Source organism: Alligator mississippiensis, chromosome 14 (genome assembly GCF_030867095.1).
Source record: "Alligator mississippiensis isolate rAllMis1 chromosome 14, rAllMis1, whole genome shotgun sequence".
NCBI lineage: Eukaryota > Metazoa > Chordata > Crocodylia > Alligatoridae > Alligator > Alligator mississippiensis.
The window spans coordinates 28,947,231-29,189,197 of NC_081837.1; the positions used below are offsets into that span (position 1 = coordinate 28,947,231).

General features: G+C 65.0%; 251 non-coding genes and 2 pseudogenes across 251 annotated transcripts; all 253 read right to left on the bottom strand.

Annotated features, from left to right (window-relative positions):
• Positions 1-16,518: 16,518 nt before the first annotated feature.
• LOC132245242 (U1 spliceosomal RNA) lies at positions 16,519-16,682 on the bottom strand. Its single transcript, XR_009457073.1, has one exon. It is a non-coding gene; the product is annotated as a U1 spliceosomal RNA (small nuclear RNA).
• A 600-nt stretch (positions 16,683-17,282) lies between these two features.
• On the bottom strand, positions 17,283-17,446 carry LOC132244967 (U1 spliceosomal RNA). The gene has a single exon (XR_009456798.1). It is a non-coding gene; the product is annotated as a U1 spliceosomal RNA (small nuclear RNA).
• A 588-nt stretch (positions 17,447-18,034) lies between these two features.
• Positions 18,035-18,198, bottom strand: LOC132245223 (U1 spliceosomal RNA). Its single transcript, XR_009457054.1, has one exon. It is a non-coding gene; the product is annotated as a U1 spliceosomal RNA (small nuclear RNA).
• Positions 18,199-18,771: 573 nt separating this feature from the next.
• LOC132245194 (U1 spliceosomal RNA) lies at positions 18,772-18,935 on the bottom strand. Its single transcript, XR_009457026.1, has one exon. It is a non-coding gene; the product is annotated as a U1 spliceosomal RNA (small nuclear RNA).
• Positions 18,936-19,544: 609 nt separating this feature from the next.
• LOC132244968 (U1 spliceosomal RNA) lies at positions 19,545-19,708 on the bottom strand. Its single transcript, XR_009456799.1, has one exon. It is a non-coding gene; the product is annotated as a U1 spliceosomal RNA (small nuclear RNA).
• A 606-nt stretch (positions 19,709-20,314) lies between these two features.
• Positions 20,315-20,478, bottom strand: LOC132244969 (U1 spliceosomal RNA). Its single transcript, XR_009456800.1, has one exon. It is a non-coding gene; the product is annotated as a U1 spliceosomal RNA (small nuclear RNA).
• Positions 20,479-21,066: 588 nt separating this feature from the next.
• On the bottom strand, positions 21,067-21,230 carry LOC132245224 (U1 spliceosomal RNA). The gene has a single exon (XR_009457055.1). It is a non-coding gene; the product is annotated as a U1 spliceosomal RNA (small nuclear RNA).
• A 573-nt stretch (positions 21,231-21,803) lies between these two features.
• On the bottom strand, positions 21,804-21,967 carry LOC132245195 (U1 spliceosomal RNA). Its single transcript, XR_009457027.1, has one exon. It is a non-coding gene; the product is annotated as a U1 spliceosomal RNA (small nuclear RNA).
• A 609-nt stretch (positions 21,968-22,576) lies between these two features.
• Positions 22,577-22,740, bottom strand: LOC132244971 (U1 spliceosomal RNA). Its single transcript, XR_009456802.1, has one exon. It is a non-coding gene; the product is annotated as a U1 spliceosomal RNA (small nuclear RNA).
• Positions 22,741-23,349: 609 nt separating this feature from the next.
• Positions 23,350-23,513, bottom strand: LOC132245176 (U1 spliceosomal RNA). Its single transcript, XR_009457008.1, has one exon. It is a non-coding gene; the product is annotated as a U1 spliceosomal RNA (small nuclear RNA).
• Positions 23,514-24,092: 579 nt separating this feature from the next.
• Positions 24,093-24,256, bottom strand: LOC132244972 (U1 spliceosomal RNA). The gene has a single exon (XR_009456803.1). It is a non-coding gene; the product is annotated as a U1 spliceosomal RNA (small nuclear RNA).
• A 621-nt stretch (positions 24,257-24,877) lies between these two features.
• LOC132244973 (U1 spliceosomal RNA) lies at positions 24,878-25,041 on the bottom strand. The gene has a single exon (XR_009456804.1). It is a non-coding gene; the product is annotated as a U1 spliceosomal RNA (small nuclear RNA).
• A 621-nt stretch (positions 25,042-25,662) lies between these two features.
• Positions 25,663-25,826, bottom strand: LOC132244974 (U1 spliceosomal RNA). The gene has a single exon (XR_009456805.1). It is a non-coding gene; the product is annotated as a U1 spliceosomal RNA (small nuclear RNA).
• Positions 25,827-26,435: 609 nt separating this feature from the next.
• Positions 26,436-26,599, bottom strand: LOC132244975 (U1 spliceosomal RNA). Its single transcript, XR_009456806.1, has one exon. It is a non-coding gene; the product is annotated as a U1 spliceosomal RNA (small nuclear RNA).
• Positions 26,600-27,220: 621 nt separating this feature from the next.
• LOC132245198 (U1 spliceosomal RNA) lies at positions 27,221-27,384 on the bottom strand. The gene has a single exon (XR_009457030.1). It is a non-coding gene; the product is annotated as a U1 spliceosomal RNA (small nuclear RNA).
• Positions 27,385-28,005: 621 nt separating this feature from the next.
• Positions 28,006-28,169, bottom strand: LOC132244976 (U1 spliceosomal RNA). Its single transcript, XR_009456807.1, has one exon. It is a non-coding gene; the product is annotated as a U1 spliceosomal RNA (small nuclear RNA).
• Positions 28,170-28,736: 567 nt separating this feature from the next.
• LOC132245220 (U1 spliceosomal RNA) lies at positions 28,737-28,900 on the bottom strand. The gene has a single exon (XR_009457051.1). It is a non-coding gene; the product is annotated as a U1 spliceosomal RNA (small nuclear RNA).
• Positions 28,901-29,524: 624 nt separating this feature from the next.
• LOC132244977 (U1 spliceosomal RNA) lies at positions 29,525-29,688 on the bottom strand. Its single transcript, XR_009456808.1, has one exon. It is a non-coding gene; the product is annotated as a U1 spliceosomal RNA (small nuclear RNA).
• Positions 29,689-30,309: 621 nt separating this feature from the next.
• LOC132244978 (U1 spliceosomal RNA) lies at positions 30,310-30,473 on the bottom strand. Its single transcript, XR_009456809.1, has one exon. It is a non-coding gene; the product is annotated as a U1 spliceosomal RNA (small nuclear RNA).
• Positions 30,474-31,040: 567 nt separating this feature from the next.
• On the bottom strand, positions 31,041-31,204 carry LOC132244979 (U1 spliceosomal RNA). Its single transcript, XR_009456810.1, has one exon. It is a non-coding gene; the product is annotated as a U1 spliceosomal RNA (small nuclear RNA).
• A 615-nt stretch (positions 31,205-31,819) lies between these two features.
• On the bottom strand, positions 31,820-31,983 carry LOC132245177 (U1 spliceosomal RNA). Its single transcript, XR_009457009.1, has one exon. It is a non-coding gene; the product is annotated as a U1 spliceosomal RNA (small nuclear RNA).
• A 567-nt stretch (positions 31,984-32,550) lies between these two features.
• On the bottom strand, positions 32,551-32,714 carry LOC132245222 (U1 spliceosomal RNA). Its single transcript, XR_009457053.1, has one exon. It is a non-coding gene; the product is annotated as a U1 spliceosomal RNA (small nuclear RNA).
• Positions 32,715-33,335: 621 nt separating this feature from the next.
• On the bottom strand, positions 33,336-33,499 carry LOC132244962 (U1 spliceosomal RNA). Its single transcript, XR_009456793.1, has one exon. It is a non-coding gene; the product is annotated as a U1 spliceosomal RNA (small nuclear RNA).
• Positions 33,500-34,072: 573 nt separating this feature from the next.
• On the bottom strand, positions 34,073-34,236 carry LOC132244980 (U1 spliceosomal RNA). Its single transcript, XR_009456811.1, has one exon. It is a non-coding gene; the product is annotated as a U1 spliceosomal RNA (small nuclear RNA).
• A 621-nt stretch (positions 34,237-34,857) lies between these two features.
• On the bottom strand, positions 34,858-35,021 carry LOC132244963 (U1 spliceosomal RNA). Its single transcript, XR_009456794.1, has one exon. It is a non-coding gene; the product is annotated as a U1 spliceosomal RNA (small nuclear RNA).
• Positions 35,022-35,594: 573 nt separating this feature from the next.
• Positions 35,595-35,758, bottom strand: LOC132244982 (U1 spliceosomal RNA). The gene has a single exon (XR_009456813.1). It is a non-coding gene; the product is annotated as a U1 spliceosomal RNA (small nuclear RNA).
• A 621-nt stretch (positions 35,759-36,379) lies between these two features.
• Positions 36,380-36,543, bottom strand: LOC132244964 (U1 spliceosomal RNA). Its single transcript, XR_009456795.1, has one exon. It is a non-coding gene; the product is annotated as a U1 spliceosomal RNA (small nuclear RNA).
• A 576-nt stretch (positions 36,544-37,119) lies between these two features.
• LOC132244983 (U1 spliceosomal RNA) lies at positions 37,120-37,283 on the bottom strand. The gene has a single exon (XR_009456814.1). It is a non-coding gene; the product is annotated as a U1 spliceosomal RNA (small nuclear RNA).
• Positions 37,284-37,904: 621 nt separating this feature from the next.
• Positions 37,905-38,068, bottom strand: LOC132244984 (U1 spliceosomal RNA). The gene has a single exon (XR_009456815.1). It is a non-coding gene; the product is annotated as a U1 spliceosomal RNA (small nuclear RNA).
• Positions 38,069-38,689: 621 nt separating this feature from the next.
• On the bottom strand, positions 38,690-38,853 carry LOC132244985 (U1 spliceosomal RNA). The gene has a single exon (XR_009456816.1). It is a non-coding gene; the product is annotated as a U1 spliceosomal RNA (small nuclear RNA).
• A 621-nt stretch (positions 38,854-39,474) lies between these two features.
• Positions 39,475-39,638, bottom strand: LOC132244986 (U1 spliceosomal RNA). Its single transcript, XR_009456817.1, has one exon. It is a non-coding gene; the product is annotated as a U1 spliceosomal RNA (small nuclear RNA).
• Positions 39,639-40,253: 615 nt separating this feature from the next.
• On the bottom strand, positions 40,254-40,417 carry LOC132245211 (U1 spliceosomal RNA). The gene has a single exon (XR_009457043.1). It is a non-coding gene; the product is annotated as a U1 spliceosomal RNA (small nuclear RNA).
• Positions 40,418-40,990: 573 nt separating this feature from the next.
• On the bottom strand, positions 40,991-41,154 carry LOC132245221 (U1 spliceosomal RNA). The gene has a single exon (XR_009457052.1). It is a non-coding gene; the product is annotated as a U1 spliceosomal RNA (small nuclear RNA).
• A 621-nt stretch (positions 41,155-41,775) lies between these two features.
• LOC132245199 (U1 spliceosomal RNA) lies at positions 41,776-41,939 on the bottom strand. The gene has a single exon (XR_009457031.1). It is a non-coding gene; the product is annotated as a U1 spliceosomal RNA (small nuclear RNA).
• Positions 41,940-42,548: 609 nt separating this feature from the next.
• On the bottom strand, positions 42,549-42,712 carry LOC132244987 (U1 spliceosomal RNA). The gene has a single exon (XR_009456818.1). It is a non-coding gene; the product is annotated as a U1 spliceosomal RNA (small nuclear RNA).
• A 615-nt stretch (positions 42,713-43,327) lies between these two features.
• On the bottom strand, positions 43,328-43,491 carry LOC132244988 (U1 spliceosomal RNA). Its single transcript, XR_009456819.1, has one exon. It is a non-coding gene; the product is annotated as a U1 spliceosomal RNA (small nuclear RNA).
• Positions 43,492-44,118: 627 nt separating this feature from the next.
• Positions 44,119-44,282, bottom strand: LOC132244989 (U1 spliceosomal RNA). Its single transcript, XR_009456820.1, has one exon. It is a non-coding gene; the product is annotated as a U1 spliceosomal RNA (small nuclear RNA).
• Positions 44,283-44,849: 567 nt separating this feature from the next.
• Positions 44,850-45,013, bottom strand: LOC132244990 (U1 spliceosomal RNA). Its single transcript, XR_009456821.1, has one exon. It is a non-coding gene; the product is annotated as a U1 spliceosomal RNA (small nuclear RNA).
• A 624-nt stretch (positions 45,014-45,637) lies between these two features.
• Positions 45,638-45,801, bottom strand: LOC132244991 (U1 spliceosomal RNA). Its single transcript, XR_009456822.1, has one exon. It is a non-coding gene; the product is annotated as a U1 spliceosomal RNA (small nuclear RNA).
• A 621-nt stretch (positions 45,802-46,422) lies between these two features.
• Positions 46,423-46,586, bottom strand: LOC132244993 (U1 spliceosomal RNA). Its single transcript, XR_009456824.1, has one exon. It is a non-coding gene; the product is annotated as a U1 spliceosomal RNA (small nuclear RNA).
• Positions 46,587-47,153: 567 nt separating this feature from the next.
• On the bottom strand, positions 47,154-47,317 carry LOC132244994 (U1 spliceosomal RNA). Its single transcript, XR_009456825.1, has one exon. It is a non-coding gene; the product is annotated as a U1 spliceosomal RNA (small nuclear RNA).
• Positions 47,318-47,932: 615 nt separating this feature from the next.
• Positions 47,933-48,096, bottom strand: LOC132244995 (U1 spliceosomal RNA). Its single transcript, XR_009456826.1, has one exon. It is a non-coding gene; the product is annotated as a U1 spliceosomal RNA (small nuclear RNA).
• Positions 48,097-48,666: 570 nt separating this feature from the next.
• On the bottom strand, positions 48,667-48,830 carry LOC132244996 (U1 spliceosomal RNA). Its single transcript, XR_009456827.1, has one exon. It is a non-coding gene; the product is annotated as a U1 spliceosomal RNA (small nuclear RNA).
• Positions 48,831-49,451: 621 nt separating this feature from the next.
• Positions 49,452-49,615, bottom strand: LOC132244966 (U1 spliceosomal RNA). Its single transcript, XR_009456797.1, has one exon. It is a non-coding gene; the product is annotated as a U1 spliceosomal RNA (small nuclear RNA).
• A 633-nt stretch (positions 49,616-50,248) lies between these two features.
• On the bottom strand, positions 50,249-50,412 carry LOC132244997 (U1 spliceosomal RNA). The gene has a single exon (XR_009456828.1). It is a non-coding gene; the product is annotated as a U1 spliceosomal RNA (small nuclear RNA).
• Positions 50,413-50,979: 567 nt separating this feature from the next.
• Positions 50,980-51,143, bottom strand: LOC132244998 (U1 spliceosomal RNA). The gene has a single exon (XR_009456829.1). It is a non-coding gene; the product is annotated as a U1 spliceosomal RNA (small nuclear RNA).
• A 627-nt stretch (positions 51,144-51,770) lies between these two features.
• On the bottom strand, positions 51,771-51,934 carry LOC132244999 (U1 spliceosomal RNA). Its single transcript, XR_009456830.1, has one exon. It is a non-coding gene; the product is annotated as a U1 spliceosomal RNA (small nuclear RNA).
• Positions 51,935-52,549: 615 nt separating this feature from the next.
• On the bottom strand, positions 52,550-52,713 carry LOC132245000 (U1 spliceosomal RNA). The gene has a single exon (XR_009456831.1). It is a non-coding gene; the product is annotated as a U1 spliceosomal RNA (small nuclear RNA).
• Positions 52,714-53,334: 621 nt separating this feature from the next.
• Positions 53,335-53,498, bottom strand: LOC132245001 (U1 spliceosomal RNA). The gene has a single exon (XR_009456832.1). It is a non-coding gene; the product is annotated as a U1 spliceosomal RNA (small nuclear RNA).
• A 627-nt stretch (positions 53,499-54,125) lies between these two features.
• On the bottom strand, positions 54,126-54,289 carry LOC132245227 (U1 spliceosomal RNA). Its single transcript, XR_009457058.1, has one exon. It is a non-coding gene; the product is annotated as a U1 spliceosomal RNA (small nuclear RNA).
• Positions 54,290-54,862: 573 nt separating this feature from the next.
• Positions 54,863-55,026, bottom strand: LOC132245002 (U1 spliceosomal RNA). Its single transcript, XR_009456833.1, has one exon. It is a non-coding gene; the product is annotated as a U1 spliceosomal RNA (small nuclear RNA).
• Positions 55,027-55,647: 621 nt separating this feature from the next.
• LOC132245004 (U1 spliceosomal RNA) lies at positions 55,648-55,811 on the bottom strand. Its single transcript, XR_009456835.1, has one exon. It is a non-coding gene; the product is annotated as a U1 spliceosomal RNA (small nuclear RNA).
• Positions 55,812-56,438: 627 nt separating this feature from the next.
• LOC132245229 (U1 spliceosomal RNA) lies at positions 56,439-56,602 on the bottom strand. Its single transcript, XR_009457060.1, has one exon. It is a non-coding gene; the product is annotated as a U1 spliceosomal RNA (small nuclear RNA).
• Positions 56,603-57,175: 573 nt separating this feature from the next.
• LOC132245005 (U1 spliceosomal RNA) lies at positions 57,176-57,339 on the bottom strand. The gene has a single exon (XR_009456836.1). It is a non-coding gene; the product is annotated as a U1 spliceosomal RNA (small nuclear RNA).
• Positions 57,340-57,972: 633 nt separating this feature from the next.
• Positions 57,973-58,136, bottom strand: LOC132245172 (U1 spliceosomal RNA). Its single transcript, XR_009457004.1, has one exon. It is a non-coding gene; the product is annotated as a U1 spliceosomal RNA (small nuclear RNA).
• Positions 58,137-58,757: 621 nt separating this feature from the next.
• Positions 58,758-58,921, bottom strand: LOC132245006 (U1 spliceosomal RNA). Its single transcript, XR_009456837.1, has one exon. It is a non-coding gene; the product is annotated as a U1 spliceosomal RNA (small nuclear RNA).
• A 624-nt stretch (positions 58,922-59,545) lies between these two features.
• Positions 59,546-59,709, bottom strand: LOC132245007 (U1 spliceosomal RNA). Its single transcript, XR_009456838.1, has one exon. It is a non-coding gene; the product is annotated as a U1 spliceosomal RNA (small nuclear RNA).
• A 567-nt stretch (positions 59,710-60,276) lies between these two features.
• Positions 60,277-60,440, bottom strand: LOC132245008 (U1 spliceosomal RNA). Its single transcript, XR_009456839.1, has one exon. It is a non-coding gene; the product is annotated as a U1 spliceosomal RNA (small nuclear RNA).
• A 624-nt stretch (positions 60,441-61,064) lies between these two features.
• On the bottom strand, positions 61,065-61,228 carry LOC132245009 (U1 spliceosomal RNA). Its single transcript, XR_009456840.1, has one exon. It is a non-coding gene; the product is annotated as a U1 spliceosomal RNA (small nuclear RNA).
• Positions 61,229-61,804: 576 nt separating this feature from the next.
• LOC132245010 (U1 spliceosomal RNA) lies at positions 61,805-61,968 on the bottom strand. The gene has a single exon (XR_009456841.1). It is a non-coding gene; the product is annotated as a U1 spliceosomal RNA (small nuclear RNA).
• Positions 61,969-62,544: 576 nt separating this feature from the next.
• On the bottom strand, positions 62,545-62,708 carry LOC132245011 (U1 spliceosomal RNA). The gene has a single exon (XR_009456842.1). It is a non-coding gene; the product is annotated as a U1 spliceosomal RNA (small nuclear RNA).
• Positions 62,709-63,329: 621 nt separating this feature from the next.
• LOC132245012 (U1 spliceosomal RNA) lies at positions 63,330-63,493 on the bottom strand. Its single transcript, XR_009456843.1, has one exon. It is a non-coding gene; the product is annotated as a U1 spliceosomal RNA (small nuclear RNA).
• A 573-nt stretch (positions 63,494-64,066) lies between these two features.
• On the bottom strand, positions 64,067-64,230 carry LOC132245013 (U1 spliceosomal RNA). The gene has a single exon (XR_009456844.1). It is a non-coding gene; the product is annotated as a U1 spliceosomal RNA (small nuclear RNA).
• Positions 64,231-64,854: 624 nt separating this feature from the next.
• LOC132245015 (U1 spliceosomal RNA) lies at positions 64,855-65,018 on the bottom strand. The gene has a single exon (XR_009456846.1). It is a non-coding gene; the product is annotated as a U1 spliceosomal RNA (small nuclear RNA).
• A 576-nt stretch (positions 65,019-65,594) lies between these two features.
• LOC132245219 (U1 spliceosomal RNA) lies at positions 65,595-65,758 on the bottom strand. The gene has a single exon (XR_009457049.1). It is a non-coding gene; the product is annotated as a U1 spliceosomal RNA (small nuclear RNA).
• A 576-nt stretch (positions 65,759-66,334) lies between these two features.
• Positions 66,335-66,498, bottom strand: LOC132245016 (U1 spliceosomal RNA). Its single transcript, XR_009456847.1, has one exon. It is a non-coding gene; the product is annotated as a U1 spliceosomal RNA (small nuclear RNA).
• A 627-nt stretch (positions 66,499-67,125) lies between these two features.
• LOC132245017 (U1 spliceosomal RNA) lies at positions 67,126-67,289 on the bottom strand. Its single transcript, XR_009456848.1, has one exon. It is a non-coding gene; the product is annotated as a U1 spliceosomal RNA (small nuclear RNA).
• A 567-nt stretch (positions 67,290-67,856) lies between these two features.
• LOC132245018 (U1 spliceosomal RNA) lies at positions 67,857-68,020 on the bottom strand. Its single transcript, XR_009456849.1, has one exon. It is a non-coding gene; the product is annotated as a U1 spliceosomal RNA (small nuclear RNA).
• Positions 68,021-68,644: 624 nt separating this feature from the next.
• LOC132245019 (U1 spliceosomal RNA) lies at positions 68,645-68,808 on the bottom strand. The gene has a single exon (XR_009456850.1). It is a non-coding gene; the product is annotated as a U1 spliceosomal RNA (small nuclear RNA).
• Positions 68,809-69,384: 576 nt separating this feature from the next.
• LOC132245021 (U1 spliceosomal RNA) lies at positions 69,385-69,548 on the bottom strand. Its single transcript, XR_009456852.1, has one exon. It is a non-coding gene; the product is annotated as a U1 spliceosomal RNA (small nuclear RNA).
• A 576-nt stretch (positions 69,549-70,124) lies between these two features.
• LOC132245022 (U1 spliceosomal RNA) lies at positions 70,125-70,288 on the bottom strand. Its single transcript, XR_009456853.1, has one exon. It is a non-coding gene; the product is annotated as a U1 spliceosomal RNA (small nuclear RNA).
• Positions 70,289-70,909: 621 nt separating this feature from the next.
• LOC132245023 (U1 spliceosomal RNA) lies at positions 70,910-71,073 on the bottom strand. The gene has a single exon (XR_009456854.1). It is a non-coding gene; the product is annotated as a U1 spliceosomal RNA (small nuclear RNA).
• Positions 71,074-71,646: 573 nt separating this feature from the next.
• Positions 71,647-71,810, bottom strand: LOC132245024 (U1 spliceosomal RNA). Its single transcript, XR_009456855.1, has one exon. It is a non-coding gene; the product is annotated as a U1 spliceosomal RNA (small nuclear RNA).
• A 621-nt stretch (positions 71,811-72,431) lies between these two features.
• On the bottom strand, positions 72,432-72,595 carry LOC132245025 (U1 spliceosomal RNA). The gene has a single exon (XR_009456856.1). It is a non-coding gene; the product is annotated as a U1 spliceosomal RNA (small nuclear RNA).
• A 576-nt stretch (positions 72,596-73,171) lies between these two features.
• Positions 73,172-73,335, bottom strand: LOC132245027 (U1 spliceosomal RNA). Its single transcript, XR_009456858.1, has one exon. It is a non-coding gene; the product is annotated as a U1 spliceosomal RNA (small nuclear RNA).
• Positions 73,336-73,956: 621 nt separating this feature from the next.
• Positions 73,957-74,120, bottom strand: LOC132245236 (U1 spliceosomal RNA). The gene has a single exon (XR_009457067.1). It is a non-coding gene; the product is annotated as a U1 spliceosomal RNA (small nuclear RNA).
• Positions 74,121-74,693: 573 nt separating this feature from the next.
• On the bottom strand, positions 74,694-74,857 carry LOC132245028 (U1 spliceosomal RNA). Its single transcript, XR_009456859.1, has one exon. It is a non-coding gene; the product is annotated as a U1 spliceosomal RNA (small nuclear RNA).
• Positions 74,858-75,490: 633 nt separating this feature from the next.
• Positions 75,491-75,654, bottom strand: LOC132245029 (U1 spliceosomal RNA). Its single transcript, XR_009456860.1, has one exon. It is a non-coding gene; the product is annotated as a U1 spliceosomal RNA (small nuclear RNA).
• A 621-nt stretch (positions 75,655-76,275) lies between these two features.
• On the bottom strand, positions 76,276-76,439 carry LOC132245030 (U1 spliceosomal RNA). Its single transcript, XR_009456861.1, has one exon. It is a non-coding gene; the product is annotated as a U1 spliceosomal RNA (small nuclear RNA).
• A 573-nt stretch (positions 76,440-77,012) lies between these two features.
• LOC132245031 (U1 spliceosomal RNA) lies at positions 77,013-77,176 on the bottom strand. The gene has a single exon (XR_009456862.1). It is a non-coding gene; the product is annotated as a U1 spliceosomal RNA (small nuclear RNA).
• A 621-nt stretch (positions 77,177-77,797) lies between these two features.
• On the bottom strand, positions 77,798-77,961 carry LOC132245178 (U1 spliceosomal RNA). Its single transcript, XR_009457010.1, has one exon. It is a non-coding gene; the product is annotated as a U1 spliceosomal RNA (small nuclear RNA).
• Positions 77,962-78,534: 573 nt separating this feature from the next.
• Positions 78,535-78,698, bottom strand: LOC132245032 (U1 spliceosomal RNA). Its single transcript, XR_009456863.1, has one exon. It is a non-coding gene; the product is annotated as a U1 spliceosomal RNA (small nuclear RNA).
• Positions 78,699-79,325: 627 nt separating this feature from the next.
• Positions 79,326-79,489, bottom strand: LOC132245033 (U1 spliceosomal RNA). The gene has a single exon (XR_009456864.1). It is a non-coding gene; the product is annotated as a U1 spliceosomal RNA (small nuclear RNA).
• A 573-nt stretch (positions 79,490-80,062) lies between these two features.
• On the bottom strand, positions 80,063-80,226 carry LOC132245034 (U1 spliceosomal RNA). The gene has a single exon (XR_009456865.1). It is a non-coding gene; the product is annotated as a U1 spliceosomal RNA (small nuclear RNA).
• Positions 80,227-80,799: 573 nt separating this feature from the next.
• Positions 80,800-80,963, bottom strand: LOC132245035 (U1 spliceosomal RNA). The gene has a single exon (XR_009456866.1). It is a non-coding gene; the product is annotated as a U1 spliceosomal RNA (small nuclear RNA).
• Positions 80,964-81,584: 621 nt separating this feature from the next.
• Positions 81,585-81,748, bottom strand: LOC132245179 (U1 spliceosomal RNA). The gene has a single exon (XR_009457011.1). It is a non-coding gene; the product is annotated as a U1 spliceosomal RNA (small nuclear RNA).
• Positions 81,749-82,321: 573 nt separating this feature from the next.
• LOC132245036 (U1 spliceosomal RNA) lies at positions 82,322-82,485 on the bottom strand. The gene has a single exon (XR_009456867.1). It is a non-coding gene; the product is annotated as a U1 spliceosomal RNA (small nuclear RNA).
• A 627-nt stretch (positions 82,486-83,112) lies between these two features.
• LOC132245038 (U1 spliceosomal RNA) lies at positions 83,113-83,276 on the bottom strand. Its single transcript, XR_009456869.1, has one exon. It is a non-coding gene; the product is annotated as a U1 spliceosomal RNA (small nuclear RNA).
• A 573-nt stretch (positions 83,277-83,849) lies between these two features.
• LOC132245039 (U1 spliceosomal RNA) lies at positions 83,850-84,013 on the bottom strand. The gene has a single exon (XR_009456870.1). It is a non-coding gene; the product is annotated as a U1 spliceosomal RNA (small nuclear RNA).
• Positions 84,014-84,634: 621 nt separating this feature from the next.
• Positions 84,635-84,798, bottom strand: LOC132245040 (U1 spliceosomal RNA). The gene has a single exon (XR_009456871.1). It is a non-coding gene; the product is annotated as a U1 spliceosomal RNA (small nuclear RNA).
• Positions 84,799-85,371: 573 nt separating this feature from the next.
• On the bottom strand, positions 85,372-85,535 carry LOC132245041 (U1 spliceosomal RNA). Its single transcript, XR_009456872.1, has one exon. It is a non-coding gene; the product is annotated as a U1 spliceosomal RNA (small nuclear RNA).
• A 615-nt stretch (positions 85,536-86,150) lies between these two features.
• Positions 86,151-86,314, bottom strand: LOC132245042 (U1 spliceosomal RNA). Its single transcript, XR_009456873.1, has one exon. It is a non-coding gene; the product is annotated as a U1 spliceosomal RNA (small nuclear RNA).
• Positions 86,315-86,887: 573 nt separating this feature from the next.
• On the bottom strand, positions 86,888-87,051 carry LOC132245043 (U1 spliceosomal RNA). The gene has a single exon (XR_009456874.1). It is a non-coding gene; the product is annotated as a U1 spliceosomal RNA (small nuclear RNA).
• A 621-nt stretch (positions 87,052-87,672) lies between these two features.
• LOC132245044 (U1 spliceosomal RNA) lies at positions 87,673-87,836 on the bottom strand. The gene has a single exon (XR_009456875.1). It is a non-coding gene; the product is annotated as a U1 spliceosomal RNA (small nuclear RNA).
• Positions 87,837-88,409: 573 nt separating this feature from the next.
• LOC132245225 (U1 spliceosomal RNA) lies at positions 88,410-88,573 on the bottom strand. The gene has a single exon (XR_009457056.1). It is a non-coding gene; the product is annotated as a U1 spliceosomal RNA (small nuclear RNA).
• Positions 88,574-89,194: 621 nt separating this feature from the next.
• Positions 89,195-89,358, bottom strand: LOC132245180 (U1 spliceosomal RNA). Its single transcript, XR_009457012.1, has one exon. It is a non-coding gene; the product is annotated as a U1 spliceosomal RNA (small nuclear RNA).
• A 573-nt stretch (positions 89,359-89,931) lies between these two features.
• Positions 89,932-90,095, bottom strand: LOC132245045 (U1 spliceosomal RNA). Its single transcript, XR_009456876.1, has one exon. It is a non-coding gene; the product is annotated as a U1 spliceosomal RNA (small nuclear RNA).
• A 627-nt stretch (positions 90,096-90,722) lies between these two features.
• LOC132245046 (U1 spliceosomal RNA) lies at positions 90,723-90,886 on the bottom strand. Its single transcript, XR_009456877.1, has one exon. It is a non-coding gene; the product is annotated as a U1 spliceosomal RNA (small nuclear RNA).
• Positions 90,887-91,459: 573 nt separating this feature from the next.
• On the bottom strand, positions 91,460-91,623 carry LOC132245047 (U1 spliceosomal RNA). The gene has a single exon (XR_009456878.1). It is a non-coding gene; the product is annotated as a U1 spliceosomal RNA (small nuclear RNA).
• A 621-nt stretch (positions 91,624-92,244) lies between these two features.
• Positions 92,245-92,408, bottom strand: LOC132245049 (U1 spliceosomal RNA). The gene has a single exon (XR_009456880.1). It is a non-coding gene; the product is annotated as a U1 spliceosomal RNA (small nuclear RNA).
• Positions 92,409-92,981: 573 nt separating this feature from the next.
• LOC132245050 (U1 spliceosomal RNA) lies at positions 92,982-93,145 on the bottom strand. The gene has a single exon (XR_009456881.1). It is a non-coding gene; the product is annotated as a U1 spliceosomal RNA (small nuclear RNA).
• A 615-nt stretch (positions 93,146-93,760) lies between these two features.
• On the bottom strand, positions 93,761-93,924 carry LOC132245051 (U1 spliceosomal RNA). The gene has a single exon (XR_009456882.1). It is a non-coding gene; the product is annotated as a U1 spliceosomal RNA (small nuclear RNA).
• Positions 93,925-94,497: 573 nt separating this feature from the next.
• On the bottom strand, positions 94,498-94,661 carry LOC132245052 (U1 spliceosomal RNA). Its single transcript, XR_009456883.1, has one exon. It is a non-coding gene; the product is annotated as a U1 spliceosomal RNA (small nuclear RNA).
• Positions 94,662-95,282: 621 nt separating this feature from the next.
• On the bottom strand, positions 95,283-95,446 carry LOC132245053 (U1 spliceosomal RNA). The gene has a single exon (XR_009456884.1). It is a non-coding gene; the product is annotated as a U1 spliceosomal RNA (small nuclear RNA).
• A 573-nt stretch (positions 95,447-96,019) lies between these two features.
• LOC132245226 (U1 spliceosomal RNA) lies at positions 96,020-96,183 on the bottom strand. Its single transcript, XR_009457057.1, has one exon. It is a non-coding gene; the product is annotated as a U1 spliceosomal RNA (small nuclear RNA).
• A 621-nt stretch (positions 96,184-96,804) lies between these two features.
• Positions 96,805-96,968, bottom strand: LOC132245181 (U1 spliceosomal RNA). The gene has a single exon (XR_009457013.1). It is a non-coding gene; the product is annotated as a U1 spliceosomal RNA (small nuclear RNA).
• A 573-nt stretch (positions 96,969-97,541) lies between these two features.
• LOC132245054 (U1 spliceosomal RNA) lies at positions 97,542-97,705 on the bottom strand. Its single transcript, XR_009456885.1, has one exon. It is a non-coding gene; the product is annotated as a U1 spliceosomal RNA (small nuclear RNA).
• Positions 97,706-98,332: 627 nt separating this feature from the next.
• LOC132245055 (U1 spliceosomal RNA) lies at positions 98,333-98,496 on the bottom strand. Its single transcript, XR_009456886.1, has one exon. It is a non-coding gene; the product is annotated as a U1 spliceosomal RNA (small nuclear RNA).
• Positions 98,497-99,069: 573 nt separating this feature from the next.
• On the bottom strand, positions 99,070-99,233 carry LOC132245197 (U1 spliceosomal RNA). Its single transcript, XR_009457029.1, has one exon. It is a non-coding gene; the product is annotated as a U1 spliceosomal RNA (small nuclear RNA).
• Positions 99,234-99,854: 621 nt separating this feature from the next.
• Positions 99,855-100,018, bottom strand: LOC132245202 (U1 spliceosomal RNA). The gene has a single exon (XR_009457034.1). It is a non-coding gene; the product is annotated as a U1 spliceosomal RNA (small nuclear RNA).
• Positions 100,019-100,591: 573 nt separating this feature from the next.
• Positions 100,592-100,755, bottom strand: LOC132245056 (U1 spliceosomal RNA). The gene has a single exon (XR_009456887.1). It is a non-coding gene; the product is annotated as a U1 spliceosomal RNA (small nuclear RNA).
• Positions 100,756-101,376: 621 nt separating this feature from the next.
• Positions 101,377-101,540, bottom strand: LOC132245057 (U1 spliceosomal RNA). Its single transcript, XR_009456888.1, has one exon. It is a non-coding gene; the product is annotated as a U1 spliceosomal RNA (small nuclear RNA).
• Positions 101,541-102,113: 573 nt separating this feature from the next.
• On the bottom strand, positions 102,114-102,277 carry LOC132245058 (U1 spliceosomal RNA). Its single transcript, XR_009456889.1, has one exon. It is a non-coding gene; the product is annotated as a U1 spliceosomal RNA (small nuclear RNA).
• Positions 102,278-102,898: 621 nt separating this feature from the next.
• On the bottom strand, positions 102,899-103,062 carry LOC132245183 (U1 spliceosomal RNA). The gene has a single exon (XR_009457015.1). It is a non-coding gene; the product is annotated as a U1 spliceosomal RNA (small nuclear RNA).
• Positions 103,063-103,635: 573 nt separating this feature from the next.
• Positions 103,636-103,799, bottom strand: LOC132245060 (U1 spliceosomal RNA). The gene has a single exon (XR_009456891.1). It is a non-coding gene; the product is annotated as a U1 spliceosomal RNA (small nuclear RNA).
• A 573-nt stretch (positions 103,800-104,372) lies between these two features.
• Positions 104,373-104,536, bottom strand: LOC132245061 (U1 spliceosomal RNA). The gene has a single exon (XR_009456892.1). It is a non-coding gene; the product is annotated as a U1 spliceosomal RNA (small nuclear RNA).
• A 621-nt stretch (positions 104,537-105,157) lies between these two features.
• Positions 105,158-105,321, bottom strand: LOC132245184 (U1 spliceosomal RNA). Its single transcript, XR_009457016.1, has one exon. It is a non-coding gene; the product is annotated as a U1 spliceosomal RNA (small nuclear RNA).
• A 573-nt stretch (positions 105,322-105,894) lies between these two features.
• Positions 105,895-106,058, bottom strand: LOC132245062 (U1 spliceosomal RNA). The gene has a single exon (XR_009456893.1). It is a non-coding gene; the product is annotated as a U1 spliceosomal RNA (small nuclear RNA).
• Positions 106,059-106,679: 621 nt separating this feature from the next.
• Positions 106,680-106,843, bottom strand: LOC132245063 (U1 spliceosomal RNA). Its single transcript, XR_009456894.1, has one exon. It is a non-coding gene; the product is annotated as a U1 spliceosomal RNA (small nuclear RNA).
• Positions 106,844-107,470: 627 nt separating this feature from the next.
• LOC132245203 (U1 spliceosomal RNA) lies at positions 107,471-107,634 on the bottom strand. The gene has a single exon (XR_009457035.1). It is a non-coding gene; the product is annotated as a U1 spliceosomal RNA (small nuclear RNA).
• A 573-nt stretch (positions 107,635-108,207) lies between these two features.
• On the bottom strand, positions 108,208-108,371 carry LOC132245064 (U1 spliceosomal RNA). The gene has a single exon (XR_009456895.1). It is a non-coding gene; the product is annotated as a U1 spliceosomal RNA (small nuclear RNA).
• Positions 108,372-108,986: 615 nt separating this feature from the next.
• LOC132245205 (U1 spliceosomal RNA) lies at positions 108,987-109,150 on the bottom strand. The gene has a single exon (XR_009457037.1). It is a non-coding gene; the product is annotated as a U1 spliceosomal RNA (small nuclear RNA).
• Positions 109,151-109,723: 573 nt separating this feature from the next.
• On the bottom strand, positions 109,724-109,887 carry LOC132245065 (U1 spliceosomal RNA). Its single transcript, XR_009456896.1, has one exon. It is a non-coding gene; the product is annotated as a U1 spliceosomal RNA (small nuclear RNA).
• Positions 109,888-110,508: 621 nt separating this feature from the next.
• Positions 110,509-110,672, bottom strand: LOC132245206 (U1 spliceosomal RNA). Its single transcript, XR_009457038.1, has one exon. It is a non-coding gene; the product is annotated as a U1 spliceosomal RNA (small nuclear RNA).
• A 573-nt stretch (positions 110,673-111,245) lies between these two features.
• LOC132245066 (U1 spliceosomal RNA) lies at positions 111,246-111,409 on the bottom strand. Its single transcript, XR_009456897.1, has one exon. It is a non-coding gene; the product is annotated as a U1 spliceosomal RNA (small nuclear RNA).
• A 621-nt stretch (positions 111,410-112,030) lies between these two features.
• Positions 112,031-112,194, bottom strand: LOC132245067 (U1 spliceosomal RNA). Its single transcript, XR_009456898.1, has one exon. It is a non-coding gene; the product is annotated as a U1 spliceosomal RNA (small nuclear RNA).
• A 570-nt stretch (positions 112,195-112,764) lies between these two features.
• Positions 112,765-112,928, bottom strand: LOC132245068 (U1 spliceosomal RNA). Its single transcript, XR_009456899.1, has one exon. It is a non-coding gene; the product is annotated as a U1 spliceosomal RNA (small nuclear RNA).
• A 621-nt stretch (positions 112,929-113,549) lies between these two features.
• LOC132245185 (U1 spliceosomal RNA) lies at positions 113,550-113,713 on the bottom strand. The gene has a single exon (XR_009457017.1). It is a non-coding gene; the product is annotated as a U1 spliceosomal RNA (small nuclear RNA).
• A 573-nt stretch (positions 113,714-114,286) lies between these two features.
• Positions 114,287-114,450, bottom strand: LOC132245069 (U1 spliceosomal RNA). Its single transcript, XR_009456900.1, has one exon. It is a non-coding gene; the product is annotated as a U1 spliceosomal RNA (small nuclear RNA).
• Positions 114,451-115,071: 621 nt separating this feature from the next.
• Positions 115,072-115,235, bottom strand: LOC132245200 (U1 spliceosomal RNA). The gene has a single exon (XR_009457032.1). It is a non-coding gene; the product is annotated as a U1 spliceosomal RNA (small nuclear RNA).
• Positions 115,236-115,844: 609 nt separating this feature from the next.
• Positions 115,845-116,008, bottom strand: LOC132245071 (U1 spliceosomal RNA). The gene has a single exon (XR_009456902.1). It is a non-coding gene; the product is annotated as a U1 spliceosomal RNA (small nuclear RNA).
• A 576-nt stretch (positions 116,009-116,584) lies between these two features.
• Positions 116,585-116,748, bottom strand: LOC132245072 (U1 spliceosomal RNA). Its single transcript, XR_009456903.1, has one exon. It is a non-coding gene; the product is annotated as a U1 spliceosomal RNA (small nuclear RNA).
• Positions 116,749-117,357: 609 nt separating this feature from the next.
• On the bottom strand, positions 117,358-117,521 carry LOC132245073 (U1 spliceosomal RNA). Its single transcript, XR_009456904.1, has one exon. It is a non-coding gene; the product is annotated as a U1 spliceosomal RNA (small nuclear RNA).
• A 576-nt stretch (positions 117,522-118,097) lies between these two features.
• On the bottom strand, positions 118,098-118,261 carry LOC132245074 (U1 spliceosomal RNA). The gene has a single exon (XR_009456905.1). It is a non-coding gene; the product is annotated as a U1 spliceosomal RNA (small nuclear RNA).
• A 621-nt stretch (positions 118,262-118,882) lies between these two features.
• On the bottom strand, positions 118,883-119,046 carry LOC132245230 (U1 spliceosomal RNA). Its single transcript, XR_009457061.1, has one exon. It is a non-coding gene; the product is annotated as a U1 spliceosomal RNA (small nuclear RNA).
• A 573-nt stretch (positions 119,047-119,619) lies between these two features.
• Positions 119,620-119,783, bottom strand: LOC132245075 (U1 spliceosomal RNA). Its single transcript, XR_009456906.1, has one exon. It is a non-coding gene; the product is annotated as a U1 spliceosomal RNA (small nuclear RNA).
• Positions 119,784-120,404: 621 nt separating this feature from the next.
• LOC132245231 (U1 spliceosomal RNA) lies at positions 120,405-120,568 on the bottom strand. Its single transcript, XR_009457062.1, has one exon. It is a non-coding gene; the product is annotated as a U1 spliceosomal RNA (small nuclear RNA).
• Positions 120,569-121,141: 573 nt separating this feature from the next.
• LOC132245076 (U1 spliceosomal RNA) lies at positions 121,142-121,305 on the bottom strand. Its single transcript, XR_009456907.1, has one exon. It is a non-coding gene; the product is annotated as a U1 spliceosomal RNA (small nuclear RNA).
• Positions 121,306-121,926: 621 nt separating this feature from the next.
• On the bottom strand, positions 121,927-122,090 carry LOC132245078 (U1 spliceosomal RNA). The gene has a single exon (XR_009456908.1). It is a non-coding gene; the product is annotated as a U1 spliceosomal RNA (small nuclear RNA).
• A 627-nt stretch (positions 122,091-122,717) lies between these two features.
• On the bottom strand, positions 122,718-122,881 carry LOC132245232 (U1 spliceosomal RNA). The gene has a single exon (XR_009457063.1). It is a non-coding gene; the product is annotated as a U1 spliceosomal RNA (small nuclear RNA).
• A 573-nt stretch (positions 122,882-123,454) lies between these two features.
• LOC132245079 (U1 spliceosomal RNA) lies at positions 123,455-123,618 on the bottom strand. Its single transcript, XR_009456909.1, has one exon. It is a non-coding gene; the product is annotated as a U1 spliceosomal RNA (small nuclear RNA).
• Positions 123,619-124,245: 627 nt separating this feature from the next.
• On the bottom strand, positions 124,246-124,409 carry LOC132245173 (U1 spliceosomal RNA). The gene has a single exon (XR_009457005.1). It is a non-coding gene; the product is annotated as a U1 spliceosomal RNA (small nuclear RNA).
• A 624-nt stretch (positions 124,410-125,033) lies between these two features.
• Positions 125,034-125,197, bottom strand: LOC132245080 (U1 spliceosomal RNA). The gene has a single exon (XR_009456910.1). It is a non-coding gene; the product is annotated as a U1 spliceosomal RNA (small nuclear RNA).
• Positions 125,198-125,806: 609 nt separating this feature from the next.
• On the bottom strand, positions 125,807-125,970 carry LOC132245081 (U1 spliceosomal RNA). The gene has a single exon (XR_009456911.1). It is a non-coding gene; the product is annotated as a U1 spliceosomal RNA (small nuclear RNA).
• Positions 125,971-126,546: 576 nt separating this feature from the next.
• LOC132245083 (U1 spliceosomal RNA) lies at positions 126,547-126,710 on the bottom strand. The gene has a single exon (XR_009456914.1). It is a non-coding gene; the product is annotated as a U1 spliceosomal RNA (small nuclear RNA).
• A 627-nt stretch (positions 126,711-127,337) lies between these two features.
• On the bottom strand, positions 127,338-127,501 carry LOC132245233 (U1 spliceosomal RNA). Its single transcript, XR_009457064.1, has one exon. It is a non-coding gene; the product is annotated as a U1 spliceosomal RNA (small nuclear RNA).
• A 573-nt stretch (positions 127,502-128,074) lies between these two features.
• LOC132245084 (U1 spliceosomal RNA) lies at positions 128,075-128,238 on the bottom strand. Its single transcript, XR_009456915.1, has one exon. It is a non-coding gene; the product is annotated as a U1 spliceosomal RNA (small nuclear RNA).
• Positions 128,239-128,859: 621 nt separating this feature from the next.
• Positions 128,860-129,023, bottom strand: LOC132245234 (U1 spliceosomal RNA). The gene has a single exon (XR_009457065.1). It is a non-coding gene; the product is annotated as a U1 spliceosomal RNA (small nuclear RNA).
• A 573-nt stretch (positions 129,024-129,596) lies between these two features.
• LOC132245085 (U1 spliceosomal RNA) lies at positions 129,597-129,760 on the bottom strand. Its single transcript, XR_009456916.1, has one exon. It is a non-coding gene; the product is annotated as a U1 spliceosomal RNA (small nuclear RNA).
• Positions 129,761-130,381: 621 nt separating this feature from the next.
• Positions 130,382-130,545, bottom strand: LOC132245086 (U1 spliceosomal RNA). The gene has a single exon (XR_009456917.1). It is a non-coding gene; the product is annotated as a U1 spliceosomal RNA (small nuclear RNA).
• Positions 130,546-131,169: 624 nt separating this feature from the next.
• Positions 131,170-131,333, bottom strand: LOC132245087 (U1 spliceosomal RNA). Its single transcript, XR_009456918.1, has one exon. It is a non-coding gene; the product is annotated as a U1 spliceosomal RNA (small nuclear RNA).
• Positions 131,334-131,960: 627 nt separating this feature from the next.
• Positions 131,961-132,124, bottom strand: LOC132245088 (U1 spliceosomal RNA). Its single transcript, XR_009456920.1, has one exon. It is a non-coding gene; the product is annotated as a U1 spliceosomal RNA (small nuclear RNA).
• Positions 132,125-132,748: 624 nt separating this feature from the next.
• Positions 132,749-132,912, bottom strand: LOC132245089 (U1 spliceosomal RNA). The gene has a single exon (XR_009456921.1). It is a non-coding gene; the product is annotated as a U1 spliceosomal RNA (small nuclear RNA).
• Positions 132,913-133,488: 576 nt separating this feature from the next.
• Positions 133,489-133,652, bottom strand: LOC132245090 (U1 spliceosomal RNA). Its single transcript, XR_009456922.1, has one exon. It is a non-coding gene; the product is annotated as a U1 spliceosomal RNA (small nuclear RNA).
• Positions 133,653-134,228: 576 nt separating this feature from the next.
• Positions 134,229-134,392, bottom strand: LOC132245091 (U1 spliceosomal RNA). Its single transcript, XR_009456923.1, has one exon. It is a non-coding gene; the product is annotated as a U1 spliceosomal RNA (small nuclear RNA).
• Positions 134,393-135,013: 621 nt separating this feature from the next.
• LOC132245092 (U1 spliceosomal RNA) lies at positions 135,014-135,177 on the bottom strand. Its single transcript, XR_009456924.1, has one exon. It is a non-coding gene; the product is annotated as a U1 spliceosomal RNA (small nuclear RNA).
• Positions 135,178-135,750: 573 nt separating this feature from the next.
• On the bottom strand, positions 135,751-135,914 carry LOC132245094 (U1 spliceosomal RNA). The gene has a single exon (XR_009456926.1). It is a non-coding gene; the product is annotated as a U1 spliceosomal RNA (small nuclear RNA).
• Positions 135,915-136,490: 576 nt separating this feature from the next.
• On the bottom strand, positions 136,491-136,654 carry LOC132245095 (U1 spliceosomal RNA). Its single transcript, XR_009456927.1, has one exon. It is a non-coding gene; the product is annotated as a U1 spliceosomal RNA (small nuclear RNA).
• Positions 136,655-137,287: 633 nt separating this feature from the next.
• LOC132245096 (U1 spliceosomal RNA) lies at positions 137,288-137,451 on the bottom strand. The gene has a single exon (XR_009456928.1). It is a non-coding gene; the product is annotated as a U1 spliceosomal RNA (small nuclear RNA).
• A 567-nt stretch (positions 137,452-138,018) lies between these two features.
• On the bottom strand, positions 138,019-138,182 carry LOC132245097 (U1 spliceosomal RNA). The gene has a single exon (XR_009456929.1). It is a non-coding gene; the product is annotated as a U1 spliceosomal RNA (small nuclear RNA).
• Positions 138,183-138,803: 621 nt separating this feature from the next.
• Positions 138,804-138,967, bottom strand: LOC132245174 (U1 spliceosomal RNA). Its single transcript, XR_009457006.1, has one exon. It is a non-coding gene; the product is annotated as a U1 spliceosomal RNA (small nuclear RNA).
• Positions 138,968-139,591: 624 nt separating this feature from the next.
• LOC132245098 (U1 spliceosomal RNA) lies at positions 139,592-139,755 on the bottom strand. The gene has a single exon (XR_009456930.1). It is a non-coding gene; the product is annotated as a U1 spliceosomal RNA (small nuclear RNA).
• Positions 139,756-140,382: 627 nt separating this feature from the next.
• Positions 140,383-140,546, bottom strand: LOC132245099 (U1 spliceosomal RNA). The gene has a single exon (XR_009456931.1). It is a non-coding gene; the product is annotated as a U1 spliceosomal RNA (small nuclear RNA).
• Positions 140,547-141,113: 567 nt separating this feature from the next.
• LOC132245100 (U1 spliceosomal RNA) lies at positions 141,114-141,277 on the bottom strand. Its single transcript, XR_009456932.1, has one exon. It is a non-coding gene; the product is annotated as a U1 spliceosomal RNA (small nuclear RNA).
• A 612-nt stretch (positions 141,278-141,889) lies between these two features.
• LOC132245210 (U1 spliceosomal RNA) lies at positions 141,890-142,053 on the bottom strand. The gene has a single exon (XR_009457042.1). It is a non-coding gene; the product is annotated as a U1 spliceosomal RNA (small nuclear RNA).
• Positions 142,054-142,629: 576 nt separating this feature from the next.
• Positions 142,630-142,793, bottom strand: LOC132245101 (U1 spliceosomal RNA). Its single transcript, XR_009456933.1, has one exon. It is a non-coding gene; the product is annotated as a U1 spliceosomal RNA (small nuclear RNA).
• A 576-nt stretch (positions 142,794-143,369) lies between these two features.
• On the bottom strand, positions 143,370-143,533 carry LOC132245102 (U1 spliceosomal RNA). Its single transcript, XR_009456934.1, has one exon. It is a non-coding gene; the product is annotated as a U1 spliceosomal RNA (small nuclear RNA).
• A 621-nt stretch (positions 143,534-144,154) lies between these two features.
• LOC132245103 (U1 spliceosomal RNA) lies at positions 144,155-144,318 on the bottom strand. Its single transcript, XR_009456935.1, has one exon. It is a non-coding gene; the product is annotated as a U1 spliceosomal RNA (small nuclear RNA).
• Positions 144,319-144,891: 573 nt separating this feature from the next.
• On the bottom strand, positions 144,892-145,055 carry LOC132245105 (U1 spliceosomal RNA). Its single transcript, XR_009456937.1, has one exon. It is a non-coding gene; the product is annotated as a U1 spliceosomal RNA (small nuclear RNA).
• A 576-nt stretch (positions 145,056-145,631) lies between these two features.
• LOC132245106 (U1 spliceosomal RNA) lies at positions 145,632-145,795 on the bottom strand. The gene has a single exon (XR_009456938.1). It is a non-coding gene; the product is annotated as a U1 spliceosomal RNA (small nuclear RNA).
• A 633-nt stretch (positions 145,796-146,428) lies between these two features.
• LOC132245107 (U1 spliceosomal RNA) lies at positions 146,429-146,592 on the bottom strand. Its single transcript, XR_009456939.1, has one exon. It is a non-coding gene; the product is annotated as a U1 spliceosomal RNA (small nuclear RNA).
• A 567-nt stretch (positions 146,593-147,159) lies between these two features.
• Positions 147,160-147,323, bottom strand: LOC132245108 (U1 spliceosomal RNA). The gene has a single exon (XR_009456940.1). It is a non-coding gene; the product is annotated as a U1 spliceosomal RNA (small nuclear RNA).
• A 633-nt stretch (positions 147,324-147,956) lies between these two features.
• On the bottom strand, positions 147,957-148,120 carry LOC132245196 (U1 spliceosomal RNA). The gene has a single exon (XR_009457028.1). It is a non-coding gene; the product is annotated as a U1 spliceosomal RNA (small nuclear RNA).
• Positions 148,121-148,687: 567 nt separating this feature from the next.
• LOC132245109 (U1 spliceosomal RNA) lies at positions 148,688-148,851 on the bottom strand. Its single transcript, XR_009456941.1, has one exon. It is a non-coding gene; the product is annotated as a U1 spliceosomal RNA (small nuclear RNA).
• Positions 148,852-149,475: 624 nt separating this feature from the next.
• Positions 149,476-149,639, bottom strand: LOC132245110 (U1 spliceosomal RNA). The gene has a single exon (XR_009456942.1). It is a non-coding gene; the product is annotated as a U1 spliceosomal RNA (small nuclear RNA).
• Positions 149,640-150,215: 576 nt separating this feature from the next.
• LOC132245111 (U1 spliceosomal RNA) lies at positions 150,216-150,379 on the bottom strand. The gene has a single exon (XR_009456943.1). It is a non-coding gene; the product is annotated as a U1 spliceosomal RNA (small nuclear RNA).
• Positions 150,380-151,000: 621 nt separating this feature from the next.
• On the bottom strand, positions 151,001-151,164 carry LOC132245112 (U1 spliceosomal RNA). The gene has a single exon (XR_009456944.1). It is a non-coding gene; the product is annotated as a U1 spliceosomal RNA (small nuclear RNA).
• A 573-nt stretch (positions 151,165-151,737) lies between these two features.
• On the bottom strand, positions 151,738-151,901 carry LOC132245113 (U1 spliceosomal RNA). Its single transcript, XR_009456945.1, has one exon. It is a non-coding gene; the product is annotated as a U1 spliceosomal RNA (small nuclear RNA).
• Positions 151,902-152,516: 615 nt separating this feature from the next.
• LOC132245114 (U1 spliceosomal RNA) lies at positions 152,517-152,680 on the bottom strand. The gene has a single exon (XR_009456946.1). It is a non-coding gene; the product is annotated as a U1 spliceosomal RNA (small nuclear RNA).
• Positions 152,681-153,256: 576 nt separating this feature from the next.
• Positions 153,257-153,420, bottom strand: LOC132245218 (U1 spliceosomal RNA). Its single transcript, XR_009457048.1, has one exon. It is a non-coding gene; the product is annotated as a U1 spliceosomal RNA (small nuclear RNA).
• A 621-nt stretch (positions 153,421-154,041) lies between these two features.
• Positions 154,042-154,205, bottom strand: LOC132245186 (U1 spliceosomal RNA). Its single transcript, XR_009457018.1, has one exon. It is a non-coding gene; the product is annotated as a U1 spliceosomal RNA (small nuclear RNA).
• Positions 154,206-154,778: 573 nt separating this feature from the next.
• On the bottom strand, positions 154,779-154,942 carry LOC132245116 (U1 spliceosomal RNA). The gene has a single exon (XR_009456948.1). It is a non-coding gene; the product is annotated as a U1 spliceosomal RNA (small nuclear RNA).
• A 615-nt stretch (positions 154,943-155,557) lies between these two features.
• Positions 155,558-155,721, bottom strand: LOC132245201 (U1 spliceosomal RNA). Its single transcript, XR_009457033.1, has one exon. It is a non-coding gene; the product is annotated as a U1 spliceosomal RNA (small nuclear RNA).
• A 573-nt stretch (positions 155,722-156,294) lies between these two features.
• On the bottom strand, positions 156,295-156,458 carry LOC132245117 (U1 spliceosomal RNA). The gene has a single exon (XR_009456949.1). It is a non-coding gene; the product is annotated as a U1 spliceosomal RNA (small nuclear RNA).
• A 621-nt stretch (positions 156,459-157,079) lies between these two features.
• Positions 157,080-157,243, bottom strand: LOC132245118 (U1 spliceosomal RNA). The gene has a single exon (XR_009456950.1). It is a non-coding gene; the product is annotated as a U1 spliceosomal RNA (small nuclear RNA).
• A 621-nt stretch (positions 157,244-157,864) lies between these two features.
• On the bottom strand, positions 157,865-158,028 carry LOC132245187 (U1 spliceosomal RNA). Its single transcript, XR_009457019.1, has one exon. It is a non-coding gene; the product is annotated as a U1 spliceosomal RNA (small nuclear RNA).
• A 573-nt stretch (positions 158,029-158,601) lies between these two features.
• Positions 158,602-158,765, bottom strand: LOC132245119 (U1 spliceosomal RNA). Its single transcript, XR_009456951.1, has one exon. It is a non-coding gene; the product is annotated as a U1 spliceosomal RNA (small nuclear RNA).
• Positions 158,766-159,386: 621 nt separating this feature from the next.
• On the bottom strand, positions 159,387-159,550 carry LOC132245120 (U1 spliceosomal RNA). The gene has a single exon (XR_009456952.1). It is a non-coding gene; the product is annotated as a U1 spliceosomal RNA (small nuclear RNA).
• Positions 159,551-160,123: 573 nt separating this feature from the next.
• LOC132245121 (U1 spliceosomal RNA) lies at positions 160,124-160,287 on the bottom strand. Its single transcript, XR_009456953.1, has one exon. It is a non-coding gene; the product is annotated as a U1 spliceosomal RNA (small nuclear RNA).
• Positions 160,288-160,926: 639 nt separating this feature from the next.
• Positions 160,927-161,090, bottom strand: LOC132245175 (U1 spliceosomal RNA). The gene has a single exon (XR_009457007.1). It is a non-coding gene; the product is annotated as a U1 spliceosomal RNA (small nuclear RNA).
• Positions 161,091-161,663: 573 nt separating this feature from the next.
• LOC132245122 (U1 spliceosomal RNA) lies at positions 161,664-161,827 on the bottom strand. The gene has a single exon (XR_009456954.1). It is a non-coding gene; the product is annotated as a U1 spliceosomal RNA (small nuclear RNA).
• Positions 161,828-162,442: 615 nt separating this feature from the next.
• LOC132245188 (U1 spliceosomal RNA) lies at positions 162,443-162,606 on the bottom strand. Its single transcript, XR_009457020.1, has one exon. It is a non-coding gene; the product is annotated as a U1 spliceosomal RNA (small nuclear RNA).
• Positions 162,607-163,179: 573 nt separating this feature from the next.
• Positions 163,180-163,343, bottom strand: LOC132245123 (U1 spliceosomal RNA). Its single transcript, XR_009456955.1, has one exon. It is a non-coding gene; the product is annotated as a U1 spliceosomal RNA (small nuclear RNA).
• Positions 163,344-163,964: 621 nt separating this feature from the next.
• On the bottom strand, positions 163,965-164,128 carry LOC132245124 (U1 spliceosomal RNA). Its single transcript, XR_009456956.1, has one exon. It is a non-coding gene; the product is annotated as a U1 spliceosomal RNA (small nuclear RNA).
• Positions 164,129-164,701: 573 nt separating this feature from the next.
• Positions 164,702-164,865, bottom strand: LOC132245125 (U1 spliceosomal RNA). The gene has a single exon (XR_009456957.1). It is a non-coding gene; the product is annotated as a U1 spliceosomal RNA (small nuclear RNA).
• Positions 164,866-165,486: 621 nt separating this feature from the next.
• On the bottom strand, positions 165,487-165,650 carry LOC132245127 (U1 spliceosomal RNA). Its single transcript, XR_009456959.1, has one exon. It is a non-coding gene; the product is annotated as a U1 spliceosomal RNA (small nuclear RNA).
• Positions 165,651-166,223: 573 nt separating this feature from the next.
• Positions 166,224-166,387, bottom strand: LOC132245128 (U1 spliceosomal RNA). Its single transcript, XR_009456960.1, has one exon. It is a non-coding gene; the product is annotated as a U1 spliceosomal RNA (small nuclear RNA).
• A 621-nt stretch (positions 166,388-167,008) lies between these two features.
• Positions 167,009-167,172, bottom strand: LOC132245235 (U1 spliceosomal RNA). The gene has a single exon (XR_009457066.1). It is a non-coding gene; the product is annotated as a U1 spliceosomal RNA (small nuclear RNA).
• Positions 167,173-167,745: 573 nt separating this feature from the next.
• LOC132245129 (U1 spliceosomal RNA) lies at positions 167,746-167,909 on the bottom strand. The gene has a single exon (XR_009456961.1). It is a non-coding gene; the product is annotated as a U1 spliceosomal RNA (small nuclear RNA).
• A 621-nt stretch (positions 167,910-168,530) lies between these two features.
• LOC132245130 (U1 spliceosomal RNA) lies at positions 168,531-168,694 on the bottom strand. The gene has a single exon (XR_009456962.1). It is a non-coding gene; the product is annotated as a U1 spliceosomal RNA (small nuclear RNA).
• A 573-nt stretch (positions 168,695-169,267) lies between these two features.
• On the bottom strand, positions 169,268-169,431 carry LOC132245131 (U1 spliceosomal RNA). Its single transcript, XR_009456963.1, has one exon. It is a non-coding gene; the product is annotated as a U1 spliceosomal RNA (small nuclear RNA).
• A 621-nt stretch (positions 169,432-170,052) lies between these two features.
• Positions 170,053-170,216, bottom strand: LOC132245133 (U1 spliceosomal RNA). Its single transcript, XR_009456965.1, has one exon. It is a non-coding gene; the product is annotated as a U1 spliceosomal RNA (small nuclear RNA).
• Positions 170,217-170,789: 573 nt separating this feature from the next.
• Positions 170,790-170,953, bottom strand: LOC132245134 (U1 spliceosomal RNA). Its single transcript, XR_009456966.1, has one exon. It is a non-coding gene; the product is annotated as a U1 spliceosomal RNA (small nuclear RNA).
• Positions 170,954-171,574: 621 nt separating this feature from the next.
• Positions 171,575-171,738, bottom strand: LOC132245135 (U1 spliceosomal RNA). Its single transcript, XR_009456967.1, has one exon. It is a non-coding gene; the product is annotated as a U1 spliceosomal RNA (small nuclear RNA).
• A 573-nt stretch (positions 171,739-172,311) lies between these two features.
• On the bottom strand, positions 172,312-172,475 carry LOC132245136 (U1 spliceosomal RNA). The gene has a single exon (XR_009456968.1). It is a non-coding gene; the product is annotated as a U1 spliceosomal RNA (small nuclear RNA).
• A 621-nt stretch (positions 172,476-173,096) lies between these two features.
• On the bottom strand, positions 173,097-173,260 carry LOC132245212 (U1 spliceosomal RNA). Its single transcript, XR_009457044.1, has one exon. It is a non-coding gene; the product is annotated as a U1 spliceosomal RNA (small nuclear RNA).
• A 573-nt stretch (positions 173,261-173,833) lies between these two features.
• On the bottom strand, positions 173,834-173,997 carry LOC132245137 (U1 spliceosomal RNA). The gene has a single exon (XR_009456969.1). It is a non-coding gene; the product is annotated as a U1 spliceosomal RNA (small nuclear RNA).
• A 627-nt stretch (positions 173,998-174,624) lies between these two features.
• Positions 174,625-174,788, bottom strand: LOC132245207 (U1 spliceosomal RNA). The gene has a single exon (XR_009457039.1). It is a non-coding gene; the product is annotated as a U1 spliceosomal RNA (small nuclear RNA).
• A 573-nt stretch (positions 174,789-175,361) lies between these two features.
• On the bottom strand, positions 175,362-175,525 carry LOC132245139 (U1 spliceosomal RNA). Its single transcript, XR_009456971.1, has one exon. It is a non-coding gene; the product is annotated as a U1 spliceosomal RNA (small nuclear RNA).
• A 621-nt stretch (positions 175,526-176,146) lies between these two features.
• LOC132245140 (U1 spliceosomal RNA) lies at positions 176,147-176,310 on the bottom strand. The gene has a single exon (XR_009456972.1). It is a non-coding gene; the product is annotated as a U1 spliceosomal RNA (small nuclear RNA).
• Positions 176,311-176,886: 576 nt separating this feature from the next.
• Positions 176,887-177,050, bottom strand: LOC132245141 (U1 spliceosomal RNA). Its single transcript, XR_009456973.1, has one exon. It is a non-coding gene; the product is annotated as a U1 spliceosomal RNA (small nuclear RNA).
• A 573-nt stretch (positions 177,051-177,623) lies between these two features.
• On the bottom strand, positions 177,624-177,787 carry LOC132245142 (U1 spliceosomal RNA). Its single transcript, XR_009456974.1, has one exon. It is a non-coding gene; the product is annotated as a U1 spliceosomal RNA (small nuclear RNA).
• A 621-nt stretch (positions 177,788-178,408) lies between these two features.
• On the bottom strand, positions 178,409-178,572 carry LOC132245143 (U1 spliceosomal RNA). The gene has a single exon (XR_009456975.1). It is a non-coding gene; the product is annotated as a U1 spliceosomal RNA (small nuclear RNA).
• A 576-nt stretch (positions 178,573-179,148) lies between these two features.
• LOC132245144 (U1 spliceosomal RNA) lies at positions 179,149-179,312 on the bottom strand. The gene has a single exon (XR_009456976.1). It is a non-coding gene; the product is annotated as a U1 spliceosomal RNA (small nuclear RNA).
• A 621-nt stretch (positions 179,313-179,933) lies between these two features.
• LOC132245208 (U1 spliceosomal RNA) lies at positions 179,934-180,097 on the bottom strand. Its single transcript, XR_009457040.1, has one exon. It is a non-coding gene; the product is annotated as a U1 spliceosomal RNA (small nuclear RNA).
• A 573-nt stretch (positions 180,098-180,670) lies between these two features.
• On the bottom strand, positions 180,671-180,834 carry LOC132245145 (U1 spliceosomal RNA). Its single transcript, XR_009456977.1, has one exon. It is a non-coding gene; the product is annotated as a U1 spliceosomal RNA (small nuclear RNA).
• Positions 180,835-181,455: 621 nt separating this feature from the next.
• LOC132245146 (U1 spliceosomal RNA) lies at positions 181,456-181,619 on the bottom strand. The gene has a single exon (XR_009456978.1). It is a non-coding gene; the product is annotated as a U1 spliceosomal RNA (small nuclear RNA).
• A 579-nt stretch (positions 181,620-182,198) lies between these two features.
• On the bottom strand, positions 182,199-182,362 carry LOC132245147 (U1 spliceosomal RNA). Its single transcript, XR_009456979.1, has one exon. It is a non-coding gene; the product is annotated as a U1 spliceosomal RNA (small nuclear RNA).
• Positions 182,363-182,983: 621 nt separating this feature from the next.
• Positions 182,984-183,147, bottom strand: LOC132245189 (U1 spliceosomal RNA). Its single transcript, XR_009457021.1, has one exon. It is a non-coding gene; the product is annotated as a U1 spliceosomal RNA (small nuclear RNA).
• A 579-nt stretch (positions 183,148-183,726) lies between these two features.
• On the bottom strand, positions 183,727-183,890 carry LOC132245148 (U1 spliceosomal RNA). Its single transcript, XR_009456980.1, has one exon. It is a non-coding gene; the product is annotated as a U1 spliceosomal RNA (small nuclear RNA).
• Positions 183,891-184,511: 621 nt separating this feature from the next.
• Positions 184,512-184,675, bottom strand: LOC132245215 (U1 spliceosomal RNA). The gene has a single exon (XR_009457045.1). It is a non-coding gene; the product is annotated as a U1 spliceosomal RNA (small nuclear RNA).
• Positions 184,676-185,248: 573 nt separating this feature from the next.
• LOC132245150 (U1 spliceosomal RNA) lies at positions 185,249-185,412 on the bottom strand. The gene has a single exon (XR_009456982.1). It is a non-coding gene; the product is annotated as a U1 spliceosomal RNA (small nuclear RNA).
• A 573-nt stretch (positions 185,413-185,985) lies between these two features.
• On the bottom strand, positions 185,986-186,149 carry LOC132245151 (U1 spliceosomal RNA). The gene has a single exon (XR_009456983.1). It is a non-coding gene; the product is annotated as a U1 spliceosomal RNA (small nuclear RNA).
• Positions 186,150-186,770: 621 nt separating this feature from the next.
• LOC132245190 (U1 spliceosomal RNA) lies at positions 186,771-186,934 on the bottom strand. Its single transcript, XR_009457022.1, has one exon. It is a non-coding gene; the product is annotated as a U1 spliceosomal RNA (small nuclear RNA).
• A 573-nt stretch (positions 186,935-187,507) lies between these two features.
• LOC132245152 (U1 spliceosomal RNA) lies at positions 187,508-187,671 on the bottom strand. The gene has a single exon (XR_009456984.1). It is a non-coding gene; the product is annotated as a U1 spliceosomal RNA (small nuclear RNA).
• Positions 187,672-188,292: 621 nt separating this feature from the next.
• Positions 188,293-188,456, bottom strand: LOC132245216 (U1 spliceosomal RNA). The gene has a single exon (XR_009457046.1). It is a non-coding gene; the product is annotated as a U1 spliceosomal RNA (small nuclear RNA).
• A 573-nt stretch (positions 188,457-189,029) lies between these two features.
• Positions 189,030-189,193, bottom strand: LOC132245153 (U1 spliceosomal RNA). Its single transcript, XR_009456985.1, has one exon. It is a non-coding gene; the product is annotated as a U1 spliceosomal RNA (small nuclear RNA).
• Positions 189,194-189,766: 573 nt separating this feature from the next.
• Positions 189,767-189,930, bottom strand: LOC132245154 (U1 spliceosomal RNA). Its single transcript, XR_009456986.1, has one exon. It is a non-coding gene; the product is annotated as a U1 spliceosomal RNA (small nuclear RNA).
• A 621-nt stretch (positions 189,931-190,551) lies between these two features.
• On the bottom strand, positions 190,552-190,715 carry LOC132245238 (U1 spliceosomal RNA). The gene has a single exon (XR_009457069.1). It is a non-coding gene; the product is annotated as a U1 spliceosomal RNA (small nuclear RNA).
• A 573-nt stretch (positions 190,716-191,288) lies between these two features.
• On the bottom strand, positions 191,289-191,452 carry LOC132245241 (U1 spliceosomal RNA). Its single transcript, XR_009457072.1, has one exon. It is a non-coding gene; the product is annotated as a U1 spliceosomal RNA (small nuclear RNA).
• A 567-nt stretch (positions 191,453-192,019) lies between these two features.
• Positions 192,020-192,183, bottom strand: LOC132245155 (U1 spliceosomal RNA). Its single transcript, XR_009456987.1, has one exon. It is a non-coding gene; the product is annotated as a U1 spliceosomal RNA (small nuclear RNA).
• Positions 192,184-192,804: 621 nt separating this feature from the next.
• LOC132245191 (U1 spliceosomal RNA) lies at positions 192,805-192,968 on the bottom strand. Its single transcript, XR_009457023.1, has one exon. It is a non-coding gene; the product is annotated as a U1 spliceosomal RNA (small nuclear RNA).
• A 573-nt stretch (positions 192,969-193,541) lies between these two features.
• Positions 193,542-193,705, bottom strand: LOC132244965 (U1 spliceosomal RNA). Its single transcript, XR_009456796.1, has one exon. It is a non-coding gene; the product is annotated as a U1 spliceosomal RNA (small nuclear RNA).
• A 621-nt stretch (positions 193,706-194,326) lies between these two features.
• On the bottom strand, positions 194,327-194,490 carry LOC132245240 (U1 spliceosomal RNA). Its single transcript, XR_009457071.1, has one exon. It is a non-coding gene; the product is annotated as a U1 spliceosomal RNA (small nuclear RNA).
• Positions 194,491-195,063: 573 nt separating this feature from the next.
• Positions 195,064-195,227, bottom strand: LOC132245156 (U1 spliceosomal RNA). Its single transcript, XR_009456988.1, has one exon. It is a non-coding gene; the product is annotated as a U1 spliceosomal RNA (small nuclear RNA).
• A 621-nt stretch (positions 195,228-195,848) lies between these two features.
• Positions 195,849-196,012, bottom strand: LOC132245209 (U1 spliceosomal RNA). The gene has a single exon (XR_009457041.1). It is a non-coding gene; the product is annotated as a U1 spliceosomal RNA (small nuclear RNA).
• A 573-nt stretch (positions 196,013-196,585) lies between these two features.
• On the bottom strand, positions 196,586-196,749 carry LOC132245157 (U1 spliceosomal RNA). The gene has a single exon (XR_009456989.1). It is a non-coding gene; the product is annotated as a U1 spliceosomal RNA (small nuclear RNA).
• A 621-nt stretch (positions 196,750-197,370) lies between these two features.
• On the bottom strand, positions 197,371-197,534 carry LOC132245158 (U1 spliceosomal RNA). The gene has a single exon (XR_009456990.1). It is a non-coding gene; the product is annotated as a U1 spliceosomal RNA (small nuclear RNA).
• Positions 197,535-198,101: 567 nt separating this feature from the next.
• Positions 198,102-198,265, bottom strand: LOC132245159 (U1 spliceosomal RNA). Its single transcript, XR_009456991.1, has one exon. It is a non-coding gene; the product is annotated as a U1 spliceosomal RNA (small nuclear RNA).
• Positions 198,266-198,886: 621 nt separating this feature from the next.
• LOC132245192 (U1 spliceosomal RNA) lies at positions 198,887-199,050 on the bottom strand. Its single transcript, XR_009457024.1, has one exon. It is a non-coding gene; the product is annotated as a U1 spliceosomal RNA (small nuclear RNA).
• A 573-nt stretch (positions 199,051-199,623) lies between these two features.
• LOC132245161 (U1 spliceosomal RNA) lies at positions 199,624-199,787 on the bottom strand. The gene has a single exon (XR_009456993.1). It is a non-coding gene; the product is annotated as a U1 spliceosomal RNA (small nuclear RNA).
• A 621-nt stretch (positions 199,788-200,408) lies between these two features.
• Positions 200,409-200,572, bottom strand: LOC132245162 (U1 spliceosomal RNA). The gene has a single exon (XR_009456994.1). It is a non-coding gene; the product is annotated as a U1 spliceosomal RNA (small nuclear RNA).
• Positions 200,573-201,145: 573 nt separating this feature from the next.
• On the bottom strand, positions 201,146-201,309 carry LOC132245163 (U1 spliceosomal RNA). Its single transcript, XR_009456995.1, has one exon. It is a non-coding gene; the product is annotated as a U1 spliceosomal RNA (small nuclear RNA).
• Positions 201,310-201,942: 633 nt separating this feature from the next.
• On the bottom strand, positions 201,943-202,106 carry LOC132245164 (U1 spliceosomal RNA). The gene has a single exon (XR_009456996.1). It is a non-coding gene; the product is annotated as a U1 spliceosomal RNA (small nuclear RNA).
• Positions 202,107-202,679: 573 nt separating this feature from the next.
• LOC132245165 (U1 spliceosomal RNA) lies at positions 202,680-202,843 on the bottom strand. Its single transcript, XR_009456997.1, has one exon. It is a non-coding gene; the product is annotated as a U1 spliceosomal RNA (small nuclear RNA).
• A 621-nt stretch (positions 202,844-203,464) lies between these two features.
• LOC132245166 (U1 spliceosomal RNA) lies at positions 203,465-203,628 on the bottom strand. The gene has a single exon (XR_009456998.1). It is a non-coding gene; the product is annotated as a U1 spliceosomal RNA (small nuclear RNA).
• A 573-nt stretch (positions 203,629-204,201) lies between these two features.
• Positions 204,202-204,365, bottom strand: LOC132245167 (U1 spliceosomal RNA). The gene has a single exon (XR_009456999.1). It is a non-coding gene; the product is annotated as a U1 spliceosomal RNA (small nuclear RNA).
• Positions 204,366-204,986: 621 nt separating this feature from the next.
• LOC132245168 (U1 spliceosomal RNA) lies at positions 204,987-205,150 on the bottom strand. Its single transcript, XR_009457000.1, has one exon. It is a non-coding gene; the product is annotated as a U1 spliceosomal RNA (small nuclear RNA).
• A 576-nt stretch (positions 205,151-205,726) lies between these two features.
• Positions 205,727-205,890, bottom strand: LOC132245169 (U1 spliceosomal RNA). The gene has a single exon (XR_009457001.1). It is a non-coding gene; the product is annotated as a U1 spliceosomal RNA (small nuclear RNA).
• A 570-nt stretch (positions 205,891-206,460) lies between these two features.
• Positions 206,461-206,624, bottom strand: LOC132245170 (U1 spliceosomal RNA). The gene has a single exon (XR_009457002.1). It is a non-coding gene; the product is annotated as a U1 spliceosomal RNA (small nuclear RNA).
• A 615-nt stretch (positions 206,625-207,239) lies between these two features.
• Positions 207,240-207,403, bottom strand: LOC132245237 (U1 spliceosomal RNA). Its single transcript, XR_009457068.1, has one exon. It is a non-coding gene; the product is annotated as a U1 spliceosomal RNA (small nuclear RNA).
• Positions 207,404-208,030: 627 nt separating this feature from the next.
• LOC132245243 (U1 spliceosomal RNA) lies at positions 208,031-208,214 on the bottom strand (annotated as a pseudogene).
• Positions 208,215-221,275: 13,061 nt separating this feature from the next.
• Positions 221,276-221,394, bottom strand: LOC132245355 (5S ribosomal RNA; annotated as a pseudogene).
• Positions 221,395-241,967: the final 20,573 nt, after the last annotated feature.

The following is a 241,967-nucleotide window of genomic DNA, read 5'->3' on the forward strand; positions in this document are numbered from 1 at the left end:
AAAGCCCAAACCTTCCTACTCCAGCAGCTAAGTGGGAGCTTTACAATACATTACCTTAGCAGGTACTATCCCTGTGCCAGGAGAAGAGTCTTCCCCGGAAACAACTAGGAAGACCACCTCCATGGTCAGTTTGCCTTGCCAGGGGAGCATAGACTAAGTTTGTTTGTTTTTTAAATATATGTCTCTCTATATAAGGGTACATATATCTACACTCCTAGTATAGATATATACTATACTATATATATACTCCTTCACCTGTTACAAAAACCGCACCTGTGCACCTGTACAAAGGCCCACTGGCCACCCAAACCCGTTGCAATATCCCCATCGCGCACAACACACACAAAACAAACAAACAAATCCTGTTCCCTCAGACCAGGCAACACTTTCCTTCCTTCCCTGCCCCACTTGTGGGGTCATATACTCAGTTCAAGTGTCCTCTCTGTTGTTGTCACTCCAGTTCCTGCTGGAGGACCCACTGCTGCTGTCACTGTAGCTATCCTTGGTTCTGCTTGTCCTTTCCTCTTCTTCACTGTCACTGCTCTCCTCTCTGCTCGGGGGATGTTGGATGATCCTGTGCCACATGTCTCTGTGCCAGGTGGCTTTGGCTGCATCCTCTCCATCCTCCACTAGTGATTTCTGGTAGTAGGTCTGGAGTTTGCTCAGAGCCATTTTCACACAGCCTACTACCTCTATGTCTGTGTGCCTGTACAACAGGAGGTTCCTGGCCTTCTACAGGGCAGTCCAGATGCAGGATGCAAATTGATCGAAACAGGGCGACAGGCTCCTCTGGTGTTTGGTGAGGTGCCGGTACAGCACAGCTTCTCTGGTTAGACAGTTGATGCCCGTTAGCACTTTGCAGAACTGCTTTACCTTTTTCCATATCTCTTTGGTGCAGGTGCAGAGCCAGAGGAGGTGGTTGATTGTCTCGGTGGCTCCATGGCAGTTGGGCCACAGGCAACTGAGTCTCCCCAGCTGCCCCTCTCTATGTCTCCAAGCCATCACTGGTAGAACTTGGTGGGCTATAAGCCAGTTCGTTCAAGTCCTTGTGATTTTTGCGCAGATCCTTGTGGTCTATGTGCTCCCATACAGCCTGGCATGTATTGCCCAGGAGCAGGTCCATGGGCAACGTGGTGTCCTTCAGCCTCATAATCTCCTGGATATTCTTGTGATTTCTCATGGTCGTTGGGCCTGTGCTTTGCAGGCTGTACAAACTATGGCATTGGTTCAGGGTCTTGTAGAACCAAGGTGAGCCCATGATCCACGGGCTATGCTTGGTCAGGGTATATATCCCCCAGTGTCTCAGGATGTGCCCTGCAAAATATCTCATGAGGCAAGTGGTTTTGGATTCTGCATGGGTCACCAGCTTGCAGATCAGGCTCATATACTTGGTCCACAGGAACAGGAGGATGTCTGGCATGCCCCTGTTCCCGGCCCTCTTGTCCTAGTACAAGGTCTTCTGGGTGACCTTTTCCCATATGGAGCCCTGGAAGAAAATGCACATAGCCCCCTGGATCCTGGCCTTCAACACTGTCTCTTACCCCATCCTCATTAAAAAATTAGGTGTCTGTGGTGTTGATGCCTACATAGTCAGATGGGTCGCCAATTGGCTGGAGGGTTGCACCCAGACAGTGGTGGTGGATGGGTCATTTTTGACCTGGAGGGATAAGGGCAGTGGGGTTCCCCAGGGCTCGGTCCTCAGGCCTGCACTGTTCAACATCTTCATCAGCAACTTGGATGAGGGGATGAAAACCACCTTGTTCAAATTCACAGATGACACTAAGTTATGGGGAGAAGTGGGCACACTGGAAGGGAGGGACAGGCTGCAATTGGATCCGGACAGGTTACAGGGGTGGGCAGATGAGAATAAGATGGGATTCAGTACTGATAAGTGCAAGGTACTGCACCTGGGGAGGAAGAACCAGCAGCATACCTACAGGCTGGGGAACTCCCTTCTCATCAGCACAGAGCCAGAAAAGGATCTTGGAGTCATTATAGACTCCAAGATAAACATGGTCCACCAATGTGGGGACACAGTCAGGAAGGCTAACCGCACCCTGTCGTGCATCCACAGATGCATTGTGGCGGAAATGCCACTGTCTGAGTCTCTCCAGAAATCTGTCCTTATCAGCTTGGGACACTAGGGTTGAATTCCTAAGGGAGGGGGGATTTTCCTCCCTGCCTACGTGACAAAAGCCTGGTACCTAGGATGTGGTCCCTTTGGTCATCTGAGTGGGGGGAGGGAAAAGCCCCTGCTTATATGCCCAGCTAACCAGTGATGCTTTTAAAATTGGTTGGCTAATTGCCAACACCGCTGGCTTCTATTGGACTGGGTATGGAATCAGAAAAAAAATAAATGCCTTAAACTTTGATCATTTGAGTTATAAGATGACAACCGCTTTGTGGAGAATTGCTGGCTCTGTACAGTAGAACAGATAAGCGAAAGTGTTTGTTCTTTGTAACTCCTCTGCAATTGCTTCGATCACCGCGGCCTTGAAGATAGCAAAAAGTATGTACAACTCTGATTTCCAAGTGCAGGCAGGGAGTGTTATTTCTCCCTTGTCTCTTCCATAATTCTCATCCTGATAACAACGAAGAAGTAATGAAGTAATGTTTATAGCCGCTTTTCTAGCTAATTTCACTATATGATCACGTGAGTTGTAAGCGACTGTTAAAAAGTATATAAACCTCCTGATTTTGCTCTTGGGGGGGAACCCCTTCCAAGTGTTTGGGAGATCCATGTCACTTTGGAGTCCCCCCTACAGCTGTAGTTTCTTTTGAATAAAAGCTTCTGCTGACCTGACCCAAAAGTATGCTGCGTGTGTTTCCACGACAATTCCTGGTGCCGTGACTCGGATCCAGAACACGTGTTGAAGAAGGAGGACCGCGGACTGCCCCCCGCCCCCAAACCCCGAGGCACCAAACTTGAGAGGTAAGAGACCTAATTCAAAATCTCTATTGGGGTTTCGGAGGAGGACTGTCCGTAGGCTCCCAACTTGGCCGTGGTAACTGGATCTGCACCTTGTTAAAACAGGTCAGTCTGAACCTTACTGCCGGCTAAAATTTTCTGTCTGGTAAAGGATCCCATTTTGTGTCTGGTAACGTACGTTTTATTCAGGGAGAAACTGTTTGAAGCACCTTCATCCAACAGCACATCGGGCTTGTAGTTAATTAACTCAGGCGGTGTGGGGGAGGAGGTCTGGCTGACTGAATGAATGCGCGTGTGTGTGTATTTAGAAATATGAGCCACTGACCAGGTCTGAGACTACGGTTGGGTTCAGCCGCCCCAATTCTGCCTGACAGGGCAGTTTTGAAAGCAAGGGGGCCCAACTGGAACCTCGTGACCCAGTGGATAGGGCCTCCCAGTGATTTGGTCTTTTTCTATCTGGCTATTGAATGAATGTGTGTGTGTGTATTTAGAAAAATGAGCCACTGACCAGGTCTGAGACTAAGGCTGAGTCTAGCCGCCCCGATTCTGCCTAAAAAGGTAGCGTCGAAAGCAAGGGGCCCAGCTGGAACCTCATGACCCAGTGGACAGGGCGTCTGAGTGATTTTGTCTTTTCCAAACCCCTTGTCCCAGTAGCTTCTGCCGAGAGCAGGAGTGAAAGGATCCCTCGTGTTTCCCTCCCCATTTCCATTTTATGCGCCAGTGTCGGGTCAGAAGCCTTTTGTCTGGGCGGTGAAAAACTGCGGGGCAAGGCACTGAGCAGTCCGGACATCCTAAATAAGCCTCTCCTACATCTCCCTGTGTGACTGAAAATGGGAACAAGTCAGTCTAAACAAGTTCCCGTCCCCCCTAAGGGGACTCCAGCGTACTTCATGTACACACACTATTCTCCCGAGGCTTGCAAGTACCTGGATAAGTGGAACTAGTATACTAAGGGTGATCCCGTGAAGCATTTTCCACAGGAAGGAACATTTAATCAGGATAAAATAGTGCACTTAAGAGAGGCTTTAGAGTCCCGTGGATCCAAAACACCACAAAACCAGTAGGACGTGTTCTTTTATTGGTATGATGAGATGTCCAAAAGGCAGACAGAATCTCAAACTAAAAGTCTAAAAGACTCTCAAGAAAAATTAAAACAGCAGTTAAAAGCTGTTTGGGAGAAATTGGCTGCTCCCCCAAATTACACGCCGGCCACTGCTCCGATGTATCCAGCATTGCCCGGGGCGCCCCCACCACCGGAGCCAGCAGAGGATATCCTTGACCTTTGTTCGAACCCTGCTCTCCTGAGACTCCCACATCAGCAACAACCGGTTCAACATCAGGCTGCAGCCCAGGTTAGTAACCCATTAGCTGAAGCTCCTTTGGTAAATTAATCCACGGAGCTTAATAGTCCAGACTCATCCACCATACCTGCCACTCAATCATCACCAGTGTGGCAATTTACTCCTCGGTCACAACCCACCACAAGTGTATTTAGAAGAATGGGAATAGGCACGAAAAGATCTCCCATCAATCTTAGATGCCAAGCTGCACAAGTTTACCCCCTAAGACAAATGCCAGGCATTGGCACTGATGGACAAAATATAGTAACCATGCATGCACCCTGGACTCCAGGTGATCTCTACAATTTAACTCAAAAATTCCCCAAAATCAAAAAAGACCCAGAAAAATTTCAGGAAGAATTGCAGACTGTTATAAATTGTTATAATCCAACATGGGCTGACATTAATCAGCTCATGCGATCCATTTTGCCCAAAGAAACTATGCTACGTCTGTACACTGCCTGTACTTGGACAGATCAAAACCCAGGGACTGGTCAAGACTTTATTGACAAAAGAAATGCTTTGGTTCAGGCAGTTCTCACAATTTGCCCGAAAAAGGCAGACTGGACCAAAATAAATACCTTTAAACAAAACAAAAATGAACACCCCAGTGACTATTTAGAACGCCTCAAACAGGCATTTAAACGATATTCAGGAATAGATGACCCAGTCGGAAATGCTAAACAAGCAATAGTGGCAGCATTCATCCAGAGACTTAACCCTAAAATTGCTGAGAAAATTCAAACAGTAATTATTGGCTGGAAAACTAAAGATTTGACTGAAGTCCTTGCTGCAGCTAACCATTTTCATAACAAATTGGAACGGTCTAAAGACAATGCCAAGTTTAAGTTAATGGCCTTACAGATTTCTTAGTTGCAGGGTCCAGGTAGAGGAAGGAGACGAGGATGGGGAAGGGGAGGCCTGGGTAGATTCAGGGAAAGAAATAGATCCTCGGGCCCACAAAACCCAGGCTATGGGAACCAATGGCATTATTGCAAGCAAGAAGGACATTGGAAATCAGAATGCCCCAACCGCCCCAGCCAAAGACCGAGACCCCAGCCCCCACCTCCTCTTCCTGTCAGTTTTCCCAGTGTTGAATAGGACAGCCTGAGAGACAGTGACATCATCGCTCCTTTGCTTGCTACTGACCAATCTGGTCTGTTTGTTAAATGCCTTATTTCTGGTAAATCTGTCTCCTGTCTTGTTGACACCAGAGCATCCCGCTCCATGCTAAAGGCTGCTGAGTTTCCTTTCCTACCTCATTCTCCTGAAACTGTAAATGCTGTCGGCATAGGCGGACAACCTATCCCACATCCTGTCTCTGAACTTGTCTCCATCTCTATTAGCCCTTTGTCTAAAAATCATGCCTTTCTTCTTAGCCCCTGTGCACCAGTCAACCTTCTTGGTAAGAATTTGCTGTGTAAACTGGGATGCGTGATTTATTGTAGCCCAGATGGTGTTTACCTTCAGGTACCGGAACAGAGGGAAACCGAGCTTGTGGCTTTGCTAACCCAAGAGTACTCTGATCCTGACACTTCCTATTTGCAAGAGGAACTGTTGGCACGAGTACCTCCACAGCTGTGGTCCACCCATGCGAATGAAGTAGGGCACATGCTGAGTGCTGAACCAGTGCGTATCACCTTGAACCCTGCCAAGCCACTTCCTCGTGTCCCACAGTACCCCATCTCAAAGGAAGCTGAGGAAAAAATCAAGCCTGTCATTTCCTCACTCCTTGAGCAATGGATTATTGTCCCAATACGCTCCCCTTGTAACAGACCTATACTACCTGTCAAAAAACCTGGTCAAGATACTTATCGCTTTGTGCAAAACCTTCGAGCTGTAAATGCCGCTGTTTTACCCGCTTTCCCTGTGGTCCCTAACCCTGCCACTATTCTTTCCTGTATCCCTTCAGATGCTACATATTTCACAGTAGTAAACCTTTGTTCTGCTTTTTCCTATATCCCCTTTCATGAGACTAGCCAGTATCTGTTTGCATTTACTTATCAAAAATTCCAATATACCTAGATAAGACTCCCTCAGAGATATAGAGTCCCCCACCCTGTTTTCCCAGATCCTGAAGAAGAATTTAGATCCTATCATGTTCAAAGGGGGGTCCACCCTTGTTCAGTATATTGATAATCTGTTGTTAGCCTCACCCACTTTAGAGGCCTGTAAGCAAGATACTTTAACACTCCTCACAGCTTTAGCTCAGAAAGGCCACAAGGCCTCAAAATCTAAATTGCAGCTCTGTAAGTCTAAGGTACATTATTTAGAGCATGATATCTCAGCAAGAGAATGACACCTTTCCCCTAGTAGAGTTGAAGCTATCCTCAACATTCCCAAACCTATGACTAGAAAACAGATGAGGAGATTCTGAGGTGCAACGAGTTATTGTAGACAGTGGATCCTGGGTTATGCTGCTTTTGCAAAACACTTGCAAGCATTTACTCATGATACTACCCCGGAACCCCTCCCTTGGACTCCTGAAGCCAAACAAGCATTTGTAGCCCTTAAGTAAGCCCTCGCTGTTGCTCCCGCTCTTAAACTCCCTAATTATAAGAAACCCTTTACCTTGTTTTGTCATGAATGGAAAAGAATCGCTTTAGGAGTACTCACTCAGCTGCATGGTAAAAAGCATCGCCCAATTGCGTATTACAGCTCTGCCCTTGATCCCATGGCTGCGGGACTTCCTCCTTGCCTCTGTTCAGTTGCAGCTGCTGCCTTGTTGGTTAAAAAGGCAGATTCTCTAGTTTTGAGACACTCTTTAACCGTTGCAGTTCCACATAGTGTGATGGCCCTTCTCCTCAAGGGCAAAACTCAGCACATTTCCAATTCCCATCTCACTAAATATAAGAAACTTCTACTGTCAGCTGCAAATGTAACCTTAAATTGCTATTCAATTCTAAATCCTGCGTCACCTCTGCCAATCGCCTCTGATGGTGAGCCTCATGATTGCCTGTCTGTCACAACTCAATTGTTAACCCCTTAGCTACCAGAAACACAAAGTTCCATTAATTTGTAAGAACCTTCATACCGTGGCTTAGAATAAAAGAATTCGAACTAGCCATTATTAACATTTCAGCCACAATGGAAGCTATGGAAAATGCCACTGCGGATGCAATTCAAGCTCTGCAAGAAGAGATCTCCCAGATCTCACAAGTAACTATATAATACCGCATAGCCCTAAATTACCTATTGGTATCCCAAAGAGAAGTATGTGCCTTAGTAAACTCCACCTGTTCTGTCTATGTCAATCAAGACATGTGAATAGAAACCGACATTCGTAAAATTCAAAATCAGTTAAGGGTCCTACATCAAGCGACCTCAAAAAATACTGACTAGAGTCTAAAAGAAATGTGGTCTTGGCTAACCTCCTTGTGCCCGTCTCTGCTCCAAAAGGCGTTCCCGGGCTGCTTTTGCTTGGGTGGCTGACCAGGTCTGCCCCGGTCCTGCAGGAGGCCCCCAGAGGGTGCCCCGGGTGACGGTGGCAGACCCCCAAAACTCACCAGCCATGGCCTTAACTGGACCCTCAGTGGTGGGGTCCCCCTCGCCGCAGCCTCCAGTGCCTTCACGCCTTCGGCAGGCACTCACGGGGCTCCAACCTCCCCTACACCCCAGCCAATGCCACCTTCGGTCGTGGATCTCTCAGCTTCTTCTTACCGGCCCCGCCTTTTCTCTTCCCTTGTCCCCGACCAGCTTGACTCGGTGACTTAAGCTGGGCTCCGGTCCGAGGACTACGAGACCCGAGGTCCTGTTGCCCCTGCGGGCTTCCTCCCCGGCTTCCCTGCCGGCTATCCCACCGGTTCCTTCACCGGCGTCCCTGCCAGCTCTCTCTCTGGTTCCTTCACCGGCGTCCCTGCCGGCTCTCCCACCGGTTCCTTCACCGGCGTCCCTGCCGGCTCTCTCTCCGGTTCCTTCATCGGCATCCCTGCTGGCTCTCCCACCGGCTCTGCAGCTGGTTCCCTCCCCAGCTCTCCTACCGGCTCTCTCGTCAGCTCCGCAGCTGGAGTCCTCGTAGATGGGGCTCTCGCCACTTTCGCCGCTCCCGGCGCTGCTGCAGCTTTCCCTGCCCAAGGCAGAGAAACCCCGTGGGTGCCCGCTTCTGACCTCGGGCTTCCCTGTGGGCTTCGTGGTCTCCTGCAGCCTCCATCCTGTGCTCCCGGGGCCGCACTTTATTCCCGCCGGGTGGCGTCTCTCGCTGATGTCACCCGGTTTCACCTGGATGTGAGCACGGCTAATAAAACGCGTGGGTGGTTTCCCGGCGTGCGCTCCTTTGCTGTCCTCGGCTCCTGCGAGGGGTAAGTATGTACTTTCTTTTTCTTTGGTTTTGGGCCGGGGTTTCCCTATAGCCCCGGTGTCCCTGGGACACTCCTAACTCCCAGATTTCGGGGCCCTTGGCAAGAAAATCCTGTATGAAATATTGTTTGTCTTAATAGTTCTGACAATGTTTTATGTCTTAGTGCAACTGATCCTCTGCTGCGTGAAAGCCAGCAGGAGAAGCTTTAGCAAGGCAAGAAAACCCACAGCAGAGTCTAGAATAATAGTGTTACAAAAGTGTGAGCAAATTAAAAAAAACCATGAAAGGCTGCATGATGAAATAGAGGGACTCATGAGAATAGAAGTTTAAGGCTAAAATAAAACTAAATAGTCTCAAAGGGGAGACTGTGGAATCAGAAAAAAAATAAATGCCTTAAACTGATCATTTGAGTTATAAGATGACAACCGCTTTGTGGAGAATTGCTGGCTCTGTACAGTAGAACAGATAAGGGAAAGTGTTTGTTCTTTGTAACTCCTCTGCAACTGCTTCCCTCACCGCGGCCTTGAAGATGGAAATCAGAGTTGTACATACTTTTTGCTAAGTGCAGGCAGGGAGTGTTATTTCTACCTTGTCTCTTCCATAATTCTCATCCTGATAACAACAAAGAAGTAATGAAGTAATGTTTATAGCTGCTTTTCTAGCTAATTTCACTATATGATCATGTGAGTTGTAAGCGACTGTTAAAAAGTATATAAGCCTCCTGATTTTGCTCTTGGGGGGGAACCCCTTCCAAGTGTTTGGGAGATCCATGTCACTTTGGAGTCCCCCCTACAGCTGTAGTTTCTTTTGAATAAAAGCTTCTGCTGACCTGACCCAAAAGTATGCTGCGTGTGTTTCCATGACATGGGCTGCTGAGGTCAGAAAGGCTATATAAGGGGCTGGTCCAAAAAGAAGGAGGAGAAGCCATTTTTCCAGCATGGCACAAGCATCAGGACACAGAGAGAGAGTCTGATCCATCTGAAATGCTCTCTCTCTGGAAATCTCTGAGCCAGATCTCTACCATCTTCTGAATGATTCTTGTAAGTGTTTCTAGAGAGTTAATCAGCTCACAGTGATGCTTTTGTGTATCAAATGACTACCTCAGCCAGACTGTTTTGCTCAATGGTAATCCCTTGATAGTGTTATACTTCTTACCCTAGTCTACCTCATCCTGTTGGGAGCAATAAAGTTCTCCTTTGTGATTGGTGTAGGAAACTTATTGAGTAGTGGGTTTTATTATGCCTAGGAGGCCCCTTGGGTCAGCGGATTAAGGGAGACAATCCTTTTTGGCCCCCGACTTGGGGAAGTGCCCCAAGTTTTTGTATTGGGTCGAGAACCCATAAGACTATTAGGCCTGTGTTTCCGTGAGGACACAGGCCCCAGACAGTCCCTTCTTGGGGTGGTGGCAGCACACGTTACCCCCGGACTCTGCGGTGGGGCTTGAAAGGGGGTCTGCCAGGGCCTAGGCATCCCAGGAGAGACAACTGGAGTCCGGAAGGTGGACAGGCATGGTGAGGTGGGAGGCTCAATGCAGGAGCTCCTCCTACTGGCCCACCACATGCATCACAATCAGGTCCAAGGAGGTGATCCTCCCCCTCTATATGACACTGGTCAGGCCGCAGTTGGAGTACTGCATCCAGTTCTGGGCGCCACAGTTCAGGGGGGATGTGGACTCCATCAAGAGGGTCCAAAGGAGGGCCACTCGCATGATCAGGGGGCAGCAGGGCAGGCCCTATGAGGAGAGGCTATGGGACCTAAACCTCTTCAGCATCCACAAGAGAAGGCTGAGAGAGGATCTAGGGGCAGTCTATAAACTGGCCAAGGGAGACTAGCAGGCAATGGGAGAGTCCCTGTTCCCCCGAGCACTACCAGGAGTAACAAGGAATAATAGCCATAAGTTGACAGAGAGTAGATTCAGGCTAGATATCAGGAGGCACTACTTCAGAGTGAGGGCAGCTAGGATCTGGAACCAATGTCCAAGGGAAGTAGTGCTCGCTTCTACCCTGGGGGTCTTCAAAAGGAGGCTAGATAGACACCTTGTCAGGGTTGTTTGACCCCAGCATTCTTTCCTGCCCACAGCAGGGTGTCAGACTTGATGATCTGCTAATGCCCCTACTGACCCTACAAACTATGAAACTATGAAACTATGAAGTTCTCTTGCTCATGTTGAGCTTGGCCCCTGCTGCCACCTGGTATACCTGTGTGTGCACCAGGGTTCTCTCTACCGACCACCTGTTTCAGCATAGGATGTTCAAATTGTCCATGTAAGCCAGGACCTTGTTGCTGCATGGGATGTGGACCCTGTGGATCCCTGGGTCCTGCCTCAGGTGCTGGGACAGGGACTTGATGGTGCAGATGAACAGGATTGGAGAGAGTGGGAAGCCCTGCCAGACCCACTGAGCCCACCACAATCTTAGCGCTCAGGAAACCATTGATTTGCACTTCACTGCTTATTTCCATGTAGGGGGTCCCGAGCCATTTAACAAAGGTTGAGGGGACTCCCATCTGCTCCAACATCTGGAACAGGAACAGATGAGACACTCTGTTGTAGGCTTTCTACAGGTCCAGGTTTAGAACAGGGAAGCTCTACCATCTCTCCCTCTCTGGTTGCAGTGCATCTCTCAGTTGCACAAGGGCTCTGTGGATCTCCTGCCCCAGCACCTGGCACAACTGGTACTCATGGATGACTGCATCTAGGAAAGATTTAATAGCTCAGCCAAAACTTTGGCTGGGAGCTTTTAGTAAAACTTTGGGAGGGTGATTGGCCTCCAGTTCTTCAAATCCTTCCTGCAGGTCCCCTCTGCTCTCTGTATCCCATACACAAGACCTCAACCACCCTTTCAGGCAGCAAGTGCTGACCCTTAGCTTAGCCTATACCTATGCAGGGCTGAAAAAACCCCCTGAAGTCCAGCCCTTGCCAGAACTTTTCATCCCTTCCTTCTGTCTGATCCCTTTCTCTACCTCTATAGAAATGCAGTTTGTGCTTTGCTAAATGCAGACACTTTGTTGTGGAAAAGCACAACCCCTTTAGTGCCAACAGCTGGCACAGTTTCCATAGTGCTACCTTGGTGCATGTGAACAAAACCATCACCCACCATGTCCCATCTGCCCCTTCTCATAACCCATAGAAAACATTTGCAAGAGTGACCCCTGTTCTCCTTCCTGTCTCCTTCAAATACCTGGGGACTCGCCTTGCTCTCAAAGTCCCACACATGTTGTGCATAAAAGGAGTCCCACAGAACATGTGCCACTGACTTGGGCTCATCGCAGAGCTCCCTTGGGCACTTGGGGGACTGAGAGAGTCCCCAGCGATAGAGCACCTGTTGCACTGGCAGGACATTTCGCACAGCCCTCCATGCCAGCTCCTCATGCTCCTCTTTCCATTCCTTCCCCACCAGTCCTTTCCACACCCTGCTGACTTGCTCCTATCTCAATTCCCCAACCTCTGACATCCTCTGCTTCCCTCTCAGGCACTTGAGGACCCTTCTGGCATCCCCCAGCCCCTCAATCCCTAACCCCTCCAAGCCTTCGCTCGCAACAAAGGCTCCGAGTCACGCGTAAGGGAGCGACATCTGCCAAGTCCACGCTCCCTGCCACGCACTCCCGAACAGGCCCAGCCTTCTCAGGAGCCTCCCCCGCCAGAACCTACAGAAGTTGGAAACCGTCCCCGCTGCTCCCCTCGCTTCCCTCACCACCATCTTCAAAACGTGCATGTAAACAAAGGTCTCTATGTTGGGGAGGCCCCTTCCCCCCAACCCTTCTTCCTTATATATCTCCATCCTAGCCACTTTCTCTGTCCCCCCCCGAAAAAGAAAAGGCACAAGGCCTGCTGGACCCGCCGGGACTGTCGCCAGGACGGGGGGTACACCATTGCCGTGTACAGGATTAGCGGCAGCAGGCACTGTTTGATCACTTGCACCTTCCCCCTCAATGATAACCCCCGTGCGCTCCACAACCCCACCATGTGTTTCACTCTCCCCTCCAACACTTCCCAAGCCCGTTTCCCTTTCCCCTGGGTATCCATCCAGACACCCAGTATCTTCAGTTCCTCCCTTTCCACCCGTAGCTCAAAGTTTCTCAATTCCCTGCAATTCCCTACAGCAAGCACTATGCTCTTGTCCACGTTCACCCTCACTCCGGATGCCTCCCCAAACTCGTCTACGTGCTTCAAGGCTCTTCCCAGGGACACCTCGTCCCTCACTACACATGTTACATCATCCATGTATAGGAGGACTTTCAATTCTCCTCCCCTCGGCACTCTCACCCCGCTAATCACCCTATTCCCCCTGATTCGTTGTGCCAGAGGCTCAATGGTGCAGCCAAAGAGCTCTGGCAACAGTGGATACCCCTGTCTCACCCCTGAGTCCACTGCAAAAGCTTCCCCCAGGAAGCCTCTCACCAACACCCTGCTCGAAGCCTTCCCATAGAGTGCCCGCACCCACCCCACAAATTCCCCTGGCATCCCCATCCCTTCCAGAATCCAAAACAGAAACGTGTGCCCAATGCTGTCATAGGCCTTTTGCAGGTCGAGACTCGCCACTAGCGTGTTCCATTTTCATTCCGTGACGTACAACAGCGTAGCCCGAAGTTCCCAGTGTGCTTGTGTCATTCACCGCCCCCGCACCACGCACATTTGTTCCCCACCCAGCACCTGCGGTAACACCGCCCCCAACCTCGCTGCTAGGATTTTCATAGATTTCATAGGCATTAGGGCTGGAAGGGACCTCGGAAGATCATCGAGTCCAGCCCCGTGCCCAAAGGGCAGGAAGTCAGCTGGGGTCATAGGATCCCAGCAAGATAAGCATCCAGTTTGCTCTTGAAGGTGTTCAATGTAGGCACTTGAACCACCTCCGGTGGCAGGCTGTTCCAGACCTTGGGGGCTTGGACAGTAAAGAAATTCTTCCTTATGTCCAGCCTGAAACGATCTTGTAGTAGTTTATGACCATTCGACCTAGTCGTCATCCCTTGGGGCGCTCTGGTGAACAAATGTTCCCCCAGATACTGGTGGTCACCCCTGATAAACTTATAGGTGGCCATCAGATCACCCCTGAGCCTGCGCTTTTCCAGGCTAAAGAGCCCCACGGCTCTCAGCCTGTCATTGTAGGGTCTGCTTCCCTGACCTCTGATCATGCGCGTAGCTCTTCTCTGGACTCTCTCAAGCTTCTCCACATCCTTTTTGAATAGTGGAGCCCAAAACTGGACATTACTCCAGCTGCGGCCTCACCAAGGCCGAGTACAAGGGGAGAAAGACGTCCCGGGATTTGCTTGAGAAGCATCTATGGATGCAAGCCAGCGTTTTGGTCGCTTTACTAGCCGCAGCATCGCACTGCAGGCTCATGTTCATCTTGTGGTCAATGATGACCCCCATTGACCCCCCGGATCCACTCTAGTGAACACCCCTGTCCCTTCCCAAATGTCCTGGAGCCCCTCATCTTTAATCCACGCCCCCTCAGCCACTTCCCCGTGCTATCCATTCCGACTCCCTGCCCTATCCCAATCCGCCCACCCTCTTCAACGATGCAATTAAAATCCCCCAGCACGATCTGTGGTCCTCCACCCCCTACACACATCCCCATTTTGCGCAAAAAGCGCACCCTCTTGGCTGGGGCATAGACAATGTACACAGTCACATCCACGCCCTCCACTTCCACCACTGCTTTCTGTAGTCTCCCCTCTTCCAAGACCTGCTGGTCTTTGATTTTCCAGCCACCTTCCCTTGCCAGGATCCCCACTCCCACTGATTTATTCTCATTTGAACCCCCCCACCACAATGGTCCAACCCCTCATCGCTCCTCCAAATATTTATAATTTCTCCCCCATGGGATCCCGCACTCCTGCAAGCACAACATTTGTGCGTGCAGGCCTCATAAGGTTTTTTACATTATTCCCCATCTCTCTTTCCCATATAAACTTCGTACATTTAAAGATGACACGGTCAATGCCATCAAGGCTGTTTTCCAGAGAAAAAAAACAAACCCCTGCCTTATATCTCATCCGTGCCGCTACTTAGGTCTGAGGTGTCTCCCCCTACTTTTTCCATTCCCGTAGTCCTGGCCAGATAATCAATCACAGTGGGGCTCAGGAAACCAACACTTTCTTCCCTTCCCTCTTCCTCAACATCCTGTATCTCCACAGGCAGCTCCCCACTCATCCCTGCTTCTTTTTCAAGCATTCCCACTTCTATCTGCTGGACCTTTCCCCCTTCCTCCTCTAGCCTCTTTTTCTTTGGCTTTGCACTCCATTTCTTCTTTCTTTTCAAAGAGAAAGGCTCTTTCCCCTGATCCCCAGCCAGCTCCAGATCCATGGCTGCTAGCTTAAATTCTTGTGTCCCTTCTCCTGCCCCCTCACTCTACTCCCCTTCCACCTGTTGCTCTTCTTCTGACTTGGTGAGCTGGCTGGCTGCCTCTATCAAGTTAGTTGTCTAGTCCACTTCCAAAGTTGTCTCAACTGTGCAAGTGTCTACATCCAAAAAGCTAACCTCTTTGTCTCCTGGATCTTCTCTGATTTTCTCCTCTGCTGTACTGTGCACAATTCATGTGTCTTGCTAACGTAGAACCGGAAATACCAGTACTAGCACTGCTAGCGTCCCTCACCTACACAGAAAACACACTTCAAAACTTCTTAACAAACTTTAGCTCAGTGCCCACTGCTACCAAACTTGTAACAAACCATCAAGCTACAGAAAACAGCTAGATGACCGTCCAAGCCACACCTGCTACACAGTTTCGGATGGTCGTGGTAAGTTATGTATCCGCAGTGGGCCCCTATGGACACCACTGAGGGCAGGGGCCTAACTCAGCCAGGGTGTCTCGGGTCTCCCTCTAGGAGCACTCTGGCTTTCCATGCGCCGGTCCAGATCTGCCACTGGTCCAGGACACGCTGGATATTGAGGAGATTTTCGACACGCCCCTCCAGCCACCTTCCCACATCTGCATGCTCTGGGACATCTCCATAAATTCTGAAATACAAAACGCTCTACCAGATCTGCTGACCAGTCTCAAAACGCAGCCCCTGGATTTCCTCCTTGTATGCCACTTCAGTGTACAGAGACCAGAAGATAGAATACACCTCTCTCCTCCAGAAAGTAATGTTCCAGTGGCAGAAATTATCAAAAGCCACCACGCAACTTAAATCTTTGGGGGTCACCCGCAAAACCTCAAACAGAACCCTGGTCATAAAATCTGCTATCAGCACGGTGGTCTTCCCCTTCGCCCACACAGGGTCAGGGTGGCTTTTACGAGCAGCTTCACCGTTCTACACAGGTCAACTCCTCCACACAAAAAATAGGAAGGTTCCAGAACCTTCCGCGCAAATTCACTGCTCTCTGCACTGCTCTGCCTCTCTTTCTCCATCCGGACCGCCCCCTACCCAGAAACTTCCAGCACCGCAGCCTCACTGCTCTTCCACCTCACAGCCAAGCCCTCCGCTCCCTTCTCTTCAAGCTCGCCCGCAAACCCCTTCCCCACCACGCTGCATCCCCCAGAGCCCTGCCTCCCCTGGCCAGTCACCTGCGTCCTCCCCGTCCCTGGCCCTGCAACAGGCAGGCAGAGACCACAAATGCCCCAGGGCCACAGCACGGCGGGCGGGCGGGCGGGCCACGAACGTCATCCTCCTCGTCATCGTCACGGTTGTCTTTGTCGGGGGCCTGGGCCTGGGCCTGGGCCTGGTCTTGGTCTTGGGCATGGGCCTGGGCCTGGCCCTTGCCAGCCAGCCAGCCGCCCCCTGGTGGCAGCTCCAAAGGCCTCCAAGGAGCCCGGCGGGCGGGTGCTCGGCTTGCAGGCTACCATTCCCCGACCGTACCTTCTGAGGAGTCAGCGGCGGCAGCGACGACGAAGTCCGACGGAAGCTGTATCCTGCCCTGTGCCGTACCACATGCCAAGAGCCAGTCTCTGCAAGGCCGGGGCCGGTCCCACCCTCCACTGCTGCTTTTAGCACCGCGCAAGCAAGGCAGGCGGGGGAAAGCGCGCACGCAGTCCCCCACTACCACAAATCATGCAGTCGAGTTTCCCGCATTTGGGGAAATCGCAGGGGTCAGCATGCTCGGAGTGCAAGGGGCAGGCCTCGCCCTGAGTAGCCCGCCTACGTGGTCACAGTGCTTCCCCTGCCAGGAAAATATGCCCAGCTAAGCCCTGGCACAGGGTCCCTCCCAGCCCTGCGCCCCTCCGCAGGCCTGGAGAGCACAGCCAAGCCCTCCGCTCCCTTCCCTTCACGCTCGCCCGCAACCCCCTTCCCCAGCACGCTGCATCCCCCAGAGCCCTGCCTCCCCTGGCCAGTCGCCTGCGTCCTCCCCGTCCCTGGCCCTGCAACAGGCAGGCAGAGACCACAAATGCCCCAGGGCCACAGCTCGGCGGGCGGGCGGGCGGGCGGGCCACGAACGTCATCCTCCTCGTCATCGTCACGGTTGTCTTTGTGGGCGGCCTGGGCCTGGGCCTGGGCCTGGTCTTGGTCTTGGGCCTGGGCCTGGCCCTTGCCAGTCAGCCAGCCGCCCCCTGGTGGCAGCTCCAAACGCCTCCAAGGAGCCCGGCGGGCGGGTGCTCAGCTTGCAGGCCACCTTTCCCCGACCCTACCTTCTGAGGAGGCGGCGGCGGCGGCAGCGACGTCCGACGAAAGCTGTATCCTGCCCTGTGCCGTACCACATGCCAAGAGCCAGTCTCTGCAAGGCCGGGCCCGGTCCCACCCTCCACTGCTGCTTTTAGCACCGCGCAAGCAAGGCAGGCGGGGGAAAGCGCGCACGCAGTCCCCCACTACCACAAATTATGCAGTCGAGTTTCCCGCATTTGGGGAAATCGCAGGGGTCAGCATGCCCGGAGTGCAAGGGGCAGGCCTCGCCCTGGGTAGCCCGCCTACGTGGTCACGGTGCTTCCCCTGCCAGGTAAGTATGCCCAGCTAGGCCCTGGCACAGGGTCCCTCCCAGCCCTGCGCCCCTCCACCAGGCCTGGCGAGCACAGCCAAGCCCTCCGCTCCCTTCCCTTCACGCTCGCCCGCAACCCCCTTCCCCACCACGCTGCATCCCCCAGAGCCCTGCCTCCCCTGGCCAGTCGCCTGCGTCCTCCCCGTCCCTGGCCCTGCAACAGGCAGGCAGAGACCACAAATGCCTCAGGGCCACAGCTCGGCGGGCGGGCGGGCGGGCCACGAACGTCATCCTCCTCGTCATCGTCACGGTTGTCTTTGTCGGCGGCCTGGGCCTGGTCTTGGTCTTGGGCCTGGGCCTGGGCCTGGCCCTTGCCAGTCAGCCAGCCGCCCCCTGGTGGCAGCTCCAAAGGCCTCCAAGGAGCCCAGCGGGCGGGTGCTCAGCTTGCAGGCCACCTTTCCCCGACCCTACCTTCTGAGGAGACAGCAGCGGCGACGACGTCCGACGAAAGCTGTATCCTGCCCTGTGCCGTACCACATGCCAAAAGCCAGTCTCTGCAAGGCCGGGGCTGGTCCCACCCTCCACTGCTGCTTTTAGCACCGCGCAAGCAAGGCAGGCGGGGGAAAGCGCGCACGCAGTCCCCCACTACCACAAATTATGCAGTCGAGTTTCCTGCATTTGGGGAAATCGCAGGGGTCAGCATGCCCGGAGTGCAAGGGGCAGGCCTCGCCCTGGGTAGCCCGCCTACGTGGTCACGGTGCTTCCCCTGCCAGGTAAGTATGCCCAGCTAGGCCCTGGCACAGGGTCCCTCCCAGCCCTGCGCCCCTCCGCAGGCCTGGCGAGCACAGCCAAGCCCTCCGCTCCCTTCCCTTCACGCTCGCCCGCAACCCCCTTCCCCACCACGCTGCATCCCCCAGAGCCCTGCCTCCCCTGGCCAGTCGCCTGCGTCCTCCCCGTCCCTGGCCCTGCAACAGGCAGGCAGAGACCACAAATGCCCCAGGGCCACAGCTCGGCGGGCGGGCCACGAACGTCATCCTCCTCGTCATCGTCACGGTTGTCTTTGTGGGCCGCCTGGGCCTGGGCCTGGGCCTGGGCCTGGCCCTTGCCCGCCAGCCAACCGCCCCCTGGTGGCAGCTCCAAAGGCCTCCAAGGAGCCCGGCGGGCGGGTGCTCAGCTTGCAGGCCACCTTTCCCCGACCCTACCTTCTGAGGAGGCGGCAGCGGCGGCCACGACGACGTCCGACGAAAGCTGTATCCTGCCCTGTGCCGTACCACATGCCAAGAGCCAGTCTCTGCAAGGCCGGGGCCGGTCCCACCCTCCACTGCTGCTTTTAGCACCGCGCAAGCAAGGCAGGCGGGGGAAAGCGCGCACGCAGTCCCCCACTACCACAAATTATGCAGTCGAGTTTCCCGCATTTGGGGAAATCGCAGGGGTCAGCATGCCCGGAGTGCAAGGGGCAGGCCTCGCCCTGGGTAGCCCGCCTACGTGGTCACGGTGCTTCCCCTGCCAAGTAAGTATGCCCAGCTAGGCCCTGGCACAGGGTCCCTCCCAGCCCTGCGCCCCTCCGCAGGCCTGGCGAGCACAGCCAAGCCCTCCGCTCCCTTCCCTTCACGCTCGCCCGCAACCCCCTTCCCCACCACGCTGCATCCCCCAGAGCCCTGCCTCCCCTGGCCAGTCGCCTGCGTCCTCCCCGTCCCTGGCCCTGCAACAGGCAGGCAGAGACCACAAATGCCCCAGGGCCACAGCTCGGCGGGCGGGCCACGAACGTCATCCTCCTCGTCATCGTCACGGTTGTCTTTGTCGGCGGCCTGGGCCTGGGCCTGGGCCTGGGCCTGGTCTTGGTCTTGGTCTTGGTCTTGGGCCTGGGCCTGGCCCTTGCCAGTCAGCCAGCCGCCCCCTGGTGGCAGCTGCAAAGGCCTCCAAGGAGCCCGGCGGGCGGGTGCTCAGCTTGCAGGCCACCTTTCCCCGACCCTACCTTCTGAGGAGGCGGCGGCGGCGGCGACGACGACGTCCGACGAAAGCTGTATCCTGCCCTGTGCCGTACCACATGCCAAGAGCCAGTCTCTGCAACGCCGGGGCCGGTCCCAGCCTCCACTGCTGCTTTTAGCACCGCGCAAGCAAGGCAGGCGGGGGAAAGCGCGCACGCAGTCCCCCACTACCACAAATTATGCAGTCGAGTTTCCCGCATTTGGGGAAATCGCAGGGGTCAGCATGCCCGGAGTGCAAGGGGCAGGCCTCGCCCTGGGTAGCCCGCCTACGTGGTCACGGTGCTTCCCCTGCCAGGTAAGTATGCCCAGCTAGGCCCTGGCACAGGGTCCCTCCCAGCCCTGCGCCCCTCCGCAGGCCTGGCGAGCACAGCCAAGCCCTCCGCTCCCTTCCCTTCACGCTCGCCCGCAACCCCCTTCCCCACCACGCTGCATCCCCCAGAGCCCTGCCTCCCCTGGCCAGTCGCCTGCGTCCTCCCCGTCCCTGGCCCTGCAACAGGCAGGCAGAGACCACAAATGCCCCAGGGCCACAGCTCGGCGGGCGGGCCACGAACGTCATCCTCCTCGTCATCGTCACGGTTGTCTTTGTCGGCGGCCTGGGCCTGGGCCTGGGCCTGGTCCTGGTCTTGGGCCTGGGCCTGGGCCTGGGCCTGGGCCTGGCCCTTGCCAGTCAGCCAGCCGCCCCCTGGTGGCAGCTGCAAAGGCCTCCAAGGAGCCCGGCGGGCGGGTGCTCAGCTTGCAGGCCACCTTTCCCCGACCCTACCTTCTGAGGAGGCGGCGGCGGCGGCAGCGACGTCCGACGAAAGCTGTATCCTGCCCTGTGCCGTACCACATGCCAAGAGCCAGTCTCTGCAAGGCCGGGCCCGGTCCCACCCTCCACTGCTGCTTTTAGCACCGCGCAAGCAAGGCAGGCGGGGGAAAGCGCGCACGCAGTCCCCCACTACCACAAATTATGCAGTCGAGTTTCCCGCATTTGGGGAAATCGCAGGGGTCAGCATGCCCGGAGTGCAAGGGGCAGGCCTCGCCCTGGGTAGCCCGCCTACGTGGTCACGGTGCTTCCCCTGCCAGGTAAGTATGCCCAGCTAGGCCCTGGCACAGGGTCCCTCCCAGCCCTGCGCCCCTCCACCAGGCCTGGCGAGCACAGCCAAGCCCTCCGCTCCCTTCCCTTCACGCTCGCCCGCAACCCCCTTCCCCACCACGCTGCATCCCCCAGAGCCCTGCCTCCCCTGGCCAGTCGCCTGCGTCCTCCCCGTCCCTGGCCCTGCAACAGGCAGGCAGAGACCACAAATGCCTCAGGGCCACAGCTCGGCGGGCGGGCGGGCGGGCCACGAACGTCATCCTCCTCGTCATCGTCACGGTTGTCTTTGTCGGCGGCCTGGGCCTGGTCTTGGTCTTGGGCCTGGGCCTGGGCCTGGCCCTTGCCAGTCAGCCAGCCGCCCCCTGGTGGCAGCTCCAAAGGCCTCCAAGGAGCCCAGCGGGCGGGTGCTCAGCTTGCAGGCCACCTTTCCCCGACCCTACCTTCTGAGGAGACAGCAGCGGCGACGACGTCCGACGAAAGCTGTATCCTGCCCTGTGCCGTACCACATGCCAAAAGCCAGTCTCTGCAAGGCCGGGGCTGGTCCCACCCTCCACTGCTGCTTTTAGCACCGCGCAAGCAAGGCAGGCGGGGGAAAGCGCGCACGCAGTCCCCCACTACCACAAATTATGCAGTCGAGTTTCCTGCATTTGGGGAAATCGCAGGGGTCAGCATGCCCGGAGTGCAAGGGGCAGGCCTCGCCCTGGGTAGCCCGCCTACGTGGTCACGGTGCTTCCCCTGCCAGGTAAGTATGCCCAGCTAGGCCCTGGCACAGGGTCCCTCCCAGCCCTGCGCCCCTCCGCAGGCCTGGCGAGCACAGCCAAGCCCTCCGCTCCCTTCCCTTCACGCTCGCCCGCAACCCCCTTCCCCACCACGCTGCATCCCCCAGAGCCCTGCCTCCCCTGGCCAGTCGCCTGCGTCCTCCCCGTCCCTGGCCCTGCAACAGGCAGGCAGAGACCACAAATGCCCCAGGGCCACAGCTCGGCGGGCGGGCCACGAACGTCATCCTCCTCGTCATCGTCACGGTTGTCTTTGTGGGCCGCCTGGGCCTGGGCCTGGGCCTGGGCCTGGCCCTTGCCCGCCAGCCAACCGCCCCCTGGTGGCAGCTCCAAAGGCCTCCAAGGAGCCCGGCGGGCGGGTGCTCAGCTTGCAGGCCACCTTTCCCCGACCCTACCTTCTGAGGAGGCGGCAGCGGCGGCCACGACGACGTCCGACGAAAGCTGTATCCTGCCCTGTGCCGTACCACATGCCAAGAGCCAGTCTCTGCAAGGCCGGGGCCGGTCCCACCCTCCACTGCTGCTTTTAGCACCGCGCAAGCAAGGCAGGCGGGGGAAAGCGCGCACGCAGTCCCCCACTACCACAAATTATGCAGTCGAGTTTCCCGCATTTGGGGAAATCGCAGGGGTCAGCATGCCCGGAGTGCAAGGGGCAGGCCTCGCCCTGGGTAGCCCGCCTACGTGGTCACGGTGCTTCCCCTGCCAAGTAAGTATGCCCAGCTAGGCCCTGGCACAGGGTCCCTCCCAGCCCTGCGCCCCTCCGCAGGCCTGGCGAGCACAGCCAAGCCCTCCGCTCCCTTCCCTTCACGCTCGCCCGCAACCCCCTTCCCCACCACGCTGCATCCCCCAGAGCCCTGCCTCCCCTGGCCAGTCGCCTGCGTCCTCCCCGTCCCTGGCCCTGCAACAGGCAGGCAGAGACCACAAATGCCCCAGGGCCACAGCTCGGCGGGCGGGCCACGAACGTCATCCTCCTCGTCATCGTCACGGTTGTCTTTGTCGGCGGCCTGGGCCTGGGCCTGGGCCTGGGCCTGGTCTTGGTCTTGGTCTTGGTCTTGGGCCTGGGCCTGGCCCTTGCCAGTCAGCCAGCCGCCCCCTGGTGGCAGCTGCAAAGGCCTCCAAGGAGCCCGGCGGGCGGGTGCTCAGCTTGCAGGCCACCTTTCCCCGACCCTACCTTCTGAGGAGGCGGCGGCGGCGGCGACGACGACGTCCGACGAAAGCTGTATCCTGCCCTGTGCCGTACCACATGCCAAGAGCCAGTCTCTGCAACGCCGGGGCCGGTCCCAGCCTCCACTGCTGCTTTTAGCACCGCGCAAGCAAGGCAGGCGGGGGAAAGCGCGCACGCAGTCCCCCACTACCACAAATTATGCAGTCGAGTTTCCCGCATTTGGGGAAATCGCAGGGGTCAGCATGCCCGGAGTGCAAGGGGCAGGCCTCGCCCTGGGTAGCCCGCCTACGTGGTCACGGTGCTTCCCCTGCCAGGTAAGTATGCCCAGCTAGGCCCTGGCACAGGGTCCCTCCCAGCCCTGCGCCCCTCCGCAGGCCTGGCGAGCACAGCCAAGCCCTCCGCTCCCTTCCCTTCACGCTCGCCCGCAACCCCCTTCCCCACCACGCTGCATCCCCCAGAGCCCTGCCTCCCCTGGCCAGTCGCCTGCGTCCTCCCCGTCCCTGGCCCTGCAACAGGCAGGCAGAGACCACAAATGCCCCAGGGCCACAGCTCGGCGGGCGGGCCACGAACGTCATCCTCCTCGTCATCGTCACGGTTGTCTTTGTCGGCGGCCTGGGCCTGGGCCTGGGCCTGGTCCTGGTCTTGGGCCTGGGCCTGGGCCTGGGCCTGGGCCTGGCCCTTGCCAGTCAGCCAGCCGCCCCCTGGTGGCAGCTGCAAAGGCCTCCAAGGAGCCCGGCGGGCGGGTGCTCAGCTTGCAGGCCACCTTTCCCCGACCCTACCTTCTGAGGAGGCGGCGGCGGCGGCGACGACGACGTCCGACGAAAGCTGTATCCTGCCCTGTGCCGTACCACATGCCAAGAGCCAGTCTCTGCAAGGCCGGGGCCGGTCCCACCCTCCACTGCTGCTTTTAGCACCGCGCAAGCAAGGCAGGCGGGGGAAAGCGCGCACGCAGTCCCCCACTACCACAAATTATGCAGTCGAGTTTCCCGCATTTGGGGAAATCGCAGGGGTCAGCATGCCCGGAGTGCAAGGGGCAGGCCTCGCCCTGGGTAGCCCGCCTACGTGGTCACGATGCTTCCCCTGCCAGGTAAGTATGCCCAGCTAGGCCCTGGCACAGGGTCCCTCCCAGCCCTGCGCCCCTCCGCAGGCCTGGCGAGCACAGCCAAGCCCTCCGCTCCCTTCCCTTCACGCTCGCCCGCAACCCCCTTCCCCACCACGCTGCATCCCCCAGAGCCCTGCCTCCCCTGGCCAGTCGCCTGCGTCCTCCCCGTCCCTGGCCCTGCAACAGGCAGGCAGAGACCACAAATGCCCCAGGGCCACAGCTCGGCGGGCGGGCCACGAACGTCATCCTCCTCGTCATCGTCACGGTTGTCTTTGTGGGCCGCCTGGGCCTGGGCCTGGGCCTGGGCCTGGGCCTGGCCCTTGCCCGCCAGCCAACCGCCCCCTGGTGGCAGCTCCAAAGGCCTCCAAGGAGCCCGGCGGGCGGGTGCTCAGCTTGCAGGCCACCTTTCCCCGACCCTACCTTCTGAGGAGGCGGCGGCGGCGGCCACGACGACGTCCGACGAAAGCTGTATCCTGCCCTGTGCCGTACCACATGCCAAGAGCCAGTCTCTGCAAGGCCGGAGCCGGTCCCACCCTCCACTGCTGCTTTTAGCACCGCGCAAGCAAGGCAGGCGGGGGAAAGCGCGCACGCAGTCCCCCACTACCACAAATTATGCAGTCGAGTTTCCCGCATTTGGGGAAATCGCAGGGGTCAGCATGCCCGGAGTGCAAGGGGCAGGCCTCGCCCTGGGTAGCCCGCCTACGTGGTCACGGTGCTTCCCCTGCCAGGTAAGTATGCCCAGCTAGGCCCTGGCACAGGGTCCCTCCCAGCCCTGCGCCCCTCCGCAGGCCTGGCGAGCACAGCCAAGCCCTCCGCTCCCTTCCCTTCACGCTCGCCCGCAACCCCCTTCCCCACCACGCTGCATCCCCCAGAGCCCTGCCTCCCCTGGCCAGTCGCCTGCGTCCTCCCCGTCCCTGGCCCTGCAACAGGCAGGCAGAGACCACAAATGCCCCAGGGCCACAGCTCGGCGGGCGGGCCACGAACGTCATCCTCCTCGTCATCGTCACGGTTGTCTTTGTCAGCGGCCTGGGCCTGGGCCTGGGCCTGGGCCTGGTCTTGGTCTTGGTCTTGGGCCTGGGCCTGGGCCTGGGCCTGGGCCTGGCCCTTGCCAGTCAGCCAGCCGCCCCCTGGTGGCAGCTGCAAAGGCCTCCAAGGAGCCCGGCGGGCGGGTGCTCAGCTTGCAGGCCACCTTTCCCCGACCCTACCTTCTGAGGAGGCGGCAGCAGCGGCGACGACGACGTCCGACGAAAGCTGTATCCTGCCCTGTGCCGTACCACATGCCAAGAGCCAGTCTCTGCAACGCCGGGGCCGGTCCCACCCTCCACTGCTGCTTTTAGCACCGCGCAAGCAAGGCAGGCGGGGGAAAGCGCGCACGCAGTCCCCCACTACCACAAATTATGCAGTCGAGTTTCCCGCATTTGGGGAAATCGCAGGGGTCAGCATGCCCGGAGTGCAAGGGGCAGGCCTCGCCCTGGGTAGCCCGCCTACGTGGTCACGGTGCTTCCCCTGCCAGGTAAGTATGCCCAGCTAGGCCCTGGCACAGGGTCCCTCCCAGCCCTGCGCCCCTCCGCAGGCCTGGCGAGCACAGCCAAGCCCTCCGCTCCCTTCCCTTCACGCTCGCCCGCAACCCCCTTCCCCACCACGCTGCATCCCCCAGAGCCCTGCCTCCCCTGGCCAGTCGCCTGCGTCCTCCCCGTCCCTGGCCCTGCAACAGGCAGGCAGAGACCACAAATGCCCCAGGGCCACAGCTCGGCGGGCGGGCCACGAACGTCATCCTCCTCGTCATCGTCACGGTTGTCTTTGTCGGCGGCCTGGGCCTGGGCCTGGGCCTGGGCCTGGTCTTGGTCTTGGTCTTGGTCTTGGGCCTGGGCCTGGGCCTGGGCCTGGCCCTTGCCAGTCAGCCAGCCGCCCCCTGGTGGCAGCTGCAAAGGCCTCCAAGGAGCCCGGCGGGCGGGTGCTCAGCTTGCAGGCCACCTTTCCCCGACCCTGACTTCTGAGGAGGCGGCGGCGGCAGCGACGACGACGTCCGAGGAAAGCTGTATCCTGCTCTGTGCCGTACCACATGCCAAGAGCCAGTCTCTGCAAGGCCGGGGCCGGTCCCACCCTCCACTGCTGCTTTTAGCACCGCGCAAGCAAGGCAGGCGGGGGAAAGCGCGCACGCAGTCCCCCACTACCACAAATTATGCAGTCGAGTTTCCCGCATTTGGGGAAATCGCAGGGGTCAGCATGCCCGGAGTGCAAGGGGCAGGCCTCGCCCTGGGTAGCCCGCCTACGTGGTCACGGTGCTTCCCCTGCCAGGTAAGTATGCCCAGCTAGGCCCTGGCACAGGGTCCCTCCCAGCCCTGCGCCCCTCCGCAGGCCTGGCGAGCACAGCCAAGCCCTCCGCTCCCTTCCCTTCACGCTCGCCCGCAACCCCCTTCCCCACCACGCTGCATCCCCCAGAGCCCTGCCTCCCCTGGCCAGTCGCCTGCGTCCTCCCCGTCCCTGGCCCTGCAACAGGCAGGCAGAGACCACAAATGCCCCAGGGCCACAGCTCGGCGGGCGGGCCACGAACGTCATCCTCCTCGTCATCGTCACGGTTGTCTTTGTCGGCGGCCTGGGCCTGGGCCTGGGCCTGGGCCTGGTCTTGGTCTTGGGCCTGGGCCTGGGCCTGGGCCTGGGCCTGGCCCTTGCCAGTCAGCCAGCCGCCCCCTGGTGGCAGCTGCAAAGGCCTCCAAGGAGCCCGGCGGGCGGGTGCTCAGCTTGCAGGCCACCTTTCCCCGACCCTACCTTCTGAGGAGGCGGCGGCGGCGGCGACGTCCGACGAAAGCTGTATCCTGCCCTGTGCCGTACCACATGCCAAGAGCCAGTCTCTGCAACGCCGGGGCCGGTCCCACCCTCCACTGCTGCTTTTAGCACCGCGCAAGCAAGGCAGGCGGGGGAAAGCGCGCACGCAGTCCCCCACTACCACAAATTATGCAGTCGAGTTTCCCGCATTTGGGGAAATCGCAGGGGTCAGCATGCCCGGAGTGCAAGGGGCAGGCCTCGCCCTGGGTAGCCCGCCTACGTGGTCACGGTGCTTCCCCTGCCAGGTAAGTATGCCCAGCTAGGCCCTGGCACAGGGTCCCTCCCAGCCCTGCGCCCCTCCGCAGGCCTGGCGAGCACAGCCAAGCCCTCCGCTCCGTTCCCTTCACGCTCGCCCGCAACCCCCTTCCCCACCACGCTGCATCCCCCAGAGCCCTGCCTCCCCTGGCCAGTCGCCTGCGTCCTCCCCGTCCCTGGCCCTGCAACAGGCAGGCAGAGACCACAAATGCCCCAGGGCCACAGCTCGGCGGGCGGGCCACGAACGTCATCCTCCTCGTCATCGTCACGGTTGTCTTTGTCGGCGGCCTGGGCCTGGGCCTGGGCCTGGGCCTGGTCTTGGTCTTGGTCTTGGTCTTGGGCCTGGGCCTGGGCCTGGGCCTGGCCCTTGCCAGTCAGCCAGCCGCCCCCTGGTGGCAGTTGCAAAGGCCTCCAAGGAGCCCGGCGGGCGGGTGCTCAGCTTGCAGGCCACCTTTCCCTGACCCTACCTTCTGAGGAGGCGGCAGCGGCGGCGACGACGACGTCCGACGAAAGCTGTATCCTGCCCTGTGCCGTACCACATGCCAAGAGCCAGTCTCTGCAAGGCCGGGGCCGGTCCCAGCCTCCACTGCTGCTTTTAGCACCACACAAGCAAGGCAGGCGGGGGAAAGCACGCACGCAGTCCCCCACTACCACAAATTATGCAGTCGAGTTTCCCGCATTTGGGGAAATCGCAGGGGTCAGCATGCCCGGAGTGCAAGGGGCAGGCCTCGCCCTGGGTAGCCCGCCTACGTGGTCACGGTGCTTCCCCTGCCAGGTAAGTATGCCCAGCTAGGCCCTGGCACAGGGTCCCTCCCAGCCCTGCGCCCCTCCGCAGGCCTGGCGAGCACAGCCAAGCCCTCCGCTCCCTTCCCTTCACGCTCGCCCGCAACCCCCTTCCCCACCACGCTGCATCCCCCAGAGCCCTGCCTCCCCTGGCCAGTCGCCTGCGTCCTCCCCGTCCCTGGCCCTGCAACAGGCAGGCAGAGACCACAAATGCCCCAGGGCCACAGCTCGGCGGGCGGGCCACGAACGTCATCCTCCTCGTCATCGTCACGGTTGTCTTTGTCAGCGGCCTGGGCCTGGGCCTGGGCCTGGGCCTGGTCTTGGTCTTGGTCTTGGGCCTGGGCCTGGGCCTGGGCCTGGGCCTGGCCCTTGCCAGTCAGCCAGCCGCCCCCTGGTGGCAGCTGCAAAGGCCTCCAAGGAGCCCGGCGGGCGGGTGCTCAGCTTGCAGGCCACCTTTCCCCGACCCTACCTTCTGAGGAGGCGGCAGCAGCGGCGACGACGACGTCCGACGAAAGCTGTATCCTGCCCTGTGCCGTACCACATGCCAAGAGCCAGTCTCTGCAACGCCGGGGCCGGTCCCACCCTCCACTGCTGCTTTTAGCACCGCGCAAGCAAGGCAGGCGGGGGAAAGCGCGCACGCAGTCCCCCACTACCACAAATTATGCAGTCGAGTTTCCCGCATTTGGGGAAATCGCAGGGGTCAGCATGCCCGGAGTGCAAGGGGCAGGCCTCGCCCTGGGTAGCCCGCCTACGTGGTCACGGTGCTTCCCCTGCCAGGTAAGTATGCCCAGCTAGGCCCTGGCACAGGGTCCCTCCCAGCCCTGCGCCCCTCCGCAGGCCTGGCGAGCACAGCCAAGCCCTCCGCTCCCTTCCCTTCACGCTCGCCCGCAACCCCCTTCCCCACCACGCTGCATCCCCCAGAGCCCTGCCTCCCCTGGCCAGTCGCCTGCGTCCTCCCCGTCCCTGGCCCTGCAACAGGCAGGCAGAGACCACAAATGCCCCAGGGCCACAGCTCGGTGGGCGGGCCACGAACGTCATCCTCCTCGTCATCGTCACGGTTGTCTTTGTGGGCGGCCTGGGCCTGGGCCTGGGCCTGGCCCTTGCCCGCCAGCCAACCGCCCCCTGGTGGTAGCTCCAAAGGCCTCCAAGGAGCCCGGCGGGCAGGTGCTCAGCTTGCAGGCCACGTTTCCCCGACCCTACCTTCTGAGGAGGCGGCGGCGGCGGCGACGACGACGTCCGACGAAAGCTGTATCCCGCCCTGTGCCGTGCCACATGCCAAGAGCCAGTCTCTGCAAGGCCGGGGCCGGTCCCACCCTCCACTGCTGCTTTTAGCATCGCGCAAGCAAGGCAGGCGGGGGAAAGCGCGCACGCAGTCCCCCACTACCACAAATTATGCAGTCGAGTTTCCCGCATTTGGGGAAATCGCAGGGGTCAGCATGCCCGGAGTGCAAGGGGCAGGCCTCGCTCTGGGTAGCCCGCCTACGTGGTCACGGTGCTTCCCCTGCCAGGTAAGTATGCCCAGCTAGGCCCTGGCACAGGGTCCCTCCCAGCCCTGCGCCCCTCCGCAGGCCTGGCGAGCACAGCCAAGCCCTCCGCTCCCTTCCCTTCACGCTCGCCCGCAACCCCCTTCCCCACCACGCTGCATCCCCCAGAGCCCTGCCTCCCCTGGCCAGTCGCCTGCGTCCTCCCCGTCCCTGGCCCTGCAACAGGCAGGCAGAGACCACAAATGCCCCAGGGCCACGGCTCGGCGGGCGGGCCACGAACGTCATCCTCCTCGTCATCGTCACGGTTGTCTTTGTCGGCGGCCTGGGCCTGGGCCTGGGCCTGGGCCTGGTCTTGGTCTTGGTCTTGGGCCTGGGCCTGGGCCTGGGCCTGGGCCTGGCCCTTGCCAGTCAGCCAGCCGCCCCCTGGTGGCAGCTGCAAAGGCCTCCAAGGAGCCCGGCGGGCGGGTGCTCAGCTTGCAGGCCACCTTTCCCCGACCCTACCTTCTGAGGAGGCGGCGGCGGCGGCGACGACGACGACGTCCGACGAAAGCTGTATCCTGCTCTGTGCCGTACCACATGCCAAGAGCCAGTCTCTGCAAGGCCGGGGCCGGTCCCACCCTCCACTGCTGCTTTTAGCACCGCGCAAGCAAGGCAGGCGGGGGAAAGCGCGCACGCAGTCCCCCACTACCACAAATTATGCAGTCGAGTTTCCCGCATTTGGGGAAATCGCAGGGGTCAGCATGCCCGGAGTGCAAGGGGCAGGCCTCGCCCTGGGTAGCCCGCCTACGTGGTCACGGTGCTTCCCCTGCCAGGTAAGTATGCCCAGCTAGGCCCTGGCACAGGGTCCCTCCCAGCCCTGCGCCCCTCCGCAGGCCTGGCGAGCACAGCCAAGCCCTCCGCTCCCTTCCCTTCACGCTCGCCCGCAACCCCCTTCCCCACCACGCTGCATCCCCCAGAGCCCTGCCTCCCCTGGCCAGTCGCCTGCGTCCTCCCCGTCCCTGGCCCTGCAACAGGCAGGCAGAGACCACAAATGCCCCAGGGCCACAGCTCGGCGGGCGGGCCACGAACGTCATCCTCCTCGTCATCGTCACGGTTGTCTTTGTCGGCGGCCTGGGCCTGGGCCTGGGCCTGGGCCTGGTCTTGGTCTTGGTCTTGGTCTTGGGCCTGGGCCTGGGCCTGGGCCTGGCCCTTGCCAGTCAGCCAGCGGCCCCATGGTGGCAGCTGCAAAGGCCTCCAAGGAGCCCGGCGGGCGGGTGCTCAGCTTGCAGGCCACCTTTCCCCGACCCTACCTTCTGAGGAGGCGGCGGCGGCGGCGACGACGACGTCCGACGAAAGCTGTATCCTGCTCTGTGCCGTACCACATGCCAAGAGCCAGTCTCTGCAAGGCCGGGGCCGGTCCCACCCTCCACTGCTGCTTTTAGCACCGCGCAAGCAAGGCAGGCGGGGGAAAGCGCGCACGCAGTCCCCCACTACCACAAATTATGCAGTCGAGTTTCCCGCATTTGGGGAAATCGCAGGGGTCAGCATGCCCGGAGTGCAAGGGGCAGGCCTCGCCCTGGGTAGCCCGCCTACGTGGTCACGGTGCTTCCCCTGCCAGGTAAGTATGCCCAGCTAGGCCCTGGCACAGGGTCCCTCCCAGCCCTGCGCCCCTCCGCAGGCCTGGCGAGCACAGCCAAGCCCTCCGCTCCCTTCCCTTCACGCTCGCCCGCAACCCCCTTCCCCACCACGCTGCATCCCCCAGAGCCCTGCCTCCCCTGGCCAGTCGCCTGCGTCCTCCCCGTCCCTGGCCCTGCAACAGGCAGGCAGAGACCACAAATGCCCCAGGGCCACAGCTCGGTGGGCGGGCCACGAACGTCATCCTCCTCGTCATCGTCACGGTTGTCTTTGTGGGCGGCCTGGGCCTGGGCCTGGGCCTGGCCCTTGCCCGCCAGCCAACCGCCCCCTGGTGGTAGCTCCAAAGGCCTCCAAGGAGCCCGGCGGGCAGGTGCTCAGCTTGCAGGCCACCTTTCCCCGACCCTACCTTCTGAGGAGGCGGCGGCGGCGGCGACGACGACGTCCGACGAAAGCTGTATCCTGCCCTGTGCCGTGCCACATGCCAAGAGCCAGTCTCTGCAAGGCCGGGGCCGGTCCCACCCTCCACTGCTGCTTTTAGCACCGCGCAAGCAAGGCAGGCGGGGGAAAGCGCGCACGCAGTCCCCCACTACCACAAATTATGCAGTCGAGTTTCCCGCATTTGGGGAAATCGCAGGGGTCAGCATGCCCGGAGTGCAAGGGGCAGGCCTCGCCCTGGGTAGCCCGCCTACGTGGTCACGGTGCTTCCCCTGCCAGGTAAGTATGCCCAGCTAGGCCCTGGCACAGGGTCCCTCCCAGCCCTGCGCCCCTCCGCAGGCCTGGCGAGCACAGCCAAGCCCTCCGCTCCCTTCCCTTCACGCTCGCCCGCAACCCCCTTCCCCACCACGCTGCATCCCCCAGAGCCCTGCCTCCCCTGGCCAGTCGCCTGCGTCCTCCCCGTCCCTGGCCCTGCAACAGGCAGGCAGAGACCACAAATGCCCCAGGGCCACAGCTTGGCGGGCGGGCCACGAACGTCATCCTCCTCGTCATCGTCACGGTTGTGTTTGTCGGCGGCCTGGGCCTGGGCCTGGGACTGGGCCTGGTCTTGGTCTTGGTCTTGGTCTTGGGCCTGGGCCTGGGCCTGGGCCTGTCCCTTGCCAGTCAGCCAGCCGCCCCCTGGTGGCAGCTGCAAAGGCCTCCAAGGAGCCCGGCGGGCGGGTGCTCAGCTTGCAGGCCACCTTTCCCTGACCCTACCTTCTGAGGAGGCAGCGGCGGCAGCGAGGTCCGACGAAAGCTGTATCCTGCCCTGTGCCGTACCACATGCCAAGAGCCAGTCTCTGCAAGGCCGGGGCCAGTCCCACCCTCCACTGCTGCTTTTAGCACCGCGCAAGCAAGGCAGGCGGGGGAAAGCGCGCACGCAGTCCCCCACTACCACAAATTATGCAGTCGAGTTTCCCGCATTTGGGGAAATCGCAGGGGTCAGCATGCCCGGAGTGCAAGGGGCAGGCCTCGCCCTGGGTAGCCCGCCTACGTGGTCACGGTGCTTCCTCTGCCAGGTAAGTATGCCCAGCCAAGCCCTGGCACAGGGTCCCTCCCAGCCCTGCGCCCCTCCGAAGGCCTGGCGAGCACAGCCAAGCCCTCCGCTCCCTTCCCTTCACGCTCGCCCGCAACCCCCTTCCCCACCACGCTGCATCCCCCAGAGCCCTGCCTCCCCTGGCCAGTCGCCTGCGTCCTCCCCGTCCCTGGCCCTGCAACAGGCAGGCAGAGACCACAAATGCCCCAGGGCCACAGCTCGGTGGGCGGGCCACGAACGTCATCCTCCTCGTCATCATCACGGTTGTCTTTGTGGGCGGCCTGGGCCTGGGCCTGGGCCTGGCCCTTGCCCGCCAGCCAACCGCCCCCTGGTGGTAGCTCCAAAGGCCTCCAAGGAGCCCGGCGGGCAGGTGCTCAGCTTGCAGGCCACCTTTCCCCGACCCTACCTTCTGAGGAGGCGGCGGCGGCGGCGACGACGACGTCCGACGAAAGCTGTATCCTGCCCTGTGCCGTGCCACATGCCAAGAGCCAGTCTCTGCAAGGCCGGGGCCGGTCCCACCCTCCACTGCTGCTTTTAGCACCGCGCAAGCAAGGCAGGCGGGGGAAAGCGCGCACGCAGTCCCCCACTACCACAAATTATGCAGTCGAGTTTCCCGCATTTGGGGAAATCGCAGGGGTCAGCATGCCCGGAGTGCAAGGGGCAGGCCTCGCCCTGGGTAGCCCTCCTACGTGGTCACGGTGCTTCCCCTGCCAGGTAAGTATGCCCAGCTAGGCCCTGGCACAGGGTCCCTCCCAGCCCTGCGCCCCTCCGCAGGCCTGGCGAGCACAGCCAAGCCCTCCGCTCCCTTCCCTTCACGCTCGCCCGCAACCCCCTTCCCCACCACGCTGCATCCCCCAGAGCCCTGCCTCCCCTGGCCAGTCGCCTGCGTCCTCCCCGTCCCTGGCCCTGCAACAGGCAGGCAGAGACCACAAATGCCCCAGGGCCACAGCTTGGCGGGCGGGCCACGAACGTCATCCTCCTCGTCATCGTCACGGTTGTGTTTGTCGGCGGCCTGGGCCTCGGCCTGGGACTGGGCCTGGTCTTGGTCTTGGTCTTGGTCTTGGTCTTGGGCCTGGGCCTGGGCCTGGGCCTGTCCCTTGCCAGTCAGCCAGCCGCCCCCTGGTGGCAGCTGCAAAGGCCTCCAAGGAGCCCGGCGGGCGGGTGCTCAGCTTGCAGGCCACCTTTCCCTGACCCTACCTTCTGAGGAGGCAGCGGCGGCGGCGAGGTCCGACGAAAGCTGTATCCTGCCCTGTGCCGTACCACATGCCAAGAGCCAGTCTCTGCAAGGCCGGGGCCGGTCCCACCCTCCACTGCTGCTTTTAGCACCGCGCAAGCAAGGCAGGCGGGGGAAAGCGCGCACGCAGTCCCCCACTACCACAAATTATGCAGTCGAGTTTCCCGCATTTGGGGAAATCGCAGGGGTCAGCATGCCCGGAGTGCAAGGGGCAGGCCTCGCCCTGGGTAGCCCGCCTACGTGGTCACGGTACTTCCCCTGCCAGGTAAGTATGCCCAGCTAGGCCCTGGCACAGGGTCCCTCCCAGCCCTGCGCCCCTCCGAAGGCCTGGCGAGCACAGCCAAGCCCTCCGCTCCCTTCCCTTCACGCTCGCCCGCAACCCCCTTCCCCACCACGCTGCATCCCCCAGAGCCCTGCCTCCCCTGGCCAGTCGCCTGCGTCCTCCCCGTCCCTGGCCCTGCAACAGGCAGGCAGAGACCACAAATGCCCCAGGGCCACAGCTCGGCGGGCGGGCCACGAACGTCATCCTCCTCGTCATCGTCACGGTTGTCTTTGTGGGCGGCCTGGGCCTGGGCCTGGGCCTGGGCCTGGCCCTTGCCCGCCAGCCAACCGCCCCCTGGTGGTAGCTCCAAAGGCCTCCAAGGAGCCCGGCGGGCAGGTGCTCAGCTTGCAGGCCACCTTTCCCCGACCCTACCTTCTGAGGAGGCGGCGGCGGCGGCGACGACGACGTCCGACGAAAGCTGTATCCTGCCCTGTGCCGTGCCACATGCCAAGAGCCAGTCTCTGCAAGGCCGGGGCCGGTCCCACCCTCCACTGCTGCTTTTAGCACCGCGCAAGCAAGGCAGGCGGGGGAAAGCGCGCACGCAGTCCCCCACTACCACAAATTATGCAGTCGAGTTTCCCGCATTTGGGGAAATCGCAGGGGTCAGCATGCCCGGAGTGCAAGGGGCAGGCCTCGCCCTGGGTAGCCCGCCTACGTGGTCACGGTGCTTCCCCTGCCAGGTAAGTATGCCCAGCTAGGCCCTGGCACAGGGTCCCTCCCAGCCCTGCGCCCCTCCGCAGGCCTGGCGAGCACAGCCAAGCCCTCCGCTCCCTTCCCTTCACGCTCGCCCGCAACCCCCTTCCCCACCACGCTGCATCCCCCAGAGCCCTGCCTCCCCTGGCCAGTCGCCTGCGTCCTCCCCGTCCCTGGCCCTGCAACAGGCAGGCAGAGACCACAAATGCCCCAGGGCCACAGCTTGGCGGGCGGGCCACGAACGTCATCCTCCTCGTCATCGTCACGGTTGTGTTTGTCGGCGGCCTGGGCCTCGGCCTGGGACTGGGCCTGGTCTTGGTCTTGGTCTTGGTCTTGGTCTTGGGCCTGGGCCTGGGCCTGGGCCTGTCCCTTGCCAGTCAGCCAGCCGCCCCCTGGTGGCAGCTGCAAAGGCCTCCAAGGAGCCCGGCGGGCGGGTGCTCAGCTTGCAGGCCACCTTTCCCTGACCCTACCTTCTGAGGAGGCAGCGGCGGCGGCGAGGTCCGACGAAAGCTGTATCCTGCCCTGTGCCGTACCACATGCCAAGAGCCAGTCTCTGCAAGGCCGGGGCCGGTCCCACCCTCCACTGCTGCTTTTAGCACCGCGCAAGCAAGGCAGGCGGGGGAAAGCGCGCACGCAGTCCCCCACTACCACAAATTATGCAGTCGAGTTTCCCGCATTTGGGGAAATCGCAGGGGTCAGCATGCCCGGAGTGCAAGGGGCAGGCCTCGCCCTGGGTAGCCCGCCTACGTGGTCACGGTACTTCCCCTGCCAGGTAAGTATGCCCAGCTAGGCCCTGGCACAGGGTCCCTCCCAGCCCTGCGCCCCTCCGAAGGCCTGGCGAGCACAGCCAAGCCCTCCGCTCCCTTCCCTTCACGCTCGCCCGCAACCCCCTTCCCCACCACGCTGCATCCCCCAGAGCCCTGCCTCCCCTGGCCAGTCGCCTGCGTCCTCCCCGTCCCTGGCCCTGCAACAGGCAGGCAGAGACCACAAATGCCCCAGGGCCACAGCTCGGCGGGCGGGCCACGAACGTCATCCTCCTCGTCATCGTCACGGTTGTCTTTGTGGGCGGCCTGGGCCTGGGCCTGGGCCTGGGCCTGGCCCTTGCCCGCCAGCCAACCGCCCCCTGGTGGTAGCTCCAAAGGCCTCCAAGGAGCCCGGCGGGCAGGTGCTCAGCTTGCAGGCCACCTTTCCCCGACCCTACCTTCTGAGGAGGCGGCGGCGGCGGCGACGACGACGTCCGACGAAAGCTGTATCCTGCCCTGTGCCGTGCCACATGCCAAGAGCCAGTCTCTGCAAGGCCGGGGCCGGTCCCACCCTCCACTGCTGCTTTTAGCACCGCGCAAGCAAGGCAGGCGGGGGAAAGCGCGCACGCAGTCCCCCACTACCACAAATTATGCAGTCGAGTTTCCCGCATTTGGGGAAATCGCAGGGGTCAGCATGCCCGGAGTGCAAGGGGCAGGCCTCGCCCTGGGTAGCCCGCCTACGTGGTCACGGTGCTTCCCCTGCCAGGTAAGTATGCCCAGCTAGGCCCTGGCACAGGGTCCCTCCCAGCCCTGCGCCCCTCCGCAGGCCTGGCGAGCACAGCCAAGCCCTCCGCTCCCTTCCCTTCACGCTCGCCCGCAACCCCCTTCCCCACCACGCTGCATCCCCCAGAGCCCTGCCTCCCCTGGCCAGTCGCCTGCGTCCTCCCCGTCCCTGGCCCTGCAACAGGCAGGCAGAGACCACAAATGCCCCAGGGCCACAGCTTGGCGGGCGGGCCACGAACGTCATCCTCCTCGTCATCGTCACGGTTGTGTTTGTCGGCGGCCTGGGCCTCGGCCTGGGACTGGGCCTGGTCTTGGTCTTGGTCTTGGTCTTGGTCTTGGGCCTGGGCCTGGGCCTGGGCCTGTCCCTTGCCAGTCAGCCAGCCGCCCCCTGGTGGCAGCTGCAAAGGCCTCCAAGGAGCCCGGCGGGCGGGTGCTCAGCTTGCAGGCCACCTTTCCCTGACCCTACCTTCTGAGGAGGCAGCGGCGGCGGCGAGGTCCGACGAAAGCTGTATCCTGCCCTGTGCCGTACCACATGCCAAGAGCCAGTCTCTGCAAGGCCGGGGCCGGTCCCACCCTCCACTGCTGCTTTTAGCACCGCGCAAGCAAGGCAGGCGGGGGAAAGCGCGCACGCAGTCCCCCACTACCACAAATTATGCAGTCGAGTTTCCCGCATTTGGGGAAATCGCAGGGGTCAGCATGCCCGGAGTGCAAGGGGCAGGCCTCGCCCTGGGTAGCCCGCCTACGTGGTCACGGTACTTCCCCTGCCAGGTAAGTATGCCCAGCTAGGCCCTGGCACAGGGTCCCTCCCAGCCCTGCGCCCCTCCGAAGGCCTGGCGAGCACAGCCAAGCCCTCCGCTCCCTTCCCTTCACGCTCGCCCGCAACCCCCTTCCCCACCACGCTGCATCCCCCAGAGCCCTGCCTCCCCTGGCCAGTCGCCTGCGTCCTCCCCGTCCCTGGCCCTGCAACAGGCAGGCAGAGACCACAAATGCCCCAGGGCCACAGCTCGGCGGGCGGGCCACGAACGTCATCCTCCTCGTCATCGTCACGGTTGTCTTTGTGGGCGGCCTGGGCCTGGGCCTGGGCCTGGGCCTGGCCCTTGCCCGCCAGCCAACCGCCCCCTGGTGGTAGCTCCAAAGGCCTCCAAGGAGCCCGGCGGGCAGGTGCTCAGCTTGCAGGCCACCTTTCCCCGATTCTACCTTCTGAGGAGGCAGCGGCGGCGGCGACGACGACGACGTCCGACGAAAGCTGTATCCTGCCCTGTGCCGTACCACATGCCAAGAGCCAGTCTCTGCAACGCCGGGGCCGGTCCCACCCTCCACTGCTGCTTTTAGCACCGCGCAAGCAAGGCAGGCGGGGGAAAGCGCGCACGCAGTCCCCCACTACCACAAATTATGCAGTCGAGTTTCCCGCATTTGGGGAAATCGCAGGGGTCAGCATGCCCGGAGTGCAAGGGGCAGGCCTCGCCCTGGGTAGCCCGCCTACGTGGTCACGGTGCTTCCCCTGCCAGGTAAGTATGCCCAGCTAGGCCCTGGCACAGGGTCCCTCCCAGCCCTGCGCCCCTCCGCAGGCCTGGCGAGCACAGCCAAGCCCTCCGCTCCCTTCCCTTCACGCTCGCCCGCAACCCCCTTCCCCACCACGCTGCATCCCCCAGAGCCCTGCCTCCCCTGGCCAGTCGCCTGCGTCCTCCCCGTCCCTGGCCCTGCAACAGGCAGGCAGAGACCACAAATGCCCCAGGGCCACAGCTCGGCGGGCGGGCCACGAACGTCATCCTCCTCGTCATCGTCACGGTTGTCTTTGTCGGCGGCCTGGGCCTGGGCCTGGGCCTGGGCCTGGTCTTGGTCTTGGTCTTGGTCTTGGGCCTGGGCCTGGGCCTGGGCCTGGCCCTTGCCAGTCAGCCAGCCGCCCCCTGGTGGCAGCTGCAAAGGCCTCCAAGGAGCCCGGCGGGCGGGTGCTCAGTTTGCAGGCCACCTTTCCCCGACCCTACCTTCTGAGGAGGCAGCGGCGGCGGCGACGACGACGTCCGACGAAAGCTGTATCCTGCTCTGTGCCGTACCACATGCCAAGAGCCAGTCTCTGCAAGGCCGGGGCCGGTCCCACCCTCCACTGCTGCTTTTAGCACCGCGCAAGCAAGGCAGGCGGGGGAAAGCGCGCACGCAGTCCCCCACTACCACAAATTATGCAGTCGAGTTTCCCGCATTTGGGGAAATCGCAGGGGTCAGCATGCCCGGAGTGCAAGGGGCAGGCCTCGCCCTGGGTAGCCCGCCTACGTGGTCACGGTGCTTCCCCTGCCAGGTAAGTATGCCCAGCTAGGCCCTGGCACAGGGTCCCTCCCAGCCCTGCGCCCCTCCGCAGGCCTGGCGAGCACAGCCAAGCCCTCCGCTCCCTTCCCTTCACGCTCGCCCGCAACCCCCTTCCCCACCACGCTGCATCCCCCAGAGCCCTGCCTCCCCTGGCCAGTCGCCTGCGTCCTCCCCGTCCCTGGCCCTGCAACAGGCAGGCAGAGACCACAAATGCCCCAGGGCCACAGCTCGGCGGGCGGGCCACGAACGTCATCCTCCTCGTCATCGTCACGGTTGTCTTTGTCGGCGGCCTGGGCCTGGGCCTGGGCCTGGGCCTGGTCTTGGTCTTGGTCTTGGTCTTGGGCCTGGGCCTGGGCCTGGGCCTGGCCCTTGCCAGTCAGCCAGCCGCCCCCTGGTGGCAGCTGCAAAGGCCTCCAAGGAGCCCGGCGGGCGGGTGCTCAGCTTGCAGGCCACCTTTCCCCGACCCTGACTTCTGAGGAGGCGGCGGCGGCAGCGACGACGACGTCCGACGAAAGCTGTATCCTGCTCTGTGCCGTACCACATGCCAAGAGCCAGTCTCTGCAAGGCCGGGGCCGGTCCCACCCTCCACTGCTGCTTTTAGCACCGCGCAAGCAAGGCAGGCGGGGGAAAGCGCGCACGCAGTCCCCCACTACCACAAATTATGCAGTCGAGTTTCCCGCATTTGGGGAAATCGCAGGGGTCAGCATGCCCGGAGTGCAAGGGGCAGGCCTCGCCCTGGGTAGCCCGCCTACGTGGTCACGGTGCTTCCCCTGCCAGGTAAGTATGCCCAGCTAGGCCCTGGCACAGGGTCCCTCCCAGCCCTGCGCCCCTCCGCAGGCCTGGCGAGCACAGCCAAGCCCTCCGCTCCCTTCCCTTCACGCTCGCCCGCAACCCCCTTCCCCACCACGCTGCATCCCCCAGAGCCCTGCCTCCCCTGGCCAGTCGCCTGCGTCCTCCCCGTCCCTGGCCCTGCAACAGGCAGGCAGAGACCACAAATGCCCCAGGGCCACAGCTCGGCGGGCGGGCCACGAACGTCATCCTCCTCGTCATCGTCACGGTTGTCTTTGTCGGCGGCCTGGGCCTGGGCCTGGGCCTGGGCCTGGTCTTGGTCTTGGTCTTGGGCCTGGGCCTGGGCCTGGGCCTGGGCCTGGCCCTTGCCAGTCAGCCAGCCGCCCCCTGGTGGCAGCTGCAAAGGCCTCCAAGGAGCCCGGAGGGCGGGTGCTCAGCTTGCAGGCCACCTTTCCCCGACCCTACCTTCTGAGGAGGCGGCGGCGGCGGCGACGACGACGTCCGACGAAAGCTGTATCCTGCTCTGTGCCATACCACATGCCAAGAGCCAGTCTCTGCAAGGCCGGGGCCGGTCCCACCCTCCACTGCTGCTTTTAGCACCGCGCAAGCAAGGCAGGCGGGGGAAAGCGCGCACGCAGTCCCCCACTACCACAAATTATGCAGTCGAGTTTCCCGCATTTGGGGAAATCGCAGGGGTCAGCATGCCCGGAGTGCAAGGGGCAGGCCTCGCCCTGGGTAGCCCGCCTACGTGGTCACGGTGCTTCCCCTGCCAGGTAAGTATGCCCAGCTAGGCCCTGGCACAGGGTCCCTCCCAGCCCTGCGCCCCTCCGCAGGCCTGGCGAGCACAGCCAAGCCCTCCGCTCCCTTCCCTTCACGCTCGCCCGCAACCCCCTTCCCCACCACGCTGCATCCCCCAGAGCCCTGCCTCCCCTGGCCAGTCGCCTGCGTCCTCCCCGTCCCTGGCCCTGCAACAGGCAGGCAGAGACCACAAATGCCCCAGGGCCACAGCTCGGCGGGCGGGCCACGAACGTCATCCTCCTCGTCATCGTCACGGTTGTCTTTGTCGGCGGCCTGGGCCTGGGCCTGGGCCTGGGCCTGGTCTTGGTCTTGGTCTTGGGCCTGGGCCTGGGCCCGGGCCTGGCCCTTGCCAGTCAGCCAGCCGCCCCCTGGTGGCAGCTGCAAAGGCCTCCAAGGAGCCCGGCGGGCAGGTGCTCAGCTTGCAGGCCACCTTTCCCCAACCCTACCTTCTGAGGAGGCGGCGGCGGCGGCGACGACGACGTCCGACGAAAGCTGTATCCTGCTCTGTGCCGTACCACATGCCAAAAGCCAGTCTCTGCAAGGCCGAGGCCGGTCCCACCCTCCACTGCTGCTTTTAGCACCGCGCAAGCAAGGCAGGCGGGGGAAAGCGCGCACGCAGTCCCCCACTACCACAAATTATGCAGTCGAGTTTCCCGCATTTGGGGAAATCGCAGGGGTCAGCATGCCCGGAGTGCAAGGGGCAGGCCTCGCCCTGGGTAGCCTGCCTACGTGGTCACGGTGCTTCCCCTGCCAGGTAAGTATGCCCAGCTAGGCCCTGGCACAGGGTCCCTCCCAGCCCTGCGCCCCTCCGCAGGCCTGGCGAGCACAGCCAAGCCCTCCGCTCCCTTCCCTTCACGCTCGCCCGCAACCCCCTTCCCCACCACGCTGCATCCCCCAGAGCCCTGCCTCCCCTGGCCAGTCGCCTGCGTCCTCCCCGTCCCTGGCCCTGCAACAGGCAGGCAGAGACCACAAATGCCCCAGGGCCACAGCTCGGCGGGCGGGCCACGAACGTCATCCTCCTCGTCATCGTCAAGGTTGTCTTTGTGGGCGGCCTGGGCCTGGGCCTGGGCCTGGGCCTGGCCCTTGCCCGCCAGCCAACCGCCCCCTGGTGGTAGCTCCAAAGGCCTCCAAGGAGCCCGGCGGGCGGGTGCTCAGCTTGCAGGCCACCTTTCCCCGACCCTACCTTCTGAGGAGGCGGCGGCGGCGGCGACGACGACGTCCGACGAAAGCTGTACCCTGCCCTGTGCCGTGCCACATGCCAAGAGCCAGTCTCTGCAAGGCCGGGGCCGGTCCCACCCTCCACTGCTGCTTTTAGCATCGCGCAAGCAAGGCAGGCGGGGGAAAGCGCGCACGCAGTCCCCCACTACCACAAATTATGCAGTCGAGTTTCCCGCATTTGGGGAAATCGCAGGGGTCAGCATGCCCGGAGTGCAAGGGGCAGGCCTCGCTCTGGGTAGCCCGCCTACGTGGTCACGGTGCTTCCCCTGCCAGGTAAGTATGCCCAGCTAGGCCCTGGCACAGGGTCCCTCCCAGCCCTGCGCCCCTCCGCAGGCCTGGCGAGCACAGCCAAGCCCTCCGCTCCCTTCCCTTCACGCTCGCCCGCAACCCCCTTCCCCACCACGCTGCATCCCCCAGAGCCCTGCCTCCCCTGGCCAGTCGCCTGCGTCCTCCCCGTCCCTGGCCCTGCAACAGGCAGGCAGAGACCACAAATGCCCCAGGGCCACAGCTCGGCGGGCGGGCCACGAACGTCATCCTCCTCGTCATCGTCACGGTTGTCTTTGTCGGCGGCCTGGGCCTGGGCCTGGGCCTGGGCCTGGTCTTGGTCTTGGTCTTGGTCTTGGGCCTGGGCCTGGGCCTGGGCCTGGGCCTTGCCAGTCAGCCAGCCGCCCCCTGGTGGCAGCTGCAAAGGCCTCCAAGGAGCCCGGCGGGCGGGTGCTCAGCTTGCAGGCCACCTTTCCCTGACCCTACCTTCTGAGGAGGCGGCAGCGGCGGCGACGACGACGTCCGACGAAAGCTGTATCCTGCCCTGTGCCGTACCACATGCCAAGAGCCAGTCTCTGCAAGGCCGGGGCCGGTCCCAGCCTCCACTGCTGCTTTTAGCACCACGCAAGCAAGGCAGGCGGGGGAAAGCACGCACGCAGTCCCCCACTACCACAAATTATGCAGTCGAGTTTCCCGCATTTGGGGAAATCGCAGGGGTCAGCATGCCCGGAGTGCAAGGGGCAGGCCTCGCCCTGGGTAGCCCGCCTACGTGGTCACGGTGCTTCCCCTGCCAGGTAAGTATGCCCAGCTAGGCCCTGGCACAGGGTCCCTCCCAGCCCTGCGCCCCTCCGCAGGCCTGGCGAGCACAGCCAAGCCCTCCGCTCCCTTCCCTTCACGCTCGCCCGCAACCCCCTTCCCCACCACGCTGCATCCCCCAGAGCCCTGCCTCCCCTGGCCAGTCGCCTGCGTCCTCCCCGTCCCTGGCCCTGCAACAGGCAGGCAGAGACCACAAATGCCCCAGGGCCACAGCTCGGCGGGCGGGCCACGAACGTCATCCTCCTCGTCATCGTCACGGTTGTCTTTGTCGGCGGCCTGGGCCTGGGCCTGGGCCTGGGCCTGGTCTTGGTCTTGGGCCTGGGCCTGGGCCTGGGCCTGGGCCTGGCCCTTGCCAGTCAGCCAGCCGCCCCCTGGTGGCAGCTGCAAAAGCCTCCAAGGAGCCCGGCGGGCGGGTGCTCAGCTTGCAGGCCACCTTTCCCCGACCCTACCTTCTGAGGAGGCGGCGGCGGCGGCGACGTCCGACGAAAGCTGTATCCTGCCCTGTGCCGTACCACATGCCAAGAGCCAGTCTCTGCAACGCCGGGGCCGGTCCCACCCTCCACTGCTGCTTTTAGCACCGCGCAAGCAAGGCAGGCGGGGGAAAGCGCGCACGCAGTCCCCCACTACCACAAATTATGCAGTCGAGTTTCCCGCATTTGGGGAAATCGCAGGGGTCAGCATGCCCGGAGTGCAAGGGGCAGGCCTCGCCCTGGGTAGCCCGCCTACGTGGTCACGGTGCTTCCCCTGCCAGGTAAGTATGCCCAGCTAGGCCCTGGCACAGGGTCCCTCCCAGCCCTGCGCCCCTCCGCAGGCCTGGCGAGCACAGCCAAGCCCTCCGCTCCCTTCCCTTCACGCTCGCCCGCAACCCCCTTCCCCACCACGCTGCATCCCCCAGAGCCCTGCCTCCCCTGGCCAGTCGCCTGCGTCCTCCCCGTCCCTGGCCCTGCAACAGGCAGGCAGAGACCACAAATGCCCCAGGGCCACAGCTCGGCGGGCGGGCCACGAACGTCATCCTCCTCGTCATCGTCACGGTTGTCTTTGTCGGCGGCCTGGGCCTGGGCCTGGGCCTGGGCCTGGTCTTGGTCTTGGTCTTGGGCCTGGGCCTGGGCCTGGGCCTGGCCCTTGCCAGTCAGCCAGCCGCCCCCTGGTGGCAGCTGCAAAGGCCTCCAAGGAGCCCGGCGGGCGGGTGCTCAGCTTGCAGGCCACCTTTCCCCGACCCTACCTTCTGAGGAGGCGGCGGCGGCGGCGACGACGACGTCCGACGAAAGCTGTATCCTGCCCTGTGCCGTACCACATGCCAAGAGCCAGTCTCTGCAACGCCGGGGCCGGTCCCACCCTCCACTGCTGCTTTTAGCACCGCGCAAGCAAGGCAGGCGGGGGAAAGCGCGCACGCAGTCCCCCACTACCACAAATTATGCAGTCGAGTTTCCCGCATTTGGGGAAATCGCAGGGGTCAGCATGCCCGGAGTGCAAGGGGCAGGCCTCGCCCTGGGTAGCCCGCCTACGTGGTCACGGTGCTTCCCCTGCCAGGTAAGTATGCCCAGCTAGGCCCTGGCACAGGGTCCCTCCCAGCCCTGCGCCCCTCCGCAGGCCTGGCGAGCACAGCCAAGCCCTCCGCTCCCTTCCCTTCACGCTCGCCCGCAACCCCCTTCCCCACCACGCTGCATCCCCCAGAGCCCTGCCTCCCCTGGCCAGTCGCCTGCGTCCTCCCCGTCCCTGGCCCTGCAACAGGCAGGCAGAGACCACAAATGCCCCAGGGCCACAGCTCGGCGGGCGGGCCACGAACGTCATCCTCCTCGTCATCGTCACGGTTGTCTTTGTCGGCGGCCTGGGCCTGGGCCTGGGCCTGGGCCTGGTCTTGGTCTTGGTCTTGGTCTTGGGCCTGGGCCTGGGCCTGGGCCTGGGCCTGGCCCTTGCCAGTCAGCCAGCCGCCCCCTGGTGGCAGCTGCAAAGGCCTCCAAGGAGCCCGGCGGGCGGGTGCTCAGCTTGCAGGCCACCTTTCCCCGACCCTGACTTCTGAGGAGGCGGCGGCGGCAGCGACGACGACGTCCGACGAAAGCTGTATCCTGCTCTGTGCCGTACCACATGCCAAGAGCCAGTCTCTGCAAGGCCGGGGCCGGTCCCACCCTCCACTGCTGCTTTTAGCACCGCGCAAGCAAGGCAGGCGGGGGAAAGCGCGCACGCAGTCCCCCACTACCACAAATTATGCAGTCGAGTTTCCCGCATTTGGGGAAATCGCAGGGGTCAGCATGCCCGGAGTGCAAGGGGCAGGCCTCGCCCTGGGTAGCCCGCCTACGTGGTCACGGTGCTTCCCCTGCCAGGTAAGTATGCCCAGCTAGGCCCTGGCACAGGGTCCCTCCCAGCCCTGCGCCCCTCCGCAGGCCTGGCGAGCACAGCCAAGCCCTCCGCTCCCTTCCCTTCACGCTCGCCCGCAACCCCCTTCCCCACCACGCTGCATCCCCCAGAGCCCTGCCTCCCCTGGCCAGTCGCCTGCGTCCTCCCCGTCCCTGGCCCTGCAACAGGCAGGCAGAGACCACAAATGCCCCAGGGCCACAGCTCGGTGGGCGGGCCACGAACATCATCCTCCTCGTCATCGTCACGGTTGTCTTTGTGGGCGGCCTGGGCCTGGGCCTGGGCCTGGCCCTTGCCCGCCAGCCAACCGCCCCCTGGTGGTAGCTCCAAAGGCCTCCAAGGAGCCCGGCAGGCAGGTGCTCAGCTTGCAGGCCACCTTTCCCCGACCCTACCTTCTGAGGAGGCGGCGGCGGCGGCGACGACGACGTCCGACGAAAGCTGTATCCTGCCCTGTGCCGTACCACATGCCAAGAGCCAGTCTCTGCAACGCCGGGGCCGGTCCCACCCTCCACTGCTGCTTTTAGCACCGCGCAAGCAAGGCAGGCGGGGGAAAGCGCGCACGCAGTCCCCCACTACCACAAATTATGCAGTCGAGTTTCCCGCATTTGGGGAAATCGCAGGGGTCAGCATGCCCGGAGTGCAAGGGGCAGGCCTCGCCCTGGGTAGCCCGCCTACGTGGTCACGGTGCTTCCCCTGCCAGGTAAGTATGCCCAGCTAGGCCCTGGCACAGGGTCCCTCCCAGCCCTGCGCCCCTCCGCAGGCCTGGCGAGCACAGCCAAGCCCTCCGCTCCCTTCCCTTCACGCTCGCCCGCAACCCCCTTCCCCACCACGCTGCATCCCCCAGAGCCCTGCCTCCCCTGGCCAGTCGCCTGCGTCCTCCCCGTCCCTGGCCCTGCAACAGGCAGGCAGAGACCACAAATGCCCCAGGGCCACGGCTCGGCGGGCGGGCCACGAACGTCATCCTCCTCGTCATCGTCACGGTTGTCTTTGTCGGCGGCCTGGGCCTGGGCCTGGGCCTGGGCCTGGTCTTGGTCTTGGTCTTGGGCCTGGGCCTGGGCCTGGGCCTGGGCCTGGCCCTTGCCAGTCAGCCAGCCGCCCCCTGGTGGCAGCTGCAAAGGCCTCCAAGGAGCCCGACGGGCGGGTGCTCAGCTTGCAGGCCACCTTTCCCCGACCCTACCTTCTGAGGAGGCGGCGGCGGCGGCGACGACGACGACGTCCGACGAAAGCTGTATCCTGCTCTGTGCCGTACCACATGCCAAGAGCCAGTCTCTGCAAGGCCGGGGCCGGTCCCACCCTCCACTGCTGCTTTTAGCACCGCGCAAGCAAGGCAGGCGGGGGAAAGCGCGCACGCAGTCCCCCACTACCACAAATTATGCAGTCGAGTTTCCCGCATTTGGGGAAATCGCAGGGGTCAGCATGCCCGGAGTGCAAGGGGCAGGCCTCGCCCTGGGTAGCCCGCCTACGTGGTCACGGTGCTTCCCCTGCCAGGTAAGTATGCCCAGCTAGGCCCTGGCACAGGGTCCCTCCCAGCCCTGCGCCCCTCCGCAGGCCTGGCGAGCACAGCCAAGCCCTCCGCTCCCTTCCCTTCACGCTCGCCCGCAACCCCCTTCCCCACCACGCTGCATCCCCCAGAGCCCTGCCTCCCCTGGCCAGTCGCCTGCGTCCTCCCCGTCCCTGGCCCTGCAACAGGCAGGCAGAGACCACAAATGCCCCAGGGCCACAGCTCGGCGGGCGGGCCACGAACGTCATCCTCCTCGTCATCGTCACGGTTGTCTTTGTCGGCGGCCTGGGCCTGGGCCTGGGCCTGGGCCTGGTCTTGGTCTTGGTCTTGGTCTTGGGCCTGGGCCTGGGCCTGGGCCTGGCCCTTGCCAGTCAGCCAGCGGCCCCATGGTGGCAGCTGCAAAGGCCTCCAAGGAGCCCGGCGGGCGGGTGCTCAGCTTGCAGGCCACCTTTCCCCGACCCTACCTTCTGAGGAGGCGGCGGCGGCGGCGACGACGACGTCCGACGAAAGCTGTAACCTGCTCTGTGCCGTACCACATGCCAAGAGCCAGTCTCTGCAAGGCCGGGGCCGGTCCCACCCTCCACTGCTGCTTTTAGCACCGCGCAAGCAAGGCAGGCGGGGGAAAGCGCGCACGCAGTCCCCCACTACCACAAATTATGCAGTCGAGTTTCCCGCATTTGGGGAAATCGCAGGGGTCAGCATGCCCGGAGTGCAAGGGGCAGGCCTCGCCCTGGGTAGCCCGCCTACGTGGTCACGGTGCTTCCCCTGCCAGGTAAGTATGCCCAGCTAGGCCCTGGCACAGGGTCCCTCCCAGCCCTGCGCCCCTCCGCAGGCCTGGCGAGCACAGCCAAGCCCTCCGCTCCCTTCCCTTCACGCTCGCCCGCAACCCCCTTCCCCACCACGCTGCATCCCCCAGAGCCCTGCCTCCCCTGGCCAGTCGCCTGCGTCCTCCCCGTCCCTGGCCCTGCAACAGGCAGGCAGAGACCACAAATGCCCCAGGGCCACAGCTCGGTGGGCGGGCCACGAACGTCATCCTCCTCGTCATCGTCACGGTTGTCTTTGTGGGCGGCCTGGGCCTGGGCCTGGGCCTGGCCCTTGCCCGCCAGCCAACCGCCCCCTGGTGGTAGCTCCAAAGGCCTCCAAGGAGCCCGGCGGGCAGGTGCTCAGCTTGCAGGCCACCTTTCCCCGACCCTACCTTCTGAGGAGGCGGCGGCGGCGGCGACGACGACGTCCGACGAAAGCTGTATCCTGCCCTGTGCCGTGCCACATGCCAAGAGCCAGTCTCTGCAAGGCCGGGGCCGGTCCCACCCTCCACTGCTGCTTTTAGCACCGCGCAAGCAAGGCAGGCGGGGGAAAGCGCGCACGCAGTCCCCCACTACCACAAATTATGCAGTCGAGTTTCCCGCATTTGGGGAAATCGCAGGGGTCAGCATGCCCGGAGTGCAAGGGGCAGGCCTCGCCCTGGGTAGCCCGCCTACGTGGTCACGGTGCTTCCCCTGCCAGGTAAGTATGCCCAGCTAGGCCCTGGCACAGGGTCCCTCCCAGCCCTGCGCCCCTCCGCAGGCCTGGCGAGCACAGCCAAGCCCTCCGCTCCCTTCCCTTCACGCTCGCCCGCAACCCCCTTCCCCACCACGCTGCATCCCCCAGAGCCCTGCCTCCCCTGGCCAGTCGCCTGCGTCCTCCCCGTCCCTGGCCCTGCAACAGGCAGGCAGAGACCACAAATGCCCCAGGGCCACAGCTTGGCGGGCGGGCCACGAACGTCATCCTCCTCGTCATCGTCACGGTTGTGTTTGTCGGCGGCCTGGGCCTGGGCCTGAGACTGGGCCTGGTCTTGGTCTTGGTCTTGGTCTTGGGCCTGGGCCTGGGCCTGGGCCTGTCCCTTGCCAGTCAGCCAGCCGCCCCCTGGTGGCAGCTGCAAAGGCCTCCAAGGAGCCCGGCGGGCGGGTGCTCAGCTTGCAGGCCACCTTTCCCTGACCCTACCTTCTGAGGAGGCAGCGGCGGCAGCGAGGTCCGACGAAAGCTGTATCCTGCCCTGTGCCGTACCACATGCCAAGAGCCAGTCTCTGCAAGGCCGGGGCCGGTCCCACCCTCCACTGCTGCTTTTAGCACCGCGCAAGCAAGGCAGGCGGGGGAAAGCGCGCACGCAGTCCCCCACTACCACAAATTATGCAGTCGAGTTTCCCGCATTTGGGGAAATCGCAGGGGTCAGCATGCCCGGAGTGCAAGGGGCAGGCCTCGCCCTGGGTAGCCCGCCTACGTGGTCACGGTGCTTCCCCTGCCAGGTAAGTATGCCCAGCCAAGCCCTGGCACAGGGTCCCTCCCAGCCCTGCACCCCTCCGAAGGCCTGGCGAGCACAGCCAAGCCCTCCGCTCCCTTCCCTTCACGCTCGCCCGCAACCCCCTTCCCCACCACGCTGCATCCCCCAGAGCCCTGCCTCCCCTGGCCAGTCGCCTGCGTCCTCCCCGTCCCTGGCCCTGCAACAGGCAGGCAGAGACCACAAATGCCCCAGGGCCACAGCTCGGTGGGCGGGCCACGAACGTCATCCTCCTCGTCATCGTCACGGTTGTCTTTGTGGGCGGCCTGGGCCTGGGCCTGGGCCTGGCCCTTGCCCGCCAGCCAACCGCCCCCTGGTGGTAGCTCCAAAGGCCTCCAAGGAGCCCGGCGGGCAGGTGCTCAGCTTGCAGGCCACCTTTCCCCGATTCTACCTTCTGAGGAGGCGGCAGCGGCGGCAACGACGACGACGTCCGACGAAAGCTGTATCCTGCCCTGTGCCGTACCACATGCCAAGAGCCAGTCTCTGCAACGCCGGGGCCGGTCCCACCCTCCACTGCTGCTTTTAGCACCGCGCAAGCAAGGCAGGCGGGGGAAAGCGCGCACGCAGTCCCCCACTACCACAAATTATGCAGTCGAGTTTCCCGCATTTGGGGAAATCGCAGGGGTCAGCATGCCCGGAGTGCAAGGGGCAGGCCTCGCCCTGGGTAGCCCGCCTACGTGGTCACGGTGCTTCCCCTGCCAGGTAAGTATGCCCAGCTAGGCCCTGGCACAGGGTCCCTCCCAGCCCTGCGCCCCTCCGCAGGCCTGGCGAGCACAGCCAAGCCCTCCGCTCCCTTCCCTTCACGCTCGCCCGCAACCCCCTTCCCCACCACGCTGCATCCCCCAGAGCCCTGCCTCCCCTGGCCAGTCGCCTGCGTCCTCCCCGTCCCTGGCCCTGCAACAGGCAGGCAGAGACCACAAATGCCCCAGGGCCACAGCTCGGCGGGCGGGCCACGAACGTCATCCTCCTCGTCATCGTCACGGTTGTCTTTGTCGGCGGCCTGGGCCTGGGCCTGGGCCTGGGCCTGGTCTTGGTCTTGGTCTTGGTCTTGGGCCTGGGCCTGGGCCTGGGCCTGGCCCTTGCCAGTCAGCCAGCCGCCCCCTGGTGGCAGCTGCAAAGGCCTCCAAGGAGCCCGGCGGGCGGGTGCTCAGTTTGCAGGCCACCTTTCCCCGACCCTACCTTCTGAGGAGGCAGCGGCGGCGGCGACGACGACGTCCGACGAAAGCTGTATCCTGCTCTGTGCCGTACCACATGCCAAGAGCCAGTCTCTGCAAGGCGGGGGCCGGTCCCACCCTCCACTGCTGCTTTTAGCACCGCGCAAGCAAGGCAGGCGGGGGAAAGCGCGCACGCAGTCCCCCACTACCACAAATTATGCAGTCGAGTTTTCCGCATTTGGGGAAATCGCAGGGGTCAGCATGCCCGGAGTGCAAGGGGCAGGCCTCGCCCTGGGTAGCCCGCCTACGTGGTCACGGTGCTTCCCCTGCCAGGTAAGTATGCCCAGCTAGGCCCTGGCACAGGGTCCCTCCCAGCCCTGCGCCCCTCCGCAGGCCTGGCGAGCACAGCCAAGCCCTCCGCTCCCTTCCCTTCACGCTCGCCCGCAACCCCCTTCCCCACCACGCTGCATCCCCCAGAGCCCTGCCTCCCCTGGCCAGTCGCCTGCGTCCTCCCCGTCCCTGGCCCTGCAACAGGCAGGCAGAGACCACAAATGCCCCAGGGCCACAGCTCGGCGGGCGGGCCACGAACGTCATCCTCCTCGTCATCGTCACGGTTGTCTTTGTCGGCGGCCTGGGCCTGGGCCTGGGCCTGGGCCTGGTCTTGGTCTTGGTCTTGGTCTTGGGCCAGGGCCTGGGCCTGGGCCTGGGCCTGGGCCTGGGCCTTGCCAGTCAGCCAGCCGCCCCCTGGTGGCAGCTGCAAAGGCCTCCAAGGAGCCCGGCGGGCGGGTGCTCAGCTTGCAGGCCACCTTTCCCCGACCCTGACTTCTGAGGAGGCGGCGGCGGCAGCGACGACGACGTCCGACGAAAGCTGTATCCTGCTCTGTGCCGTACCACATGCCAAGAGCCAGTCTCTGCAAGGCCGGGGCCGGTCCCACCCTCCACTGCTGCTTTTAGCACCGCGCAAGCAAGGCAGGCGGGGGAAAGCGCGCACGCAGTCCCCCACTACCACAAATTATGCAGTCGAGTTTCCCGCATTTGGGGAAATCGCAGGGGTCAGCATGCCCGGAGTGCAAGGGGCAGGCCTCGCCCTGGGTAGCCCGCCTACGTGGTCACGGTGCTTCCCCTGCCAGGTAAGTATGCCCAGCTAGGCCCTGGCACAGGGTCCCTCCCAGCCCTGCGCCCCTCCGCAGGCCTGGCGAGCACAGCCAAGCCATCCGCTCCCTTCCCTTCACGCTCGCCCGCAACCCCCTTCCCCACCACGCTGCATCCCCCAGAGCCCTGCCTCCCCTGGCCAGTCGCCTGCGTCCTCCCCGTCCCTGGCCCTGCAACAGGCAGGCAGAGACCACAAATGCCCCAGGGCCACAGCTCGGTGGGCGGGCCACGAACGTCATCCTCCTCGTCATCGTCACGGTTGTCTTTGTGGGCGGCCTGGGCCTGGGCCTGGGCCTGGCCCTTGCCCGCCAGCCAACCGCCCCCTGGTGGTAGCTCCAAAGGCCTCCAAGGAGCCCGGCGGGCAGGTGCTCAGCTTGCAGGCCACCTTTCCCCGACCCTACCTTCTGAGGAGGCGGCGGCAGCGGCGACGACGACGTCCGACGAAAGCTGTATCCTGCCCTGTGCCGTACCACATGCCAAGAGCCAGTCTCTGCAACGCCGGGGCCGGTCCCACCCTCCACTGCTGCTTTTAGCACCGCGCAAGCAAGGCAGGCGGGGGAAAGCGCGCACGCAGTCCCCCACTACCACAAATTATGCAGTCGAGTTTCCCGCATTTGGGGAAATCGCAGGGGTCAGCATGCCCGGAGTGCAAGGGGCAGGCCTCGCCCTGGGTAGCCCGCCTACGTGGTCACGGTGCTTCCCCTGCCAGGTAAGTATGCCCAGCTAGGCCCTGGCACAGGGTCCCTCCCAGCCCTGCGCCCCTCCGCAGGCCTGGCGAGCACAGCCAAGCCCTCCGCTCCCTTCCCTTCACGCTCGCCCGCAACCCCCTTCCCCACCACGCTGCATCCCCCAGAGCCCTGCCTCCCCTGGCCAGTCGCCTGCGTCCTCCCCGTCCCTGGCCCTGCAACAGGCAGGCAGAGACCACAAATGCCCCAGGGCCACAGCTCGGCGGGCGGGCCACGAACGTCATCCTCCTCGTCATCGTCACGGTTGTCTTTGTCGGCGGCCTGGGCCTGGGCCTGGGCCTGGGCCTGGTCTTGGTCTTGGTCTTGGTCTTGGGCCTGGGCCTGGGCCTGGGCCTGGGCCTGGCCCTTGCCAGTCAGCCAGCCGCCCCCTGGTGGCAGCTGCAAAGGCCTCCAAGGAGCCCGGCGGGCGGGTGCTCAGCTTGCAGGCCACCTTTCCCCGACCCTACCTTCTGAGGAGGCGGCGGCGGCGGCGACGACGACGTCCGACGAAAGCTGTATCCTGCCCTGTGCCGTACCACATGCCAAGAGCCAGTCTCTGCAACGCCGGGGCCGGTCCCACCCTCCACTGCTGCTTTTAGCACCGCGCAAGCAAGGCAGGCGGGGGAAAGCGCGCACGCAGTCCCCCACTACCACAAATTATGCAGTCGAGTTTCCCGCATTTGGGGAAATCGCAGGGGTCAGCATGCCCGGAGTGCAAGGGGCAGGCCTCGCCCTGGGTAGCCCGCCTACGTGGTCACGGTGCTTCCCCTGCCAGGTAAGTATGCCCAGCTAGGCCCTGGCACAGGGTCCCTCCCAGCCCTGCGCCCCTCCGCAGGCCTGGCGAGCACAGCCAAGCCCTCCGCTCCCTTCCCTTCACGCTCGCCCGCAACCCCCTTCCCCACCACGCTGCATCCCCCAGAGCCCTGCCTCCCCTGGCCAGTCGCCTGCGTCCTCCCCGTCCCTGGCCCTGCAACAGGCAGGCAGAGACCACAAATGCCCCAGGGCCACAGCTCGGCGGGCGGGCCACGAACGTCATCCTCCTCGTCATCGTCACGGTTGTCTTTGTCGGCGGCCTGGGCCTGGGCCTGGGCCTGGGCCTGGTCTTGGTCTTGGTCTTGGTCTTGGGCCAGGGCCTGGGCCTGGGCCTTGCCAGTCAGCCAGCCGCCCCCTGGTGGCAGCTGCAAAGGCCTCCAAGGAGCCCGGCGGGCGGGTGCTCAGCTTGCAGGCCACCTTTCCCCGACCCTGACTTCTGAGGAGGCGGCGGCGGCAGCGACGACGACGTCCGACGAAAGCTGTATCCTGCTCTGTGCCGTACCACATGCCAAGAGCCAGTCTCTGCAAGGCCGGGGCCGGTCCCACCCTCCACTGCTGCTTTTAGCACCGCGCAAGCAAGGCAGGCGGGGGAAAGCGCGCACGCAGTCCCCCACTACCACAAATTATGCAGTCGAGTTTCCCGCATTTGGGGAAATCGCAGGGGTCAGCATGCCCGGAGTGCAAGGGGCAGGCCTCGCCCTGGGTAGCCCGCCTACGTGGTCACGGTGCTTCCCCTGCCAGGTAAGTATGCCCAGCTAGGCCCTGGCACAGGGTCCCTCCCAGCCCTGCGCCCCTCCGCAGGCCTGGCGAGCACAGCCAAGCCCTCCGCTCCCTTCCCTTCACGCTCGCCCGCAACCCCCTTCCCCACCACGCTGCATCCCCCAGAGCCCTGCCTCCCCTGGCCAGTCGCCTGCGTCCTCCCCGTCCCTGGCCCTGCAACAGGCAGGCAGAGACCACAAATGCCCCAGGGCCACAGCTCGGCGGGCGGGCCACGAACGTCATCCTCCTCGTCATCGTCACGGTTGTCTTTGTCGGCGGCCTGGGCCTGGGCCTGGGCCTGGGCCTGGTCTTGGTCTTGGTCTTGGGCCTGGGCCTGGGCCTGGGCCTGGGCCTGGCCCTTGCCAGTCAGCCAGCCGCCCCCTGGTGGCAGCTGCAAAGGCCTCCAAGGAGCCCGGCGGGCGGGTGCTCAGCTTGCAGGCCACCTTTCCCCGACCCTACCTTCTGAGGAGGCGGCGGCGGCGGCGACGACGACGTCCGACGAAAGCTGTATCCTGCCCTGTGCCGTACCACATGCCAAGAGGCAGTCTCTGCAACGCCGGGGCCGGTCCCACCCTCCACTGCTGCTTTTAGCACCGCGCAAGCAAGGCAGGCGGGGGAAAGCGCGCACGCAGTCCCCCACTACCACAAATTATGCAGTCGAGTTTCCCGCATTTGGGGAAATCGCAGGGGTCAGCATGCCCGGAGTGCAAGGGGCAGGCCTCGCCCTGGGTAGCCCGCCTACGTGGTCACGGTGCTTCCCCTGCCAGGTAAGTATGCCCAGCTAGGCCCTGGCACAGGGTCCCTCCCAGCCCTGCGCCCCTCCGCAGGCCTGGCGAGCACAGCCAAGCCCTCCGCTCCCTTCCCTTCACGCTCGCCCGCAACCCCCTTCCCCACCACGCTGCATCCCCCAGAGCCCTGCCTCCCCTGGCCAGTCGCCTGCGTCCTCCCCGTCCCTGGCCCTGCAACAGGCAGGCAGAGACCACAAATGCCCCAGGGCCACAGCTCGGCGGGCGGGCCACGAACGTCATCCTCCTCGTCATCGTCACGGTTGTCTTTGTCGGCGGCCTGGGCCTGGGCCTGGGCCTGGGCCTGGTCTTGGTCTTGGTCTTGGTCTTGGGCCTGGGCCTGGGCCTGGGCCTGGGCCTGGCCCTTGCCAGTCAGCCAGCCGCCCCCTGGTGGCAGCTGCAAAGGCCTCCAAGGAGCCCGGCGGGCGGGTGCTCAGCTTGCAGGCCACCTTTCCCCGACCCTGACTTCTGAGGAGGCGGCGGCGGCAGCGACGACGACGTCCGACGAAAGCTGTATCCTGCTCTGTGCCGTACCACATGCCAAGAGCCAGTCTCTGCAAGGCCGGGGCCGGTCCCACCCTCCACTGCTGCTTTTAGCACCGCGCAAGCAAGGCAGGCGGGGGAAAGCGCGCACGCAGTCCCCCACTACCACAAATTATGCAGTCGAGTTTCCCGCATTTGGGGAAATCGCATGGGTCAGCATGCCCGGAGTGCAAGGGGCAGGCCTCGCCCTGGGTAGCCCGCCTACGTGGTCACGGTGCTTCCCCTGCCAGGTAAGTATGCCCAGCTAGGCCCTGGCACAGGGTCCCTCCCAGCCCTGCGCCCCTCCGAAGGCCTGGCGAGCACAGCCAAGCCCTCCGCTCCCTTCCCTTCACGCTCGCCCGCAACCCCCTTCCCCACCACGCTGCATCCCCCAGAGCCCTGCCTCCCCTGGCCAGTCGCCTGCGTCCTCCCCGTCCCTGGCCCTGCAACAGGCAGGCAGAGACCACAAATGCCCCAGGGCCACAGCTCGGTGGGCGGGCCACGAACGTCATCCTCCTCGTCATCGTCACGGTTGTCTTTGTGGGCGGCCTGGGCCTGGGCCTGGGCCTGGGCCTGGCCCTTGCCCGCCAGCCAACCGCCCCCTGGTGGTAGCTCCAAAGGCCTCCAAGGAGCCCGGCGGGCAGGTGCTCAGCTTGCAGGCCACCTTTCCCCGACCCTACCTTCTGAGGAGGCGGCGGCAGCGGCGACGACGACGTCCGACGAAAGCTGTATCCCGCCCTGTGCCGTGCCACATGCCAAGAGCCAGTCTCTGCAAGGCCGGGGCCGGTCCCACCCTCCACTGCTGCTTTTAGCATCGCGCAAGCAAGGCAGGCGGGGGAAAGCGCGCACGCAGTCCCCCACTACCACAAATTATGCAGTCGAGTTTCCCGCATTTGGGGAAATCGCAGGGGTCAGCATGCCCGGAGTGCAAGGGGCAGGCCTCGCCCTGGGTAGCCCGCCTACGTGGTCACGGTGCTTCCCCTGCCAGGTAAGTATGCCCAGCTAGGCCCTGGCACAGGGTCCCTCCCAGCCCTGCGCCCCTCCGCAGGCCTGGCGAGCACAGCCAAGCCCTCCGCTCCCTTCCCTTCACGCTCGCCCGCAACCCCCTTCCCCACCACGCTGCATCCCCCAGAGCCCTGCCTCCCCTGGCCAGTCGCCTGCGTCCTCCCCGTCCCTGGCCCTGCAACAGGCAGGCAGAGACCACAAATGCCCCAGGGCCACAGCTCGGCGGGCGGGCCACGAACGTCATCCTCCTCGTCATCGTCACGGTTGTCTTTGTCGGCGGCCTGGGCCTGGGCCTGGGCCTGGGCCTGGTCTTGGTCTTGGTCTTGGGCCTGGGCCTGGGCCTGGGCCTGGGCCTGGCCCTTGCCAGTCAGCCAGCCGCCCCCTGGTGGCAGCTGCAAAGGCCTCCAAGGAGCCCGGCGGGCGGGTGCTCAGCTTGCAGGCCACCTTTCCCCGACCCTACCTTCTGAGGAGGCGGCGGCGGCGGCGACGACGACGTCCGACGAAAGCTGTATCCTGCCCTGTGCCGTACCACATGCCAAGAGCCAGTCTCTGCAACGCCGGGGCCGGTCCCACCCTCCACTGCTGCTTTTAGCACCGCGCAAGCAAGGCAGGCGGGGGAAAGCGCGCACGCAGTCCCCCACTACCACAAATTATGCAGTCGAGTTTCCCGCATTTGGGGAAATCGCAGGGGTCAGCATGCCCGGAGTGCAAGGGGCAGGCCTCGCCCTGGGTAGCCCGCCTACGTGGTCACGGTGCTTCCCCTGCCAGGTAAGTATGCCCAGCTAGGCCCTGGCACAGGGTCCCTCCCAGCCCTGCGCCCCTCCGCAGGCCTGGCGAGCACAGCCAAGCCCTCCGCTCCCTTCCCTTCACGCTCGCCCGCAACCCCCTTCCCCACCACGCTGCATCCCCCAGAGCCCTGCCTCCCCTGGCCAGTCGCCTGCGTCCTCCCCGTCCCTGGCCCTGCAACAGGCAGGCAGAGACCACAAATGCCCCAGGGCCACAGCTCGGCGGGCGGGCCACGAACGTCATCCTCCTCGTCATCGTCACGGTTGTCTTTGTCGGCGGCCTGGGCCTGGGCCTGGGCCTGGGCCTGGTCTTGGTCTTGGTCTTGGTCTTGGGCCTGGGCCTGGGCCTGGGCCTGGGCCTGGCCCTTGCCAGTCAGCCAGCCGCCCCCTGGTGGCAGCTGCAAAGGCCTCCAAGGAGCCCGGCGGGCGGGTGCTCAGCTTGCAGGCCACCTTTCCCCGACCCTGACTTCTGAGGAGGCGGCGGCGGCAGCGACGACGACGTCCGACGAAAGCTGTATCCTGCTCTGTGCCGTACCACATGCCAAGAGCCAGTCTCTGCAAGGCCGGGGCCGGTCCCACCCTCCACTGCTGCTTTTAGCACCGCGCAAGCAAGGCAGGCGGGGGAAAGCGCGCACGCAGTCCCCCACTACCACAAATTATGCAGTCGAGTTTCCCGCATTTGGGGAAATCGCATGGGTCAGCATGCCCGGAGTGCAAGGGGCAGGCCTCGCCCTGGGTAGCCCGCCTACGTGGTCACGGTGCTTCCCCTGCCAGGTAAGTATGCCCAGCTAGGCCCTGGCACAGGGTCCCTCCCAGCCCTGCGCCCCTCCGAAGGCCTGGCGAGCACAGCCAAGCCCTCCGCTCCCTTCCCTTCACGCTCGCCCGCAACCCCCTTCCCCACCACGCTGCATCCCCCAGAGCCCTGCCTCCCCTGGCCAGTCGCCTGCGTCCTCCCCGTCCCTGGCCCTGCAACAGGCAGGCAGAGACCACAAATGCCCCAGGGCCACAGCTCGGTGGGCGGGCCACGAACGTCATCCTCCTCGTCATCGTCACGGTTGTCTTTGTGGGCGGCCTGGGCCTGGGCCTGGGCCTGGGCCTGGCCCTTGCCCGCCAGCCAACCGCCCCCTGGTGGTAGCTCCAAAGGCCTCCAAGGAGCCCGGCGGGCAGGTGCTCAGCTTGCAGGCCACCTTTCCCCGACCCTACCTTCTGAGGAGGCGGCGGCAGCGGCGACGACGACGTCCGACGAAAGCTGTATCCCGCCCTGTGCCGTGCCACATGCCAAGAGCCAGTCTCTGCAAGGCCGGGGCCGGTCCCACCCTCCACTGCTGCTTTTAGCATCGCGCAAGCAAGGCAGGCGGGGGAAAGCGCGCACGCAGTCCCCCACTACCACAAATTATGCAGTCGAGTTTCCCGCATTTGGGGAAATCGCAGGGGTCAGCATGCCCGGAGTGCAAGGGGCAGGCCTCGCCCTGGGTAGCCCGCCTACGTGGTCACGGTGCTTCCCCTGCCAGGTAAGTATGCCCAGCTAGGCCCTGGCACAGGGTCCCTCCCAGCCCTGCGCCCCTCCGCAGGCCTGGCGAGCACAGCCAAGCCCTCCGCTCCCTTCCCTTCACGCTCGCCCGCAACCCCCTTCCCCACCACGCTGCATCCCCCAGAGCCCTGCCTCCCCTGGCCAGTCGCCTGCGTCCTCCCCGTCCCTGGCCCTGCAACAGGCAGGCAGAGACCACAAATGCCCCAGGGCCACAGCTCGGCGGGCGGGCCACGAACGTCATCCTCCTCGTCATCGTCACGGTTGTCTTTGTCGGCGGCCTGGGCCTGGGCCTGGGCCTGGGCCTGGGCCTGGGCCTGGGCCTGGTCTTGGTCTTGGTCTTGGGCCTGGGCCTGGGCCTGGGCCTGGCCCTTGCCAGTCAGCCAGCCGCCCCCTGGTGGCAGCTGCAAAGGCCTCCAAGGAGCCCGGCGGGCGGGTGCTCAGCTTGCAGGCCACCTTTCCCCGACCCTACCTTCTGAGGAGGCGGCGGCGGCAGCGACGACGACGTCCAACGAAAGCTGTATCCTGCCCTGTGCCGTACCACATGCCAAGAGCCAGTCTCTGCAAGGCCGGGGCCGGTCCCACCCTCCACTGCTGCTTTTAGCACCGCGCAAGCAAGGCAGGCAGGGGAAAGCGCGCACGCAGTCCCCCACTACCACAAATTATGCAGTCGAGTTTCCCGCATTTGGGGAAATCGCAGGGGTCAGCATGCCCGGAGTGCAAGGGGCAGGCCTCGCCCTGGGTAGCCCGCCTACGTGGTCACGGTGCTTCCCCTGCCAGGTAAGTATGCCCAGCTAGGCCCTGGCACAGGGTCCCTCCCAGCCCTGCGCCCCTCCGCAGGCCTGGCGAGCACAGCCAAGCCCTCCGCTCCCTTCCCTTCACGCTCGCCCGCAACCCCCTTCCCCACCACGCTGCATCCCCCAGAGCCCTGCCTCCCCTGGCCAGTCGCCTGCGTCCTCCCCGTCCCTGGCCCTGCAACAGGCAGGCAGAGACCACAAATGCCCCAGGGCCACAGCTCGGCGGGCGGGCCACGAACGTCATCCTCCTCGTCATCGTCACGGTTGTCTTTGTGGGCGGCCTGGGCCTGGGCCTGGGCCTGGGCCTGGTCTTGGTCTTGGTCTTGGGCCTGGGCCTGGGCCTGGGCCTGGGCCTGGCCCTTGCCAGTCAGCCAGCCGCCCCCTGGTGGCAGCTGCAAAGGCCTCCAAGGAGCCCGGCGGGCGGGTGCTCAGCTTGCAGGCCACCTTTCCCCGACCCTACCTTCTGAGGAGGCGGCGGCGGCGGCGACGACGACGTCCGACCAAAGCTGTATCCTGCCCTGTGCCGTACCACATGCCAAGAGCCAGTCTCTGCAACTCCGGGGCCGGTCCCACCCTCCACTGCTGCTTTTAGCACCGCGCAAGCAAGGCAGGCGGGGGAAAGCGCGCACGCAGTCCCCCACTACCACAAATTATGCAGTCGAGTTTCCCGCATTTGGGGAAATCGCAGGGGTCAGCATGCCCGGAGTGCAAGGGGCAGGCCTCGCCCTGGGTAGCCCGCCTACGTGGTCACGGTGCTTCCCCTGCCAGGTAAGTATGCCCAGCTAGGCCCTGGCACAGGGTCCCTCCCAGCCCTGCGCCCCTCCGCAGGCCTGGCGAGCACAGCCAAGCCCTCCGCTCCCTTCCCTTCACGCTCGCCCGCAACCCCCTTCCCCACCACGCTGCATCCCCCAGAGCCCTGCCTCCCCTGGCCAGTCGCCTGCGTCCTCCCCGTCCCTGGCCCTGCAACAGGCAGGCAGAGACCACAAATGCCCCAGGGCCACAGCTCGGCGGGCGGGCCACGAACGTCATCCTCCTCGTCATCGTCACGGTTGTCTTTGTCGGCGGCCTGGGCCTGGGCCTGGGCCTGGGCCTGGTCTTGGTCTTGGTCTTGGTCTTGGGCCTGGGCCTGGGCCTGGGCCTGGCCCTTGCCAGTCAGCCAGCCGCCCCCTGGTGGCAGCTGCAAAGGCCTCCAAGGAGCCCGGCGGGCGGGTGCTCAGCTTGCAGGCCAACTTTCCCCGACCCTGACTTCTGAGGAGGCGGCGGCGGCGGCGGCGACGACGACGTCCGACGAAAGCTGTATCCTGCTCTGTGCCGTACCACATGCCAAGAGCCAGTCTCTGCAAGGCCGGGGCCGGTCCCACCCTCCACTGCTGCTTTTAGCACCGCGCAAGCAAGGCAGGCGGGGGAAAGCGCGCACGCAGTCCCCCACTACCACAAATTATGCAGTCGAGTTTCCCGCATTTGGGGAAATCGCAGGGGTCAGCATGCCCGGAGTGCAAGGGGCAGGCCTCGCCCTGGGTAGCCCGCCTACGTGGTCACGGTGCTTCCCCTGCCAGGTAAGTATGCCCAGCTAGGCCCTGGCACAGGGTCCCTCCCAGCCCTGCGCCCCTCCGCAGGCCTGGCGAGCACAGCCAAGCCCTCCGCTCCCTTCCCTTCACGCTCGCCCGCAACCCCCTTCCCCACCACGCTGCATCCCCCAGAGCCCTGCCTCCCCTGGCCAGTCGCCTGCGTCCTCCCCGTCCCTGGCCCTGCAACAGGCAGGCAGAGACCACAAATGCCCCAGGGCCACAGCTCGGTGGGCGGGCCACGAACGTCATCCTCCTCATCATCGTCACGGTTGTCTTTGTGGGCGCCCTGGGCCTGGGCCTGGGCCTGGCCCTTGCCCGCCAGCCAACCGCCCCCTGGTGGTAGCTCCAAAGGCCTCCAAGGAGCCCGGCGGGCAGGTGCTCAGCTTGCAGGCCACCTTTCCCCGACCCTACCTTCTGAGGAGGCGGCGGCGGCAGCGACGACGACGTCCGACGAAAGCTGTATCCTGCCCTGTGCCGTACCACATGCCAAGAGCCAGTCTCTGCAACGCCGGGGCCGGTCCCACCCTCCACTGCTGCTTTTAGCACCGCGCAAGCAAGGCAGGCGGGGGAAAGCGCGCACGCAGTCCCCCACTACCACAAATTATGCAGTCGAGTTTCCCGCATTTGGGGAAATCGCAGGGGTCAGCATGCCCGGAGTGCAAGGGGCAGGCCTCGCCCTGGGTAGCCCGCCTACGTGGTCACGGTGCTTCCCCTGCCAGGTAAGTATGCCCAGCTAGGCCCTGGCACAGGGTCCCTCCCAGCCCTGCGCCCCTCCGCAGGCCTGGCGAGCACAGCCAAGCCCTCCGCTCCCTTCCCTTCACGCTCGCCCGCAACCCCCTTCCCCACCACGCTGCATCCCCCAGAGCCCTGCCTCCCCTGGCCAGTCGCCTGCGTCCTCCCCGTCCCTGGCCCTGCAACAGGCAGGCAGAGACCACAAATGCCACAGGGCCACAGCTCGGCGGGCGGGCCACGAACGTCATCCTCCTCGTCATCGTCACGGTTGTCTTTGTCGGCGGCCTGGGCCTGGGCCTGGGCCTGGGCCTGGTCTTGGTCTTGGTCTTGGTCTTTGGCCTGGGCCTGGGCCTGGGCCTGGGCCTGGCCCTTGCCAGTCAGCCAGCCGCCCCCTGGTGGCAGCTGCAAAGGCCTCCAAGGAGCCCGGAGGGCGGGTGCTCAGCTTGCAGGCCACCTTTCCCCAACCCTACCTTCTGAGGAGGCGGCGGCGGCGGCGACGACGTCCGACGAAAGCTGTATCCTGCTCTGTGCCGTACCACATGCCAAGAGCCAGTCTCTGCAAGGCCGGGGCCGGTCCCACCCTCCACTGCTGCTTTTAGCACCGCGCAAGCAAGGCAGGCGGGGGAAAGCGCGCACGCAGTCCCCCACTACCACAAATTATGCAGTCGAGTTTCCCGCATTTGGGGAAATCGCAGGGGTCAGCATGCCCGGAGTGCAAGGGGCAGGCCTCGCCCTGGGTAGCCCGCCTACGTGGTCACGGTGCTTCCCCTGCCAGGTAAGTATGCCCAGCTAGGCCCTGGCACAGGGTCCCTCCCAGCCCTGCGCCCCTCCGCAGGCCTGGCGAGCACAGCCAAGCCCTCCGCTCCCTTCCCTTCACGCTCGCCCGCAACCCCCTTCCCCACCACGCTGCATCCCCCAGAGCCCTGCCTCCCCTGGCCAGTCGCCTGCGTCCTCCCCGTCCCTGGCCCTGCAACAGGCAGGCAGAGACCACAAATGCCCCAGGGCCACAGCTCGGCGGGCGGGCCACGAACGTCATCCTCCTCGTCATCGTCACGGTTGTCTTTGTGGGCGGCCTGGGCCTGGGCCTGGGCCTGGGCCTGGCCCTTGCCCGCCAGCCAACCGCCCCCTGGTGGTAGCTCCAAAGGCCTCCAAGGAGCCCGGCGGGCAGGTGCTCAGCTTGCAGGCCACCTTTCCCCGATTCTACCTTCTGAGGAGGCGGCGGCGGCGGCGACGACGACGACGTCCGACGAAAGCTGTATCCTGCCCTGTGCCGTACCACATGCCAAGAGCCAGTCTCTGCAACGCCGGGGCCGGTCCCACCCTCCACTGCTGCTTTTAGCACCGCGCAAGCAAGGCAGGCGGGGGAAAGCGCGCACGCAGTCCCCCACTACCACAAATTATGCAGTCGAGTTTCCCGCATTTGGGGAAATCGCAGGGGTCAGCATGCCCGGAGTGCAAGGGGCAGGCCTCGCCCTGGGTAGCCCGCCTACGTGGTCACGGTGCTTCCCCTGCCAGGTAAGTATGCCCAGCTAGGCCCTGGCACAGGGTCCCTCCCAGCCCTGCGCCCCTCCGCAGGCCTGGCGAGCACAGCCAAGCCCTCCGCTCCCTTCCCTTCACGCTCGCCCGCAACCCCCTTCCCCACCACGCTGCATCCCCCAGAGCCCTGCCTCCCCTGGCCAGTCGCCTGCGTCCTCCCCGTCCCTGGCCCTGCAACAGGCAGGCAGAGACCACAAATGCCCCAGGGCCACAGCTCGGCGGGCGGGCCACGAACGTCATCCTCCTCGTCATCGTCACGGTTGTCTTTGTGGGCGGCCTGGGCCTGGGCCTGGGCCTGGGCCTGGCCCTTGCCCGCCAGCCAACCGCCCCCTGGTGGTAGCTCCAAAGGCCTCCAAGGAGCCCGGCGGGCAGGTGCTCAGCTTGCAGGCCACCTTTCCCCGATTCTACCTTCTGAGGAGGCGGCGGCGGCGGCGACGACGACGACGTCCGACGAAAGCTGTATCCTGCCCTGTGCCGTACCACATGCCAAGAGCCAGTCTCTGCAACGCCGGGGCCGGTCCCACCCTCCACTGCTGCTTTTAGCACCGCGCAAGCAAGGCAGGCGGGGGAAAGCGCGCACGCAGTCCCCCACTACCACAAATTATGCAGTCGAGTTTCCCGCATTTGGGGAAATCGCAGGGGTCAGCATGCCCGGAGTGCAAGGGGCAGGCCTCGCCCTGGGTAGCCCGCCTACGTGGTCACGGTGCTTCCCCTGCCAGGTAAGTATGCCCATCTAGGCCCTGGCACAGGGTCCCTCCCAGCCCTGCGCCCCTCCGCAGGCCTGGCGAGCACAGCCAAGCCCTCCGCTCCCTTCCCTTCACGCTCGCCCGCAACCCCCTTCCCCACCACGCTGCATCCCCCAGAGCCCTGCCTCCCCTGGCCAGTCGCCTGCGTCCTCCCCGTCCCTGGCCCTGCAACAGGCAGGCAGAGACCACAAATGCCCCAGGGCCACAGCTCGGCGGGCGGGCCACGAACGTCATCCTCCTCGTCATCGTCACGGTTGTCTTTGTCGGCGGCCTGGGCCTGGGCCTGGGCCTGGGCCTGGGCCTGGTCTTGGTCTTGGTCTTGGGCCTGGGCCTGGGCCTGGGCCTGGCCCTTGCCAGTCAGCCAGCCGCCCCCTGGTGGCAGCTGCAAAGGCCTCCAAGGAGCCCGGCGGGCGGGTGCTCAGCTTGCAGGCCACCTTTCCCCGACCCTACCTTCTGAGGAGGCGGCGGCGGCGGCGACGACGACGTCCGACGAAAGCTGTATCCTGCTCTGTGCCGTACCACATGCCAAAAGCCAGTCTCTGCAAGGCCGGGGCCGGTCCCACCCTCCACTGCTGCTTTTAGCACCGCGCAAGCAAGGCAGGCGGGGGAAAGCGCGCACGCAGTCCCCCACTACCACAAATTATGCAGTCGAGTTTCCCGCATTTGGGGAAATCGCAGGGGTCAGCATGCCCGGAGTGCAAGGGGCAGGCCTCGCCCTGGGTAGCCCGCCTACGTGGTCACGGTGCTTCCCCTGCCAGGTAAGTATGCCCAGCTAGGCCCTGGCACAGGGTCCCTCCCAGCCCTGCGCCCCTCCGCAGGCCTGGCGAGCACAGCCAAGCCCTCCGCTCCCTTCCCTTCACGCTCGCCCGCAACCCCCTTCCCCACCACGCTGCATCCCCCAGAGCCCTGCCTCCCCTGGCTAGTCGCCTGCGTCCTCCCCGTCCCTGGCCCTGCAACAGGCAGGCAGAGACCACAAATGCCCCAGGGCCACAGCTCGGCGGGCGGGCCACGAACGTCATCCTCCTCGTCATCGTCAAGGTTGTCTTTGTGGGCGGCCTGGGCCTGGGCCTGGGCCTGGGCCTGGCCCTTGCCCGCCAGCCAACCGCCCCCTGGTGGTAGCTCCAAAGGCCTCCAAGGAGCCCGGCGGGCGGGTGCTCAGCTTGCAGGCCACCTTTCCCCGACCCTACCTTCTGAGGAGGCGGCGGCGGCGGCGACGACGACGTCCGACGAAAGCTGTATCCTGCCCTGTGCCGTACCACATGCCAAGAGCCAGTCTCTGCAACGCCGGGGCCGGTCCCACCCTCCACTGCTGCTTTTAGCACCGCGCAAGCAAGGCAGGCGGGGGAAAGCGCGCACGCAGTCCCCCACTACCACAAATTATGCAGTCGAGTTTCCCGCATTTGGGGAAATCGCAGGGGTCAGCATGCCCGGAGTGCAAGGGGCAGGCCTCGCCCTGGGTAGCCCGCCTACGTGGTCACGGTGCTTCCCCTGCCAGGTAAGTATGCCCAGCTAGGCCCTGGCACAGGGTCCCTCCCAGCCCTGCGCCCCTCCGCAGGCCTGGCGAGCACAGCCAAGCCCTCCGCTCCCTTCCCTTCACGCTCGCCCGCAACCCCCTTCCCCACCACGCTGCATCCCCCAGAGCCCTGCCTCCCCTGGCCAGTCGCCTGCGTCCTCCCCGTCCCTGGCCCTGCAACAGGCAGGCAGAGACCACAAATGCCACAGGGCCACAGCTCGGCGGGCGGGCCACGAACGTCATCCTCCTCGTCATCGTCACGGTTGTCTTTGTCGGCGGCCTGGGCCTGGGCCTGGGCCTGGGCCTGGTCTTGGTCTTGGTCTTGGTCTTTGGCCTGGGCCTGGGCCTGGGCCTGGGCCTGGCCCTTGCCAGTCAGCCAGCCGCCCCCTGGTGGCAGCTGCAAAGGCCTCCAAGGAGCCCGGAGGGCGGGTGCTCAGCTTGCAGGCCACCTTTCCCCAACCCTACCTTCTGAGGAGGCGGCGGCGGCGGCGACGACGTCCGACGAAAGCTGTATCCTGCTCTGTGCCGTACCACATGCCAAGAGCCAGTCTCTGCAAGGCCGGGGCCGGTCCCACCCTCCACTGCTGCTTTTAGCACCGCGCAAGCAAGGCAGGCGGGGGAAAGCGCGCACGCAGTCCCCCACTACCACAAATTATGCAGTCGAGTTTCCCGCATTTGGGGAAATCGCAGGGGTCAGCATGCCCGGAGTGCAAGGGGCAGGCCTCGCCCTGGGTAGCCCGCCTACGTGGTCACGGTGCTTCCCCTGCCAGGTAAGTATGCCCAGCTAGGCCCTGGCACAGGGTCCCTCCCAGCCCTGCGCCCCTCCGCAGGCCTGGCGAGCACAGCCAAGCCCTCCGCTCCCTTCCCTTCACGCTCGCCCGCAACCCCCTTCCCCACCACGCTGCATCCCCCAGAGCCCTGCCTCCCCTGGCCAGTCGCCTGCGTCCTCCCCGTCCCTGGCCCTGCAACAGGCAGGCAGAGACCACAAATGCCCCAGGGCCACAGCTCGGCGGGCGGGCCACGAACGTCATCCTCCTCGTCATCGTCACGGTTGTCTTTGTGGGCGGCCTGGGCCTGGGCCTGGGCCTGGGCCTGGCCCTTGCCCGCCAGCCAACCGCCCCCTGGTGGTAGCTCCAAAGGCCTCCAAGGAGCCCGGCGGGCAGGTGCTCAGCTTGCAGGCCACCTTTCCCCGATTCTACCTTCTGAGGAGGCGGCGGCGGCGGCGACGACGACGACGTCCGACGAAAGCTGTATCCTGCCCTGTGCCGTACCACATGCCAAGAGCCAGTCTCTGCAACGCCGGGGCCGGTCCCACCCTCCACTGCTGCTTTTAGCACCGCGCAAGCAAGGCAGGCGGGGGAAAGCGCGCACGTAGTCCCCCACTACCACAAATTATGCAGTCGAGTTTCCCGCATTTGGGGAAATCGCAGGGGTCAGCATGCCCGGAGTGCAAGGGGCAGGCCTCGCCCTGGGTAGCCCGCCTACGTGGTCACGGTGCTTCCCCTGCCAGGTAAGTATGCCCAGCTAGGCCCTGGCACAGGGTCCCTCCCAGCCCTGCGCCCCTCCGCAGGCCTGGCGAGCACAGCCAAGCCCTCCGCTCCCTTCCCTTCACGCTCGCCCGCAACCCCCTTCCCCACCACGCTGCATCCCCCAGAGCCCTGCCTCCCCTGGCCAGTCGCCTGCGTCCTCCCCGTCCCTGGCCCTGCAACAGGCAGGCAGAGACCACAAATGCCCCAGGGCCACAGCTCGGCGGGCGGGCCACGAACGTCATCCTCCTCGTCATCGTCACGGTTGTCTTTGTGGGCGGCCTGGGCCTGGGCCTGGGCCTGGGCCTGGCCCTTGCCCGCCAGCCAACCGCCCCCTGGTGGTAGCTCCAAAGGCCTCCAAGGAGCCCGGCGGGCAGGTGCTCAGCTTGCAGGCCACCTTTCCCCGATTCTACCTTCTGAGGAGGCGGCGGCGGCGGCGACGACGACGACGTCCGACGAAAGCTGTATCCTGCCCTGTGCCGTACCACATGCCAAGAGCCAGTCTCTGCAACGCCGGGGCCGGTCCCACCCTCCACTGCTGCTTTTAGCACCGCGCAAGCAAGGCAGGCGGGGGAAAGCGCGCACGCAGTCCCCCACTACCACAAATTATGCAGTCGAGTTTCCCGCATTTGGGGAAATCGCAGGGGTCAGCATGCCCGGAGTGCAAGGGGCAGGCCTCGCCCTGGGTAGCCCGCCTACGTGGTCACGGTGCTTCCCCTGCCAGGTAAGTATGCCCAGCTAGGCCCTGGCACAGGGTCCCTCCCAGCCCTGCGCCCCTCCGCAGGCCTGGCGAGCACAGCCAAGCCCTCCGCTCCCTTCCCTTCACGCTCGCCCGCAACCCCCTTCCCCACCACGCTGCATCCCCCAGAGCCCTGCCTCCCCTGGCCAGTCGCCTGCGTCCTCCCCGTCCCTGGCCCTGCAACAGGCAGGCAGAGACCACAAATGCCCCAGGGCCACAGCTCGGCGGGCGGGCCACGAACGTCATCCTCCTCGTCATCGTCACGGTTGTCTTTGTCGGCGGCCTGGGCCTGGGCCTGGGCCTGGGCCTGGGCCTGGGCCTGGTCTTGGTCTTGGTCTTGGGCCTGGGCCTGGGCCTGGGCCTGGCCCTTGCCAGTCAGCCAGCCGCCCCCTGGTGGCAGCTGCAAAGGCCTCCAAGGAGCCCGGCGGGCGGGTGCTCAGCTTGCAGGCCACCTTTCCCCGACCCTACCTTCTGAGGAGGCGGCGGCGGCGGCCACGACGACGTCCGACCAAAGCTGTATCCTGCTCTGTGCCGTACCACATGCCAAGAGCCAGTCTCTGCAAGGCCGGGGCCGGTCCCACCCTCCACTGCTGCTTTTAGCACCGCGCAAGCAAGGCAGGCGGGGGAAAGCGCGCACGCAGTCCCCCACTACCACAAATTATGCAGTCGAGTTTCCCGCATTTGGGGAAATCGCAGGGGTCAGCATGCCCGGAGTGCAAGGGGCAGGCCTCGCCCTGGGTAGCCCGCCTACGTGGTCACGGTGCTTCCCCTGCCAGGTAAGTATGCCCAGCTAGGCCCTGGCACAGGGTCCCTCCCAGCCCTGCGCCCCTCCGCAGGCCTGGCGAGCACAGCCAAGCCCTCCGCTCCCTTCCCTTCACGCTCGCCCGCAACCCCCTTCCCCACCACGCTGCATCCCCCAGAGCCCTGCCTCCCCTGGCCAGTCGCCTGCGTCCTCCCCGTCCCTGGCCCTGCAACAGGCAGGCAGAGACCACAAATGCCCCAGGGCCACAGCTCGGTGGGCGGGCCACGAACGTCATCCTCCTCATCATCGTCACGGTTGTCTTTGTGGGCGGCCTGGGCCTGGGCCTGGGCCTGGCCCTTGCCCGCCAGCCAACCGCCCCCTGGTGGTAGCTCCAAAGGCCTCCAAGGAGCCCGGCGGGCAGGTGCTCAGCTTGCAGGCCACCTTTCCCCGACCCTACCTTCTGAGGAGGCGGCGGCGGCAGCGACGACGACGTCCGACGAAAGCTGTATCCTGCCCTGTGCCGTACCACATGCCAAGAGCCAGTCTCTGCAACGCCGGGGCCGGTCCCACCCTCCACTGCTGCTTTTAGCACCGCGCAAGCAAGGCAGGCGGGGGAAAGCGCGCACGCAGTCCCCCACTACCACAAATTATGCAGTCGAGTTTCCCGCATTTGGGGAAATCGCAGGGGTCAGCATGCCCGGAGTGCAAGGGGCAGGCCTCGCCCTGGGTAGCCCGCCTACGTGGTCACGGTGCTTCCCCTGCCAGGTAAGTATGCCCAGCTAGGCCCTGGCACAGGGTCCCTCCCAGCCCTGCGCCCCTCCGCAGGCCTGGCGAGCACAGCCAAGCCCTCCGCTCCCTTCCCTTCACGCTCGCCCGCAACCCTCTTCCCCACCACGCTGCATCCCCCAGAGCCCTGCCTCCCCTGGCCAGTCGCCTGCGTCCTCCCCGTCCCTGGCCCTGCAACAGGCAGGCAGAGACCACAAATGCCACAGGGCCACAGCTCGGCGGGCGGGCCACGAACGTCATCCTCCTCGTCATCGTCACGGTTGTCTTTGTCGGCGGCCTGGGCCTGGGCCTGGGCCTGGGCCTGGTCTTGGTCTTGGTCTTGGTCTTTGGCCTGGGCCTGGGCCTGGGCCTGGGCCTGGCCCTTGCCAGTCAGCCAGCCGCCCCCTGGTGGCAGCTGCAAAGGCCTCCAAGGAGCCCGGAGGGCGGGTGCTCAGCTTGCAGGCCACCTTTCCCCAACCCTACCTTCTGAGGAGGCGGCGGCGGCGGCGACGACGTCCGACGAAAGCTGTATCCTGCTCTGTGCCGTACCACATGCCAAGAGCCAGTCTCTGCAAGGCCGGGGCCGGTCCCACCCTCCACTGCTGCTTTTAGCACCGCGCAAGCAAGGCAGGCGGGGGAAAGCGCGCACGCAGTCCCCCACTACCACAAATTATGCAGTCGAGTTTCCCGCATTTGGGGAAATCGCAGGGGTCAGCATGCCCGGAGTGCAAGGGGCAGGCCTCGCCCTGGGTAGCCCGCCTACGTGGTCACGGTGCTTCCCCTGCCAGGTAAGTATGCCCAGCTAGGCCCTGGCACAGGGTCCCTCCCAGCCCTGCGCCCCTCCGCAGGCCTGGCGAGCACAGCCAAGCCCTCCGCTCCCTTCCCTTCACGCTCGCCCGCAACCCCCTTCCCCACCACGCTGCATCCCCCAGAGCCCTGCCTCCCCTGGCCAGTCGCCTGCGTCCTCCCCGTCCCTGGCCCTGCAACAGGCAGGCAGAGACCACAAATGCCCCAGGGCCACAGCTCGGCGGGCGGGCCACGAACGTCATCCTCCTCGTCATCGTCACGGTTGTCTTTGTGGGCGGCCTGGGCCTGGGCCTGGGCCTGGGCCTGGCCCTTGCCCGCCAGCCAACCGCCCCCTGGTGGTAGCTCCAAAGGCCTCCAAGGAGCCCGGCGGGCAGGTGCTCAGCTTGCAGGCCACCTTTCCCCGATTCTACCTTCTGAGGAGGCGGCGGCGGCGGCGACGACGACGACGTCCGACGAAAGCTGTATCCTGCCCTGTGCCGTACCACATGCCAAGAGCCAGTCTCTGCAACGCCGGGGCCGGTCCCACCCTCCACTGCTGCTTTTAGCACCGCGCAAGCAAGGCAGGCGGGGGAAAGCGCGCACGCAGTCCCCCACTACCACAAATTATGCAGTCGAGTTTCCCGCATTTGGGGAAATCGCAGGGGTCAGCATGCCCGGAGTGCAAGGGGCAGGCCTCGCCCTGGGTAGCCCGCCTACGTGGTCACGGTGCTTCCCCTGCCAGGTAAGTATGCCCAGCTAGGCCCTGGCACAGGGTCCCTCCCAGCCCTGCGCCCCTCCGCAGGCCTGGCGAGCACAGCCAAGCCCTCCGCTCCCTTCCCTTCACGCTCGCCCGCAACCCCCTTCCCCACCACGCTGCATCCCCCAGAGCCCTGCCTCCCCTGGCCAGTCGCCTGCGTCCTCCCCGTCCCTGGCCCTGCAACAGGCAGGCAGAGACCACAAATGCCCCAGGGCCACAGCTCGGCGGGCGGGCCACGAACGTCATCCTCCTCGTCATCGTCACGGTTGTCTTTGTGGGCGGCCTGGGCCTGGGCCTGGGCCTGGGCCTGGCCCTTGCCCGCCAGCCAACCGCCCCCTGGTGGTAGCTCCAAAGGCCTCCAAGGAGCCCGGCGGGCAGGTGCTCAGCTTGCAGGCCACCTTTCCCCGATTCTACCTTCTGAGGAGGCGGCGGCGGCGGCGACGACGACGACGTCCGACGAAAGCTGTATCCTGCCCTGTGCCGTACCACATGCCAAGAGCCAGTCTCTGCAACGCCGGGGCCGGTCCCACCCTCCACTGCTGCTTTTAGCACCGCGCAAGCAAGGCAGGCGGGGGAAAGCGCGCACGCAGTCCCCCACTACCACAAATTATGCAGTCGAGTTTCCCGCATTTGGGGAAATCGCAGGGGTCAGCATGCCCGGAGTGCAAGGGGCAGGCCTCGCCCTGGGTAGCCCGCCTACGTGGTCACGGTGCTTCCCCTGCCAGGTAAGTATGCCCATCTAGGCCCTGGCACAGGGTCCCTCCCAGCCCTGCGCCCCTCCGCAGGCCTGGCGAGCACAGCCAAGCCCTCCGCTCCCTTCCCTTCACGCTCGCCCGCAACCCCCTTCCCCACCACGCTGCATCCCCCAGAGCCCTGCCTCCCCTGGCCAGTCGCCTGCGTCCTCCCCGTCCCTGGCCCTGCAACAGGCAGGCAGAGACCACAAATGCCCCAGGGCCACAGCTCGGCGGGCGGGCCACGAACGTCATCCTCCTCGTCATCGTCACGGTTGTCTTTGTCGGCGGCCTGGGCCTGGGCCTGGGCCTGGGCCTGGGCCTGGTCTTGGTCTTGGTCTTGGGCCTGGGCCTGGGCCTGGGCCTGGCCCTTGCCAGTCAGCCAGCCGCCCCCTGGTGGCAGCTGCAAAGGCCTCCAAGGAGCCCGGCGGGCGGGTGCTCAGCTTGCAGGCCACCTTTCCCCGACCCTACCTTCTGAGGAGGCGGCGGCGGCGGCGACGACGACGTCCGACGAAAGCTGTATCCTGCTCTGTGCCGTACCACATGCCAAAAGCCAGTCTCTGCAAGGCCGGGGCCGGTCCCACCCTCCACTGCTGCTTTTAGCACCGCGCAAGCAAGGCAGGCGGGGGAAAGCGCGCACGCAGTCCCCCACTACCACAAATTATGCAGTCGAGTTTCCCGCATTTGGGGAAATCGCAGGGGTCAGCATGCCCGGAGTGCAAGGGGCAGGCCTCGCCCTGGGTAGCCCGCCTACGTGGTCACGGTGCTTCCCCTGCCAGGTAAGTATGCCCAGCTAGGCCCTGGCACAGGGTCCCTCCCAGCCCTGCGCCCCTCCGCAGGCCTGGCGAGCACAGCCAAGCCCTCCGCTCCCTTCCCTTCACGCTCGCCCGCAACCCCCTTCCCCACCACGCTGCATCCCCCAGAGCCCTGCCTCCCCTGGCTAGTCGCCTGCGTCCTCCCCGTCCCTGGCCCTGCAACAGGCAGGCAGAGACCACAAATGCCCCAGGGCCACAGCTCGGCGGGCGGGCCACGAACGTCATCCTCCTCGTCATCGTCAAGGTTGTCTTTGTGGGCGGCCTGGGCCTGGGCCTGGGCCTGGGCCTGGCCCTTGCCCGCCAGCCAACCGCCCCCTGGTGGTAGCTCCAAAGGCCTCCAAGGAGCCCGGCGGGCGGGTGCTCAGCTTGCAGGCCACCTTTCCCCGACCCTACCTTCTGAGGAGGCGGCGGCGGCGGCGACGACGACGTCCGACGAAAGCTGTATCCTGCCCTGTGCCGTGCCACATGCCAAGAGCCAGTCTCTGCAAGGCCGGGGCCGGTCCCACCCTCCACTGCTGCTTTTAGCATCACGCAAGCAAGGCAGGCGGGGGAAAGCGCGCACGCAGTCCCCCACTACCACAAATTATGCAGTCGAGTTTCCCGCATTTGGGGAAATCGCAGGGGTCAGCATGCCCGGAGTGCAAGGGGCAGGCCTCGCCCTGGGTAGCCCGCCTACGTGGTCACGGTGCTTCCCCTGCCAGGTAAGTATGCCCAGCTAGGCCCTGGCACAGGGTCCCTCCCAGCCCTGCGCCCCTCCGCAGGCCTGGCGAGCACAGCCAAGCCCTCCGCTCCCTTCCCTTCACGCTCGCCCGCAACCCCCTTCCCCACCACGCTGCATCCCCCAGAGCCCTGCCTCCCCTGGCCAGTCGCCTGCGTCCTCCCCGTCCCTGGCCCTGCAACAGGCAGGCAGAGACCACAAATGCCCCAGGGCCACAGCTCGGCGGGCGGGCCACGAACGTCATCCTCCTCGTCATCGTCACGGTTGTCTTTGTCGGCAGCCTGGGCCTGGGCCTGGGCCTGAGCCTGGGCCTGGTCTTGGTCTTGGTCTTGGGCCTGGGCCTGGGCCTGGGCCTGGCCCTTGCCAGTCAGCCAGCCACCCCCTGGTTGCAGCTGCAAAGGCCTCCAAGGAGCCCGGCGGGCGGGTGCTCAGCTTGCAGGCCACCTTTCCCCGACCCTACCTTCTGAGGAGGCGGCGGCGGCGGCGACGACGACGTCCGACGAAAGCTGTATCCTGCTCTGTGCCGTACCACATGCCAAGAGCCAGTCTCTGCAAGGCCGGGGCCGGTCCCACCCTCCACTGCTGCTTTTAGCACCGCGCAAGCAAGGCAGGCGGGGGAAAGCGCGCACGCAGTCCCCCACTACCACAAATTATGCAGTCGAGTTTCCCGCATTTGGGGAAATCGCAGGGGTCAGCATGCCCGGAGTGCAAGGGGCAGGCCTCGCCCTGGGTAGCCCGCCTACGTGGTCACGGTGCTTCCCCTGCCAGGTAAGTATGCCCAGCTAGGCCCTGGCACAGGGTCCCTCCCAGCCCTGCGCCCCTCCGCAGGCCTGGCGAGCACAGCCAAGCCCTCCGCTCCCTTCCCTTCACGCTCGCCCGCAACCCCCTTCCCCACCACGCTGCATCCCCCAGAGCCCTGCCTCCCCTGGCCAGTCGCCTGCGTCCTCCCCGTCCCTGGCCCTGCAACAGGCAGGCAGAGACCACAAATGCCCCAGGGCCACAGCTCGGCGGGCGGGCCACGAACGTCATCCTCCTCGTCATCGTCACGGTTGTCTTTGTGGGCGGCCTGGGCCTGGGCCTGGGCCTGGGCCTGGCCCTTGCCCGCCAGCCAACCGCCCCCTGGTGGTAGCTCCAAAGGCCTCCAAGGAGCCCGGCGGGCAGGTGCTCAGCTTGCAGGCCACCTTTCCCCGATTCTACCTTCTGAGGAGGCGGCGGCGGCGGCGACGACGACGACGTCCGACGAAAGCTGTATCCTGCCCTGTGCCGTGCCACATGCCAAGAGCCAGTCTCTGCAAGGCCGGGGCCGGTCCCACCCTCCACTGCTGCTTTTAGCATCACGCAAGCAAGGCAGGCGGGGGAAAGCGCGCACGCAGTCCCCCACTACCACAAATTATGCAGTCGAGTTTCCCGCATTTGGGGAAATCGCAGGGGTCAGCATGCCCGGAGTGCAAGGGGCAGGCCTCGCCCTGGGTAGCCCGCCTACGTGGTCACGGTGCTTCCCCTGCCAGGTAAGTATGCCCAGCTAGGCCCTGGCACAGGGTCCCTCCCAGCCCTGCGCCCCTCCGCAGGCCTGGCGAGCACAGCCAAGCCCTCCGCTCCCTTCCCTTCACGCTCGCCCGCAACCCCCTTCCCCACCACGCTGCATCCCCCAGAGCCCTGCCTCCCCTGGCCAGTCGCCTGCGTCCTCCCCGTCCCTGGCCCTGCAACAGGCAGGCAGAGACCACAAATGCCCCAGGGCCACAGCTCGGCGGGCGGGCCACGAACGTCATCCTCCTCGTCATCGTCACGGTTGTCTTTGTCGGCGGCCTGGGCCTGGGCCTGGGCCTGGGCCTGGTCTTGGTCTTGGTCTTGGTCTTGGGCCTGGGCCTGGGCCTGGGCCTGGCCCTTGCCAGTCAGCCAGCCGCCCCCTGGTGGCAGCTGCAAAGGCCTCCAAGGAGCCCGGCGGGCGGGTGCTCAGCTTGCAGGCCACCTTTCCCCGACCCTACCTTCTGAGGAGGCGGCGGCGGCGGCAACGACGACGTCCGACGAAAGCTGTATCCTGCTCTGTGCCGTACCACATGCCAAAAGCCAGTCTCTGCAAGGCCGGGGCCGGTCCCACCCTCCACTGCTGCTTTTAGCACCGCGCAAGCAAGGCAGGCGGGGGAAAGCGCGCACGCAGTCCCCCACTACCACAAATTATGCAGTCGAGTTTCCCGCATTTGGGGAAATCGCAGGGCTCAGCATGCCCGGAGTGCAAGGGGCAGGCCTCGCCCTGGGTAGCCCGCCTACGTGGTCACGGTGCTTCCCCTGCCAGGTAAGTAGGCCCAGCTAGGCCCTGGCACAGGGTCCCTCCCAGCCCTGCGCCCCTCCGCAGGCCTGGCGAGCACAGCCAAGCCCTCCGCTCCCTTCCCTTCACGCTCGCCCGCAACCCCCTTCCCCACCACGCTGCATCCCCCAGAGCCCTGCCTCCCCTGGCTAGTCGCCTGCGTCCTCCCCGTCCCTGGCCCTGCAACAGGCAGGCAGAGACCACAAATGCCCCAGGGCCACAGCTCGGCGGGCGGGCCACGAACGTCATCCTCCTCGTCATCGTCAAGGTTGTCTTTGTGGGCGGCCTGGGCCTGGGCCTGGGCCTGGGCCTGGCCCTTGCCCGCCAGCCAACCGCCCCCTGGTGGTAGCTCCAAAGGCCTCCAAGGAGCCCGGCGGGCGGGTGCTCAGCTTGCAGGCCACCTTTCCCCGACCCTACCTTCTGAGGAGGCGGCGGCGGCGGCGACGACGACGTCCGACGAAAGCTGTATCCTGCCCTGTGCCGTGCCACATGCCAAGAGCCAGTCTCTGCAAGGCCGGGGCCGGTCCCACCCTCCACTGCTGCTTTTAGCATCGCGCAAGCAAGGCAGGCGGGGGAAAGCGCGCACGCAGTCCCCCACTACCACAAATTATGCAGTCGAGTTTCCCGCATTTGGGGAAATCGCAGGGGTCAGCATGCCCGGAGTGCAAGGGGCAGGCCTCGCCCTGGGTAGCCCGCCTACGTGGTCACGGTGCTTCCCCTGCCAGGTAAGTATGCCCATCTAGGCCCTGGCACAGGGTCCCTCCCAGCCCTGCGCCCCTCCGCAGGCCTGGCGAGCACAGCCAAGCCCTCCGCTCCCTTCCCTTCACGCTCGCCCGCAACCCCCTTCCCCACCACGCTGCATCCCCCAGAGCCCTGCCTCCCCTGGCCAGTCGCCTGCGTCCTCCCCGTCCCTGGCCCTGCAACAGGCAGGCAGAGACCACAAATGCCCCAGGGCCACAGCTCGGCGGGCGGGCCACGAACGTCATCCTCCTCGTCATCGTCACGGTTGTCTTTGTCGGCGGCCTGGGCCTGGGCCTGGGCCTGGGCCTGGGCCTGGGCCTGGGCCTGGTCTTGGTCTTGGTCTTGGGCCTGGGCCTGGGCCTGGGCCTGGCCCTTGCCAGTCAGCCAGCCGCCCCCTGGTGGCAGCTGCAAAGGCCTCCAAGGAGCCCGGCGGGCGGGTGCTCAGCTTGCAGGCCACCTTTCCCCGACCCTACCTTCTGAGGAGGCGGCGGCGGCGGCGACGACGACGTCCGACGAAAGCTGTATCCTGCTCTGTGCCGTACCACATGCCAAAAGCCAGTCTCTGCAAGGCCGGGGCCGGTCCCACCCTCCACTGCTGCTTTTAGCACCGCGCAAGCAAGGCAGGCGGGGGAAAGCGCGCACGCAGTCCCCCACTACCACAAATTATGCAGTCGAGTTTCCCGCATTTGGGGAAATCGCAGGGGTCAGCATGCCCGGAGTGCAAGGGGCAGGCCTCGCCCTGGGTAGCCCGCCTACGTGGTCACGGTGCTTCCCCTGCCAGGTAAGTATGCCCAGCTAGGCCCTGGCACAGGGTCCCTCCCAGCCCTGCGCCCCTCCGCAGGCCTGGCGAGCACAGCCAAGCCCTCCGCTCCCTTCCCTTCACGCTCGCCCGCAACCCCCTTCCCCACCACGCTGCATCCCCCAGAGCCCTGCCTCCCCTGGCCAGTCGCCTGCGTCCTCCCCGTCCCTGGCCCTGCAACAGGCAGGCAGAGACCACAAATGCCCCAGGGCCACAGCTCGGCGGGCGGGCCACGAACGTCATCCTCCTCGTCATCGTCACGGTTGTCTTTGTCGGCGGCCTGGGCCTGGGCCTGGGCCTGGGCCTGGGCCTGGTCTTGGTCTTGGTCTTGGGCCTGGGCCTGGGCCTGGGCCTGGCCCTTGCCAGTCAGCCAGCCGCCCCCTGGTGGCAGCTGCAAAGGCCTCCAAGGAGCCCGGCGGGCGGGTGCTCAGCTTGCAGGCCACCTTTCCCCGACCCTACCTTCTGAGGAGGCGGCGGCGGCGGCGACGACGACGTCCGACGAAAGCTGTATCCTGCTCTGTGCCGTACCACATGCCAAAAGCCAGTCTCTGCAAGGCCAGGGCCGGTCCCACCCTCCACTGCTGCTTTTAGCACCGCGCAAGCAAGGCAGGCGGGGGAAAGCGCGCACGCAGTCCCCCACTACCACAAATTATGCAGTCGAGTTTCCCGCATTTGGGGAAATCGCAGGGGTCAGCATGCCCGGAGTGCAAGGGGCAGGCCTCGCCCTGGGTAGCCCGCCTACGTGGTCACGGTGCTTCCCCTGCCAGGTAAGTATGCCCAGCTAGGCCCTGGCACAGGGTCCCTCCCAGCCCTGCGCCCCTCCGCAGGCCTGGCGAGCACAGCCAAGCCCTCCGCTCCCTTCCCTTCACGCTCGCCCGCAACCCCCTTCCCCACCACGCTGCATCCCCCAGAGCCCTGCCTCCCCTGGCTAGTCGCCTGCGTCCTCCCCGTCCCTGGCCCTGCAACAGGCAGGCAGAGACCACAAATGCCCCAGGGCCACAGCTCGGCGGGCGGGCCACGAACGTCATCCTCCTCGTCATCGTCAAGGTTGTCTTTGTGGGCGGCCTGGGCCTGGGCCTGGGCCTGGGCCTGGCCCTTGCCCGCCAGCCAACCGCCCCCTGGTGGTAGCTCCAAAGGCCTCCAAGGAGCCCGGCGGGCGGGTGCTCAGCTTGCAGGCCACCTTTCCCCGACCCTACCTTCTGAGGAGGCGGCGGCGGCGGCGACGACGACGTCCGACGAAAGCTGTATCCTGCCCTGTGCCGTGCCACATGCCAAGAGCCAGTCTCTGCAAGGCCGGGGCCGGTCCCACCCGCCACTGCTGCTTTTAGCATCGCGCAAGCAAGGCAGGCGGGGGAAAGCGCGCACGCAGTCCCCCACTACCACAAATTATGCAGTCGAGTTTCCCGCATTTGGGGAAATCGCAGGGGTCAGCATGCCCGGAGTGCAAGGGGCAGGCCTCGCCCTGGGTAGCCCGCCTACGTGGTCACGGTGCTTCCCCTGCCAGGTAAGTATGCCCAGCTAGGCCCTGGCACAGGGTCCCTCCCAGCCCTGCGCCCCTCCGCAGGCCTGGCGAGCACAGCCAAGCCCTCCGCTCCCTTCCCTTCACGCTCGCCCGCAACCCCCTTCCCCACCACGCTGCATCCCCCAGAGCCCTGCCTCCCCTGGCCAGTCGCCTGCGTCCTCCCCGTCCCTGGCCCTGCAACAGGCAGGCAGAGACCACAAATGCCCCAGGGCCACAGCTCGGCGGGCGGGCCACGAACGTCATCCTCCTCGTCATCGTCACGGTTGTCTTTGTCGGCGGCCTGGGCCTGGGCCTGGGCCTGGGCCTGGGCCTGGTCTTGGTCTTGGTCTTGGGCCTGGGCCTGGGCCTGGGCCTGGCCCTTGCCAGTCAGCCAGCCGCCCCCTGGTGGCAGCTGCAAAGGCCTCCAAGGAGCCCGGCGGGCGGGTGCTCAGCTTGCAGGCCACCTTTCCCCGACCCTACCTTCTGAGGAGGCGGCGGCGGCGGCGACGACGACGTCCGACGAAAGCTGTATCCTGCTCTGTGCCGTACCACATGCCAAGAGCCAGTCTCTGCAAGGCCGGGGCCGGTCCCACCCTCCACTGCTGCTTTTAGCACCGCGCAAGCAAGGCAGGCGGGGGAAAGCGCGCACGCAGTCCCCCACTACCACAAATTATGCAGTCGAGTTTCCCGCATTTGGGGAAATCGCAGGGGTCAGCATGCCCGGAGTGCAAGGGGCAGGCCTCGCCCTGGGTAGCCCGCCTACGTGGTCACGGTGCTTCCTCTGCCAGGTAAGTATGCCCAGCTAGGCCCTGGCACAGGGTCCCTCCCAGCCCTGCGCCCCTCCGCAGGCCTGGCGAGCACAGCCAAGCCCTCCGCTCCCTTCCCTTCACGCTCGCCCGCAACCCCCTTCCCCACCACGCTGCATCCCCCAGAGCCCTGCCTCCCCTGGCCAGTCGCCTGCGTCCTCCCCGTCCCTGGCCCTGCAACAGGCAGGCAGAGACCACAAATGCCCCAGGGCCACAGCTCGGCGGGCGGGCCACGAACGTCATCCTCCTCGTCATCGTCAAGGTTGTCTTTGTGGGCGGCCTGGGCCTGGGCCTGGGCCTGGGCCTGGCCCTTGCCCGCCAGCCAACCGCCCCCTGGTGGTAGCTCCAAAGGCCTCCAAGGAGCCCGGCGGGCGGGTGCTCAGCTTGCAGGCCACCTTTCCCCGACCCTACCTTCTGAGGAGGCGGCGGCGGCGGCGACGACGACGTCCGACGAAAGCTGTATCCTGCCCTGTGCCGTGCCACATGCCAAGAGCCAGTCTCTGCAAGGCCGGGGCCGGTCCCACCCTCCACTGCTGCTTTTAGCATCGCGCAAGCAAGGCAGGCGGGGGAAAGCGCGCACGCAGTCCCCCACTACCACAAATTATGCAGTCGAGTTTCCCGCATTTGGGGAAATCGCAGGGGTCAGCATGCCCGGAGTGCAAGGGGCAGGCCTCGCCCTGGGTAGCCCGCCTACGTGGTCACGGTGCTTCCCCTGCCAGGTAAGTATGCCCAGCTAGGCCCTGGCACAGGGTCCCTCCCAGCCCTGCGCCCCTCCGCAGGCCTGGCGAGCACAGCCAAGCCCTCCGCTCCCTTCCCTTCACGCTCGCCCGCAACCCCCTTCCCCACCACGCTGCATCCCCCAGAGCCCTGCCTCCCCTGGCCAGTTGCCTGCGTCCTCCCCGTCCCTGGCCCTGCAACAGGCAGGCAGAGACCACAAATGCCCCAGGGCCACAGCTCGGCGGGCGGGCCACGAACGTCATCCTCCTCGTCATCGTCACGGTTGTCTTTGTCGGCGGCCTGGGCCTGGGCCTGGGCCTGGGCCTGGGCCTGGGCCTGGGCCTGGTCTTGGTCTTGGGCCTGGGCCTGGGCCTGGGCCTGGCCCTTGCCAGTCAGCCAGCCGCCCCCTGGTGGCAGCTGCAAAGGCCTCCAAGGAGCCCGGCGGGCGGGTGCTCAGCTTGCAGGCCACCTTTCCCCGACCCTACCTTCTGAGGAGGCGGCGGCGGCGGCGACGACGACGTCCGACGAAAGCTGTATCCTGCTCTGTGCCGTACCACATGCCAAAAGCCAGTCTCTGCAAGGCCAGGGCCGGTCCCACCCTCCACTGCTGCTTTTAGCACCGCGCAAGCAAGGCAGGCGGGGGAAAGCGCGCACGCAGTCCCCCACTACCACAAATTATGCAGTCGAGTTTCCCGCATTTGGGGAAATCGCAGGGGTCAGCATGCCCGGAGTGCAAGGGGCAGGCCTCGCCCTGGGTAGCCCGCCTACGTGGTCACGGTGCTTCCCCTGCCAGGTAAGTATGCCCAGCTAGGCCCTGGCACAGGGTCCCTCCCAGCCCTGCGCCCCTCCGCAGGCCTGGCGAGCACAGCCAAGCCCTCCGCTCCCTTCCCTTCACGCTCGCCCGCAACCCCCTTCCCCACCACACTGCATCCCCCAGAGCCCTGCCTCCCCTGGCTAGTCGCCTGCGTCCTCCCCGTCCCTGGCCCTGCAACAGGCAGGCAGAGACCACAAATGCCCCAGGGCCACAGCTCGGCGGGCGGGCCACGAACGTCATCCTCCTCGTCATCGTCAAGGTTGTCTTTGTGGGCGGCCTGGGCCTGGGCCTGGGCCTGGGCCTGGCCCTTGCCCGCCAGCCAACCGCCCCCTGGTGGTAGCTCCAAAGGCCTCCAAGGAGCCCGGCGGGCGGGTGCTCAGCTTGCAGGCCACCTTTCCCCGACCCTACCTTCTGAGGAGGCGGCGGCGGCGGCGACGACGACGTCCGACGAAAGCTGTATCCTGCTCTGTGCCGTACCACATGCCAAAAGCCAGTCTCTGCAAGGCCAGGGCCGGTCCCACCCTCCACTGCTGCTTTTAGCACCGCGCAAGCAAGGCAGGCGGGGGAAAGCGCGCACGCAGTCCCCCACTACCACAAATTATGCAGTCGAGTTTCCCGCATTTGGGGAAATCGCAGGGGTCAGCATGCCCGGAGTGCAAGGGGCAGGCCTCGCCCTGGGTAGCCCGCCTACGTGGTCACGGTGCTTCCCCTGCCAGGTAAGTATGCCCAGCTAGGCCCTGGCACAGGGTCCCTCCCAGCCCTGCGCCCCTCCGCAGGCCTGGCGAGCACAGCCAAGCCCTCCGCTCCCTTCCCTTCACGCTCGCCCGCAACCCCCTTCCCCACCACGCTGCATCCCCCAGAGCCCTGCCTCCCCTGGCTAGTCGCCTGCGTCCTCCCCGTCCCTGGCCCTGCAACAGGCAGGCAGAGACCACAAATGCCCCAGGGCCACAGCTCGGCGGGCGGGCCACGAACGTCATCCTCCTCGTCATCGTCAAGGTTGTCTTTGTGGGCGGCCTGGGCCTGGGCCTGGGCCTGGGCCTGGCCCTTGCCCGCCAGCCAACCGCCCCCTGGTGGTAGCTCCAAAGGCCTCCAAGGAGCCCGGCGGGCGGGTGCTCAGCTTGCAGGCCACCTTTCCCCGACCCTACCTTCTGAGGAGGCGGCGGCGGCGGCGACGACGACGTCCGACGAAAGCTGTATCCTGCCCTGTGCCGTGCCACATGCCAAGAGCCAGTCTCTGCAAGGCCGGGGCCGGTCCCACCCGCCACTGCTGCTTTTAGCATCGCGCAAGCAAGGCAGGCGGGGGAAAGCGCGCACGCAGTCCCCCACTACCACAAATTATGCAGTCGAGTTTCCCGCATTTGGGGAAATCGCAGGGGTCAGCATGCCCGGAGTGCAAGGGGCAGGCCTCGCCCTGGGTAGCCCGCCTACGTGGTCACGGTGCTTCCCCTGCCAGGTAAGTATGCCCAGCTAGGCCCTGGCACAGGGTCCCTCCCAGCCCTGCGCCCCTCCGCAGGCCTGGCGAGCACAGCCAAGCCCTCCGCTCCCTTCCCTTCACGCTCGCCCGCAACCCCCTTCCCCACCACGCTGCATCCCCCAGAGCCCTGCCTCCCCTGGCCAGTCGCCTGCGTCCTCCCCGTCCCTGGCCCTGCAACAGGCAGGCAGAGACCACAAATGCCCCAGGGCCACAGCTCGGCGGGCGGGCCACGAACGTCATCCTCCTCGTCATCGTCACGGTTGTCTTTGTCGGCGGCCTGGGCCTGGGCCTGGGCCTGGGCCTGGGCCTGGTCTTGGTCTTGGTCTTGGGCCTGGGCCTGGGCCTGGGCCTGGCCCTTGCCAGTCAGCCAGCCGCCCCCTGGTGGCAGCTGCAAAGGCCTCCAAGGAGCCCGGCGGGCGGGTGCTCAGCTTGCAGGCCACCTTTCCCCGACCCTACCTTCTGAGGAGGCGGCGGCGGCGGCGACGACGACGTCCGACGAAAGCTGTATCCTGCTCTGTGCCGTACCACATGCCAAGAGCCAGTCTCTGCAAGGCCGGGGCCGGTCCCACCCTCCACTGCTGCTTTTAGCACCGCGCAAGCAAGGCAGGCGGGGGAAAGCGCGCACGCAGTCCCCCACTACCACAAATTATGCAGTCGAGTTTCCCGCATTTGGGGAAATCGCAGGGGTCAGCATGCCCGGAGTGCAAGGGGCAGGCCTCGCCCTGGGTAGCCCGCCTACGTGGTCACGGTGCTTCCTCTGCCAGGTAAGTATGCCCAGCTAGGCCCTGGCACAGGGTCCCTCCCAGCCCTGCGCCCCTCCGCAGGCCTGGCGAGCACAGCCAAGCCCTCCGCTCCCTTCCCTTCACGCTCGCCCGCAACCCCCTTCCCCACCACGCTGCATCCCCCAGAGCCCTGCCTCCCCTGGCCAGTCGCCTGCGTCCTCCCCGTCCCTGGCCCTGCAACAGGCAGGCAGAGACCACAAATGCCCCAGGGCCACAGCTCGGCGGGCGGGCCACGAACGTCATCCTCCTCGTCATCGTCAAGGTTGTCTTTGTGGGCGGCCTGGGCCTGGGCCTGGGCCTGGGCCTGGCCCTTGCCCGCCAGCCAACCGCCCCCTGGTGGTAGCTCCAAAGGCCTCCAAGGAGCCCGGCGGGCGGGTGCTCAGCTTGCAGGCCACCTTTCCCCGACCCTACCTTCTGAGGAGGCGGCGGCGGCGGCGACGACGACGTCCGACGAAAGCTGTATCCTGCCCTGTGCCGTGCCACATGCCAAGAGCCAGTCTCTGCAAGGCCGGGGCCGGTCCCACCCTCCACTGCTGCTTTTAGCATCGCGCAAGCAAGGCAGGCGGGGGAAAGCGCGCACGCAGTCCCCCACTACCACAAATTATGCAGTCGAGTTTCCCGCATTTGGGGAAATCGCAGGGGTCAGCATGCCCGGAGTGCAAGGGGCAGGCCTCGCCCTGGGTAGCCCGCCTACGTGGTCACGGTGCTTCCCCTGCCAGGTAAGTATGCCCAGCTAGGCCCTGGCACAGGGTCCCTCCCAGCCCTGCGCCCCTCCGCAGGCCTGGCGAGCACAGCCAAGCCCTCCGCTCCCTTCCCTTCACGCTCGCCCGCAACCCCCTTCCCCACCACGCTGCATCCCCCAGAGCCCTGCCTCCCCTGGCCAGTTGCCTGCGTCCTCCCCGTCCCTGGCCCTGCAACAGGCAGGCAGAGACCACAAATGCCCCAGGGCCACAGCTCGGCGGGCGGGCCACGAACGTCATCCTCCTCGTCATCGTCACGGTTGTCTTTGTCGGCGGCCTGGGCCTGGGCCTGGGCCTGGGCCTGGGCCTGGGCCTGGGCCTGGTCTTGGTCTTGGGCCTGGGCCTGGGCCTGGGCCTGGCCCTTGCCAGTCAGCCAGCCGCCCCCTGGTGGCAGCTGCAAAGGCCTCCAAGGAGCCCGGCGGGCGGGTGCTCAGCTTGCAGGCCACCTTTCCCCGACCCTACCTTCTGAGGAGGCGGCGGCGGCGGCGACGACGACGTCCGACGAAAGCTGTATCCTGCTCTGTGCCGTACCACATGCCAAAAGCCAGTCTCTGCAAGGCCAGGGCCGGTCCCACCCTCCACTGCTGCTTTTAGCACCGCGCAAGCAAGGCAGGCGGGGGAAAGCGCGCACGCAGTCCCCCACTACCACAAATTATGCAGTCGAGTTTCCCGCATTTGGGGAAATCGCAGGGGTCAGCATGCCCGGAGTGCAAGGGGCAGGCCTCGCCCTGGGTAGCCCGCCTACGTGGTCACGGTGCTTCCCCTGCCAGGTAAGTATGCCCAGCTAGGCCCTGGCACAGGGTCCCTCCCAGCCCTGCGCCCCTCCGCAGGCCTGGCGAGCACAGCCAAGCCCTCCGCTCCCTTCCCTTCACGCTCGCCCGCAACCCCCTTCCCCACCACACTGCATCCCCCAGAGCCCTGCCTCCCCTGGCTAGTCGCCTGCGTCCTCCCCGTCCCTGGCCCTGCAACAGGCAGGCAGAGACCACAAATGCCCCAGGGCCACAGCTCGGCGGGCGGGCCACGAACGTCATCCTCCTCGTCATCGTCAAGGTTGTCTTTGTGGGCGGCCTGGGCCTGGGCCTGGGCCTGGGCCTGGCCCTTGCCCGCCAGCCAACCGCCCCCTGGTGGTAGCTCCAAAGGCCTCCAAGGAGCCCGGCGGGCGGGTGCTCAGCTTGCAGGCCACCTTTCCCCGACCCTACCTTCTGAGGAGGCGGCGGCGGCGGCGACGACGACGTCCGACGAAAGCTGTATCCTGCCCTGTGCCGTGCCACATGCCAAGAGCCAGTCTCTGCAAGGCCGGGGCCGGTCCCACCCTCCACTGCTGCTTTTAGCATCGCGCAAGCAAGGCAGGCGGGGGAAAGCGCGCACGCAGTCCCCCACTACCACAAATTATGCAGTCGAGTTTCCCGCATTTGGGGAAATCGCAGGGGTCAGCATGCCCGGAGTGCAAGGGGCAGGCCTCGCCCTGGGTAGCCCGCCTACGTGGTCACGGTGCTTCCCCTGCCAGGTAAGTATGCCCAGCTAGGCCCTGGCACAGGGTCCCTCCCAGCCCTGCGCCCCTCCGCAGGCCTGGCGAGCACAGCCAAGCCCTCCGCTCCCTTCCCTTCACGCTCGCCCGCAACCCCCTTCCCCACCACGCTGCATCCCCCAGAGCCCTGCCTCCCCTGGCCAGTCGCCTGCGTCCTCCCCGTCCCTGGCCCTGCAACAGGCAGGCAGAGACCACAAATGCCCCAGGGCCACAGCTCGGCGGGCGGGCCACGAACGTCATCCTCCTCGTCATCGTCACGGTTGTCTTTGTCGGCGGCCTGGGCCTGGGCCTGGGCCTGGGCCTGGGCCTGGTCTTGGTCTTGGTCTTGGGCCTGGGCCTGGGCCTGGGCCTGGCCCTTGCCAGTCAGCCAGCCGCCCCCTGGTGGCAGCTGCAAAGGCCTCCAAGGAGCCCGGCGGGCGGGTGCTCAGCTTGCAGGCCACCTTTCCCCGACCCTACCTTCTGAGGAGGCGGCGGCGGCGGCGACGACGACGTCCGACGAAAGCTGTATCCTGCTCTGTGCCGTACCACATGCCAAAAGCCAGTCTCTGCAAGGCCAGGGCCGGTCCCACCCTCCACTGCTGCTTTTAGCACCGCGCAAGCAAGGCAGGCGGGGGAAAGCGCGCACGCAGTCCCCCACTACCACAAATTATGCAGTCGAGTTTCCCGCATTTGGGGAAATCGCAGGGGTCAGCATGCCCGGAGTGCAAGGGGCAGGCCTCGCCCTGGGTAGCCCGCCTACGTGGTCACGGTGCTTCCCCTGCCAGGTAAGTATGCCCAGCTAGGCCCTGGCACAGGGTCCCTCCCAGCCCTGCGCCCCTCCGCAGGCCTGGCGAGCACAGCCAAGCCCTCCGCTCCCTTCCCTTCACGCTCGCCCGCAACCCCCTTCCCCACCACGCTGCATCCCCCAGAGCCCTGCCTCCCCTGGCTAGTCGCCTGCGTCCTCCCCGTCCCTGGCCCTGCAACAGGCAGGCAGAGACCACAAATGCCCCAGGGCCACAGCTCGGCGGGCGGGCCACGAACGTCATCCTCCTCGTCATCGTCAAGGTTGTCTTTGTGGGCGGCCTGGGCCTGGGCCTGGGCCTGGGCCTGGCCCTTGCCCGCCAGCCAACCGCCCCCTGGTGGTAGCTCCAAAGGCCTCCAAGGAGCCCGGCGGGCGGGTGCTCAGCTTGCAGGCCACCTTTCCCCGACCCTACCTTCTGAGGAGGCGGCGGCGGCGGCGACGACGACGTCCGACGAAAGCTGTATCCTGCCCTGTGCCGTGCCACATGCCAAGAGCCAGTCTCTGCAAGGCCGGGGCCGGTCCCACCCGCCACTGCTGCTTTTAGCATCGCGCAAGCAAGGCAGGCGGGGGAAAGCGCGCACGCAGTCCCCCACTACCACAAATTATGCAGTCGAGTTTCCCGCATTTGGGGAAATCGCAGGGGTCAGCATGCCCGGAGTGCAAGGGGCAGGCCTCGCCCTGGGTAGCCCGCCTACGTGGTCACGGTGCTTCCCCTGCCAGGTAAGTATGCCCAGCTAGGCCCTGGCACAGGGTCCCTCCCAGCCCTGCGCCCCTCCGCAGGCCTGGCGAGCACAGCCAAGCCCTCCGCTCCCTTCCCTTCACGCTCGCCCGCAACCCCCTTCCCCACCACGCTGCATCCCCCAGAGCCCTGCCTCCCCTGGCCAGTCGCCTGCGTCCTCCCCGTCCCTGGCCCTGCAACAGGCAGGCAGAGACCACAAATGCCCCAGGGCCACAGCTCGGCGGGCGGGCCACGAACGTCATCCTCCTCGTCATCGTCACGGTTGTCTTTGTCGGCGGCCTGGGCCTGGGCCTGGGCCTGGGCCTGGGCCTGGTCTTGGTCTTGGTCTTGGGCCTGGGCCTGGGCCTGGGCCTGGCCCTTGCCAGTCAGCCAGCCGCCCCCTGGTGGCAGCTGCAAAGGCCTCCAAGGAGCCCGGCGGGCGGGTGCTCAGCTTGCAGGCCACCTTTCCCCGACCCTACCTTCTGAGGAGGCGGCGGCGGCGGCGACGTCCGACGAAAGCTGTATCCTGCTCTGTGCCGTACCACATGCCAAAAGCCAGTCTCTGCAAGGCCAGGGCCGGTCCCACCCTCCACTGCTGCTTTTAGCACCGCGCAAGCAAGGCAGGCGGGGGAAAGCGCGCACGCAGTCCCCCACTACCACAAATTATGCAGTCGAGTTTCCCGCATTTGGGGAAATCGCAGGGGTCAGCATGCCCGGAGTGCAAGGGGCAGGCCTCGCCCTGGGTAGCCCGCCTACGTGGTCACGGTGCTTCCCCTGCCAGGTAAGTATGCCCAGCTAGGCCCTGGCACAGGGTCCCTCCCAGCCCTGCGCCCCTCCGCAGGCCTGGCGAGCACAGCCAAGCCCTCCGCTCCCTTCCCTTCACGCTCGCCCGCAACCCCCTTCCCCACCACGCTGCATCCCCCAGAGCCCTGCCTCCCCTGGCTAGTCGCCTGCGTCCTCCCCGTCCCTGGCCCTGCAACAGGCAGGCAGAGACCACAAATGCCCCAGGGCCACAGCTCGGCGGGCGGGCCACGAACGTCATCCTCCTCGTCATCGTCAAGGTTGTCTTTGTGGGCGGCCTGGGCCTGGGCCTGGGCCTGGGCCTGGCCCTTGCCCGCCAGCCAACCGCCCCCTGGTGGTAGCTCCAAAGGCCTCCAAGGAGCCCGGCGGGCGGGTGCTCAGCTTGCAGGCCACCTTTCCCCGACCCTACCTTCTGAGGAGGCGGCGGCGGCGGCGACGACGACGTCCGACGAAAGCTGTATCCTGCTCTGTGCCGTGCCACATGCCAAGAGCCAGTCTCTGCAAGGCCGGGGCCGGTCCCACCCGCCACTGCTGCTTTTAGCATCGCGCAAGCAAGGCAGGCGGGGGAAAGCGCGCACGCAGTCCCCCACTACCACAAATTATGCAGTCGAGTTTCCCGCATTTGGGGAAATCGCAGGGGTCAGCATGCCCGGAGTGCAAGGGGCAGGCCTCGCCCTGGGTAGCCCGCCTACGTGGTCACGGTGCTTCCCCTGCCAGGTAAGTATGCCCAGCTAGGCCCTGGCACAGGGTCCCTCCCAGCCCTGCGCCCCTCCGCAGGCCTGGCGAGCACAGCCAAGCCCTCCGCTCCCTTCCCTTCACGCTCGCCCGCAACCCCCTTCCCCACCACGCTGCATCCCCCAGAGCCCTGCCTCCCCTGGCCAGTCGCCTGCGTCCTCCCCGTCCCTGGCCCTGCAACAGGCAGGCAGAGACCACAAATGCCCCAGGGCCACAGCTCGGCGGGCGGGCCACGAACGTCATCCTCCTCGTCATCGTCACGGTTGTCTTTGTCGGCGGCCTGGGCCTGGGCCTGGGCCTGGGCCTGGGCCTGGTCTTGGTCTTGGTCTTGGGCCTGGGTCTGGGCCTGGGCCTGGCCCTTGCCAGTCAGCCAGCCGCCCCCTGGTGGCAGCTGCAAAGGCCTCCAAGGAGCCCGGCGGGCGGGTGCTCAGCTTGCAGGCCACCTTTCCCCGACCCTACCTTCTGAGGAGGCGGCGGCGGCGGCGACGACGACGTCCGACGAAAGCTGTATCCTGCTCTGTGCCGTACCACATGCCAAAAGCCAGTCTCTGCAAGGCCGGGGCCGGTCCCACCCTCCACTGCTGCTTTTAGCACCGCGCAAGCAAGGCAGGCGGGGGAAAGCGCGCACGCAGTCCCCCACTACCACAAATTATGCAGTCGAGTTTCCCGCATTTGGGGAAATCGCAGGGGTCAGCATGCCCGGAGTGCAAGGGGCAGGCCTCGCCCTGGGTAGCCCGCCTACGTGGTCACGGTGCTTCCCCTGCCAGGTAAGTATGCCCAGCTAGGCCCTGGCACAGGGTCCCTCCCAGCCCTGCGCCCCTCCGCAGGCCTGGCGAGCACAGCCAAGCCCTCCGCTCCCTTCCCTTCACGCTCGCCCGCAACCCCCTTCCCCACCACGCTGCATCCCCCAGAGCCCTGCCTCCCCTGGCTAGTCGCCTGCGTCCTCCCCGTCCCTGGCCCTGCAACAGGCAGGCAGAGACCACAAATGCCCCAGGGCCACAGCTCGGCGGGCGGGCCACGAACGTCATCCTCCTCGTCATCGTCAAGGTTGTCTTTGTGGGCGGCCTGGGCCTGGGCCTGGGCCTGGGCCTGGCCCTTGCCCGCCAGCCAACCGCCCCCTGGTGGTAGCTCCAAAGGCCTCCAAGGAGCCCGGCGGGCGGGTGCTCAGCTTGCAGGCCACCTTTCCCCGACCCTACCTTCTGAGGAGGCGGCGGCGGCGGCGACGACGACGTCCGACGAAAGCTGTATCCTGCCCTGTGCCGTGCCACATGCCAAGAGCCAGTCTCTGCAAGGCCGGGGCCGGTCCCACCCGCCACTGCTGCTTTTAGCATCGCGCAAGCAAGGCAGGCGGGGGAAAGCGCGCACGCAGTCCCCCACTACCACAAATTATGCAGTCGAGTTTCCCGCATTTGGGGAAATCGCAGGGGTCAGCATGCCCGGAGTGCAAGGGGCAGGCCTCGCCCTGGGTAGCCCGCCTACGTGGTCACGGTGCTTCTCCTGCCAGGTAAGTATGCCCAGCTAGGCCCTGGCACAGGGTCCCTCCCAGCCCTGCGCCCCTCCGCAGGCCTGGCGAGCACAGCCAAGCCCTCCGCTCCCTTCCCTTCACGCTCGCCCGCAACCCCCTTCCCCACCACGCTGCATCCCCCAGAGCCCTGCCTCCCCTGGCCAGTCGCCTGCGTCCTCCCCGTCCCTGGCCCTGCAACAGGCAGGCAGAGACCACAAATGCCCCAGGGCCACAGCTCGGCGGGCGGGCCACGAACGTCATCCTCCTCGTCATCGTCACGGTTGTCTTTGTCGGCGGCCTGGGCCTGGGCCTGGGCCTGGGCCTGGGCCTGGTCTTGGTCTTGGTCTTGGGCCTGGGCCTGGGCCTGGGCCTGGCCCTTGCCAGTCAGCCAGCCGCCCCCTGGTGGCAGCTGCAAAGGCCTCCAAGGAGCCCGGCGGGCGGGTGCTCAGCTTGCAGGCCACCTTTCCCCGACCCTACCTTCTGAGGAGGCGGCGGCGGCGGCCACGACGACGTCCGACCAAAGCTGTATCCTGCTCTGTGCCGTACCACATGCCAAGAGCCAGTCTCTGCAAGGCCGGGGCCGGTCCCACCCTCCACTGCTGCTTTTAGCACCGCGCAAGCAAGGCAGGCGGGGGAAAGCGCGCACGCAGTCCCCCACTACCACAAATTATGCAGTCGAGTTTCCCGCATTTGGGGAAATCGCAGGGGTCAGCATGCCCGGAGTGCAAGGGGCAGGCCTCGCCCTGGGTAGCCCGCCTACGTGGTCACGGTGCTTCCTCTGCCAGGTAAGTATGCCCAGCTAGGCCCTGGCACAGGGTCCCTCCCAGCCCTGCGCCCCTCCGCAGGCCTGGCGAGCACAGCCAAGCCCTCCGCTCCCTTCCCTTCACGCTCGCCCGCAACCCCCTTCCCCACCACGCTGCATCCCCCAGAGCCCTGCCTCCCCTGGCCAGTCGCCTGCGTCCTCCCCGTCCCTGGCCCTGCAACAGGCAGGCAGAGACCACAAATGCCCCAGGGCCACAGCTCGGCGGGCGGGCCACGAACGTCATCCTCCTCGTCATCGTCAAGGTTGTCTTTGTGGGCGGCCTGGGCCTGGGCCTGGGCCTGGGCCTGGCCCTTGCCCGCCAGCCAACCGCCCCCTGGTGGTAGCTCCAAAGGCCTCCAAGGAGCCCGGCGGGCGGGTGCTCAGCTTGCAGGCCACCTTTCCCCGACCCTACCTTCTGAGGAGGCGGCGGCGGCGGCGACGACGACGTCCGACGAAAGCTGTATCCTGCCCTGTGCCGTGCCACATGCCAAGAGCCAGTCTCTGCAAGGCCGGGGCCGGTCCCACCCTCCACTGCTGCTTTTAGCACCGCGCAAGCAAGGCAGGCGGGGGAAAGCGCGCACGCAGTCCCCCACTACCACAAATTATGCAGTCGAGTTTCCCGCATTTGGGGAAATCGCAGGGGTCAGCATGCCCGGAGTGCAAGGGGCAGGCCTCGCCCTGGGTAGCCCGCCTACGTGGTCACGGTGCTTCCCCTGCCAGGTAAGTATGCCCAGCTAGGCCCTGGCACAGGGTCCCTCCCAGCCCTGCGCCCCTCCGCAGGCCTGGCGAGCACAGCCAAGCCCTCCGCTCCCTTCCCTTCACGCTCGCCCGCAACCCCCTTCCCCACCACGCTGCATCCCCCAGAGCCCTGCCTCCCCTGGCCAGTTGCCTGCGTCCTCCCCGTCCCTGGCCCTGCAACAGGCAGGCAGAGACCACAAATGCCCCAGGGCCACAGCTCGGCGGGCGGGCCACGAACGTCATCCTCCTCGTCATCGTCACGGTTGTCTTTGTCGGCGGCCTGGGCCTGGGCCTGGGCCTGGGCCTGGGCCTGGGCCTGGGCCTGGTCTTGGTCTTGGGCCTGGGCCTGGGCCTGGGCCTGGCCCTTGCCAGTCAGCCAGCCGCCCCCTGGTGGCAGCTGCAAAGGCCTCCAAGGAGCCCGGCGGGCGGGTGCTCAGCTTGCAGGCCACCTTTCCCCGACCCTACCTTCTGAGGAGGCGGCGGCGGCGGCGACGACGACGTCCGACGAAAGCTGTATCCTGCTCTGTGCCGTACCACATGCCAAAAGCCAGTCTCTGCAAGGCCAGGGCCGGTCCCACCCTCCACTGCTGCTTTTAGCACCGCGCAAGCAAGGCAGGCGGGGGAAAGCGCGCACGCAGTCCCCCACTACCACAAATTATGCAGTCGAGTTTCCCGCATTTGGGGAAATCGCAGGGGTCAGCATGCCCGGAGTGCAAGGGGCAGGCCTCGCCCTGGGTAGCCCGCCTACGTGGTCACGGTGCTTCCCCTGCCAGGTAAGTATGCCCAGCTAGGCCCTGGCACAGGGTCCCTCCCAGCCCTGCGCCCCTCCGCAGGCCTGGCGAGCACAGCCAAGCCCTCCGCTCCCTTCCCTTCACGCTCGCCCGCAACCCCCTTCCCCACCACACTGCATCCCCCAGAGCCCTGCCTCCCCTGGCTAGTCGCCTGCGTCCTCCCCGTCCCTGGCCCTGCAACAGGCAGGCAGAGACCACAAATGCCCCAGGGCCACAGCTCGGCGGGCGGGCCACGAACGTCATCCTCCTCGTCATCGTCAAGGTTGTCTTTGTGGGCGGCCTGGGCCTGGGCCTGGGCCTGGGCCTGGCCCTTGCCCGCCAGCCAACCGCCCCCTGGTGGTAGCTCCAAAGGCCTCCAAGGAGCCCGGCGGGCGGGTGCTCAGCTTGCAGGCCACCTTTCCCCGACCCTACCTTCTGAGGAGGCGGCGGCGGCGGCGACGACGACGTCCGACGAAAGCTGTATCCTGCCCTGTGCCGTGCCACATGCCAAGAGCCAGTCTCTGCAAGGCCGGGGCCGGTCCCACCCTCCACTGCTGCTTTTAGCATCGCGCAAGCAAGGCAGGCGGGGGAAAGCGCGCACGCAGTCCCCCACTACCACAAATTATGCAGTCGAGTTTCCCGCATTTGGGGAAATCGCAGGGGTCAGCATGCCCGGAGTGCAAGGGGCAGGCCTCGCCCTGGGTAGCCCGCCTACGTGGTCACGGTGCTTCCCCTGCCAGGTAAGTATGCCCAGCTAGGCCCTGGCACAGGGTCCCTCCCAGCCCTGCGCCCCTCCGCAGGCCTGGCGAGCACAGCCAAGCCCTCCGCTCCCTTCCCTTCACGCTCGCCCGCAACCCCCTTCCCCACCACGCTGCATCCCCCAGAGCCCTGCCTCCCCTGGCCAGTCGCCTGCGTCCTCCCCGTCCCTGGCCCTGCAACAGGCAGGCAGAGACCACAAATGCCCCAGGGCCACAGCTCGGCGGGCGGGCCACGAACGTCATCCTCCTCGTCATCGTCACGGTTGTCTTTGTCGGCGGCCTGGGCCTGGGCCTGGGCCTGGGCCTGGGCCTGGTCTTGGTCTTGGTCTTGGGCCTGGGCCTGGGCCTGGGCCTGGCCCTTGCCAGTCAGCCAGCCGCCCCCTGGTGGCAGCTGCAAAGGCCTCCAAGGAGCCCGGCGGGCGGGTGCTCAGCTTGCAGGCCACCTTTCCCCGACCCTACCTTCTGAGGAGGCGGCGGCGGCGGCGACGACGACGTCCGACGAAAGCTGTATCCTGCTCTGTGCCGTACCACATGCCAAAAGCCAGTCTCTGCAAGGCCAGGGCCGGTCCCACCCTCCACTGCTGCTTTTAGCACCGCGCAAGCAAGGCAGGCGGGGGAAAGCGCGCACGCAGTCCCCCACTACCACAAATTATGCAGTCGAGTTTCCCGCATTTGGGGAAATCGCAGGGGTCAGCATGCCCGGAGTGCAAGGGGCAGGCCTCGCCCTGGGTAGCCCGCCTACGTGGTCACGGTGCTTCCCCTGCCAGGTAAGTATGCCCAGCTAGGCCCTGGCACAGGGTCCCTCCCAGCCCTGCGCCCCTCCGCAGGCCTGGCGAGCACAGCCAAGCCCTCCGCTCCCTTCCCTTCACGCTCGCCCGCAACCCCCTTCCCCACCACGCTGCATCCCCCAGAGCCCTGCCTCCCCTGGCTAGTCGCCTGCGTCCTCCCCGTCCCTGGCCCTGCAACAGGCAGGCAGAGACCACAAATGCCCCAGGGCCACAGCTCGGCGGGCGGGCCACGAACGTCATCCTCCTCGTCATCGTCAAGGTTGTCTTTGTGGGCGGCCTGGGCCTGGGCCTGGGCCTGGGCCTGGCCCTTGCCCGCCAGCCAACCGCCCCCTGGTGGTAGCTCCAAAGGCCTCCAAGGAGCCCGGCGGGCGGGTGCTCAGCTTGCAGGCCACCTTTCCCCGACCCTACCTTCTGAGGAGGCGGCGGCGGCGGCGACGACGACGTCCGACGAAAGCTGTATCCTGCCCTGTGCCGTGCCACATGCCAAGAGCCAGTCTCTGCAAGGCCGGGGCCGGTCCCACCCGCCACTGCTGCTTTTAGCATCGCGCAAGCAAGGCAGGCGGGGGAAAGCGCGCACGCAGTCCCCCACTACCACAAATTATGCAGTCGAGTTTCCCGCATTTGGGGAAATCGCAGGGGTCAGCATGCCCGGAGTGCAAGGGGCAGGCCTCGCCCTGGGTAGCCCGCCTACGTGGTCACGGTGCTTCCCCTGCCAGGTAAGTATGCCCAGCTAGGCCCTGGCACAGGGTCCCTCCCAGCCCTGCGCCCCTCCGCAGGCCTGGCGAGCACAGCCAAGCCCTCCGCTCCCTTCCCTTCACGCTCGCCCGCAACCCCCTTCCCCACCACGCTGCATCCCCCAGAGCCCTGCCTCCCCTGGCCAGTCGCCTGCGTCCTCCCCGTCCCTGGCCCTGCAACAGGCAGGCAGAGACCACAAATGCCCCAGGGCCACAGCTCGGCGGGCGGGCCACGAACGTCATCCTCCTCGTCATCGTCACGGTTGTCTTTGTCGGCGGCCTGGGCCTGGGCCTGGGCCTGGGCCTGGGCCTGGTCTTGGTCTTGGTCTTGGGCCTGGGCCTGGGCCTGGGCCTGGCCCTTGCCAGTCAGCCAGCCGCCCCCTGGTGGCAGCTGCAAAGGCCTCCAAGGAGCCCGGCGGGCGGGTGCTCAGCTTGCAGGCCACCTTTCCCCGACCCTACCTTCTGAGGAGGCGGCGGCGGCGGCGACGTCCGACGAAAGCTGTATCCTGCTCTGTGCCGTACCACATGCCAAAAGCCAGTCTCTGCAAGGCCAGGGCCGGTCCCACCCTCCACTGCTGCTTTTAGCACCGCGCAAGCAAGGCAGGCGGGGGAAAGCGCGCACGCAGTCCCCCACTACCACAAATTATGCAGTCGAGTTTCCCGCATTTGGGGAAATCGCAGGGGTCAGCATGCCCGGAGTGCAAGGGGCAGGCCTCGCCCTGGGTAGCCCGCCTACGTGGTCACGGTGCTTCCCCTGCCAGGTAAGTATGCCCAGCTAGGCCCTGGCACAGGGTCCCTCCCAGCCCTGCGCCCCTCCGCAGGCCTGGCGAGCACAGCCAAGCCCTCCGCTCCCTTCCCTTCACGCTCGCCCGCAACCCCCTTCCCCACCACGCTGCATCCCCCAGAGCCCTGCCTCCCCTGGCTAGTCGCCTGCGTCCTCCCCGTCCCTGGCCCTGCAACAGGCAGGCAGAGACCACAAATGCCCCAGGGCCACAGCTCGGCGGGCGGGCCACGAACGTCATCCTCCTCGTCATCGTCAAGGTTGTCTTTGTGGGCGGCCTGGGCCTGGGCCTGGGCCTGGGCCTGGCCCTTGCCCGCCAGCCAACCGCCCCCTGGTGGTAGCTCCAAAGGCCTCCAAGGAGCCCGGCGGGCGGGTGCTCAGCTTGCAGGCCACCTTTCCCCGACCCTACCTTCTGAGGAGGCGGCGGCGGCGGCGACGACGACGTCCGACGAAAGCTGTATCCTGCTCTGTGCCGTGCCACATGCCAAGAGCCAGTCTCTGCAAGGCCGGGGCCGGTCCCACCCGCCACTGCTGCTTTTAGCATCGCGCAAGCAAGGCAGGCGGGGGAAAGCGCGCACGCAGTCCCCCACTACCACAAATTATGCAGTCGAGTTTCCCGCATTTGGGGAAATCGCAGGGGTCAGCATGCCCGGAGTGCAAGGGGCAGGCCTCGCCCTGGGTAGCCCGCCTACGTGGTCACGGTGCTTCCCCTGCCAGGTAAGTATGCCCAGCTAGGCCCTGGCACAGGGTCCCTCCCAGCCCTGCGCCCCTCCGCAGGCCTGGCGAGCACAGCCAAGCCCTCCGCTCCCTTCCCTTCACGCTCGCCCGCAACCCCCTTCCCCACCACGCTGCATCCCCCAGAGCCCTGCCTCCCCTGGCCAGTCGCCTGCGTCCTCCCCGTCCCTGGCCCTGCAACAGGCAGGCAGAGACCACAAATGCCCCAGGGCCACAGCTCGGCGGGCGGGCCACGAACGTCATCCTCCTCGTCATCGTCACGGTTGTCTTTGTCGGCGGCCTGGGCCTGGGCCTGGGCCTGGGCCTGGGCCTGGTCTTGGTCTTGGTCTTGGGCCTGGGTCTGGGCCTGGGCCTGGCCCTTGCCAGTCAGCCAGCCGCCCCCTGGTGGCAGCTGCAAAGGCCTCCAAGGAGCCCGGCGGGCGGGTGCTCAGCTTGCAGGCCACCTTTCCCCGACCCTACCTTCTGAGGAGGCGGCGGCGGCGGCGACGACGACGTCCGACGAAAGCTGTATCCTGCTCTGTGCCGTACCACATGCCAAAAGCCAGTCTCTGCAAGGCCGGGGCCGGTCCCACCCTCCACTGCTGCTTTTAGCACCGCGCAAGCAAGGCAGGCGGGGGAAAGCGCGCACGCAGTCCCCCACTACCACAAATTATGCAGTCGAGTTTCCCGCATTTGGGGAAATCGCAGGGGTCAGCATGCCCGGAGTGCAAGGGGCAGGCCTCGCCCTGGGTAGCCCGCCTACGTGGTCACGGTGCTTCCCCTGCCAGGTAAGTATGCCCAGCTAGGCCCTGGCACAGGGTCCCTCCCAGCCCTGCGCCCCTCCGCAGGCCTGGCGAGCACAGCCAAGCCCTCCGCTCCCTTCCCTTCACGCTCGCCCGCAACCCCCTTCCCCACCACGCTGCATCCCCCAGAGCCCTGCCTCCCCTGGCTAGTCGCCTGCGTCCTCCCCGTCCCTGGCCCTGCAACAGGCAGGCAGAGACCACAAATGCCCCAGGGCCACAGCTCGGCGGGCGGGCCACGAACGTCATCCTCCTCGTCATCGTCAAGGTTGTCTTTGTGGGCGGCCTGGGCCTGGGCCTGGGCCTGGGCCTGGCCCTTGCCCGCCAGCCAACCGCCCCCTGGTGGTAGCTCCAAAGGCCTCCAAGGAGCCCGGCGGGCGGGTGCTCAGCTTGCAGGCCACCTTTCCCCGACCCTACCTTCTGAGGAGGCGGCGGCGGCGGCGACGACGACGTCCGACGAAAGCTGTATCCTGCCCTGTGCCGTGCCACATGCCAAGAGCCAGTCTCTGCAAGGCCGGGGCCGGTCCCACCCGCCACTGCTGCTTTTAGCATCGCGCAAGCAAGGCAGGCGGGGGAAAGCGCGCACGCAGTCCCCCACTACCACAAATTATGCAGTCGAGTTTCCCGCATTTGGGGAAATCGCAGGGGTCAGCATGCCCGGAGTGCAAGGGGCAGGCCTCGCCCTGGGTAGCCCGCCTACGTGGTCACGGTGCTTCTCCTGCCAGGTAAGTATGCCCAGCTAGGCCCTGGCACAGGGTCCCTCCCAGCCCTGCGCCCCTCCGCAGGCCTGGCGAGCACAGCCAAGCCCTCCGCTCCCTTCCCTTCACGCTCGCCCGCAACCCCCTTCCCCACCACGCTGCATCCCCCAGAGCCCTGCCTCCCCTGGCCAGTCGCCTGCGTCCTCCCCGTCCCTGGCCCTGCAACAGGCAGGCAGAGACCACAAATGCCCCAGGGCCACAGCTCGGCGGGCGGGCCACGAACGTCATCCTCCTCGTCATCGTCACGGTTGTCTTTGTCGGCGGCCTGGGCCTGGGCCTGGGCCTGGGCCTGGGCCTGGTCTTGGTCTTGGTCTTGGGCCTGGGCCTGGGCCTGGGCCTGGCCCTTGCCAGTCAGCCAGCCGCCCCCTGGTGGCAGCTGCAAAGGCCTCCAAGGAGCCCGGCGGGCGGGTGCTCAGCTTGCAGGCCACCTTTCCCCGACCCTACCTTCTGAGGAGGCGGCGGCGGCGGCCACGACGACGTCCGACCAAAGCTGTATCCTGCTCTGTGCCGTACCACATGCCAAGAGCCAGTCTCTGCAAGGCCGGGGCCGGTCCCACCCTCCACTGCTGCTTTTAGCACCGCGCAAGCAAGGCAGGCGGGGGAAAGCGCGCACGCAGTCCCCCACTACCACAAATTATGCAGTCGAGTTTCCCGCATTTGGGGAAATCGCAGGGGTCAGCATGCCCGGAGTGCAAGGGGCAGGCCTCGCCCTGGGTAGCCCGCCTACGTGGTCACGGTGCTTCCTCTGCCAGGTAAGTATGCCCAGCTAGGCCCTGGCACAGGGTCCCTCCCAGCCCTGCGCCCCTCCGCAGGCCTGGCGAGCACAGCCAAGCCCTCCGCTCCCTTCCCTTCACGCTCGCCCGCAACCCCCTTCCCCACCACGCTGCATCCCCCAGAGCCCTGCCTCCCCTGGCCAGTCGCCTGCGTCCTCCCCGTCCCTGGCCCTGCAACAGGCAGGCAGAGACCACAAATGCCCCAGGGCCACAGCTCGGCGGGCGGGCCACGAACGTCATCCTCCTCGTCATCGTCAAGGTTGTCTTTGTGGGCGGCCTGGGCCTGGGCCTGGGCCTGGGCCTGGCCCTTGCCCGCCAGCCAACCGCCCCCTGGTGGTAGCTCCAAAGGCCTCCAAGGAGCCCGGCGGGCGGGTGCTCAGCTTGCAGGCCACCTTTCCCCGACCCTACCTTCTGAGGAGGCGGCGGCGGCGGCGACGACGACGTCCGACGAAAGCTGTATCCTGCCCTGTGCCGTGCCACATGCCAAGAGCCAGTCTCTGCAAGGCCGGGGCCGGTCCCACCCTCCACTGCTGCTTTTAGCACCGCGCAAGCAAGGCAGGCGGGGGAAAGCGCGCACGCAGTCCCCCACTACCACAAATTATGCAGTCGAGTTTCCCGCATTTGGGGAAATCGCAGGGGTCAGCATGCCCGGAGTGCAAGGGGCAGGCCTCGCCCTGGGTAGCCCGCCTACGTGGTCACGGTGCTTCCCCTGCCAGGTAAGTATGCCCAGCTAGGCCCTGGCACAGGGTCCCTCCCAGCCCTGCGCCCCTCCGCAGGCCTGGCGAGCACAGCCAAGCCCTCCGCTCCCTTCCCTTCACGCTCGCCCGCAACCCCCTTCCCCACCACGCTGCATCCCCCAGAGCCCTGCCTCCCCTGGCCAGTCGCCTGCGTCCTCCCCGTCCCTGGCCCTGCAACAGGCAGGCAGAGACCACAAATGCCCCAGGGCCACAGCTCGGCGGGCGGGCCACGAACGTCATCCTCCTCGTCATCGTCACGGTTGTCTTTGTCGGCGGCCTGGGCCTGGGCCTGGGCCTGGGCCTGGGCCTGGTCTTGGTCTTGGTCTTGGGCCTGGGCCTGGGCCTGGGCCTGGGCCTGGCCCTTGCCAGTCAGCCAGCCGCCCCCTGGTGGCAGCTGCAAAGGCCTCCAAGGAGCCCGGCGGGCGGGTGCTCAGCTTGCAGGCCACCTTTCCCCGACCCTACCTTCTGAGGAGGCGGCGGCGGCGGCGACGACGACGTCCGACGAAAGCTGTATCCTGCTCTGTGCCGTACCACATGCCAAAAGCCAGTCTCTGCAAGGCCAGGGCCGGTCCCACCCTCCACTGCTGCTTTTAGCACCGCGCAAGCAAGGCAGGCGGGGGAAAGCGCGCACGCAGTCCCCCACTACCACAAATTATGCAGTCGAGTTTCCCGCATTTGGGGAAATCGCAGGGGTCAGCATGCCCGGAGTGCAAGGGGCAGGCCTCGCCCTGGGTAGCCCGCCTACGTGGTCACGGTGCTTCCCCTGCCAGGTAAGTATGCCCAGCTAGGCCCTGGCACAGGGTCCCTCCCAGCCCTGCGCCCCTCCGCAGGCCTGGCGAGCACAGCCAAGCCCTCCGCTCCCTTCCCTTCACGCTCGCCCGCAACCCCCTTCCCCACCACGCTGCATCCCCCAGAGCCCTGCCTCCCCTGGCCAGTCGCCTGCGTCCTCCCCGTCCCTGGCCCTGCAACAGGCAGGCAGAGACCACAAATGCCCCAGGGCCACAGCTCGGCGGGCGGGCCACGAACGTCATCCTCCTCGTCATCGTCACGGTTGTCTTTGTGGGCGGCCTGGGCCTGGGCCTGGGCCTGGGCCTGGCCCTTGCCCGCCAGCCAACCGCCCCCTGGTGGTAGCTCCAAAGGCCTCCAAGGAGCCCGGCGGGCGGGTGCTCAGCTTGCAGGCCACCTTTCCCCGACCCTACCTTCTGAGGAGGCGGCGGCGGCGGCGACGACGACGTCCGACGAAAGCTGTATCCTGCCCTGTGCCGTGCCACATGCCAAGAGCCAGTCTCTGCAAGGCCGGGGCCGGTCCCACCCTCCACTGCTGCTTTTAGCATCGCGCAAGCAAGGCAGGCGGGGGAAAGCGCGCACGCAGTCCCCCACTACCACAAATTATGCAGTCGAGTTTCCCGCATTTGGGGAAATCGCAGGGGTCAGCATGCCCGGAGTGCAAGGAGCAGGCCTCGCCCTGGGTAGCCCGCCTACGTGGTCACGGTGCTTCCCCTGCCAGGTAAGTATGCCCAGCTAGGCCCTGGCACAGGGTCCCTCCCAGCCCTGCGCCCCTCCGCAGGCCTGGCGAGCACAGCCAAGCCCTCCGCTCCCTTCCCTTCACGCTCGCCCGCAACCCCCTTCCCCACCACGCTGCATCCCCCAGAGCCCTGCCTCCCCTGGCCAGTCGCCTGCGTCCTCCCCGTCCCTGGCCCTGCAACAGGCAGGCAGAGACCACAAATGCCCCAGGGCCACAGCTCGGCGGGCGGGCCACGAACGTCATCCTCCTCGTCATCGTCACGGTTGTCTTTGTCGGCGGCCTGGGCCTGGGCCTGGGCCTGGGCCTGGGCCTGGGCCTGGTCTTGGTCTTGGGCCTGGGCCTGGGCCTGGGCCTGGCCCTTGCCAGTCAGCCAGCCGCCCCCTGGTGGCAGCTGCAAAGGCCTCCAAGGAGCCCGGCGGGCGGGTGCTCAGCTTGCAGGCCACCTTTCCCCGACCCTACCTTCTGAGGAGGCGGCGGCGGCGGCGACGACGACGTCCGACGAAAGCTGTATCCTGCTCTGTGCCGTACCACATGCCAAAAGCCAGTCTCTGCAAGGCCGGGGCCGGTCCCACCCTCCACTGCTGCTTTTAGCACCGCGCAAGCAAGGCAGGCGGGGGAAAGCGCGCACGCAGTCCCCCACTACCACAAATTATGCAGTCGAGTTTCCCGCATTTGGGGAAATCGCAGGGCTCAGCATGCCCGGAGTGCAAGGGGCAGGCCTCGCCCTGGGTAGCCCGCCTACGTGGTCACGGTGCTTCCCCTGCCAGGTAAGTATGCCCAGCTAGGCCCTGGCACAGGGTCCCTCCCAGCCCTGCGCCCCTCCGCAGGCCTGGCGAGCACAGCCAAGCCCTCCGCTCCCTTCCCTTCACGCTCGCCCGCAACCCCCTTCCCCACCACGCTGCATCCCCCAGAGCCCTGCCTCCCCTGGCTAGTCGCCTGCGTCCTCCCCGTCCCTGGCCCTGCAACAGGCAGGCAGAGACCACAAATGCCCCAGGGCCACAGCTCGGCGGGCGGGCCACGAACGTCATCCTCCTCGTCATCGTCAAGGTTGTCTTTGTGGGCGGCCTGGGCCTGGGCCTGGGCCTGGGCCTGGCCCTTGCCCGCCAGCCAACCGCCCCCTGGTGGTAGCTCCAAAGGCCTCCAAGGAGCCCGGCGGGCGGGTGCTCAGCTTGCAGGCCACCTTTCCCCGACCCTACCTTCTGAGGAGGCGGCGGCGGCGGCGACGACGACGTCCGACGAAAGCTGTATCCTGCCCTGTGCCGTGCCACATGCCAAGAGCCAGTCTCTGCAAGGCCGGGGCCGGTCCCACCCGCCACTGCTGCTTTTAGCATCGCGCAAGCAAGGCAGGCGGGGGAAAGCGCGCACGCAGTCCCCCACTACCACAAATTATGCAGTCGAGTTTCCCGCATTTGGGGAAATCGCAGGGGTCAGCATGCCCGGAGTGCAAGGGGCAGGCCTCGCCCTGGGTAGCCCGCCTACGTGGTCACGGTGCTTCCCCTGCCAGGTAAGTATGCCCAGCTAGGCCCTGGCACAGGGTCCCTCCCAGCCCTGCGCCCCTCCGCAGGCCTGGCGAGCACAGCCAAGCCCTCCGCTCCCTTCCCTTCACGCTCGCCCGCAACCCCCTTCCCCACCACGCTGCATCCCCCAGAGCCCTGCCTCCCCTGGCCAGTCGCCTGCGTCCTCCCCGTCCCTGGCCCTGCAACAGGCAGGCAGAGACCACAAATGCCCCAGGGCCACAGCTCGGCGGGCGGGCCACGAACGTCATCCTCCTCGTCATCGTCACGGTTGTCTTTGTCGGCGGCCTGGGCCTGGGCCTGGGCCTGGGCCTGGGCCTGGTCTTGGTCTTGGTCTTGGGCCTGGGCCTGGGCCTGGGCCTGGCCCTTGCCAGTCAGCCAGCCGCCCCCTGGTGGCAGCTGCAAAGGCCTCCAAGGAGCCCGGCGGGCGGGTGCTCAGCTTGCAGGCCACCTTTCCCCGACCCTACCTTCTGAGGAGGCGGCGGCGGCGGCGACGACGACGTCCGACGAAAGCTGTATCCTGCTCTGTGCCGAACCACATGCCAAAAGCCAGTCTCTGCAAGGCCGGGGCCGGTAACACCCTCCACTGCTGCTTTTAGCACCGCGCAAGCAAGGCAGGCGGGGGAAAGCGCGCACGCAGTCCCCCACTACCACAAATTATGCAGTCGAGTTTCCCGCATTTGGGGAAATCGCAGGGGTCAGCATGCCCGGAGTGCAAGGGGCAGGCCTCGCCCTGGGTAGCCCGCCTACGTGGTCACGGTGCTTCCCCTGCCAGGTAAGTATGCCCAGCTAGGCCCTGGCACAGGGTCCCTCCCAGCCCTGCGCCCCTCCGCAGGCCTGGCGAGCACAGCCAAGCCCTCCGCTCCCTTCCCTTCACGCTCGCCCGCAACCCCCTTCCCCACCACGCTGCATCCCCCAGAGCCCTGCCTCCCCTGGCTAGTCGCCTGCGTCCTCCCCGTCCCTGGCCCTGCAACAGGCAGGCAGAGACCACAAATGCCCCAGGGCCACAGCTCGGCGGGCGGGCCACGAACGTCATCCTCCTCGTCATCGTCAAGGTTGTCTTTGTGGGCGGCCTGGGCCTGGGCCTGGGCCTGGGCCTGGCCCTTGCCCGCCAGCCAACCGCCCCCTGGTGGTAGCTCCAAAGGCCTCCAAGGAGCCCGGCGGGCGGGTGCTCAGCTTGCAGGCCACCTTTCCCCGACCCTACCTTCTGAGGAGGCGGCGGCGGCGGCGACGACGACGTCCGACGAAAGCTGTATCCTGCCCTGTGCCGTGCCACATGCCAAGAGCCAGTCTCTGCAAGGCCGGGGCCGGTCCCACCCGCCACTGCTGCTTTTAGCATCGCGCAAGCAAGGCAGGCGGGGGAAAGCGCGCACGCAGTCCCCCACTACCACAAATTATGCAGTCGAGTTTCCCGCATTTGGGGAAATCGCAGGGGTCAGCATGCCCGGAGTGCAAGGGGCAGGCCTCGCCCTGGGTAGCCCGCCTACGTGGTCACGGTGCTTCCCCTGCCAGGTAAGTATGCCCAGCTAGGCCCTGGCACAGGGTCCCTCCCAGCCCTGCGCCCCTCCGCAGGCCTGGCGAGCACAGCCAAGCCCTCCGCTCCCTTCCCTTCACGCTCGCCCGCAACCCCCTTCCCCACCACGCTGCATCCCCCAGAGCCCTGCCTCCCCTGGCCAGTCGCCTGCGTCCTCCCCGTCCCTGGCCCTGCAACAGGCAGGCAGAGACCACAAATGCCCCAGGGCCACAGCTCGGCGGGCGGGCCACGAACGTCATCCTCCTCGTCATCGTCACGGTTGTCTTTGTCGGCGGCCTGGGCCTGGGCCTGGGCCTGGGCCTGGGCCTGGTCTTGGTCTTGGTCTTGGGCCTGGGCCTGGGCCTGGGCCTGGCCCTTGCCAGTCAGCCAGCCGCCCCCTGGTGGCAGCTGCAAAGGCCTCCAAGGAGCCCGGCGGGCGGGTGCTCAGCTTGCAGGCCACCTTTCCCCGACCCTACCTTCTGAGGAGGCGGCGGCGGCGGCCACGACGACGTCCGACCAAAGCTGTATCCTGCTCTGTGCCGTACCACATGCCAAGAGCCAGTCTCTGCAAGGCCGGGGCCGGTCCCACCCTCCACTGCTGCTTTTAGCACCGCGCAAGCAAGGCAGGCGGGGGAAAGCGCGCACGCAGTCCCCCACTACCACAAATTATGCAGTCGAGTTTCCCGCATTTGGGGAAATCGCAGGGGTCAGCATGCCCGGAGTGCAAGGGGCAGGCCTCGCCCTGGGTAGCCCGCCTACGTGGTCACGGTGCTTCCTCTGCCAGGTAAGTATGCCCAGCTAGGCCCTGGCACAGGGTCCCTCCCAGCCCTGCGCCCCTCCGCAGGCCTGGCGAGCACAGCCAAGCCCTCCGCTCCCTTCCCTTCACGCTCGCCCGCAACCCCCTTCCCCACCACGCTGCATCCCCCAGAGCCCTGCCTCCCCTGGCCAGTCGCCTGCGTCCTCCCCGTCCCTGGCCCTGCAACAGGCAGGCAGAGACCACAAATGCCCCAGGGCCACAGCTCGGCGGGCGGGCCACGAACGTCATCCTCCTCGTCATCGTCAAGGTTGTCTTTGTGGGCGGCCTGGGCCTGGGCCTGGGCCTGGGCCTGGCCCTTGCCCGCCAGCCAACCGCCCCCTGGTGGTAGCTCCAAAGGCCTCCAAGGAGCCCGGCGGGCGGGTGCTCAGCTTGCAGGCCACCTTTCCCCGACCCTACCTTCTGAGGAGGCGGCGGCGGCGGCGACGACGACGTCCGACGAAAGCTGTATCCTGCCCTGTGCCGTGCCACATGCCAAGAGCCAGTCTCTGCAAGGCCGGGGCCGGTCCCACCCTCCACTGCTGCTTTTAGCACCGCGCAAGCAAGGCAGGCGGGGGAAAGCGCGCACGCAGTCCCCCACTACCACAAATTATGCAGTCGAGTTTCCCGCATTTGGGGAAATCGCAGGGGTCAGCATGCCCGGAGTGCAAGGGGCAGGCCTCGCCCTGGGTAGCCCGCCTACGTGGTCACGGTGCTTCCCCTGCCAGGTAAGTATGCCCAGCTAGGCCCTGGCACAGGGTCCCTCCCAGCCCTGCGCCCCTCCGCAGGCCTGGCGAGCACAGCCAAGCCCTCCGCTCCCTTCCCTTCACGCTCGCCCGCAACCCCCTTCCCCACCACGCTGCATCCCCCAGAGCCCTGCCTCCCCTGGCCAGTCGCCTGCGTCCTCCCCGTCCCTGGCCCTGCAACAGGCAGGCAGAGACCACAAATGCCCCAGGGCCACAGCTCGGCGGGCGGGCCACGAACGTCATCCTCCTCGTCATCGTCACGGTTGTCTTTGTGGGCGGCCTGGGCCTGGGCCTGGGCCTGGGCCTGGCCCTTGCCCGCCAGCCAACCGCCCCCTGGTGGTAGCTCCAAAGGCCTCCAAGGAGCCCGGCGGGCGGGTGCTCAGCTTGCAGGCCACCTTTCCCCGACCCTACCTTCTGAGGAGGCGGCGGCGGCGGCCACGACGACGTCCGACCAAAGCTGTATCCTGCCCTGTGCCGTGCCACATGCCAAGAGCCAGTCTCTGCAAGGCCGGGGCCGGTCCCACCCGCCACTGCTGCTTTTAGCATCGCGCAAGCAAGGCAGGCGGGGGAAAGCGCGCACGCAGTCCCCCACTACCACAAATTATGCAGTCGAGTTTCCCGCATTTGGGGAAATCGCAGGGGTCAGCATGCCCGGAGTGCAAGGGGCAGGCCTCGCCCTGGGTAGCCCGCCTACGTGGTCACGGTGCTTCCCCTGCCAGGTAAGTATGCCCAGCTAGGCCCTGGCACAGGGTCCCTCCCAGCCCTGCGCCCCTCCGCAGGCCTGGCGAGCACAGCCAAGCCCTCCGCTCCCTTCCCTTCACGCTCGCCCGCAACCCCCTTCCCCACCACGCTGCATCCCCCAGAGCCCTGCCTCCCCTGGCCAGTCGCCTGCGTCCTCCCCGTCCCTGGCCCTGCAACAGGCAGGCAGAGACCACAAATGCCCCAGGGCCACAGCTCGGCGGGCGGGCCACGAACGTCATCCTCCTCGTCATCGTCACGGTTGTCTTTGTCGGCGGCCTGGGCCTGGGCCTGGGCCTGGGCCTGGGCCTGGTCTTGGTCTTGGTCTTGGGCCTGGGCCTGGGCCTGGGCCTGGCCCTTGCCAGTCAGCCAGCCGCCCCCTGGTGGCAGCTGCAAAGGCCTCCAAGGAGCCCGGCGGGCGGGTGCTCAGCTTGCAGGCCACCTTTCCCCGACCCTACCTTCTGAGGAGGCGGCGGCGGCGGCCACGACGACGTCCGACCAAAGCTGTATCCTGCTCTGTGCCGTACCACATGCCAAGAGCCAGTCTCTGCAAGGCCGGGGCCGGTCCCACCCTCCACTGCTGCTTTTAGCACCGCGCAAGCAAGGCAGGCGGGGGAAAGCGCGCACGCAGTCCCCCACTACCACAAATTATGCAGTCGAGTTTCCCGCATTTGGGGAAATCGCAGGGGTCAGCATGCCCGGAGTGCAAGGGGCAGGCCTCGCCCTGGGTAGCCCGCCTACGTGGTCACGGTGCTTCCTCTGCCAGGTAAGTATGCCCAGCTAGGCCCTGGCACAGGGTCCCTCCCAGCCCTGCGCCCCTCCGCAGGCCTGGCGAGCACAGCCAAGCCCTCCGCTCCCTTCCCTTCACGCTCGCCCGCAACCCCCTTCCCCACCACGCTGCATCCCCCAGAGCCCTGCCTCCCCTGGCCAGTCGCCTGCGTCCTCCCCGTCCCTGGCCCTGCAACAGGCAGGCAGAGACCACAAATGCCCCAGGGCCACAGCTCGGCGGGCGGGCCACGAACGTCATCCTCCTCGTCATCGTCAAGGTTGTCTTTGTGGGCGGCCTGGGCCTGGGCCTGGGCCTGGGCCTGGCCCTTGCCCGCCAGCCAACCGCCCCCTGGTGGTAGCTCCAAAGGCCTCCAAGGAGCCCGGCGGGCGGGTGCTCAGCTTGCAGGCCACCTTTCCCCGACCCTACCTTCTGAGGAGGCGGCGGCGGCGGCGACGACGACGTCCGACGAAAGCTGTATCCTGCCCTGTGCCGTGCCACATGCCAAGAGCCAGTCTCTGCAAGGCCGGGGCCGGTCCCACCCTCCACTGCTGCTTTTAGCACCGCGCAAGCAAGGCAGGCGGGGGAAAGCGCGCACGCAGTCCCCCACTACCACAAATTATGCAGTCGAGTTTCCCGCATTTGGGGAAATCGCAGGGGTCAGCATGCCCGGAGTGCAAGGGGCAGGCCTCGCCCTGGGTAGCCCGCCTACGTGGTCACGGTGCTTCCCCTGCCAGGTAAGTATGCCCAGCTAGGCCCTGGCACAGGGTCCCTCCCAGCCCTGCGCCCCTCCGCAGGCCTGGCGAGCACAGCCAAGCCCTCCGCTCCCTTCCCTTCACGCTCGCCCGCAACCCCCTTCCCCACCACGCTGCATCCCCCAGAGCCCTGCCTCCCCTGGCCAGTCGCCTGCGTCCTCCCCGTCCCTGGCCCTGCAACAGGCAGGCAGAGACCACAAATGCCCCAGGGCCACAGCTCGGCGGGCGGGCCACGAACGTCATCCTCCTCGTCATCGTCACGGTTGTCTTTGTCGGCGGCCTGGGCCTGGGCCTGGGCCTGGGCCTGGGCCTGGTCTTGGTCTTGGTCTTGGGCCTGGGCCTGGGCCTGGGCCTGGCCCTTGCCAGTCAGCCAGCCGCCCCCTGGTGGCAGCTGCAAAGGCCTCCAAGGAGCCCGGCGGGCGGGTGCTCAGCTTGCAGGCCACCTTTCCCCGACCCTACCTTCTGAGGAGGCGGCGGCGGCGGCGACGACGACGTCCGACGAAAGCTGTATCCTGCTCTGTGCCGTACCACATGCCAAAAGCCAGTCTCTGCAAGGCCAGGGCCGGTCCCACCCTCCACTGCTGCTTTTAGCACCGCGCAAGCAAGGCAGGCGGGGGAAAGCGCGCACGCAGTCCCCCACTACCACAAATTATGCAGTCGAGTTTCCCGCATTTGGGGAAATCGCAGGGGTCAGCATGCCCGGAGTGCAAGGGGCAGGCCTCGCCCTGGGTAGCCCGCCTACGTGGTCACGGTGCTTCCCCTGCCAGGTAAGTATGCCCAGCTAGGCCCTGGCACAGGGTCCCTCCCAGCCCTGCGCCCCTCCGCAGGCCTGGCGAGCACAGCCAAGCCCTCCGCTCCCTTCCCTTCACGCTCGCCCGCAACCCCCTTCCCCACCACGCTGCATCCCCCAGAGCCCTGCCTCCCCTGGCCAGTCGCCTGCGTCCTCCCCGTCCCTGGCCCTGCAACAGGCAGGCAGAGACCACAAATGCCCCAGGGCCACAGCTCGGCGGGCGGGCCACGAACGTCATCCTCCTCGTCATCGTCACGGTTGTCTTTGTCGGCGGCCTGGGCCTGGGCCTGGGCCTGGGCCTGGTCTTGGTCTTGGTCTTGGTCTTGGTCTTGGGCCTGGGCCTGGGCCTGGGCCTGGCCCTTGCCAGTCAGCCAGCCGCCCCCTGGTGGCAGCTGCAAAGGCCTCCAAGGAGCCCGGCGGGCGGGTGCTCAGCTTGCAGGCCACCTTTCCCCGACCCTACCTTCTGAGGAGGCGGCGGCGGCGGCGACGACGACGTCCGACGAAAGCTGTATCCTGCTCTGTGCCGTACCACATGCCAAAAGCCAGTCTCTGCAAGGCCGGGGCCGGTCCCACCCTCCACTGCTGCTTTTAGCACCGCGCAAGCAAGGCAGGCGGGGGAAAGCGCGCACGCAGTCCCCCACTACCACAAATTATGCAGTCGAGTTTCCCGCATTTGGGGAAATCGCAGGGCTCAGCATGCCCGGAGTGCAAGGGGCAGGCCTCGCCCTGGGTAGCCCGCCTACGTGGTCACGGTGCTTCCCCTGCCAGGTAAGTATGCCCAGCTAGGCCCTGGCACAGGGTCCCTCCCAGCCCTGCGCCCCTCCGCAGGCCTGGCGAGCACAGCCAAGCCCTCCGCTCCCTTCCCTTCACGCTCGCCCGCAACCCCCTTCCCCACCACGCTGCATCCCCCAGAGCCCTGCCTCCCCTGGCTAGTCGCCTGCGTCCTCCCCGTCCCTGGCCCTGCAACAGGCAGGCAGAGACCACAAATGCCCCAGGGCCACAGCTCGGCGGGCGGGCCACGAACGTCATCCTCCTCGTCATCGTCAAGGTTGTCTTTGTGGGCGGCCTGGGCCTGGGCCTGGGCCTGGGCCTGGCCCTTGCCCGCCAGCCAACCGCCCCCTGGTGGTAGCTCCAAAGGCCTCCAAGGAGCCCGGCGGGCGGGTGCTCAGCTTGCAGGCCACCTTTCCCCGACCCTACCTTCTGAGGAGGCGGCGGCGGCGGCGACGACGACGTCCGACGAAAGCTGTATCCTGCCCTGTGCCGTGCCACATGCCAAGAGCCAGTCTCTGCAAGGCCGGGGCCGGTCCCACCCTCCACTGCTGCTTTTAGCACCGCGCAAGCAAGGCAGGCGGGGGAAAGCGCGCACGCAGTCCCCCACTACCACAAATTATGCAGTCGAGTTTCCCGCATTTGGGGAAATCGCAGGGGTCAGCATGCCCGGAGTGCAAGGGGCAGGCCTCGCCCTGGGTAGCCCGCCTACGTGGTCACGGTGCTTCCCCTGCCAGGTAAGTATGCCCAGCTAGGCCCTGGCACAGGGTCCCTCCCAGCCCTGCGCCCCTCCGCAGGCCTGGCGAGCACAGCCAAGCCCTCCGCTCCCTTCCCTTCACGCTCGCCCGCAACCCCCTTCCCCACCACGCTGCATCCCCCAGAGCCCTGCCTCCCCTGGCCAGTCGCCTGCGTCCTCCCCGTCCCTGGCCCTGCAACAGGCAGGCAGAGACCACAAATGCCCCAGGGCCACAGCTCGGCGGGCGGGCCACGAACGTCATCCTCCTCGTCATCGTCACGGTTGTCTTTGTCGGCGGCCTGGGCCTGGGCCTGGGCCTGGGCCTGGTCTTGGTCTTGGTCTTGGGCCTGGGCCTGGGCCTGGGCCTGGCCCTTGCCAGTCAGCCAGCCGCCCCCTGGTGGCAGCTGCAAAGGCCTCCAAGGAGCCCGGCGGGCGGGTGCTCAGCTTGCAGGCCACCTTTCCCCGACCCTACCTTCTGAGGAGGCGGCGGCGGCGGCGACGACGACGTCCGACGAAAGCTGTATCCTGCTCTGTGCCGTACCACATGCCAAAAGCCAGTCTCTGCAAGGCCGGGGCCGGTCCCACCCTCCACTGCTGCTTTTAGCACCGCGCAAGCAAGGCAGGCGGGGGAAAGCGCGCACGCAGTCCCCCACTACCACAAATTATGCAGTCGAGTTTCCCGCATTTGGGGAAATCGCAGGGCTCAGCATGCCCGGAGTGCAAGGGGCAGGCCTCGCCCTGGGTAGCCCGCCTACGTGGTCACGGTGCTTCCCCTGCCAGGTAAGTATGCCCAGCTAGGCCCTGGCACAGGGTCCCTCCCAGCCCTGCGCCCCTCCGCAGGCCTGGCGAGCACAGCCAAGCCCTCCGCTCCCTTCCCTTCACGCTCGCCCGCAACCCCCTTCCCCACCACGCTGCATCCCCCAGAGCCCTGCCTCCCCTGGCTAGTCGCCTGCGTCCTCCCCGTCCCTGGCCCTGCAACAGGCAGGCAGAGACCACAAATGCCCCAGGGCCACAGCTCGGCGGGCGGGCCACGAACGTCATCCTCCTCGTCATCGTCAAGGTTGTCTTTGTGGGCGGCCTGGGCCTGGGCCTGGGCCTGGGCCTGGCCCTTGCCCGCCAGCCAACCGCCCCCTGGTGGTAGCTCCAAAGGCCTCCAAGGAGCCCGGCGGGCGGGTGCTCAGCTTGCAGGCCACCTTTCCCCGACCCTACCTTCTGAGGAGGCGGCGGCGGCGGCGACGACGACGTCCGACGAAAGCTGTATCCTGCCCTGTGCCGTGCCACATGCCAAGAGCCAGTCTCTGCAAGGCCGGGGCCGGTCCCACCCTCCACTGCTGCTTTTAGCACCGCGCAAGCAAGGCAGGCGGGGGAAAGCGCGCACGCAGTCCCCCACTACCACAAATTATGCAGTCGAGTTTCCCGCATTTGGGGAAATCGCAGGGGTCAGCATGCCCGGAGTGCAAGGGGCAGGCCTCGCCCTGGGTAGCCCGCCTACGTGGTCACGGTGCTTCCCCTGCCAGGTAAGTATGCCCAGCTAGGCCCTGGCACAGGGTCCCTCCCAGCCCTGCGCCCCTCCGCAGGCCTGGCGAGCACAGCCAAGCCCTCCGCTCCCTTCCCTTCACGCTCGCCCGCAACCCCCTTCCCCACCACGCTGCATCCCCCAGAGCCCTGCCTCCCCTGGCCAGTCGCCTGCGTCCTCCCCGTCCCTGGCCCTGCAACAGGCAGGCAGAGACCACAAATGCCCCAGGGCCACAGCTCGGCGGGCGGGCCACGAACGTCATCCTCCTCGTCATCGTCACGGTTGTCTTTGTCGGCGGCCTGGGCCTGGGCCTGGGCCTGGGCCTGGTCTTGGTCTTGGTCTTGGTCTTGGGCCTGGGCCTGGGCCTGGGCCTGGCCCTTGCCAGTCAGCCAGCCGCCCCCTGGTGGCAGCTGCAAAGGCCTCCAAGGAGCCCGGCGGGCGGGTGCTCAGCTTGCAGGCCACCTTTCCCCGACCCTACCTTCTGAGGAGGCGGCGGCGGCGGCGACGACGACGTCCGACGAAAGCTGTATCCTGCTCTGTGCCGTACCACATGCCAAAAGCCAGTCTCTGCAAGGCCGGGGCCGGTCCCACCCTCCACTGCTGCTTTTAGCACCGCGCAAGCAAGGCAGGCGGGGGAAAGCGCGCACGCAGTCCCCCACTACCACAAATTATGCAGTCGAGTTTCCCGCATTTGGGGAAATCGCAGGGCTCAGCATGCCCGGAGTGCAAGGGGCAGGCCTCGCCCTGGGTAGCCCGCCTACGTGGTCACGGTGCTTCCCCTGCCAGGTAAGTATGCCCAGCTAGGCCCTGGCACAGGGTCCCTCCCAGCCCTGCGCCCCTCCGCAGGCCTGGCGAGCACAGCCAAGCCCTCCGCTCCCTTCCCTTCACGCTCGCCCGCAACCCCCTTCCCCACCACGCTGCATCCCCCAGAGCCCTGCCTCCCCTGGCTAGTCGCCTGCGTCCTCCCCGTCCCTGGCCCTGCAACAGGCAGGCAGAGACCACAAATGCCCCAGGGCCACAGCTCGGCGGGCGGGCCACGAACGTCATCCTCCTCGTCATCGTCAAGGTTGTCTTTGTGGGCGGCCTGGGCCTGGGCCTGGGCCTGGGCCTGGCCCTTGCCCGCCAGCCAACCGCCCCCTGGTGGTAGCTCCAAAGGCCTCCAAGGAGCCCGGCGGGCGGGTGCTCAGCTTGCAGGCCACCTTTCCCCGACCCTACCTTCTGAGGAGGCGGCGGCGGCGGCGACGACGACGTCCGACGAAAGCTGTATCCTGCCCTGTGCCGTGCCACATGCCAAGAGCCAGTCTCTGCAAGGCCGGGGCCGGTCCCACCCTCCACTGCTGCTTTTAGCATCGCGCAAGCAAGGCAGGCGGGGGAAAGCGCGCACGCAGTCCCCCACTACCACAAATTATGCAGTCGAGTTTCCCGCATTTGGGGAAATCGCAGGGGTCAGCATGCCCGGAGTGCAAGGGGCAGGCCTCGCCCTGGGTAGCCCGCCTACGTGGTCACGGTGCTTCCCCTGCCAGGTAAGTATGCCCAGCTAGGCCCTGGCACAGGGTCCCTCCCAGCCCTGCGCCCCTCCGCAGGCCTGGCGAGCACAGCCAAGCCCTCCGCTCCCTTCCCTTCACGCTCGCCCGCAACCCCCTTCCCCACCACGCTGCATCCCCCAGAGCCCTGCCTCCCCTGGCCAGTCGCCTGCGTCCTCCCCGTCCCTGGCCCTGCAACAGGCAGGCAGAGACCACAAATGCCCCAGGGCCACAGCTCGGCGGGCGGGCCACGAACGTCATCCTCCTCGTCATCGTCACGGTTGTCTTTGTCGGCGGCCTGGGCCTGGGCCTGGGCCTGGGCCTGGGCCTGGTCTTGGTCTTGGTCTTGGGCCTGGGCCTGGGCCTGGGCCTGGCCCTTGCCAGTCAGCCAGCCGCCCCCTGGTGGCAGCTGCAAAGGCCTCCAAGGAGCCCGGCGGGCGGGTGCTCAGCTTGCAGGCCACCTTTCCCCGACCCTACCTTCTGAGGAGGCGGCGGCGGCGGCGACGACGACGTCCGACGAAAGCTGTATCCTGCTCTGTGCCGTACCACATGCCAAAAGCCAGTCTCTGCAAGGCCAGGGCCGGTCCCACCCTCCACTGCTGCTTTTAGCACCGCGCAAGCAAGGCAGGCGGGGGAAAGCGCGCACGCAGTCCCCCACTACCACAAATTATGCAGTCGAGTTTCCCGCATTTGGGGAAATCGCAGGGGTCAGCATGCCCGGAGTGCAAGGGGCAGGCCTCGCCCTGGGTAGCCCGCCTACGTGGTCACGGTGCTTCCCCTGCCAGGTAAGTATGCCCAGCTAGGCCCTGGCACAGGGTCCCTCCCAGCCCTGCGCCCCTCCGCAGGCCTGGCGAGCACAGCCAAGCCCTCCGCTCCCTTCCCTTCACGCTCGCCCGCAACCCCCTTCCCCACCACGCTGCATCCCCCAGAGCCCTGCCTCCCCTGGCTAGTCGCCTGCGTCCTCCCCGTCCCTGGCCCTGCAACAGGCAGGCAGAGACCACAAATGCCCCAGGGCCACAGCTCGGCGGGCGGGCCACGAACGTCATCCTCCTCGTCATCGTCAAGGTTGTCTTTGTGGGCGGCCTGGGCCTGGGCCTGGGCCTGGGCCTGGCCCTTGCCCGCCAGCCAACCGCCCCCTGGTGGTAGCTCCAAAGGCCTCCAAGGAGCCCGGCGGGCGGGTGCTCAGCTTGCAGGCCACCTTTCCCCGACCCTACCTTCTGAGGAGGCGGCGGCGGCGGCGGCGACGTCCGACGAAAGCTGTATCCTGCCCTGTGCCGTGCCACATGCCAAGAGCCAGTCTCTGCAAGGCCGGGGCCGGTCCCACCCGCCACTGCTGCTTTTAGCATCGCGCAAGCAAGGCAGGCGGGGGAAAGCGCGCACGCAGTCCCCCACTACCACAAATTATGCAGTCGAGTTTCCCGCATTTGGGGAAATCGCAGGGGTCAGCATGCCCGGAGTGCAAGGGGCAGGCCTCGCCCTGGGTAGCCCGCCTACGTGGTCACGGTGCTTCCCCTGCCAGGTAAGTATGCCCAGCTAGGCCCTGGCACAGGGTCCCTCCCAGCCCTGCGCCCCTCCGCAAGCCTGGCGAGCACAGCCAAGCCCTCCGCTCCCTTCCCTTCACGCTCGCCCGCAACCCCCTTCCCCACCACGCTGCATCCCCCAGAGCCCTGCCTCCCCTGGCCAGTCGCCTGCGTCCTCCCCGTCCCTGGCCCTGCAACAGGCAGGCAGAGACCACAAATGCCCCAGGGCCACAGCTCGGCGGGCGGGCCATGAACGTCATCCTCCTCGTCATCGTCACGGTTGTCTTTGTCGGCGGCCTGGGCCTGGGCCTGGGCCTGGGCCTGGGCCTGGTCTTGGTCTTGGTCTTGGGCCTGGGCCTGGGCCTGGGCCTGGCCCTTGCCAGTCAGCCAGCCGCCCCCTGGTGGCAGCTGCAAAGGCCTCCAAGGAGCCCGGCGGGCGGGTGCTCAGCTTGCAGGCCACCTTTCCCCGACCCTACCTTCTGAGGAGGCGGCGGCGGCGGCCACGACGACGTCCGACCAAAGCTGTATCCTGCTCTGTGCCGTACCACATGCCAAGAGCCAGTCTCTGCAAGGCCGGGGCCGGTCCCACCCTCCACTGCTGCTTTTAGCACCGCGCAAGCAAGGCAGGCGGGGGAAAGCGCGCACGCAGTCCCCCACTACCACAAATTATGCAGTCGAGTTTCCCGCATTTGGGGAAATCGCAGGGGTCAGCATGCCCGGAGTGCAAGGGGCAGGCCTCGCCCTGGGTAGCCCGCCTACGTGGTCACGGTGCTTCCTCTGCCAGGTAAGTATGCCCAGCTAGGCCCTGGCACAGGGTCCCTCCCAGCCCTGCGCCCCTCCGCAGGCCTGGCGAGCACAGCCAAGCCCTCCGCTCCCTTCCCTTCACGCTCGCCCGCAACCCCCTTCCCCACCACGCTGCATCCCCCAGAGCCCTGCCTCCCCTGGCCAGTCGCCTGCGTCCTCCCCGTCCCTGGCCCTGCAACAGGCAGGCAGAGACCACAAATGCCCCAGGGCCACAGCTCGGCGGGCGGGCCACGAACGTCATCCTCCTCGTCATCGTCAAGGTTGTCTTTGTGGGCGGCCTGGGCCTGGGCCTGGGCCTGGGCCTGGCCCTTGCCCGCCAGCCAACCGCCCCCTGGTGGTAGCTCCAAAGGCCTCCAAGGAGCCCGGCGGGCGGGTGCTCAGCTTGCAGGCCACCTTTCCCCGACCCTACCTTCTGAGGAGGCGGCGGCGGCGGCGACGACGACGTCCGACGAAAGCTGTATCCTGCCCTGTGCCGTGCCACATGCCAAGAGCCAGTCTCTGCAAGGCCGGGGCCGGTCCCACCCTCCACTGCTGCTTTTAGCATCGCGCAAGCAAGGCAGGCGGGGGAAAGCGCGCACGCAGTCCCCCACTACCACAAATTATGCAGTCGAGTTTCCCGCATTTGGGGAAATCGCAGGGGTCAGCATGCCCGGAGTGCAAGGGGCAGGCCTCGCCCTGGGTAGCCCGCCTACGTGGTCACGGTGCTTCCCCTGCCAGGTAAGTATGCCCAGCTAGGCCCTGGCACAGGGTCCCTCCCAGCCCTGCGCCCCTCCGCAGGCCTGGCGAGCACAGCCAAGCCCTCCGCTCCCTTCCCTTCACGCTCGCCCGCAACCCCCTTCCCCACCACGCTGCATCCCCCAGAGCCCTGCCTCCCCTGGCCAGTCGCCTGCGTCCTCCCCGTCCCTGGCCCTGCAACAGGCAGGCAGAGACCACAAATGCCCCAGGGCCACAGCTCGGCGGGCGGGCCACGAACGTCATCCTCCTCGTCATCGTCACGGTTGTCTTTGTCGGCGGCCTGGGCCTGGGCCTGGGCCTGGGCCTGGGCCTGGTCTTGGTCTTGGTCTTGGGCCTGGGCCTGAGCCTGGGCCTGGCCCTTGCCAGTCAGCCAGCCGCCCCCTGGTGGCAGCTGCAAAGGCCTCCAAGGAGCCCGGCGGGCGGGTGCTCAGCTTGCAGGCCACCTTTCCCTGACCCTACCTTCTGAGGAGGCGGCAGCGGCGGCGACGACGACGTCCGACGAAAGCTGTATCCTGCCCTGTGCCGTACCACATGCCAAGAGCCAGTCTCTGCAAGGCCGGGGCCGGTCCCAGCCTCCACTGCTGCTTTTAGCACCACGCAAGCAAGGCAGGCGGGGGAAAGCACGCACGCAGTCCCCCACTACCACAAATTATGCAGTCGAGTTTCCCGCATTTGGGGAAATCGCAGGGGTCAGCATGCCCGGAGTGCAAGGGGCAGGCCTCGCCCTGGGTAGCCCGCCTACGTGGTCACGGTGCTTCCCCTGCCAGGTAAGTATGCCCAGCTAGGCCCTGGCACAGGGTCCCTCCCAGCCCTGCGCCCCTCCGCAGGCCTGGCGAGCACAGCCAAGCCCTCCGCTCCCTTCCCTTCACGCTCGCCCGCAACCCCCTTCCCCACCACGCTGCATCCCCCAGAGCCCTGCCTCCCCTGGCCAGTCGCCTGCGTCCTCCCCGTCCCTGGCCCTGCAACAGGCAGGCAGAGACCACAAATGCCCCAGGGCCACAGCTCGGCGGGCGGGACACGAACGTCATCCTCCTCGTCATCGTCACGGTTGTCTTTGTCGGCGGCCTGGGCCTGGGCCTGGGCCTGGGCCTGGTCTTGGTCTTGGGCCTGGGCCTGGGCCTGGGCCTGGGCCTGGCCCTTGCCAGTCAGCCAGCCGCCCCCTGGTGGCAGCTGCAAAGGCCTCCAAGGAGCCCGGCGGGCGGGTGCTCAGCTTGCAGGCCACCTTTCCCCGACCCTACCTTCTGAGGAGGCGGCGGCGGCGGCGACGTCCGACGAAAGCTGTATCCTGCCCTGTGCCGTACCACATGCCAAGAGCCAGTCTCTGCAACGCCGGGGCCGGTCCCACCCTCCACTGCTGCTTTTAGAACCGCGCAAGCAAGGCAGGCGGGGGAAAGCGCGCACGCAGTCCCCCACTACCACAAATTATGCAGTCGAGTTTCCCGCATTTGGGGAAATCGCAGGGGTCAGCATGCCCGGAGTGCAAGGGGCAGGCCTCGCCCTGGGTAGCCCGCCTACGTGGTCACGGTGCTTCCCCTGCCAGGTAAGTATGCCCAGCCAAGCCCTGGCACAGGGTCCCTCCCAGCCCTGCGCCCCTCCGAAGGCCTGGCGAGCACAGCCAAGCCCTCCGCTCCCTTCCCTTCACGCTCGCCCGCAACCCCCTTCCCCACCACGCTGCATCCCCCAGAGCCCTGCCTCCCCTGGCCAGTCGCCTGCGTCCTCCCCGTCCCTGGCCCTGCAACAGGCAGGCAGAGACCACAAATGCCCCAGGGCCACAGCTCGGTGGGCGGGCCACGAACGTCATCCTCCTCGTCATCGTCACGGTTGTCTTTGTGGGCGGCCTGGGCCTGGGCCTGGGCCTGGGCCTGGCCCTTGCCCGCCAGCCAACCGCCCCCTGGTGGTAGCTCCAAAGGCCTCCAAGGAGCCCGGCGGGCAGGTGCTCAGCTTGCAGGCCACCTTTCCCCGATTCTACCTTCTGAGGAGGCGGCGGCGGCGGCGACGACGACGACGTCCGACGAAAGCTGTATCCTGCCCTGTGCCGTACCACATGCCAAGAGCCAGTCTCTGCAACGCCGGGGCCGGTCCCACCCTCCACTGCTGCTTTTAGCACCGCGCAAGCAAGGCAGGCGGGGGAAAGCGCGCACGCAGTCCCCCACTACCACAAATTATGCAGTCGAGTTTCCCGCATTTGGGGAAATCGCAGGGGTCAGCATGCCCGGAGTGCAAGGGGCAGGCCTCGCCCTGGGTAGCCCGCCTACGTGGTCACGGTGCTTCCCCTGCCAGGTAAGTATGCCCAGCTAGGCCCTGGCACAGGGTCCCTCCCAGCCCTGCGCCCCTCCGCAGGCCTGGCGAGCACAGCCAAGCCCTCCGCTCCCTTCCCTTCACGCTCGCCCGCAACCCCCTTCCCCACCACGCTGCATCCCCCAGAGCCCTGCCTCCCCTGGCCAGTCGCCTGCGTCCTCCCCGTCCCTGGCCCTGCAACAGGCAGGCAGAGACCACAAATGCCCCAGGGCCACAGCTCGGCGGGCGGGCCACGAACGTCATCCTCCTCGTCATCGTCACGGTTGTCTTTGTCGGCGGCCTGGGCCTGGGCCTGGGCCTGGGCCTGGTCTTGGTCTTGGGCCTGGGCCTGGGCCTGGGCCTGGGCCTGGCCCTTGCCAGTCAGCCAGCCGCCCCCTGGTGGCAGCTGCAAAGGCCTCCAAGGAGCCCGGCGGGCGGGTGCTCAGCTTGCAGGCCACCTTTCCCCGACCCTACCTTCTGAGGAGGCGGCGGCGGCGGCGACGTCCGACGAAAGCTGTATCCTGCCCTGTGCCGTACCACATGCCAAGAGCCAGTCTCTGCAACGCCGGGGCCGGTCCCACCCTCCACTGCTGCTTTTAGAACCGCGCAAGCAAGGCAGGCGGGGGAAAGCGCGCACGCAGTCCCCCACTACCACAAATTATGCAGTCGAGTTTCCCGCATTTGGGGAAATCGCAGGGGTCAGCATGCCCGGAGTGCAAGGGGCAGGCCTCGCCCTGGGTAGCCCGCCTACGTGGTCACGGTGCTTCCCCTGCCAGGTAAGTATGCCCAGCCAAGCCCTGGCACAGGGTCCCTCCCAGCCCTGCGCCCCTCCGAAGGCCTGGCGAGCACAGCCAAGCCCTCCGCTCCCTTCCCTTCACGCTCGCCCGCAACCCCCTTCCCCACCACGCTGCATCCCCCAGAGCCCTGCCTCCCCTGGCCAGTCGCCTGCGTCCTCCCCGTCCCTGGCCCTGCAACAGGCAGGCAGAGACCACAAATGCCCCAGGGCCACAGCTCGGTGGGCGGGCCACGAACGTCATCCTCCTCGTCATCGTCACGGTTGTCTTTGTGGGCGGCCTGGGCCTGGGCCTGGGCCTGGGCCTGGCCCTTGCCCGCCAGCCAACCGCCCCCTGGTGGTAGCTCCAAAGGCCTCCAAGGAGCCCGGCGGGCAGGTGCTCAGCTTGCAGGCCACCTTTCCCCGATTCTACCTTCTGAGGAGGCGGCGGCGGCGGCGACGACGACGACGTCCGACGAAAGCTGTATCCTGCCCTGTGCCGTACCACATGCCAAGAGCCAGTCTCTGCAACGCCGGGGCCGGTCCCACCCTCCACTGCTGCTTTTAGCACCGCGCAAGCAAGGCAGGCGGGGGAAAGCGCGCACGCAGTCCCCCACTACCACAAATTATGCAGTCGAGTTTCCCGCATTTGGGGAAATCGCAGGGGTCAGCATGCCCGGAGTGCAAGGGGCAGGCCTCGCCCTGGGTAGCCCGCCTACGTGGTCACGGTGCTTCCCCTGCCAGGTAAGTATGCCCAGCTAGGCCCTGGCACAGGGTCCCTCCCAGCCCTGCGCCCCTCCGCAGGCCTGGCGAGCACAGCCAAGCCCTCCGCTCCCTTCCCTTCACGCTCGCCCGCAACCCCCTTCCCCACCACGCTGCATCCCCCAGAGCCCTGCCTCCCCTGGCCAGTCGCCTGCGTCCTCCCCGTCCCTGGCCCTGCAACAGGCAGGCAGAGACCACAAATGCCCCAGGGCCACAGCTCGGCGGGCGGGCCACGAACGTCATCCTCCTCGTCATCGTCACGGTTGTCTTTGTCGGCGGCCTGGGCCTGGGCCTGGGCCTGGGCCTGGTCTTGGTCTTGGTCTTGGGCCTGGGCCTGGGCCTGGGCCTGGGCCTGGCCCTTGCCAGTCAGCCAGCCGCCCCCTGGTGGCAGCTGCAAAGGCCTCCAAGGAGCCCGGCGGGCGGGTGCTCAGCTTGCAGGCCACCTTTCCCCGACCCTGACTTCTGAGGAGGCGGCGGCGGCAGCGACGACGACGTCCGACGAAAGCTGTATCCTGCTCTGTGCCGTACCACATGCCAAGAGCCAGTCTCTGCAAGGCCGGGGCCGGTCCCACCCTCCACTGCTGCTTTTAGCACCGCGCAAGCAAGGCAGGCGGGGGAAAGCGCGCACGCAGTCCCCCACTACCACAAATTATGCAGTCGAGTTTCCCGCATTTGGGGAAATCGCATGGGTCAGCATGCCCGGAGTGCAAGGGGCAGGCCTCGCCCTGGGTAGCCCGCCTACGTGGTCACGGTGCTTCCCCTGCCAGGTAAGTATGCCCAGCTAGGCCCTGGCACAGGGTCCCTCCCAGCCCTGCGCCCCTCCGAAGGCCTGGCGAGCACAGCCAAGCCCTCCGCTCCCTTCCCTTCACGCTCGCCCGCAACCCCCTTCCCCACCACGCTGCATCCCCCAGAGCCCTGCCTCCCCTGGCCAGTCGCCTGCGTCCTCCCCGTCCCTGGCCCTGCAACAGGCAGGCAGAGACCACAAATGCCCCAGGGCCACAGCTCGGTGGGCGGGCCACGAACGTCATCCTCCTCGTCATCGTCACGGTTGTCTTTGTGGGCGGCCTGGGCCTGGGCCTGGGCCTGGGCCTGGCCCTTGCCCGCCAGCCAACCGCCCCCTGGTGGTAGCTCCAAAGGCCTCCAAGGAGCCCGGCGGGCAGGTGCTCAGCTTGCAGGCCACCTTTCCCCGACCCTACCTTCTGAGGAGGCGGCGGCAGCGGCGACGACGACGTCCGACGAAAGCTGTATCCCGCCCTGTGCCGTGCCACATGCCAAGAGCCAGTCTCTGCAAGGCCGGGGCCGGTCCCACCCTCCACTGCTGCTTTTAGCATCGCGCAAGCAAGGCAGGCGGGGGAAAGCGCGCACGCAGTCCCCCACTACCACAAATTATGCAGTCGAGTTTCCCGCATTTGGGGAAATCGCAGGGGTCAGCATGCCCGGAGTGCAAGGGGCAGGCCTCGCCCTGGGTAGCCCGCCTACGTGGTCACGGTGCTTCCCCTGCCAGGTAAGTATGCCCAGCTAGGCCCTGGCACAGGGTCCCTCCCAGCCCTGCGCCCCTCCGCAGGCCTGGCGAGCACAGCCAAGCCCTCCGCTCCCTTCCCTTCACGCTCGCCCGCAACCCCCTTCCCCACCACGCTGCATCCCCCAGAGCCCTGCCTCCCCTGGCCAGTCGCCTGCGTCCTCCCCGTCCCTGGCCCTGCAACAGGCAGGCAGAGACCACAAATGCCCCAGGGCCACAGCTCGGCGGGCGGGCCACGAACGTCATCCTCCTCGTCATCGTCACGGTTGTCTTTGTCGGCGGCCTGGGCCTGGGCCTGGGCCTGGGCCTGGTCTTGGTCTTGGTCTTGGGCCTGGGCCTGGGCCTGGGCCTGGGCCTGGCCCTTGCCAGTCAGCCAGCCGCCCCCTGGTGGCAGCTGCAAAGGCCTCCAAGGAGCCCGGCGGGCGGGTGCTCAGCTTGCAGGCCACCTTTCCCCGACCCTGACTTCTGAGGAGGCGGCGGCGGCAGCGACGACGACGTCCGACGAAAGCTGTATCCTGCTCTGTGCCGTACCACATGCCAAGAGCCAGTCTCTGCAAGGCCGGGGCCGGTCCCACCCTCCACTGCTGCTTTTAGCACCGCGCAAGCAAGGCAGGCGGGGGAAAGCGCGCACGCAGTCCCCCACTACCACAAATTATGCAGTCGAGTTTCCCGCATTTGGGGAAATCGCATGGGTCAGCATGCCCGGAGTGCAAGGGGCAGGCCTCGCCCTGGGTAGCCCGCCTACGTGGTCACGGTGCTTCCCCTGCCAGGTAAGTATGCCCAGCTAGGCCCTGGCACAGGGTCCCTCCCAGCCCTGCGCCCCTCCGAAGGCCTGGCGAGCACAGCCAAGCCCTCCGCTCCCTTCCCTTCACGCTCGCCCGCAACCCCCTTCCCCACCACGCTGCATCCCCCAGAGCCCTGCCTCCCCTGGCCAGTCGCCTGCGTCCTCCCCGTCCCTGGCCCTGCAACAGGCAGGCAGAGACCACAAATGCCCCAGGGCCACAGCTCGGTGGGCGGGCCACGAACGTCATCCTCCTCGTCATCGTCACGGTTGTCTTTGTGGGCGGCCTGGGCCTGGGCCTGGGCCTGGGCCTGGCCCTTGCCCGCCAGCCAACCGCCCCCTGGTGGTAGCTCCAAAGGCCTCCAAGGAGCCCGGCGGGCAGGTGCTCAGCTTGCAGGCCACCTTTCCCCGACCCTACCTTCTGAGGAGGCGGCGGCAGCGGCGACGACGACGTCCGACGAAAGCTGTATCCCGCCCTGTGCCGTGCCACATGCCAAGAGCCAGTCTCTGCAAGGCCGGGGCCGGTCCCACCCTCCACTGCTGCTTTTAGCATCGCGCAAGCAAGGCAGGCGGGGGAAAGCGCGCACGCAGTCCCCCACTACCACAAATTATGCAGTCGAGTTTCCCGCATTTGGGGAAATCGCAGGGGTCAGCATGCCCGGAGTGCAAGGGGCAGGCCTCGCCCTGGGTAGCCCGCCTACGTGGTCACGGTGCTTCCCCTGCCAGGTAAGTATGCCCAGCTAGGCCCTGGCACAGGGTCCCTCCCAGCCCTGCGCCCCTCCGCAGGCCTGGCGAGCACAGCCAAGCCCTCCGCTCCCTTCCCTTCACGCTCGCCCGCAACCCCCTTCCCCACCACGCTGCATCCCCCAGAGCCCTGCCTCCCCTGGCCAGTCGCCTGCGTCCTCCCCGTCCCTGGCCCTGCAACAGGCAGGCAGAGACCACAAATGCCCCAGGGCCACAGCTCGGCGGGCGGGCCACGAACGTCATCCTCCTCGTCATCGTCACGGTTGTCTTTGTCGGCGGCCTGGGCCTGGGCCTGGGCCTGGGCCTGGTCTTGGTCTTGGTCTTGGGCCTGGGCCTGGGCCTGGGCCTGGGCCTGGCCCTTGCCAGTCAGCCAGCCGCCCCCTGGTGGCAGCTGCAAAGGCCTCCAAGGAGCCCGGCGGGCGGGTGCTCAGCTTGCAGGCCACCTTTCCCCGACCCTACCTTCTGAGGAGGCGGCGGCGGCGGCGACGACGACGTCCGACGAAAGCTGTATCCTGCCCTGTGCCGTACCACATGCCAAGAGCCAGTCTCTGCAACGCCGGGGCCGGTCCCACCCTCCACTGCTGCTTTTAGCACCGCGCAAGCAAGGCAGGCGGGGGAAAGCGCGCACGCAGTCCCCCACTACCACAAATTATGCAGTCGAGTTTCCCGCATTTGGGGAAATCGCAGGGGTCAGCATGCCCGGAGTGCAAGGGGCAGGCCTCGCCCTGGGTAGCCCGCCTACGTGGTCACGGTGCTTCCCCTGCCAGGTAAGTATGCCCAGCTAGGCCCTGGCACAGGGTCCCTCCCAGCCCTGCGCCCCTCCGCAGGCCTGGCGAGCACAGCCAAGCCCTCCGCTCCCTTCCCTTCACGCTCGCCCGCAACCCCCTTCCCCACCACGCTGCATCCCCCAGAGCCCTGCCTCCCCTGGCCAGTCGCCTGCGTCCTCCCCGTCCCTGGCCCTGCAACAGGCAGGCAGAGACCACAAATGCCCCAGGGCCACAGCTCGGCGGGCGGGCCACGAACGTCATCCTCCTCGTCATCGTCACGGTTGTCTTTGTCGGCGGCCTGGGCCTGGGCCTGGGCCTGGGCCTGGTCTTGGTCTTGGTCTTGGTCTTGGGCCTGGGCCTGGGCCTGGGCCTGGGCCTGGCCCTTGCCAGTCAGCCAGCCGCCCCCTGGTGGCAGCTGCAAAGGCCTCCAAGGAGCCCGGCGGGCGGGTGCTCAGCTTGCAGGCCACCTTTCCCCGACCCTGACTTCTGAGGAGGCGGCGGCGGCAGCGACGACGACGTCCGACGAAAGCTGTATCCTGCTCTGTGCCGTACCACATGCCAAGAGCCAGTCTCTGCAAGGCCGGGGCCGGTCCCACCCTCCACTGCTGCTTTTAGCACCGCGCAAGCAAGGCAGGCGGGGGAAAGCGCGCACGCAGTCCCCCACTACCACAAATTATGCAGTCGAGTTTCCCGCATTTGGGGAAATCGCATGGGTCAGCATGCCCGGAGTGCAAGGGGCAGGCCTCGCCCTGGGTAGCCCGCCTACGTGGTCACGGTGCTTCCCCTGCCAGGTAAGTATGCCCAGCTAGGCCCTGGCACAGGGTCCCTCCCAGCCCTGCGCCCCTCCGAAGGCCTGGCGAGCACAGCCAAGCCCTCCGCTCCCTTCCCTTCACGCTCGCCCGCAACCCCCTTCCCCACCACGCTGCATCCCCCAGAGCCCTGCCTCCCCTGGCCAGTCGCCTGCGTCCTCCCCGTCCCTGGCCCTGCAACAGGCAGGCAGAGACCACAAATGCCCCAGGGCCACAGCTCGGTGGGCGGGCCACGAACGTCATCCTCCTCGTCATCGTCACGGTTGTCTTTGTGGGCGGCCTGGGCCTGGGCCTGGGCCTGGGCCTGGCCCTTGCCCGCCAGCCAACCGCCCCCTGGTGGTAGCTCCCAAGGCCTCCAAGGAGCCCGGCGGGCAGGTGCTCAGCTTGCAGGCCACCTTTCCCCGACCCTACCTTCTGAGGAGGCGGCGGCAGCGGCGACGACGACGTCCGACGAAAGCTGTATCCCGCCCTGTGCCGTGCCACATGCCAAGAGCCAGTCTCTGCAAGGCCGGGGCCGGTCCCACCCTCCACTGCTGCTTTTAGCATCGCGCAAGCAAGGCAGGCGGGGGAAAGCGCGCACGCAGTCCCCCACTACCACAAATTATGCAGTCGAGTTTCCCGCATTTGGGGAAATCGCAGGGGTCAGCATGCCCGGAGTGCAAGGGGCAGGCCTCGCCCTGGGTAGCCCGCCTACGTGGTCACGGTGCTTCCCCTGCCAGGTAAGTATGCCCAGCTAGGCCCTGGCACAGGGTCCCTCCCAGCCCTGCGCCCCTCCGCAGGCCTGGCGAGCACAGCCAAGCCCTCCGCTCCCTTCCCTTCACGCTCGCCCGCAACCCCCTTCCCCACCACGCTGCATCCCCCAGAGCCCTGCCTCCCCTGGCCAGTCGCCTGCGTCCTCCCCGTCCCTGGCCCTGCAACAGGCAGGCAGAGACCACAAATGCCCCAGGGCCACAGCTCGGCGGGCGGGCCACGAACGTCATCCTCCTCGTCATCGTCACGGTTGTCTTTGTCGGCGGCCTGGGCCTGGGCCTGGGCCTGGGCCTGGGCCTGGGCCTGGTCTTGGTCTTGGTCTTGGGCCTGGGCCTGGGCCTGGGCCTGGCCCTTGCCAGTCAGCCAGCCGCCCCCTGGTGGCAGCTGCAAAGGCCTCCAAGGAGCCCGGCGGGCGGGTGCTCAGCTTGCAGGCCACCTTTCCCCGACCCTACCTTCTGAGGAGGCGGCGGCGGCAGCGACGACGACGTCCGACGAAAGCTGTATCCTGCCCTGTGCCGTACCACATGCCAAGAGCCAGTCTCTGCAAGGCCGGGGCCGGTCCCACCCTCCACTGCTGCTTTTAGCACCGCGCAAGCAAGGCAGGCAGGGGAAAGCGCGCACGCAGTCCCCCACTACCACAAATTATGCAGTCGAGTTTCCCGCATTTGGGGAAATCGCAGGGGTCAGCATGCCCGGAGTGCAAGGGGCAGGCCTCGCCCTGGGTAGCCCGCCTACGTGGTCACGGTGCTTCCCCTGCCAGGTAAGTATGCCCAGCTAGGCCCTGGCACAGGGTCCCTCCCAGCCCTGCGCCCCTCCGCAGGCCTGGCGAGCACAGCCAAGCCCTCCGCTCCCTTCCCTTCACGCTCGCCCGCAACCCCCTTCCCCACCACGCTGCATCCCCCAGAGCCCTGCCTCCCCTGGCCAGTCGCCTGCGTCCTCCCCGTCCCTGGCCCTGCAACAGGCAGGCAGAGACCACAAATGCCCCAGGGCCACAGCTCGGCGGGCGGGCCACGAACGTCATCCTCCTCGTCATCGTCACGGTTGTCTTTGTCGGCGGCCTGGGCCTGGGCCTGGGCCTGGGCCTGGTCTTGGTCTTGGTCTTGGGCCTGGGCCTGGGCCTGGGCCTGGGCCTGGCCCTTGCCAGTCAGCCAGCCGCCCCCTGGTGGCAGCTGCAAAGGCCTCCAAGGAGCCCGGCGGGCGGGTGCTCAGCTTGCAGGCCACCTTTCCCCGACCCTACCTTCTGAGGAGGCGGCGGCGGCGGCGACGACGACGACGTCCGACCAAAGCTGTATCCTGCCCTGTGCCGTACCACATGCCAAGAGCCAGTCTCTGCAACTCCGGGGCCGGTCCCACCCTCCACTGCTGCTTTTAGCACCGCGCAAGCAAGGCAGGCGGGGGAAAGCGCGCACGCAGTCCCCCACTACCACAAATTATGCAGTCGAGTTTCCCGCATTTGGGGAAATCGCAGGGGTCAGCATGCCCGGAGTGCAAGGGGCAGGCCTCGCCCTGGGTAGCCCGCCTACGTGGTCACGGTGCTTCCCCTGCCAGGTAAGTATGCCCAGCTAGGCCCTGGCACAGGGTCCCTCCCAGCCCTGCGCCCCTCCGCAGGCCTGGCGAGCACAGCCAAGCCCTCCGCTCCCTTCCCTTCACGCTCGCCCGCAACCCCCTTCCCCACCACGCTGCATCCCCCAGAGCCCTGCCTCCCCTGGCCAGTCGCCTGCGTCCTCCCCGTCCCTGGCCCTGCAACAGGCAGGCAGAGACCACAAATGCCCCAGGGCCACAGCTCGGCGGGCGGGCCACGAACGTCATCCTCCTCGTCATCGTCACGGTTGTCTTTGTCGGCGGCCTGGGCCTGGGCCTGGGCCTGGGCCTGGTCTTGGTCTTGGGCCTGGGCCTGGGCCTGGGCCTGGGCCTGGCCCTTGCCAGTCAGCCAGCCGCCCCCTGGTGGCAGCTGCAAAGGCCTCCAAGGAGCCCGGCGGGCGGGTGCTCAGCTTGCAGGCCACCTTTCCCCGACCCTACCTTCTGAGGAGGCGGCGGCGGCGGCGACGTCCGACGAAAGCTGTATCCTGCCCTGTGCCGTACCACATGCCAAGAGCCAGTCTCTGCAACGCCGGGGCCGGTCCCACCCTCCACTGCTGCTTTTAGAACCGCGCAAGCAAGGCAGGCGGGGGAAAGCGCGCACGCAGTCCCCCACTACCACAAATTATGCAGTCGAGTTTCCCGCATTTGGGGAAATCGCAGGGGTCAGCATGCCCGGAGTGCAAGGGGCAGGCCTCGCCCTGGGTAGCCCGCCTACGTGGTCACGGTGCTTCCCCTGCCAGGTAAGTATGCCCAGCCAAGCCCTGGCACAGGGTCCCTCCCAGCCCTGCGCCCCTCCGAAGGCCTGGCGAGCACAGCCAAGCCCTCCGCTCCCTTCCCTTCACGCTCGCCCGCAACCCCCTTCCCCACCACGCTGCATCCCCCAGAGCCCTGCCTCCCCTGGCCAGTCGCCTGCGTCCTCCCCGTCCCTGGCCCTGCAACAGGCAGGCAGAGACCACAAATGCCCCAGGGCCACAGCTCGGTGGGCGGGCCACGAACGTCATCCTCCTCGTCATCGTCACGGTTGTCTTTGTGGGCGGCCTGGGCCTGGGCCTGGGCCTGGGCCTGGCCCTTGCCCGCCAGCCAACCGCCCCCTGGTGGTAGCTCCAAAGGCCTCCAAGGAGCCCGGCGGGCAGGTGCTCAGCTTGCAGGCCACCTTTCCCCGATTCTACCTTCTGAGGAGGCGGCGGCGGCGGCGACGACGACGACGTCCGACGAAAGCTGTATCCTGCCCTGTGCCGTACCACATGCCAAGAGCCAGTCTCTGCAACGCCGGGGCCGGTCCCACCCTCCACTGCTGCTTTTAGCACCGCGCAAGCAAGGCAGGCGGGGGAAAGCGCGCACGCAGTCCCCCACTACCACAAATTATGCAGTCGAGTTTCCCGCATTTGGGGAAATCGCAGGGGTCAGCATGCCCGGAGTGCAAGGGGCAGGCCTCGCCCTGGGTAGCCCGCCTACGTGGTCACGGTGCTTCCCCTGCCAGGTAAGTATGCCCAGCTAGGCCCTGGCACAGGGTCCCTCCCAGCCCTGCGCCCCTCCGCAGGCCTGGCGAGCACAGCCAAGCCCTCCGCTCCCTTCCCTTCACGCTCGCCCGCAACCCCCTTCCCCACCACGCTGCATCCCCCAGAGCCCTGCCTCCCCTGGCCAGTCGCCTGCGTCCTCCCCGTCCCTGGCCCTGCAACAGGCAGGCAGAGACCACAAATGCCCCAGGGCCACAGCTCGGCGGGCGGGCCACGAACGTCATCCTCCTCGTCATCGTCACGGTTGTCTTTGTCGGCGGCCTGGGCCTGGGCCTGGGCCTGGGCCTGGTCTTGGTCTTGGTCTTGGTCTTGGGCCTGGGCCTGGGCCTGGGCCTGGGCCTGGCCCTTGCCAGTCAGCCAGCCGCCCCCTGGTGGCAGCTGCAAAGGCCTCCAAGGAGCCCGGCGGGCGGGTGCTCAGCTTGCAGGCCACCTTTCCCCGACCCTGACTTCTGAGGAGGCGGCGGCGGCAGCGACGACGACGTCCGACGAAAGCTGTATCCTGCTCTGTGCCGTACCACATGCCAAGAGCCAGTCTCTGCAAGGCCGGGGCCGGTCCCACCCTCCACTGCTGCTTTTAGCACCGCGCAAGCAAGGCAGGCGGGGGAAAGCGCGCACGCAGTCCCCCACTACCACAAATTATGCAGTCGAGTTTCCCGCATTTGGGGAAATCGCATGGGTCAGCATGCCCGGAGTGCAAGGGGCAGGCCTCGCCCTGGGTAGCCCGCCTACGTGGTCACGGTGCTTCCCCTGCCAGGTAAGTATGCCCAGCTAGGCCCTGGCACAGGGTCCCTCCCAGCCCTGCGCCCCTCCGAAGGCCTGGCGAGCACAGCCAAGCCCTCCGCTCCCTTCCCTTCACGCTCGCCCGCAACCCCCTTCCCCACCACGCTGCATCCCCCAGAGCCCTGCCTCCCCTGGCCAGTCGCCTGCGTCCTCCCCGTCCCTGGCCCTGCAACAGGCAGGCAGAGACCACAAATGCCCCAGGGCCACAGCTCGGTGGGCGGGCCACGAACGTCATCCTCCTCGTCATCGTCACGGTTGTCTTTGTGGGCGGCCTGGGCCTGGGCCTGGGCCTGGGCCTGGCCCTTGCCCGCCAGCCAACCGCCCCCTGGTGGTAGCTCCAAAGGCCTCCAAGGAGCCCGGCGGGCAGGTGCTCAGCTTGCAGGCCACCTTTCCCCGACCCTACCTTCTGAGGAGGCGGCGGCAGCGGCGACGACGACGTCCGACGAAAGCTGTATCCCGCCCTGTGCCGTGCCACATGCCAAGAGCCAGTCTCTGCAAGGCCGGGGCCGGTCCCACCCTCCACTGCTGCTTTTAGCATCGCGCAAGCAAGGCAGGCGGGGGAAAGCGCGCACGCAGTCCCCCACTACCACAAATTATGCAGTCGAGTTTCCCGCATTTGGGGAAATCGCAGGGGTCAGCATGCCCGGAGTGCAAGGGGCAGGCCTCGCCCTGGGTAGCCCGCCTACGTGGTCACGGTGCTTCCCCTGCCAGGTAAGTATGCCCAGCTAGGCCCTGGCACAGGGTCCCTCCCAGCCCTGCGCCCCTCCGCAGGCCTGGCGAGCACAGCCAAGCCCTCCGCTCCCTTCCCTTCACGCTCGCCCGCAACCCCCTTCCCCACCACGCTGCATCCCCCAGAGCCCTGCCTCCCCTGGCCAGTCGCCTGCGTCCTCCCCGTCCCTGGCCCTGCAACAGGCAGGCAGAGACCACAAATGCCCCAGGGCCACAGCTCGGCGGGCGGGCCACGAACGTCATCCTCCTCGTCATCGTCACGGTTGTCTTTGTCGGCGGCCTGGGCCTGGGCCTGGGCCTGGGCCTGGTCTTGGTCTTGGTCTTGGGCCTGGGCCTGGGCCTGGGCCTGGGCCTGGCCCTTGCCAGTCAGCCAGCCGCCCCCTGGTGGCAGCTGCAAAGGCCTCCAAGGAGCCCGGCGGGCGGGTGCTCAGCTTGCAGGCCACCTTTCCCCGACCCTGACTTCTGAGGAGGCGGCGGCGGCAGCGACGACGACGTCCGACGAAAGCTGTATCCTGCTCTGTGCCGTACCACATGCCAAGAGCCAGTCTCTGCAAGGCCGGGGCCGGTCCCACCCTCCACTGCTGCTTTTAGCACCGCGCAAGCAAGGCAGGCGGGGGAAAGCGCGCACGCAGTCCCCCACTACCACAAATTATGCAGTCGAGTTTCCCGCATTTGGGGAAATCGCATGGGTCAGCATGCCCGGAGTGCAAGGGGCAGGCCTCGCCCTGGGTAGCCCGCCTACGTGGTCACGGTGCTTCCCCTGCCAGGTAAGTATGCCCAGCTAGGCCCTGGCACAGGGTCCCTCCCAGCCCTGCGCCCCTCCGAAGGCCTGGCGAGCACAGCCAAGCCCTCCGCTCCCTTCCCTTCACGCTCGCCCGCAACCCCCTTCCCCACCACGCTGCATCCCCCAGAGCCCTGCCTCCCCTGGCCAGTCGCCTGCGTCCTCCCCGTCCCTGGCCCTGCAACAGGCAGGCAGAGACCACAAATGCCCCAGGGCCACAGCTCGGTGGGCGGGCCACGAACGTCATCCTCCTCGTCATCGTCACGGTTGTCTTTGTGGGCGGCCTGGGCCTGGGCCTGGGCCTGGGCCTGGCCCTTGCCCGCCAGCCAACCGCCCCCTGGTGGTAGCTCCCAAGGCCTCCAAGGAGCCCGGCGGGCAGGTGCTCAGCTTGCAGGCCACCTTTCCCCGACCCTACCTTCTGAGGAGGCGGCGGCAGCGGCGACGACGACGTCCGACGAAAGCTGTATCCCGCCCTGTGCCGTGCCACATGCCAAGAGCCAGTCTCTGCAAGGCCGGGGCCGGTCCCACCCTCCACTGCTGCTTTTAGCATCGCGCAAGCAAGGCAGGCGGGGGAAAGCGCGCACGCAGTCCCCCACTACCACAAATTATGCAGTCGAGTTTCCCGCATTTGGGGAAATCGCAGGGGTCAGCATGCCCGGAGTGCAAGGGGCAGGCCTCGCCCTGGGTAGCCCGCCTACGTGGTCACGGTGCTTCCCCTGCCAGGTAAGTATGCCCAGCTAGGCCCTGGCACAGGGTCCCTCCCAGCCCTGCGCCCCTCCGCAGGCCTGGCGAGCACAGCCAAGCCCTCCGCTCCCTTCCCTTCACGCTCGCCCGCAACCCCCTTCCCCACCACGCTGCATCCCCCAGAGCCCTGCCTCCCCTGGCCAGTCGCCTGCGTCCTCCCCGTCCCTGGCCCTGCAACAGGCAGGCAGAGACCACAAATGCCCCAGGGCCACAGCTCGGCGGGCGGGCCACGAACGTCATCCTCCTCGTCATCGTCACGGTTGTCTTTGTCGGCGGCCTGGGCCTGGGCCTGGGCCTGGGCCTGGTCTTGGTCTTGGTCTTGGGCCTGGGCCTGGGCCTGGGCCTGGGCCTGGCCCTTGCCAGTCAGCCAGCCGCCCCCTGGTGGCAGCTGCAAAGGCCTCCAAGGAGCCCGGCGGGCGGGTGCTCAGCTTGCAGGCCACCTTTCCCCGACCCTACCTTCTGAGGAGGCGGCGGCGGCGGCGACGACGACATCCGACGAAAGCTGTATCCTGCCCTGTGCCGTACCACATGCCAAGAGCCAGTCTCTGCAACGCCGGGGCCGGTCCCACCCTCCACTGCTGCTTTTAGCACCGCGCAAGCAAGGCAGGCGGGGGAAAGCGCGCACGCAGTCCCCCACTACCACAAATTATGCAGTCGAGTTTCCCGCATTTGGGGAAATCGCAGGGGTCAGCATGCCCGGAGTGCAAGGGGCAGGCCTCGCCCTGGGTAGCCCGCCTACGTGGTCACGGTGCTTCCCCTGCCAGGTAAGTATGCCCAGCTAGGCCCTGGCACAGGGTCCCTCCCAGCCCTGCGCCCCTCCGCAGGCCTGGCGAGCACAGCCAAGCCCTCCGCTCCCTTCCCTTCACGCTCGCCCGCAACCCCCTTCCCCACCACGCTGCATCCCCCAGAGCCCTGCCTCCCCTGGCCAGTCGCCTGCGTCCTCCCCGTCCCTGGCCCTGCAACAGGCAGGCAGAGACCACAAATGCCCCAGGGCCACAGCTCGGCGGGCGGGCCACGAACGTCATCCTCCTCGTCATCGTCACGGTTGTCTTTGTCGGCGGCCTGGGCCTGGGCCTGGGCCTGGGCCTGGTCTTGGTCTTGGTCTTGGGCCTGGGCCTGGGCCTGGGCCTGGGCCTGGCCCTTGCCAGTCAGCCAGCCGCCCCCTGGTGGCAGCTGCAAAGGCCTCCAAGGAGCCCGGCGGGCGGGTGCTCAGCTTGCAGGCCACCTTTCCCCGACCCTACCTTCTGAGGAGGCGGCGGCGGCGGCGACGACGACGACGTCCGACCAAAGCTGTATCCTGCCCTGTGCCGTACCACATGCCAAGAGCCAGTCTCTGCAACTCCGGGGCCGGTCCCACCCTCCACTGCTGCTTTTAGCACCGCGCAAGCAAGGCAGGCGGGGGAAAGCGCGCACGCAGTCCCCCACTACCACAAATTATGCAGTCGAGTTTCCCGCATTTGGGGAAATCGCAGGGGTCAGCATGCCCGGAGTGCAAGGGGCAGGCCTCGCCCTGGGTAGCCCGCCTACGTGGTCACGGTGCTTCCCCTGCCAGGTAAGTATGCCCAGCTAGGCCCTGGCACAGGGTCCCTCCCAGCCCTGCGCCCCTCCGCAGGCCTGGCGAGCACAGCCAAGCCCTCCGCTCCCTTCCCTTCACGCTCGCCCGCAACCCCCTTCCCCACCACGCTGCATCCCCCAGAGCCCTGCCTCCCCTGGCCAGTCGCCTGCGTCCTCCCCGTCCCTGGCCCTGCAACAGGCAGGCAGAGACCACAAATGCCCCAGGGCCACAGCTCGGCGGGCGGGCCACGAACGTCATCCTCCTCGTCATCGTCACGGTTGTCTTTGTCGGCGGCCTGGGCCTGGGCCTGGGCCTGGGCCTGGTCTTGGTCTTGGTCTTGGTCTTGGGCCTGGGCCTGGGCCTGGGCCTGGGCCTGGCCCTTGCCCGCCAGCCAACCGCCCCCTGGTGGTAGCTCCAAAGGCCTCCAAGGAGCCCGGCGGGCGGGTGCTCAGCTTGCAGGCCACCTTTCCCCGACCCTACCTTCTGAGGAGGCGGCGGCGGCAGCGACGACGACGTCCGACGAAAGCTGTATCCTGCCCTGTGCCGTACCACATGCCAAGAGCCAGTCTCTGCAACGCCGGGGCCGGTCCCACCCTCCACTGCTGCTTTTAGCACCGCGCAAGCAAGGCAGGCGGGGGAAAGCGCGCACGCAGTCCCCCACTACCACAAATTATGCAGTCGAGTTTCCCGCATTTGGGGAAATCGCAGGGGTCAGCATGCCCGGAGTGCAAGGGGCAGGCCTCGCCCTGGGTAGCCCGCCTACGTGGTCACGGTGCTTCCCCTGCCAGGTAAGTATGCCCAGCTAGGCCCTGGCACAGGGTCCCTCCCAGCCCTGCGCCCCTCCGCAGGCCTGGCGAGCACAGCCAAGCCCTCCGCTCCCTTCCCTTCACGCTCGCCCGCAACCCCCTTCCCCACCACGCTGCATCCCCCAGAGCCCTGCCTCCCCTGGCCAGTCGCCTGCGTCCTCCCCGTCCCTGGCCCTGCAACAGGCAGGCAGAGACCACAAATGCCACAGGGCCACAGCTCGGCGGGCGGGCCACGAACGTCATCCTCCTCGTCATCGTCACGGTTGTCTTTGTCGGCGGCCTGGGCCTGGGCCTGGGCCTGGGCCTGGTCTTGGTCTTGGTCTTGGTCTTTGGCCTGGGCCTGGGCCTGGGCCTGGGCCTGGCCCTTGCCAGTCAGCCAGCCGCCCCCTGGTGGCAGCTGCAAAGGCCTCCAAGGAGCCCGGAGGGCGGGTGCTCAGCTTGCAGGCCACCTTTCCCCAACCCTACCTTCTGAGGAGGCGGCGGCGGCGGCGACGACGTCCGACGAAAGCTGTATCCTGCTCTGTGCCGTACCACATGCCAAGAGCCAGTCTCTGCAAGGCCGGGGCCGGTCCCACCCTCCACTGCTGCTTTTAGCACCGCGCAAGCAAGGCAGGCGGGGGAAAGCGCGCACGCAGTCCCCCACTACCACAAATTATGCAGTCGAGTTTCCCGCATTTGGGGAAATCGCAGGGGTCAGCATGCCCGGAGTGCAAGGGGCAGGCCTCGCCCTGGGTAGCCCGCCTACGTGGTCACGGTGCTTCCCCTGCCAGGTAAGTATGCCCAGCTAGGCCCTGGCACAGGGTCCCTCCCAGCCCTGCGCCCCTCCGCAGGCCTGGCGAGCACAGCCAAGCCCTCCGCTCCCTTCCCTTCACGCTCGCCCGCAACCCCCTTCCCCACCACGCTGCATCCCCCAGAGCCCTGCCTCCCCTGGCCAGTCGCCTGCGTCCTCCCCGTCCCTGGCCCTGCAACAGGCAGGCAGAGACCACAAATGCCCCAGGGCCACAGCTCGGCGGGCGGGCCACGAACGTCATCCTCCTCGTCATCGTCACGGTTGTCTTTGTGGGCGGCCTGGGCCTGGGCCTGGGCCTGGGCCTGGCCCTTGCCCGCCAGCCAACCGCCCCCTGGTGGTAGCTCCAAAGGCCTCCAAGGAGCCCGGCGGGCAGGTGCTCAGCTTGCAGGCCACCTTTCCCCGATTCTACCTTCTGAGGAGGCGGCGGCGGCGGCGACGACGACGACGTCCGACGAAAGCTGTATCCTGCCCTGTGCCGTACCACATGCCAAGAGCCAGTCTCTGCAACGCCGGGGCCGGTCCCACCCTCCACTGCTGCTTTTAGCACCGCGCAAGCAAGGCAGGCGGGGGAAAGCGCGCACGCAGTCCCCCACTACCACAAATTATGCAGTCGAGTTTCCCGCATTTGGGGAAATCGCAGGGGTCAGCATGCCCGGAGTGCAAGGGGCAGGCCTCGCCCTGGGTAGCCCGCCTACGTGGTCACGGTGCTTCCCCTGCCAGGTAAGTATGCCCAGCTAGGCCCTGGCACAGGGTCCCTCCCAGCCCTGCGCCCCTCCGCAGGCCTGGCGAGCACAGCCAAGCCCTCCGCTCCCTTCCCTTCACGCTCGCCCGCAACCCCCTTCCCCACCACGCTGCATCCCCCAGAGCCCTGCCTCCCCTGGCCAGTCGCCTGCGTCCTCCCCGTCCCTGGCCCTGCAACAGGCAGGCAGAGACCACAAATGCCCCAGGGCCACAGCTCGGCGGGCGGGCCACGAACGTCATCCTCCTCGTCATCGTCACGGTTGTCTTTGTGGGCGGCCTGGGCCTGGGCCTGGGCCTGGGCCTGGCCCTTGCCCGCCAGCCAACCGCCCCCTGGTGGTAGCTCCAAAGGCCTCCAAGGAGCCCGGCGGGCAGGTGCTCAGCTTGCAGGCCACCTTTCCCCGATTCTACCTTCTGAGGAGGCGGCGGCGGCGGCGACGACGACGACGTCCGACGAAAGCTGTATCCTGCCCTGTGCCGTACCACATGCCAAGAGCCAGTCTCTGCAACGCCGGGGCCGGTCCCACCCTCCACTGCTGCTTTTAGCACCGCGCAAGCAAGGCAGGCGGGGGAAAGCGCGCACGCAGTCCCCCACTACCACAAATTATGCAGTCGAGTTTCCCGCATTTGGGGAAATCGCAGGGGTCAGCATGCCCGGAGTGCAAGGGGCAGGCCTCGCCCTGGGTAGCCCGCCTACGTGGTCACGGTGCTTCCCCTGCCAGGTAAGTATGCCCATCTAGGCCCTGGCACAGGGTCCCTCCCAGCCCTGCGCCCCTCCGCAGGCCTGGCGAGCACAGCCAAGCCCTCCGCTCCCTTCCCTTCACGCTCGCCCGCAACCCCCTTCCCCACCACGCTGCATCCCCCAGAGCCCTGCCTCCCCTGGCCAGTCGCCTGCGTCCTCCCCGTCCCTGGCCCTGCAACAGGCAGGCAGAGACCACAAATGCCCCAGGGCCACAGCTCGGCGGGCGGGCCACGAACGTCATCCTCCTCGTCATCGTCACGGTTGTCTTTGTCGGCGGCCTGGGCCTGGGCCTGGGCCTGGGCCTGGGCCTGGTCTTGGTCTTGGTCTTGGGCCTGGGCCTGGGCCTGGGCCTGGCCCTTGCCAGTCAGCCAGCCGCCCCCTGGTGGCAGCTGCAAAGGCCTCCAAGGAGCCCGGCGGGCGGGTGCTCAGCTTGCAGGCCACCTTTCCCCGACCCTACCTTCTGAGGAGGCGGCGGCGGCGGCGACGACGACGTCCGACGAAAGCTGTATCCTGCTCTGTGCCGTACCACATGCCAAAAGCCAGTCTCTGCAAGGCCGGGGCCGGTCCCACCCTCCACTGCTGCTTTTAGCACCGCGCAAGCAAGGCAGGCGGGGGAAAGCGCGCACGCAGTCCCCCACTACCACAAATTATGCAGTCGAGTTTCCCGCATTTGGGGAAATCGCAGGGGTCAGCATGCCCGGAGTGCAAGGGGCAGGCCTCGCCCTGGGTAGCCCGCCTACGTGGTCACGGTGCTTCCCCTGCCAGGTAAGTATGCCCAGCTAGGCCCTGGCACAGGGTCCCTCCCAGCCCTGCGCCCCTCCGCAGGCCTGGCGAGCACAGCCAAGCCCTCCGCTCCCTTCCCTTCACGCTCGCCCGCAACCCCCTTCCCCACCACGCTGCATCCCCCAGAGCCCTGCCTCCCCTGGCTAGTCGCCTGCGTCCTCCCCGTCCCTGGCCCTGCAACAGGCAGGCAGAGACCACAAATGCCCCAGGGCCACAGCTCGGCGGGCGGGCCACGAACGTCATCCTCCTCGTCATCGTCAAGGTTGTCTTTGTGGGCGGCCTGGGCCTGGGCCTGGGCCTGGGCCTGGCCCTTGCCCGCCAGCCAACCGCCCCCTGGTGGTAGCTCCAAAGGCCTCCAAGGAGCCCGGCGGGCGGGTGCTCAGCTTGCAGGCCACCTTTCCCCGACCCTACCTTCTGAGGAGGCGGCGGCGGCGGCGACGACGACGTCCGACGAAAGCTGTATCCTGCTCTGTGCCGTACCACATGCCAAGAGCCAGTCTCTGCAAGGCCGGGGCCGGTCCCACCCTCCACTGCTGCTTTTAGCACCGCGCAAGCAAGGCAGGCGGGGGAAAGCGCGCACGCAGTCCCCCACTACCACAAATTATGCAGTCGAGTTTCCCGCATTTGGGGAAATCGCAGGGGTCAGCATGCCCGGAGTGCAAGGGGCAGGCCTCGCCCTGGGTAGCCCGCCTACGTGGTCACGGTGCTTCCCCTGCCAGGTAAGTATGCCCAGCTAGGCCCTGGCACAGGGTCCCTCCCAGCCCTGCGCCCCTCCGCAGGCCTGGCGAGCACAGCCAAGCCCTCCGCTCCCTTCCCTTCACGCTCGCCCGCAACCCCCTTCCCCACCACGCTGCATCCCCCAGAGCCCTGCCTCCCCTGGCCAGTCGCCTGCGTCCTCCCCGTCCCTGGCCCTGCAACAGGCAGGCAGAGACCACAAATGCCCCAGGGCCACAGCTCGGCGGGCGGGCCACGAACGTCATCCTCCTCGTCATCGTCACGGTTGTCTTTGTGGGCGGCCTGGGCCTGGGCCTGGGCCTGGGCCTGGCCCTTGCCCGCCAGCCAACCGCCCCCTGGTGGTAGCTCCAAAGGCCTCCAAGGAGCCCGGCGGGCAGGTGCTCAGCTTGCAGGCCACCTTTCCCCGATTCTACCTTCTGAGGAGGCGGCGGCGGCGGCGACGACGACGACGTCCGACGAAAGCTGTATCCTGCCCTGTGCCGTACCACATGCCAAGAGCCAGTCTCTGCAAGGCCGGGGCCGGTCCCACCCTCCACTGCTGCTTTTAGCACCGCGCAAGCAAGGCAGGCGGGGGAAAGCGCGCACGCAGTCCCCCACTACCACAAATTATGCAGTCGAGTTTCCCGCATTTGGGGAAATCGCAGGGGTCAGCATGCCCGGAGTGCAAGGGGCAGGCCTCGCCCTGGGTAGCCCGCCTACGTGGTCACGGTGCTTCCCCTGCCAGGTAAGTATGCCCATCTAGGCCCTGGCACAGGGTCCCTCCCAGCCCTGCGCCCCTCCGCAGGCCTGGCGAGCACAGCCAAGCCCTCCGCTCCCTTCCCTTCACGCTCGCCCGCAACCCCCTTCCCCACCACGCTGCATCCCCCAGAGCCCTGCCTCCCCTGGCCAGTCGCCTGCGTCCTCCCCGTCCCTGGCCCTGCAACAGGCAGGCAGAGACCACAAATGCCCCAGGGCCACAGCTCGGCGGGCGGGCCACGAACGTCATCCTCCTCGTCATCGTCACGGTTGTCTTTGTCGGCGGCCTGGGCCTGGGCCTGGGCCTGGGCCTGGGCCTGGGCCTGGGCCTGGTCTTGGTCTTGGTCTTGGGCCTGGGCCTGGGCCTGGGCCTGGCCCTTGCCAGTCAGCCAGCCGCCCCCTGGTGGCAGCTGCAAAGGCCTCCAAGGAGCCCGGCGGGCGGGTGCTCAGCTTGCAGGCCACCTTTCCCCGACCCTACCTTCTGAGGAGGCGGCGGCGGCGGCCACGACGACGTCCGACGAAAGCTGTATCCTGCTCTGTGCCGTACCACATGCCAAAAGCCAGTCTCTGCAAGGCCGGGGCCGGTCCCACCCTCCACTGCTGCTTTTAGCACCGCGCAAGCAAGGCAGGCGGGGGAAAGCGCGCACGCAGTCCCCCACTACCACAAATTATGCAGTCGAGTTTCCCGCATTTGGGGAAATCGCAGGGGTCAGCATGCCCGGAGTGCAAGGGGCAGGCCTCGCCCTGGGTAGCCCGCCTACGTGGTCACGGTGCTTCCCCTGCCAGGTAAGTATGCCCAGCTAGGCCCTGGCACAGGGTCCCTCCCAGCCCTGCGCCCCTCCGCAGGCCTGGCGAGCACAGCCAAGCCCTCCGCTCCCTTCCCTTCACGCTCGCCCGCAACCCCCTTCCCCACCACGCTGCATCCCCCAGAGCCCTGCCTCCCCTGGCCAGTCGCCTGCGTCCTCCCCGTCCCTGGCCCTGCAACAGGCAGGCAGAGACCACAAATGCCCCAGGGCCACAGCTCGGTGGGCGGGCCACGAACGTCATCCTCCTCATCATCGTCACGGTTGTCTTTGTGGGCGGCCTGGGCCTGGGCCTGGGCCTGGCCCTTGCCCGCCAGCCAACCGCCCCCTGGTGGTAGCTCCAAAGGCCTCCAAGGAGCCCGGCGGGCAGGTGCTCAGCTTGCAGGCCACCTTTCCCCGACCCTACCTTCTGAGGAGGCGGCGGCGGCAGCGACGACGACGTCCGACGAAAGCTGTATCCTGCCCTGTGCCGTGCCACATGCCAAGAGCCAGTCTCTGCAACGCCGGGGCCGGTCCCACCCTCCACTGCTGCTTTTAGCACCGCGCAAGCAAGGCAGGCGGGGGAAAGCGCGCACGCAGTCCCCCACTACCACAAATTATGCAGTCGAGTTTCCCGCATTTGGGGAAATCGCAGGGGTCAGCATGCCCGGAGTGCAAGGGGCAGGCCTCGCCCTGGGTAGCCCGCCTACGTGGTCACGGTGCTTCCCCTGCCAGGTAAGTATGCCCAGCTAGGCCCTGGCACAGGGTCCCTCCCAGCCCTGCGCCCCTCCGCAGGCCTGGCGAGCACAGCCAAGCCCTCCGCTCCCTTCCCTTCACGCTCGCCCGCAACCCCCTTCCCCACCACGCTGCATCCCCCAGAGCCCTGCCTCCCCTGGCCAGTCGCCTGCGTCCTCCCCGTCCCTGGCCCTGCAACAGGCAGGCAGAGACCACAAATGCCCCAGGGCCACAGCTCGGCGGGCGGGCCACGAACGTCATCCTCCTCGTCATCGTCACGGTTGTCTTTGTCGGCGGCCTGGGCCTGGGCCTGGGCCTGGGCCTGGGCCTGGTCTTGGTCTTGGTCTTGGGCCTGGGCCTGGGCCTGGGCCTGGCCCTTGCCAGTCAGCCAGCCGCCCCCTGGTGGCAGCTGCAAAGGCCTCCAAGGAGCCCGGCGGGCGGGTGCTCAGCTTGCAGGCCACCTTTCCCCGACCCTACCTTCTGAGGAGGCGGCGGCGGCAGCGACGACGACGTCCGACGAAAGCTGTATCCTGCCCTGTGCCGTACCACATGCCAAGAGCCAGTCTCTGCAAGGCCGGGGCCGGTCCCACCCTCCACTGCTGCTTTTAGCACCGCGCAAGCAAGGCAGGCAGGGGAAAGCGCGCACGCAGTCCCCCACTACCACAAATTATGCAGTCGAGTTTCCCGCATTTGGGGAAATCGCAGGGGTCAGCATGCCCGGAGTGCAAGGGGCAGGCCTCGCCCTGGGTAGCCCGCCTACGTGGTCACGGTGCTTCCCCTGCCAGGTAAGTATGCCCAGCTAGGCCCTGGCACAGGGTCCCTCCCAGCCCTGCGCCCCTCCGCAGGCCTGGCGAGCACAGCCAAGCCCTCCGCTCCCTTCCCTTCACGCTCGCCCGCAACCCCCTTCCCCACCACGCTGCATCCCCCAGAGCCCTGCCTCCCCTGGCCAGTCGCCTGCGTCCTCCCCGTCCCTGGCCCTGCAACAGGCAGGCAGAGACCACAAATGCCCCAGGGCCACAGCTCGGCGGGCGGGCCACGAACGTCATCCTCCTCGTCATCGTCACGGTTGTCTTTGTCGGCGGCCTGGGCCTGGGCCTGGGCCTGGGCCTGGTCTTGGTCTTGGTCTTGGGCCTGGGCCTGGGCCTGGGCCTGGGCCTGGCCCTTGCCAGTCAGCCAGCCGCCCCCTGGTGGCAGCTGCAAAGGCCTCCAAGGAGCCCGGCGGGCGGGTGCTCAGCTTGCAGGCCACCTTTCCCCGACCCTACCTTCTGAGGAGGCGGCGGCGGCGGCGACGACGACGACGTCCGACCAAAGCTGTATCCTGCCCTGTGCCGTACCACATGCCAAGAGCCAGTCTCTGCAACTCCGGGGCCGGTCCCACCCTCCACTGCTGCTTTTAGCACCGCGCAAGCAAGGCAGGCGGGGGAAAGCGCGCACGCAGTCCCCCACTACCACAAATTATGCAGTCGAGTTTCCCGCATTTGGGGAAATCGCAGGGGTCAGCATGCCCGGAGTGCAAGGGGCAGGCCTCGCCCTGGGTAGCCCGCCTACGTGGTCACGGTGCTTCCCCTGCCAGGTAAGTATGCCCAGCTAGGCCCTGGCACAGGGTCCCTCCCAGCCCTGCGCCCCTCCGCAGGCCTGGCGAGCACAGCCAAGCCCTCCGCTCCCTTCCCTTCACGCTCGCCCGCAACCCCCTTCCCCACCACGCTGCATCCCCCAGAGCCCTGCCTCCCCTGGCCAGTCGCCTGCGTCCTCCCCGTCCCTGGCCCTGCAACAGGCAGGCAGAGACCACAAATGCCCCAGGGCCACAGCTCGGCGGGCGGGCCACGAACGTCATCCTCCTCGTCATCGTCACGGTTGTCTTTGTCGGCGGCCTGGGCCTGGGCCTGGGCCTGGGCCTGGTCTTGGTCTTGGTCTTGGTCTTGGGCCTGGGCCTGGGCCTGGGCCTGGGCCTGGCCCTTGCCAGTCAGCCAGCCGCCCCCTGGTGGCAGCTGCAAAGGCCTCCAAGGAGCCCGGCGGGCGGGTGCTCAGCTTGCAGGCCAACTTTCCCCGACCCTGACTTCTGAGGAGGCAGCGGCGGCGGCGACGACGACGTCCGACGAAAGCTGTATCCTGCTCTGTGCCGTACCACATGCCAAGAGCCAGTCTCTGCAAGGCCGGGGCCGGTCCCACCCTCCACTGCTGCTTTTAGCACCGCGCAAGCAAGGCAGGCGGGGGAAAGCGCGCACGCAGTCCCCCACTACCACAAATTATGCAGTCGAGTTTCCCGCATTTGGGGAAATCGCAGGGGTCAGCATGCCCGGAGTGCAAGGGGCAGGCCTCGCCCTGGGTAGCCCGCCTACGTGGTCACGGTGCTTCCCCTGCCAGGTAAGTATGCCCAGCTAGGCCCTGGCACAGGGTCCCTCCCAGCCCTGCGCCCCTCCGCAGGCCTGGCGAGCACAGCCAAGCCCTCCGCTCCCTTCCCTTCACGCTCGCCCGCAACCCCCTTCCCCACCACGCTGCATCCCCCAGAGCCCTGCCTCCCCTGGCCAGTCGCCTGCGTCCTCCCCGTCCCTGGCCCTGCAACAGGCAGGCAGAGACCACAAATGCCCCAGGGCCACAGCTCGGTGGGCGGGCCACGAACGTCATCCTCCTCATCATCGTCACGGTTGTCTTTGTGGGCGGCCTGGGCCTGGGCCTGGGCCTGGCCCTTGCCCGCCAGCCAACCGCCCCCTGGTGGTAGCTCCAAAGGCCTCCAAGGAGCCCGGCGGGCGGGTGCTCAGCTTGCAGGCCACCTTTCCCCGACCCTACCTTCTGAGGAGGCGGCGGCGGCAGCGACGACGACGTCCGACGAAAGCTGTATCCTGCCCTGTGCCGTACCACATGCCAAGAGCCAGTCTCTGCAACGCCGGGGCCGGTCCCACCCTCCACTGCTGCTTTTAGCACCGCGCAAGCAAGGCAGGCGGGGGAAAGCGCGCACGCAGTCCCCCACTACCACAAATTATGCAGTCGAGTTTCCCGCATTTGGGGAAATCGCAGGGGTCAGCATGCCCGGAGTGCAAGGGGCAGGCCTCGCCCTGGGTAGCCCGCCTACGTGGTCACGGTGCTTCCCCTGCCAGGTAAGTATGCCCAGCTAGGCCCTGGCACAGGGTCCCTCCCAGCCCTGCGCCCCTCCGCAGGCCTGGCGAGCACAGCCAAGCCCTCCGCTCCCTTCCCTTCACGCTCGCCCGCAACCCCCTTCCCCACCACGCTGCATCCCCCAGAGCCCTGCCTCCCCTGGCCAGTCGCCTGCGTCCTCCCCGTCCCTGGCCCTGCAACAGGCAGGCAGAGACCACAAATGCCACAGGGCCACAGCTCGGCGGGCGGGCCACGAACGTCATCCTCCTCGTCATCGTCACGGTTGTCTTTGTCGGCGGCCTGGGCCTGGGCCTGGGCCTGGGCCTGGTCTTGGTCTTGGTCTTGGTCTTTGGCCTGGGCCTGGGCCTGGGCCTTGCCAGTCAGCCAGCCGCCCCCTGGTGGCAGCTGCAAAGGCCTCCAAGGAGCCCGGAGGGCGGGTGCTCAGCTTGCAGGCCACCTTTCCCCAACCCTACCTTCTGAGGAGGCGGCGGCGGCGGCGACGACGTCCGACGAAAGCTGTATCCTGCTCTGTGCCGTACCACATGCCAAGAGCCAGTCTCTGCAAGGCCGGGGCCGGTCCCACCCTCCACTGCTGCTTTTAGCACCGCGCAAGCAAGGCAGGCGGGGGAAAGCGCGCACGCAGTCCCCCACTACCACAAATTATGCAGTCGAGTTTCCCGCATTTGGGGAAATCGCAGGGGTCAGCATGCCCGGAGTGCAAGGGGCAGGCCTCGCCCTGGGTAGCCCGGCTACGTGGTCACGGTGCTTCCCCTGCCAGGTAAGTATGCCCAGCTAGGCCCTGGCACAGGGTCCCTCCCAGCCCTGCGCCCCTCCGCAGGCCTGGCGAGCACAGCCAAGCCCTCCGCTCCCTTCCCTTCACGCTCGCCCGCAACCCCCTTCCCCACCACGCTGCATCCCCCAGAGCCCTGCCTCCCCTGGCCAGTCGCCTGCGTCCTCCCCGTCCCTGGCCCTGCAACAGGCAGGCAGAGACCACAAATGCCCCAGGGCCACAGCTCGGCGGGCGGGCCACGAACGTCATCCTCCTCGTCATCGTCACGGTTGTCTTTGTGGGCGGCCTGGGCCTGGGCCTGGGCCTGGGCCTGGCCCTTGCCCGCCAGCCAACCGCCCCCTGGTGGTAGCTCCAAAGGCCTCCAAGGAGCCCGGCGGGCAGGTGCTCAGCTTGCAGGCCACCTTTCCCCGATTCTACCTTCTGAGGAGGCGGCGGCGGCGGCGACGACGACGACGTCCGACGAAAGCTGTATCCTGCCCTGTGCCGTACCACATGCCAAGAGCCAGTCTCTGCAACGCCGGGGCCGGTCCCACCCTCCACTGCTGCTTTTAGCACCGCGCAAGCAAGGCAGGCGGGGGAAAGCGCGCACGCAGTCCCCCACTACCACAAATTATGCAGTCGAGTTTCCCGCATTTGGGGAAATCGCAGGGGTCAGCATGCCCGGAGTGCAAGGGGCAGGCCTCGCCCTGGGTAGCCCGCCTACGTGGTCACGGTGCTTCCCCTGCCAGGTAAGTATGCCCAGCTAGGCCCTGGCACAGGGTCCCTCCCAGCCCTGCGCCCCTCCGCAGGCCTGGCGAGCACAGCCAAGCCCTCCGCTCCCTTCCCTTCACGCTCGCCCGCAACCCCCTTCCCCACCACGCTGCATCCCCCAGAGCCCTGCCTCCCCTGGCCAGTCGCCTGCGTCCTCCCCGTCCCTGGCCCTGCAACAGGCAGGCAGAGACCACAAATGCCCCAGGGCCACAGCTCGGCGGGCGGGCCACGAACGTCATCCTCCTCGTCATCGTCACGGTTGTCTTTGTGGGCGGCCTGGGCCTGGGCCTGGGCCTGGGCCTGGCCCTTGCCCGCCAGCCAACCGCCCCCTGGTGGTAGCTCCAAAGGCCTCCAAGGAGCCCGGCGGGCAGGTGCTCAGCTTGCAGGCCACCTTTCCCCGATTCTACCTTCTGAGGAGGCGGCGGCGGCGGCGACGACGACGACGTCCGACGAAAGCTGTATCCTGCCCTGTGCCGTACCACATGCCAAGAGCCAGTCTCTGCAACGCCGGGGCCGGTCCCACCCTCCACTGCTGCTTTTAGCACCGCGCAAGCAAGGCAGGCGGGGGAAAGCGCGCACGCAGTCCCCCACTACCACAAATTATGCAGTCGAGTTTCCCGCATTTGGGGAAATCGCAGGGGTCAGCATGCCCGGAGTGCAAGGGGCAGGCCTCGCCCTGGGTAGCCCGCCTACGTGGTCACGGTGCTTCCCCTGCCAGGTAAGTATGCCCATCTAGGCCCTGGCACAGGGTCCCTCCCAGCCCTGCGCCCCTCCGCAGGCCTGGCGAGCACAGCCAAGCCCTCCGCTCCCTTCCCTTCACGCTCGCCCGCAACCCCCTTCCCCACCACGCTGCATCCCCCAGAGCCCTGCCTCCCCTGGCCAGTCGCCTGCGTCCTCCCCGTCCCTGGCCCTGCAACAGGCAGGCAGAGACCACAAATGCCCCAGGGCCACAGCTCGGCGGGCGGGCCACGAACGTCATCCTCCTCGTCATCGTCACGGTTGTCTTTGTCGGCGGCCTGGGCCTGGGCCTGGGCCTGGGCCTGGGCCTGGTCTTGGTCTTGGTCTTGGGCCTGGGCCTGGGCCTGGGCCTGGCCCTTGCCAGTCAGCCAGCCGCCCCCTGGTGGCAGCTGCAAAGGCCTCCAAGGAGCCCGGCGGGCGGGTGCTCAGCTTGCAGGCCACCTTTCCCCGACCCTACCTTCTGAGGAGGCGGCGGCGGCGGCGACGACGACGTCCGACGAAAGCTGTATCCTGCTCTGTGCCGTACCACATGCCAAAAGCCAGTCTCTGCAAGGCCGGGGCCGGTCCCACCCTCCACTGCTGCTTTTAGCACCGCGCAAGCAAGGCAGGCGGGGGAAAGCGCGCACGCAGTCCCCCACTACCACAAATTATGCAGTCGAGTTTCCCGCATTTGGGGAAATCGCAGGGGTCAGCATGCCCGGAGTGCAAGGGGCAGGCCTCGCCCTGGGTAGCCCGCCTACGTGGTCACGGTGCTTCCCCTGCCAGGTAAGTATGCCCAGCTAGGCCCTGGCACAGGGTCCCTCCCAGCCCTGCGCCCCTCCGCAGGCCTGGCGAGCACAGCCAAGCCCTCCGCTCCCTTCCCTTCACGCTCGCCCGCAACCCCCTTCCCCACCACGCTGCATCCCCCAGAGCCCTGCCTCCCCTGGCTAGTCGCCTGCGTCCTCCCCGTCCCTGGCCCTGCAACAGGCAGGCAGAGACCACAAATGCCCCAGGGCCACAGCTCGGCGGGCGGGCCACGAACGTCATCCTCCTCGTCATCGTCAAGGTTGTCTTTGTGGGCGGCCTGGGCCTGGGCCTGGGCCTGGGCCTGGCCCTTGCCCGCCAGCCAACCGCCCCCTGGTGGTAGCTCCAAAGGCCTCCAAGGAGCCCGGCGGGCGGGTGCTCAGCTTGCAGGCCACCTTTCCCCGACCCTACCTTCTGAGGAGGCGGCGGCGGCGGCGACGACGACGTCCGACGAAAGCTGTATCCTGCTCTGTGCCGTACCACATGCCAAGAGCCAGTCTCTGCAAGGCCGGGGCCGGTCCCACCCTCCACTGCTGCTTTTAGCACCGCGCAAGCAAGGCAGGCGGGGGAAAGCGCGCACGCAGTCCCCCACTACCACAAATTATGCAGTCGAGTTTCCCGCATTTGGGGAAATCGCAGGGGTCAGCATGCCCGGAGTGCAAGGGGCAGGCCTCGCCCTGGGTAGCCCGCCTACGTGGTCACGGTGCTTCCCCTGCCAGGTAAGTATGCCCAGCTAGGCCCTGGCACAGGGTCCCTCCCAGCCCTGCGCCCCTCCGCAGGCCTGGCGAGCACAGCCAAGCCCTCCGCTCCCTTCCCTTCACGCTCGCCCGCAACCCCCTTCCCCACCACGCTGCATCCCCCAGAGCCCTGCCTCCCCTGGCCAGTCGCCTGCGTCCTCCCCGTCCCTGGCCCTGCAACAGGCAGGCAGAGACCACAAATGCCCCAGGGCCACAGCTCGGCGGGCGGGCCACGAACGTCATCCTCCTCGTCATCGTCACGGTTGTCTTTGTGGGCGGCCTGGGCCTGGGCCTGGGCCTGGGCCTGGCCCTTGCCCGCCAGCCAACCGCCCCCTGGTGGTAGCTCCAAAGGCCTCCAAGGAGCCCGGCGGGCAGGTGCTCAGCTTGCAGGCCACCTTTCCCCGATTCTACCTTCTGAGGAGGCGGCGGCGGCGGCGACGACGACGACGTCCGACGAAAGCTGTATCCTGCCCTGTGCCGTACCACATGCCAAGAGCCAGTCTCTGCAACGCCGGGGCCGGTCCCACCCTCCACTGCTGCTTTTAGCACCGCGCAAGCAAGGCAGGCGGGGGAAAGCGCGCACGCAGTCCCCCACTACCACAAATTATGCAGTCGAGTTTCCCGCATTTGGGGAAATCGCAGGGGTCAGCATGCCCGGAGTGCAAGGGGCAGGCCTCGCCCTGGGTAGCCCGCCTACGTGGTCACGGTGCTTCCCCTGCCAGGTAAGTATGCCCATCTAGGCCCTGGCACAGGGTCCCTCCCAGCCCTGCGCCCCTCCGCAGGCCTGGCGAGCACAGCCAAGCCCTCCGCTCCCTTCCCTTCACGCTCGCCCGCAACCCCCTTCCCCACCACGCTGCATCCCCCAGAGCCCTGCCTCCCCTGGCCAGTCGCCTGCGTCCTCCCCGTCCCTGGCCCTGCAACAGGCAGGCAGAGACCACAAATGCCCCAGGGCCACAGCTCGGCGGGCGGGCCACGAACGTCATCCTCCTCGTCATCGTCACGGTTGTCTTTGTCGGCGGCCTGGGCCTGGGCCTGGGCCTGGGCCTGGGCCTGGGCCTGGGCCTGGTCTTGGTCTTGGTCTTGGGCCTGGGCCTGGGCCTGGGCCTGGCCCTTGCCAGTCAGCCAGCCGCCCCCTGGTGGCAGCTGCAAAGGCCTCCAAGGAGCCCGGCGGGTGGGTGCTCAGCTTGCAGGCCACCTTTCCCCGACCCTACCTTCTGAGGAGGCGGCGGCGGCGGCCACGACGACGTCCGACGAAAGCTGTATCCTGCTCTGTGCCGTACCACATGCCAAAAGCCAGTCTCTGCAAGGCCGGGGCCGGTCCCACCCTCCACTGCTGCTTTTAGCACCGCGCAAGCAAGGCAGGCGGGGGAAAGCGCGCACGCAGTCCCCCACTACCACAAATTATGCAGTCGAGTTTCCCGCATTTGGGGAAATCGCAGGGGTCAGCATGCCCGGAGTGCAAGGGGCAGGCCTCGCCCTGGGTAGCCCGCCTACGTGGTCACGGTGCTTCCCCTGCCAGGTAAGTATGCCCAGCTAGGCCCTGGCACAGGGTCCCTCCCAGCCCTGCGCCCCTCCGCAGGCCTGGCGAGCACAGCCAAGCCCTCCGCTCCCTTCCCTTCACGCTCGCCCGCAACCCCCTTCCCCACCACGCTGCATCCCCCAGAGCCCTGCCTCCCCTGGCCAGTCGCCTGCGTCCTCCCCGTCCCTGGCCCTGCAACAGGCAGGCAGAGACCACAAATGCCCCAGGGCCACAGCTCGGTGGGCGGGCCACGAACGTCATCCTCCTCATCATCGTCACGGTTGTCTTTGTGGGCGGCCTGGGCCTGGGCCTGGGCCTGGCCCTTGCCCGCCAGCCAACCGCCCCCTGGTGGTAGCTCCAAAGGCCTCCAAGGAGCCCGGCGGGCAGGTGCTCAGCTTGCAGGCCACCTTTCCCCGACCCTACCTTCTGAGGAGGCGGCGGCGGCAGCGACGACGACGTCCGACGAAAGCTGTATCCTGCCCTGTGCCGTGCCACATGCCAAGAGCCAGTCTCTGCAACGCCGGGGCCGGTCCCACCCTCCACTGCTGCTTTTAGCACCGCGCAAGCAAGGCAGGCGGGGGAAAGCGCGCACGCAGTCCCCCACTACCACAAATTATGCAGTCGAGTTTCCCGCATTTGGGGAAATCGCAGGGGTCAGCATGCCCGGAGTGCAAGGGGCAGGCCTCGCCCTGGGTAGCCCGCCTACGTGGTCACGGTGCTTCCCCTGCCAGGTAAGTATGCCCAGCTAGGCCCTGGCACAGGGTCCCTCCCAGCCCTGCGCCCCTCCGCAGGCCTGGCGAGCACAGCCAAGCCCTCCGCTCCCTTCCCTTCACGCTCGCCCGCAACCCCCTTCCCCACCACGCTGCATCCCCCAGAGCCCTGCCTCCCCTGGCCAGTCGCCTGCGTCCTCCCCGTCCCTGGCCCTGCAACAGGCAGGCAGAGACCACAAATGCCCCAGGGCCACAGCTCGGCGGGCGGGCCACGAACGTCATCCTCCTCGTCATCGTCACGGTTGTCTTTGTCGGCGGCCTGGGCCTGGGCCTGGGCCTGGGCCTGGGCCTGGGCCTGGGCCTGGTCTTGGTCTTGGTCTTGGGCCTGGGCCTGGGCCTGGGCCTGGCCCTTGCCAGTCAGCCAGCCGCCCCCTGGTGGCAGCTGCAAAGGCCTCCAAGGAGCCCGGCGGGCGGGTGCTCAGCTTGCAGGCCACCTTTCCCCGACCCTACCTTCTGAGGAGGCGGCGGCGGCGGCGACGACGACGTCCGACGAAAGCTGTATCCTGCTCTGTGCCGTACCACATGCCAAGAGCCAGTCTCTGCAAGGCCGGGGCCGGTCCCACCCTCCACTGCTGCTTTTAGCACCGCGCAAGCAAGGCAGGCGGGGGAAAGCGCGCACGCAGTCCCCCACTACCACAAATTATGCAGTCGAGTTTCCCGCATTTGGGGAAATCGCAGGGGTCAGCATGCCCGGAGTGCAAGGGGCAGGCCTCGCCCTGGGTAGCCCGCCTACGTGGTCACGGTGCTTCCCCTGCCAAGTAAGTATGCCCAGCTAGGCCCTGGCACAGGGTCCCTCCCAGCCCTGCGCCCCTCCGCAGGCCTGGCGAGCACAGCCAAGCCCTCCGCTCCCTTCCCTTCACGCTCGCCCGCAACCCCCTTCCCCACCACGCTGCATCCCCCAGAGCCCTGCCTCCCCTGGCCAGTCGCCTGCGTCCTCCCCGTCCCTGGCCCTGCAACAGGCAGGCAGAGACCACAAATGCCCCAGGGCCACAGCTCGGTGGGCGGGCCACGAACGTCATCCTCCTCATCATCGTCACGGTTGTCTTTGTGGGCGGCCTGGGCCTGGGCCTGGGCCTGGCCCTTGCCCGCCAGCCAACCGCCCCCTGGTGGTAGCTCCAAAGGCCTCCAAGGAGCCCGGCGGGCAGGTGCTCAGCTTGCAGGCCACCTTTCCCCGACCCTACCTTCTGAGGAGGCGGCGGCGGCAGCGACGACGACGTCCGACGAAAGCTGTATCCTGCCCTGTGCCGTACCACATGCCAAGAGCCAGTCTCTGCAACGCCGGGGCCGGTCCCACCCTCCACTGCTGCTTTTAGCACCGCGCAAGCAAGGCAGGCGGGGGAAAGCGCGCACGCAGTCCCCCACTACCACAAATTATGCAGTCGAGTTTCCCGCATTTGGGGAAATCGCAGGGGTCAGCATGCCCGGAGTGCAAGGGGCAGGCCTCGCCCTGGGTAGCCCGCCTACGTGGTCACGGTGCTTCCCCTGCCAGGTAAGTATGCCCAGCTAGGCCCTGGCACAGGGTCCCTCCCAGCCCTGCGCCCCTCCGCAGGCCTGGCGAGCACAGCCAAGCCCTCCGCTCCCTTCCCTTCACGCTCGCCCGCAACCCCCTTCCCCACCACGCTGCATCCCCCAGAGCCCTGCCTCCCCTGGCCAGTCGCCTGCGTCCTCCCCGTCCCTGGCCCTGCAACAGGCAGGCAGAGACCACAAATGCCCCAGGGCCACAGCTCGGCGGGCGGGCCACGAACGTCATCCTCCTCGTCATCGTCACGGTTGTCTTTGTCGGCGGCCTGGGCCTGGGCCTGGGCCTGGGCCTGGTCTTGGTCTTGGTCTTGGTCTTTGGCCTGGGCCTGGGCCTGGGCCTGGGCCTGGCCCTTGCCAGTCAGCCAGCCGCCCCCTGGTGGCAGCTGCAAAGGCCTCCAAGGAGCCCGGAGGGCGGGTGCTCAGCTTGCAGGCCACCTTTCCCCAACCCTACCTTCTGAGGAGGCGGCGGCGGCGGCGACGACGTCCGACGAAAGCTGTATCCTGCTCTGTGCCGTACCACATGCCAAGAGCCAGTCTCTGCAAGGCCGGGGCCGGTCCCACCCTCCACTGCTGCTTTTAGCACCGCGCAAGCAAGGCAGGCGGGGGAAAGCGCGCACGCAGTCCCCCACTACCACAAATTATGCAGTCGAGTTTCCCGCATTTGGGGAAATCGCAGGGGTCAGCATGCCCGGAGTGCAAGGGGCAGGCCTCGCCCTGGGTAGCCCGCCTACGTGGTCACGGTGCTTCCCCTGCCAGGTAAGTATGCCCAGCTAGGCCCTGGCACAGGGTCCCTCCCAGCCCTGCGCCCCTCCGCAGGCCTGGCGAGCACAGCCAAGCCCTCCGCTCCCTTCCCTTCACGCTCGCCCGCAACCCCCTTCCCCACCACGCTGCATCCCCCAGAGCCCTGCCTCCCCTGGCCAGTCGCCTGCGTCCTCCCCGTCCCTGGCCCTGCAACAGGCAGGCAGAGACCACAAATGCCCCAGGGCCACAGCTCGGCGGGCGGGCCACGAACGTCATCCTCCTCGTCATCGTCACGGTTGTCTTTGTGGGCGGCCTGGGCCTGGGCCTGGGCCTGGGCCTGGCCCTTGCCCGCCAGCCAACCGCCCCCTGGTGGTAGCTCCAAAGGCCTCCAAGGAGCCCGGCGGGCAGGTGCTCAGCTTGCAGGCCACCTTTCCCCGATTCTACCTTCTGAGGAGGCGGCGGCGGCGGCGACGACGACGACGTCCGACGAAAGCTGTATCCTGCCCTGTGCCGTACCACATGCCAAGAGCCAGTCTCTGCAACGCCGGGGCCGGTCCCACCCTCCACTGCTGCTTTTAGCACCGCGCAAGCAAGGCAGGCGGGGGAAAGCGCGCACGCAGTCCCCCACTACCACAAATTATGCAGTCGAGTTTCCCGCATTTGGGGAAATCGCAGGGGTCAGCATGCCCGGAGTGCAAGGGGCAGGCCTCGCCCTGGGTAGCCCGCCTACGTGGTCACGGTGCTTCCCCTGCCAGGTAAGTATGCCCATCTAGGCCCTGGCACAGGGTCCCTCCCAGCCCTGCGCCCCTCCGCAGGCCTGGCGAGCACAGCCAAGCCCTCCGCTCCCTTCCCTTCACGCTCGCCCGCAACCCCCTTCCCCACCACGCTGCATCCCCCAGAGCCCTGCCTCCCCTGGCCAGTCGCCTGCGTCCTCCCCGTCCCTGGCCCTGCAACAGGCAGGCAGAGACCACAAATGCCCCAGGGCCACAGCTCGGCGGGCGGGCCACGAACGTCATCCTCCTCGTCATCGTCACGGTTGTCTTTGTCGGCGGCCTGGGCCTGGGCCTGGGCCTGGGCCTGGGCCTGGTCTTGGTCTTGGTCTTGGGCCTGGGCCTGGGCCTGGGCCTGGCCCTTGCCAGTCAGCCAGCCGCCCCCTGGTGGCAGCTGCAAAGGCCTCCAAGGAGCCCGGCGGGCGGGTGCTCAGCTTGCAGGCCACCTTTCCCCGACCCTACCTTCTGAGGAGGCGGCGGCGGCGGCGACGACGACGTCCGACGAAAGCTGTATCCTGCTCTGTGCCGTACCACATGCCAAAAGCCAGTCTCTGCAAGGCCGGGGCCGGTCCCACCCTCCACTGCTGCTTTTAGCACCGCGCAAGCAAGGCAGGCGGGGGAAAGCGCGCACGCAGTCCCCCACTACCACAAATTATGCAGTCGAGTTTCCCGCATTTGGGGAAATCGCAGGGGTCAGCATGCCCGGAGTGCAAGGGGCAGGCCTCGCCCTGGGTAGCCCGCCTACGTGGTCACGGTGCTTCCCCTGCCAGGTAAGTATGCCCAGCTAGGCCCTGGCACAGGGTCCCTCCCAGCCCTGCGCCCCTCCGCAGGCCTGGCGAGCACAGCCAAGCCCTCCGCTCCCTTCCCTTCACGCTCGCCCGCAACCCCCTTCCCCACCACGCTGCATCCCCCAGAGCCCTGCCTCCCCTGGCTAGTCGCCTGCGTCCTCCCCGTCCCTGGCCCTGCAACAGGCAGGCAGAGACCACAAATGCCCCAGGGCCACAGCTCGGCGGGCGGGCCACGAACGTCATCCTCCTCGTCATCGTCAAGGTTGTCTTTGTGGGCGGCCTGGGCCTGGGCCTGGGCCTGGGCCTGGCCCTTGCCCGCCAGCCAACCGCCCCCTGGTGGTAGCTCCAAAGGCCTCCAAGGAGCCCGGCGGGCGGGTGCTCAGCTTGCAGGCCACCTTTCCCCGACCCTACCTTCTGAGGAGGCGGCGGCGGCGGCGACGACGACGTCCGACGAAAGCTGTATCCTGCCCTGTGCCGTGCCACATGCCAAGAGCCAGTCTCTGCAAGGCCGGGGCCGGTCCCACCCTCCACTGCTGCTTTTAGCATCACGCAAGCAAGGCAGGCGGGGGAAAGCGCGCACGCAGTCCCCCACTACCACAAATTATGCAGTCGAGTTTCCCGCATTTGGGGAAATCGCAGGGGTCAGCATGCCCGGAGTGCAAGGGGCAGGCCTCGCCCTGGGTAGCCCGCCTACGTGGTCACGGTGCTTCCCCTGCCAGGTAAGTATGCCCATCTAGGCCCTGGCACAGGGTCCCTCCCAGCCCTGCGCCCCTCCGCAGGCCTGGCGAGCACAGCCAAGCCCTCCGCTCCCTTCCCTTCACGCTCGCCCGCAACCCCCTTCCCCACCACGCTGCATCCCCCAGAGCCCTGCCTCCCCTGGCCAGTCGCCTGCGTCCTCCCCGTCCCTGGCCCTGCAACAGGCAGGCAGAGACCACAAATGCCCCAGGGCCACAGCTCGGCGGGCGGGCCACGAACGTCATCCTCCTCGTCATCGTCACGGTTGTCTTTGTCGGCGGCCTGGGCCTGGGCCTGGGCCTGAGCCTGGGCCTGGTCTTGGTCTTGGTCTTGGGCCTGGGCCTGGGCCTGGCCCTTGCCAGTCAGCCAGCCACCCCCTGGTTGCAGCTGCAAAGGCCTCCAAGGAGCCCGGCGGGCGGGTGCTCAGCTTGCAGGCCACCTTTCCCCGACCCTACCTTCTGAGGAGGCGGCGGCGGCGGCGACGACGACGTCCGACGAAAGCTGTATCCTGCTCTGTGCCGTACCACATGCCAAGAGCCAGTCTCTGCAAGGCCGGGGCCGGTCCCACCCTCCACTGCTGCTTTTAGCACCGCGCAAGCAAGGCAGGCGGGGGAAAGCGCGCACGCAGTCCCCCACTACCACAAATTATGCAGTCGAGTTTCCCGCATTTGGGGAAATCGCAGGGGTCAGCATGCCCGGAGTGCAAGGGGCAGGCCTCGCCCTGGGTAGCCCGCCTACGTGGTCACGGTGCTTCCCCTGCCAGGTAAGTATGCCCAGCTAGGCCCTGGCACAGGGTCCCTCCCAGCCCTGCGCCCCTCCGCAGGCCTGGCGAGCACAGCCAAGCCCTCCGCTCCCTTCCCTTCACGCTCGCCCGCAACCCCCTTCCCCACCACGCTGCATCCCCCAGAGCCCTGCCTCCCCTGGCCAGTCGCCTGCGTCCTCCCCGTCCCTGGCCCTGCAACAGGCAGGCAGAGACCACAAATGCCCCAGGGCCACAGCTCGGCGGGCGGGCCACGAACGTCATCCTCCTCGTCATCGTCACGGTTGTCTTTGTGGGCGGCCTGGGCCTGGGCCTGGGCCTGGGCCTGGCCCTTGCCCGCCAGCCAACCGCCCCCTGGTGGTAGCTCCAAAGGCCTCCAAGGAGCCCGGCGGGCAGGTGCTCAGCTTGCAGGCCACCTTTCCCCGATTCTACCTTCTGAGGAGGCGGCGGCGGCGGCGACGACGACGACGTCCGACGAAAGCTGTATCCTGCCCTGTGCCGTGCCACATGCCAAGAGCCAGTCTCTGCAAGGCCGGGGCCGGTCCCACCCTCCACTGCTGCTTTTAGCATCACGCAAGCAAGGCAGGCGGGGGAAAGCGCGCACGCAGTCCCCCACTACCACAAATTATGCAGTCGAGTTTCCCGCATTTGGGGAAATTGCAGGGGTCAGCATGCCCGGAGTGCAAGGGGCAGGCCTCGCCCTGGGTAGCCCGCCTACGTGGTCACGGTGCTTCCCCTGCCAGGTAAGTATGCCCAGCTAGGCCCTGGCACAGGGTCCCTCCCAGCCCTGCGCCCCTCCGCAGGCCTGGCGAGCACAGCCAAGCCCTCCGCTCCCTTCCCTTCACGCTCGCCCGCAACCCCCTTCCCCACCACGCTGCATCCCCCAGAGCCCTGCCTCCCCTGGCCAGTCGCCTGCGTCCTCCCCGTCCCTGGCCCTGCAACAGGCAGGCAGAGACCACAAATGCCCCAGGGCCACAGCTCGGCGGGCGGGCCACGAACGTCATCCTCCTCGTCATCGTCACGGTTGTCTTTGTCGGCGGCCTGGGCCTGGGCCTGGGCCTGGGCCTGAGCCTGGGCCTGGTCTTGGTCTTGGTCTTGGGCCTGGGCCTGGGCCTGGGCCTGGCCCTTGCCAGTCAGCCAGCCACCCCCTGGTTGCAGCTGCAAAGGCCTCCAAGGAGCCCGGCGGGCGGGTGCTCAGCTTGCAGGCCACCTTTCCCCGACCCTACCTTCTGAGGAGGCGGCGGCGGCGGCGACGTCCGACGAAAGCTGTATCCTGCTCTGTGCCGTACCACATGCCAAGAGCCAGTCTCTGCAAGGCCGGGGCCGGTCCCACCCTCCACTGCTGCTTTTAGCACCGCGCAAGCAAGGCAGGCGGGGGAAAGCGCGCACGCAGTCCCCCACTACCACAAATTATGCAGTCGAGTTTCCCGCATTTGGGGAAATCGCAGGGGTCAGCATGCCCGGAGTGCAAGGGGCAGGCCTCGCCCTGGGTAGCCCGCCTACGTGGTCACGGTGCTTCCTCTGCCAGGTAAGTATGCCCAGCTAGGCCCTGGCACAGGGTCCCTCCCAGCCCTGCGCCCCTCCGCAGGCCTGGCGAGCACAGCCAAGCCCTCCGCTCCCTTCCCTTCACGCTCGCCCGCAACCCCCTTCCCCACCACGCTGCATCCCCCAGAGCCCTGCCTCCCCTGGCCAGTCGCCTGCGTCCTCCCCGTCCCTGGCCCTGCAACAGGCAGGCAGAGACCACAAATGCCCCAGGGCCACAGCTCGGCGGGCGGGCCACGAACGTCATCCTCCTCGTCATCGTCAAGGTTGTCTTTGTGGGCGGCCTGGGCCTGGGCCTGGGCCTGGGCCTGGCCCTTGCCCGCCAGCCAACCGCCCCCTGGTGGTAGCTCCAAAGGCCTCCAAGGAGCCCGGCGGGCGGGTGCTCAGCTTGCAGGCCACCTTTCCCCGACCCTACCTTCTGAGGAGGCGGCGGCGGCGGCGACGACGACGTCCGACGAAAGCTGTATCCTGCCCTGTGCCGTGCCACATGCCAAGAGCCAGTCTCTGCAAGGCCGGGGCCGGTCCCACCCTCCACTGCTGCTTTTAGCACCGCGCAAGCAAGGCAGGCGGGGGAAAGCGCGCACGCAGTCCCCCACTACCACAAATTATGCAGTCGAGTTTCCCGCATTTGGGGAAATCGCAGGGGTCAGCATGCCCGGAGTGCAAGGGGCAGGCCTCGCCCTGGGTAGCCCGCCTACGTGGTCACGGTGCTTCCCCTGCCAGGTAAGTATGCCCAGCTAGGCCCTGGCACAGGGTCCCTCCCAGCCCTGCGCCCCTCCGCAGGCCTGGCGAGCACAGCCAAGCCCTCCGCTCCCTTCCCTTCACGCTCGCCCGCAACCCCCTTCCCCACCACGCTGCATCCCCCAGAGCCCTGCCTCCCCTGGCCAGTCGCCTGCGTCCTCCCCGTCCCTGGCCCTGCAACAGGCAGGCAGAGACCACAAATGCCCCAGGGCCACAGCTCGGCGGGCGGGCCACGAACGTCATCCTCCTCGTCATCGTCACGGTTGTCTTTGTCGGCGGCCTGGGCCTGGGCCTGGGCCTGGGCCTGGGCCTGGTCTTGGTCTTGGGCCTGGGCCTGGGCCTGGGCCTGGCCCTTGCCAGTCAGCCAGCCGCCCCCTGGTGGCAGCTGCAAAGGCCTCCAAGGAGCCCGGCGGGCGGGTGCTCAGCTTGCAGGCCACCTTTCCCCGACCCTACCTTCTGAGGAGGCGGCGGCGGCGGCCACGACGACGTCCGACGAAAGCTGTATCCTGCTCTGTGCCGTACCACATGCCAAAAGCCAGTCTCTGCAAGGCCAGGGCCGGTCCCACCCTCCACTGCTGCTTTTAGCACCGCGCAAGCAAGGCAGGCGGGGGAAAGCGCGCACGCAGTCCCCCACTACCACAAATTATGCAGTCGAGTTTCCCGCATTTGGGGAAATCGCAGGGGTCAGCATGCCCGGAGTGCAAGGGGCAGGCCTCGCCCTGGGTAGCCCGCCTACGCGGTCACGGTGCTTCCCCTGCCAGGTAAGTATGCCCAGCTAGGCCCTGGCACAGGGTCCCTCCCAGCCCTGCGCCCCTCCGCAGGCCTGGCGAGCACAGCCAAGCCCTCCGCTCCCTTCCCTTCACGCTCGCCCGCAACCCCCTTCCCCACCACGCTGCATCCCCCAGAGCCCTGCCTCCCCTGGCTAGTCGCCTGCGTCCTCCCCGTCCCTGGCCCTGCAACAGGCAGGCAGAGACCACAAATGCCCCAGGGCCACAGCTCGGCGGGCGGGCCACGAACGTCATCCTCCTCGTCATCGTCAAGGTTGTCTTTGTGGGCGGCCTGGGCCTGGGCCTGGGCCTGGGCCTGGCCCTTGCCCGCCAGCCAACCGCCCCCTGGTGGTAGCTCCAAAGGCCTCCAAGGAGCCCGGCGGGCGGGTGCTCAGCTTGCAGGCCACCTTTCCCCGACCCTACCTTCTGAGGAGGCGGCGGCGGCGGCGACGACGACGTCCGACGAAAGCTGTATCCTGCCCTGTGCCGTGCCACATGCCAAGAGCCAGTCTCTGCAAGGCCGGGGCCGGTCCCACCCTCCACTGCTGCTTTTAGCATCGCGCAAGCAAGGCAGGCGGGGGAAAGCGCGCACGCAGTCCCCCACTACCACAAATTATGCAGTCGAGTTTCCCGCATTTGGGGAAATCGCAGGGGTCAGCATGCCCGGAGTGCAAGGGGCAGGCCTCGCCCTGGGTAGCCCGCCTACGTGGTCACGGTGCTTCCCCTGCCAGGTAAGTATGCCCAGCTAGGCCCTGGCACAGGGTCCCTCCCAGCCCTGCGCCCCTCCGCAGGCCTGGCGAGCACAGCCAAGCCCTCCGCTCCCTTCCCTTCACGCTCGCCCGCAACCCCCTTCCCCACCACGCTGCATCCCCCAGAGCCCTGCCTCCCCTGGCCAGTCGCCTGCGTCCTCCCCGTCCCTGGCCCTGCAACAGGCAGGCAGAGACCACAAATGCCCCAGGGCCACAGCTCGGCGGGCGGGCCACGAACGTCATCCTCCTCGTCATCGTCACGGTTGTCTTTGTCGGCGGCCTGGGCCTGGGCCTGGGCCTGGGCCTGGGCCTGGTCTTGGTCTTGGTCTTGGGCCTGGGCCTGGGCCTGGGCCTGGCCCTTGCCAGTCAGCCAGCCGCCCCCTGGTGGCAGCTGCAAAGGCCTCCAAGGAGCCCGGCGGGCGGGTGCTCAGCTTGCAGGCCACCTTTCCCCGACCCTACCTTCTGAGGAGGCGGCGGCGGCGGCGACGACGACGTCCGACGAAAGCTGTATCCTGCTCTGTGCCGTACCACATGCCAAAAGCCAGTCTCTGCAAGGCCAGGGCCGGTCCCACCCTCCACTGCTGCTTTTAGCACCGCGCAAGCAAGGCAGGCGGGGGAAAGCGCGCACGCAGTCCCCCACTACCACAAATTATGCAGTCGAGTTTCCCGCATTTGGGGAAATCGCAGGGGTCAGCATGCCCGGAGTGCAAGGGGCAGGCCTCGCCCTGGGTAGCCCGCCTACGTGGTCACGGTGCTTCCCCTGCCAGGTAAGTATGCCCAGCTAGGCCCTGGCACAGGGTCCCTCCCAGCCCTGCGCCCCTCCGCAGGCCTGGCGAGCACAGCCAAGCCCTCCGCTCCCTTCCCTTCACGCTCGCCCGCAACCCCCTTCCCCACCACGCTGCATCCCCCAGAGCCCTGCCTCCCCTGGCCAGTCGCCTGCGTCCTCCCCGTCCCTGGCCCTGCAACAGGCAGGCAGAGACCACAAATGCCCCAGGGCCACAGCTCGGCGGGCGGGCCATGAACGTCATCCTCCTCGTCATCGTCACGGTTGTCTTTGTCGGCGGCCTGGGCCTGGGCCTGGGCCTGGGCCTGGGCCTGGTCTTGGTCTTGGTCTTGGGCCTGGGCCTGGGCCTGGGCCTGGCCCTTGCCAGTCAGCCAGCCGCCCCCTGGTGGCAGCTGCAAAGGCCTCCAAGGAGCCCGGCGGGCGGGTGCTCAGCTTGCAGGCCACCTTTCCCCGACCCTACCTTCTGAGGAGGCGGCGGCGGCGGCCACGACGACGTCCGACCAAAGCTGTATCCTGCTCTGTGCCGTACCACATGCCAAGAGCCAGTCTCTGCAAGGCCGGGGCCGGTCCCACCCTCCACTGCTGCTTTTAGCACCGCGCAAGCAAGGCAGGCGGGGGAAAGCGCGCACGCAGTCCCCCACTACCACAAATTATGCAGTCGAGTTTCCCGCATTTGGGGAAATCGCAGGGGTCAGCATGCCCGGAGTGCAAGGGGCAGGCCTCGCCCTGGGTAGCCCGCCTACGTGGTCACGGTGCTTCCTCTGCCAGGTAAGTATGCCCAGCTAGGCCCTGGCACAGGGTCCCTCCCAGCCCTGCGCCCCTCCGCAGGCCTGGCGAGCACAGCCAAGCCCTCCGCTCCCTTCCCTTCACGCTCGCCCGCAACCCCCTTCCCCACCACGCTGCATCCCCCAGAGCCCTGCCTCCCCTGGCCAGTCGCCTGCGTCCTCCCCGTCCCTGGCCCTGCAACAGGCAGGCAGAGACCACAAATGCCCCAGGGCCACAGCTCGGCGGGCGGGCCACGAACGTCATCCTCCTCGTCATCGTCAAGGTTGTCTTTGTGGGCGGCCTGGGCCTGGGCCTGGGCCTGGGCCTGGCCCTTGCCCGCCAGCCAACCGCCCCCTGGTGGTAGCTCCAAAGGCCTCCAAGGAGCCCGGCGGGCGGGTGCTCAGCTTGCAGGCCACCTTTCCCCGACCCTACCTTCTGAGGAGGCGGCGGCGGCGGCGACGACGACGTCCGACGAAAGCTGTATCCTGCCCTGTGCCGTGCCACATGCCAAGAGCCAGTCTCTGCAAGGCCGGGGCCGGTCCCACCCTCCACTGCTGCTTTTAGCACCGCGCAAGCAAGGCAGGCGGGGGAAAGCGCGCACGCAGTCCCCCACTACCACAAATTATGCAGTCGAGTTTCCCGCATTTGGGGAAATCGCAGGGGTCAGCATGCCCGGAGTGCAAGGGGCAGGCCTCGCCCTGGGTAGCCCGCCTACGTGGTCACGGTGCTTCCCCTGCCAGGTAAGTATGCCCAGCTAGGCCCTGGCACAGGGTCCCTCCCAGCCCTGCGCCCCTCCGCAGGCCTGGCGAGCACAGCCAAGCCCTCCGCTCCCTTCCCTTCACGCTCGCCCGCAACCCCCTTCCCCACCACGCTGCATCCCCCAGAGCCCTGCCTCCCCTGGCCAGTCGCCTGCGTCCTCCCCGTCCCTGGCCCTGCAACAGGCAGGCAGAGACCACAAATGCCCCAGGGCCACAGCTCGGCGGGCGGGCCACGAACGTCATCCTCCTCGTCATCGTCACGGTTGTCTTTGTCGGCGGCCTGGGCCTGGGCCTGGGCCTGGGCCTGGTCTTGGTCTTGGTCTTGGTCTTGGGCCTGGGCCTGGGCCTGGGCCTGGCCCTTGCCAGTCAGCCAGCCGCCCCCTGGTGGCAGCTGCAAAGGCCTCCAAGGAGCCCGGCGGGCGGGTGCTCAGCTTGCAGGCCACCTTTCCCCGACCCTACCTTCTGAGGAGGCGGCGGCGGCGGCGACGACGACGTCCGACGAAAGCTGTATCCTGCTCTGTGCCGTACCACATGCCAAAAGCCAGTCTCTGCAAGGCCGGGGCCGGTCCCACCCTCCACTGCTGCTTTTAGCACCGCGCAAGCAAGGCAGGCGGGGGAAAGCGCGCACGCAGTCCCCCACTACCACAAATTATGCAGTCGAGTTTCCCGCATTTGGGGAAATCGCAGGGGTCAGCATGCCCGGAGTGCAAGGGGCAGGCCTCGCCCTGGGTAGCCCGCCTACGTGGTCACGGTGCTTCCCCTGCCAGGTAAGTATGCCCAGCTAGGCCCTGGCACAGGGTCCCTCCCAGCCCTGCGCCCCTCCGCAGGCCTGGCGAGCACAGCCAAGCCCTCCGCTCCCTTCCCTTCACGCTCGCCCGCAACCCCCTTCCCCACCACGCTGCATCCCCCAGAGCCCTGCCTCCCCTGGCTAGTCGCCTGCGTCCTCCCCGTCCCTGGCCCTGCAACAGGCAGGCAGAGACCACAAATGCCCCAGGGCCACAGCTCGGCGGGCGGGCCACGAACGTCATCCTCCTCGTCATCGTCAAGGTTGTCTTTGTGGGCGGCCTGGGCCTGGGCCTGGGCCTGGGCCTGGCCCTTGCCCGCCAGCCAACCGCCCCCTGGTGGTAGCTCCAAAGGCCTCCAAGGAGCCCGGCGGGCGGGTGCTCAGCTTGCAGGCCACCTTTCCCCGACCCTACCTTCTGAGGAGGCGGCGGCGGCGGCGACGACGACGTCCGACGAAAGCTGTATCCTGCCCTGTGCCGTGCCACATGCCAAGAGCCAGTCTCTGCAAGGCCGGGGCCGGTCCCACCCTCCACTGCTGCTTTTAGCATCGCGCAAGCAAGGCAGGCGGGGGAAAGCGCGCACGCAGTCCCCCACTACCACAAATTATGCAGTCGAGTTTCCCGCATTTGGGGAAATCGCAGGGGTCAGCATGCCCGGAGTGCAAGGGGCAGGCCTCGCCCTGGGTAGCCCGCCTACGTGGTCACGGTGCTTCCCCTGCCAGGTAAGTATGCCCATCTAGGCCCTGGCACAGGGTCCCTCCCAGCCCTGCGCCCCTCCGCAGGCCTGGCGAGCACAGCCAAGCCCTCCGCTCCCTTCCCTTCACGCTCGCCCGCAACCCCCTTCCCCACCACGCTGCATCCCCCAGAGCCCTGCCTCCCCTGGCCAGTCGCCTGCGTCCTCCCCGTCCCTGGCCCTGCAACAGGCAGGCAGAGACCACAAATGCCCCAGGGCCACAGCTCGGCGGGCGGGCCACGAACGTCATCCTCCTCGTCATCGTCACGGTTGTCTTTGTCGGCGGCCTGGGCCTGGGCCTGGGCCTGGGCCTGGGCCTGGGCCTGGGCCTGGGCCTGGTCTTGGTCTTGGTCTTGGGCCTGGGCCTGGGCCTGGGCCTGGCCCTTGCCAGTCAGCCAGCCGCCCCCTGGTGGCAGCTGCAAAGGCCTCCAAGGAGCCCGGCGGGCGGGTGCTCAGCTTGCAGGCCACCTTTCCCCGACCCTACCTTCTGAGGAGGCGGCGGCGGCGGCGACGACGACGTCCGACGAAAGCTGTATCCTGCTCTGTGCCGTACCACATGCCAAAAGCCAGTCTCTGCAAGGCCGGGGCCGGTCCCACCCTCCACTGCTGCTTTTAGCACCGCGCAAGCAAGGCAGGCGGGGGAAAGCGCGCACGCAGTCCCCCACTACCACAAATTATGCAGTCGAGTTTCCCGCATTTGGGGAAATCGCAGGGGTCAGCATGCCCGGAGTGCAAGGGGCAGGCCTCGCCCTGGGTAACCCGCCTACGTGGTCACGGTGCTTCCCCTGCCAGGTAAGTATGCCCAGCTAGGCCCTGGCACAGGGTCCCTCCCAGCCCTGCGCCCCTCCGCAGGCCTGGCGAGCACAGCCAAGCCCTCCGCTCCCTTCCCTTCACGCTCGCCCGCAACCCCCTTCCCCACCACGCTGCATCCCCCAGAGCCCTGCCTCCCCTGGCTAGTCGCCTGCGTCCTCCCCGTCCCTGGCCCTGCAACAGGCAGGCAGAGACCACAAATGCCCCAGGGCCACAGCTCGGCGGGCGGGCCACGAACGTCATCCTCCTCGTCATCGTCAAGGTTGTCTTTGTGGGCGGCCTGGGCCTGGGCCTGGGCCTGGGCCTGGCCCTTGCCCGCCAGCCAACCGCCCCCTGGTGGTAGCTCCAAAGGCCTCCAAGGAGCCCGGCGGGCGGGTGCTCAGCTTGCAGGCCACCTTTCCCCGACCCTACCTTCTGAGGAGGCGGCGGCGGCGGCGACGACGACGTCCGACGAAAGCTGTATCCTGCCCTGTGCCGTGCCACATGCCAAGAGCCAGTCTCTGCAAGGCCGGGGCCGGTCCCACCCTCCACTGCTGCTTTTAGCATCACGCAAGCAAGGCAGGCGGGGGAAAGCGCGCACGCAGTCCCCCACTACCACAAATTATGCAGTCGAGTTTCCCGCATTTGGGGAAATCGCAGGGGTCAGCATGCCCGGAGTGCAAGGGGCAGGCCTCGCCCTGGGTAGCCCGCCTACGTGGTCACGGTGCTTCCCCTGCCAGGTAAGTATGCCCAGCTAGGCCCTGGCACAGGGTCCCTCCCAGCCCTGCGCCCCTCCGCAGGCCTGGCGAGCACAGCCAAGCCCTCCGCTCCCTTCCCTTCACGCTCGCCCGCAACCCCCTTCCCCACCACGCTGCATCCCCCAGAGCCCTGCCTCCCCTGGCCAGTCGCCTGCGTCCTCCCCGTCCCTGGCCCTGCAACAGGCAGGCAGAGACCACAAATGCCCCAGGGCCACAGCTCGGCGGGCGGGCCACGAACGTCATCCTCCTCGTCATCGTCACGGTTGTCTTTGTCGGCGGCCTGGGCCTGGGCCTGGGCCTGAGCCTGGGCCTGGTCTTGGTCTTGGGCCTGGGCCTGGGCCTGGGCCTGGCCCTTGCCAGTCAGCCAGCCACCCCCTGGTGGCAGCTGCAAAGGCCTCCAAGGAGCCCGGCGGGCGGGTGCTCAGCTTGCAGGCCACCTTTCCCCGACCCTACCTTCTGAGGAGGCGGCGGCGGCGGCGACGACGACGTCCGACGAAAGCTGTATCCTGCTCTGTGCCGTACCACATGCCAAGAGCCAGTCTCTGCAAGGCCGGGGCCGGTCCCACCCTCCACTGCTGCTTTTAGCACCGCGCAAGCAAGGCAGGCGGGGGAAAGCGCGCACGCAGTCCCCCACTACCACAAATTATGCAGTCGAGTTTCCCGCATTTGGGGAAATCGCAGGGGTCAGCATGCCCGGAGTGCAAGGGGCAGGCCTCGCCCTGGGTAGCCCGCCTACGTGGTCACGGTGCTTCCTCTGCCAGGTAAGTATGCCCAGCTAGGCCCTGGCACAGGGTCCCTCCCAGCCCTGCGCCCCTCCGCAGGCCTGGCGAGCACAGCCAAGCCCTCCGCTCCCTTCCCTTCACGCTCGCCCGCAACCCCCTTCCCCACCACGCTGCATCCCCCAGAGCCCTGCCTCCCCTGGCCAGTCGCCTGCGTCCTCCCCGTCCCTGGCCCTGCAACAGGCAGGCAGAGACCACAAATGCCCCAGGGCCACAGCTCGGCGGGCGGGCCACGAACGTCATCCTCCTCGTCATCGTCAAGGTTGTCTTTGTGGGCGGCCTGGGCCTGGGCCTGGGCCTGGGCCTGGCCCTTGCCCGCCAGCCAACCGCCCCCTGGTGGTAGCTCCAAAGGCCTCCAAGGAGCCCGGCGGGCGGGTGCTCAGCTTGCAGGCCACCTTTCCCCGACCCTACCTTCTGAGGAGGCGGCGGCGGCGGCGACGACGACGTCCGACGAAAGCTGTATCCTGCCCTGTGCCGTGCCACATGCCAAGAGCCAGTCTCTGCAAGGCCGGGGCCGGTCCCACCCTCCACTGCTGCTTTTAGCATCGCGCAAGCAAGGCAGGCGGGGGAAAGCGCGCACGCAGTCCCCCACTACCACAAATTATGCAGTCGAGTTTCCCGCATTTGGGGAAATCGCAGGGGTCAGCATGCCCGGAGTGCAAGGGGCAGGCCTCGCCCTGGGTAGCCCGCCTACGTGGTCACGGTGCTTCCCCTGCCAGGTAAGTATGCCCAGCTAGGCCCTGGCACAGGGTCCCTCCCAGCCCTGCGCCCCTCCGCAGGCCTGGCGAGCACAGCCAAGCCCTCCGCTCCCTTCCCTTCACGCTCGCCCGCAACCCCCTTCCCCACCACGCTGCATCCCCCAGAGCCCTGCCTCCCCTGGCCAGTCGCCTGCGTCCTCCCCGTCCCTGGCCCTGCAACAGGCAGGCAGAGACCACAAATGCCCCAGGGCCACAGCTCGGCGGGCGGGCCACGAACGTCATCCTCCTCGTCATCGTCACGGTTGTCTTTGTCGGCGGCCTGGGCCTGGGCCTGGGCCTGGGCCTGGGCCTGGTCTTGGTCTTGGTCTTGGGCCTGGGCCTGGGCCTGGGCCTGGCCCTTGCCAGTCAGCCAGCCGCCCCCTGGTGGCAGCTGCAAAGGCCTCCAAGGAGCCCGGCGGGCGGGTGCTCAGCTTGCAGGCCACCTTTCCCCGACCCTACCTTCTGAGGAGGCGGCGGCGGCGGCGACGACGACGTCCGACGAAAGCTGTATCCTGCTCTGTGCCGTACCACATGCCAAAAGCCAGTCTCTGCAAGGCCAGGGCCGGTCCCACCCTCCACTGCTGCTTTTAGCACCGCGCAAGCAAGGCAGGCGGGGGAAAGCGCGCACGCAGTCCCCCACTACCACAAATTATGCAGTCGAGTTTCCCGCATTTGGGGAAATCGCAGGGGTCAGCATGCCCGGAGTGCAAGGGGCAGGCCTCGCCCTGGGTAGCCCGCCTACGTGGTCACGGTGCTTCCCCTGCCAGGTAAGTATGCCCAGCTAGGCCCTGGCACAGGGTCCCTCCCAGCCCTGCGCCCCTCCGCAGGCCTGGCGAGCACAGCCAAGCCCTCCGCTCCCTTCCCTTCACGCTCGCCCGCAACCCCCTTCCCCACCACACTGCATCCCCCAGAGCCCTGCCTCCCCTGGCTAGTCGCCTGCGTCCTCCCCGTCCCTGGCCCTGCAACAGGCAGGCAGAGACCACAAATGCCCCAGGGCCACAGCTCGGCGGGCGGGCCACGAACGTCATCCTCCTCGTCATCGTCAAGGTTGTCTTTGTGGGCGGCCTGGGCCTGGGCCTGGGCCTGGGCCTGGCCCTTGCCCGCCAGCCAACCGCCCCCTGGTGGTAGCTCCAAAGGCCTCCAAGGAGCCCGGCGGGCGGGTGCTCAGCTTGCAGGCCACCTTTCCCCGACCCTACCTTCTGAGGAGGCGGCGGCGGCGGCGACGACGACGTCCGACGAAAGCTGTATCCTGCCCTGTGCCGTGCCACATGCCAAGAGCCAGTCTCTGCAAGGCCGGGGCCGGTCCCACCCTCCACTGCTGCTTTTAGCATCGCGCAAGCAAGGCAGGCGGGGGAAAGCGCGCACGCAGTCCCCCACTACCACAAATTATGCAGTCGAGTTTCCCGCATTTGGGGAAATCGCAGGGGTCAGCATGCCCGGAGTGCAAGGGGCAGGCCTCGCCCTGGGTAGCCCGCCTACGTGGTCACGGTGCTTCCCCTGCCAGGTAAGTATGCCCAGCTAGGCCCTGGCACAGGGTCCCTCCCAGCCCTGCGCCCCTCCGCAGGCCTGGCGAGCACAGCCAAGCCCTCCGCTCCCTTCCCTTCACGCTCGCCCGCAACCCCCTTCCCCACCACGCTGCATCCCCCAGAGCCCTGCCTCCCCTGGCCAGTCGCCTGCGTCCTCCCCGTCCCTGGCCCTGCAACAGGCAGGCAGAGACCACAAATGCCCCAGGGCCACAGCTCGGCGGGCGGGCCACGAACGTCATCCTCCTCGTCATCGTCACGGTTGTCTTTGTCGGCGGCCTGGGCCTGGGCCTGGGCCTGGGCCTGGGCCTGGTCTTGGTCTTGGTCTTGGGCCTGGGCCTGGGCCTGGGCCTGGCCCTTGCCAGTCAGCCAGCCGCCCCCTGGTGGCAGCTGCAAAGGCCTCCAAGGAGCCCGGCGGGCGGGTGCTCAGCTTGCAGGCCACCTTTCCCCGACCCTACCTTCTGAGGAGGCGGCGGCGGCGGCGACGACGACGTCCGACGAAAGCTGTATCCTGCTCTGTGCCGTACCACATGCCAAAAGCCAGTCTCTGCAAGGCCAGGGCCGGTCCCACCCTCCACTGCTGCTTTTAGCACCGCGCAAGCAAGGCAGGCGGGGGAAAGCGCGCACGCAGTCCCCCACTACCACAAATTATGCAGTCGAGTTTCCCGCATTTGGGGAAATCGCAGGGGTCAGCATGCCCGGAGTGCAAGGGGCAGGCCTCGCCCTGGGTAGCCCGCCTACGTGGTCACGGTGCTTCCCCTGCCAGGTAAGTATGCCCAGCTAGGCCCTGGCACAGGGTCCCTCCCAGCCCTGCGCCCCTCCGCAGGCCTGGCGAGCACAGCCAAGCCCTCCGCTCCCTTCCCTTCACGCTCGCCCGCAACCCCCTTCCCCACCACGCTGCATCCCCCAGAGCCCTGCCTCCCCTGGCTAGTCGCCTGCGTCCTCCCCGTCCCTGGCCCTGCAACAGGCAGGCAGAGACCACAAATGCCCCAGGGCCACAGCTCGGCGGGCGGGCCACGAACGTCATCCTCCTCGTCATCGTCAAGGTTGTCTTTGTGGGCGGCCTGGGCCTGGGCCTGGGCCTGGGCCTGGCCCTTGCCCGCCAGCCAACCGCCCCCTGGTGGTAGCTCCAAAGGCCTCCAAGGAGCCCGGCGGGCGGGTGCTCAGCTTGCAGGCCACCTTTCCCCGACCCTACCTTCTGAGGAGGCGGCGGCGGCGGCGACGACGACGTCCGACGAAAGCTGTATCCTGCCCTGTGCCGTGCCACATGCCAAGAGCCAGTCTCTGCAAGGCCGGGGCCGGTCCCACCCGCCACTGCTGCTTTTAGCATCGCGCAAGCAAGGCAGGCGGGGGAAAGCGCGCACGCAGTCCCCCACTACCACAAATTATGCAGTCGAGTTTCCCGCATTTGGGGAAATCGCAGGGGTCAGCATGCCCGGAGTGCAAGGGGCAGGCCTCGCCCTGGGTAGCCCGCCTACGTGGTCACGGTGCTTCCCCTGCCAGGTAAGTATGCCCAGCTAGGCCCTGGCACAGGGTCCCTCCCAGCCCTGCGCCCCTCCGCAGGCCTGGCGAGCACAGCCAAGCCCTCCGCTCCCTTCCCTTCACGCTCGCCCGCAACCCCCTTCCCCACCACGCTGCATCCCCCAGAGCCCTGCCTCCCCTGGCCAGTCGCCTGCGTCCTCCCCGTCCCTGGCCCTGCAACAGGCAGGCAGAGACCACAAATGCCCCAGGGCCACAGCTCGGCGGGCGGGCCACGAACGTCATCCTCCTCGTCATCGTCACGGTTGTCTTTGTCGGCGGCCTGGGCCTGGGCCTGGGCCTGGGCCTGGGCCTGGTCTTGGTCTTGGTCTTGGGCCTGGGCCTGGGCCTGGGCCTGGCCCTTGCCAGTCAGCCAGCCGCCCCCTGGTGGCAGCTGCAAAGGCCTCCAAGGAGCCCGGCGGGCGGGTGCTCAGCTTGCAGGCCACCTTTCCCCGACCCTACCTTCTGAGGAGGCGGCGGCGGCGGCGACGACGACGTCCGACGAAAGCTGTATCCTGCTCTGTGCCGTACCACATGCCAAGAGCCAGTCTCTGCAAGGCCGGGGCCGGTCCCACCCTCCACTGCTGCTTTTAGCACCGCGCAAGCAAGGCAGGCGGGGGAAAGCGCGCACGCAGTCCCCCACTACCACAAATTATGCAGTCGAGTTTCCCGCATTTGGGGAAATCGCAGGGGTCAGCATGCCCGGAGTGCAAGGGGCAGGCCTCGCCCTGGGTAGCCCGCCTACGTGGTCACGCTGCTTCCTCTGCCAGGTAAGTATGCCCAGCTAGGCCCTGGCACAGGGTCCCTCCCAGCCCTGCGCCCCTCCGCAGGCCTGGCGAGCACAGCCAAGCCCTCCGCTCCCTTCCCTTCACGCTCGCCCGCAACCCCCTTCCCCACCACGCTGCATCCCCCAGAGCCCTGCCTCCCCTGGCCAGTCGCCTGCGTCCTCCCCGTCCCTGGCCCTGCAACAGGCAGGCAGAGACCACAAATGCCCCAGGGCCACAGCTCGGCGGGCGGGCCACGAACGTCATCCTCCTCGTCATCGTCAAGGTTGTCTTTGTGGGCGGCCTGGGCCTGGGCCTGGGCCTGGGCCTGGCCCTTGCCCGCCAGCCAACCGCCCCCTGGTGGTAGCTCCAAAGGCCTCCAAGGAGCCCGGCGGGCGGGTGCTCAGCTTGCAGGCCACCTTTCCCCGACCCTACCTTCTGAGGAGGCGGCGGCGGCGGCGACGACGACGTCCGACGAAAGCTGTATCCTGCCCTGTGCCGTGCCACATGCCAAGAGCCAGTCTCTGCAAGGCCGGGGCCGGTCCCACCCTCCACTGCTGCTTTTAGCATCGCGCAAGCAAGGCAGGCGGGGGAAAGCGCGCACGCAGTCCCCCACTACCACAAATTATGCAGTCGAGTTTCCCGCATTTGGGGAAATCGCAGGGGTCAGCATGCCCGGAGTGCAAGGGGCAGGCCTCGCCCTGGGTAGCCCGCCTACGTGGTCACGGTGCTTCCCCTGCCAGGTAAGTATGCCCAGCTAGGCCCTGGCACAGGGTCCCTCCCAGCCCTGCGCCCCTCCGCAGGCCTGGCGAGCACAGCCAAGCCCTCCGCTCCCTTCCCTTCACGCTCGCCCGCAACCCCCTTCCCCACCACGCTGCATCCCCCAGAGCCCTGCCTCCCCTGGCCAGTCGCCTGCGTCCTCCCCGTCCCTGGCCCTGCAACAGGCAGGCAGAGACCACAAATGCCCCAGGGCCACAGCTCGGCGGGCGGGCCACGAACGTCATCCTCCTCGTCATCGTCACGGTTGTCTTTGTCGGCGGCCTGGGCCTGGGCCTGGGCCTGGGCCTGGGCCTGGTCTTGGTCTTGGTCTTGGGCCTGGGCCTGGGCCTGGGCCTGGCCCTTGCCAGTCAGCCAGCCGCCCCCTGGTGGCAGCTGCAAAGGCCTCCAAGGAGCCCGGCGGGCGGGTGCTCAGCTTGCAGGCCACCTTTCCCCGACCCTACCTTCTGAGGAGGCGGCGGCGGCGGCGACGACGACGTCCGACGAAAGCTGTATCCTGCTCTGTGCCGTACCACATGCCAAAAGCCAGTCTCTGCAAGGCCAGGGCCGGTCCCACCCTCCACTGCTGCTTTTAGCACCGCGCAAGCAAGGCAGGCGGGGGAAAGCGCGCACGCAGTCCCCCACTACCACAAATTATGCAGTCGAGTTTCCCGCATTTGGGGAAATCGCAGGGGTCAGCATGCCCGGAGTGCAAGGGGCAGGCCTCGCCCTGGGTAGCCCGCCTACGTGGTCACGGTGCTTCCCCTGCCAGGTAAGTATGCCCAGCTAGGCCCTGGCACAGGGTCCCTCCCAGCCCTGCGCCCCTCCGCAGGCCTGGCGAGCACAGCCAAGCCCTCCGCTCCCTTCCCTTCACGCTCGCCCGCAACCCCCTTCCCCACCACACTGCATCCCCCAGAGCCCTGCCTCCCCTGGCTAGTCGCCTGCGTCCTCCCCGTCCCTGGCCCTGCAACAGGCAGGCAGAGACCACAAATGCCCCAGGGCCACAGCTCGGCGGGCGGGCCACGAACGTCATCCTCCTCGTCATCGTCAAGGTTGTCTTTGTGGGCGGCCTGGGCCTGGGCCTGGGCCTGGGCCTGGCCCTTGCCCGCCAGCCAACCGCCCCCTGGTGGTAGCTCCAAAGGCCTCCAAGGAGCCCGGCGGGCGGGTGCTCAGCTTGCAGGCCACCTTTCCCCGACCCTACCTTCTGAGGAGGCGGCGGCGGCGGCGACGACGACGTCCGACGAAAGCTGTATCCTGCCCTGTGCCGTGCCACATGCCAAGAGCCAGTCTCTGCAAGGCCGGGGCCGGTCCCACCCTCCACTGCTGCTTTTAGCATCGCGCAAGCAAGGCAGGCGGGGGAAAGCGCGCACGCAGTCCCCCACTACCACAAATTATGCAGTCGAGTTTCCCGCATTTGGGGAAATCGCAGGGGTCAGCATGCCCGGAGTGCAAGGGGCAGGCCTCGCCCTGGGTAGCCCGCCTACGTGGTCACGGTGCTTCCCCTGCCAGGTAAGTATGCCCAGCTAGGCCCTGGCACAGGGTCCCTCCCAGCCCTGCGCCCCTCCGCAGGCCTGGCGAGCACAGCCAAGCCCTCCGCTCCCTTCCCTTCACGCTCGCCCGCAACCCCCTTCCCCACCACGCTGCATCCCCCAGAGCCCTGCCTCCCCTGGCCAGTCGCCTGCGTCCTCCCCGTCCCTGGCCCTGCAACAGGCAGGCAGAGACCACAAATGCCCCAGGGCCACAGCTCGGCGGGCGGGCCACGAACGTCATCCTCCTCGTCATCGTCACGGTTGTCTTTGTCGGCGGCCTGGGCCTGGGCCTGGGCCTGGGCCTGGGCCTGGTCTTGGTCTTGGTCTTGGGCCTGGGCCTGGGCCTGGGCCTGGCCCTTGCCAGTCAGCCAGCCGCCCCCTGGTGGCAGCTGCAAAGGCCTCCAAGGAGCCCGGCGGGCGGGTGCTCAGCTTGCAGGCCACCTTTCCCCGACCCTACCTTCTGAGGAGGCGGCGGCGGCGGCGACGACGACGTCCGACGAAAGCTGTATCCTGCTCTGTGCCGTACCACATGCCAAAAGCCAGTCTCTGCAAGGCCAGGGCCGGTCCCACCCTCCACTGCTGCTTTTAGCACCGCGCAAGCAAGGCAGGCGGGGGAAAGCGCGCACGCAGTCCCCCACTACCACAAATTATGCAGTCGAGTTTCCCGCATTTGGGGAAATCGCAGGGGTCAGCATGCCCGGAGTGCAAGGGGCAGGCCTCGCCCTGGGTAGCCCGCCTACGTGGTCACGGTGCTTCCCCTGCCAGGTAAGTATGCCCAGCTAGGCCCTGGCACAGGGTCCCTCCCAGCCCTGCGCCCCTCCGCAGGCCTGGCGAGCACAGCCAAGCCCTCCGCTCCCTTCCCTTCACGCTCGCCCGCAACCCCCTTCCCCACCACGCTGCATCCCCCAGAGCCCTGCCTCCCCTGGCTAGTCGCCTGCGTCCTCCCCGTCCCTGGCCCTTCAACAGGCAGGCAGAGACCACAAATGCCCCAGGGCCACAGCTCGGCGGGCGGGCCACGAACGTCATCCTCCTCGTCATCGTCAAGGTTGTCTTTGTGGGCGGCCTGGGCCTGGGCCTGGGCCTGGGCCTGGCCCTTGCCCGCCAGCCAACCGCCCCCTGGTGGTAGCTCCAAAGGCCTCCAAGGAGCCCGGCGGGCGGGTGCTCAGCTTGCAGGCCACCTTTCCCCGACCCTACCTTCTGAGGAGGCGGCGGCGGCGGCGACGACGACGTCCGACGAAAGCTGTATCCTGCCCTGTGCCGTGCCACATGCCAAGAGCCAGTCTCTGCAAGGCCGGGGCCGGTCCCACCCGCCACTGCTGCTTTTAGCATCGCGCAAGCAAGGCAGGCGGGGGAAAGCGCGCACGCAGTCCCCCACTACCACAAATTATGCAGTCGAGTTTCCCGCATTTGGGGAAATCGCAGGGGTCAGCATGCCCGGAGTGCAAGGGGCAGGCCTCGCCCTGGGTAGCCCGCCTACGTGGTCACGGTGCTTCCCCTGCCAGGTAAGTATGCCCAGCTAGGCCCTGGCACAGGGTCCCTCCCAGCCCTGCGCCCCTCCGCAGGCCTGGCGAGCACAGCCAAGCCCTCCGCTCCCTTCCCTTCACGCTCGCCCGCAACCCCCTTCCCCACCACGCTGCATCCCCCAGAGCCCTGCCTCCCCTGGCCAGTCGCCTGCGTCCTCCCCGTCCCTGGCCCTGCAACAGGCAGGCAGAGACCACAAATGCCCCAGGGCCACAGCTCGGCGGGCGGGCCACGAACGTCATCCTCCTCGTCATCGTCACGGTTGTCTTTGTCGGCGGCCTGGGCCTGGGCCTGGGCCTGGGCCTGGGCCTGGTCTTGGTCTTGGTCTTGGGCCTGGGCCTGGGCCTGGGCCTGGCCCTTGCCAGTCAGCCAGCCGCCCCCTGGTGGCAGCTGCAAAGGCCTCCAAGGAGCCCGGCGGGCGGGTGCTCAGCTTGCAGGCCACCTTTCCCCGACCCTACCTTCTGAGGAGGCGGCGGCGGCGGCGACGACGACGTCCGACGAAAGCTGTATCCTGCTCTGTGCCGTACCACATGCCAAAAGCCAGTCTCTGCAAGGCCAGGGCCGGTCCCACCCTCCACTGCTGCTTTTAGCACCGCGCAAGCAAGGCAGGCGGGGGAAAGCGCGCACGCAGTCCCCCACTACCACAAATTATGCAGTCGAGTTTCCCGCATTTGGGGAAATCGCAGGGGTCAGCATGCCCGGAGTGCAAGGGGCAGGCCTCGCCCTGGGTAGCCCGCCTACGTGGTCACGGTGCTTCCCCTGCCAGGTAAGTATGCCCAGCTAGGCCCTGGCACAGGGTCCCTCCCAGCCCTGCGCCCCTCCGCAGGCCTGGCGAGCACAGCCAAGCCCTCCGCTCCCTTCCCTTCACGCTCGCCCGCAACCCCCTTCCCCACCACACTGCATCCCCCAGAGCCCTGCCTCCCCTGGCTAGTCGCCTGCGTCCTCCCCGTCCCTGGCCCTGCAACAGGCAGGCAGAGACCACAAATGCCCCAGGGCCACAGCTCGGCGGGCGGGCCACGAACGTCATCCTCCTCGTCATCGTCAAGGTTGTCTTTGTGGGCGGCCTGGGCCTGGGCCTGGGCCTGGGCCTGGCCCTTGCCCGCCAGCCAACCGCCCCCTGGTGGTAGCTCCAAAGGCCTCCAAGGAGCCCGGCGGGCGGGTGCTCAGCTTGCAGGCCACCTTTCCCCGACCCTACCTTCTGAGGAGGCGGCGGCGGCGGCGACGACGACGTCCGACGAAAGCTGTATCCTGCCCTGTGCCGTGCCACATGCCAAGAGCCAGTCTCTGCAAGGCCGGGGCCGGTCCCACCCTCCACTGCTGCTTTTAGCATCGCGCAAGCAAGGCAGGCGGGGGAAAGCGCGCACGCAGTCCCCCACTACCACAAATTATGCAGTCGAGTTTCCCGCATTTGGGGAAATCGCAGGGGTCAGCATGCCCGGAGTGCAAGGGGCAGGCCTCGCCCTGGGTAGCCCGCCTACGTGGTCACGGTGCTTCCCCTGCCAGGTAAGTATGCCCAGCTAGGCCCTGGCACAGGGTCCCTCCCAGCCCTGCGCCCCTCCGCAGGCCTGGCGAGCACAGCCAAGCCCTCCGCTCCCTTCCCTTCACGCTCGCCCGCAACCCCCTTCCCCACCACGCTGCATCCCCCAGAGCCCTGCCTCCCCTGGCCAGTCGCCTGCGTCCTCCCCGTCCCTGGCCCTGCAACAGGCAGGCAGAGACCACAAATGCCCCAGGGCCACAGCTCGGCGGGCGGGCCACGAACGTCATCCTCCTCGTCATCGTCACGGTTGTCTTTGTCGGCGGCCTGGGCCTGGGCCTGGGCCTGGGCCTGGGCCTGGTCTTGGTCTTGGTCTTGGGCCTGGGCCTGGGCCTGGGCCTGGCCCTTGCCAGTCAGCCAGCCGCCCCCTGGTGGCAGCTGCAAAGGCCTCCAAGGAGCCCGGCGGGCGGGTGCTCAGCTTGCAGGCCACCTTTCCCCGACCCTACCTTCTGAGGAGGCGGCGGCGGCGGCGACGACGACGTCCGACGAAAGCTGTATCCTGCTCTGTGCCGTACCACATGCCAAAAGCCAGTCTCTGCAAGGCCAGGGCCGGTCCCACCCTCCACTGCTGCTTTTAGCACCGCGCAAGCAAGGCAGGCGGGGGAAAGCGCGCACGCAGTCCCCCACTACCACAAATTATGCAGTCGAGTTTCCCGCATTTGGGGAAATCGCAGGGGTCAGCATGCCCGGAGTGCAAGGGGCAGGCCTTGCCCTGGGTAGCCCGCCTACGTGGTCACGGTGCTTCCTCTGCCAGGTAAGTATGCCCAGCTAGGCCCTGGCACAGGGTCCCTCCCAGCCCTGCGCCCCTCCGCAGGCCTGGCGAGCACAGCCAAGCCCTCCGCTCCCTTCCCTTCACGCTCGCCCGCAACCCCCTTACCCACCACGCTGCATCCCCCAGAGCCCTGCCTCCCCTGGCCAGTCGCCTGCGTCCTCCCCGTCCCTGGCCCTGCAACAGGCAGGCAGAGACCACAAATGCCCCAGGGCCACAGCTCGGCGGGCGGGCCACGAACGTCATCCTCCTCGTCATCGTCACGGTTGTCTTTGTGGGCGGCCTGGGCCTGGGCCTGGGCCTGGGCCTGGCCCTTGCCCGCCAGCCAACCGCCCCCTGGTGGTAGCTCCAAAGGCCTCCAAGGAGCCCGGCGGGCGGGTGCTCAGCTTGCAGGCCACCTTTCCCCGACCCTACCTTCTGAGGAGGCGGCGGCGGCGGCGACGACGACGTCCGACGAAAGCTGTATCCTGCCCTGTGCCGTGCCACATGCCAAGAGCCAGTCTCTGCAAGGCCGGGGCCGGTCCCACCCTCCACTGCTGCTTTTAGCACCGCGCAAGCAAGGCAGGCGGGGGAAAGCGCGCACGCAGTCCCCCACTACCACAAATTATGCAGTCGAGTTTCCCGCATTTGGGGAAATCGCAGGGGTCAGCATGCCCGGAGTGCAAGGGGCAGGCCTCGCCCTGGGTAGCCCGCCTACGTGGTCACGGTGCTTCCCCTGCCAGGTAAGTATGCCCAGCTAGGCCCTGGCACAGGGTCCCTCCCAGCCCTGCGCCCCTCCGCAGGCCTGGCGAGCACAGCCAAGCCCTCCGCTCCCTTCCCTTCACGCTCGCCCGCAACCCCCTTCCCCACCACGCTGCATCCCCCAGAGCCCTGCCTCCCCTGGCCAGTCGCCTGCGTCCTCCCCGTCCCTGGCCCTGCAACAGGCAGGCAGAGACCACAAATGCCCCAGGGCCACAGCTCGGCGGGCGGGCCACGAACGTCATCCTCCTCGTCATCGTCACGGTTGTCTTTGTCGGCGGCCTGGGCCTGGGCCTGGGCCTGGGCCTGGTCTTGGTCTTGGTCTTGGTCTTGGGCCTGGGCCTGGGCCTGGGCCTGGGCCTGGCCCTTGCCAGTCAGCCAGCCGCCCCCTGGTGGCAGCTGCAAAGGCCTCCAAGGAGCCCGGCGGGCGGGTGCTCAGCTTGCAGGCCACCTTTCCCCGACCCTACCTTCTGAGGAAGCGGCGGCGGCGGCGACGACGACGTCCGACGAAAGCTGTATCCTGCTCTGTGCCGTACCACATGCCAAAAGCCAGTCTCTGCAAGGCCGGGGCCGGTCCCACCCTCCACTGCTGCTTTTAGCACCGCGCAAGCAAGGCAGGCGGGGGAAAGCGCGCACGCAGTCCCCCACTACCACAAATTATGCAGTCGAGTTTCCCGCATTTGGGGAAATCGCAGGGCTCAGCATGCCCGGAGTGCAAGGGGCAGGCCTCGCCCTGGGTAGCCCGCCTACGTGGTCACGGTGCTTCCCCTGCCAGGTAAGTATGCCCAGCTAGGCCCTGGCACAGGGTCCCTCCCAGCCCTGCGCCCCTCCGCAGGCCTGGCGAGCACAGCCAAGCCCTCCGCTCCCTTCCCTTCACGCTCGCCCGCAACCCCCTTCCCCACCACGCTGCATCCCCCAGAGCCCTGCCTCCCCTGGCTAGTCGCCTGCGTCCTCCCCGTCCCTGGCCCTGCAACAGGCAGGCAGAGACCACAAATGCCCCAGGGCCACAGCTCGGCGGGCGGGCCACGAACGTCATCCTCCTCGTCATCGTCAAGGTTGTCTTTGTGGGCGGCCTGGGCCTGGGCCTGGGCCTGGGCCTGGCCCTTGCCCGCCAGCCAACCGCCCCCTGGTGGTAGCTCCAAAGGCCTCCAAGGAGCCCGGCGGGCGGGTGCTCAGCTTGCAGGCCACCTTTCCCCGACCCTACCTTCTGAGGAGGCGGCGGCGGCGGCGACGACGACGTCCGACGAAAGCTGTATCCTGCCCTGTGCCGTGCCACATGCCAAGAGCCAGTCTCTGCAAGGCCGGGGCCGGTCCCACCCTCCACTGCTGCTTTTAGCACCGCGCAAGCAAGGCAGGCGGGGGAAAGCGCGCACGCAGTCCCCCACTACCACAAATTATGCAGTCGAGTTTCCCGCATTTGGGGAAATCGCAGGGGTCAGCATGCCCGGAGTGCAAGGGGCAGGCCTCGCCCTGGGTAGCCCGCCTACGTGGTCACGGTGCTTCCCCTGCCAGGTAAGTATGCCCAGCTAGGCCCTGGCACAGGGTCCCTCCCAGCCCTGCGCCCCTCCGCAGGCCTGGCGAGCACAGCCAAGCCCTCCGCTCCCTTCCCTTCACGCTCGCCCGCAACCCCCTTCCCCACCACGCTGCATCCCCCAGAGCCCTGCCTCCCCTGGCCAGTCGCCTGCGTCCTCCCCGTCCCTGGCCCTGCAACAGGCAGGCAGAGACCACAAATGCCCCAGGGCCACAGCTCGGCGGGCGGGCCACGAACGTCATCCTCCTCGTCATCGTCACGGTTGTCTTTGTCGGCGGCCTGGGCCTGGGCCTGGGCCTGGGCCTGGTCTTGGTCTTGGTCTTGGTCTTGGGCCTGGGCCTGGGCCTGGGCCTGGCCCTTGCCAGTCAGCCAGCCGCCCCCTGGTGGCAGCTGCAAAGGCCTCCAAGGAGCCCGGCGGGCGGGTGCTCAGCTTGCAGGCCACCTTTCCCCGACCCTACCTTCTGAGGAGGCGGCGGCGGCGGCGACGACGACGTCCGACGAAAGCTGTATCCTGCTCTGTGCCGTACCACATGCCAAAAGCCAGTCTCTGCAAGGCCGGGGCCGGTCCCACCCTCCACTGCTGCTTTTAGCACCGCGCAAGCAAGGCAGGCGGGGGAAAGCGCGCACGCAGTCCCCCACTACCACAAATTATGCAGTCGAGTTTCCCGCATTTGGGGAAATCGCAGGGGTCAGCATGCCCGGAGTGCAAGGGGCAGGCCTCGCCCTGGGTAGCCCGCCTACGTGGTCACGGTGCTTCCCCTGCCAGGTAAGTATGCCCAGCTAGGCCCTGGCACAGGGTCCCTCCCAGCCCTGCGCCCCTCCGCAGGCCTGGCGAGCACAGCCAAGCCCTCCGCTCCCTTCCCTTCACGCTCGCCCGCAACCCCCTTCCCCACCACGCTGCATCCCCCAGAGCCCTGCCTCCCCTGGCTAGTCGCCTGCGTCCTCCCCGTCCCTGGCCCTGCAACAGGCAGGCAGAGACCACAAATGCCCCAGGGCCACAGCTCGGCGGGCGGGCCACGAACGTCATCCTCCTCGTCATCGTCAAGGTTGTCTTTGTGGGCGGCCTGGGCCTGGGCCTGGGCCTGGGCCTGGCCCTTGCCCGCCAGCCAACCGCCCCCTGGTGGTAGCTCCAAAGGCCTCCAAGGAGCCCGGCGGGCGGGTGCTCAGCTTGCAGGCCACCTTTCCCCGACCCTACCTTCTGAGGAGGCGGCGGCGGCGGCGGCGACGACGACGTCCGACGAAAGCTGTATCCTGCCCTGTGCCGTGCCACATGCCAAGAGCCAGTCTCTGCAAGGCCGGGGCCGGTCCCACCCTCCACTGCTGCTTTTAGCATCGCGCAAGCAAGGCAGGCGGGGGAAAGCGCGCACGCAGTCCCCCACTACCACAAATTATGCAGTCGAGTTTCCCGCATTTGGGGAAATCGCAGGGGTCAGCATGCCCGGAGTGCAAGGGGCAGGCCTCGCCCTGGGTAGCCCGCCTACGTGGTCACGGTGCTTCCCCTGCCAGGTAAGTATGCCCAGCTAGGCCCTGGCACAGGGTCCCTCCCAGCCCTGCGCCCCTCCGCAGGCCTGGCGAGCACAGCCAAGCCCTCCGCTCCCTTCCCTTCACGCTCGCCCGCAACCCCCTTCCCCACCACGCTGCATCCCCCAGAGCCCTGCCTCCCCTGGCCAGTCGCCTGCGTCCTCCCCGTCCCTGGCCCTGCAACAGGCAGGCAGAGACCACAAATGCCCCAGGGCCACAGCTCGGCGGGCGGGCCACGAACGTCATCCTCCTCGTCATCGTCAAGGTTGTCTTTGTGGGCGGCCTGGGCCTGGGCCTGGGCCTGGGCCTGGCCCTTGCCCGCCAGCCAACCGCCCCCTGGTGGTAGCTCCAAAGGCCTCCAAGGAGCCCGGCGGGCGGGTGCTCAGCTTGCAGGCCACCTTTCCCCGACCCTACCTTCTGAGGAGGCGGCGGCGGCGGCGACGACGACGTCCGACGAAAGCTGTATCCTGCCCTGTGCCGTGCCACATGCCAAGAGCCAGTCTCTGCAAGGCCGGGGCCGGTCCCACCCTCCACTGCTGCTTTTAGCACCGCGCAAGCAAGGCAGGCGGGGGAAAGCGCGCACGCAGTCCCCCACTACCACAAATTATGCAGTCGAGTTTCCCGCATTTGGGGAAATCGCAGGGGTCAGCATGCCCGGAGTGCAAGGGGCAGGCCTCGCCCTGGGTAGCCCGCCTACGTGGTCACGGTGCTTCCCCTGCCAGGTAAGTATGCCCAGCTAGGCCCTGGCACAGGGTCCCTCCCAGCCCTGCGCCCCTCCGCAGGCCTGGCGAGCACAGCCAAGCCCTCCGCTCCCTTCCCTTCACGCTCGCCCGCAACCCCCTTCCCCACCACGCTGCATCCCCCAGAGCCCTGCCTCCCCTGGCCAGTCGCCTGCGTCCTCCCCGTCCCTGGCCCTGCAACAGGCAGGCAGAGACCACAAATGCCCCAGGGCCACAGCTCGGCGGGCGGGCCACGAACGTCATCCTCCTCGTCATCGTCACGGTTGTCTTTGTCGGCGGCCTGGGCCTGGGCCTGGGCCTGGGCCTGGTCTTGGTCTTGGTCTTGGTCTTGGGCCTGGGCCTGGGCCTGGGCCTGGCCCTTGCCAGTCAGCCAGCCGCCCCCTGGTGGCAGCTGCAAAGGCCTCCAAGGAGCCCGGCGGGCGGGTGCTCAGCTTGCAGGCCACCTTTCCCCGACCCTACCTTCTGAGGAGGCGGCGGCGGCGGCGACGACGACGTCCGACGAAAGCTGTATCCTGCTCTGTGCCGTACCACATGCCAAAAGCCAGTCTCTGCAAGGCCGGGGCCGGTCCCACCCTCCACTGCTGCTTTTAGCACCGCGCAAGCAAGGCAGGCGGGGGAAAGCGCGCACGCAGTCCCCCACTACCACAAATTATGCAGTCGAGTTTCCCGCATTTGGGGAAATCGCAGGGGTCAGCATGCCCGGAGTGCAAGGGGCAGGCCTCGCCCTGGGTAGCCCGCCTACGTGGTCACGGTGCTTCCCCTGCCAGGTAAGTATGCCCAGCTAGGCCCTGGCACAGGGTCCCTCCCAGCCCTGCGCCCCTCCGCAGGCCTGGCGAGCACAGCCAAGCCCTCCGCTCCCTTCCCTTCACGCTCGCCCGCAACCCCCTTCCCCACCACGCTGCATCCCCCAGAGCCCTGCCTCCCCTGGCTAGTCGCCTGCGTCCTCCCCGTCCCTGGCCCTGCAACAGGCAGGCAGAGACCACAAATGCCCCAGGGCCACAGCTCGGCGGGCGGGCCACGAACGTCATCCTCCTCGTCATCGTCAAGGTTGTCTTTGTGGGCGGCCTGGGCCTGGGCCTGGGCCTGGGCCTGGCCCTTGCCCGCCAGCCAACCGCCCCCTGGTGGTAGCTCCAAAGGCCTCCAAGGAGCCCGGCGGGCGGGTGCTCAGCTTGCAGGCCACCTTTCCCCGACCCTACCTTCTGAGGAGGCGGCGGCGGCGGCGGCGACGACGACGTCCGACGAAAGCTGTATCCTGCCCTGTGCCGTGCCACATGCCAAGAGCCAGTCTCTGCAAGGCCGGGGCCGGTCCCACCCTCCACTGCTGCTTTTAGCATCGCGCAAGCAAGGCAGGCGGGGGAAAGCGCGCACGCAGTCCCCCACTACCACAAATTATGCAGTCGAGTTTCCCGCATTTGGGGAAATCGCAGGGGTCAGCATGCCCGGAGTGCAAGGGGCAGGCCTCGCCCTGGGTAGCCCGCCTACGTGGTCACGGTGCTTCCCCTGCCAGGTAAGTATGCCCAGCTAGGCCCTGGCACAGGGTCCCTCCCAGCCCTGCGCCCCTCCGCAGGCCTGGCGAGCACAGCCAAGCCCTCCGCTCCCTTCCCTTCACGCTCGCCCGCAACCCCCTTCCCCACCACGCTGCATCCCCCAGAGCCCTGCCTCCCCTGGCCAGTCGCCTGCGTCCTCCCCGTCCCTGGCCCTGCAACAGGCAGGCAGAGACCACAAATGCCCCAGGGCCACAGCTCGGCGGGCGGGCCACGAACGTCATCCTCCTCGTCATCGTCACGGTTGTCTTTGTCGGCGGCCTGGGCCTGGGCCTGGGCCTGGGCCTGGGCCTGGTCTTGGTCTTGGTCTTGGGCCTGGGCCTGGGCCTGGGCCTGGCCCTTGCCAGTCAGCCAGCCGCCCCCTGGTGGCAGCTGCAAAGGCCTCCAAGGAGCCCGGCGGGCGGGTGCTCAGCTTGCAGGCCACCTTTCCCCGACCCTACCTTCTGAGGAGGCGGCGGCGGCGGCGACGACGACGTCCGACGAAAGCTGTATCCTGCTCTGTGCCGTACCACATGCCAAAAGCCAGTCTCTGCAAGGCCGGGGCCGGTCCCACCCTCCACTGCTGCTTTTAGCACCGCGCAAGCAAGGCAGGCGGGGGAAAGCGCGCACGCAGTCCCCCACTACCACAAATTATGCAGTCGAGTTTCCCGCATTTGGGGAAATCGCAGGGCTCAGCATGCCCGGAGTGCAAGGGGCAGGCCTCGCCCTGGGTAGCCCGCCTACGTGGTCACGGTGCTTCCCCTGCCAGGTAAGTATGCCCAGCTAGGCCCTGGCACAGGGTCCCTCCCAGCCCTGCGCCCCTCCGCAGGCCTGGCGAGCACAGCCAAGCCCTCCGCTCCCTTCCCTTCACGCTCGCCCGCAACCCCCTTCCCCACCACGCTGCATCCCCCAGAGCCCTGCCTCCCCTGGCTAGTCGCCTGCGTCCTCCCCGTCCCTGGCCCTGCAACAGGCAGGCAGAGACCACAAATGCCCCAGGGCCACAGCTCGGCGGGCGGGCCACGAACGTCATCCTCCTCGTCATCGTCAAGGTTGTCTTTGTGGGCGGCCTGGGCCTGGGCCTGGGCCTGGGCCTGGCCCTTGCCCGCCAGCCAACCGCCCCCTGGTGGTAGCTCCAAAGGCCTCCAAGGAGCCCGGCGGGCGGGTGCTCAGCTTGCAGGCCACCTTTCCCCGACCCTACCTTCTGAGGAGGCGGCGGCGGCGGCGACGACGACGTCCGACGAAAGCTGTATCCTGCCCTGTGCCGTGCCACATGCCAAGAGCCAGTCTCTGCAAGGCCGGGGCCGGTCCCACCCTCCACTGCTGCTTTTAGCATCGCGCAAGCAAGGCAGGCGGGGGAAAGCGCGCACGCAGTCCCCCACTACCACAAATTATGCAGTCGAGTTTCCCGCATTTGGGGAAATCGCAGGGGTCAGCATGCCCGGAGTGCAAGGGGCAGGCCTCGCCCTGGGTAGCCCGCCTACGTGGTCACGGTGCTTCCCCTGCCAGGTAAGTATGCCCAGCTAGGCCCTGGCACAGGGTCCCTCCCAGCCCTGCGCCCCTCCGCAGGCCTGGCGAGCACAGCCAAGCCCTCCGCTCCCTTCCCTTCACGCTCGCCCGCAACCCCCTTCCCCACCACGCTGCATCCCCCAGAGCCCTGCCTCCCCTGGCCAGTCGCCTGCGTCCTCCCCGTCCCTGGCCCTGCAACAGGCAGGCAGAGACCACAAATGCCCCAGGGCCACAGCTCGGCGGGCGGGCCACGAACGTCATCCTCCTCGTCATCGTCACGGTTGTCTTTGTCGGCGGCCTGGGCCTGGGCCTGGGCCTGGGCCTGGGCCTGGTCTTGGTCTTGGTCTTGGGCCTGGGCCTGGGCCTGGGCCTGGCCCTTGCCAGTCAGCCAGCCGCCCCCTGGTGGCAGCTGCAAAGGCCTCCAAGGAGCCCGGCGGGCGGGTGCTCAGCTTGCAGGCCACCTTTCCCCGACCCTACCTTCTGAGGAGGCGGCGGCGGCGGCGACGACGACGTCCGACGAAAGCTGTATCCTGCTCTGTGCCGTACCACATGCCAAAAGCCAGTCTCTGCAAGGCCAGGGCCGGTCCCACCCTCCACTGCTGCTTTTAGCACCGCGCAAGCAAGGCAGGCGGGGGAAAGCGCGCACGCAGTCCCCCACTACCACAAATTATGCAGTCGAGTTTCCCGCATTTGGGGAAATCGCAGGGGTCAGCATGCCCGGAGTGCAAGGGGCAGGCCTCGCCCTGGGTAGCCCGCCTACGTGGTCACGGTGCTTCCCCTGCCAGGTAAGTATGCCCAGCTAGGCCCTGGCACAGGGTCCCTCCCAGCCCTGCGCCCCTCCGCAGGCCTGGCGAGCACAGCCAAGCCCTCCGCTCCCTTCCCTTCACGCTCGCCCGCAACCCCCTTCCCCACCACGCTGCATCCCCCAGAGCCCTGCCTCCCCTGGCTAGTCGCCTGCGTCCTCCCCGTCCCTGGCCCTGCAACAGGCAGGCAGAGACCACAAATGCCCCAGGGCCACAGCTCGGCGGGCGGGCCACGAACGTCATCCTCCTCGTCATCGTCAAGGTTGTCTTTGTGGGCGGCCTGGGCCTGGGCCTGGGCCTGGGCCTGGGCCTGGCCCTTGCCCGCCAGCCAACCGCCCCCTGGTGGTAGCTCCAAAGGCCTCCAAGGAGCCCGGCGGGCGGGTGCTCAGCTTGCAGGCCACCTTTCCCCGACCCTACCTTCTGAGGAGGCGGCGGCGGCGGCGACGACGACGTCCGACGAAAGCTGTATCCTGCCCTGTGCCGTGCCACATGCCAAGAGCCAGTCTCTGCAAGGCCGGGGCCGGTCCCACCCGCCACTGCTGCTTTTAGCATCGCGCAAGCAAGGCAGGCGGGGGAAAGCGCGCACGCAGTCCCCCACTACCACAAATTATGCAGTCGAGTTTCCCGCATTTGGGGAAATCGCAGGGGTCAGCATGCCCGGAGTGCAAGGGGCAGGCCTCGCCCTGGGTAGCCCGCCTACGTGGTCACGGTGCTTCCCCTGCCAGGTAAGTATGCCCAGCTAGGCCCTGGCACAGGGTCCCTCCCAGCCCTGCGCCCCTCCGCAGGCCTGGCGAGCACAGCCAAGCCCTCCGCTCCCTTCCCTTCACGCTCGCCCGCAACCCCCTTCCCCACCACGCTGCATCCCCCAGAGCCCTGCCTCCCCTGGCCAGTCGCCTGCGTCCTCCCCGTCCCTGGCCCTGCAACAGGCAGGCAGAGACCACAAATGCCCCAGGGCCACAGCTCGGCGGGCGGGCCACGAACGTCATCCTCCTCGTCATCGTCACGGTTGTCTTTGTCGGCGGCCTGGGCCTGGGCCTGGGCCTGGGCCTGGGCCTGGTCTTGGTCTTGGTCTTGGGCCTGGGCCTGGGCCTGGGCCTGGCCCTTGCCAGTCAGCCAGCCGCCCCCTGGTGGCAGCTGCAAAGGCCTCCAAGGAGCCCGGCGGGCGGGTGCTCAGCTTGCAGGCCACCTTTCCCCGACCCTACCTTCTGAGGAGGCGGCGGCGGCGGCCACGACGACGTCCGACCAAAGCTGTATCCTGCTCTGTGCCGTACCACATGCCAAGAGCCAGTCTCTGCAAGGCCGGGGCCGGTCCCACCCTCCACTGCTGCTTTTAGCACCGCGCAAGCAAGGCAGGCGGGGGAAAGCGCGCACGCAGTCCCCCACTACCACAAATTATGCAGTCGAGTTTCCCGCATTTGGGGAAATCGCAGGGGTCAGCATGCCCGGAGTGCAAGGGGCAGGCCTCGCCCTGGGTAGCCCGCCTACGTGGTCACGGTGCTTCCTCTGCCAGGTAAGTATGCCCAGCTAGGCCCTGGCACAGGGTCCCTCCCAGCCCTGCGCCCCTCTGCAGGCCTGGCGAGCACAGCCAAGCCCTCCGCTCCCTTCCCTTCACGCTCGCCCGCAACCCCCTTCCCCACCACGCTGCATCCCCCAGAGCCCTGCCTCCCCTGGCCAGTCGCCTGCGTCCTCCCCGTCCCTGGCCCTGCAACAGGCAGGCAGAGACCACAAATGCCCCAGGGCCACAGCTCGGCGGGCGGGCCACGAACGTCATCCTCCTCGTCATCGTCAAGGTTGTCTTTGTGGGCGGCCTGGGCCTGGGCCTGGGCCTGGGCCTGGGCCTGGCCCTTGCCCGCCAGCCAACCGCCCCCTGGTGGTAGCTCCAAAGGCCTCCAAGGAGCCCGGCGGGCGGGTGCTCAGCTTGCAGGCCACCTTTCCCCGACCCTACCTTCTGAGGAGGCGGCGGCGGCGGCGACGACGACGTCCGACGAAAGCTGTATCCTGCCCTGTGCCGTGCCACATGCCAAGAGCCAGTCTCTGCAAGGCCGGGGCCGGTCCCACCCTCCACTGCTGCTTTTAGCACCGCGCAAGCAAGGCAGGCGGGGGAAAGCGCGCACGCAGTCCCCCACTACCACAAATTATGCAGTCGAGTTTCCCGCATTTGGGGAAATCGCAGGGGTCAGCATGCCCGGAGTGCAAGGGGCAGGCCTCGCCCTGGGTAGCCCGCCTACGTGGTCACGGTGCTTCCCCTGCCAGGTAAGTATGCCCAGCTAGGCCCTGGCACAGGGTCCCTCCCAGCCCTGCGCCCCTCCGCAGGCCTGGCGAGCACAGCCAAGCCCTCCGCTCCCTTCCCTTCACGCTCGCCCGCAACCCCCTTCCCCACCACGCTGCATCCCCCAGAGCCCTGCCTCCCCTGGCCAGTCGCCTGCGTCCTCCCCGTCCCTGGCCCTGCAACAGGCAGGCAGAGACCACAAATGCCCCAGGGCCACAGCTCGGCGGGCGGGCCACGAACGTCATCCTCCTCGTCATCGTCACGGTTGTCTTTGTCGGCGGCCTGGGCCTGGGCCTGGGCCTGGGCCTGGGCCTGGTCTTGGTCTTGGTCTTGGGCCTGGGCCTGGGCCTGGGCCTGGCCCTTGCCAGTCAGCCAGCCGCCCCCTGGTGGCAGCTGCAAAGGCCTCCAAGGAGCCCGGCGGGCGGGTGCTCAGCTTGCAGGCCACCTTTCCCCGACCCTACCTTCTGAGGAGGCGGCGGCGGCGGCGACGACGACGTCCGACGAAAGCTGTATCCTGCTCTGTGCCGTACCACATGCCAAAAGCCAGTCTCTGCAAGGCCAGGGCCGGTCCCACCCTCCACTGCTGCTTTTAGCACCGCGCAAGCAAGGCAGGCGGGGGAAAGCGCGCACGCAGTCCCCCACTACCACAAATTATGCAGTCGAGTTTCCCGCATTTGGGGAAATCGCAGGGGTCAGCATGCCCGGAGTGCAAGGGGCAGGCCTTGCCCTGGGTAGCCCGCCTACGTGGTCACGGTGCTTCCTCTGCCAGGTAAGTATGCCCAGCTAGGCCCTGGCACAGGGTCCCTCCCAGCCCTGCGCCCCTCCGCAGGCCTGGCGAGCACAGCCAAGCCCTCCGCTCCCTTCCCTTCACGCTCGCCCGCAACCCCCTTCCCCACCACGCTGCATCCCCCAGAGCCCTGCCTCCCCTGGCCAGTCGCCTGCGTCCTCCCCGTCCCTGGCCCTGCAACAGGCAGGCAGAGACCACAAATGCCCCAGGGCCACAGCTCGGCGGGCGGGCCACGAACGTCATCCTCCTCGTCATCGTCACGGTTGTCTTTGTGGGCGGCCTGGGCCTGGGCCTGGGCCTGGGCCTGGCCCTTGCCCGCCAGCCAACCGCCCCCTGGTGGTAGCTCCAAAGGCCTCCAAGGAGCCCGGCGGGCGGGTGCTCAGCTTGCAGGCCACCTTTCCCCGACCCTACCTTCTGAGGAGGCGGCGGCGGCGGCCACGACGACGTCCGACCAAAGCTGTATCCTGCCCTGTGCCGTGCCACATGCCAAGAGCCAGTCTCTGCAAGGCCGGGGCCGGTCCCACCCGCCACTGCTGCTTTTAGCATCGCGCAAGCAAGGCAGGCGGGGGAAAGCGCGCACGCAGTCCCCCACTACCACAAATTATGCAGTCGAGTTTCCCGCATTTGGGGAAATCGCAGGGGTCAGCATGCCCGGAGTGCAAGGGGCAGGCCTCGCCCTGGGTAGCCCGCCTACGTGGTCACGGTGCTTCCCCTGCCAGGTAAGTATGCCCAGCTAGGCCCTGGCACAGGGTCCCTCCCAGCCCTGCGCCCCTCCGCAGGCCTGGCGAGCACAGCCAAGCCCTCCGCTCCCTTCCCTTCACGCTCGCCCGCAACCCCCTTCCCCACCACGCTGCATCCCCCAGAGCCCTGCCTCCCCTGGCCAGTCGCCTGCGTCCTCCCCGTCCCTGGCCCTGCAACAGGCAGGCAGAGACCACAAATGCCCCAGGGCCACAGCTCGGCGGGCGGGCCACGAACGTCATCCTCCTCGTCATCGTCAAGGTTGTCTTTGTGGGCGGCCTGGGCCTGGGCCTGGGCCTGGGCCTGGCCCTTGCCCGCCAGCCAACCGCCCCCTGGTGGTAGCTCCAAAGGCCTCCAAGGAGCCCGGCGGGCGGGTGCTCAGCTTGCAGGCCACCTTTCCCCGACCCTACCTTCTGAGGAGGCGGCGGCGGCGGCGACGACGACGTCCGACGAAAGCTGTATCCTGCCCTGTGCCGTGCCACATGCCAAGAGCCAGTCTCTGCAAGGCCGGGGCCGGTCCCACCCTCCACTGCTGCTTTTAGCACCGCGCAAGCAAGGCAGGCGGGGGAAAGCGCGCACGCAGTCCCCCACTACCACAAATTATGCAGTCGAGTTTCCCGCATTTGGGGAAATCGCAGGGGTCAGCATGCCCGGAGTGCAAGGGGCAGGCCTCGCCCTGGGTAGCCCGCCTACGTGGTCACGGTGCTTCCCCTGCCAGGTAAGTATGCCCAGCTAGGCCCTGGCACAGGGTCCCTCCCAGCCCTGCGCCCCTCCGCAGGCCTGGCGAGCACAGCCAAGCCCTCCGCTCCCTTCCCTTCACGCTCGCCCGCAACCCCCTTCCCCACCACGCTGCATCCCCCAGAGCCCTGCCTCCCCTGGCCAGTCGCCTGCGTCCTCCCCGTCCCTGGCCCTGCAACAGGCAGGCAGAGACCACAAATGCCCCAGGGCCACAGCTCGGCGGGCGGGCCACGAACGTCATCCTCCTCGTCATCGTCACGGTTGTCTTTGTCGGCGGCCTGGGCCTGGGCCTGGGCCTGGGCCTGGGCCTGGTCTTGGTCTTGGTCTTGGGCCTGGGCCTGGGCCTGGGCCTGGCCCTTGCCAGTCAGCCAGCCGCCCCCTGGTGGCAGCTGCAAAGGCCTCCAAGGAGCCCGGCGGGCGGGTGCTCAGCTTGCAGGCCACCTTTCCCCGACCCTACCTTCTGAGGAGGCGGCGGCGGCGGCCACGACGACGTCCGACCAAAGCTGTATCCTGCTCTGTGCCGTACCACATGCCAAGAGCCAGTCTCTGCAAGGCCGGGGCCGGTCCCACCCTCCACTGCTGCTTTTAGCACCGCGCAAGCAAGGCAGGCGGGGGAAAGCGCGCACGCAGTCCCCCACTACCACAAATTATGCAGTCGAGTTTCCCGCATTTGGGGAAATCGCAGGGGTCAGCATGCCCGGAGTGCAAGGGGCAGGCCTCGCCCTGGGTAGCCCGCCTACGTGGTCACGGTGCTTCCTCTGCCAGGTAAGTATGCCCAGCTAGGCCCTGGCACAGGGTCCCTCCCAGCCCTGCGCCCCTCCGCAGGCCTGGCGAGCACAGCCAAGCCCTCCGCTCCCTTCCCTTCACGCTCGCCCGCAACCCCCTTCCCCACCACGCTGCATCCCCCAGAGCCCTGCCTCCCCTGGCCAGTCGCCTGCGTCCTCCCCGTCCCTGGCCCTGCAACAGGCAGGCAGAGACCACAAATGCCCCAGGGCCACAGCTCGGCGGGCGGGCCACGAACGTCATCCTCCTCGTCATCGTCAAGGTTGTCTTTGTGGGCGGCCTGGGCCTGGGCCTGGGCCTGGGCCTGGCCCTTGCCCGCCAGCCAACCGCCCCCTGGTGGTAGCTCCAAAGGCCTCCAAGGAGCCCGGCGGGCGGGTGCTCAGCTTGCAGGCCACCTTTCCCCGACCCTACCTTCTGAGGAGGCGGCGGCGGCGGCGACGACGACGTCCGACGAAAGCTGTATCCTGCCCTGTGCCGTGCCACATGCCAAGAGCCAGTCTCTGCAAGGCCGGGGCCGGTCCCACCCTCCACTGCTGCTTTTAGCACCGCGCAAGGAAGGCAGGCGGGGGAAAGCGCGCACGCAGTCCCCCACTACCACAAATTATGCAGTCGAGTTTCCCGCATTTGGGGAAATCGCAGGGGTCAGCATGCCCGGAGTGCAAGGGGCAGGCCTCGCCCTGGGTAGCCCGCCTACGTGGTCACGGTGCTTCCCCTGCCAGGTAAGTATGCCCAGCTAGGCCCTGGCACAGGGTCCCTCCCAGCCCTGCGCCCCTCCGCAGGCCTGGCGAGCACAGCCAAGCCCTCCGCTCCCTTCCCTTCACGCTCGCCCGCAACCCCCTTCCCCACCACGCTGCATCCCCCAGAGCCCTGCCTCCCCTGGCCAGTCGCCTGCGTCCTCCCCGTCCCTGGCCCTGCAACAGGCAGGCAGAGACCACAAATGCCCCAGGGCCACAGCTCGGCGGGCGGGCCACGAACGTCATCCTCCTCGTCATCGTCACGGTTGTCTTTGTCGGCGGCCTGGGCCTGGGCCTGGGCCTGGGCCTGGGCCTGGTCTTGGTCTTGGTCTTGGGCCTGGGCCTGGGCCTGGGCCTGGCCCTTGCCAGTCAGCCAGCCGCCCCCTGGTGGCAGCTGCAAAGGCCTCCAAGGAGCCCGGCGGGCGGGTGCTCAGCTTGCAGGCCACCTTTCCCCGACCCTACCTTCTGAGGAGGCGGCGGCGGCGGCGACGACGACGTCCGACGAAAGCTGTATCCTGCTCTGTGCCGTACCACATGCCAAAAGCCAGTCTCTGCAAGGCCAGGGCCGGTCCCACCCTCCACTGCTGCTTTTAGCACCGCGCAAGCAAGGCAGGCGGGGGAAAGCGCGCACGCAGTCCCCCACTACCACAAATTATGCAGTCGAGTTTCCCGCATTTGGGGAAATCGCAGGGGTCAGCATGCCCGGAGTGCAAGGGGCAGGCCTTGCCCTGGGTAGCCCGCCTACGTGGTCACGGTGCTTCCTCTGCCAGGTAAGTATGCCCAGCTAGGCCCTGGCACAGGGTCCCTCCCAGCCCTGCGCCCCTCCGCAGGCCTGGCGAGCACAGCCAAGCCCTCCGCTCCCTTCCCTTCACGCTCGCCCGCAACCCCCTTCCCCACCACGCTGCATCCCCCAGAGCCCTGCCTCCCCTGGCCAGTCGCCTGCGTCCTCCCCGTCCCTGGCCCTGCAACAGGCAGGCAGAGACCACAAATGCCCCAGGGCCACAGCTCGGCGGGCGGGCCACGAACGTCATCCTCCTCGTCATCGTCACGGTTGTCTTTGTGGGCGGCCTGGGCCTGGGCCTGGGCCTGGGCCTGGCCCTTGCCCGCCAGCCAACCGCCCCCTGGTGGTAGCTCCAAAGGCCTCCAAGGAGCCCGGCGGGCGGGTGCTCAGCTTGCAGGCCACCTTTCCCCGACCCTACCTTCTGAGGAGGCGGCGGCGGCGGCCACGACGACGTCCGACCAAAGCTGTATCCTGCCCTGTGCCGTGCCACATGCCAAGAGCCAGTCTCTGCAAGGCCGGGGCCGGTCCCACCCGCCACTGCTGCTTTTAGCATCGCGCAAGCAAGGCAGGCGGGGGAAAGCGCGCACGCAGTCCCCCACTACCACAAATTATGCAGTCGAGTTTCCCGCATTTGGGGAAATCGCAGGGGTCAGCATGCCCGGAGTGCAAGGGGCAGGCCTCGCCCTGGGTAGCCCGCCTACGTGGTCACGGTGCTTCCCCTGCCAGGTAAGTATGCCCAGCTAGGCCCTGGCACAGGGTCCCTCCCAGCCCTGCGCCCCTCCGCAGGCCTGGCGAGCACAGCCAAGCCCTCCGCTCCCTTCCCTTCACGCTCGCCCGCAACCCCCTTCCCCACCACGCTGCATCCCCCAGAGCCCTGCCTCCCCTGGCCAGTCGCCTGCGTCCTCCCCGTCCCTGGCCCTGCAACAGGCAGGCAGAGACCACAAATGCCCCAGGGCCACAGCTCGGCGGGCGGGCCACGAACGTCATCCTCCTCGTCATCGTCAAGGTTGTCTTTGTGGGCGGCCTGGGCCTGGGCCTGGGCCTGGGCCTGGCCCTTGCCCGCCAGCCAACCGCCCCCTGGTGGTAGCTCCAAAGGCCTCCAAGGAGCCCGGCGGGCGGGTGCTCAGCTTGCAGGCCACCTTTCCCCGACCCTACCTTCTGAGGAGGCGGCGGCGGCGGCGACGACGACGTCCGACGAAAGCTGTATCCTGCCCTGTGCCGTGCCACATGCCAAGAGCCAGTCTCTGCAAGGCCGGGGCCGGTCCCACCCTCCACTGCTGCTTTTAGCACCGCGCAAGCAAGGCAGGCGGGGGAAAGCGCGCACGCAGTCCCCCACTACCACAAATTATGCAGTCGAGTTTCCCGCATTTGGGGAAATCGCAGGGGTCAGCATGCCCGGAGTGCAAGGGGCAGGCCTCGCCCTGGGTAGCCCGCCTACGTGGTCACGGTGCTTCCCCTGCCAGGTAAGTATGCCCAGCTAGGCCCTGGCACAGGGTCCCTCCCAGCCCTGCGCCCCTCCGCAGGCCTGGCGAGCACAGCCAAGCCCTCCGCTCCCTTCCCTTCACGCTCGCCCGCAACCCCCTTCCCCACCACGCTGCATCCCCCAGAGCCCTGCCTCCCCTGGCCAGTCGCCTGCGTCCTCCCCGTCCCTGGCCCTGCAACAGGCAGGCAGAGACCACAAATGCCCCAGGGCCACAGCTCGGCGGGCGGGCCACGAACGTCATCCTCCTCGTCATCGTCACGGTTGTCTTTGTCGGCGGCCTGGGCCTGGGCCTGGGCCTGGGCCTGGGCCTGGTCTTGGTCTTGGTCTTGGGCCTGGGCCTGGGCCTGGGCCTGGCCCTTGCCAGTCAGCCAGCCGCCCCCTGGTGGCAGCTGCAAAGGCCTCCAAGGAGCCCGGCGGGCGGGTGCTCAGCTTGCAGGCCACCTTTCCCCGACCCTACCTTCTGAGGAGGCGGCGGCGGCGGCGACGACGACGTCCGACGAAAGCTGTATCCTGCTCTGTGCCGTACCACATGCCAAAAGCCAGTCTCTGCAAGGCCAGGGCCGGTCCCACCCTCCACTGCTGCTTTTAGCACCGCGCAAGCAAGGCAGGCGGGGGAAAGCGCGCACGCAGTCCCCCACTACCACAAATTATGCAGTCGAGTTTCCCGCATTTGGGGAAATCGCAGGGGTCAGCATGCCCGGAGTGCAAGGGGCAGGCCTTGCCCTGGGTAGCCCGCCTACGTGGTCACGGTGCTTCCTCTGCCAGATAAGTATGCCCAGCTAGGCCCTGGCACAGGGTCCCTCCCAGCCCTGCGCCCCTCCGCAGGCCTGGCGAGCACAGCCAAGCCCTCCGCTCCCTTCCCTTCACGCTCGCCCGCAACCCCCTTCCCCACCACGCTGCATCCCCCAGAGCCCTGCCTCCCCTGGCCAGTCGCCTGCGTCCTCCCCGTCCCTGGCCCTGCAACAGGCAGGCAGAGACCACAAATGCCCCAGGGCCACAGCTCGGCGGGCGGGCCACGAACGTCATCCTCCTCGTCATCGTCACGGTTGTCTTTGTCGGCGGCCTGGGCCTGGGCCTGGGCCTGGGCCTGGCCCTTGCCCGCCAGCCAACCGCCCCCTGGTGGTAGCTCCAAAGGCCTCCAAGGAGCACGGCGGGCGGGTGCTCAGCTTGCAGGCCACCTTTCCCCGACCCTACCTTCTGAGGAGGCGGCGGCGGCGGCGACGACGACGTCCGACGAAAGCTGTATCCTGCCCTGTGCCGTGCCACATGCCAAGAGCCAGTCTCTGCAAGGCCGGGGCCGGTCCCACCCTCCACTGCTGCTTTTAGCATCGCGCAAGCAAGGCAGGCGGGGGAAAGCGCGCACGCAGTCCCCCACTACTACAAATTATGCAGTCGAGTTTCCCGCATTTGGGGAAATCGCAGGGCTCACCATGCCCGGAGTGCAAGGGGCAGGCCTCGCCCTGGGTAGCCCGCCTACGTGGTCACGGTGCTTCCCCTGCCAGGTAAGTATGCCCAGCTAGGCCCTGGCACAGGGTCCCTCCCAGCCCTGCGCCCCTCCGCAGGCCTGGCGAGCACAGCCAAGCCCTCCGCTCCCTTCCCTTCACGCTCGCCCGCAACCCCCTTCCCCACCACGCTGCATCCCCCAGAGCCCTGCCTCCCCTGGCTAGTCGCCTGCGTCCTCCCCGTCCCTGGCCCTGCAACAGGCAGGCAGAGACCACAAATGCCCCAGGGCCACAGCTCGGCGGGCGGGCCACGAACGTCATCCTCCTCGTCATCGTCAAGGTTGTCTTTGTGGGCGGCCTGGGCCTGGGCCTGGGCCTGGCCCTTGCCCGCCAGCCAACCGCCCCCTGGTGGTAGCTCCAAAGGCCTCCAAGGAGCCCGGCGGGCGGGTGCTCAGCTTGCAGGCCACCTTTCCCCGACCCTACCTTCTGAGGAGGCGGCGGCGGCGGCGACGACGACGTCCGTCGAAAGCTGTATCCTGCCCTGTGCCGTGCCACATGCCAAGAGCCAGTCTCTGCAAGGCCGGGGCCGGTCCCACCCTCCACTGCTGCTTTTAGCATCGCGCAAGCAAGGCAGGCGGGGGAAAGCGCGCACGCAGTCCCCCACTACCACAAATTATGCAGTCGAGTTTCCCGCATTTGGGGAAATCGCAGGGGTCAGCATGCCCGGAGTGCAAGGGGCAGGCCTCGCCCTGGGTAGCCCGCCTACGTGGTCACGGTGCTTCCCCTGCCAGGTAAGTATGCCCAGCTAGGCCCTGGCACAGGGTCCCTCCCAGCCCTGCGCCCCTCCGCAGGCCTGGCGAGCACAGCCAAGCCCTCCGCTCCCTTCCCTTCACGCTCGCCCGCAACCCCCTTCCCCACCACGCTGCATCCCCCAGAGCCCTGCCTCCCCTGGCCAGTCGCCTGCGTCCTCCCCGTCCCTGGCCCTGCAACAGGCAGGCAGAGACCACAAATGCCCCAGGGCCACAGCTCGGCGGGCGGGCCACGAACGTCATCCTCCTCGTCATCGTCACGGTTGTCTTTGTCGGCGGCCTGGGCCTGGGCCTGGGCCTGGGCCTGGGCCTGGTCTTGGTCTTGGTCTTGGGCCTGGGCCTGGGCCTGGGCCTGGCCCTTGCCAGTCAGCCAGCCGCCCCCTGGTGGCAGCTGCAAAGGCCTCCAAGGAGCCCGGCGGGCGGGTGCTCAGCTTGCAGGCCACCTTTCCCCGACCCTACCTTCTGAGGAGGCGGCGGCGGCGGCCACGACGACGTCCGACCAAAGCTGTATCCTGCTCTGTGCCGTACCACATGCCAAGAGCCAGTCTCTGCAAGGCCGGGGCCGGTCCCACCCTCCACTGCTGCTTTTAGCACCGCGCAAGCAAGGCAGGCGGGGGAAAGCGCGCACGCAGTCCCCCACTACCACAAATTATGCAGTCGAGTTTCCCGCATTTGGGGAAATCGCAGGGGTCAGCATGCCCGGAGTGCAAGGGGCAGGCCTCGCCCTGGGTAGCCCGCCTACGTGGTCACGGTGCTTCCTCTGCCAGGTAAGTATGCCCAGCTAGGCCCTGGCACAGGGTCCCTCCCAGCCCTGCGCCCCTCCGCAGGCCTGGCGAGCACAGCCAAGCCCTCCGCTCCCTTCCCTTCACGCTCGCCCGCAACCCCCTTCCCCACCACGCTGCATCCCCCAGAGCCCTGCCTCCCCTGGCCAGTCGCCTGCGTCCTCCCCGTCCCTGGCCCTGCAACAGGCAGGCAGAGACCACAAATGCCCCAGGGCCACAGCTCGGCGGGCGGGCCACGAACGTCATCCTCCTCGTCATCGTCAAGGTTGTCTTTGTGGGCGGCCTGGGCCTGGGCCTGGGCCTGGGCCTGGCCCTTGCCCGCCAGCCAACCGCCCCCTGGTGGTAGCTCCAAAGGCCTCCAAGGAGCCCGGCGGGCGGGTGCTCAGCTTGCAGGCCACCTTTCCCCGACCCTACCTTCTGAGGAGGCGGCGGCGGCGGCGACGACGACGTCCGACGAAAGCTGTATCCTGCCCTGTGCCGTGCCACATGCCAAGAGCCAGTCTCTGCAACGCCGGGGCCGGTCCCACCCTCCACTGCTGCTTTTAGCATCGCGCAAGCAAGGCAGGCGGGGGAAAGCGCGCACGCAGTCCCCCACTACCACAAATTATGCAGTCGAGTTTCCCGCATTTGGGGAAATCGCAGGGGTCAGCATGCCCGGAGTGCAAGGGGCAGGCCTCACCCTGGGTAGCCCGCCTACGTGGTCACGGTGCTTCCCCTGCCAGGTAAGTATGCCCAGCTAGGCCCTGGCACAGGGTCCCTCCCAGCCCTGCGCCCCTCCGCAGGCCTGGCGAGCACAGCCAAGCCCTCCGCTCCCTTCCCTTCACGCTCGCCCGCAACCCCCTTCCCCACCACGCTGCATCCCCCAGAGCCCTGCCTCCCCTGGCCAGTCGCCTGCGTCCTCCCCGTCCCTGGCCCTGCAACAGGCAGGCAGAGACCACAAATGCCCCAGGGCCACAGCTCGGCGGGCGGGCCACGAACGTCATCCTCCTCGTCATCGTCACGGTTGTCTTTGTCGGCGGCCTGGGCCTGGGCCTGGGCCTGGGCCTGGGCCTGGTCTTGGTCTTGGTCTTGGGCCTGGTCCTGGGCCTGGGCCTGGCCCTTGCCAGTCAGCCAGCCGCCCCCTGGTGGCAGCTGCAAAGGCCTCCAAGGAGCCCGGCGGGCGGGTGCTCAGCTTGCAGGCCACCTTTCCCCGACCCTACCTTCTGAGGAGGCGGCGGCGGCGGCGACGACGACGTCCGACGAAAGCTGTATCCTGCTCTGTGCCGTACCACATGCCAAAAGCCAGTCTCTGCAAGGCCAGGGCCGGTCCCACCCTCCACTGCTGCTTTTAGCACCGCGCAAGCAAGGCAGGCGGGGGAAAGCGCGCACGCAGTCCCCCACTACCACAAATTATGCAGTCGAGTTTCCCGCATTTGGGGAAATCGCAGGGGTCAGCATGCCCGGAGTGCAAGGGGCAGGCCTTGCCCTGGGTAGCCCGCCTACGTGGTCACGGTGCTTCCTCTGCCAGATAAGTATGCCCAGCTAGGCCCTGGCACAGGGTCCCTCCCAGCCCTGCGCCCCTCCGCAGGCCTGGCGAGCACAGCCAAGCCCTCCGCTCCCTTCCCTTCACGCTCGCCCGCAACCCCCTTCCCCACCACGCTGCATCCCCCAGAGCCCTGCCTCCCCTGGCCAGTCGCCTGCGTCCTCCCCGTCCCTGGCCCTGCAACAGGCAGGCAGAGACCACAAATGCCCCAGGGCCACAGCTCGGCGGGCGGGCCACGAACGTCATCCTCCTCGTCATCGTCACGGTTGTCTTTGTGGGCGGCCTGGGCCTGGGCCTGGGCCTGGGCCTGGCCCTTGCCCGCCAGCCAACCGCCCCCTGGTGGTAGCTCCAAAGGCCTCCAAGGAGCCCGGCGGGCGGGTGCTCAGCTTGCAGGCCACCTTTCCCCGACCCTACCTTCTGAGGAGGCGGCGGCGGCGGCGACGACGACGTCCGACGAAAGCTGTATCCTGCCCTGTGCCGTGCCACATGCCAAGAGCCAGTCTCTGCAAGGCCGGGGCCGGTCCCACCCTCCACTGCTGCTTTTAGCACCGCGCAAGCAAGGCAGGCGGGGGAAAGCGCGCACGCAGTCCCCCACTACCACAAATTATGCAGTCGAGTTTCCCGCATTTGGGGAAATCGCAGGGGTCAGCATGCCCGGAGTGCAAGGGGCAGGCCTCGCCCTGGGTAGCCCGCCTACGTGGTCACGGTGCTTCCCCTGCCAGGTAAGTATGCCCAGCTAGGCCCTGGCACAGGGTCCCTCCCAGCCCTGCGCCCCTCCGCAGGCCTGGCGAGCACAGCCAAGCCCTCCGCTCCCTTCCCTTCACGCTCGCCCGCAACCCCCTTCCCCACCACGCTGCATCCCCCAGAGCCCTGCCTCCCCTGGCCAGTCGCCTGCGTCCTCCCCGTCCCTGGCCCTGCAACAGGCAGGCAGAGACCACAAATGCCCCAGGGCCACAGCTCGGCGGGCGGGCCACGAACGTCATCCTCCTCGTCATCGTCACGGTTGTCTTTGTCGGCGGCCTGGGCCTGGGCCTGGGCCTGGGCCTGGTCTTGGTCTTGGTCTTGGTCTTGGGCCTGGGCCTGGGCCTGGGCCTGGCCCTTGCCAGTCAGCCAGCCGCCCCCTGGTGGCAGCTGCAAAGGCCTCCAAGGAGCCCGGCGGGCGGGTGCTCAGCTTGCAGGCCACCTTTCCCCGACCCTACCTTCTGAGGAGGCGGCGGCGGCGGCGACGACGACGTCCGACGAAAGCTGTATCCTGCTCTGTGCCGTACCACATGCCAAAAGCCAGTCTCTGCAAGGCCGGGGCCGGTCCCACCCTCCACTGCTGCTTTTAGCACCGCGCAAGCAAGGCAGGCGGGGGAAAGCGCGCACGCAGTCCCCCACTACCACAAATTATGCAGTCGAGTTTCCCGCATTTGGGGAAATCGCAGGGCTCAGCATGCCCGGAGTGCAAGGGGCAGGCCTCGCCCTGGGTAGCCCGCCTACGTGGTCACGGTGCTTCCCCTGCCAGGTAAGTATGCCCAGCTAGGCCCTGGCACAGGGTCCCTCCCAGCCCTGCGCCCCTCCGCAGGCCTGGCGAGCACAGCCAAGCCCTCCGCTCCCTTCCCTTCACGCTCGCCCGCAACCCCCTTCCCCACCACGCTGCATCCCCCAGAGCCCTGCCTCCCCTGGCTAGTCGCCTGCGTCCTCCCCGTCCCTGGCCCTGCAACAGGCAGGCAGAGACCACAAATGCCCCAGGGCCACAGCTCGGCGGGCGGGCCACGAACGTCATCCTCCTCGTCATCGTCAAGGTTGTCTTTGTGGGCGGCCTGGGCCTGGGCCTGGGCCTGGGCCTGGCCCTTGCCCGCCAGCCAACCGCCCCCTGGTGGTAGCTCCAAAGGCCTCCAAGGAGCCCGGCGGGCGGGTGCTCAGCTTGCAGGCCACCTTTCCCCGACCCTACCTTCTGAGGAGGCGGCGGCGGCGGCGACGACGACGTCCGACGAAAGCTGTATCCTGCCCTGTGCCGTGCCACATGCCAAGAGCCAGTCTCTGCAAGGCCGGGGCCGGTCCCACCCTCCACTGCTGCTTTTAGCACCGCGCAAGCAAGGCAGGCGGGGGAAAGCGCGCACGCAGTCCCCCACTACCACAAATTATGCAGTCGAGTTTCCCGCATTTGGGGAAATCGCAGGGGTCAGCATGCCCGGAGTGCAAGGGGCAGGCCTCGCCCTGGGTAGCCCGCCTACGTGGTCACGGTGCTTCCCCTGCCAGGTAAGTATGCCCAGCTAGGCCCTGGCACAGGGTCCCTCCCAGCCCTGCGCCCCTCCGCAGGCCTGGCGAGCACAGCCAAGCCCTCCGCTCCCTTCCCTTCACGCTCGCCCGCAACCCCCTTCCCCACCACGCTGCATCCCCCAGAGCCCTGCCTCCCCTGGCCAGTCGCCTGCGTCCTCCCCGTCCCTGGCCCTGCAACAGGCAGGCAGAGACCACAAATGCCCCAGGGCCACAGCTCGGCGGGCGGGCCACGAACGTCATCCTCCTCGTCATCGTCACGGTTGTCTTTGTCGGCGGCCTGGGCCTGGGCCTGGGCCTGGGCCTGGTCTTGGTCTTGGTCTTGGTCTTGGGCCTGGGCCTGGGCCTGGGCCTGGCCCTTGCCAGTCAGCCAGCCGCCCCCTGGTGGCAGCTGCAAAGGCCTCCAAGGAGCCCGGCGGGCGGGTGCTCAGCTTGCAGGCCACCTTTCCCCGACCCTACCTTCTGAGGAGGCGGCGGCGGCGGCGACGACGACGTCCGACGAAAGCTGTATCCTGCTCTGTGCCGTACCACATGCCAAAAGCCAGTCTCTGCAAGGCCAGGGCCGGTCCCACCCTCCACTGCTGCTTTTAGCACCGCGCAAGCAAGGCAGGCGGGGGAAAGCGCGCACGCAGTCCCCCACTACCACAAATTATGCAGTCGAGTTTCCCGCATTTGGGGAAATCGCAGGGGTCAGCATGCCCGGAGTGCAAGGGGCAGGCCTCGCCCTGGGTAGCCCGCCTACGTGGTCACGGTGCTTCCCCTGCCAGGTAAGTATGCCCAGCTAGGCCCTGGCACAGGGTCCCTCCCAGCCCTGCGCCCCTCCGCAGGCCTGGCGAGCACAGCCAAGCCCTCCGCTCCCTTCCCTTCACGCTCGCCCGCAACCCCCTTCCCCACCACGCTGCATCCCCCAGAGCCCTGCCTCCCCTGGCTAGTCGCCTGCGTCCTCCCCGTCCCTGGCCCTGCAACAGGCAGGCAGAGACCACAAATGCCCCAGGGCCACAGCTCGGCGGGCGGGCCACGAACGTCATCCTCCTCGTCATCGTCAAGGTTGTCTTTGTGGGCGGCCTGGGCCTGGGCCTGGGCCTGGGCCTGGCCCTTGCCCGCCAGCCAACCGCCCCCTGGTGGTAGCTCCAAAGGCCTCCAAGGAGCCCGGCGGGCGGGTGCTCAGCTTGCAGGCCACCTTTCCCCGACCCTACCTTCTGAGGAGGCGGCGGCGGCGGCGACGTCCGACGAAAGCTGTATCCTGCCCTGTGCCGTGCCACATGCCAAGAGCCAGTCTCTGCAAGGCCGGGGCCGGTCCCACCCGCCACTGCTGCTTTTAGCATCGCGCAAGCAAGGCAGGCGGGGGAAAGCGCGCACGCAGTCCCCCACTACCACAAATTATGCAGTCGAGTTTCCCGCATTTGGGGAAATCGCAGGGGTCAGCATGCCCGGAGTGCAAGGGGCAGGCCTCGCCCTGGGTAGCCCGCCTACGTGGTCACGGTGCTTCCCCTGCCAGGTAAGTATGCCCAGCTAGGCCCTGGCACAGGGTCCCTCCCAGCCCTGCGCCCCTCCGCAAGCCTGGCGAGCACAGCCAAGCCCTCCGCTCCCTTCCCTTCACGCTCGCCCGCAACCCCCTTCCCCACCACGCTGCATCCCCCAGAGCCCTGCCTCCCCTGGCCAGTCGCCTGCGTCCTCCCCGTCCCTGGCCCTGCAACAGGCAGGCAGAGACCACAAATGCCCCAGGGCCACAGCTCGGCGGGCGGGCCATGAACGTCATCCTCCTCGTCATCGTCACGGTTGTCTTTGTCGGCGGCCTGGGCCTGGGCCTGGGCCTGGGCCTGGGCCTGGTCTTGGTCTTGGTCTTGGGCCTGGGCCTGGGCCTGGGCCTGGCCCTTGCCAGTCAGCCAGCCGCCCCCTGGTGGCAGCTGCAAAGGCCTCCAAGGAGCCCGGCGGGCGGGTGCTCAGCTTGCAGGCCACCTTTCCCCGACCCTACCTTCTGAGGAGGCGGCGGCGGCGGCCACGACGACGTCCGACCAAAGCTGTATCCTGCTCTGTGCCGTACCACATGCCAAGAGCCAGTCTCTGCAAGGCCGGGGCCGGTCCCACCCTCCACTGCTGCTTTTAGCACCGCGCAAGCAAGGCAGGCGGGGGAAAGCGCGCACGCAGTCCCCCACTACCACAAATTATGCAGTCGAGTTTCCCGCATTTGGGGAAATCGCAGGGGTCAGCATGCCCGGAGTGCAAGGGGCAGGCCTCGCCCTGGGTAGCCCGCCTACGTGGTCACGGTGCTTCCTCTGCCAGGTAAGTATGCCCAGCTAGGCCCTGGCACAGGGTCCCTCCCAGCCCTGCGCCCCTCCGCAGGCCTGGCGAGCACAGCCAAGCCCTCCGCTCCCTTCCCTTCACGCTCGCCCGCAACCCCCTTCCCCACCACGCTGCATCCCCCAGAGCCCTGCCTCCCCTGGCCAGTCGCCTGCGTCCTCCCCGTCCCTGGCCCTGCAACAGGCAGGCAGAGACCACAAATGCCCCAGGGCCACAGCTCGGCGGGCGGGCCACGAACGTCATCCTCCTCGTCATCGTCAAGGTTGTCTTTGTGGGCGGCCTGGGCCTGGGCCTGGGCCTGGGCCTGGCCCTTGCCCGCCAGCCAACCGCCCCCTGGTGGTAGCTCCAAAGGCCTCCAAGGAGCCCGGCGGGCGGGTGCTCAGCTTGCAGGCCACCTTTCCCCGACCCTACCTTCTGAGGAGGCGGCGGCGGCGGCGACGACGACGTCCGACGAAAGCTGTATCCTGCCCTGTGCCGTGCCACATGCCAAGAGCCAGTCTCTGCAAGGCCGGGGCCGGTCCCACCCGCCACTGCTGCTTTTAGCATCGCGCAAGCAAGGCAGGCGGGGGAAAGCGCGCACGCAGTCCCCCACTACCACAAATTATGCAGTCGAGTTTCCCGCATTTGGGGAAATCGCAGGGGTCAGCATGCCCGGAGTGCAAGGGGCAGGCCTCGCCCTGGGTAGCCCGCCTACGTGGTCACGGTGCTTCCCCTGCCAGGTAAGTATGCCCAGCTAGGCCCTGGCACAGGGTCCCTCCCAGCCCTGCGCCCCTCCGCAGGCCTGGCGAGCACAGCCAAGCCCTCCGCTCCCTTCCCTTCACGCTCGCCCGCAACCCCCTTCCCCACCACGCTGCATCCCCCAGAGCCCTGCCTCCCCTGGCCAGTCGCCTGCGTCCTCCCCGTCCCTGGCCCTGCAACAGGCAGGCAGAGACCACAAATGCCCCAGGGCCACAGCTCGGCGGGCGGGCCACGAACGTCATCCTCCTCGTCATCGTCACGGTTGTCTTTGTCGGCGGCCTGGGCCTGGGCCTGGGCCTGGGCCTGGGCCTGGTCTTGGTCTTGGTCTTGGGCCTGGGCCTGAGCCTGGGCCTGGCCCTTGCCAGTCAGCCAGCCGCCCCCTGGTGGCAGCTGCAAAGGCCTCCAAGGAGCCCGGCGGGCGGGTGCTCAGCTTGCAGGCCACCTTTCCCCGACCCTACCTTCTGAGGAGGCGGCGGCGGCGGCGACGACGACGTCCGACGAAAGCTGTATCCTGCTCTGTGCCGTACCACATGCCAAGAGCCAGTCTCTGCAAGGCCGGGGCCGGTCCCACCCTCCACTGCTGCTTTTAGCACCGCGCAAGCAAGGCAGGCGGGGGAAAGCGCGCACGCAGTCCCCCACTACCACAAATTATGCAGTCGAGTTTCCCGCATTTGGGGAAATCGCAGGGGTCAGCATGCCCGGAGTGCAAGGGGCAGGCCTCGCCCTGGGTAGCCCGCCTACGTGGTCACGGTGCTTCCCCTGCCAGGTAAGTATGCCCAGCTAGGCCCTGGCACAGGGTCCCTCCCAGCCCTGCGCCCCTCCGCAGGCCTGGCGAGCACAGCCAAGCCCTCCGCTCCCTTCCCTTCACGCTCGCCCGCAACCCCCTTCCCCACCACGCTGCATCCCCCAGAGCCCTGCCTCCCCTGGCCAGTCGCCTGCGTCCTCCCCGTCCCTGGCCCTGCAACAGGCAGGCAGAGACCACAAATGCCCCAGGGCCACAGCTCGGCGGGCGGGCCACGAACGTCATCCTCCTCGTCATCGTCAAGCTTGTCTTTGTCGGCGGCCTGGGCCTGGGCCTGGGCCTGGGCCTGGCCCTTGCCCGCCAGCCAACCGCCCCCTGGTGGTAGCTCCAAAGGCCTCCAAGGAGCCCGGCGGGCGGGTGCTCAGCTTGCAGGCCACCTTTCCCCGACCCTACCTTCTGAGGAGGCGGCGGCGGCGGCGACGACGACGTCCGACGAAAGCTGTATCCTGCCCTGTGCCGTGCCACATGCCAAGAGCCAGTCTCTGCAAGGCCGGGGCCGGTCCCACCCTCCACTGCTGCTTTTAGCATCGCGCAAGCAAGGCAGGCGGGGGAAAGCGCGCACGCAGTCCCCCACTACCACAAATTATGCAGTCGAGTTTCCCGCATTTGGGGAAATCGCAGGGGTCAGCATGCCCGGAGTGCAAGGGGCAGGCCTCGCCCTGGGTAGCCCGCCTACGTGGTCACGGTGCTTCCCCTGCCAGGTAAGTATGCCCAGCTAGGCCCTGGCACAGGGTCCCTCCCAGCCCTGCGCCCCTCCGCAGGCCTGGCGAGCACAGCCAAGCCCTCCGCTCCCTTCCCTTCACGCTCGCCCGCAACCCCCTTCCCCACCACGCTGCATCCCCCAGAGCCCTGCCTCCCCTGGCCAGTCGCCTGCGTCCTCCCCGTCCCTGGCCCTGCAACAGGCAGGCAGAGACCACAAATGCCCCAGGGCCACAGCTCGGCGGGCGGGCCACGAACGTCATCCTCCTCGTCATCGTCACGGTTGTCTTTGTCGGCGGCCTGGGCCTGGGCCTGGGCCTGGGCCTGGGCCTGGGCCTGGTCTTGGTCTTGGTCTTGGGCCTGGGCCTGGGCCTGGGCCTGGGCCTGGCCCTTGCCAGTCAGCCAGCCGCCCCCTGGTGGCAGCTGCAAAGGCCTCCAAGGAGCCCGGCGGGCGGGTGCTCAGCTTGCAGGCCACCTTTCCCCGACCCTACCTTCTGAGGAGGCGGCGGCGGCGGCCACGACGACGTCCGACCAAAGCTGTATCCTGCTCTGTGCCGTACCACATGCCAAGAGCCAGTCTCTGCAAGGCCGGGGCCGGTCCCACCCTCCACTGCTGCTTTTAGCACCGCGCAAGCAAGGCAGGCGGGGGAAAGCGCGCACGCAGTCCCCCACTACCACAAATTATGCAGTCGAGTTTCCCGCATTTGGGGAAATCGCAGGGGTCAGCATGCCCGGAGTGCAAGGGGCAGGCCTCGCCCTGGGTAGCCCGCCTACGTGGTCACGGTGCTTCCCCTGCCAGGTAAGTATGCCCAGCTAGGCCCTGGCACAGGGTCCCTCCCAGCCCTGCGCCCCTCCGCAGGCCTGGCGAGCACAGCCAAGCCCTCCGCTCCCTTCCCTTCACGCTCGCCCGCAACCCCCTTCCCCACCACGCTGCATCCCCCAGAGCCCTGCCTCCCCTGGCCAGTCGCCTGCGTCCTCCCCGTCCCTGGCCCTGCAACAGGCAGGCAGAGACCACAAATGCCCCAGGGCCACAGCTCGGCGGGCGGGCCACGAACGTCATCCTCCTCGTCATCGTCACGGTTGTCTTTGTCGGCGGCCTGGGCCTGGGCCTGGGCCTGGGCCTGGCCCTTGCCCGCCAGCCAACCGCCCCCTGGTGGTAGCTCCAAAGGCCTCCAAGGAGCCCGGCGGGCGGGTGCTCAGCTTGCAGGCCACCTTTCCCCGACCCTACCTTCTGAGGAGGCGGCGGCGGCGGCCACGACGACGTCCGACGAAAGCTGTATCCTGCCCTGTGCCGTGCCACATGCCAAGAGCCAGTCTCTGCAAGGCCGGGGCCGGTCCCACCCTCCACTGCTGCTTTTAGCATCGCGCAAGCAAGGCAGGCGGGGGAAAGCGCGCACGCAGTCCCCCACTACCACAAATTATGCAGTCGAGTTTCCCGCATTTGGGGAAATCGCAGGGGTCAGCATGCCCGGAGTGCAAGGGGCAGGCCTCGCCCTGGGTAGCCCGCCTACGTGGTCACGGTGCTTCCCCTGCCAGGTAAGTATGCCCAGCTAGGCCCTGGCACAGGGTCCCTCCCAGCCCTGCGCCCCTCCGCAGGCCTGGCGAGCACAGCCAAGCCCTCCGCTCCCTTCCCTTCACGCTCGCCCGCAACCCCCTTCCCCACCACGCTGCATCCCCCAGAGCCCTGCCTCCCCTGGCCAGTCGCCTGCGTCCTCCCCGTCCCTGGCCCTGCAACAGGCAGGCAGAGACCACAAATGCCCCAGGGCCACAGCTCGGCGGGCGGGCCACGAACGTCATCCTCCTCGTCATCGTCACGGTTGTCTTTGTCGGCGGCCTGGGCCTGGGCCTGGGCCTGGGCCTGGGCCTGGTCTTGGTCTTGGTCTTGGGCCTGGGCCTGAGCCTGGGCCTGGCCCTTGCCAGTCAGCCAGCCGCCCCCTGGTGGCAGCTGCAAAGGCCTCCAAGGAGCCCGGCGGGCGGGTGCTCAGCTTGCAGGCCACCTTTCCCCGACCCTACCTTCTGAGGAGGCGGCGGCGGCGGCGACGACGACGTCCGACGAAAGCTGTATCCTGCTCTGTGCCGTACCACATGCCAAGAGCCAGTCTCTGCAAGGCCGGGGCCGGTCCCACCCTCCACTGCTGCTTTTAGCACCGCGCAAGCAAGGCAGGCGGGGGAAAGCGCGCACGCAGTCCCCCACTACCACAAATTATGCAGTCGAGTTTCCCGCATTTGGGGAAATCGCAGGGGTCAGCATGCCCGGAGTGCAAGGGGCAGGCCTCGCCCTGGGTAGCCCGCCTACGTGGTCACGGTGCTTCCCCTGCCAGGTAAGTATGCCCAGCTAGGCCCTGGCACAGGGTCCCTCCCAGCCCTGCGCCCCTCCGCAGGCCTGGCGAGCACAGCCAAGCCCTCCGCTCCCTTCCCTTCACGCTCGCCCGCAACCCCCTTCCCCACCACGCTGCATCCCCCAGAGCCCTGCCTCCCCTGGCCAGTCGCCTGCGTCCTCCCCGTCCCTGGCCCTGCAACAGGCAGGCAGAGACCACAAATGCCCCAGGGCCACAGCTCGGCGGGCGGGCCACGAACGTCATCCTCCTCGTCATCGTCAAGGTTGTCTTTGTGGGCGGCCTGGGCCTGGGCCTGGGCCTGGGCCTGGCCCTTGCCCGCCAGCCAACCGCCCCCTGGTGGTAGCTCCAAAGGCCTCCAAGGAGCCCGGCGGGCGGGTGCTCAGCTTGCAGGCCACCTTTCCCCGACCCTACCTTCTGAGGAGGCGGCGGCGGCGGCGACGACGACGTCCGACGAAAGCTGTATCCTGCCCTGTGCCGTGCCACATGCCAAGAGCCAGTCTCTGCAAGGCCGGGGCCGGTCCCACCCTCCACTGCTGCTTTTAGCATCGCGCAAGCAAGGCAGGCGGGGGAAAGCGCGCACGCAGTCCCCCACTACCACAAATTATGCAGTCGAGTTTCCCGCATTTGGGGAAATCGCAGGGGTCAGCATGCCCGGAGTGCAAGGGGCAGGCCTCGCCCTGGGTAGCCCGCCTACGTGGTCACGGTGCTTCCCCTGCCAGGTAAGTATGCCCAGCTAGGCCCTGGCACAGGGTCCCTCCCAGCCCTGCGCCCCTCCGCAGGCCTGGCGAGCACAGCCAAGCCCTCCGCTCCCTTCCCTTCACGCTCGCCCGCAACCCCCTTCCCCACCACGCTGCATCCCCCAGAGCCCTGCCTCCCCTGGCCAGTCGCCTGCGTCCTCCCCGTCCCTGGCCCTGCAACAGGCAGGCAGAGACCACAAATGCCCCAGGGCCACAGCTCGGCGGGCGGGCCACGAACGTCATCCTCCTCGTCATCGTCACGGTTGTCTTTGTCGGCGGCCTGGGCCTGGGCCTGGGCCTGGGCCTGGTCTTGGTCTTGGTCTTGGTCTTGTGCCTGGGCCTGGGCCTGGGCCTGTCCCTTGCCAGTCAGCCAGCCGCCCCCTGGTGGCAGCTGCAAAGGCCTCCAAGGAGCCCGGCGGGCGGGTGCTCAGCTTGCAGGCCACCTTTCCCTGACCCTACCTTCTGAGGAGGCGGCGGCGGCGGCGACGACGACGTCCGACGAAAGCTGTATCCTGCCCTGTGCCGTACCACATGCCAAGAGCCAGTCTCTGCAAGGCCGGGGCCGGTCCCACCCTCCACTGCTGCTTTTAGCACCGCGCAAGCAAGGCAGGCGGGGGAAAGCGCGCACGCAGTCCCCCACTACCACAAATTATGCAGTCGAGTTTCCCGCATTTGGGGAAATCGCAGGGGTCAGCATGCCCGGAGTGCAAGGGGCAGGCCTCGCCCTGGGTAGCCCGCCTACGTGGTCACGGTGCTTCCCCTGCCAGGTAAGTATGCCCAGCTAGGCCCTGGCACAGGGTCCCTCCCAGCCCTGCGCCCCTCCGCAGGCCTGGCGAGCACAGCCAAGCCCTCCGCTCCCTTCCCTTCACGCTCGCCCGCAACCCCCTTCCCCACCACGCTGCATCCCCCAGAGCCCTGCCTCCCCTGGCCAGTCGCCTGCGTCCTCCCCGTCCCTGGCCCTGCAACAGGCAGGCAGAGACCACAAATGCCCCAGGGCCACAGCTCGGCGGGCGGGCCACGAACGTCATCCTCCTCGTCATCGTCACGGTTGTCTTTGTCGGCGGCCTGGGCCTGGGCCTGGGCCTGGGCCTGGCCCTTGCCCGCCAGCCAACCGCCCCCTGGTGGTAGCTCCAAAGGCCTCCAAGGAGCCCGGCGGGCAGGTGCTCAGCTTGCAGGCCACCTTTCCCCGACCCTACCTTCTGAGGAGGCGGCGGCGGCGGCGACGACGACGACGTCCGACGAAAGCTGTATCCTGCCCTGTGCCGTACCACATGCCAAGAGCCAGTCTCTGCAACGCCGGGGCCGGTCCCACCCTCCACTGCTGCTTTTAGCACCGCGCAAGCAAGGCAGGCGGGGGAAAGCGCGCACGCAGTCCCCCACTACCACAAATTATGCAGTCGAGTTTCCCGCATTTGGGGAAATCGCAGGGGTCAGCATGCCCGGAGTGCAAGGGGCAGGCCTCGCCCTGGGTAGCCCGCCTACGTGGTCACGGTGCTTCCCCTGCCAGGTAAGTATGCCCAGCTAGGCCCTGGCACAGGGTCCCTCCCAGCCCTGCGCCCCTCCGCAGGCCTGGCGAGCACAGCCAAGCCCTCCGCTCCCTTCCCTTCACGCTCGCCCGCAACCCCCTTCCCCACCACGCTGCATCCCCCAGAGCCCTGCCTCCCCTGGCCAGTCGCCTGCGTCCTCCCCGTCCCTGGCCCTGCAACAGGCAGGCAGAGACCACAAATGCCCCAGGGCCACAGCTCGGCGGGCGGGCCACGAACGTCATCCTCCTCGTCATCGTCACGGTTGTCTTTGTCGGCGGCCTGGGCCTGGGCCTGGGCCTGGGCCTGGCCCTTGCCCGCCAGCCAACCGCCCCCTGGTGGTAGCTCCAAAGGCCTCCAAGGAGCCCGGCGGGCAGGTGCTCAGCTTGCAGGCCACCTTTCCCCGACCCTACCTTCTGAGGAGGCGGCGGCGGCGGCGACGACGTCCGACGAAAGCTGTATCCTGCCCTGTGCCGTACCACATGCCAAGAGCCAGTCTCTGCAACGCCGGGGCCGGTCCCACCCTCCACTGCTGCTTTTAGCACCGCGCAAGCAAGGCAGGCGGGGGAAAGCGCGCACGCAGTCCCCCACTACCACAAATTATGCAGTCGAGTTTCCCGCATTTGGGGAAATCGCAGGGGTCAGCATGCCCGGAGTGCAAGGGGCAGGCCTCGCCCTGGGTAGCCCGCCTACGTGGTCACGGTGCTTCCCCTGCCAGGTAAGTATGCCCAGCTAGGCCCTGGCACAGGGTCCCTCCCAGCCCTGCGCCCCTCCGCAGGCCTGGCGAGCACAGCCAAGCCCTCCGCTCCCTTCCCTTCACGCTCGCCCGCAACCCCCTTCCCCACCACGCTGCATCCCCCAGAGCCCTGCCTCCCCTGGCCAGTCGCCTGCGTCCTCCCCGTCCCTGGCCCTGCAACAGGCAGGCAGAGACCACAAATGCCCCAGGGCCACAGCTCGGCGGGCGGGCCACGAACGTCATCCTCCTCGTCATCGTCACGGTTGTCTTTGTCGGCGGCCTGGGCCTGGGCCTGGGCCTGGGCCTGGTCTTGGTCTTGGTCTTGGTCTTGGGCCTGGGCCTGGGCCTGGCCCTTGCCAGTCAGCCAGCCGCCCCCTGGTGGCAGCTGCAAAGGCCTCCAAGGAGCCCGGCGGGCGGGTGCTCAGCTTGCAGGCCACCTTTCCCCGACCCTACCTTCTGAGGAGGCGGCGGCGGCGGCCACGACGACGTCCGACGAAAGCTGTATCTTGCTCTGTGCCGTACCACATGCCAAAAGCCAGTCTCTGCAAGGCCGGGGCCGGTCCCACCCTCCACTGCTGCTTTTAGCACCGCGCAAGCAATGCAGGCGGGGGAAAGCGCGCACGCAGTCTCCCACTACCACAAATTATGCAGTCGAGTTTCCCGCATTTGGGGAAATCGCAGGGGTCAGCATGCCCGGAGTGCAAGGGGCAGGCCTCGCCCTGGGTAGCCCGCCTACGTGGTCACAGTGCTTCCCCTGCCAGGTAAGTATGCCCAGCTAGGCCCTGGCACAGGGTCCCTCCCAGCCCTGCGCCCCTCCGCAGGCCTGGCGAGCACAGCCAAGCCCTCCGCTCCCTTCCCTTCACGCTCGCCCGCAACCCCCTTCCCCACCACGCTGCATCCCCCAGAGCCCTGCCTCCCCTGGCCAGTCGCCTGCGTCCTCCCCGTCCCTGGCCCTGCAACAGGCAGGCAGAGACCACAAATGCCCCAGGGCCACAGCTCGGCGGGCGGGCCACGAACGTCATCCTCCTCGTCATCGTCACGGTTGTCTTTGTCGGCGGCCTGGGCCTGGGCCTGGGCCTGGGCCTGGTCTTGGTCTTGGTCTTGGTCTTGGTCTTGGGCCTGGGCCTGGGCCTGGGCCTGGCCCTTGCCCTTGCCAGTCAGCCAGCCGCCCCCTGGTGGCAGCTGCAAAGGCCTCCAAGGAGCCCGGCGGGCGGGTGCTCAGCTTGCAGGCCACCTTTCCCCGACCCTACCTTCTGAGGAGGCGGCGGCGACGACGACGTCCGACGAAAGCTGTATCCTGCCCTGTGCCGTACCACATGCCAAGAGCCAGTCTCTGCAACGCCGGGGCCGGTCCCACCCTCCACTGCTGCTTTTAGCACCGCGCAAGCAAGGCAGGCGGGGGAAAGCGCGCACGCAGTCCCCCACTACCACAAATTATGCAGTCGAGTTTCCCGCATTTGGGGAAATCGCAGGGGTCAGCATGCCCGGAGTGCAAGGGGCAGGCCTCGCCCTGGGTAGCCCTTTTTTTTTTTTTTTTCTTAAAAATATTTTATTAGAATTCCATACCGTAACAAAAGTCTCAGAACGACCTCCAACAGAGGCCTCACAAAAGGATAATTGAACATTCCAGATAACATACTAAGAAGACATCGGTATTGGTATCATATAACACGTCATCTCATTTTTTTACTCTGTATATCGAAAACTCTCCTGAGTAGTGTCTATCAAACACATATTACATGTATCATGTTAGACATCCTGTACTTTCCCAGAAAAAGAAAAGCGAGAACATACAGGTCCCTTTGTTTTCTCTACCCCATGTACAACCCTAGCCAGCCTTTTCTACCCACACAGGCTGACTCTTAGTTTTGCCTATAGCTGTGCTGGGCTGAAACAACCCCCTCAAGTCCAGCTCTTCCCACAATTTTTCCTCCCCTCCTTCTTTTGTATTTCCTTCTCTAGCTCTATAGAAGTGCAGCTCATGCATTGCTAACTGCAGACACTCTGTTGTGGAAAAGCACGACCCCTTTAGAGCCAACAAAGAGCGTACTTTCCATAGTGCTACTTTGGTGCAGGTGATTAAGACCCTCACCCCCCAGGTCCCATCCGTCCCCTCTGATAAACCATAGAGAACATTTCTGGAAGTCACCCCCGTTCCCCTTCCCGTATCCTTCAAATAGGTAGTCACCTTCCCCCACACCCGTTGTGCATAAAAGCAGTCCCACATCGTATGTGTCACCGACTCGGGCTCATCGCAGAGCTCCCTTGGGCACTTGGGGGACCGAGAGAGTCCTCAGCGATAGAGCACCTGTCGTACTGGCAGAGCATTTCACACCGCCCTCCACACCAGCTCCTCAAGCTCCCCTTTCCAGTCCTTCCCCACCAGTCCTTTCCGCACCCTACTGACTTGCTCCGGTCTCAATTCCCCAACATCCAACATCCTCTGCTTTCCTCTCAGGAAATTAAAGACCTTTTTGGCATCTCCCAGCCCCTTGATTCCTAACCCCTCCCATCCTTCTTGTGCAACAAAGGCTCCAAGTCGGGCGTAGGGCAGCGACATCTGCCAAGCCCACGCTCCCCGCCACGCACTCCCGAACAGGCCCAGCCTTCTCAGGAGCCTTCCCCCCCAGAACCTGCAGAAATTGGTAACCGTGCCCATTGCTCCCCTCGCTTCCCTCACCACCATCTTCAAAAAGTGCACATAAACAAAGGTCTCTATGTTGGGGAAGCCCCATCCCCGCAATCCCTCATCCTTATATATTTCTGTCCTAGCTACTTTCTCTGTCTTCCCCGCCCAAAAGAAAAGGCACAGGGTCCACTGGACCCGCCGGGACTGTCGCCAGGATGGGGGGTACACCACCGCCATGTACAGGATTAGCGGCAGCAAGTACTGTTTAATTGCTTGCACCTTCCCCCTCGATGATAGCCCCCGTGTGCCCCACAACCCCACCATGTGTTTCACTCTCCCCTCCAACACTTCCCAAGCCCGTTTCCCTTTCCCCTGGATATCCATCCAGATGCCAAGCATCTTCAGTTCCTCCCTTTCCACCTGTAGCCCAAGGTTTCTCAATTCCCCCCAGTTCCTTACCACAAGCACTACGCTCTTGTCCACGTTCAGCCTCGCTCCGGATGCCTCCCCAAACTTGTCTACGTGCTTCAAGGCTCTTCCCAGGGACATCTCGTCCCTCACTACACATGTCACATTGTCCATGTATAGGAGGACTTTCAATTCTCCTCCCCTCGGCACTCTCACCCCGGTAATCACCCTATCCCCCCTGATCTGTTGCGCCAGAGGCTCAATGGTGCAGACAAAGAGCCCCGGTGACAGCGGACACCCCTGTCTCAATCCTGAGTCCACTGCAAAGGCTTCCCCCAGGAAGCCCCTCACCAACACCCTGCTCGTAGACTTTCCATAAAGTGCCTGCACCCACTCCACAAATTCTCCTAGCAGCCCTTCCAGAACACGAAACAGAAACTTATGTCCAATGCTGTCATACGCCTTTTGCAGGTCGAGACTCACCGCTAGCGTGTTCCACTTTCATTCTGTGACATACGACAGTGTGTCCCGAAGCACCCAGAGTGCTTGTGTCATTCGCCGCCCCCTCACTGCACACATCTGTTCCTCACCCAGCACCTGCGGTAACACCGCCCCCAACCTCGCTGCTAGGATCTTGGAGAATAATTTATAATCGGGTTGAGCTGCCCACCTCCCTGCGCCCAACTACCTTCCAGGCTCTGAGTGCCTCCCTTGGGGTGCCTCACGTCCGGCCGACCCCTTCCCTGGAGCACACCCACTAGCCTGGGATTCCCGCTGCCACCATCCAAGGCTCTGGACTCAATTCTGGCTCTGCGCACCTTGGAGAACACAGGCCTGATCGTCCAATGGGTACTAGACCCAATATAAGCACTTGGGGCACTTCCCAAGTCAGGGGCTGATTAGGGAAGCCTCCCTTAGTCCGCAGACCTAAGGGGCCTCCTTGGCATAATTTAGACCAACCCCTCAATAAGTCTCCCACACCGGTCACAAAGGAGAACTTTATTGATTACAGGGGGTAGGGCGGAAACAGGGTAAAAGGTAGAACAATATCAGAGGAATATCACAGGAATCCCATAGAGCAAACCAGGGTGGCTGAGGTAGCCGTTTAAACACGCATCTGAATTACTGTAAGCTAAATATCTAATCAGATCTCGAGTAGCTTACTCACTCACATCATCCGGAGGTGGTTGGAGTTTCCTCTGGAGGCAGGTCACCCTTGGAGCATGCTGTGATGAGGACAGAGCCAGTTTCAGATTCACCTGGATGACCGCATGGCTAATGGCTGCCTTCTTCCTGGACCAGGCCCTTTTATCACCTCTCTGACCTCAGCAGCCCGGTCCGATCGAAGCTGCCAATACTGGCCACAAGCCGACCAATCTACCAAGCATCCCTGGCTACCTGGGCCCGCGTGCAGGGCCGGGCTTCTTCCCCCCCCCCCCCTCCGGTGACCAGAGCATCCGCCTCCCAGGCACCAGGCTTTTGTCATGCAGACCAGGGAGGGAGATCCCCGCCCTGAAGGATTCAACACCAGCCTCTCAGGCTGGCAGAGACAGGTCTCTGGAGAGGGGCACCAACGGTGGCATTTCTGCCACACTTCCCCCTCCCTCTTTTATAAGCTCGGACACGGGGCCTCTCAGGGCCGTGAGTCAGGTCATGTCGGGTCAGGGCGTTCCCACGGGATGCCAGAAGAAGAAAAAGGAAAAAACCTGGAACATGAAACAAGTTAAGACAATAACAGACAGAAACCATAAAACCCGATGGCAGTCTTACACTAGTGATCCCCTCACTAGGCCCAAGTCCCGAGGACCCACTACCCAGAGTCCTTTCGTGACAAGGCATCCGCTATCACATTCTGGCTGCCCTTGATGTGTTCGACAGTAAAATTAAATTCCTGCAGCTGCCAGACCCATCGCTACAGCTTGGCATTGGTGTTCTGCATGGTCTGCAGCCACTGCAGTGGGGCATGGTCTGACAGGACAGTGAACTGTTGTCCCCACATATAGGGCTTCAGCTTGTTCAGGGCCCAGACAATGGCCAAGCACTCCTTCTCGATAGAGGACAGTCTCCGCTCCCGAGGGATTAGCTTCCGGCTGAGGTACACCACGGGGTGGTAATGGCATTCAGCTTCCGGTAGTCCACACAGAACCGGATGGTCCCATCCTGCTTCCGGACGAGTACCAACGGACTGGCCCAGGGGCTCGTTGAAGGCTGGATTACCCCCAACTCTTCCATCTCTGCGATCTCCTGTTTTATTTCTTGTCTCACCTTCTCATTAACAGGGTAATGTCAGGAGTATATAGGGCAATGGCTGCCCGTCTCTATAGAGTGTACCACCAGGTCCGTTCTACCTGGTTTATTAGAACATAGTCTCAAAGTCTTTGAGTGCTGCGAGCAGCTGGTCCTTGTCCTGGGAGGGCAGATGGTCCGGCAGGAGGAGTTCCTCAATCCCTGCCTCGCCATCCCAATCTCCATACATGACCGGCTCCTCTGGGTCCTCCAGTGTTCCCTCAATGGAGGGAACCCAGAATATCATCTCCTTTCTGTCAAAGTAGGGTTTAAGCATGTTCACATGAACTGTCTTAGGTTTCCTACCCTTAATAGCCACTACATAGGTCACATCATCCGGTCTGTCCAGGATAGCATGAGGACCTTCCCAAGCAGCTTGCAGCTTGTCCATTTTTAGTGGCAGGAAAACCATCACATTATCACCCCGCTCAAAGGTACATAAGCGGGCCTTCTCATCATACGAGGACCTTTGCTTCTCCTGGGCCTGTCCCAGGGAGTCCCGTACCACCTTCATCATGTCAGTCAGTTTCTGATGGAAGTCAAGCACATACTCCACCACGGAGGTCTCTGTGGAAGCGATCTTCCCTTCCCACTCCTCTCTCACCAAATCGAGAGGACCTCGCACTCGCCTCCCGAACATCAGCTTGAAGGGCGAGAACCCAGTGGACTCCTGGGGCACCTCCTGGTAGGCAAAAAGCAGATGTGGCAGTTTCTCATCCCAGTCATTGGGGTTGGAGCCCACATAGGCCTTTAGCATCCCTTTCAAGGTCCCATTGAACCTTTCCACCACCCCATTTGTTTGAGGGTGGTAGGCTGTGGTCTTAAGGTGTTGCACCACACAGCAGTCCCACAGGCACTTCATCACCTCCGCCATGAAGTTCCCACCCCGGTCCGTCAGGATCTCGGAGGGAAAACCCAGCTGACAGAAGACCTTGATGAGGGCATCAGCAACCATGGGTGCCTCGATGGAGGTCAAGGCAACTGCCTCCGGGTACTGCATTGCGTAATCCACTAGAGTCAGTATATATTTTTTTCCTCTATGAGTCCTATGCTTCAGCGGTCCCACAATGTCCACTGCCACCCTGTGGAAGGGTTGGTTGATGATAGGGAGGGGCTGCAGGGGAGCCCTTCTCTTGTCCCCACTTTTGCCCATCTGCTGGCATGTCTCGCAGGATTTGCAGTAGTCGGTCACATTCTGGGCAATTCTGGGCCAAAAAAAGTTCACCTGCAATCGCTGGCGTGTCCGTTCCCTGCCTATGTGACCAGCACACGGTAGATCGTGAGCCATGGCAAGCAATTGCTGTCTGTATTTCCATGGTACAATGAGCTAGCGCTGGGGCTCCCAGGTCTTGGCATGGTTCTTCGGCACCCACAACTGATAGAGAAGCCCCTTTTCCCAGACCACCTGTTCCCTTTTGTCTGGAGTGAACTCAGTCTCTTGCTCCTGAGCCATCTGCCGGAGTCCCTCCAAGCTGGGGTCCTCCCGAACCTCCCGCTTGAACTCCTCTTGCCCAGCTAGGCAATCATCAGGGAGCTCAGGTGCTCCTGCAGGGAGTGCACTCTCACCCACAGGGACTTCCTGGGTCTCCTCCTTGCTAGTCTCACCTCCTTCTGCCACTGACGGAATACACCCCTCCCCGGGACTGTCACTTAACCCACCCTCGGGGTCACTAGCTCCCTCCGGGACCAGGGTGCAATCGCCATCTGCAGGGGTCCCTTCCCCTGTGGCCAATGGTGTGGCTGTCTCCTGGGGATTTTCTAACCCCACTTCTTTAGCATTCCTGCTCCTCAGGCAAGTCACCGCATGAACAGGGCAGGGCTTTGGCTCTTGGTTCTGTTCCCACCTCTGGAGCTGGGATTCCTGCCCCATAAGATCCTTTCCCACCAGGATGGGGACCAGAGCCCCTTCCAGTACCCCCATTTCCAGGTACGTTGCACAATCGTTCCACACGACGGGTGCATGGGCTACCGGTACCGTCAGAGGTGGGGGCCCCACCCCTTGAATAGTGAGGGTCTTCCCCGGGATTATGTCTGCAGGCAAGACAAGGTTGGAATTGATTAGAGTCACACTGGACCCTGTGTCCAGTTCCCCCACAAGGGTCCTCTCCTTTACTGTGATCATGGTCCGGTGGGGGGCCATCACCTCCTCTGAGTTTGTGATCCTGTAGCAACAGACACTCTCCTCAGAGTGGCTCCGGCCCTCCCCCTCACTGCTCATGGCTGTTGCACGCCTGACGGGGTTGGGTCTATTGATTATCTTTGGGCAGTTGGGCTTGATGTGGCCCTGCTCCCCGCAGTTATAGCACCCCCTCTTTTCTGAATTGGGTGGTCTGTCCGAATCTGGGGCCGCCTTGCGCTCTGCAGGAGGTGGCCCTCTTTCCCCTTTTTGACCTGGCCCTCCCTTCCCCCCTCTTTGGACCCCTTTTTGTTCCTTCCCAGAGTAGGGAGGCTTCTCACGGTTTAGCAACAGTCGGTCTGCTATGTCTGCGGCCTTGAGAGCATCTTTGGGGTCTCTGTCCCTGACCAAGGTCTTCACCTCTCTCGGACACCAAAAATAGAATTGTTCCAGCACCAGGAGATAGCATGCCTTATCTAAAGTGTCAACCTTGGCTTCAGTTAACCATTTAGTGTATGTGTCGTACAACAGCACCGCATAATCAGTCAATGACTTTTCGGGTTGTGGGCGCGTATTCCGGAATTTTTTCCAAAAATAATCCGGTCCTAACTTGAACCGTTTGGACACAGCAGCTTTGAAGGCATTATAGTCATCAGCTGCATCTGAGGGCAGGCTGTTCAGGACCACTGCCATGTCGCCTTCCACCAGAGCAGACAGGTACATCATGATCTTTCCCTCCAGCACCTTACACCGCTGGGCTTGTGTTTCGAAGTTGCTTAGGAACACCGCAGGATCATCTCCCTCTCAGTAGCGAGCGAAGGCGGAGACGTCCAGTTTGGGCTGTTCCCTGGATGCATGCGGAGGATTCGCGTTTCCCCCGTTGATCTGCAAATGGAGCTGAGCGTCGAGCTTTTTCTGCTCGTGCTCCATCTGCATCCTCTTTTCCTCCAGCTGTCATTCCCATTCCTTCTCACGCTGGGCTTCCAGCTCCAGCCTTTTCATTTCTAGCTGCTCCTTCTTGCTCTGGGCCCCCAGTTCCATCCTTTTCACTTCTAGCTGCTCCCTCTCGTGCTGGGCTTCCAGCTGTTTCTCCTCCAGCCGTCGTTGTTCCTTCTTTTCTTCCCACTCCATCCTCCTCTGTTCCAGCTCCATCCTTTTCAGCTCTGTCTCATGGAGTCTCTGCCACTCCCTCTCGGCAGGTGGTCTTCTGGCAGCCCCTGGGCTTGGCGAGCGGGTGGGTGTTCCAGGGTCGAGCTCAGGACTTGACGAGCGTGAAGCTGACGCTGTTCCTGACTCACCAGTACACAAGAGTTTAATCAGCTCATCCTTCTTTAGCCTTCCCGTCGCGTGAAGGCCTCTCTCTTTTGCCAGTTCTTTCAGTTCGGGCACAGTCATCCGGACATGCTCGTCCGCCATCCTGACTCTCTACCCTATCCAGTCAACCCGATGCCAAATTAGAAATTGTTTGCTCAAGGGATTTCAGTGACTCTATTCCTTTTCCCAAATTATGCCTCAAAAACAGCAGGGTATTTGGATCCCACCGCTAACACCACATGTGGCGGGCCAGTAGGGGGCGCTCCTGCGTTGAGCCACCCACCTCCCTGTGCCCGACCACCTTCCAGGCTCCGAGTGCCTCCCTTGGGGTGCCTCACGTCCGGCCGACCCCTTCCCTGGAGCACACCCGCTAGCCTGGGGTTCCCGCTGCCACCATCCAAGGCTCTGGACTCAATTCTGGCTCTGCGCACCTTGGAGAACACAGGCCTGATCGTCCAATGGGTACTAGACCCAATATAAGCACTTGGGGCACTTCCCAAGTCAGGGGCTGATTAGGGAAGCCTCCCTTAGTCCGCAGACCTAAGGGCCCTCCTAGGCATAATTTAGACCCACCCCTCAATAAGTCTCCCACACCGGTCACAAAGGAGAACTTTATTGATTACAGGGGGTAGGGCGGAAACAGGGTAAAAGGTAGAACAATATCAGAGGAATCCCATAGAGCAAACCAGGGTGGCTGCGGTAGCCGTTTAAACACGCATCTGAGTTACTGTAAGCTAAATATCTAATCAGATCTCGAGTAGCTTACTCACTCGCATCATCCAGAGGTGGTTGGAGTTTCCTCTGGAGGCAGATCACTCTTGGAGCATGCGGTGATGAGGAGAGAGCCAGTTTCAGATTCACCTGGATGACCGCATGGCTAACGGCTGCCTTCTTCCTGGACCAGGCCCTTTTATCACCTCTCTGACCTCAGCAGCCCGGTCCGATCGAAGCTGCCAATACTGGCCACAAGCCGACCAATCTACCAAGCATCCCTGGCTACCTGGGCCCGCGTTCAGGGCAGGGCTTCTTCCCCCCCCCCCCCCTCCGGTGACCAGAGCATCCGCCTCCCAGGCACCAGGCTTTTGTCATGCAGACCAGGAGGGAGATCCCGGCCCTGCGGGATTCAACACCAGCCTCTCAGGCTGGCAGAGACAGGTCTCTGGAGAGGGGCACCAATGGTGGCATTTCTGCCACAATCGGCATTCAACAAGGTGATTGGCCTCCAGTTCTTAATGTGCTCCCGTTCCCCTTTCTTGTAAATCAGGAGCACGACACCCTGGGCAAAGCCCTCCCATACCTGATCCCGCGCCATAAATTCATTAAAAAGGGCCAAGAGATCCCCCTTCACTAAGTCCCAAAACTTCCAGCAGAATTCCACCGGGATCCCGTCTCCTCCCGGTGTCTTCTTTAGTGACATCGTTCTCAAGACGCCCAGCATTTCCCTTTCCGTAAACTCCTTTCTCAGACTCTCCCTCCCTTCCTCCCCCACCTTTGTTTCCAAACTTCCAACCAGTCCCTCCACTTGTTCCTGCCTCACTGCTTTCCTATGAAACAAATCCTTGTAATATCTAGTCACCTCCCGCAAGACCCCTTCCACATCCTAAACCCTTCCTCCTTCGGCCGTGCAAATCGCCTCCATCACTCGCTTTTTGCTTTTCACTCGTAAAGCGAAAAACCTTCCCCATTCCTCCCCCTCGTCCACCCACTGCGCCTTGGCCAGGAACATCCGTTCTTTCATCCTGGTGTGGAACCAATTTTGCACCCCCTCTCTCGCCCTTTCCCATTCTCTCTTCACTGCTTCCCCCTTCTTCAACTCTTCCCACAATCTTTGAACTTCTCCTTGCAAGCGTGCAAGCTCCTACTTTTTCCATCATGCCTTTCTCCTCCCCGCGTCATCGAACCACTCTCACACGCGCCCCTTAACTTCTACCCACCAGTCCCACTGGGTTGGGAAAAAGGGTTGCAAGGTTTGCCACTGGCGATACGCCCTTCCAAAGGCAATGCATTCCTGGGGGTCGTCCAATAACGAGACATTTAGTTTCCAGACTCCTTTCCCCTGCTTGAGCCCCTGCCCGATGCCCACCTCTACTCACAGCACGCGATGATCTGAGAAACTCACGTCAATCAGTCGCTTCCTGCGGATCTCCAACCCCTCCGACACCAGCACAAAATCGATCCTCGATTGCCCCCGTCCTCCCGGATCCACTCTAGTAAACACCCCTGACCCTTCCCAAATGTCCTCATCTTTAATCCACCCCCGCAGCCACTTCCCCGTAGTACCCATCCCGACTCCCTGCCCTATTCCAATTCGCCCACCCTCTTCAACAATGCAATTAAAATCCCCCAGCACAATCCGCGGTCCTCCACCCCCCACACACATCCTCAATTTATGCAAAAAGGGCATCCTCTCCGCATCCTCAGCTGGGGCGTAGACATTGTACACAGTCACATCCACGCCCTCCACCTCCACCACTGCTTTTTGTAGTCTCCCCTCTTCCAAGACCTGCTGGGCTTTGATTTTCCAACCACCTTCCCTTGCCAGAATTCCCACTCATGCTGATTTATTCTCATTTGAACCCCCCCACTGCGACGGTCCAACCCCCCATCGCTCTTCCAAATATTTATAATTTCTCCTCCATGGGATCCCACACTCTTGCAAGCACAACACTTGTGTGCGCAGGTCCCTTAAGGTTTTTGACATTGTTTCCCATCTCTGCTTCCCATATAAATTTCGTACATTTAAAGATGCTACGGTCAATGCCATCCAGGCTGTTTTCCAAAAGAGTAAACCCTGCATCATATGTCGTCCATGTCGCTACTTAGGTCTGAGGTGTCTCCCGCACCTTTCTGCATCCCCGTAGTCCTGACCAAAAGGTCAATCGCAGAAGGGCTCAGGTAACCATCACTTTCCTCCCCTTCCCCTTCCTCAACATTTTGTTTCTGCACAGGCAGCTCCCCGCTCTTCCCCCTTTCTGTTTCCAGTACTCCCCCTTCTGTCTCCTGGACCTTTCCCCCTTCCTCCTCTAGCCTCTTTTTCTTTGGCTTTGCACTCTGTTTCTTCTTTCTTTTCACCGAAGAAGCCTCTTTCCCCTGATCCCCAGCCAGTTCCAGGTCCATGTCTGCTGGCTCAGATATTTGTGTCTCTTCACCCTCTCTCTCACTCTGCTCCTCTTCCATATGCTGCTCTTCTTCTGACACAGTGAGTTGGCTGGCTGCTCAATCACGTCGTTTCTCCGCTCCACCTCCGGTGTTTTCTCGACTATGCGGGAGTCTGTGTCTAAAATGATGGTCTCCTCGTCTCCCGGAGTTTCTCTGCTCCTCTCCCCTGTTACGTGAGACTCTCGTGCCTTGCTCGCGTAGGACATGGGGCACTGGCGCTGCAGGTGCCCCTCACCTCCACACAAGGTGCACTCCACTTTTTCCTTACAGGCTTTGGCCCGGTGCCCCATGCTGCCACACTTGTAGCAAACCATCAGTCTACAGAAGGCAGCTATGTGGCCCTCCACGCCACACCTGCTACGCAGCTTTGGCTGGCCGTGGTATGTTACGTGTCCGCTGTTGGTCCCTATGGACACTAGGGAGGGCAGGTGTCTCACTCTGCCGGGGTATCTCAGATCTTCTTCTAGGACCACTCTGGCTTTCCATGCCCCAGTCCAGATCTGCCACTGGTCCAGGACACGCTGGATATCCAGGATCTTTTCGACTCGCCCCTCCAGCCACCTTCTCATATCTTCGTGCTCTAGCTCATCTGAATACATCTTGATATATAAACCCCTCTCCCGGTACTTTTGACCAGTTTCAAAACGCAGACCCTGCAATTCTTCCTTGTCTGCCACTGCAGCGTACTGAGTCCAGAAGGCAGAGTACGCCTCTCTCCTCCAGAAAGTAATGTTCCAGTGATGGAAATTATCAAAAGCCACCATGCAACTTAAGTCTTTCGGGTTCACTTTCAATTCCTCGAACAGAATCTTGTTCATAAAGTCTGCTCTCGGCTCTCACCGGCTCAGGCTCATCGCAGAGCTCCCTCGGGCACTTGGGGGACCGAGAGTGTCCCCAGCGATAGAGCACCTGTCGCACTGGCAGGACATTTCGCACAGCCCTCCACGCCAGCTCCTCGTGCTCCCCTTTCCATTCCTTCCCCACCAGTCCTTTCCACACCCTGCTGACTTGCCCGATCTCAAGTCCCCCACCTCTGACATCCTCTGCTTCCCTCTCAGGAACTTGAATACCCTTCTGGAGTCCCCTAGCCCCTCGATCCCTAACCCCTCTGAGGCTTCGCTCGCAACAATGGCTCCTAGTCGCGCGTAAGGGAGCAACATCTGGCAAGCCCATGCTCCCTGCCAGCCACTCCCGAACAGGCCCAGCCTTCTCAGGAGCCTTCCCTGCCAGAACCTACAGAAGTTGTAAACCATCCCCGCTGCTCCCCTTTCTTCCCTCACCACCATCTTCAAAAATTGCATGTAAACAAAGGTCTCTATGTTGGGGAAGCCCCATCTCCCCAACCCTTCTTCCTTATATAACTCTGTCCTAGCCACCTTCTCTGTCTTCCCCGCCAAAAGAAAAGGCACAAGGCCCGCTGGACCCACCGGGCCTGTAGCCAGGACGGGGGGTACACCATCACCGTGTACAGGATTAGCGGCAGCAAGCACTGTTTGATCACTTGCATCTTCCCCCTCGATGATAACCCCTGTGTGCCCCACAACCCCACCATCTGTTTCACTCTCCCCTCCAACACTTCCCAAGCCCATTTCCCTTTCCCCTGGATATCCATCCAGACACCCAGTATCTTCAGTTCCTCCCTTTCCACCCGTAGCTCAAAGTTTCTCAATTCCCCCCAATTCTCTACCGCAAGCACTACACTCTTGTCCACGTTCAGCCTCGCTCCAGATGCCTCCCCAAACTCATTTACGTGCTTCAAAGCTCTTCCCAGGGACACCTCATCCCTTACTACACATGTCACATCATCCATGTATAGGAGGACTTTCAATTCCCCTCCCCTCGTCACTCTCACCCCGCTAATCACCCTATCCCCCCGATCTGTTGTGCCAGAGGCTCAATGGTGCAGACAAAGAACCCCGGTGACAGCGGACACCCCTGTCTCACCCCTGAGTCCACTGCAAAGGCTTCTCCCAGGAAGCCCCTCACCAACACCCTGCTCGTAGCCTTCCCATAGAGTGCCCACACCCACCCCACAAATTCCCCCGGCATCCCCATCCCTTCCAGAATCCAAAACAGAAACGTGTGCCCAATGCTGTCGTACGCCTTTTGCAGGTCGAGACTCACCACTAGCATGTTCCATTTTTGTTCCGTGACGTACAACAGCGTATCCCGAAGCACCCAGAGTGCTTGTGTCGTTCGCCGCCCCCCCACTGCACACATCTGTTCCTCACCCAGCACCTGTGGTAACACCACCCCCAACCTCACTCTCCAGAACCTTCCAGCTCCGCAGCCTCACTACTCTTCCTCCTCTCTGAAGACACCACCTTGGCTCTTCAGCCAACCGTAGCCCAATCCCCAACCTCCTCCTCCTCAGCAACACCCTCTGAATGCTCACCACATGCTGTCTTCATGGCGGAAACACTCAAGGTCTCAGACGCTCTGCTCGACTCTCCAAACTGCTCCAGAATCAAAGCTTGCCACCGTGCTGCCTCCTCCAGGAAACCAGCCGCTCGCCTCTTCTCTGCTTCCTCCATCTGTCCAGCATCACCCCGGGATATCCCGCCTACATGGTCATGGTGCTTCCCCTGCCAGGTAAATATGCCCAGCTAGGCCCTGGGGTCCTTCTCTGGGTCCTGGTCCTGGTCCTTACCAGCCGGGCCTGATCCTGCTGCTGGGGCCCAGGCAAGGGCAGGGCCAGCCCCGTCCTGCTCTGGCACAAAAGGGCACACGGCCTACAGCACCCAGGATTCCCAGGGGGACTCCCATCCACGTACTAGCCAGGCTCAGGACTACTTAACTTCTGAGATCGGACTGGATCGGCTGCAGTCAGTCCAGTCTGGCCATAGGCAGGCAGGAAAGGTAAGGCAAAGGGGGCCCATAGGCTTGCATGGGCTAGACATAGTGCCTGGAAGACCCCATTGGAATGCATGGGATTGACATGGTGTCTGGAAATCCCCATTGGAATACATGGGGTTGACCTGGTGCCTGCAAGTCCCTATTGCAATGCACGGGGTTGACCTGGTGTTTAAAATTCCCCATAGGTTTGCATGGGGCTGACATAACGCCTGGAAGCCCCCATGGGAATGCATGGGGTTGACCTGCGGCCCAAAAGTCCCCATGCAATGCATGGGGTGGACCTGGTGCCCGAAAGTCCCCATAGGCTTGCATGGGGTTGACATTGTGCCTGGAAGCCCCCGTTGGAATGCATGGGGTTGACCTGGTGCCCGAAATTCCCCTTAGGCTTGCATGTGGTTGAAATTGTGCCTGGAAGCTGCCATAGGAATGCCTGGGGCTGACCTGGTGCCTGAAAGTCCCAACAGGAATGTGTGGGGTTGACCTGGTGCCCGTAATTGCTGCCGCCCGGGGTTTCATTCCCATTCAAGTGCCCATTGTGCAGACACAGCACCAGCATAACCACCAGGGGCTTAAGGCTCTAAAAAGTGCCACTCCCCCCAGCTTAAGCCTTGGAAAAGTGCTCCCCCACCCTGGTTTTAGCCTCCATCTATCACTGCCCCCCCACACTTCCCCAGTTCCCCTTGACCCCAGGCACCCTGGGCTAGCCCCGCCGGGCCGGACAGCCCCCACCCGGAGGTCCACCACAGGCTCCAGGGGAGAGCAGCAGGCTGGAGGTTTGCAGGTGAACTCAGAGCCAGCTACATCCACTCCACTTACCGCAGCTATCATTTCCCCCCGGAGCCTGGGGGAAGGCGCCTGCAGAGCCATGCCCACCCCAGGTGCCTCAGGCAGCCCCAGCGGGCCAGGAAGACTCCACCCAGAAGCCAGCCACAGGCTCTAGCGCTGAGCAGCAAGCAGAGGCTTGCAGGTGACCTTGGAGCCGGCTCCATCCACTCTACCCACCAAAGCTAGCAGTTAACCCAGGAGTCCAGGGGCAGGCACCTGCTGTGCTGTGCCACCTCCAGGCACTCAGACAGCCCTGCCGAACTGGGAAGACTCCACACAGAGGCCTGCTGCAGGCTCTAGGCGGGGGGCAGCAAGCAGAGGCTTGCAGGTGGACTCCATTCAGTGCATGCGGCGGTGCTCCCAAGCCTTGCCAGGTGGCCGGCCGGTCCGGGGCCTGATCCCATTGCCCGGGCCCCGGCAAGGGGAGGGCCAGCCCCATCCTGCTCTGGTGCAAAAGGGGCCTACAGCACCCAGGATTCCCAGGTGGCCTCCCATACAGGTTCTACCTGGGTCCAGGACTGTTTAGCTTCCAAGATCAGGTGCAATCAGTGCAGTCTGGTCATAGGCAGGTGGGAAAGGTAAGACGGGGGTCCCCATAGGCTTGCATGTGCTGGACATAGTGCCTGGAAGTCCCCTTTGCAATGCATGGGGTTGACCAGGTGCTTGAAGGTCCTCATAGGCTTTCATGGGGTTGACCTTGTGCCCAAAAGTCCCCATAGGAATGTATCGGGTTGACCTTGTGTCTGGAATTGCTGCCGCCCGATATTTCACTCCCAATCAAGTGCCTAGGGTGCAGACACAGCACCCACACAAACACCAGGGGCTTAAAGCTCAAAAAAGTCCCCCCCCCCCCGACTTAAGCATCGGAAAAGTGCCCCCCCACCCCAGACCTTAGCCTCCATCTGTCACTGCCCCCCCACAATTCCCCGGTTCCCCTTAACCCCAGGCACCTCGGGCTAGCCCTGCCGGGCCACACAGCCCCCACCCAGAGGCCCGCCACAGGCTCCAGGGGAGAGCAGAAGGCTGCAGGCTTGGAGGTGAACTCAGAACTGGCTACATCCACTCCAGCTGCAGCAGCTAGCTGTTTCCCCTGAAGCCCAAGGGAAGGCGCCTGCTGGGCCGTGCCACCCCCAGGTGCCTCGGGCAGCCCCAGTGGGCCGGGAAGACTCCACCCAGAGGCCAGCCTCAGTCTCTAGCGTGCAGCAGCAAGCAGAGGCATTTCTGGTCTCCTCCTGCCTCCAACCAGCTTGCAGGGCATTTTTCCCCGATCCTACCCTCTTCCGTGGTAGCAATGACAACCGACAATGGCTGTATCCTGTCCTGTGCCATGCAGAGAGCCAGGTTCTGCAAGGCCAGAGCCGGTCCCACCCTCCACTGCTGCTTTTGGCACCACGCAAGGAAAGCAGGTCAGGGAAAGCACGTGTGCAGTCCCCCACTATCTCAAATTATGCAGTCAAGTTTCCTGCATTTGGGGAACTCACAGGGGTCAGCATACACAGACTGCAAGGGACAGGCCTTGCCCTGGGTAGCCTTTTTTTTTTTTTTTTTGACATTTTATTAGAAAACAGACAATAGCAGACAGTCTAAAAATGACCCCAACAGAGGCCTCACAGAAGGTAATACAACATAAAATTTCAAGGAATTACATAATACACACATGGTAAATGACATCATATTCCACTTCACTTAGACTATACCCAGTATTGACCAATATGCCTTAGTATTATCAATCAAACACATATTACACTTGCTTCATACATGGATACAGGGTCAGTCATCGTGTACATTGACTGAAAATCAACAAGTGCAATGCAGGTCCCCTCTGCTCTCTGTATCCCATACGCAAGCCCTCACCCACCCTTTCTAGCAACAAGTGCTGACCCTTAGCTTAGCCTGTGGCAGAAGACCACCTCTGGTTCTCCCCAAAAACTCTGCTCTGTGACAATTTGGTTAAGATTGGCCCAGCAGAGGATACGCACCTTTACCCTACCTCTTTAGGTAACCTGAGCTGGATACATTCCTGAAGGAAGGGGGAAACCTGCCCTCTCTGCCTACCTGACTAGTATCACATACCTGGGTGAGGGACTTGCTCCCTGGTGGGCTAGAGTCTGCCCAGCAACTGGTGATGTATTTCAAACTGGTTGGCTGATAGCCAACAGGTGCTGGCCTCCATTGGACCAGGTAAATGAGGTCACAAGGGCTATATAAGTTAAGGACTGCCCAGGAGGAGGGTGTAGCAGCCATGAGGGAAACTCAGAGAGAGAAGAGCTGGACCATTTGAAACTTGCTCTCTCTCAAAACTCATGATCAAGGAACTGTCTGCCTCCAGAGGGAATCTCCACCTGCCTCTGGATGATACTTGTGAGTAAGCTACCTGAGATCTAACTAGATATTTAGCTTGCAGTAACTCAGATGCATGATCAAAGGCTACCCAGCCAGGGGAGTTTGCTCTATGGGATTTCTATGATATTCATAGTTTCATAGAAGTTAGGGGTCAGAAGGGACCTGAATAGATCATCTAGTCTAACCCCCCCCACCACTGGTTGGAGCACATGCTGGGATCACATGACCCCAGACAGGTGTTCATCCAACCTCTTTTTGAATTTACCCAAGGTAGGAGCAAGGACCACTTCCCTAGGAAGTTGGTTCCAGATCCTAGCTACCCTGACAGTAAAATAGTGCCTCCTAATCTCTAACCTGAAACTCTTCTCTAGCAGCTTCTGGCCATTGTTCCTCACCACCCCAGGTGCTGCCGGGGAAAGTACGGCTCTTCCTATTTACTGCTAATCTCCCCTAACGAGTTTGTAGGCAGCCACCAAATCCCCCCTCAGCCTCCACTTGCTGAGGCTGAACAGGTTCAGGTCCCTCAGCCTCTCCTCATAGGGCCTGCCCTTTTGCCCTCCAACCAAGCAGGTGGCCCTCCTCTGAACTCTCTCAAGGCAGGCCACATCCTTCTTGAAGTGTGGTGCCCTGAACTGGACGCAGTACTCCAGTTGAGGCCAGACCAATGTCATGTAGAGGGGGAATATCACCTCTCTGGACCGGCTTGAGATGCATCTTTGGATGCACAACAAGATGTAGTTGGCTTTGCTCGCTGCGGTCTGGCGTTGGCAGCTCATGTTCATCTTGGAGTCAATAATGACTCCAAGATCCCTTTCTGCCTCTGTGCTCACAAGTGGGGAGATCCCCAGCTTGTATGTATGCTGAGATTCCTTCTCCCCAGGTGCTGCACCCTGCATTTAACTACATTGAACCCCATTCTATTACCATCCGCCCACCTTCTGCAGTCTCTCTAAGTCTAATTGCGGCCTCGCTCTCCCTTCGAGCGTGCCTACCTCTCCCCACATCTTGGTGTCATCAGCAAACTAGGACAACATGTTTTCCACCCCCTCGTCCAAGTTGCTGATGAAGATGTTGAACAGTGTAGGCCCAGGACCAAGCCCTCGGGGACCCTACTGTTTACATCCCACCAGGTCGAGTATGACCCATCCACCACCACTCTCTGGGTGCACCCCATCAGCCAATTTTTGACCCCTCCAACTGTGTAGGCATCAATACCACAGTCGCTCAGTTTATTAATGAGAATGGGGTGAAAGACAGTGTCAAAGGCCATCAGGCTGGTCTGGCAGGACCTGCCTTTGATGAATCCATGTTGACTTCCTCTGGGCATGATCTCCCCTGCTGGCCCCTCACAGATGTGCTCCTTAATGATTTTTTTTTTCAAGGATTTGCCCCAAGACTGATGTGAGGCTTATGGGCCTATAGTTTCCTGGGTCCTCATTCCTCCCTTTCTTATAGATGGGGACCACACTAGCTAGTTTCCAATCTCCGGGCACCTGGCCCGTGGACCACAATCACTCATACAGCCGGGCCATACAGGGGCACAGCAAGGACCCCCGCCAGCTCCCTCAACACCTGTGGGTGGAGGGCATCAGGGCCCACAGATTTGAAAACATCCAGCCCTTCCAGAAGAGCCCTAACCACTTCTACACAGACCCGAGGCCTGGCAGTGCTATCCTCAAGATTGCCCCTACCTGTGGTGGGAGGAGAGCTGTCCTGTTCCCTGTCCAAAAAAAACAGAGGCAAAGAACTTGTTACAGGTTTTGGCTGTCTCATCTGGCATAGCCACAAGATTACCATTTGAGTCTAACAGGGGCCCTACATTACTTTGTGCCCGCTTCTTACTCCCAATGTATTTGAGAAGGACTTGTTGTTGTCCTTAATCCTGGTCACTAGCCTGAGCTCCACCCCCACCTTGGCCTTCCTAATGGCCATCCTATACTCATGGGCTAAGGAGCAGTATTCCTCCTTGGTGATAGCCCCCTTCCACCAAGTGTATGCCTCCCTTTTGGCCCTCAGGCATTCTCAAATGCCTTTGCTGAGCCATGGGGGTTTCAGAGCACTCTCACCCCACTTCTTTCTCTCAGGGATTGTCACACTCTGAGCCTGGAGGATCGTCCCCTTAAGGTACGACCATCCTTCATGGATTCCCATCTTCTCTACCTTTTGAGCCCTCAGTGCCTCCCCCACTAATCTCCTAAATTTGTTGAAGTTGCCCTTCTGAAGTCAGGGGCTTTAGTCTTGGTATAAGCCCTCAGCAACCTGCGCTGGATGGTGAATTCCAGCAGGCGATGATCACTGTCACCCAGGTGGATCTAGGGATGTTGTTGTCCTTGACCAACTGCCTCCATAAACTGTACTGAGAAATCCTGGTTCGTCTCAACCCCTTGGCAAGGTGGTCTATAGTAGACACCCACCATAAAATCCCTTTTGCCTTACCCCCCTTGAAGTTTGACCCATCATGCCTCTGCCTGACTTTCCTCCACCCCAAGGCTAATTCTTGACAATGTGAGTTGCTTTTTGACATAGAGGGCAACCCCCCCCCCCCTTTCCTCCCAGTCCTGTCCCTTCTATATAGTGTGTATCCCTGAATGCCCACCGCCCAGTCATGGGTAGGATCCCACCAGGTTTCTGTGAGCTCCACTAAGTCTGGATTTTTCCCTGCAATCAGAAGGCAAAGTTCCTCCTGCTTACCCCCCCCATACTACGTGCATTAATGTACAGACATGTGAGGCCTCCTGAGAGTCCATGTACCTCCCCCCTGCTCCCAGGACTGCTGTGTCCATTGTTTACCTGGGTTTCTGTTCCTCTTGTCACCTTGCTAGTTGGTGAAACATCCCTTCCTCCTCGGGCGGCCCCTTCCCCCGATGAAGCTAGTTTAAAGCCCACCAGGGGAAGAGGCCTACCCTGTACCCTATTCTAACCCTACCATCTGTAACCAATAAAGTTATCCTTTGTACCTAGTGTAGGAGAGTTATTGGGAGTGGGTCTAGATTATGCCTTGGGGTCCCCTTGGTTCAGCTGACTAAGGGAGACCACTACTTGTGCTTCTGACTGACAGGAGCATCCCAACTTCTTGAAGTAAATCAAGTACCCTTGAGGGCTACTAGACCTGTGTTTCCCAGGGTGTGCAGAGCCAGAATCAGCCCAGAGCCCTGGGTGGTGGCAGTGGAACCCCCAGGCTAGCAGGTGTGCTCCAGGAAGGGGGTCGGCCAGATGTGAGGTGCCCCCAGGGAGGCACTCGGAGCCTGGAAGGTGGTCAGGCTCAGTGAGGTGGGTGGCTCAATGCAGAAGCACCCTCTACTGGCCCACCACATGTGTTGGTAAATGTGGGATCCAACAACCTTCTGTATTGAAGGCATAATCTGTGGAAGGGAATAGAGTCACTGAAAACCCTTGAGCAAACAATTTCTAATTTGGCATCAGGTCAACTGGACAGTGTAGATAGCTAGGATGGCTGACAAGTATGACCACATAATAGTGGCTGACTTGAGAGAGCTGATGAAAGAGAGAGGCCTTCCAGTGAGGAAGGAGCAAAAGAAAGAAGACCTAATTAAGATCCTGTGTGATAATGATCAGGCCTCAACATCTGCTCCATGCCTTCAATCAGCAACCGCTGCAGGGTCCGCTGGGTCACCCTCTGAGAGGGAGGTCTGGAAACTCCAGCTGCAGCTAGAAGCTGAGGAGTGAGAGCGCAAGCTCAAGCATGAGCTAGAGTTGAAAAGGATGGAGCTGGAGGCCCAACACCAGCATCAGGAGTTAGAGTTGAAAAGGATGGAGCTAGCAGAGAAGGCAGCACAGTGCGAGGCAGAGGCTGAAGAGGCAAGGCTCAAGTGACAGCATGAGAAGGAATAGCGTGAGCATGAGCTTGCAGTAATCCAAATGCAGGTAAATGCTAACACAATGGGTGCCCAGCCCACACTAGATGCATCCCCCAAACTGAACACCCCAATCTTCTCTCACTACAAGGATGGGGATGATCCAGTAGTGTTCCTAAGCATCTTCGAAAACCAAGCGTGCCGATGGAAGTAGCCAAAGTGTTGCAGATCATGGAGGTGCTCTGCTCCTAAAGAGGGGAGACTGCTAGAGAAAGAGCCCTAGCAGTGACTAAGGAGCCCAGCTGTTGGTTGCCAGGGCAACTGGAGGGAGCAAGACATCACACCTGCCAGTGGTCAGCTGACTGAAAGGTGCAGGGCCTGGCTCCTTTATAAACCCTAGGGGCTGAAGCCAGAGGCAGTTCCCTGCCAGCAGCCCAGGAGGAAGGAGCTCTCTGCTGTGGAAAAGAAAAGAAGAGACGAGAAGCCTGATGAAGGAGCAATGTCTGACACTGCTGTGGGATGGAGAACCCCGGTAGGTTTGAGCGTGATTATAGCCGGGCAGCTTCTGTTTATGTTATAGCCTAGGGGCTTGCGTTTTTGTGTTACTGTTTGTCACCAGTGGTTTGGGTGAGGCTATTAGGGGTTGGAGGAGGCCTCATAAGGGACTCACAGTAATATGGGGACCCCAGTGCTAGTGAGAAGGCAGCATTTGGGGTGTATAGACCCCAGCCCCAGAGAGGGGTGGTTGAGAAGCCCCAAAGAAGGGGGCATTGCTGAGAAGTCCCAATGCGGGCATGGTCAGCCCTGGAGAAAGGGGTAGCATTACTGACGAGGCCCGGAGAGAGGGCAGTGTTGTAGAAGAGCCCTGGCAGAGGGCGGCTTTACTGAGAAGGCCCTAGAAGAGAGGGGCAGTGAAGAGCCCCAGGAGAAGGGGGCAGCGCTTGAGAAGCCCCAGAAAGGGGGCAGCGTTGTGGAGAAGCGCCGGGGGGGGGGCTGCAGACAGCCCGCGTGCCAGAGAGAGGGTGTAGATCCAGACCGAACAACGTCTATTCCAGCTGCGAGGCTTGGGGCATGGAAAAAGGGGTGGTTGGAGCCACGCGTAGCCCATAAAGCTAGGGTGCCCCTGAAGCACCCATTGTAGAGCGGGTCCCACAAGGGGTCTGGAAAACCACAGTATCTTAGTGTCCATAGAGAAGTGACCAAGAGGGCGTAAAAGGCAGCCTCCCTAACATATGTGAACATCAAAGACATGGTGGGCGAGAATCTGAGGGTGCCCTTGGGCCAGCTTGGCTCAGGAAGGGGGCCTTAAGGAGATCACAGCCCTTGTGCAGGACCCCGCTCTGACACAAAGGAAGAGTTCATGAAACACATGGCTGCTCTGGTTGAGGGTGACATGTCTGTGGTCCTGAACAACCTGCCCTCAGAAACAGCAGATAACTTTGATGCCTTTAAAAATGCTGTATCTTCAAGGTTCAGGTTGGGACTGATTATTTCTAGAAAAAAATTCCAGAATACCCTCCCACAACCCAGGAAGACAATAGCCGATTTTGCTGCCCTGGTGTGGGATGCGCTCCTTAAATGGGCAGATGGAGCCAAGGCTGACAATTTAGAGAAGGCGCTACACCTCATGGCTCTGGACCAATCTTATCACTGCTGTCTGAGGGAGATTAAAATCCTAGTCAAAGATAGGGCCCCCAAAACCATCCAAGAGGCCACTGAAACTGCAGACCATCTGTTGCTAAATTGTGAGGGGCCAGACAAGAAGCCTCCCTCCTTTGGGAAGGAACAGAAAGGGTTCCAAAGAGGGGGGAAGGGAGGGCCACCTCCTGCTGAGCACAAAGCAGCCCCAGATTTAGACAAGCCACCCAATTCGGAAAAGAGGGGTTGCTATAACTGTGGGGAGCCAGGCCACATCAAGCCCAGCTGCCCAAAACTAAGCAACAAACCCAAGCCCGTCAGACGTTCAACAATTGTAAGCAGTGAGGAGGGAGACTCAAGCCACTCTAAGGGGCATGCCTGTTGCTACAGGATTACAAACCCAGAGGAGGTGACGACCTTCCACCAGACCACGATAACAGTAAATGGGAGAACCCTTGTTGGGGAACTAGACACAGGATCCAGTGTGTCATTAATTAATGCCAACCTTGTGTCGCCTGCAGATATAGTCCCAGGGAGGACCCTTACCATTCAAGGGGTGGGGTCCCTGCCATTTGAGGTACCAGTAACCCATCCCCCCCATCAAGTGGAAAGGCTGTGGGATGTGCATAGGACTGGGTGTGCTGGAAGGGGCTCCTGTCCCCATCCTACCAGGATGGGATATTATGGAGCTAAAATAGCTGCAAAGGGAGGAGGGCCACCTCCTAGAGCTAGAGCCCTACCGTGTTAATGTGGTGACTCATCAACAGAGCAGAAAGGCTAAGGCAGGATGAGTGGAAAATTCCTGGGGCCTGGTCACCCAATTGGCTACTGAGGCAGAGGGGGAGGAAGGAGAGACTCGGACTCCCTCTGACTGCAACCAGCCCCTGGGCATTGAGGAAGCTAGCGACCTCGAGGTTGGGTTAAGTGACAGTCCCAGGGAGGAGTCTGGTCAGTCAGTGGCAGAGGAAACTGAGACTCTTGGGGAGAAGTTAAAGGACATCCCCGAGGGTGAAGGTGCCCTCCTTACAGGAGCACCAGAACTCTCTGCTAATTGCCTAGCTGGGCAAGAGGAGTTCAAGCAGGAGGTTCAGGAGGACCCCAGCTTGGGGGAACTCCGGCAGATGGCTCAGGAGCAAGAGACTGAGTTCACTCCAGATAAGAGGGAACAGGTGATCTGGGATAAGGGACTTCTCTATCGGTTGTGGGTACCAAAGAACCATGCTGAGACCTGGGAACCCCGTCGCCAGCTCGTAGTACCTCATAAGTTCAGACAACAATTGGTTTCCATGGCTCACGATTTACCATGTGCTGGTCACATGGGCAGGGAACAGACACGCCAGTGGCTGCAGGTGAACTTTTATTTGCTTAACTTTGCAGATCTACTGCAGATCTTGCGAGACGTGCCAGCGGATGGGCAAAAGTGGGGACGAGAGAGGCTCCCCTACAGCCCCTCCCTATCATTGATCAACCCTTCCAAAGAGTGGGCCCCAGGAGTCCACTGGGTTCTCGCCATTTGAGTTGATGTTCAGAAAGCGAGTTAGAGGTCCTCGATTTGGTGAGAGAAGAGTGGGAAGGGACAATCTCTTCCACCAAGACCTCTGGTAGAATACGTGCTCAGCTTTAGTCGGAAGCTAACTGACATGATGAAGATGGGATGAGACTCCCTGGCCCAGGCCCAGGAGAAGCAAAGCGCCTGGTATGATGAAAAGGCTTGCTTATGTACCATTGAACGAGGCAATAAGGTCAAGGTTTTCCTGCCTCTAAAGACAGACAAGCTGCAAGCAGCTTGGGAAGGTCCTCATGTCATCCTGGACAAGCTGGACGATGTGACCTATGTAGCTGCCAGGAGTGGGGAAAAAGCCTAAGACAGTTCATGTGAACATGCTTAAACCATACTATAACAGAAATGATGTGATATTCTGGATTTCCTCAGCAGAAGGATCACCGGAGGATCCAGAGGAGCCATTTATGTATGGTGACTGGGATGGAGAGGCAGGAATAGAAGAACCCTGCTTGCCAGACCATCTGCCCTCCCAGGACAAGCTGTTTGCAGCAGTCGAAGACTTTGGGACAGTGTTCTCCAACAAACCAGGTAAAGCGGACCTGGCAATACACTCTATAGACACGGGCAGCCATCATCCTATCCAATCCAGACCCATTAACAAGAAGGTGAAGCAAGAAATAACATGAGATCACAGAGATGAAAGGGTTAGTGATAATTTGGCCTTCACTGAGTCCCTGGGCCAGCCCAGTGGTACTCGTCTGAAAGCAGGATGGGTCCATCCGGTTCTGTGTGGACAACCGGAAGCTGAATGCTATTACTACCCCTGATGCTTACCCTATGCCCAGGATGGACACTTTACTTGATCGCCTGGGCCCAGCCAAGGTTATCTCTACTCTCGACCCATCCAAAGGATTCTGGCAAATGGCACTGGATCCAGATGCCATAGCCAAATCTGCCTTTACCACACCTGTGGGGCTATATGAGTTTACAGTTTTACCTTTCAATATGCACAACTTCCTGTATCTTTTCAAAGACTGATTAATAACCTGTTACAAGGATGTGAGCAGTTTGCCATGGCTTACACGGATGACATTGCCATCTTCAGTCAGGACTTTGAATCGCACCTGATTCATCTGACCACTGTGTTAGGTAAGATCAAGCAAGCTGGTCTTACTGTGAAAGCCAAAAAGTGCCAGTGGGCACTATCTGAAGTGGTATACTTAGGACATCATGTGGGTGGAGGTCATATTGCTCCCTTGTGGGACAAGATCAAGGCCATTAGAGACTGACCACCTCCACAAACCAAGAAGCAAGTCAGAGCCTTCCTTGGCCTGTCTGGATATTACAGGTGGTTTGTCCCTGGATTTGGAGCAACGGCAGCCCCTACGTGAGCTGACCAATATAACTTTTATATAACTCTGTCCTAGCCACCTTCTCTGTCTTTCTCTTCCCCCACAAAGAAGAGCCACAAAGCCTGCTGGGCCTGTAGCCAGGATTGGGGGGGGGGGGGGGGGTACACCATTGGCAACAAGCAGTGTTTGATCATTTGTACCTTCCCCTTCAATGAGAAACCCCGTCTGCCCCACAACCTCACCGCCTGTTTCACCCTCCCCTCCAACACTTCCCAAGCCCGTTTCCCTTTCCCCTAGGTATCCATCCAGACGCCCAGTATCTTCAGTTCCTCCCTTTCCACCCAGAATCCAAATTTACCCAAATACCCCCAATTCCCAACCGCCACAACTATGCTCTTGTCCACGTTCACCCTCATTCTGGATACGTCCCCAAACTCATTTGCATGCTTCACCACTCTTCTCAGGGACAGCGAATATTTGGGAAGGGAAGAGCCCAGTGAACAGGGAAGAGCCCAGTGCCGAATCCCTGTCCCGTGGTGGGGCACGGGAAATGTGGCGTACAGAAGACCCACTCCCCAGTGCTGCTCTCGGGGAGCCCAAGTCCTTCTGATCGAGGCACAGCCTGTGGACGGTGTGAGGCCGGTAGCAGCCCCCGGTGCGCCGGGACGTGGTCTAGGTTGCCCCTGGCTGTGTCATTCATTCCCATGTGGATGAGGACCATGGGGTAATGATCAGAGGGTTGGATGAGGTCTGGGATCGTCTCTGTGACATCCTGAATCTGTGCTCCAGGCAGGCACCAAACCTCATGTGTCATGGTGTCAGAACGACAGATGGGCCCCTCTGTTCTTCTCAGGACAGGATTGCCAATGACAAGGATCCAGCGTCTCTTCCTCTTGGTGTTCCAGTAGCTTTTGGCTTGTGCTGTGCTTGGAGTGGCTTTGGTTCCCTTAGAGGCATCCTCTCCTACCTTCTCTTCCCTGGCTGCCAGGGCCTTGTGCCTATTCCCCAGCTGTACCTGGGGAGTTGCCAATGAGGTAGCACAAATAGCCCTAGCTCTGGAGGTGACCGTCTGTCATACATCTTTGGTGGGTCCCTCCTAGGTGGCTTCTCCTCTAGATTCCTGACCCTGCAGAGAACAAAACTACCCGTCAATTTCATCCTCGGTTGCCCTAATCCCCCTCAGCCTGCTGACCTCAGCCTGGAGCTCCCTCACCTGCTCCTCCAAGGCCTGAAGGTGGGCACATGTGGGACAGGTGAGGGAACTCCCGCTGCCTCCTCCCCCGGCAGGCCACCAAGGCCCCATCAGGCAGCCCCTGCAGATGGGGGGGGGGGGGGGGGGAGGGTGGCTCCAGCCCCCCTGTGGGCTCTGTCTGGGTGGAGGCCGCAGAGGAGCCCCAGGTGGGCAGTGTCATCTGGGCCAGGGCCCTGGCAGTCCGTTGTACTCGCCATTATTGTACAGCAAAGTGGCCTCCTTTCTCCCCTGACAAAGTCTCTGACCTGGTTTCTTCTGTGCACCTGCCTTGCGCGAATGCCAGCACAAACGCCGGCATGCCCTTACAGAGCGCACCTGTTTGTGCGCTCTGTTTTGTGCATGGTTCAGGAGCACGGCTCCCTGCTGCTCTTTGCTAAATGGGGTCCAGGGGCTTTCCCTCTGGATCTGCTACAGCTGTGCTCACCCCCTCGCCCTGCTTCCCTTTCAACTGCTGCCGCCTCCGCTGCCAGTGCTAGTCTAGGTGAGCGAGTCAAGGGCACATGTGCACTTGTGGCACACGTGCGCCTGCTCCCACTCCCAACTAGTAAATTTCCAAATGTTGAAGGCTTCCTGTTTGATTTAGATAATCTCTTACATATTGTTACTTTCTTTTACCTTCCTGGTTGTAGTTTCCGAGCAATTGGAAGACTTATTGTTTCTGGAACATGTTGGGATTTGACTTTCTTTACTTTTGACTTTAGGATCTTTCTGACTGGATTTCTCATGCTATAATGATCTCCCTTTTGTAAGGTTTATTTTTATTGTGGCAAGTGGTACATGTTGAGATTATCTGTTAAACATATACAGGTACTCCTCACTTAACGACCGAGTTCCGTTCCTGTGACTCGGTCGTTAAGCGAATTGGTCGATAAGCGAGGAGCCGCTCTGAGCAGCAAAGTGCTCCCTGCAGGACCGTTGTCGCGTGGGGCCGGGGGCATCGCGCCTGCAGGCAGGTGGGAGCCAGTGGAGCAGCCCCGGCCCCGGTGAGGAAAGCCCGCTCTGTGCGTCCCACCCCACCTGGGCCGTGAGTGTGGGAGCTGTCCGCCCCGCCGTGCTGAACACAATACAGGTGTACTGTACTCCTCACTTAATGACCTACCTGCTCGGAGTAATGACTGCTCAGAGAGCTGGTTGTAAGTCCGCGCGATTGTTGAACAGGTAGGTCGTTAAGTGAGGGTATTCTGGTCTTTATTGCTGAAGGGCTTACCTAGTGTTCCTTCTTGAATTGTATCTATGAAACTGCAGTTATTTATCCAAGATAAATTTAAATGCAGGGTAGATTGGCACCTTATAGAGTAACCAAAGTAGATATAGATGCAGATAAATAACACAAGCTTTTGTGAGCTGAAGCTCACTTCATCAGATGCTGTAAAAGGATATGCAAAAGGAAGAGTAAAAAGTCCCTGGCACACATTACATATATTGTACAATTAACTAGTTAATTGCTTATGTACACATGCTGCAAGTGTAAAGGAATTATCACACAATAAAAATGGCCGATGAGCCACAAAGTTGCTGCTTGAAAAATGTCGAGCATTTTTGTACCTGGTTTCTATCAAACTTTAATTTGAACATGTAGTATGTCGCATATAATGTAATAGTGTTTGGCAAGGACCTCCAGTATCCCAGAATAGACTGCTCTTTCCCCACCCCACTTCCTGCAAGTGGACTTTCTATGACTCATGCATAATTCAGCTGCCCCAGGGCACAGTAGCAGGATGTCATGACTCACTGCCACTAGGCTGCTTCTCTAAGGGCCTTTCTATATGGTAATTTTGGGTGGCTCCTGGAGCTCTTAACCCCTGGATTTTCTGCACATTAACCCCTAAAACATACATTTGAAGCACATCATATGCAACTCAAAGTTATGCCACTCCAGGGCAAGATTATCCCTGATCTGTGCTACCTAGCTTATGTTACACTAAAGTGCAGCCATATTAGGCTACACTTTAGTGTGAACACCCTATCTGCTCCCCTCCCCCACTGGCTCAGATCAATCCCAAAGTTCTCTTCACCCTCCCCAGCACCCCAGATCCCTGCTTACTTCCTCCCACCCCACCCCCTATTTACTTGTGACTCCCTATGCTGTCTGCCCCAAGGAAGCAGGCAGGGAAGGGTTAAACTACCAGTTGAGCCAGAACAGCAGCAGCTGCCACAGGGCAGACAGTTAAACCCTTCCCTACTTGCTCCCCTGGGATAGACAGAGTGGGCAGCCACAAGTAAGCAGGGGATGGGGTGGGGGACAGTGAGCTACCAGTAAGTAATGCCCTGGGGGCAAGGGGGGAGGACTGAGGAGGCCCTGGAGGGCAAGGAAGTGCAGGGGAGAAGTCTGGAATGGGAGGGGGAGTATTCTTCCCTTTCAGTCCTCCAGGCCGCTGCTGGCCTGAAGTGCAACTGCTCCAAGCTCAAGCTACCATTAACAGGGGGCATCTACACACATGCTCTACTGTGGACACACATGCTTTACTGTGGAGTTGACTAATTAGCTCCTCAGTAATGCATCACCATCTACACATGCAGCGCTATTAGGCCGGAGTAGACTAATTAACTCTGCCCCTAGGGTAGTACTGCCCAACACAAATATTATCCTACAGCATAGTTATTTAGTGCACCACAACCTAAGTGTAGATGATGACCAGAGCTGGCTGGGGCACAAAGGTGTTAGTGTGGGGGCTACCTGCCAGCCAGCCCCACACTGAAGCACACTCATGCTCCAGCCAGCCCCTCTGCAGCATGTTGAGCCAGGGCAGAGCAGCTCCAGGCTGGCTGGCAGGGAGGCTGACCCCCCACTTTCCTAGCCCTCCCCCCACCCCATATCAAACACATGTAAACACTACACTCGGGAGCAATAAACTCCAGCACAAACTCTGATGGAGTTTATTCAACTCTGCTAATTGCACATATAGATGCGCCCAAACTGATCAACATTTATGCAGCTCCTTGTGTAAGGTGAAACAAGGCTTTAAGAAGCCAATAGGACCTCTTTGTGAAACCCAGTGTAAACAAACACTCAAGCGACATGCCTTACTTGTCTGATACAGAGACGGGAGAGGGAATTTGTGCAGAAAACTGCCAGCAGAACAACACATACACATATATCATGTAAGGCCCCTGGAGAGTTTGAGCTCTGAGGCTCCTGCCCTCCCCTTCCCCTTGCCCCCATCCTTCCTACAGGTGTCCCTGGATCTGCACATGGGTTGGGGGCAGCTTCTCCCAGAAGGAGCCCAGCTGATTTCTGTCCCCAGCTCAGCTACAGAGATGGGCAACAGCTCCTGACTGCAGTTTACCAGCTCCCCTTTCTGGCATGACATATCACGATAGTTTCCATTGAGTGATAATTGTTTATTCCTTGATGGAAGTAACTCTACCATGGGAAGATGGAGAGACAAATTAGAAAACAAAAGATAAACAGGGGGGAGGGGGGGAATGAGGTCTGACCCAAACGGGGGGGGGCAAGGTTGGACCCAAAGGGGGGAGCAGGGAGAGCAGGGAGCTGGGGGGAGGGGGTGGAGCTGGGGATTGGACCCAAAGGGGGAGGGAATGGGGGAGCGGGGTCAGACCCAAATGGATAGGGGAGGGTGGGGTGAGGTCAGACCTGAATGAGGACGAGCAGGGTTAGACAGAGGGAGCAGGGACCCGAACTGGGGGGGAAAACGGGGTCAGACCTAAAGTGGGGGAGGGTGTGGAGTGGGGTTGGACCCAAACTGGAGGGGGGCAGGGTCTGACCCGAACGGGGAGGAAGTGGGGTTGGACAGATGGGGAGCAGGGTCTGGCCCAAACTGGGGGGAGAGGGAGATGGGGTGGAGTGGGGTCGGACCCAAATTGTGGGGGAGGGGGCTGGGGCGGACCTGAAGGGGGTGGAAGGGGCAGGGTCGGACCTGAATGGAGAGGCACAGGGCTAGGTCTGGATGCAGGGCTTCATCCCCACCAGCCCCCCTTCCCCTGTCTTTCTTGATGGGCAATTTGCTAGTGTGTATATGTGTGTGTGTGTATGTGTGTGTATGTATATATATATATATATACATACATATACACTAGCAAAGTGTATACTAGCACACTAGCACATGGGCAGCCAATCAGAGTGCTCTGCACAGACAGGTACAGTGGTGGAGCACCGTCATGATAGCAGGGACTAAGAAGCCGAAGTGGCGTTCGTTGGAGGGAGTGTGGGATGACAGGGACCAGAGCGCTGCCATGATGGAGGGGATGGAGCAGTGGGGCGAGGCCAGCAATGCTCTTTGGAGGCAGCAGTGGCACAGGCTGCTGGCAGCACAGCGCTGGCCTCATCCCCCACATGGTGGAGCGCCACCATACCAGTGGGGACTGAGAGGCCGGAGCAGGGGGGCAAGGCCAGGGGGGGGACCACCCCCCGCCCCAACAACAACCGGCAAGCAGTGGGAGGTGGTGGGGAAAGGGGAGGAAGGATTTGGGGTTACTTTTTTTAACTGAAAATTGGGGATTTTTAAAATCAGAGAAAACCAGGAACCCTGCTGATCACAAGTAGCCAACATGGTTTTACTAAGAACAAAACATGTCAAATAGGGCTGTGTGAAGCTTCAGCCTCTGATTTGATTTGGAGGAGATTCAGCCTGATTCGGTGGCTGAATTTCCAAATCCAAATCTAATCGGAGGACCCTTTAATCTCTCCGAATCAAATCAGAACCCTCCTAATCGATTTGGAGAGCTTCGGAAAGATTCAAAAATTCAGACATAGAGATAGCTTTAAATGTTTTTTCTACATACCTCTAGGTAGCAGGAGCTCATGAACACCAGAAGCACTTCCAGCTCACTTCCGGATCCGCCGGAGAGCGTGCTGGGGAGCCCCCCCCATGCCCCTCCGGCTCAGTGACTGGTGCCTCCTGGGTCTTTTGGGGGGCAGCCAGGGTCCCCCCATAGCTGATCGCTAAGCTGGGGAGGCATGGGGGTGGGAGACCCAGCACGGTCCCTGGCCCAGAAGTGGACCGAAAGTACTTCCAGGTTCACTGCTGAGTACGTGGAGGGCCCACCACACTCCTGTGATGCTCCATGTGCCTGCTACCTCAAGGTACGTAAAAAAAACTTTTAAAGCTGCATCTATATCCAAATCAGCATCAAATCTTCAGATTTGGATTCAACCTAATCAAATCAGGGACAATAATCTGACTCAATGAATCGAATCACTGTCCCTGATTTGGGCCAAATCCGAATCCGAATTGAACAGGGCCTGCTTCGCACACCCCTAATGTCAAACAGGCTTGATGAGTACTTGAATGGATGAAGGGAATGCTGTGGATATAGTGTATTTGGAGTTCATCAAGGCTTTTGACAAGGTCCCGCATGACCTTCTCATAAACAAATTGGAAAAATATGGGCCGGACAAAAATACTATAAGATGGATAGATAACTGGATCAATAGCCACAAGCAAAGAGTAATTGTTAATGGGTCTGTGACTGGACATGCCCTAGGGTTGCTGTAGCATCCCCTCAAGGGCCACCTCTGTCCTGTTCAGCCATCAGTCCTGCCTCTCAGGGTCTTCTTCTGCCATGCCTTAGTGTTTTTAATGAAGAGGGAAGGTCGCACTTTAGAGGCTAGTGAGCCTTAGGTGCTCTTCCTAGTCCTTTCTGTGCTACTCCATGGGCTAGACTTGGCCCGCTTGACTTGGGGCTCTTTCTCCCTCTCTCTTTTTGTACTTCAGACTAACACTGAGCCCCTCAAGCCCTGACCCTTATCTGGGCTTCAACTTATTCAGTCTCAGCCCCTTTCCCTCTAGCTGAGGTCCCTCAGCCCAGGCCCACTGACTTGGGCCCTGGCTCTGTGGGCCTCACCCTGCAGCAGAGGGTACCTGATAGGTACCCCACTCATTTCCCTTCCACCCCTACAGCCACTCCCAGTCCTCCGGTTCTCAACAAACATAAGCACCAGCACAACAGAAATATAACTGATATCAAAGTTCGTCCCTGTTCTCAGTCCATACCCTACCACAAACTATAATTTCCAGTGCCTGGCTCTCTCTCATGCTTGCGGGTTGCTTGAGTATTTCCTGGGCACTGCTTCCTGCAATCACCTTTGCTGGGGAGCTACTCTCTCTGCAGCATGCAAGGTCTGACTGCCTGCTCTTGTAACAAGAAGTTCCTTCTTGCCTGCACCCCCCCATTTTGTGCATTTCTTTTTCCTTCTGAGTATTAGCAGAGACCTAGCACACTCATTGCATGAGTGTGGCAAGGCTCAGAGCAAGCTAGAAAGCTGAAGTGGCTTTCTGTAGGAGAAACCTACAAACTACTAGGCCTGTGTGAAGCAGCTAATATTTGCTTCAGAGCGGGGGGGGGGGGAAATGAGGCTCATGCAGAGCCCCCCATGCAGCGTGGGGCAGTGGGGGGCAGTGGGGATTGTCCTCCTGCCTGGCAGCAGCCGGTGAGCACCAGGGCTTTTTTTTAAAGTACCAAGCTGGGGCGGGTGGGGGCAGCCATGGGGGGACTGGGGGAGCGGTCGGGGAGGCAGAGGAGTGGGGGGTCAGGGGGCTGGCAGGGGTCCCCCCCATGGTCCCTTCCCTCCTCCCCCAGCCTCCCTCCCCTGCCCCTAGTACTCAGCAGCTGGGAGTTGGCTGCAGCTCCCTGCTGCAGCCACCAGGGACTGTTCGAATCATCAAAGCTCTCTGAATCTTTGCCGAAGATGCAGAGAGCTTTGAATCGATTCAGACCTTTAAATTGGTCCTCTGATTTGATTCAGACTCAGACATTCGGCCACCAAATCGGGCCGAATCTCCTCCGAATTGAATCACCACCCAAAGCTTCACACAGCCCTACAAACTACGTCTACATATCAATTGAGCTAAGTGTCACTAAAGAAAACAAAAGAACTAAAATAACTGCTGGGGGACCACCCCCTCCATCCGGTCATGCCCCGCTGGTGCCCCTCCAGACTCAGGAGGCACTAGTCAGCCATGGTGAAGCGTGACCCTCAGTGAAGCCCCCTCGTCTAGCATCCAACCTACCAACACAGAAGGACAAGCAGGTGACCCCCTTCTGGAGAAGACTTCGCCCGGGAGCAAACTGACCATTGACAACAGACTCCAGCACCCTGGGTAGGTATAAACCAACACTGGTGCTACACTAGTATTGCAACAATTGTGTGTGTCAGTGTGTGTTATGGTGGCCAGTACCCCTCATAACTCAAAGTTTGCAGTTATGATTTTATTGGTAACTTCACATCCCGTACAATGAATTAGAATTTATTATGATCCGGTGAGTTGGTCCTTTGTAGCCAGCATGCTGACTCAGGCCTCGGGTTTATATGACTTGAAGCCCCACCCCCTTCCTGTCATGTGGCCTTCCCCAGCCATACACAGGGGTTTTACACTCTTAATTAAGAGCCAGTCTGCCCTCCTGCCACTGCAGCCCCACACAGCTGGCTTAGCAAGCTGCCTCCTCTTAAACTGACAGGAGCCCCCTGGCTCCCTGTTACAGTCCCCTCTCCTCCTCCTTCACTGTGCCCAAGAAACAGGGTTTGGGTTCCCTGTTACAGGGTCCATGTCAGAACAGCAGGAGGTTTTCGGTAAAGTCTGTCTAGGACCTGGTACTGTTCAATGCGTTTATTAACAATGTAGATGGTGGCACAGAAAGCTTCATGAGCAAGTTTGCAGAAACCATGAAACTAGGAAGAACTGTAAACACATTGGAGGATGTGAGTACAATTCAGAAACATCTCAACAGACTGGAAAGTTGGGCTGGATCTAACAGAATGAAGTTTCGTGCTGACAGATGCAAAGTGCTACACCTCAGAAAGAGTAATCAAAAAACACAAATACAAAATGGGGGGCACTTAGTGGATAGCACCACTGTGGAAAAGGATGTGGGAGT